We start from the raw sequence: 255,022 nt of genomic DNA on the forward strand, positions 1-255,022 counted from the left end.
TGTTAGGGTGAGCTATTGGCACGAAAGGCTGGTGGTTATCAAGTTTAAAGGTGAAACGGAGCGACATGCATGCTGGGTTAGAAGAGAGGATTGGATACGTACATGGTTTGATGAGTTGGAATTTTTAGAAGGATATGAGCAAAGAATTAAAATGAAAATCTGGTTGATTTTGAAAGATGTTCCACTGGTAATATGGAGTATTAAGTTTTTCAGCGATTTAGGGAGCTTGAAGGTTAAGTTGTTTCGATACTTGAAGAAACAAGTAAAAGAGTTAGATTTGATGAAGCCAGACTTCTTCTGGAAGTCCAGTGTGTATCGGCGGTACCGGAGAAATGTGTTGTTATCCTTAATGGTAGGGTTTTTTCCATTAAAATCCAAACAGAGGTCTATGAAGAAGGAAGAGTATTCATTGATAGCACTTTGGTTGGTGGTGGAGCGTGATAACCAGAAGTCGAAAGAGAGTATATGTTTCCAAGGTTGCAGGAGGATTTTGCTACAGATGCGGGTTTCAATGTAGGAATTAATGAGGATAGGTTTAATGATGCGCTTAGCCAGAGGAGTGTCAACGATGATCTGTCAAGTAGGATTCCGCATGCAGATCCTAACGTGGAAAATATGGAGGTTGTGATCGACGGGTTACAAGATGTGTCAGTTTTGTCTATTGACGGGGCCTATTAATCATTTTGCTGATGATAGTATTAGATTAGTGGATTTTAATAGAGAGTCAACCCAATTTGAAATGACCCAATCTATCTCTAACAATTCAAGGCTTTTAGAAGTGTCAATAGAAGAAACTTTATCTCTTCAAGTCCGGGTGGAGGGTATTCGGGAATCAGCTCCTGTGGTGAGCAAAGATAAAGCTTTGATTGCTTTTGAAGGGATTCCAAATTATGATGTGGGTAAAACAGGAAATGGCATCAAGAAGGGTTTATATTTGAAGAACGTTAGACTGTCACAATCAAGAAATAATTCCACAAGAAAGAAAAAGAGTGCGAAAGGAAGTAGAGTGAGGATTAATTCTGGAAAAGTGCAGAACTAGAACGTTGCTACCAGTGAGGATAATTTAGGTCGGTCTCCAGGGATTGAAAACGAAGCTGGGGTATCCTTAGCGGTGGAAGATTTGTTGGGTGTGCAGTTCGGAGCTTTAAGGATGAGGGTGCTCGAGAGATTGGAGGCCATCGAATTATCGGGTAAGCCCTGATGTTGATTTTGAAATATGGGAGTCCTTTGCTTGTGGGTTTACTTTTTTTTTATGGATTTTGGAATATCTGTATTAACATGGAATATTAGAGGGTTGGGTAGGAAGGAAAACGTTAAAGTAATTAGCCGGGTAATTAAATCAAATAGAGTGAATGTGGTGTTGCTTCAGGAAACTAAAGTGTTGAATATACCTATCGATGTAGAGAGAAGGTTGAAGGGTAAGATTGTTAGGGAGTTGGCTTATGCTCCGGCAGAATGCGCTTCAGGTGGGTTGATTTCATTATGGGATGCTAATGTTTTAAATGTTAGCTATCAAACTGTCTTCATGATAATTTTAGTGCTAAAAGGTTTGTTAGTTCAACATAATTTGGAAATTGGGATTATCAATGTTTATGGCCCGAACACTTATGGTGAAAGAGTGAGCTTCTTCGATCAGTTAAATAATATTATTGAAAATCTGAAGGTACCGTTTATTGTGGGCGGGGAATTTAATGTCGTGAGGTCTGATATGGAAAGAACATGAGATCACAATATCTCGACTTCTATGAAGGTCTTCGAAGAGTTTATTTTGCAATGGGACTTGGTCGATGTTCCAATTTCGGGATATGTTTTTACATGGTTTATGGGAGGTTGAGTACAACAGCGAACAAGCTTGATAGATTCCTAATTTCAATCGATATTACGTGTGTAAGTCCAAATATGATGCCAACTACTCTCCATAGAGGGCTTTCAGATCACAGTCCAGTAATATTGCGCGAAAGGAAGAGGAAAAAGTCATGCAAGCCATTCAAATGGTTTAATCACTGGGAGGATGACCCCATTCTTGCTGAAAAAATTAAGGTGGTTTACCGAGTTAATAAGGGTAAAGATCTGAATCATGTACTGTTGTTAACAAAGATAGTAACTAAGGAATGAGATAGGTTGAGCAGGGAGTCACAATCTAATTCGATTGAGGTATTGGAAAATAAAATTGAGTCGCTGGAAAATTTGTGCATTTTGAATACAAGAGATAAGGCTACACAAGATGAACTTGTGTCAATGAAGGTGAAGTTGTGGGCGGTGTACAGAAAGGAAGAAAGAGAATGGTTCCAAAAGTCAAGATTACTAAATTCTTCTATCTAACAACTGCGCTAAGAGCCGTAGGAACCAGATTTCAAAATTGAATGTGCATAATATGGTTTACAAATATCAGTCAGGGATTCAACCAGCTTTCGTCAATCATTTCCGCGCTTGTTATAATGATGTGAAGACTATTCCTGTGAAGAGGTATGATGTCCTGTTTAAGAGGCTCAGTGCAACCATTAGAAGATGGATCGAAATTCCATTTTCGGAAGATGAGATTTGGCTCACAATCAAGTCATCGGATGGTTCAAGAGCGCCTGGTCCGGATGGGTTTAGTTTGGATTTTTTTAAGAAGTTTTGGAAGGAGATTGAAGATGATATTTTGAAGTTTATGGATGACTTTTATTGAGGAAAAATTATTGATTTCTCCTTTAATAAGTCCTTCATTGCCCTTATTTTGAAGAAAATTCAGACAAAATACCCCGAAGACTCAGACCAATATCATTGGTGGGTAGTTTGTATAAAATTGTGGCACACGTATTGGCAAAGACAATGGCTTCATGTATTAACGAAGTGGTTGGCGAGAACCAGTTCGCTTTTATGGCGGGGAAACAAATTCTAGATTGGACGTTGATTGGGAATGAGGTTATTGACGAACTGATAATAAATAATAGAGATGCAGTCATGGTAAAAGTATATTTCAGCAAAGCTTACGACACAGTCGACTGTGACTTTTTGAATCTGATTTTAAAGAAAATAGGATTCGACAAAAGATGGAGGAAATAGATCAATATGTGTATTTCGACTCCAAAGATTGTTGTGTTGATCAACGGGTGTCTTTCAAAATGGTTTTCCATAAAGAGGGGCCCGCTAGAGCCGTTTCTGTTTAATATTGTCGGCGAGGCTCTCAGTGGACTATTAAAGAAAGCGATAGCTTCTGATATGTGTGGAGGGGTAGACATTGGGACTAGAAGATTAGATGTTTTCCATATCCAATTCGCAGACGATTTAATCATATTTTCGGAAGCAAATGAAAACAAGATCAGAAATTTGTATCGAGTCCTAAAACTTTTCGAGGTGGTTGTTGGATTGAAGTTAAAGTTACAGAAGACGAAATTATTTGGTATCAATGTGGATGATTGTAGAGTTAAAGAGTAGGCATAATTGATTTTCTACGATTGGGCAAGGTTGCCTACGACCCATTTGGGTCTTCCGCTAGGCAATAAAAAATCTTAAACTGATGTGGAAACTTGTTGTGGATAAAGTCAAAGTGCGTCTCCAAAGCTGGAAAGGTAAATTACTATCTTTTGGATGGAGGATTACAATAATTAATTCTGTGTTGGTAAATTTACCGGTTTATTATATGTCATTATTTTCTATGCCGAAATCCATAGCATATATTCTTAATAATGTATTACCAGATTCCTATGGAATGTCAAATCTGATAGGGGTATTCATTGGATCAAATGGGAAACGGTTTGTGGTCTGAAATCTCATGGTGGTCCAGGCTTCTTTGATATTAAGGATAAAAGGTGAGCTTTTATGAATAAATGGATTTGGCGATTTAGTGAGGATAATGATAATTTTTGGAAAAAGATTATTATTGCTAAGTATAATTATGATCCGGTTGCGATTTTACCTAAAGGCGTTAACTATCGAAAGTCTACTGGGGTGTGGCAAAATATAATGAATCCGGCTGTGTTGAGCGACGATGTATTTTTTCCTGATGTAACGTGTGTTATGGGAAATGACTCCGAAATTGATTTCTGGTCTGACCATTGGACCGAAGTGCATTCTTTAAAATTAGTTTTCCCTAGGATCTATGGGATTGCTATAAAAAAACAGGGCATGATAAGTGAATTTGGGAGTTGGGTAAACGATGTTTGGGTATGACATATTGACTTGAGACGTGGTTTGTTTGAATGGGAGTTGGCGATTTGGAATCATTTTAATCTTGTTCTGAACAGAGGAGTCGGTGCATGTCCAGGGTTAGATAGATTGAGATGGTTAGGTGCTTCAGATAACAATTATAACACCAGAGATTTCTGCATCAAGTTGGCTTCGAATGGTAAGACAGATGATCATATTTGGAAAAAGGTCTGGAACAAATTCGTACCTCCTAAAGTGGCTGCGTTCGTATGGAAAGCGGTTTATAATAGACTGTCTGTTGCAACCGAATTGGTGAGGATATGGGTTAACGACAATGTCCAAATTTTATGTTTGTTTTGTAAAGAGCATTCGGAAGATGTTATTAATGTGTTATGCCATTGTAAAATTTCTTGGTTAGTATGGCAAAGGTGGTGTAACTTATGGAAAGTTAGGATTATTTTCCCTATGAATGTTAAACATCTTTTTGATATATGGTCTTCACAGTATGTAAGAAGAAAAACAAGGAAGTTATGGCAAATTCGTTTTTTTTTGCTTGATTTGGCATATTTGGTTGTGCAGAAACAAGATCAGATTCGGCGATTCATCTTTAACAGCGGACCGAATTTACAATATGGTTTTATTGCATATTGGGGTTTGGGCGAATATCTTATGGCCATCGTTGGTTCCACATGTTCCAGATTTCGTGCTCTGCCCGGATTCCCTTATTTTTGAGCATGATTATTGGTGAGTATTCTGCCCTTGCGCTATTGTTTCCAGTACACATTGAAAGCATTATGCTCTATGGTTAAATTTATCTATGGTTGCGGTTTGTTTGTTCTTCTATTTGCTTGTGGGTTGTTCTTTATGTAATCACTTCAGGGGTAGTCCATAGCTATTATGTTAGTAAGTTGTTCTAGCGGACTAGGTTCGTAGTTGTTCTGATGTATTTGGGACTATAGTCTTATGCTATTTTCCATTCCAAGTTACACTTTTTTTACCTCCATATAGGTTAGGGAGGTTTTTTAATGAGATCATTCGAATGGTGTACTTTGTGATATCTCTAATACAAAGTACCCTCTTTAAAAAAAACCTTAAAATTTAAATAAAATATTAAATTGAGTCTTAAACTTTAAATAAAATATCAATTTGATTCATGAATCTAGTCAAAGTCTTTGTCGTCCACCATCGATCACCATTGATAATCGTCTCTAACAATCATTGGTCCTCGAATTTTCCATTTTAGTATTTTTTTTACGTTCTAAACTTGAATATGATGCTCGTTTCACCAATAAAATATCTTACACTCTATAAACCCAATAGAACACCCAGCAAATTACTTTAAAAATAAACCATAATTATAAATTTATCAATATATTCCTTTAAAAATAATGATACTGAAAATCTAAATCAATATCACAATAGAATATATGTTATAATATGTTTATATTATAATGATAATAGTTTAATTTATATAAATATATTTTTTAATTTTCATCTTTATAATTATTTTAATAATATAAGGTGATCACAAAATAATATATGCTCATAATCTTTATTAGCTATTGATAATGTATATATACATACAAATATAACTACTTAAATTTAGGATCTCTATAAAACAATACTCTCTTTAATTACTAAAATCTAAATAAATTTAACTCTATAGTGTGACACGTGCTTATAGGACGTCGGATTTCACTTTCAAGTTAATTATAACTGTGAATATTTGATGTTTTGACAGTTTATACATGTATCATAGAATGAAGATGGACAAGCATGAAAACAAGAGGATTGCGCTTTCAAGCAAACATTACAAATATACAGATAATATTCTATAAGCCCATGACATTTGGATTCCTTTTGTCATGATTTAAATGTCCTATTAAAACACGTAACGTCGAAAGTGTAGAAAGTTAGGCATAAATATTTTATCAATTGAATTAATTAAGTGATTTTAATAATAAAAAGAAAAATTATCTTATTTATAAGTATTAAGTTTAAATAGTTTTGTCTATAAGATATATATTATTAATAAATTAATTTTTTTAATAAATATTATTTTATAATTATCTTAAAGTATTAATTTTTTAAATCAAATTTCAAAAGCATTATTGTTGGTAAACTTCCGCGTGTTCATATTTTGACTGCAAATATGATTGACAAGTCACGATATATATATATATGAGGAGTTTTCAACGATTTATATCATTTTCGTACATTCAAACGATTCATTCTTAAAAGGAAAATGGATATTTTAAAAATTAATAATAAATATCCACTTATGATTATGACTCATATACGATCACACTCAAAAAGATATTTAATTGATTCACAGGTTACGTATATATGTTTGAAATTTTATGGATTCTTTTCCATTTCCCTTTAATTTGATGCCTGATAAGTGATAAGTTTACTAAGAAATTGCTCAAGTAATGATGGACTTGATATTACATACATATATATATATATATATATATATATATATATATGAAATAAGATTTCATTATACAATATAATTATTTTTTAAATTTTATATATTTTTAGGAACATTATATGAGTGAAAATAGATGATTGAGATTAATGTTAAGAAATAAAAACATATTTACTTAAAAAATAAAGAATTAATCTCAACTATCTATTTTCACTTATATAATAATTCAAAATCTATATAAAATTAAAATAAATTTATATCATATAAGTAGATCCTTAACTGTATATATATAATCAGATACATGAACATGTAAATCAAACAAGTATACCTATATGCAAAAAGGGTGACTCATTTTTGTCTTGTCAATTGACGTAAAAATCGATTCTATTAGAAAAGTCGCGAGAATTGATTGAAAAAAATATGCATGTTTTTTAGGTACATATTTGTTTGGATGAGGGGCAATTAAATTCTTAGTTGCCATCCACGAGCTTGACAAAATATTGTTTTTCTTTCTTATATATAATGTTATATTTTTTATTTAATTTATTTATTAATTAAAAAAATGTTATAAAAATTTATTATAGTATTGATCCTTTCAATTTTTTTATTCAAATTCTGATGTTAAATATTTGAACTTTAAATATTATTTTAAAAATTAACGTTTTGTTTTAAAAAATTTCTCAACTATATACTTATTCTCATTTAGTGTCTAATTTTTTTTTGTTAATCGAAGGGCGAATTTCCCCAAAAATCACCCTGATCAACTTTATTTCCCTGTCAGACACATTTCATCTTTATTTCCCGATCTAACACCCTTTACAGGAAGGCGCGATCCATGCACCACGCCTTACGCCAAGTGGTAGAAGGCGCAACCCATGCACCGTGCCTTGTGAAACGTGTAAGAAAATGATTGTTATTTTTGTAAATATTTTTAAAATGGTGTCTAATATATAATGAATTTCTATTAAAGTGATATTTGTGTAAAAACGTCAACTTTATATTTATTTATTTATTTATTTATTTTTTGTTTGTGAATTTTTTTTTTCTAAATTAAAATCTTATAATATTCTTTTGAAAATTATTTTATAACTCGACAAATTTTGATTTTTGTAAGAAATTACACAATACGTATAATATAGTATAGGAAAATATTGAGGGTAAGTATTTTAAAATATGAATAATTTTATAAAAGTTTTATAACTAGTATTTCTTTTACAAAATGATGATGATGATGATAATAAATATTTTTAATTTAAAAAATTATAAATTTCATATATTTTTGAAAAATTTATTGACTTTTAAAATTAATTGTTTAAAAATATAAAAAATATTAAAATAAAATTTTAATTACAATTGAGGGATCAAATGAATTATTATTCATTAATTATTATTTTTTAACAACAGTTAATAATGTTTATTCTTTTTTAATAAAATTATTTTAATTTTTTGCATTAAATTACACAAAACGTATAATCTAGTATAGGAAAACATTGAAGATAAGTATTTTAAAATATGAATAATTTTATAAAAAGTTTTATAACTAGTATTTATTTTAAAAAATATTGATGATGATGATGATAATAAATATTCTATAATTTAAAAAATTATAAATTTCATATATTTTAAAAAAAATATTGACTTTTAAAATTAATTGTTTAAAAATATTAAAATATTAAAATAAACTTTTAATTACAATTGAGGGATCAAATGAATTATTATTCATTTATTATTATTTTTAACAACAGTTAATAATGTTTATTCATTTTTAATAAAATTAGAATTTAATATTTATTTTATATTTTTAAAATTAATATTAGAAATAATATTTTAAATAAAGAGATGATATTTTTTAGCTTTACATTTTTTTATTGAATTTTATTCACTTTTAATTCTTTTTTTATTTTATTTTTATTGATTTTAAAAAAATGAATAATAATTCATTTGATATTTCAATTATAATTAAAAGTTTATTTTAATTTTTTATATTTTTAAACAATTAATTTTAAAAGTCAATAAAAATTATTAAGTGTTGTTAAAAAATAATATCACACAAAAAATACATAAATAAAGTTGACGTTTTTACATAAATATCACCAAAATTAATTACATATTAGACACTATTTTAAAAATATTTACAAAATTAGCACCCGGGTTTTTGACACATCCAACAAAGTTCGGTGTATGGGTCGCGCCTTACCCCACGTGGTGCCACATCAGCGTAAGACGCGGTGCGTGGGCTGCGATGCGTGGGCCGCGCTTTCCTGCAAAAGGTGTTAGATCGAGAAATAAAGATGAAATGTTGTCTGACAGGGAAATAAAGTTGGTCAGGGTGATTTTTGAGGAAAAACACCTTATCTAAGTGTCTAACATTACAAATGTTACTTTTTTAAGTGTCTCGACCGTAACGACCATTAAAATATTTTAGGGTAAAGTATAGTAATGGTCACTGAATATTTTTGAAGCTTGCATTTAGGTCCCCCAACTTTTAAAACTTGCAATACAGTCCCCCAACATTTATTCCGTTTGCAATATGGTCCCCAACTTAAATCACTGTTAGAAAATTAGGGTAAATTATATAAACGGTCATTGAACTTTTCAGGCACTTGAATTTAGGTCCCCAACTTTTAAAACTTGCAAAACAGTCCCCCAATAATTTTATTTTCTTATTAAATATAGATGTATAGAAAATATAAATGATTCAATTTATATTTAAATGTATGAATCATTTATATTTTTGATATATTTTATTTTTCTTGTATAAACTAGTATTTAAAATATGTTTATATTTTAATCAAAATATTTCAATATACGAATAAAAATATATTTATATAAATGTATATTTATATTTAGATGTATAAATAAAAAAAATATATTCATGTATTAATGTATGAATCATTTATATTTTTTGAATATTTTATTTTTAATAAGAAATTAAAATTATTAATTATATTAGAAATACTCAACTTAAGATTATATATATAATCATGAATTATAAATATGAAAAATATAATTATTAAATTTAGTTTAAAAATATATAAATCTTAAATTTATTCTTTTAAAATATTGTATCAACTAATATTTAAAAAATATATTAAATCTATCAAACAATTTATCAAATATAATATTTTTTATTGTAAAAAAATATAATAATTTCCCATCATTTATTGCTTTCAAATTTTTTGCCGAAGTTCAAATCTCATTATTTCTATTTTCCATTATATTCTTTTTTTCTGGCATTGGTCATACTATTAGTATATGTATTATTGTATATCTCTTAACACAAACGATGGTGTTAACTTAGTGGCTCCACCCTGTATCTTTCATTTGCATGACTCAGGTTTGAGTTTGCCCAAGACCCAAATTTTACTTCTTTGTAACTTAATTTTCTTCTAATTAGGTGGTGACATGTGTCACCAATAACATATATCATGATCATGTGTTGACACATGTCTGATCCTGGTTAAATGATTAATTTATTAAATTTTATTTAATTTAGGACCAAATTGATAGCATATATAAATAATTAGGTGGTGACATGTGTCACCAATGACACGTGTCATGATCATGTGCTAACACATGTCAGATCCTAATTAAATGATTAATTTATTAAATTCTATTTAATTTAGGACCAAATTGATTATATAAATAATAAAGGCTGAATGTATAATAATGTCAATTCCTTTTAACTGCCACTTCATCATTTGTATCAATTGGTAACGACTAGTGGCTTAGTTGAAACAGTTAAATAATTATGTTGTATGATTGATAAATTTAAAAGATCGATAACAAAAGTAAAAAGGGCTAGATAGTTAAGTTGTCAACCTAGTAGTTTACACTTTTATTTATACGTCAAAATAACATTTTATAAATTTAAAATTCGAATTATTTTCAACCTCTTCTATATCCTAACTACTTTTTTAATTAAAAAATTTCTTCAACAGATAAGAATTATACTATTATATTTATATAAAAAATACGTATCACATGAAATAAGATGAAATTAAATAATAATAAATCTGACATAATTGAATTGAATTGAATTGAATTATTTTGGAATTTAGGGTTTAGAATAAAATTGAATTACTTTGGAAATTGGGGTTTAGAATGAAATTGAGGACTGTTTTGCAAGTTTTAAAAGTTGGGGGACCTAAATTCAAGTGTCTGAAAAGTTCAATAACCTTTTATATAATTTACCCTAATTTCTAACGGTGGTTTAAGTTGGGAGACCATATTGCAAACAGAATAAATGTTGGGGGACTGTATTGCAAGTTTTAAAAGTTGGAGGACCTAAATGCAAGCTTCATAAATGTTCAATGACCATTACTATACTTTACCTAATATTTTATTAAGTGACATGTGTCGTATTTATATAATTTAAAAAATTATTTAAGATAAAAAAACTTAATATTATATTTTATTTAAAAAAGCCTCTAAAGTTCTCTGAAATCTAAAAAAACTAATTTTTTTCTCAAATATTAAAAAAAACTCTAAAATACTAAAAGCCCCCCAAACACCAGTGACCGACCGTCACCCCAATCCCCTATATTCTTAAACTCAAATCTCAAAACCCCTAAAATTCCAAATATTCAAATTCCTAAAATTCTTTAAATTCCTTTGATCGGTCGTTTGGAACAATAACGACAGTGATAGTCGGTCGACCGTTTGGTCATCTATTCATCTTTAGGCGTTCACAGTGAGCATTTGGGAGAGGTTTATTGCAGGGAAGAATGAGGATGCGAGGGAGAAATGTGACGTGTGTGGCAGAGGGGGAGAGGGGGACACGTGTGGGGGTAGAAAAACGAGTTTTTGAAAATTTTATTAAAGATGATTATCATTTCTCTTTCGAAATAGCATGAAATAGAGGTGGTATTGTTAAAATATGAAATCCACATAGTTGTCGCCCTCGCATACACTAATTCCGTTAAAATACGCATCCAACAATGTGGGCGTTCTTTAACATTTAAACTATCATAATCATTTTTTCTTTCTTTCCACATTTATATAGATGGTAGCAATCACCATCTTTTAACAAAGAAATGGATGTGACTTTGGAGAATATCTTGTAGTTTATATCATGACATAAAGTAATGAAGTTTTGAAAGACACACATACTATTTTAAAATTTTATTAATTTAGTGTAACATTCAGAATTTTATTTTAAATGAATATATCATTTCTGAATAGTTAAATCTGTATGAAACTAAAAGAGTTTTACATTGTGTAAGTGAATCTTAACTAATACATATAACAACATATGATTTGTATGAAATGATCACAATCAATAAAATAAGTAATTATCTAAAAATATATAAATTGTAAGGTGGATTTAATAGGTTTACCACCGCCTTCATTCCAATTTTTTCAATACAAGATAAAAACTTAATTAAACAAAATAAAGTATAGGGATCTTAAACTTGTATTTTGTACATGGGTAGGTGGCTTGATAGTTTCTTCATAAAGTATGAACAGTATATAAATATTTGTTTAAAGAAAGACGTGTGTCTTTCTCTTTCATATCAAAGGTCCAAACTAAGATATTTGCTCCACCAATAGAGTTAGATTGAGTTCGGCGTAGATAATAAACCAGTTTGTATTTCACCTATTAATAAAAATTAAAAAAGTACTTTTATTATTTAAATTGAATTCAATCTGAAGATAAAAACCTTGTGTTCCAGCTACCAATGTTGGGTTAGAGAAATGGAAGCCCATCAAATTTAGGCTCAGTTAGAGAGCGGGTCCAATGTCAAATTCCTACCACATCGGCAAGAGATGAGATGAATTTTGAACTTTTGAATTAGACAAATCATTTTCGTTGAATGTATGGACGCCAAGTAGTTATCTCCAACTCTTAGTCCTTTTTACGACATATCGTTAGTTTGCTGGATCCTTTGGACGAGACGGAACAAACAATTTTTGGATTCTCAATTTGTGGAGTTTTGAGTGAATATTAGGTGAGTACATCCGTATGAAAACTGCATTATAATGATTGTGATGCAAGGTTAAAGCGTCATGATTTGCACGGTGCCTCTAACAAGCGTTCGTGAATCAAGCCACGTCTGGATGGGACCAAATGACATTTCCATTGAAGTTTACATGCATGATGAACCAACTCACAGAACTAAATGATGGCCTCCCATGGATGGCAAAAAGATGGTGGGAATCAAATATGCCAAAGTCAATAACCTTTTTCCCTTACTGGGGTTTTTCTTTACTTTGGAAGCACAATCATAAAATGAGCATCATCATGTTCTCCTTGGTGATTACCATCATTTCAATTTTTTAGAATGGTGATTCAAATAGAATCCATTAAAGACTTTTATTTTTCGAGTTATTTAGTTTTAATACGTTGAATATATATTATGCTGCGTGGATTCAATGAAGTTACAGTAGCTCAGTCGATGTATTTTATTATTATTAGTTTGAGGTAAATAACTCATTTGATGTAGTTTTTTTTAATTACTATGAGTGAATACAATGTAATATATATGTTTAATATTTCAACCATTTGATATTAAACGTTTATACACCCCTAAATATGTGGTGCTCAAATCCGAGACTTAAAAAAATAACAAAAATTCCTTAACTATTGAGGTCGCTTCGATCGTGCTATGATTTTTGGTTTTTAATTTGTCTTATTATTTGAATATTTAATCTTTAAATCTTATTTAACCTTTGAATTATCCCTGCTTTCTTCTCCACTACTATTCAATTGTGTTGGTTGAGATTACGTATCTTTTAATTCTCTACTCTTGTTGCTAGATTTTCTTTTAATTCTAATTATCTTCTTATTGATTTTGGATTTGACCTTAATCATTATTAAGATCGACATTTTGATGAAGTTTGTTCTCTTATGTATTAAAGTTGTTTGGTTAACATAACTTGCAATTTTGATAACATTTTCCCCCAGAAACGTGAATCTTTTTATTTTTTCAATTGAGAAGATGGTTTCAAGTAAATAATTTAAGTAGAAATATTTTTATAATACAAATGTTTCGATATATTTATGGAAACAAGTGATTGAATGTTGGACTGTACAACGTCAAGTAATAAAATTTGATAATAATAAAGAAACGAGCATATTTATCATTCGGTCAACCACCATAATTTAACGATCATAGTAAATTCAATGTTATAAAAATATAATAATAATTGGGGATAAAATAATTTAATTAGTTTTAAAGTAAGGACACATAATAATTTTTCAACTGAATGGAAAAGAAAGAAGGGGACTTTTCTTTTCTTTCTTTCCTTTTTAAAATTAGGGTAAACTTGTAACACCCTTAACTCATATCCGACCCGAATACAAGTCTGAGGTGTAACATTGACTTTTCAAAACCTTGACTCATATAGAAAATCCCGGGAATTTTTAAAACTTTCATTAAAACGAAACACATTAATTTACATAAAACCATAAAATACAAAATCGATCAGAGTATTCGTAATTAACACTTATTACATGCCAACACTCTATACATAACCAAGTACATACTTTGTCAATTACTTCTGATCTGATCTCTTAGTAGTATTGTTGTCCGTGCTACTTCTATTTCCACTTTTCCTGATTCCTGGTACCTACGTGTAAATCACTTACACGCTAAGTCATAGACTTAGTGAGGCAATAAATGAATATGCAACAATAAACTTATGAATGTTCATACTTACCATTGGATCATGACATTTCAATATGCATGTATCTATCGCACGATAACATATAATACACATACGAAACTTACCTTCTTGTATCACTTTCACTGTAAATCGGTATTTCAATTGCATAGCCCATGTATATTATTGAGATTAGAGGTATGTGAGTACATTGAGGTTGTGCACTAATGTTGTCACCACAGCTCGTATCTATTCCCTCATGGGGCATCGAACCTTAGTTCAGTATTCGTCCCGTAGGACTCCTACATCCCGAAGGACTACGTCCCGAAGGACTACATCCCGAAGGACTACATCCCGAAGGACTATTATACCCTCGACTCTTGGCATGCCAATTACACCTATAATTCTCATATCGTATACTATGGGCATTATTATTATATTTCATATGTTCATGTACTCATGTCATTTCTCTTGTGATCATGTAGCTCATGTCATTTCTCTTGTGATCATGTAGCTCATGTCATTTCATATCATGTTCTCATATCACAGGTCATATCACATATCATATCACATAGCATATCACATGAACATATATATATCTTATGTATGTATCACAATAATTATCATGTATGCATGTTCACAACTATTGTATTATAAAAATCAACATAGGGATTAGACTTCTCACAAGTCTTATTCCATTATAATATACATATAGTATGCACTTACCTTAGCTTTACTTTGATTTGATTCTAATCCTTTGATCGTTCCGGAATAAGCTTACTTTTAGTATCTACATAATCGCACATGGATCTATATCAGTATTATAACTAATATACTCTGATGATTCACTCATTAGACTAAGAGAAAAGTCAATTTCATCTTTTAATGAAGGTATGCATCGATGCACTACTGATGCATCGATGCATAAAAGGTATTCGATGTATTATTATTGCTGGGATGCATCGATGCACTCCTTATGCATCGATGCACCGATTGCATTCGATGTTTCACTATTAATGGGATGCATCGATGCACTACTTATGCATCGATGCACGAATTGCATTCGATGTCTTTATTTTAAAAGAGTGCATCGATGCACTACCAATGCATCGATGCACATTCATACAATTTCTAGGTTTTAACCTTGATGCATCGATGCACTCTGCCCATAACCTCTTTTTGAACCCGAAAATCCATTCATTTTGGATTAAATCCTTCATGTTTAATCCCCTTTTTCATTCTTAACTCTAGTACACATCCTTAAACCAATTTATACTCATTTATTTCATCTTAAACCTTCAAATCCTATCCTTCATATGAAATTCAAGAATTACATTAATAAATCAACATGTTTGAATTCCGTTTTTAACACTTCGTATATCTTAACTAGATTGATGACAAGTCAAATATAACTTTCAATTCTAGTTATGAACTCTATTCCAAGATTTCATTTAAGAACTTCAAATCTTAAATCTCTCCTAACTCCATCATTTTTTGATGTTAAGATAACTTAAGCTTTCCTTAAGCTTAGTTATCATCTAATAATCAAAACCCAATATTAAATTTAACAAGAAACTCAATAATCAGAAATCTTACCTTTGCTTTGGTTCACACGTACAAGGAAGAAAGAAGAAGAAGATAACTCTGGAAGGCTTTGGTGTTCTCTTCTTTTCATCCCACTTGTACTCATATATATCCTTATCCCTTCTTTAATTAATTTTCCTTGCAAATGACTCTTTTGCCCTTCCATTCCTTCTTCCTTTCAATTCAATCCTACACAATCATTTACATATAAATCTTTATACTATTCATTCATTCTATTTTAATCACCAAAATCTGAAACTTTCCAATTTAGTCACTAACCCGGTATTGAGGATGTTACAACTCTCCCCCTTAAGAAAATTCGTCCTCGAATTTTCATTATGCAAATAGATAGGGGTATTTAATCCTCATGTCCTCTTCACGTTCCCATGTTGCTTCCTCTACTTTGTGATTCCTCCACAAGACCTTAACCAATGGAATAGTCTTGTTCCTTAGTTGTTTAACTTCGTGAGCTAATATTTGAACAGGTTCTTCCTTATAAGTTAAATCTGGTCGAACTTCAATTTCTTCAGGAGTCACAATGTGAGATGGATCAGATCTATATTTCCTAAGCATTGAGACATGAAAAACATTGTGTATCTTTTCCATTTCAGGTGGCAAAACTAACTGATATGCTACTGATCCTACCCTCTTAGTAATCTCATAAGGTCCAATGAACCGAGGACTCAACTTTCCTTTACGTCCAAACCTCAATACTTTCTTCCACAGAGACACTTTCAAGAACACTTTATCTCCGACTTGAAATTCAATTTCTTTCCTTTTTAAATCAGCATACGATTTCTGTCTATCAGCTGCAGCTTTCAGATTATTTTGAATTACTTGAATTTTCTCTTCTGTATTCTGAATCAACTCAGGACCAATAACTTCTCGATCCTTAAGTTCATACCAGTTCAAGGGCGTACAACATCTTCTTCCGTATAGAGCTTCATAGGGAGCCATTTTGATGCTTGACTGATAACTATTGTTGTACGCAAATTCAGCAAGTGGTAAATACCTTTTCCACGATCCTTTGAATTCAATGACACAAGCTCTTAGCATATCCTCCAGAATTTGAATAGTTCGCTCGGATTGACCATCGGTTTGAGGATGAAACGCTGTACTGAAGTTTAACTGAGTTCTCAATACTCTATGTAATGACTTCCAAAATCGTGATGTGAATCTAGGATCCCGATCAGAAATTATGGAAATAGGTACACCATGCAAACGTATAATCTCTCTAATATGCAGTTCCACATACTTATCCATGGAGAAATCAGTTCGTACCGGAATAAAATGGGTTGATTTAGTCAATCTATCCACGATTACCCAGATTGAATCCTTTTTGTTCAGAGTTAAAGGCAAACCCGTCACAAAATCCATCGTTATGTTTTCCCATTTCCATTGAGGAATTGAAATTGGTTGTAACAATCCTGACGAAACTTGATGTTCAGCTTTGACTTGTTGACAAGTCAAACACTTTGATACAAATTTCAAAATGTCTTTCTTCATTCCATGCCACCAATATCGACTCTTAAGATCCATATATATTTTGTTCCCTCCCGGATGCATTGTCAATGGACTACAATGAGCTTCCGTTAACAAATCATTCTTTAATTCATCATCATCCGGAATTAATAATCTTTCTTGATAATACAAGTTCTCATCAGACTTAATCTCATAATCCTTACCCTCTCCATTCTTTATCTGTTGTATCCTCTTTAAACACTTTTCATCTTTAACTTGCAATTCTTTAATTCGATTTAGCCAAACGGGCTTGACTGTCAATTCTGCACAAATTGCACCATCTTCTCTTAACGATAATCTAGTATCAAGAGTTCGCAAAGCTGCAAACGTCTTTCGACTCAAGGCATCAGCTACCACATTTGCCTTTCCAGGATGGAAATCAATCACCACATCATAATCCTTGAGAAATTCCACCCATCTTCTTTGTCTTAAATTCAACTCTTTATGAGTCATCAAGTATTTTAAGCTCTTATGATCCGTATACATGTAGCACTTTTCACCATACAAGTAGTGACGCCAGATCTTTAAAGCGAACACTACTGCAGCCATCTCTAGATCGTGTGTTGGATAATTCTTCTCATGCGACTTTAGTTGTCTCGAAGCATAGGCTACCACTTTGCCTTTTTGCATTAATACACATCCCAAACCACTATGAGATGCATCACTATACACTATAAAGTTCTTTCCAGACTCAGGTTGAACTAACACTGGAGCTTCTGTAAGAATCTTCTTTAACTTTTCAAAACTCTTTTGACATTCTTGAGTCCAAACAAATTTTACTTCCTTTTTCAACAGTTTAGTCATGGGTAATGCTATAATCGAAAAGTTTTTAACAAACCTTCGATAATAACCAGCTAACCCCAGAAAACTTCTAACTTCCGATACATTCTTTGGAGCTTTCCACTCCAGAATAGCTTTAATCTTTTGGGGATCCACTCGAACTCCTTCTGTAGAAATTACATGTCCAAGGAATGCCACTTCATTCAATCAGAATTCACATTTAGAAAATTTAGCATAAAGCTTCCTGTCTCGTAAAGTCTGTAAAATAATATGTAAGTGTGAACTATGCTTTTTTTTTTGACTTTGAATATATTAAAATATCATCAATAAACACCACAACAAACTGATCTAAATACTGTTGGAAAATTCTGTTCATCAAATCCATAAAAGTAGCTGGTGCATTCGTAACTCCAAACGGCATCACGATAAATTCATAATGACCATATCTTGTTCTAAACGCCGTTTTCGAAATGTCTTTTTCTTGAATCTTTAATTGATGATAACCCGAACGTAGATCATTTTTTGAGAACACTGAAGCTTCCTTTAATTGATCAAATAAATCGTCGATTCGGGGAAGTGGATACTTGTTCTTGATGGTCACTTTATTGAGTTGTCTGTAATCGATACAAAGACACATTGATCCATCTTTCTTCTTAACAAATAGAACTGGAGCTCCCCAAGGTGATAGACTTGGTTTAATAAACCCTTTGTCCAATAACTCCTTTAATTGAATCTTTAATTCTTGTAATTCCTTTGGAGCCATTCTGTATGGTGCAATTGCAATGGGCGTTGTTCCTGGTATTATCTCAATCTGGAATTCTACCTCTTTGTCAGGTGGTAAACCTGGCAACTCTGCAGGAAATATATCGAGAAACTCTCTGACTATAGGAATCTCTTCAATCCCTTTCTCCTTGGTTCTAACATCCAGTACATTAACAATAAACCCTTGACATCCCTGTAGCAGTAACTTCTTTGCAGTCATCACTGAAATCACACTTGCTAATGGATTCCATCTTTCACTAAATACAATAACTTCTATTCCTTCAGAACTTCTTAACGTCACTCTTTTCAATCTACAATCGACATTAGCGTAATAACGATATAACCAATCCATCCCCAGTATCACTTCGAATTCGTCAAAAGGTAATTCCATCAGATTAGCAGGAAATTCAATTCCCTGAATCCGTATGGGACACCCTCGGTTCACCATATTTACCCAAGTACTGTGCCCTAGTGGATTCGTCACTATTACTTCATTACTAGTAGTTTCTAAAGGAATGTTCAATTCTCTTGCTAACGTACTAGTAATATATGAATATGTAGACCCCGGATCAATCAATACAATAACACCTTTGTCAAACAATAGAAAGGTCCTTGTTATAATATCTGGGTCATCACAATCCTCATTGGTCTTGAGGTTGTACACTCGAGCAGTGGAGTGTATCTCCTGTTGAGCAGAGGACTCTGACTGACTTCTTCCTCTGCCTCTACCTCTTCCCCTCTGGGCTACAGAAACAGACTTCTCTGGCTGTACAGATTCACTGGTTGACATTGGACAATCTCGAACGAAATGTCCGGCGTCTCCAAATCTAAAGCAGACTCCAGAAATCATTCGACATACCCCTAAATGATTCTTTCCACAATGCGGGCATTGTCTGGCTTGACTCTGATTAGTTCTCCTAGCTCCAGATTCCACTGACTGAGTTTGTCTACCTCTCATTTGATTTGATCCTCTAGCGGAGGATGCCATTGATTCTGATCTAACCTGGGGTCGAAAACCAGTATCTTTGCCCCTTTTTGATGGTGCGATACTCGAAGAAGCACCCGATCTTTTGACTGTCTGAGCTCTCGAATTTTCAAATCTCTCGTTCTGAGCTCTTTCCAGAGCCTTGGCACGGTTAACTACTTCTTGAAATGATGATAAATTCAAGAAAATCAACATTTCCTTTAACCGAGGACGTAAACCCTCTACGAACCACTCACAAGCATCATTTTCAGTAGGAACTAGCTCGGCAGCAAAACAACTCAACTTATTGAATTCACACTCATACTCATATACAGTGTGATTCCATTGCTTCAGATTCATGAACTCTTGCTTCATTTGACGAATAAATTGATCTCCGATGTACTTATGCTTGAATTCTTCTAAAAATAAAGACCAAGTTACTTGGGCGTTAAACATTCTCAATGTAACATTGGTCCACCAGATCCTTGCTTGTCCTCTCAACAAGGAAATTACTCCATCCAGCTTCTCAGCATCGGAACAATGAAGTCCCGTAAGCATGACTTTCATGTCATTAAGCCAAAGGTCTGCAGTAACAGGACCTTCATTGGCTTCCCTTTAAACTCTGGAGCTCCTAATCCCTTCAACTCTTTCGCAACATTTATTTTTGGAGTTGAAGTAACAGGAGGTTGGAAACGCGTCAATACCGCATCTAACGTTCTAAAGAATATATCTTGATCATTGACAGGCATTCCAGAGGATGTCTGTTCTTCACTCTGCCTGGCCAGGGCAGGTGAATTACTGCTTTCAGCGGGTCTATCTTCTCCCGCTTCATTTCTAGATCTACTTTATTCGGACATCTATAAAACACAACCATATAGTTCTATTAGCAAAACAACATACTTACTATTTCATCAGATCAGAAGTTTCCACTATTTTGTTGGCATGTATACCTTATAAGATACTCTAGACTTCGGTTTACGCCGAGAATCGACTAAACCGTAGCTCTGATACCATTAAATGTAACACCCTTAACTCATATCCGACCCGAATACAAGTCTGAGGTGTCACATTGACTTTTCAAAACCTTGACTCTTATAGAAAATCCCGGGAGTTTTTAAAACTTTCATTAAAACGAAACACATTAATTTACATAAAACCATAAAATACAAAATCGATCAGAGTATTCGTAATTAACACTTATTACATGCCAACACTCTATACATAACCAAGTACATACTTTGTCAATTACTTCTGATCTGATCTCTTAGTAGTATTGATGTCTGTGCTACTTCTATTTCCACTTTTCCTGATTCCTGGTACCTACGTGTAAATCACTTACACGCTAAGTCATAGACTTAGTGAGGCAATAAATGAATATGCAACAATAAACTTATGAATGTTCATACTTACCATTGGATCATGACATTTCAATATGCATGTATCTATCGCACGATAACATATAATGCACATACGAAACTTACCTTCTTGTATCACTTTCATTGTAAATCGGTATTTCAATTGCATAGCCCATGTATATTATTGAGATTAGAGGTATGTGAGTGCATTGAGGTTGTGCACTAATGCTGTCACCACAGCTCGTATCTATTCCCTCATGGAGCACCGAACCTTAATTCAATATTCGTCCTGTAGGACTCTTACATCCCGAATGACTACCTCCCGAAGGACTACGTCCCGAAGGACTACATCCCGAAGGACTACATCCCGAAGGACTACGTCCCGAAAGACTATTATACCCTCGACTCTTGGCATGCCAATTACACCTATAATTCTCATATCGTATACTATGGGCATTATTCTTATATTTCATATGTTCATGTACTCATGTCATTTCTCTTGTGATCATGTAGCTCGTGTCATTTCTCTTGTGATCATGTAGCTCATGTCATTTCATATCATATTCTCATATCACAGGTCATATCACATATCATATCACATAGCATATCATATGAACATATATATATCTTATGCATGTATCACAATAATTATCATGTATGCATGTTCACAACTACTGTATTATAAAAATCAACATAGGGATTATACTTCTCACAAGTCTTATTCCATTATAATATACATATAGTATGCACTTACCTTAGCTTTACTTTGATTCGATTCTAATCCTTTGATCGTTCCGGAATAAGCTTACTTTTAGTATCTACATAATCACACATGGATCTATATCAGTATTATAACTAATATACTCTAATGATTCACTCATTAGACTAAGAGAAAAGTCAATTTCATCTTTTAATGAAGGTATGCATCGATGCACTACTGATGCATCGGTGCATAAAAGGTATTCGATGTAGTATTATTGCTGGGATGCATCGATGCACTCCTTATGCATCGATGTGCATCGATGCACCGATTGCATTCGATGTTTCACTATTAATGGGATGTATCGATGCACTACTTATTCATCGATGCACGAATTGCATTCGTTGTCTTTATTTTAAAAGAGTGCATCGATGCACTACCAATGCATCGATGCACATTCATACAATTTATGGGTTTTAACCTTGATGCATCGATGCACTATGAATGTGCATCGATGCACTCTGCCCAGAACCTCTTTTTAAACTCAAAAATCCATTCATTTTGGATTAAATCCTTCATGTTTAATCCCCTTTTTCATTCTTAACTCTAGTACACATCCTTAAACCAATTTATACTCATTTATTTCATCTTAAACCTTCAAATCCTATCCTTCATATGAAATTCAAGAATTACATTAATAAATCAACATGTTTGAATTCCGTTTTTAACACTTCGTATATCTTAACTAGATTGATGACAAGTCAAATATAACTTTCAATTCTAGTTATGAACTCTATTCCAAGATTTCATTTAAGAACTTCAAATCTTAAATCTCTCCTAACTCCATCATCCTTTGATGTTAAGATAACTTAAGCTTTCCTTAAGCTTAGTTATCATCTAATAATCAAAACCCAATATTAAATTTAACAAGAAACTCAATAATCAGAAATCTTACCTTTGCTTTGGTTCACACGTACAAGGAAGAAAGAAGAAGAAGATAACTCTAGAAGGCTTTGGTGTTCTCTTCTTTTCATCTCACTTGTACTCATATATATCCTTATCACTTCTTTAATTATTTTTTCTTGCAAATGACTCTTTTGCCCTTCCATTCCTTCTTCCTTTCAATTCAATCCTACACAATCATTTACATATAAATCTTTATACTATTCATTCATTCTATTTTAATCACCAAAATCTGAAACTTTCCAATTTAGTCACTAACCCGGTATTGAGGATGTTACAAAACTACAACAATGATCACAATGTTTGAATAAGTTTTGTTTTCTCCACTGAAATTTCAAAATTAACATATTGGTTATTAATATTATTGATTTGTAATAAAATGATCACCCGCAATTAGCTGTTGTTACTATGATAACAAAATACTGATGCGACACAGTATATCAGTTGCCTTAACATTTGCAAATGCTCTTTGACTAACAAACCCCTATATACAAATACAAATGACCAAATAATCTTTTTACCTTTTCCTTGTTGTGCCTTTTCACTTCCTTTTTATAACTCAAACTCCGAGCTGCTTTTAGGGGACGAGTTTGCCACACTAGACGAGCACCATTAATGGTGAACATCATTAATTTAATTTATAAAAATTTAAAATTCTAAAGGACTCAACGTATAATTATAAATTAGTTAAAAATATAAAGGTAAATTATTTAATAATTACATTATTTTCCACAATTTTTGGGTAAATTATACCACCTACCACCTAACTATTGCCCCTTTTCATTTTGACCACTATTTTTGAAATTTTTTAATCAGATCATCCAACTATTTAAATGCATTCAATTAAGAACTTGTCGTTAACATTTAACTGAAGTATTAATAATTAATAAAATTGGTATAATTATATATTTGATCCTCAATATTTATAAATTATATCAATTTAGTAATAATTTTAATTTAATTTAATAAATTTAAGTCTCAACCTGGTTAGATAAGCAAAATGCATGTAATATAATATGCTTATAAAGGGGATCAAACCAACATACCTGTAAAGGGATTCAAACCCTACATTTGATTAAAATTTACAATATTTGATTAAAATTTTATATTTAAGTTGTTATAACTAAAGGTAGAGAGAGAGAGAAAAAGAAAACTAACATACTTGTAAAGGGATTCAAACCCTTTATTTGATTAAAATTTACAATATTATATATATATATATATATATATAATCATTAAATTGAGTTTTTTAAATAAAAATAAAATTTATACTTTTATATTTTAAACTATATTTATTCTTTATTTATAACATTAAATTAAAATTTTCAATATAATTAATAATTTTAATTTTTAATTAATGATTAAATATAAAGGAATTATATATATATAAAGATTATTAATTATGTTAAAAATTAAAATTATTCTTTAATTATATAAAAATAAATATAGTTTAGAATCTAAATTTGGTGAAATTGATTTTTAAATTTCAAATTCATTTTAAAAATATTAAATTTATTTTTATACACATTGAATTTTATTTTAAAATATTAATTTTGTTACTATTTTAAATCTTATATTAACTACGTTTTAAAAAGTATATATTTATAAGTCAATAACTAAATTTGCTTAAATAGTTTTTATGATTATATATTCTCCAAAAAAATTAAGATTTGATTCATTTTTTCTCTCTTTATAATACAAGGTAAATGTAATATGTTGTAAGACATAAGTCAAAATTACTTGTTGGTCAAGTGGTAACAACTCACCCAATCATCTCATAGGACCCAAATTCGAATCCCTTCAATTACTTATTCACCTTTCAATTTGTTTTCTTTATATTATATGGTCTTCAATTGGAAACCAAATACATAAAATGTTGTAAAACATTACTAAGTGAGGGGTATAGCCTAGTGGTTTATACATACCTTGTAATTCTTTTAAACATTGGTTCAATTCTCCTTAAGAGTAGATTATCAAATACACCACCTTATTGGATACAAAATAAATTAAATAAAATAATTAAAATTAATAAGATTTCTTCTAATATGGTAGTGACACGTGTTATCACTTAATTTGAGATTAAATTTATTAAATTGAATTAAAATTATGACCAAATTGATAGAATTTATAAATATTGGGATCAAATATTTAATTATACCAATTTTATTAACTGTACACTTTCGTTAAAGTTTAACGACAAGTTACTTGATTAAATGTATTTAAATAGTTGAATGATCTGATTAATAAAATTTTAAAAATTATGGTCAAAATGAAAAACGACAATATTAGGTGGTCAATGGTACAATTTACCCAAAAAAGATTATGAAAAATAACATAATTAATATTTTATTTTAAGTAATTTACCTTTAGAATTTTAACTAATTTATAATTATACATTGAGTCATTTAGAATTTTAAAATTTTATAAATTAAACTAATTGCTCATCGTTAGTGGTGTTTGTCGGTGCTCGTCGAGTGTCGTATAATTTTTCCTTTTAGGGGTGTTTATATTCGGCTAAAACTGAATTACCAAACTGAACCGATTTTTTTCAATTAATTTGGGTTTGGTCGGTTAACGATTAATTAATCAAATTAATCAAACTTTGGTTACCGATTAATTCGGTTTGAAATCGGTTAATTAATCAAATTAATCAAAATTATTAAATATCTAATATATTATATAGCTTTAGGAGTGTTTAAACTTTAATTTTAACTGAATTAACCTATCAAATTAACCAAAAATATTTAATATTTAATATATATTATTTATAAATTTCGATTAATTCGATTAATTGGTGAAATTAACTTAACTTAGTTCGGTTCGGTTAAAATATTTTGAAAAAAATTCGATTCAGTTAACGATTAAAGAAAAATCAATTAATTCGGTTAATGGTTATTTGGTTCGATCAGTGACAGAATTAACCGAATGAATACCCCTAGCTGCTTTCTTTTTTGTCTTTGAATTTCATCACTATCATCATCATCAAGAAATAAGATTTTTTATGAAACTGAATGTACCCAGCAATGAAAGAAACATAACCATGACAAGAAGAAATGTAATATCAAAACCATCGCTTGATAAACAACCCTCACGAGCATCCATTGCAGCAATACACTTTTTTTTAGGTCTAAACGTTCAAAATCATTAACTTTGAGTTTTAATGAAAATCCAAATTCAACAAAACAAAAAACCAGGAAAGAAAAATTACAATAAATTAGACAATACATTTTCTCAAAATCCCTTCTCTAACAAATATAAAACATAGGCTTAAAGGACAACCAAGAAAATATTAAGCACTTGCAGCTTTCTATTTCTTTGGCATTTGATATCCGCCAACAACACAAGCGTGATCTCGCTAAAAAGGTTCAAGAGGAATACTTCCTCGTTTAGAACCGTTGAGTTTGAAATAACAAAATGACCGTCAGCTTTTAGAAAATACCATGCATTCAAATTCAGAATCCTGGTCTGACCAGGTTGGGCAACATTAAAAAATATCACATTGACGATGTCAACTAGCATCCTTTATTTAGCTGGATGCCTGACATCTTCGATAATAGGTACAACATTCGTTCGCTTCTTTGCCAGGTTAATCAAGTTTCCACCACTTAAAATTCCTTAACAGTTTACATCACATACATGAGAATGAGAGAAATAATTGTACAGAAGCGGAGGTGTCAAATTCTTACATTATACTCCTTAGCTTTTTTGAGGTGTCATCGTTGCTGCTTTGTACCTAGAGTGTTAAAGTATAGCATAAAACCTTGAAAGATAGGTCATTTTTTAATTAAGTATTTGTTTGTTGCAAGTGATCGTGTTGGTGAAAGGAGGCACCTTGGCATTTCAGGGTTTTGCTTAGTAATTAATAAGTGGTTTTAAAGAAGGAATTTTTGTGGTGATTGGAGCAAAAAAATGGGAAATTTTGGGAGGAGCGGTGCATTCAGGCCGTACATAAGATCAAAGGTACCTCGTTTGAGATGGACACCTGAGCTTCGCCATTGTTTCATTCAGGCCATTGAAAGGCTTAATGGCCAACCCAACACAGTAAATTCATCTTTCATTCTTCTTTTTATTTGTGCTTGTTTAACTTTCTGGTTCCTTAGAATTATCTTTCTAATGATAAGCGTCTCCATATATTTCTTTAGAAGCTACGACAAAACTTGTTCTTCAACTGATGGATGTGAAAGGGCTCACCATTTCACATGTGAAAAGCCACCTTGAGGTACTATCTTCTCCCTTTTGTTTTTTTTTGTTGTCTTCATGCCTTAGCCTAAAATCCTTTTGTTTACATGGAATTTACGTTTTTCCTTAATTCACCAGATGTATTGGATGGAGCATGAGAAATAATCTTGACAGACAAGGTACTATCACAAAATATTTCTAAATCTCCTTTAAGAAAAACTACTTCTTGTATGTCTTCTTCATTTTCTGTGACACTTTCCTCTAATCATCTTCTTTTTGGTTTAAAAAAATTAAAGAGAATACTTACATATTTCAGTGTTCCCAAAACCCACCACCACCACGACGTCTTGAATGTTGGATCATAAACTTGATCCATTATGGGAGCCTAAACCCAAACCCAAACTAAATTGATGTCATTACTTACATCATTTAATTAAAGATGTCATTGCTTACATCATTTAATTAATGATGTCATTGCTTACATCAATTTAGTTAGGTGAGAGTTAGATATTTGTTGAATTTGTAATGGTTTAAATTAGTTTATTTGTGTGGTGTAGGATTGTTCTTGAGTAGTATAAATATCCCTTCCCATTTTAGTTTTAAGCATCAAGAAAAATTAAGAGCTTCTAAGTGAGTGAAGAAGCAAAGTCTTATAAGAGTGAGTTGTAGTTCTTGTTTTTGAGTGAGAGTACTCTTGTAATATTTGTTTGAGTTTCAATAAAAGTTGTTTGTGTGAGTGTTTTATTTCCAACAAAGTGGCATCAGAGAGAGTTGGAAAGATCGAAGGTCTCGACAAGAGGAATACGACGCCGCCAGAATTTTCTCAATCTGAGTTCTGACGCACCGCCACGCACCGCCGGAAGACTGCTGCCAGAAAATCGAGTTGACTCACCGAGTTGAGCCGATTCAGCCGAGTTGGAGCACTTGACCGAGTTGTCCAAGTCCCTCCAAAGTTTTTTTTTTTCATCGTTCCGGATTCATCCGTGCAATCGGATTTTACAAAATCTCATTATATTGAGAGATATGGCAAATGGTATGGCACCATTCCAAGTTCCGACACTCAACAACAACAACTACGACAATTGGAGTATCAAAATGAAGGCACTTCTTGGATCACAAGATGTGTGGGATATCATAGAGAAAGGCTATAATGAGCCTGCGGATGATGATGTTTTTGCTACTCTTACACCAGATCAAAAGACAACTTTGAAGGATTCAAGAAAGAGAGACAAGAAGGCTCTCTACCTCATCTATCAAGCATTAGATGATGATGGTTTTGAAAAGATTTCAAGTGCAAGCTCTAGCAAGGAAGCGTGGGAGAAGCTGCAAACCTCTTACAAAGGATCCGAGCAAGTGAAGAAGGTTCGTCTCCAAACATTAAGAGGTGAATTCGAATCCTTAAACATGAAAGCATCTGAGTCTATTTCAGATTATTTCTCAAGAGTAGTAGCTGTTTCTAATCAATTAAAAAGAAATGGTGAAAAGTTAGACGATGTGAGGATAATAGAGAAGATACTCCGTTCGTTGGATCCCAAATTTGAGCACATCGTCGTGACGATTGAAGAAACTAAAGACTTGGAAGAAATGAAGATCGAACAGCTCCAAGGATCATTGCAAGCATACGAAGAGAAGCATAAAAAGAAGCATGAGTTTACTGAGCAACTCCTCAAGCTGCAACTCAAGGATATGCATGAGAGCCAACGCAATGATAGAAACCAACGTGGCCAAGGCAGAGGTAGAGGCCATGGACGAGGTGGAAGTCGAGGTCGTGGACGAGGCTGGAATTACAACAATAACAATTCCAACAACAACTATGAGAAAGGAGAAAGCTCAACACGAGGCCGTGGAAGAATTAATCCAAACTCAAAGTATGACAAATCTCAAATTCGATGTTATAATTGTCAAAATTTGGGCATTATGCTTCAGAATGTAGAGCTCCCAACAACAAAATTGAGGAGAAGGCCAATTACGTGGAGGAAAAGACAGATGGCAAAGAAACTCTTCTTCTAGCACGAAAGGAAACTGATGGTGGCCAAGCAAATTCCTGGTATCTTGACAGTGGTGCAAGCAATCACATGTGTGGAAGGAAAGACATGTTTGTGGAGCTAGACGAGTCAGTAAGTGGAAATGTTTCGTTTGGAGATGATTCCACAATAGCAGTGAAAGGGAGAGGTAACATTCTTATCCGTTTGAAAGATGGGAGACATCAATTTATTTCAAATGTCTACTATGTGCCCAATATGAAAAGTAACATTTTAAGTTTAGGACAACTGGTAGAGAAAGGTTATGATATTCATATGAATAATTATAATCTTTCTATAAAAGATGATAAGAATAACTTCATTGCTAAAGTGCCGATGTCAAAGAATAGAATGTTCTTGATCAACATACAAAATGATGTTGCAAAGTGCCTGAAAGCTTGCTACAAAGATGCATCATGGCTTTGGCATCTTCGATTTGGGCATCTAAATTTTGGAGGTCTAGAGCTATTATCTAAGAAGGAGATGGTGAAAGGACTACCTCACATCAACCATCCTGACCAACTCTGTGAAGGGTGTCTAGTCGGGAAACAATTCAGGAAAAGCTTTCCAAAGGAGTCAGAGACAAGAGCTAAGAAGCCACTTGAGCTCATCCATACCGATGTGTGTGGACCGATCAAGCCAAGTTCTCTCGGTAACAATAACTATTTTCTTCTCTTCATTGATGATTTTTCAAGAAAAACCTGGGTATATTTCTTGAAACAGAAGTCAGAAGTTTTTGAAGTATTCAAGAAGTTCAAAGCAGCAGTGGAGAGAGAAAGCGGTAGAAAGATCAAAGCCATGAGATCCGATCGAGGTGGAGAATTTACTTCCAGGGAGTTTCAAGAGTTCTGTGAAGCAAATGGAATTCGTCGACCAATGACAGTTCCTAGATCCCCCCAGCAAAATGGTGTGGCAGAAAGAAAGAATAGAACAATCCTCGACATGGCACGAAGCATGCTCAAAAGCAAGAAACTACCCAAAGAATTTTGGGCGGAAGCAGTATCGTGTGCAGTCTACTTGTCAAATCGATCTCCAACAAGAAGTGTATGGGGAAAGACACCGCAAGAGGCATGGAGTGGAAGAAAGCCTGGCATTTCCCACTTGAGAACCTTTGGAAGTATAGCCCATGTTCACGTACCAGACGAGAGAAGAACGAAGCTTGATGATAAAAGCGAGAGTTTTATCTTCATCGGCTATGATGCTAATTCGAAGGGCTACAAGTTGTACAATCCAGAAAATAAGAAGTTTGTGATTAGTCGAGATGTGGTCTTCAACGAAGAAGGAGAATGGGATTTTAACTCCCATACAGATGACTTCAATTTCTTTCCTCAGTTTGAAGAAGATGAGCAGACAATGAGGGAGCAACTAGATGAATCTCAACAAGAGCTTGCAACTCCACCCACTTCACCAACATCAACCACTCAAGGAGACTCATCACCTTCATCATCGTCAAGTGGGAGTCAAAGTGAAAGAGTTGTGCAACGCACAAGAAGCCTTAGAGATCTCTATGAGGTAACTGAACGACAAGATAATCTTACATTATTTTGTCTGTTTGCCGATTGTGAACCAGTGAGCTTTCAAGAAGCGGTACAAGAAAAGAAATGGAGATATGCGATGGACGAAGAAATCAAGGCCATCGAGAAGAATGACACATGGGAACTTACCTCACTTCCCAAGGGACATAAGGCGATAGGTGTCAAATGGGTGTACAAAACAAAGCAAAACGCCAAAGGAGAGATTGAAAGGCACAAGGCGAGGCTAGTTGCTAAAGGCTATAGTCAAAAGGCTGGAATTGACTATGATGAGGTATTTGCTCCTGTTGCTCGATTGGAGACTATCAGACTAATCATTTCTTTGGCAGCTCAAAACAAGTGGAAGATACAACAGATGGATGTAAAGTCCGCCTTCCTAAATGGAGTTCTTGAAGAGGAACTTTACATTCAGCAACCATCAGGCTATGAAGTCAAAGGGCATGAAGACAAGGTGTTGAAGTTGAAGAAGGCTCTTTACGGGCTAAAACAAGCACCAAGGGCATGGAATAGCCGAATCGACAAGTACTTCCAAGAGAATGGCTTCAACAAATGTCCCTACGAGCATGCTCTATATATCAAGATCAAAGATGAAGATATTTTGATCGTGTGCCTCTACGTGGACGATTTGATCTTCACTGGAAGCAACCCAAGCATGTTTAATGAATTCAAGGATGTGATGATGAAAGAATTCGAGATGACAGACATGGGGCTCATGGCGTACTACCTTGGCATTGAAGTTAAGCAACAAAATGATGGAATTTTCATTTCACAGGAAAGCTATGCAAAGGAGATACTGAAGAAGTTCAAGATGGAGAACTGTAAGCCAATAAGCACACCGGCAGAATACGAGATCAAGTTTAAGGGAGGGTGTTGGATCATAAACTTGATCCATTATGGGAGCCTAAACCCAAACCCAAACTAAATTGATGTCATTACTTACATCATTTAATTAAAGATGTCATTGCTTACATCATTTAATTAATGATGTCATTGCTTACATCAATTTAGTTAGGTGAGAGTTAGATATTTGTTGAATTTGTAATGGTTTAAATTAGTTTATTTGTGTGGTGTAGGATTGTTCTTGAGTAGTATAAATATCCCTTCCCATTTTAGTTTTAAGCATCAAGAAAAATTAAGAGCTTCTAAGTGAGTGAAGAAGCAAAGTCTTATAAGAGTGAGTTGTAGTTCTTGTTTTTGAGTGAGAGTACTCTTGTAATATTTGTTTGAGTTTCAATAAAAGTTGTTTGTGTGAGTGTTTTATTTCCAACATTGAAGGTCTAATCCCTGGTAGAGTATGATAGCAAAGATAAGGAAGAGAAAAGAAGTAAAAGGCGAAGCAAATAAAATGACCCAGTCAAAAGGTGTTAAGTCCGTCCGCTCATATAACGTGCCACATCAGCATTCTCTTACCCCACTAACGACTGCTAACAGGAAGTAAATCACTAGGAATGGTAATCGGGAGGATTGGATGTGGATACCCCTTCCTTATTTCTATACCCACCTAATATTTTTTAATCTATCACCCGCTCACCACCTATGATAGGTATAAATTTTTAAATCAACACCCGTTCACGCGGTACATTTTTAAATTCATCCCCACACCTACTATCTACTAGCAACATACCCATATAAATCCGCCTGACAGCAAACTAATGGGATGTTGGAGTTGATTCTCAGACAATTCGTGATGGGGTAGCAGCGCATGCTTCAATTTGTTAAAGGAGTAGCTCTACGAATGTTATGGAGACAAATTGTAGGGAGCATGTAGTCGCAAAGCTGGATTATTGTGTTGCTTTCGATGTTAATGCTCATAATGCGCCTAATATGGGGTTTGAGGGGCTAAAGAAAATAAAAATTACTGCTTTTGATGTTAATAATTATAGTACGGTTAATTTGTGTTTGGATAGACAACATATGCTAAAGAACATAGAAAGTGACGTGGTTAGTAGGATTATAGGTTTAATCAAAGAGTCGAATATTTTCCTAATTAAAAATCAGATTAAAGACTAAATATCCTTAATATTTGGATAAATTATATGTTATATATTATACAATATTAAAATTTATAAATTAGTTTCTAAAATTATACCTAAATTCATAATGGTCCAAAATTTAATAGATATTTAGCTGGGTGGACGGATGTGGGGCGGGTAATGTCTCAAACTCATTATCCGCCCACCACCCACGACGGGTACCACTTTATAAATCCACACCCGCCCACTACCTGCTAAAATTATACCTATCCCCGCTCCAATTAGAACAGATGCGGTACGAAATCCACAAAACTGTACCCATTTACCATCCCTAAGTAAATAATTATTATATTACAAATCTTAATATTAGTGAATAATATGTTGTTTTTGAAATTACAAACTATACTGCCAAGTTCCATCAGGTATTAGTGGCATCCCTCGTAATTTTTCCTAAACTCTCTGCTTATGTCAAAAAATAACCCTTCTGTTGAGCATTTTAGAAGAGAAGAGAAGAGAAGAGAAAAATAGAATCCCACAAAACCGAGAAAACAAAAGCTCATCAAGTTTCAACTCAAAGTTGCAAGTGACTCACAAACCTCTCTCAATTTTTTCTTTTTTTTTCTGTCTGCTTTTTTTGAGTAATTTCCCCACTTGTTGTGTCTGCAAGTGAAACACAAATGGAGCAAACTTTGGCCATCGTCAAGCTTGAAGCTTGTGGTATTATCTAGGAGAAAAAAGTTCCTTTTTTCTTCTTTTGTTTAACTTGGTTCAGTAGTATTTGTTAAAAGATAACAAAAGGGTTGATGGGGAGAGGTTGCAGGAAGATGATAGCAGGAAATTTGGATCCAGAAAGAAAAAGAAGCGGTGGGTTGAGAACCAAGCAGGCTGGTAGAGGCTCTTGTAGAGGAAGTTAGCTTTAGTTGCTCCTTTTTTCATGTTTCTTCAGTGTGGGATATTATAAAAATTGCACCTTGAGTTGTTTTTTTGTTGGCTTCTTTGCCTCAATATTATATATATGATCTTTGAGAAGAAGAGGATAAAAGGAGAAGAGTGATGGGTGGTTTGTTGAAAGAAACTTTGAAGTCACTTTGTGGGGTGAACCAGTGGTCTTATGCTGTCTTTTGTAAGATCGGCTGCCAGAATTCTAAGTAAGTTTCTATGTTTGCTTTTGCCTTTTCTTTTGGGGTTGTTTGGTTGTGGAGAAAATCGAAGGGAAAATAAGAGAACATTTAGTGTTTTTCTATAGTGCTATGCATATGCGTGTATCTTCATTTGGTTTAGCTAATAAAGTAGAAACAAAATACTCCACACACACACACACACAAAGTGAACTTTTTTAATGGTTTTCTTGGCAACCAAGTAGAGGAGGAGATCCGCCATTGCTGATAGTATTTTCTCGCACAAAACTATTTTTTTTTTACTCTTGAGGTGCAAAACTTGCTTTAAGGCGTGTTGAACTTTGATTGGTTACCGTTATCTTGTAATTTTTCTTTTGATTTATGATCTGGTGCTGCTTTTTCTTTTCTACTTTTGGCACTTTGTGTTTTGGATTATTCTGTTTTGTCTTAAAGAATCATATTGAAAAGTAGATGTGTATTTTAAGTTTGACAAGAAACCTTCTTGTATTGGACCAGTTCACTGCTGAAATCCATTGATTCAGAAATTTGTTTTCCTTTTATTGATCGAGTAGAATCTACTCTTAGGGAACGATTGATTCATGGAATGTAAGATTATCTAGGAATAGGATTAATCAGAATGTTGTATTTTGTGTTTGGTTAGTTTATCAGAAATGTAAAATTATCTTGTTTGGTTAAAGGAATAAAAGATTATTGAATTTATATTTGACCAAATTGGCCTTATTATATATTTGTTTTTTTAACAAGTTCAAAAATATTTATATATATTTTTTAAAAAAATTTAAAATTAATAAAATTTATATATATATTTTTACAAAATTGACAATGTAAAAAGGTTTAATGAAAGAGTAAAATTTTATATTAACCCCTGAACTTCATATAAAATTTTAATTATAGATCTTTTTATAAATCTAAAATAGTTTAAGGATAAATTTGTAATTTAACTTTTGTAGAATTTTTATTATTCAATAACAGAAGAAGAATATTTTTGAAAAAAAAATCTAAAGACATTTTAGTCCAAAACGCCGGTAATCCAACGATACCTAAAGAAAGAGAGATAATGACATTCTCGATAATATACCTAAAAATCTAATATTGGTAATAAAATATTACCGGGAATGAGATTCTCGTCCAACCAAATATGGGAATGTGGATTTCATTCCCATGATAATCCCACATTCCTTGATCCAAACAGCCCCTTAGTTGCTTTTGTCCTGGCCTGTTTGGCCGCTGGAGAAAATGTAGAGAAAAGAAACAATATTAGAAACCTGGACAATTCACTTTTTTGTTATGTTTTCTAAACTTATTACCCCCAATTGGATGAGATATCTCGGAGTTAAATGGCATTATATGCATTTATTTTCATTTGTAATCTCCTTTGATTGATGGCTAAACTTTTGGCATCATTTGCCTTAGTGTCTGTTTGAAGAGTTTAACTATTTTTGCCTTCTTAAAAGAAGAAAATTGTTTGTCTTCCTGGCCTAAACCGGGTGTTTTATGCTTTGCAGGTTACTAATTTGGGAGGAATGTTACTATGAACCTGCACCGTCCTGGGTCCCTCCATGCATTGCCGGACTTCAGAATCCCGAATTGTCATTCCGAGAGCAGGAGGGATGCTGGCATTCGGAAAGTTCTTCTCAATTTGGGAGTCGAACATGGGACGATAAAGTCCATTTGCTGATAAACAAAACGATGACTAATAATCGCTTTAATATAGTTGGGCAAGGGTAAGCCTAAGCTTTTCAATGCTGTCCAGTTTTCTGCTTACAGATTATTTAATCAATCTCTTTTAAAGTTCTTGTCCTTCTTTATTCAAAAAAAGGAATTGTGAGGAACTGCTTTCTTTGTTTTTCAGATTAGTTGGCCAAGCGGCATTTACTGGTAAGCATCAGTGGATTCTTGCAGATAATTACACTACAGATGCCCACCCCCCAGAGGTATATTACTAATTGTAACTTCTGAGTTCTCCAAGCATCAAATGTTAAACACAACAAACTTGTTCTTTTTTGATGCATCAACTCTTAAGATGTGATAACAAGTTCAGATGGTAACTGAATATAAATAGATGTTTTCTCATGAACTTTCTTTCACGGTAATTGTCTAGGTAGTGTCATGTAACAAAACATAGCATGACATTTTTGTGTGCATGCTTCTAGGTTCTAAATGAGGTCCACCTCCAATTTTCAGCTGGCATGCAGGTTTGATAATTTTTTTCGGCTCTAGCTCTTTATTTTTCCTCTCTGCTTCATTATTTGACTTTTATCCACTTCAGACTGTTGCAGTTATTCCTGTTCATCCTCATGGGGTTCTTCAGCTCGGTTCTTCCACGACTGTAAGCAACTTAACTGTGCATGCTTGATGTTTTACCCTATTAGTTGCCTTGAAGCTCAAGTGTTTTCCTGTTCTTCTTCAGATTATGGAGAACATGGGATTTCTGAACGATGTGAAGAGATTAATTCTCGGTTTGGGATGCATCCCTGGAGCTCTTCTCTCTAACAGCTACAGAGCAAATGAATGCATTGGGAAAACCAGGATTCCCATTTCCTTAGAAAATCCCATTGCAATGGATTCAGCTGGAATTTTTAGGCCTGCAAATTCCATGACTTTAGTTTCTGATGGCTGTAACCAACAAAGCAATTCATCTCAGGCTTCCATGGTTATGGGCCAATCATCTTCCCTGATCAAACATATTCAAGAAACCTCCCAGGCTAGACCTCATGATGATCACTGTGAATCAAAAATCAGCCCAGAGATGAAGCCAAACCTGAATTTTAGAAGTCAAATGGAATCTGGAGTTTTCGGTGCTGAAGTAATTCACTCCAACTCGGCTTTGTGGCTGAACCCTCAAGTTTCTTTTTGCAACTCAAGTTCTAGGTTCAACTGTCTGCCCATGATTGGTCAACCAATTGCCAGTCATAGCAGCATAAAATCAATGGAGCAACAGGTTTTATCAGATGTCCTACGGAATCATGTTGACAATAACATTACTGCACCAAATAGTCAAGTGAATCCAAAATCAATCCCAGGCATTGTTACAAAATTGCAAAACCTAGAAGTTGTTACTTCTTGCACACGATTAGCGGGGAACATGGTTCAGCAAGTTGGTTCGTCTACGGTGGAGGTTCCTTTATCCATCCTGACAGATCAGTTAACGACTAGTATGCTTTCAGGACTTCCAAATCGAGGACACAACTTTGAGAAACTTGTGTGTATTCCAAAGAAGAAAAGTACAGATAATGATTTGTTTGAAGCACTGAGGATCCCGCTTCCCCATGCTGATGATGGCATGCCTTTTCCTGAGCGACTTCCAAGTGCTTTTCATGATATTGTGAAGCATGAAAGTGGAAGTTCGAGTACTAGATCCTTGAATGTTAACTATGGAGATGCATACGTCCAGCCTCCACCAGGAGATGACTTGTTTGATGTATTGGGGGCAGATTTAAAGAATAAATTGCTTGGCAGGAAATGTAACAATGTTCTTGGCAAGGGACAAGATTTGAACATGCAAAATGTGGGCAAGGATACTTCAATATTTAAGGATATGCTCAATTTGTTTTCTGATCATTGTTCTGCTGGTGAAGGGATTTCCAACCGGGTTATTTATTCTGGGGTGGGTAAAGATCATCTTTTGGATTCTGTGGTTTCTAGTGTCCATTCTGCTGCAAAGCAGATATCAGATGATAACATGTCCTGCAGGACAACATTGACAAAGTTCAGTAATGTATCTGTTCCTAGTAGTTCCACTACCTTTGGTCTGGTTAACATTTCCAACCAAGTTCGTGGGGAGTTACTAGGTGATCTTCCTAAGTCTCCGTTGAAGGGAGGAACTCTTCCATCCATTTCTTGTCGATCTGGCTGTAGCAAGGATGATGCTGGAACTTATTCTCAGATTACTTCAATGTATGGGTCTCAAATCAGTTCATTGGTTGAGCAGGGTCATAATTCAAGGCATGGTACGAGTGTTGCTACTGCAGACTCGAAAAGGAACAATGATACAACTAAACCAAATTGCAAAAGACTAAAACCTGGAGAGAACTCTCGACTCAGGCCAAAAGATCGCCAGATGATTCAAGATCGAGTGAAGGATTTGAGGGAAATTGTACCAAATGGAGCGAAAGTAATGCATATTTTTAACTTGATATACCTAAATTCTGTGCTATGCTTTTACCGTAATGAATGTTGTCATTAATGTCCACCCTTTAATGTGATTCAACAGTGTAGCATAGATGCTCTTCTTGAAAAAACCATCAAGCATATGCTTTTCCTACAAAGTGTTACGAAACATGCAGACAAGTTAAAACAAACAGGAGAGTCTAAGGTATGGCAATTATTTTATGCTTGTAATCTAGTTCTCCTATGTGTCCTATGTTCTAAAATGTTTATTTATCAGATCTTGTTGCGGTTGGTTGTGGTGACATTGCTATCTCAGATGTCTGAGAAGCAATGTTCTTATATGCATACTATATTCTCTGATGTCTTTTGTACAATAAATGTCAACTGGCAGTATTATATCCGTGGAAGCTTTTAGACTTTAAGATGTTTGAGTTTGCAGATAAAGGAGAACTTTGAGGGAGGTGCGACATGGGCATTTGAGGTCGGCTCACAATCTATGCTGTGCCCTATTGTGGTTGAGGATCTCAATATACCTCGTCAGATGCTTGTAGAGGTGGGACTCTTTCATTTGAAGCTGCCTTAAATTTATCTTCATTGTTCCATCTGTGTGACCGCATTTTGTTTACGTCCCATGACAGATGCTTTGCGAAGAACGGGGTTTCTTCCTGGAAATAGCCGACTTTATCAGAGGGTTGGGATTGACCATCTTGAAGGGAGTTATGGAAACTAGGAGTGACAAGATCTGGGCACGTTTCACTGTGGAGGTAAGATCTTACGAGTATCCGATTCCAATATGTGTTTGTTCCGGTCAATCATACCAATTAATTGATTAATGTTATGCAGTCCAGTTACATTTCTACTCTGCAATTATTAGGCAGAGTACGAATGAGAATATTGTAGCAATATTTTCTAGGATATTATTGACTTGTAGAGACAATGTAATTTCCGTTACATTACATTTGTTTCTTTCGCATGGCAAAAATAAACTATTATTCGAATTGTTGTCATTTAACTAGAGTTTTCCGGTACAGGCAAACAGGGATGTTACGAGGGTGGAGATATTTATGTCACTTGTTCGTCTTCTGGAGCAAACTGCAAAGGGCAACAGCGCTTCATCTGCCAATGCGTTCAATAGCAACATGGTGGTTCGACACTCGTTTCCTGAAGCTGCATACATACCCGCGACCGGTAGGGCCAGTAGTTTACAGTGAACCACCTTGCTCCCCGGTATTCCGGTTTGTAGACATGTTAAGAGCGGGCCCTATATTTGCTTGCCGTGACTAACATACAGTCTCTAGATTCGGTGGTTCGGACCTCGACTAACCTCTTTTTCGCTGACCTTGCCCTCGTGGGCGGGATTTGTTTAGGTAATGAAAACTTGTCCAGAGCTTTTAAATGGCATGTATTCGGATTTTGCTGGACCATTTGATGAATTTTATCGTTTCGTGTAATCGTATTGTGTTCATAATATGCACGGGTTTGCCAGCAGCTAAGGGACTGCATTTTGATTTTCTGCTAATCTGTGCATCTGCGGAGTGATGGTCTATTTAAGTTCAATAAAAATAATCCTAAACTAATAAAAAAATAAGATATATATCTTAAATTCGGGGTGACATGCTGGCTAAAATTCTAAACCTAAACCAGAGCAAGCTGACCCACCCATGAACATATTTATTACAGAAAATGATGTATATATATGAAATTGAGGTAGATTTGCATGTATATATAATATATGAAAATTATTTTAAAAATATTGATACATCTTAAACAGTAAACCGAAACACACTAATACATAAAAAAATATTTTGAAAACACTGAAAGTTATTAAACCCTAAACCCAAACACACTAATATCTTGGTTCTACAACATCAGTGAGTTATATCAAAACAAATCATCAATAAATTAATAATTTTTTTTATTAATTTGTGGTTAAGTATAAGGTAGTATATGTTCAAAGTCAACTTTCAACTATTTGAACGCTCACATTCATGACATTTATAATGCTCAAACTCGAAACCTTAGGGAATAGCAATAATTTTTTTACCATCAAAATCGTTTGGTTCGTGCGAATTAATAAAATTTTTAAAAATACTTAGAATAAGCTATAACTTGCATATATTTATTTTTTTAGTAGATTATCGATAATATATAAAATTATATATCATTACTAAGTTTCTTGAGACAAATCTTTAAAGGAAAAAAGAAAGGGGCAATAACTTGCATGAATTGATGATGATAAAAATGTAAAAGAATAATGGAAAAATGAATGAAAATATAGTTGTTAAAATTCGCAACGTGGAATCGTATACCATAGCAAGGGTTGGAATTTGGAGGAGGAGCTGGAAACTGCAAAAACAAAAGAGACATTGTTGATATAAACCCTAATATTATTCCCCAAAGAACTTGAACAACATATACGAATGAAAGCAAGTAGATGAGTGAATATTCTACATGTCTACATATATTAATAATTTATTTTAGCCTTCCCAGAATTTTATATATTTATCCATTTAAAATTTTAAAAAATCGTTCCATAAGATAAAATTAAGCGTCCATCCCTAATCATGTTTCATGACTAAACTTGGATCCACCATCGTACGTTATTTATAGATATATAGCATTTTCGGGCAATTTCTTCTTCTTCTTATTTGTTTCCCATGCAGCCTGATATCAATGCATGTCGACTCGAGAGTTGCTTAATTTCTAAAATAATGTCATCAATCATATTATTCCCACAGGATTCTCGGTACTTATCCAACCATTTTTTTAATTCATTCGATTCTTTCATACGAAATTAAATAGTTTTTAGACAATGAAAATTGTAATTCGGACAAATGTTGTGTATTTTCTTTTCAACACGAAATAAATTTTAGGGTAAAATATAAAAATGGTCCCCGACTAGAAGGTGTTGCTTTATTGAGTTCCCTGACTATTAAAAGTTACAAAATCATCATCTGACTATAGGGTGTTGCTTTATTGAGTTCTTCGACAATTAACAGTTACAAACTGGTCACTTGACTATTCATATGTTCCAAACTCATCATTTTCCGCTAAAAATCGACGACGGTATGAGCTGGAAGTTAACCTGCTGATTGGATTATGATAAAATCTGATCACAGAATCTCAAACGACTATCATATCTCAGTTAACATGTTAACGTACAGTTCAAACGAACGTCAATTTTTTTAACGAAAAAGAACGAGTTTAGAACATATTAATAGTTGGGTAATCATTTTGTAACTTTTAATAGTCAAGTGACTCAACAAAGCAACACCCTATAGTCGAAGGATCATTTTGTAACTTTTAATAGTTGGGAAACTCAACAAAGAAATATCCTATAATCGAAGGACCATCGTGTACTTTACCCTAAATTTTAGTTTCCTAGATGAATGGTTTAGATTGAAGCAACATTATTTAATATATATATATATTTGGTCTCAGATTCCCACAATATTCAATAATCATATTCAACTCTAATTAACACTTTGTTTGATTGGATGAAAATATTGAACGATAAAAACATAGAAATATATTTTTAAAGTATTTTTTTATAGAAAAAAATGTGAGATAATATCATTTTTATTTTATTTTCGTGTGTAAAAATAAATAATTGAAATTTGAAAGGAAAAAAAAGAGATAAAAAGTGAAAGAGATAAGGGTTAGTACAACATATATAATTTTTAGAGAGTATCAAGCTCCTTAGCTCTCGATTAAGAGGCATGAACAACATTATTTTTGGTTTAACCATCGATATTCAATCTGATAATCAACTAATCCATATATAATATAGTAGAGACTTATTGTGGAGTCGATCGTCCGGGTTCAATTTATTTAATCTATAATATCAAGTCCGAATGTCTTTACTTAGAGTATATTAATGTCTAAGTTGTTATTGAATTGATAAAAATCTTGTTAATATAGGTAAAGAAGTCGGGTCTTATTTGTGAAAGAAAGGCATATATTCTGAATTCTGATGATATGAGCGGATGTCGAGCAACTTCTCTTTTGTTAGAAGGGGCATTCACAGCAAATATTTTGAAGCTTTCGTTTTTATCTTTAATTTGTACGCTAATTAGAGTTCAACCCCCAAAAAAGATGGTATTTTTCTAATTTTCTTGTCTTTTATGCCATCATCCTATTTTAAGAAAATAATTTATGTGGAAGAAATTAAAAGCATTAATTTTTTAACAATACCCCTCAAAAAAGAATAATATTTGAGTTAACTTTTACTTTTTTTTTAATAATAAGAACATAGTTTTGAATTTAGGTTCTTTTTTTCTATAATATTAATGCCAACAAATTAAACTCAAGCTATAGAAAACTAATTAAGAGTTATAGTTGTTTAAAGATAAAAATCGATTCTTAGAAAATGAAAATATGTGAAGTTAGAAAACAATAAAAAAATATTTTCATTATTTCGTTAAGTATATTTTATAAAATTAAAATATACCCATTATTCTTTGTGTTACAATAAACTATTTTAGAATCCATTTAATAATTTTTGGAAAAACTCATTTAATAATTAAATTTTAAGTACGAACCAACTTACCTCATATGTTAAAAGAATCATTGTTGTTCCTAGAGGTTACAGTTTCAAGCACCAGCGACTGAAAGAGTGATTGAACGTTCATTGTCAAATGATTAAGAGTACTTAAAATATATACTACTTTATAATCATGTTTAGCTTAATAAAAATATGAAATAATTAAAATTTTCATTACGTTAATAGACAAATAATTATCTATACACTTTATATTATTCTTTGTAAATATTTTAATGATATGTTTTTCTTTTTGAAAAGTTTTTGTGATTTGTTAAACGCACCTATGCATGTTAAAATAAATAAACAAATAGAAAACGTCAATTCAATTTGAAATTAAAGAGTAATAATTAAAATATAATAAAATTAAATATTAGTTATTGTCAGGGATGGATCGGATCTTGAAAATTTAAAATTATTATATATTTTAGATTTTTTAATATATTTTCTACTAAAAGTCTATTTTTATTTTTTTAAATTTTATAAATTCGTTCTCACTTAAAATTTTAAAAATTTACATCCTAATATAAAATTTGTATTCTTCTTTAATTATTATAAAAGTTAAAAGAGGCACGATGACGTGGATAAAAGGATAGATGAAGCATCTTGGACCAAATAAAAACTTTGGCTTCCAGGTTACATATATCTTTTTGGCCGATATAGAAAGCTGTGTTGGTTGGCAAGAGATGTGATTGCGCATATATAAGGGCATACTTGTACTTTTATGTTGTATATATAATTAATAATTTCGAATTTACAAATTTAAAATAAAAGCTTAAATTTTAATTTCTCGAGGTTCTTCTTATAGTTTCAATTCGTATTAGAACCATGATGCTTACTAGATTAATTGTACAATATATACAAATTTGAAATTATTAAATTATATATATGCAAGAGATGTGATTTTGCATATTTAAGGGCATATTTGGTTCAGTTAAAATTAAAATTAAACAATAAAATGATTAATTATACAATATGTAAACATTAATATAAAAACATTTTTTACTATTTAATTATGTGCAAACTATAATGAATTAAGTGTTAGTCGTATTTGAACATCACTTTAAGAAACAATGAACCATACACCATCCATCATAGGACTCATATATTCACATTGCAGTTGTTTGGTGCACATGAATAAAGTGTTTTATTAGTATGTGATAATTATAATAGAGTATCTATTTGAAAATCTCTCAATTATTTGATAATAAATATTTAAATATTTCTACAAACATCATCCTCGAATCTATGACATTTAAGAATAAAAACTATCTATTTTATCATTGAGACCGCTTCATTCATGTCTAATCTTTTAAATTTAAATAATCAAAAACGACAAATATATTTCTTGTGATCAATAAAAGAGCATAATGGTGATTTAAATGATTAAACGAATTCTGGTCAATCAGACAAGATCGATTTTTTTAATGAAATTCAAGTTTTAGATCGGTTTTTTTTCTTAAACGTGATCCTTTTAAATTGAGTCGAGTCGGAGTTGAAATTGAATATTCAATCAAAATTTTGAATCAAATACGAATTGGATAAAAATATTTTTAAAAACTAATTGAGTCGAAATCCAAGTTTATTTTCATAATGTCAGGTCGGATTCAGATCCACCAAAAATCCATCCCCTATCCGACCTGTTAGACATTCCTATTATCCATCCAATTCGCTGGAACTAATTGAATGCCTTGAAACGTATTAGAATACAAATCTTCAACATGATATAGTTCGCAGTGCTTCTCCCCACCTGCCTATGGAGCTTAGCTCAGAATCATGACCCCAAACACCTAGTACTCCACAAGACGCAAAGCTAAATAATATGCATCCTTTTTCTCAAAATAATTATTTAGCATGCATATTGGTTTGCAAATGAGGAAGCAAAATATGGAAATGGGGCGTTTCCATTTTCGATCAGGGTTGGGGAAAGAGCATGCATCCAGGAGTGAATAGAAGAGAGTGTTGGAGTCGGCTGCATCCCATGAAAATTTTAAATATTTATATAATTTAAATATTTTTTATTTTTATCAATGATTTAATTTTGCATATTCTGAATTAAGTTCGTACCTCATAAATAAAATCCTACGTCCGTTCCTGCATGCATCGCCTGGAGTTAACAGGTATGACTGGTAGATGCTTGTTTTCCATACAAGTAGAGAGACCCACAAATCGTGCTTTGTAAAGGCATCAAGGCATATTCTTCCTGGTAATCTCTTTATAATCTCTCTACTTGTGTTCTTTGTTCATGCAAGCCTTTTCATTTCTTGGATTTTGCATTTATCTCGATTCTCGATATACCATCTAAGTTGAATGCTATGGATTTAGAGAATGGAAATCAAGAACCAGTAAAACAAGGCCTGCTTGCCCGTGGGTGGTCAAAGATTAAGGCCTTTAGCAACAATGTTAAGACCGAGGTGCTCGAATTCTTCGGAACCTTAAGAAAACTCGGCCAAGATGACCCAAGAAGAGTGGTTCATTCATTGAAAGCCGGACTCGCGCTCACCTTAGTCTCATTGTTCTATACCTACCAGCCATTGTACAACAGCTTCGGCTTTTCTGCAATGTGGGCTGTGATCACCGTGGTCGTCGTCTTCGAATTTTCTGTCGGTATGTTTCGTCACACCCTACTCGAATAGTATGACATAAAATGGATCTCGAAGATGAAAAAAAAAATTTATTTCAACAGGGGCTACTCTGGGGAAAGGAGTGAATAGAGGATTGGCAACGTTGCTTGCTGGTGCTTTAGCTGTCGGGGCTCATCAACTGGCTAAAACATCGGGACGTATATGCGAGCCCGTAGTACTCGGGTTCTTCGTCTTCCTCCAGGGTATAATAAAACTAGCACTTGAAAACTATATGCATCCAAAATTCTCATTTTCCCCAGTTTGCACTCACAACTTAGTATTTATATATGTGCAGCTGCGGTATCGACGTTTGCGAGATTCTGCCCCAAAATCAAGGCTAGATATGATTATGGATTGTTGGTATTCATCTTGACATTCTCTTTGATATCCATATCGGGATTTCGAGATGATGAAATACTGGAACTGGTTCACAAGAGATTGTTAACCGTTCTCATAGGTGGCTCAACCTGTGTCATAATTTCCGTTTTGCTTTTCCCTGTGTGGGCCGGTCAAGACCTTCACAACTTGATCGCTTCCAACATGGAAAAACTTGGCATCTTCCTAGAAGGTACCCATAAAAATAAATAAAAAAGCAATGTATCTGTCACGATTCGGTCCGACATATTCGAACTCGTGTTCTTGTGTACAATGTATGCAGGGTTTGGAGACGAATACTTTAAAATGGAAGAGGATGGAGAGTCGAAAGAAGGTGGATCCTTGTTGCAGGGATATAAAAGTGTTCTCAACTCGAAAAACAACGAAGAGGCCTTGGTGGGTTAAAAATGCTCTAGCTCTTGGAAATGTTTGTTTAATTTTCTGATGTTAGCTTTAACCTGTAGGCTAATTTTGCAAGATGGGAGCCGAGGCATGGCCGGTTTCAATTCCAACATCCATGGAAACAGTACCTGAAGATCGGAGCTCTAACACGCCAGTGTGCGTACCGAATCGAATCACTCAACGGACACCTCCACGCCGACGTTCGAGTATTGTATCTGAATCTCCACTACTCGAATTCATATGTACGTAGCTAACATGTCATTTTTATCCTACCATTGGCAGGCAAAACCTGAAATCCGAAGTAAAATCCAATTGACATGCACGAAAATAAGCATGGAATCTGGTGAAGCATTGAAGGAACTGTCGATGGCGATCAAAACGATGGTGAAACCTTTTTCCGCGGATATCCATATCGAGAACTCGAAATCGAACGTAAAGAATCTCAACTCTTTGCTCAAATCAGGGTTATGGGATGATAAAACGGACCTCTTGGAAGTGTTGCCGTTGGCTACAGTAGCTTCGTTGTTAATCGATGTGGTCAGTTGCACAGCCAAAATTGCGGAATCTGTTCATGAACTTGCCACTAAGCTGAATTTCGAAGCCGTTGAGCCGACTGTCGCACCGGAGACGGAACTTTGAAATTTGATATCTTAGTCGAGAAATGGGAATTCCGCTTCAACAACAACGAAATAATTGTAGTAGTAAACGGTAGAATTCTCCTACCCCTATTCTATGCCCCATCACTAATATTATGACACGTGGATTAATATTAATTAGTAAACTAGCGTCAATTTATCATTAACTTTCTTTTCTTCACTGTTCATTTAATGCTTTTTATTTTCTTCGTAGAACAAACCCAACCGGTTTAGTAATTTAAAAAAAATCATTTAATTTATTTTTTCTAAATTATTTAGTTTTTTATATAATTAAAATTTATTTTTTAAAAATTTAAAACAATTCATTCGTTTAACTTTATCTTTTTTCATGTTGAATTTTTATATTTTATTTTTTTTGAATTTTAAATAAATCATAAACCCTAAACTCCAAAACCCTAACCTCTAAATCACAAAGCCTAAAACCATAAACACCAAATCCCAAACTATAAAACCCTAAATTCTAATCCCTAAACCTTAAACCTCAAACACAAACCCTTATTTCATTCATAAAAATAAAAAAAAATAAAATCTAAGTTCAACATGAAAAAAAGTAAAGTTAACCGAATAAATTATTTTAAATTTTAAAAAAATAAATTTAGTTATAGATAAAATAAATAATTTAGAAAAATAAATTAAATGAAAAAATTGGTTGTTCTCTCGGTTCTCAAGGTTTCGCCTTGAGTAATCCAGACCGACTCGGGTCGCACACCTAGTTGTGGTGAGTGAGTCTCCCAGTAGAGATTTTCTGCATATACAAGGACTCGAACTCGAACTCGAGACTTACTTAAGCGATATCAAACCGCTTAAATCAAAATATCACCACAAGCACTTGACAAATTTAACCATTTCACAAGCACCCAAAACCTCCACAAAATATCACCACAGTCCATTCGCCCACCATCACTTGAATCTCCTCATTGTCGAAACCTAACCCAACCCTAGACTAAACCAACCAAAACATATCAAAGGAAAATGGAAAAATAATATAACATCCTAAATCTGACCCAATATATTGAAGGGTTTAATATGTCACATTGAATCATTAAAGCGATAGCTGAATTCAAAAGCTTTTAAAATTTATATTTTTATATAAATAAAACTTAGGTTGATATATCAAGTACTTTTAATTTAGTTAAATGTATCAAGTACTTTTGAAGCATTTATATAAAATACAAACAAAGCATAATAAAACAAAAGCATTTGTACAAAATTAGGAGTTTTAAATATAACACAATAATCAAAATGATAATTAAAATTTCAAACTTAAATACTAATAAAGTCTTATGAACAGGGATGGATGGATGGAAGAGAGCAAGTGGGGGCAGTCGTCATTTCTGAAAATTTCAAATAATTATATATTTTAGATTTTTTTTCGTATTTTCTATTGAAAATATGTTTTTCTACTTTTTTGTATTTTCTATTGATAATATGTTTTCCCCATAGAATTTTAGAAGTTCAATCCCTCTTAAAATTTTAAATTTTCACCCCTACGATAAAATCATGCGTCCATCCATCCTTATGAAGACATGTGACTACTAAAGTAAATCAAATATTATATTTTGCATAGGAGGCACAAAAGATCCATCGGCCACGATGCTCATCGGACCTAAACACAAATCTACTAACAAATGAAAGAAAACAATTCGAGTGCTAAACTTTACGAGTCCAATAGTACATATACACTCTAATATACTTTATGCAGTTTATAAACATAAATAAGCAAATTAAACATAAAAAGAAATAAAGGCATGTCATAGACATCATAACTAACTTAATCATCCAGGCTTAACATACTAATAATTATGTACCAAGATTTACATCCAAAATTTGCTTTTACATAACAATTCGAACAAATATATCATATGTAAGGTAATACATGATTTTCAATATTTTTTCTACCCATAATGTATCAGATAATAATCTTATAAAAATTTAACATGATTTGGACCCAAACAGTAAAGTTGTTGAGTGAATAATGGGCCCGAAAACTAGGATGGCTGAGGGACAATGGATTCTAAAGTGGGAGTCCATAAATCCAGTCTTTCTATAAAGCAAAGAAATGATTCCGAACATCTCTCCTGAAAACAGAAATTTGAAACTATGAGCCTTCTTCCCGCCTTAACACCAACTTCTCTTACCTCTCACCAAAATCCCAAAAACCAACCTTTATCTTCTGTCCCAAATCACCAAATTTCCCTTCAACCCTTACAATCTGTAGTCTCATGGACCTCTTCAATTTCTCGTCATTGTCGCGCTGGCAGACTCTCTGTAGCTGTCCAAGAGTTTACACGCATGAGACTTGCTGGTGTTGAGCCAAATCATATCACCTTCGTTACCCTCCTTTCGGGTTGTTCTGAATTTCCATTAAAAGGAGGGGATCTGGGTTCTTTGATTCATGGGCATGTTTGCAAATTGGGGTTAGATAAAGAAGATGTTATGGTGGGCACTGCGCTCATGGAAATGTACGCTAAAGGAGAACGAGTGGAAGTTGCTAAGTTGGTTTTTGATCTGATGAAGGTGAAGAATTCGGTTTCATGGAACACGATGATTGATGGGTGTATGAAGAATCGGGAGTATGAGAAAGCAGTTGAGATGTTCGATGAAATGCCTGAACGAGATGTCATTTCTTGGACCGCCCTGATTAATGGGTTTTCTAAGAGGGGTTTTTATGAAGAAGCTTTGGATTGGTTTCGAGAAATGATAATCTTTGGGGTTAAGCCTGACTATGTGAGTATAATCGCTGCTCTCACAGCTTGTGCTAATTTGGGTACTCTTACCGTTGGCTTATGGGTTCATCGGCTTGTTCTAAAGAAAAGCTTTAGAAACAATGTTAGAGTAAATAATTCATTAATTGATATGTATTCGCGATGCGGATCTATAGAATTCGCTCGTGAAGTTTTTGACAAGATGCAGGAGCGAACATTGGTCTCGTGGAATTCAATCATTGTGGGGTTTGCTGTTAATGGGTTTGCAGATGAAGTTTTGAAATATTTTGGAGCAATGCAGAAAGAAGGGTTTAAACCAGATGGGGTCAGCTTTACTAGAGCATTTACTGCTTGTAGCCATGCAGGTTTAGTAGATGAAGGGTTCCATTATTTTGATATTATGAAAAGAATTTATAGGATATCACCCAGGATCGAGCATTTTGGTTGCATAGTTGATCTTTATAGCCGTGCTGGGAAGTTGAAAGAAGCATGGAACGTAGTACAAAATATGCCTATGAAGCCAAATGAAGTTGTATTGGGGTCATTTATTAGCTGCATGTAGGTATCATGGGGACATTAACTTAGCCGAAAGGATAGTGAAGAACCTTGTGGCATTGAACCCTGGTAGTGATTCCAATTATGTACTGCTCTCAAACATATATGCAGCACTTGGAAGATGGGAGGGAGCAAGCAAGGTTAGGAGGAGAATGAAAGCACTTGGGATACAAAAGAAACCAGGTTTTAGTTCAATTGAGATCGATGGTTGTGTTCATGAATTTGTTGCCGGTGACAAGTCTCATATGGAAAAAGATTGTATTTATGCAACACTAGAGTTGCTCGCCTTTGATCTAATGTCATCCGGGTATGCCCCTGAAATTGTTACAAGACAATTGTATGAAAGTGATTAAACCCATCAATAAGTAATAAGAAACAAGCGCATTGATTCTTTCGTACCAAATAACTTGCAATATGAGTCAAATTACAACTTGAATTTACATATGGAGAACTTTAAATGTACGATTGGAAGGTTAATTGCCTGTATCCAACACCCAGTCAGCTTCTGTAACATCAAGGCGCAGTTTTAATAGCAGCAATAGAAATCATATCCCATACAATGAAGAAAACAATTCAAAGAAGCAAAATTCAAGTTCGTCCTACAAGTCTTCTTTCCACCCTTTCGGCCACCTCCACTTTCCCGTGAACCCTACAAGCTGCCAACAAAGCATTCCACAAAACCATATCGGTCTCCAACTCCATCCCCATCACCAATTCGTCAGCTTCCTCCATCAATCCCGCCTTCCCCAACATATCCACCATACACGTATAATGCTCCAATTTAGGCTTCACCCCGAACCTTTCTTCCATCTTCTCGAAAACATCCTTCCCCTTTTCCACCATTCCCTCACGACTACATGTAGTCAAAACTGTAGTCAACGTCACATCATCAATCTCCATCCCCATCTCCACCATTTTATCAAACAAAATAAATACTTCCAACGTCATCCCAAGCTTCTCATACCCAACCATCAACGCCGAGTAAGATACATAAGTTCTAACAGGCATTTCGTCAAACACTTTCATCGCACACTCCCATTCACCACATTTTCCATACATTCTAATCAAAGAATTGTTATTTGCCAAATCGGACGAATATCCATTGACCAAAAAAGCCCCGTGGAGCTGTCTTCCAAGGGTTAAATCGGATAAATGGCTGCAAGATTTGAGAACGGGAGGCAAGATCAAAATGTCAAAGGGCTTTTGGGCAATGATCATGTGGTGAAAAATGGCGAGGGATTGAGAGGATTGGTTAAGAGCAGAGTGGGCTCGGATGAGGGAGTTGTAGAGGGAAGTGGGTTGGCGAGAAGTGAAGAAGAAGAGGATATGAGCTTCGCGCATTTGGGAACAAGAAGCGTAGGCAGAGACAAGTTTGGTTCGGACGAAGGAGTGGCTTGAAATATTAAGCAGAATCGTTCTGGCATGAATTTGTTTGAGTTTTTGGAGGGATTTGGTGGATGAGAGCATTCATCCAGAAGGATGCGAAAAAGGGTATGGCTCTGAGTAGGGTATAAACGAGCCGAGTCAAGCTCAACTCGAACTCAAAAACTTTAAATGTTCTACTCGAAAACTCGTAAGCTTAATTTTTAAACTCGACTCAAACTCGAGCTCGATTAAAGCTCAAGACTTGAACTCAATTGAAGCTCGAGACTTGAGCTAAATTGAAGCTCGATTCAAGCTCGTTTCAAGCTCGATTTAAGCTCACAGGTTTAGTTTCATTGGTTGAAACCGATGTGGGATATATACTAAGCTTCTTTTCACTCTCATCTTTGATCTCTGTTTCAAAAACAAAGCTTCTTGAGGAATTTCAGTCCTTACAAACTGAAAAGCCTCTAAATTTTCATCGTTTGAGTTATTTTAAGGTTACCCTTTTGCCCACTTTGGAACTGGAACCTAGGCTTTTCCAAATCAATTTGTATGTTTTCTCGTCAAACTTTGATTAGGAAATAAAAACTGCATGCTTCGAACATTTTCATCTAAACTTGAATTTTTTTTTTGCTGCATGTAGATTCGTATAAACACGCAGCATGTTTATCAATGATAAAAGACAAGACGAAAGAACTGGAAAATATGGAACTTCAAGGCTCCAATATCTTCAGGTAACCTTTTTTGTTTTCAATTCGAATATTAGGGTATCTGTATTTTACACAAGGTTTCTGGGTATAAAATTTCATGTAAAGCAGCATAGAGGAAAACAATTCATTAATTCTTGTTTACCCATTTCGCTTTAGGAATTGGTGAATCAGTTTCAGAACACAACTGATGACGGTATGCTTCATCTTTAGAGCTTCCGTCGTTGCTTATGTTCGAGACCTTTTGTCAATAATCTCCCCTTAGATTAATTGAACTTATTTTATGGGTTAATTCACTATTTTCAGTCAAACTTTCATACTTGGGGATTTAATTGCTTGTTCAGAATGAGTGAAAACATTATCAGATAATTCTGGTTTCGTAAGCTTGTTTAATACTTGTAGTTTGTTTAGAAGAATGTATCAATAATTCCTGACTTGTCAGATTTAGTGTGTTCCAATTTGCCATATTTCTCCGATTCTCTTCATAATTCTTAACTGAATGGGTACTTGTTGAACAGAAACAAAGGAGAAGATTGCTGCAAATTTGGCAAACTTTGCCTATGATCCATATAATTATTCATTCCTGCGTCAGGTTCAAATTCATGTTTTCTGTGAAATTATTTATCTCTCAAATTTGATTAGTGTGTATCAAGTACTTTTTCTGTCACATTAACATCTTACTTTCTCTCGAATTAAAGAACACTGTATGCTCTCGGACTACATAATACTACAAATTTAAAAAACCTGACCTTCGTTACTGACGTATTCGTATTTTATAATCTATCGTTATTTTATTTAATAATTAATTAATTCAAATTAAATATTATAAAATTTTATTAAAAATATATATAGAATTTACATTGTTAATTTTTGTATTTCAATCACATTTGTTTAAATTTTCTTATTTGTTTTAAATGTTCAGGTGTCATTTATGTTATTTTTCATATTATTTTAGCTTAAATCGAATATGATCAATTATATATAAGACCCTGTAGTTTATGCACAATTTATATTTAAGTCATTGGTTTAATTCCAATTTTGTAAGTTTAATTTTATATTTAACCCTAAACCCTAACCCCTAACACATAAACCCTAAATCCTAAAATCTAAACCATAAACTCTAAACATTAAACCATAAACTCTAAAACCTTAAATCCTTAAACTCTAAAACCTTAAATCCTATCACATAAGCTTTAAACCCTTAAATCATATCACATAAACTCTAAACCCTAAACCCTAAATCTTATCACATAATTAGAAGGAATGAGATGGTTTAGTGAAAGGAGATAGAGTATATTTGTTTTTCTTTTGTTTTATGGGGAACAAAAATCTAATAAGAAGCTTCAATCTTTTTTATTTATGTTCCTCTTCTCTTCTCTTTATTTACTGCTTTGATTTTCCAACTCTGTAATTATTACTTTCTTTTTTTTCCAGAGTAGAATCTAGTAATGCATATATATCTGTTTTGTTTTACTTTATATGGTACATGTTAGTAGTAGGGATGATCATTTTCTCTCAAATATGATTTGATGCCATCGATTTTGTTAATTAAGATATTAATGTAAGTCTAAATAAGTTTTTTCTTTCTTAATTCTTTATAAAATCGGTTACACTCTATTTTGATATATTTTTTTAAATTATTAATATTTAAATTGAATCATATTTTTCATTATATTATATTTATTATCAAATAAAAAATTAGTTATGAGTTAAGTACAATATAATATCTTGATATTAAATGCGCAAACCCTTGATATTTATGATATTTGAACTCGAAACCTCAAAATATAACAACAATTTAAAAAATTAGTTATTACAACTATTATCATTAGAAATATATTAAATATTTATCATTAGATAAATAATTTTTTTATTAATTTAAAATAAATATAAGAATATTTATTCAAAAATAATTTTTAATCATTTTCAATTCAAGAATATTTATTCATCAATAATGTATTTTTAATATATTTTTAATAATGTAATTTTAAAAATCTAAAATTATAATATAATATTTTTTTCGGGCTGCTCACGAGTTTTTCGAGTCGAGTATCGAGTAGCTCGTTTCGGCTCGTTAAGAATTCGAGTCGAGTTTGAGCTCGAGTCGAGTCCATTCGATCCGATTATTTATCGAATCTATCTCGCGATCTGTCTCGTCTCATTTACAACCCTAGCTCTGGGACGAACATACATAGCAGAAAGATCAGAAACGGCTGTTCCGTGCCAAATGTTAAGGTAATAACAACTAAAGAAAATTGGGACCTTAGATTCTATTTAGGATGAGTACAATAATAAATAAATAAATATTTTGTTAAAAAAATTATGGAAAACGAAACTTGAATTTGATGATGAACTATATATATAAAGTAAAGTAATTGGATATTGACACTGGTCTGTCTCATTTGTGCTGATATCATAATATATAATATGATTTTGACTGACATGAAAGGGAATAATAATAGTTCCAGCAGGATATCCCAGCATCAGCACTGTCAAATCCTTAATTGTCCATCATACATGTATAGATTTGGTTGAGCAGATGCCGTTATATATATATATATTGCAGCAACATATCTGCTGGCATGCATCCACTGTCACCCTCCTTTGATTATCTTCCAATCCACAATTGGTGCTATGACTACAAACAATTACATCCATCCATCCATCTCATCCTTTCTCCCCCTTTCTTTTGTTTTGATGTCACCATTTACAGTAGAAATATTTACAATCAAATGGCCAAATTCAATATTGTTTGCTTTAGGTATAGGCCATATGATAAAACACATTAATTGTAAACAACCTAAAAACGTTTGCTTTTATATAAAGAACGAAAGGATAGGAGACCATCATGATCAAACAAAAACTACCCTCCTCCAAAAGAGAAGATGGAATCTTGCAAGATTCATATTATACTATTTCAGTAGGGGGCACCCAAAAAACACACGCTAAAACATGGGAAATTAAGGGTCAGTCCGTGGCTTCTTAGGGCTACCACCATTATGGTGCAATGGATCTGGTCCTGATGGCACCGTCCTAAAGCTTTCTCTATTCCCAGCACCGGTTGTTGATCCATTGTCTTCCTTCTGCAGCAGCATCTGCAAGCACCAATAGTTTCATAAGTTTCTTTCAACAGTTAGGAAAAAAAAACTAAACAAATTATCGAACCTTTCTATTTTGAGATGGCTTTTCAAAGGAGCGTCCATGGCCAGAAACGCAGCCTGTTAAACATGAAAAAGATAAGAACATTGACACTAAAAACGGAACCCCAAATGGAGAATAAAGAGAGAGAGGTCGAACTCCAACCACAAACTCCATGCAAGACCAGAAAGCATATGAGGAGCAGCACAAATGCCCTAGTAGCCATAGCAGATTAGCAAGAAAATCTCTTACTAGTAGGAAAACAAAACGAGAGAGAAGATAGAGAGGTGTGAAGAACACAGGGGGATGGTTGCTCCAAATTTATATAGCATTTGAAAATAGTAAATGATTGCATGGTGCAGCCATTTTCACACATTTTCTTTGAGAAATGATTTCTGATAGTATGGCGCCGTTTCAAAAAAATGAGTCATTGGCAACGTCACTCCACAAACATACCAATGCAAATCGTATCTAATTATTGTTCTAAAAGATGGTAGTTCCATTTTTATAGTTTCTTTCTCAGAATCGTTGAACCTTGGAAAAAACCTGGTTATCTATACCGTTATGTTTTCTGATTCCTTTTGTTATATAGTCCAAGTACTGCAGCTGTAGATTTTGTTCTGAGTCCTTAAAGAGGAATAAAGATCCCATTTACACTGTACAAACTGAGTAATTTTCTCATGGAGAGTAGTGCTTATGATGGATAATTATGGTTAAATGGTTGTTTTGTATTTATTTTGGATGTGGGATTGATTGATGGTGATAGGGTGGCGCTAGCTGCTCTTATTCCAGAGGGAAATCTATCAAAGGGTTTTTATCCTTTACCGTGGGTCATATATATATACACCCATAAAGATTTGATTTTTCAACATTGATCTCAATTTAGTTTCGATCAAAGCACACAGCCTATAAGATTTTTGTTAAAAAGTAATGATGATGATATTTGAAAGATTATATTTCTGATATCGAAACTCCTGGTGCTCGTATCTTCAAAGCAAAATATTTCCTGGAAAGCAGTTTCTTGGAAGCCTGCAAAGGCAATAACCCATCTTTTGTCGGCTAAAAGTGCTTGTTCAGGGAAGCCGACGGAGAATTGGAACTGGGGAACTGGGGTTGATGTCGAAGTCTTCAATGATCCTTGGGTGGGTGACGATGATAATTTTTGTGTGGATTCTATTCCTTTACCAGGTTTGGAAGACGGCAAGGTGCATGAATTTCTTGCAGCTGATGGCAAGTCGTGGGATAAAGAGGTGATAGAAGGTGTGTTAGCTCAAGTTGTGGCCTTGATGAGGACTTAAATCATGTTCTAATCAGATGTTCGATAGCCCAAGAAGTGGATCACACCCAATACTAGTTCGGGACATAATTTCATCGTTCACCGGCTGTTACCATCAGCAATAATACTTTCATGGCAGCATTTCTTAGTGTTGATTCTTGTTGACGGAACAACTGGATTAAGTCCACGGTTAACAATTTATCCTTTTTGATTAAAAAAATTATAATCGATTGTTATACGATAGTCATTCAATTGTTATACGATAACATTATTTGGTGTTGTAATCCTCTATCCCTGTATAAGGAAGGAGAGGAGACCAATATATGAAGAATGGTTCCTAAGAAGATTCTCTCTCTTTTTATTTTTGAGTTTGTATGGTGATTCTTTATGCGTACTGGTGTTAGACATATGATCATGATTATTATCCGCATACTAATATGATAAATTAATATGATGGACTATCAATATATTTTGAATTTTGTTAGACATTTTAAGTCTATCGATAATCTTATCAAGAGATAATAATTGATATGAATAAGAGAAGGGATGATACTTAACTCCAGAGTTATAGCGTTTAACTTTGAAGGTATAACATTCGTTTCCTTTATTGTGAGAATGTCATAAAGTTGTTTGATTAGAGATTTATGCGTGAAGGTATTTTTTTACGTATGCAATTTGTGCAGAGGATTATCTTAGACTTTATTGGGATACCTCTGCTAATCCAAAATAGTTGTTTTCTTTTAAAATGACATTTTAGATTTAGTTGAGTGGCCTCGAAGATATCTTCATATTTATGTGAATTTCTTTGCTAAGGATTTTCGGAGCCTTTGAAAATTATTGTTATGTTAAAAAATAAAAATAATATTACTCGGTGTTGCTTTCGAGCCTGTGTATCTTCACAAGATGCCTAATGTTTTTAGGGTATTTTAACAAAATATATAAAAGAGTCTCAATGATAATGTTAATTTAAGATTAAAAATTTATAAATTAATATTATAAATATAAATATTAAAATTATAATTATAAACATATAAAAAAATTATAACATAAAAATATTTTAAACAAAAAAATTATACATTTGACTATGATATAAACTTAGATTTCTGGTGTATTGTTTTTAAAGGAATATTGTTGATAAATTTATTATTATGAATTAAATTTAAAGAGAATTGACGAGTTTCATGCTATATTTGTTGAGTTTGAGGCATTTTCGGTGAAAATGACATCGGATGTGCGTTTAATAGGTAAAAAAAAGAGTGAATTGAAATTTTTGGATCTAACAATCGACGACAACGATCGATACCGACTGACAATGACTGATGATGAGTGGTGGTCAACGATGGTAGACTTTAGTTGAATGCAGAGATTAAATTGATATTTTACATAGAGTCTAGAGGTCAGAATAATATTTCATTTGAAGTTTAAGATCAAATTAGAATTCTATCTAGAGTTGGTTAAAATAAAAATTAACCTCTTTTTACGAATATATCACTTCATAAAGTTAACCTGAGTTAACAATACAATAAAAAGAATATAACAATTGATAAAGTAAGTGATTAGAATTTAATAAATCGATAATGTAAGTGATCGAAACATAATTTTTTTGAATTTAGTGAGCAAAAATGTATAATCATAAATGCAAAGTGACCAATTTGGTATTTTACCCAATTTAAAACTAATCTTTTTTAAGATTTCATCAAACTAATATTTAACATATTAGTGACCAAAATATTATAAAATAATAACAAAAACGATCAAAATGTTATAGATTGATAACGTAAGTGGTTAAAATATTATTTTTTTAAATTCAGTAATCAAAAGTGAATACTTATAAAATAAAATTTACCATTTCGATAGTTTACCCAACAGTGCCGAGGAGTGAAATAAAAGAGGGAAAGCTTTAGAGAATTCAACAGCAATGTGGAAAAAAGGCGGTTACGACCGTCGGCAAAGATTTCAATGACTTTGAAAAATGCTGGTATTTTCAAAACGAGTCGTATGGATATTGATGAAATGCACCGGCAGGATTGGTGGAGAAGCGAAGATTCCGGCAACTGTTTCGAGATCAAGAGAAAAATCTGTCAAAACGAAAATGATTTTTCGAAACAATTTTCCGCTGCTCCTTTTGTTTTGAATTTTTTGTTTTGTTTTCTTTTAAGTAAAACATACAAGAAAAAAGAAAAGGATAGCCAGGAAAGAGTTAATAGCAATGGAGTCGAGAATGGATCATTATGAGATCATGGAACAAATCGGCCGTGGAGCTTTTGGCGATGCCATTCTCGTTTATCACAAAACTGAGAAGAAAAAGTACTTTTTATTTTTTTATTTCTCAATTTCTAATTTTAATTGTGTAATTTGATTGTTTGAACATTTTTTTTAATCGCAGGTATGTGTTGAAGAAGATCAGATTGGCGCGGCAAACGGAGCGTTGTAGGAGTTCTGCACATCAAGAAGTTAGTTGTTACATCTTTTTAAACACTTTAATCTGTTTTCGCGTTAAAGGAATAGCGAGTTTAATATTCCAACTTACAATTTAGTTTCGATTTTTGTGTAATGTAGATGACACTTCTTTCGCTAATTCAACACCCTTACGTTATTCAATTTAAGGTAGCCTGGGTTGAGAAAGTAAGATACCGGACTAATTTTTTTCTTCTGCTAGGATTCTCGACTCAAAATCTGCTTATACTTTTATCTTGTTGTGTACATGACTGCCTTGTTTATTTTATTTTATTTTATTTTGAGTTTTGTAATTGTTATGTAGGGATGCTATGTTTGCATTGTTACTGGATACTGCGAAGGTGGAGATATGTGAGTTTCCGTGTTTGTATGGAGAACTTGATTCGTAGTGTTTTTGTTTATACAAATCCTGCAAAATTTGCATTTTTTTAAATATTGTTCTTTTTAATTTTCTAACAGGGCTGAATTGATGAAAAAAATCAAATGGGATCTATTTCCCGGAGGAGGTAATCTAATTTCTCTACACCTATTGATTTTACAAGTTAGTTTCTTCTTAGAGTCGTGTGGCATGGTGAAGGTTCCCCGTTGGGGTTTCCGGCCTCCCTGGTCCCCATCTAATTGTGGAAGAGGGTAAGTGGTTATGCAGAAGCTCTGCAAGTGGTTTGTGCAGCTACTTCTGGCAGTTGAATATCGGCATTCAAATTTTGTTTTGCATCATGACATAAACGTACGTATGTTAATTGACATTGGTCTTTCTATTATCTTAATGTTCTATGGACTTCTTAATCACTTTTTTTTGTAGTGTTCCAATATTTTCCTTACCAAAGATCAAGATGTACGGCTTGGTGAGTTTGTCTTTTCTTCTTGGTTTCTTAGAGGTTCTTTTCTCTTTGTTTCCTATTAAGTTATGTTAGATATCCTACCTTATTGTCTATTCTGCGATTGTTATCCTAAACTCCTTTCTGGTCTGTCCTGGTTTAGGGGATTTTGGGCTTGCTAAAACTCTAAAGGAAGATGATTTGGATTCCTCAGTATGTACTTTGTAATGAAATGATTTTTTGACATACATTTTCCCGTTAACCTTTTTTCAACCATGTCCAAAGATGGTAAAGAATTTTTCTGGATAATTTCTTTTAGCTTTTCTCTTCCTTGTCTTCCTACTGTTGGGTACAATAAGCTTATGCTATGAAGATTGAAAATGCAGTTTTGTGTTAATATTTGTGTTCTGTTTGCTGATGCCTCAATTTCCTTCACTTTTATGATAAAATTTCTTGCATGGTAGCATATTACTCATATTCTGTAATCAATAACATATTCCACTCTTCCACATTGGCTGTTACAGTCTAAAATAGTAACATTTTCTGGAAAAATAATATGTTTGGTTAAAATGAACAGTCATAGTGTGTGCAAAGCTTGCAGTTAAACTCATTGCTAATTTTACTTTTATCTATTGAGAACACTTGATCATTTTTAAGGAAAGAATTAAAGTGAAAGAGAATTACTTGGTGACACCATAGTATTTTTCGGGATTGATGGCTTCATTACTTAGGAATTGAAATTATGTGCATGTAAGCAACTTCTGGTTACTTGGTCAAAGTGTGTTACATTTGATGATAGGAGAGATGTATTTAACATTTTTAATGGTCTTGTATTTATAATTTATTGTAAAAGAGCCTAAAATTTGACCAACTGGAGTGCTGTTAAATTAACTGTCATTCATGTTGTTTCGATCATAAATGTCCAAAGACATTGTTTATAACTGTACTATTGGGTTAGATTTTGTACTCCTCAATCCCCGCTCTCATACTCAATACATTTGCACTAAGGCAGTGGGGAGGAGGGAGTTGAAACCTGCACCTTGAGCCTCCAATGCCATGAGTATGAGAACAACCACTAGTCTAAAACTCGGTATTTTCAAACCCTTATATTGACAATCAGCAATACTCATTTACCTTTGATATTGTTGTTTTATTTTTGCATTTATTTTTATATTATAATGTGCTAATTATTTTTAGTTCCAGTGCTAGTTAAAGTTGTTTTGTATGTGCCTCAGTTGGTTGGAACTCCCAATTACATGTGTCCTGAACTGCTTGCAGATATTCCTTATGGTTTTAAGTCTGATATCTGGTCTCTGGGTATGTCTTTTCTTTTGTGTTACAAATATATGTGTGTTTATATATAAGTTGAATTGCTTTTTCTTGAACAGGGTGCTCTATGTATGAGATGGCTGCTCGTCGCCCTGCTTTTAAAGCTTTTGCAAGAGTTCTTGCAATTCTTCTGGAACCTGGTTGAATCTGTTTCTTGTGTTCAGGAATGAGTTTACTCAGTTTATGCCATTCTGATGAATAGCACTTCCATTTGATGTTATATTAAAAGGAAATTAAAGTTTCTTTCCCCTCACTTTTGTATTATTGTGGAATTTATTCATAACAATTTTCCATGAATTCTGCCCTCCACTCTTTAAAATAATGCTTTCAGTGTAGTTAATGTCATCTTATTGTCTAGTGTGATGTTATGTCCTTTGAGAGGTTTTCCATAAACTACTAATTGTATGCCTCCACTAACCATGTAATTTATACAAATTTATTTCAATTAAATTTATTGAAGTTCTTGTTCTAGGACATGGCAGGGTTGATAAGCAAGATAAATCGTTCCTCTATCGGCTCTTTGCCTTCTTGCTACTCTTCATCATTGTAAGCCTTAATATTAATTTTAGTGCTCTCACTTATTGTACCTTCTCATGATAACTGAGTATGTCTTTGTGATTTTTCATGCTCTGAATGTTTCTTCATTTGCTTTTTAATTATTCTTTTATGCTACGTTTGGTAGGAGCTTCTCATGATAACTGAGTATGTCTTTGTGATTTTTCATGCTCTGACATTGCTTTTCTACCCTCGCATGTTTCTTCATTTGCTTTTTAATTATTCTTTTATGCTACGCTTGGTAGGAGTTTTATTTTTTCCTCATGTTTTAGTACCTAAGTTAGCAATAAACTAGCATCACTTGGTAATATTTAGGCACTCACCTGACTTAATTTGAATAAGGAGAAAGAATGTATATTACTTAGTTTGCGTAGGTATTATTTTTTACTTGAGTTTTCACTCATCTTTCTAACGTCAAGTTTAGATTTATTCTATTTCTTTCTTTGCTATGAAAAATTATTTTAAAACTCATGTAATAATTAAGCTTTTTCCAGATGTTAATATTTATGTACCTAACATGACATTAGGTTTCAATAACGTGCAGATCTCTTGTTTCTTCCCTTTATAAGGAAACAAAAAGTGAATTTTCATTTAAAATCCCGAGGGATTCATCGATCTGTATTTTGGTAGATGATTAATGCTATATATTTTGTCAAGTAATCAAGTCCTCACTACATGGTTGTTATCTGTTCAATGTTACTTAATCTGTTCAATGTTACATGCACAGGAAAGCAGTTATCAAGGGCATGCTAAGAAAGAATCCTGAGCATCGACTAAGTGTAAGTTTCTTTTTGCTCAATCCTAAGGATTCTCCGCATGCAGGACTTCAGTGTAACATTTTGAGTTTTCACCTTGATCAGGCATCAGAGCTTTTGAAGCACCCTTATTTTGCAGCCATATGTTGACAAGTATAGTCCATTCAGCTGCCTTTTGAAGAACTGCTGCGTGGATAAGCATATTACCACTGGTCGTGGTAATAGGAAAAATATTGCCGAGAGTCAAAAGTAGTAATAGCTCATGTAATGACAAATTTAGTTTGCTTTCAAGTCACAGAAACACTGCCACCAGGCTTTCAAATAGGAATAATAACGCCACTAACATGGATTCCAATTCTAAGGAAGAAGAGATCTGTTCCATTATTTTCTCTGGTAAAGTTGATGAAAAAGGAATGTCGTAACCTTCTCATGTGGAACAGGGATCTAATGTTCAATCAAGGCAACCAAAAACCATAAAAAGCATAGTAACGACTTTGAAATAAAGGAAATTAAGAGAAAGTGGTTCTCCTATGAGAGATAGCTGTACAAAAGCTGCAGGTGGATTGACTCGAAGAAATAATATGGAGGCATCACCCAAAGTTCTCAAATCTCCTGCTCCAGCTCCAAGTTCAAAATTTAATGCAAATACACCAACTGTTGCTTCAATGAAATTACTATTAGATTGTGCAAACAAGATGCCAGGATCACACCATTTGAAGCACCAGGTATGACTACCACTTAATGGTATAATCTTAATCTAATTTGTTATCAATATCCTCACTTTGCAAAGTTCCTCTCCAGTTAGGTGTAATTGAACCCTCTTCCCCTAAGACTAAACCTAGACATGAAGGGATTCTTCCACCTGCAACGGGGAAACATATTGCTGAAGACGATCTGCCTTCTAAAACAGAATTACTTCCAATGTTGCAAGATCATCTGTTACAGTAAAAATTAAGCATGCTGGAAGTGATGTTTCAAATGGGGCAAGTAACAGGACCAAATTAGGATCTTCAGAAGTACAGGATCGTGAGGCTATTTCTCACCAACTGCCCAACGGTTACCCTACAGATGCTTCTGGGGTGGTACAACAAGACACCGAGATAGCTCTAAGCGGGGCTACCGAGAGGGTGCAAACAGACAACAGCACTTCTGTCTCACCTGCAACCTCAATTCAAGCACTTAAGGTTTGTGATGGCGCAACAACCACTTTTATTGACACAACAGAACAGACACAGATTCATCAGATGATCGCCGACATTAAGAGCTTAGAATCACATCCATCATGCCACTCACCTGCTCTGAAATCAGAGATGCACGAGGTTCTGTTGAGAGAAAACTACAGGTTGGATAATGAATATGTCATGTTTTCAACTGAAGAATCTGTCATGTTTTCAACTGAAGAATCTGTTCCAGCTCAGGCTCATTTCACTTCAGTTGATGAAAAAGCGAGTCCAGATGCCCCTTTGTACCTTCCAGACCTGATTTCTGAAAATAAAAATTGTTCCTAAAGATGAGACTGCTGCAATAAGGATAATTAGTAGGGATGATGCTCCTTTAAGTCAGACATGTAGTAGGGATGATACTCCTTTAAGCCAGACAAGTAGTAGGAATGATGAGCCTATGAGTAGCCCAAGTAGTACAGGTGGTGCCCGTATGAGCAGCAGCTCAAGCACTTGGGATTATGCTCCAATAAGCAGACCAAGTAGCAGTAATGATGCTCCTGTAAGCAGTTTAAGTATTAGAGATGATGCCCCTATAAGCTGGTTAAGTATTGGGGAAAATTACCCTGTAAGTGGACCAACTGCTGGGGAAGATTCCCCCGCTAGCAGACCAAGTAGTAGTGATGATGCCCCAGTAAGCTGTTTAAGGGACGATGCCCCTACAAGCAGGTTAAGCATTGTGGAAAATGCCCCTGTAACTTGGGAAGATTGCCCCACCATCAGGCTGGATGAAGCTATGACAGGCGGACCTAGTAGTAGGGTTGATGTGATGCTCCATTCAAATCTTTCTTTGCCAGCCAGTGGTGAGGATAAGTTCACTGTATTGGAACTTCCCTCATCAATTACAGAAACTGTGCCTTGCATTGCCTCATCAATTTCATCCATCCCGAAGAATTCACAACCGGATAGAGGAACAAACGTGCGTGATTCAACAGTCAAAACACCAGATACTGCTTGTCCTCCATCTGTTGGCATTGCGCAGCCAGTGATGGAAACAGTAGAAATGGGTGTTCAAAATGTGGATGTTGAGAAACTCATAAATGCTGCTATGGATGAATTGGATACAATAAATATGGCTAGACCCCTACATCAAGTTGCTCTGACGCAATAAGTTCAACACCAAATGTTTCGGATTATTCTGATGACAAAGAAATAGATGGTAGGAACTCTATTCCCTCTGGTGTTAAAGAAATGGATACTAGGTATTGCACTTCCTCGTCTCCAGAACTCATAAATGTTGTGAGGGTTGAATTGGATATGAGAACCATGACTAGTCCAGTGGCTCTTATGTCAAGTTGCTCTGAAGCTTTAAGCTCAAGACCAAATGCTTCAGATTGTTCTGGTGTCGAAGAACTGGATGTTAGGAACTCCATTCCCTCTGGTGTTAAAGAAATGGATATTAGGAATTCTTTTTCTTCATCTCCAAAACACTTAAATGTCGCGAAGGATGAACTGGATTTGACAAACACAACTAGTCCGGTGACAGTTTCATCAAATTTCATCGGAGCTTTAAGTTCAACGCCAAATGTTCTGGGTTATTCCGGTGTCGGAGAAATGGATGTTAGGAACTCCGCTCTCTCTGGTGTTAAAGAAATGGATATTGGGAACTCCATTTTTTCATCTCCAGAACCCATTGAAGTTGGGAGGGATGAATTAGATATGAGAAACTTGACTAGTCCAGTGACAGTTACACCAAATTTCTCTGAAACTTCAAGTTCAACACCAAATATTTCGGATTATTCTGGTGTCAACGAAATGGATGTCAGGAACTCCTTTCCCTCTGGTGTTCAACAAATGGATGTCATGAACTCGATTTCCTCATCTCCAGGACCCATCGATGTTGTGAGAGATGAATTCAATATGAGAACCATGGCTAATCCAGTGACCCTGGCATCAAGCTGCTCTGAAGCTTTAAGTTCAACACCAAATGGTCCGGAATATTATGGTCTTAAAGAAATGGATGTTAGGGACTCAATGCCCTCCGGTGTTAAATAAAGGGATACTGGGAACTCCATTTCCTCGTCTCCAGAACCCATCGATGTTGTGAGAGATGAATTCGATATGAGAACCATGACTAGTCATGTGACCCTGGCATCAAGCTCCTCTGAAGCTTCAAGTTCAACACCAAACGTCTCTGATAATCCCGGCGTTAAAGAAACGGAGGTTAAGAACTCCACTACCTCATCTCTAAAATCTGATTCATTGGAGCCTGTGACCACACCGACAAAGGAAACTTTGGATGTCAATTCTTATAGGCAAAGGGCAGAGGCACTTGAAGCGCTTCTTGAATTGTCAGCCGAGTTACCGCAGCAAAACAGATTGCAAGAGCTCTCCGTCGTTTTGAGGCCGTTTGGGAAAGGTTTGGTTTCCCCAAGGGAGACGGCGATCTGGTTATCAAAGAGTATGACAGGAATGATGACCGAGGATTGCGGACGGAGTTCATGAAGTACTGTTTCCAGGATGAACTTTCTTTTTCTTTCCATTAACTTATTCACGCTAAAAATTATCCATTAGACTTAAAAAAAAATTAATTTCGAGTTGAGTTATAAAATAAAATTCTAATAATATCCTAACATTATAAGTATTTATTATTAAATTTAAATAAAAATTTAAATAATTTAAATCGATCTGACTCTATTGGAATTTCACAAACGTAATTTAACTAGAAATTAACTTCAAATTGAGTTATAAAAAGGACTCGCCAATTCTAATAATTAAAAAAAAGCATTTAATTCGATCGAACGTTCGCCCGCTTTTGTAATTGTTAACTCCATAAATCACAACGTTTATAAGTTATAACCTTTCACCAAACAAATGTATGAATATGGTATAGAATCACGTTGAATGCAAACCGAAGTGAGATTGCTACGATTTTTATTTGTTGATCTCGTGGCATTGTAATATAATTTTCTGAATCAACTGAATGATTCAAACGAATATTTGAGGAAGCAAAGTGATGAAAATAAAATCATAAACAGAGTTGGGACAATGAGGCGTGTTCTCTAAAATAAAGAAATAAATAAATAGAACATATGCGACAATCTCAACCTTACAATTTTTTTCTTTCTTTTTGCTAACAATATATCTGATAGTAATCACATTTCAGTAAAATGATTTATTTGGTTTTAACCATACTATGTTTGGCATGAATCCAAAGATTTTAGTAATTAAAAATTTATTATTATTTATTGAGGTTTCGAATTTAAATATTATCTCGTCATTTTCATTTCTTCTCATTTTATCAGTAGACTCTGCCTATTTCTTTCTCAACGACATTCTCCAGCTCTTATCACAAACAATTCCACGTCTTCGTAATGGGTAAGCTTCACCAAGACATGCTCTTTTGTTTAACTTTTCTTTTAAGAAACGAATTTTCAGTTATTTCCCTAATCTAATATCTTATTAAACTTTTTTTTCTTCTTATTGATGCTTTTCTTTGCTTAGGTATATCTTTATTCTGTTTTCTGATTTACTTTATAATTATTGTGTTATGTCTCCATATATTCGAAAATAATATTTTTTACTGTCTATTGAGCGTTGCAATTTTTAAAATTCTTTAAACTTTCAAAAGATATTCTCTAAAATACTACTTTCTTCGAATAATTGAATCCCTTGGCGTGACCTATTGCAAGCTCATGTGATTTGTGATATATTATTTAATAATTAGATTTAATTAGCCGGTCAACCTCCATGTAATTATCATGATTCTTACGCTGACATCAATGTTAAATGTCATTATAAAATTTCTCAGATAAGATTGAAGATGATTTTATATGTTTCTTTCGTTCTCTTTTTCTCTAGAAAAGAAATTCTCTATCATCTCAAATGAAGCACCTGTTGTAAAAACAATAATTATGACTCTTCGTTTAAATTTAAAAAAGTGAATCATTTGATACCATCGTATTACCAGCAACAAATATCATAGTTAATATTGAAAATCGATATCAATTTTTTCTATATCCACGATCAAGAATTACATATTCCGTTAATCTCTCATAATTTCTTTTTAAAAATTACAAAAATCAATTTACAAAAACTTATAAAAAAATAAAACAAAATGACTAATATTTCAAATTTTAGAGAATAAAGTGACGGAATTTATAATTTATTAATATTAAATTTCCCTCGTATTTGTTAATTTTCTCCCTGCCGCTTTTTTATACTTTCCATCTTGCCAAACACTAGATCTAACCAATTCCCACCCCAAAAAAAATTCCTTTTCCCCACAATTCCGTTACTTATCTCCTTGACTTTCCTTAAGAAGACCTAAACAAACCCAAAATTCTGTAATTTTATTAAAATTTAATTTAAGTTTTTGTTTATGATGTCGGGTTCTCAAGAGCAGTTAAACCAATCAATGCACCTGCAAAATCAAAAGCCGCTAAAACCACAGCTACCTTTCTCTGTAAAGCCATCGTTTATGGCTCCTGGAGGAGATTATCACCGCTTTGCTACGACTGAGTCTCGCCGCGTCGCCGATCAAGAACCCGATGTCATCGTGGTCAAATCTCATATAGTTTATTTTCTCCTCTATTTCAAATTTCGTGATTTAATGCTTTGTTTAATGGGTTGTTGATCATGAGATTTAGTTGAGATCTAATGTATGGAGTAAATTTTATGATTTTTTTATCTTTAGTTGCTGGAATTAGAATTATTGGAGGGGAAAAAAACTTTTGTTTTTAATTGATGGGTATTCCCTGTGGGTTTTTTATTTTGGGAAGTTTGGCAGGTTTTGACGAAATTGGTTTATTGTTGGGTTAGTTACTGTCTTGTATTGGTATTATGCTTAATTTGAATAAATAGGGTTTTATTAAAAAAAAAAGATGAAGTCGGGAAATTTATTAAAGGATCTAAGAATAAAAACAAGGCCAAAGCATAAAGTAAACATGAAAATAAAACATAATGGCAAAATATGCTGCTACATCAACTTCTAATGTAAATTCTCAAGTGTTACTGCTGGAAGTTCAAGTCAATGCCATGGCTTATTCAGAGTTTTTTGTTATTTGAATTATCTGTCTTTCGGCTACTGGTTCTGGAAATGATGTTAGCCGGCAGTAGAATTAAGCACAAACTTGTCTAGTCTTGAGTGTTTTTAATAGTGCAGCAGTATGTAATGCAGCTTCTTGCTAACCCAGTTTGAGCAGAAGTGAAGATTTTCCACTTGGGCAAATAACAGCCCACTTTAACCTGTGATGATATCATTTATTTGTCTATTTTCTTTACGAATCTATAATGCTGATTGGGATCGATGGCATTGTGAGTAGTAAAAGTTCTTGAAGTTTGGTTGTTTAATAAAAGATCATTTCTCCAGTGGTAAGTTTTTTAGCATGTGATAATTTCTTGTCAAGCTAGTTTGACATTTTTCTTTTTCTTTTTGATTAAGTGTACTTTACTTTCTTATATAAATTTACTAACTTTGTCCCGAGCAACATGAGCTGTATAATTGTCTTAAAGTTTAAGTAATGTAGTTTGCTAGACTAAAATACAAGGTTATATTGCTTTAATTGACTTGCAATTAATTTTCATCCCTTGTGGCCATTGGTTTTGTTTGTTTTGATGATCACTATAGATTCTTATTGGTGTTAGTTATTTATTAACAAAACCTCCTGGTCATCATGATAATTTTCAAATGTAGATGATTGTTGTTTCCATTAGAAGGTTGAATGCCTCAGAACATTGATCTCAAAAACTGTCTACTGTAATTGGTTGAAAGATACTCTTTTATCCCCTTCTTCGCTTATCTTACTTTATTTAGATAACTGCTTTTAAGGTTGATTATTTCAGTTAATGCAAATACAGTATTCCTTTCTTGGTGCATAGTTCTGCTGCTTGTAAATATACTTCCTCCATATATTTTCCAGCCAACTTACTTTTATATTCTGATATGAGTTTTTCTCTTGAATGGAGCCTGAAGTTTCTTTCTTGATTTAATTTTGTCCCCAAAAATTTATGTCCTATCTTTCTAATTGCAATGTGAAAATATTGTGTCATATTAGTTAAAGAGGAAGAGTAATGTAGCAGATTAAGAAGTTGAGTCTGGTGACTGGGCAAGGCCTCCAGGGCACACTGAGGTGGTTGGCAGCCCCCTCCAAACACCTTTATCGGGAAAAGGGGGAAAGGCTCAAAAAACATCAAGGCTTACAGAAAACAGTAAATCTGGTCCTCAGACTCCTTCAAATCTTGGTAAGTAGTATTGTATGCAAGTTATATGGTCAGCATGATGTCGTTGATTCTTCGATGTACCTCTTATTTAGTGACAGGTCATTGTAAATCCAAAAAAAATTTACTTCCAAAACCATTACTTTTTGACCTAGTTCTACTGATTAGGAATAAAAGTTGATGTAGATAATGATGAACTTCTGAAGGTTGCAGGTTCTCCTGGCAATAATGTCACTCCTGGAGGTCCTTGCCGTTATGATAGTTCCTTAGGTATTTATTTTTCTTCTTCTTCAAAATGATTCTAAAAGTTAATTGGCTAATTATTGTTGGCATTGTTTCGAATTTCTTGTGGAATTGAGAGAGTGAATCGTAATAATGTTCTCTAAATTTAACTCAGGGCTTTTGACAAGGACGTTCATCAACTTGGTTAAACAAGCTGAAGATGGTATTCTTGATTTAAATAAAGCTGCTGGTACCTTGGAGGTACCTGTTTCATTTGGCCAAACAATCCGGTCATACAATTCTATTTCTTGATGGTTTTCTATTTCTAAAGGTGCAAAAGAGAAGGATATATGACATTACCAATGTTCTTGAAGGAATTGGTCTCATAGAAAAGAAAATCAAGAACAGAATTCAGTGGAAGTATGAGCTACATCTTTTATTCTCAAAATCTTTTCAGCTCTGATTGATTTTCTGCTTAAGAAAACACTCAATTCTTTTATTCAAATCAGGGGGCTTGATGTTTCAAGGCCTGACGAAGTTGATGAGAATGTTGCCACTATGCAGGTATGCTTTTTATAATTGTAGACAAATTGTTAATCGAGGTGCAGATCCATTTATGGATTAAGCTTCAGCTGTTATGATTTGTTATTTAGTGTTTGTACTTGATAGAAAATTTATCTAGTTTTACTGCCTTTTTGTCCTAATCAGGCGCATGTACATGTAATAATAGTTAATTTTGTGCTTCTCTCTGGTTTATTTTATTGCAGTTTTTGACTGTGTTAAATCCAACATCAGTTGTAGTTCCATCTCAAATGATGAAAGTGTCGTTCTGTTGAAATTTGGTAAAGACTATATATTCATTTATGGTAAAACCAATCTAATGTATAAGTTTGGATCCTTCAGTGCCTCCTTAAGCTACTGGGAATGTCCTTTATAGCTTTTCAGATGTAGAGTTCTTTTAAAAGCCTCGACATCTTTTCGACCTTTGTCTTTCTTGGCCTCTAATTTCAGCTTGGAAGGTACCGGCCTGTTAATTGAATGTTCTAAGCATAAATGATGATACTCTGATAAGTTCAGCTAAGTTTTATTGTTAATAAGTACAATACAAGGAAATGATGGATCAATGTTTTTTCTTTTTATCATCAGCCAAGTTTGTAATGAAAACTTCATAATGGTAACATTTGTAGGCAGAGATTGAGAACCTTTGTTTTGAGGAACACAGATTAGATGAAAAATCAGGTTAAGCTGCTATGATCTCCTTCTATGTCTCAGTTCAATCCATTTCATTCTCTGGATAGCTGTTTATATTTCTTTGAATTATACAGAGAAATGCAAGAAAGATTGAAGTACCTCAGTGAAGATGAAAATGATCAAAAGTGAATCTTCAGTTCCCACTCAAGATTTTAATTCTTTTACGCTTTTTTCCGTAATCTCATCAACTTAAATCATTTCATCTTTTCCCATATCAGGTGTCTTTTTGTGACTGAGTAAGATATCAAGAGCTTCCTCTGCTTCCAGGTTTGTTCAGTGCTCAAAAACTATATATATTAATGATTTTGGTTCGGTAATTGTGAAGTCATCTAGCATTGCTAAAGCTGGGGATGCTTTCTTCTTTCTGTTGTTAAATTCCCTTGTTTAGAATGAAACACTAATAGCTATTAAAGCTCCACATGGAACCACTCTGGAAGACCCTGATCCTGATGAGGTAATCTCAAAAGCTTGAAGAATCCAACATGTGTTTTATGTTTTCATGGTCAATCTTAATAGCAACGTTTTACTTAATAGCAGGTTGTTGACTATCCCCAAAGGAGGTACAGCATTGTCCTTAGAAGCTCAATGGGTTCTATAGATGTTTACCTTGTCAGGTACCACTGCTTCTTGTTGTTTAAAAGATGACATCGTAACATTTATTTTTCTTTTTTCTGGCATGGAAAATGCTTTGTGCTAAAGAAAAATGTCCATCCAAGCATTAAAACGGTCAACTTTCTTGATGATTCCTCTCTGTCTCTCTCTGATATTTATAATCAATTTGAGGAGAAATTTGAAGAGATACAAGGAGTGGATCCACCTTCAAACTTTCCCTCAACTTCAGGCTCGAATGAGAATCCAGCAACAAGAACGGTGCCAGAGGAGAGCAGAGGGAAGGAGATTGAAATGAAGAGGCAAGACGCTATTAAAATGTGCTCAGATCTTAATTCCTCACAGGACTTTGTGACGGGGATCATGAAAATCGTTCCCTCTGATATTGACGTAAGTCAACTCTTTAATGTTGAAAGCAAAGATTGATTGATTTCCATTTCAATATACTCTGCTGATGAAGTTTTTATTCATTTGCTCTTCAAATTATTCGATAAATAGTACTCATTTCCTGATTTATTTTGCAGAGTGATGCTGATTATTGGCTATTATCAGATCCTAGTGTTAGCATCACCGACATTTGGCGGACTGAATGTATCCTCTTCTGTTATTTGTTCAGATTAATGCTAATTTTTCCTCTTTCTTATTGTTTTTATTCCATGACTCTTGACTATAGCTTTGATCTAGTGGAACGAGTTTGATGCACTAAACGAGGACTGTGTCATGGCTACTGTTAGATCACCATGTCCCCAAACACCTCCATCAAATGCAACTGAAGTGCCATTTGCTACCTCAACCAGAAAGTGAAAGGCATGTTTGCATATGTGAAAATTAAGTTTCCTCAGCTGGTTTTATGTTGAGAGCATTTCTGATACTTTGGACATTGGCGTTAAGGTTCGCAAAAGTTGGCTACTTAAAGACCCTCAGAGGAGGAACTAACGAACAGGAAGTAGGTATCACAATCACTGTACCGGCGAGTAATAAAAAATGATCCGCGTGTTCTTGGTAGTAATAAGGTCATATTTTATACAAGTCTCTGTATATTACTCCATTCTCTCTTGCTTTTATGGCATCAACCAGATCCTCTTGTCACATTGACTAGCATAGCTCATATAGACATCATGAGGTGACAAACAACTGATCTGCTGTACCTTGTTTTTACTGTATTGAGAAAATTTTGATGAAATAAAAATGTAATAAGTTTTCAGTGCATAGCAAGCTTATTTTTGAGAACATTTTACCAGAAACAGGAAAGCTGATGCTGGCTGCAATGCATTGTATCACATAATACCTTAGATTCATACTGTCTTAGATCAGAATCCGATGACTGATAAATTAAAAGGATTGGGTTCCTTGATCTGTTTATCATTTGCAGAACTTGTAGATTGCTACTTTGATGTGATATGTCCCGTATGCTGGATTTGTATATAGGTTGGACCTTTTACATGATAACAGTCTTATATCGTATTTTCATCGAATCAATGTTGTTCTTGCAATTAACCCGATTGCAAGCACACTGAAATCAACCTAAATCATTTTGGAGCTTCAAGAAAAACTCTTAAATCTCCAAGGGAAACAACCAAAGAGAAGACATGTTTTACTTGTAGACTAAATATTATGAGACTGGCATTGAATTTGGTAGTACCACACATCTCACTGATCTTTTTCAACCTTCTTTCCTATCCAACTCGCGACAATAGGAGTGAGAGCCACAGTTGGAGGAAACCTAATAGGAGATGCAGCTTTGTGGGCAGCATATGCTAAAGCAAAGGTCCCGACTTTCTCTCCGGTTGCATCGGTTGAGATTCCCACCTGAAAATTCCATCTAATGGTAAGTCCTCTGAAACCTTCCATTCCATCATCAGAAGTTATGAAATGAAGCATCAAGGGAAATTTGCAACCCAGACATAATTTTGTTTTACCTTTTGCAGCAATGCTTGAACATCAACACCTGCATTGATGAGTGCATAACAAAGGGAGAAGGATATCAAGGAGAGAGTAATAGAGGTTGCCAAGTAGGCTCCTCCATATTTGGCTAGAAGCTCTTTTGCTTTATCCCCCTTTGATTTCTTTTCTCCCCCTTCTTCTTCCTTTGAGCTGAATATCTTAAGGTGAAATTCAAAAAAAAAAAATACACATGAATCACAGACAGAAGTTAGCTTCTAATTCCAAAAAGAAAAAGAAAAAGAAAACATCTTAAGGTGAAATGCGTACCTTCCATAACCCAACTTCAAGGCCGTACTTCTTTGTAACTTCATCCACAGATGATGAAGAAGGGGTTTTAATCTCTTCAGCTTTTTCTTTGATAGCTTTGATTTTAAAGCTCTTGAGGTTGGGTTTGACGGAAGTTGTAGCAAAGGAGGGAAGCTTGGAGTGATATTGGGCATTGAATAAAGAAGTGGAAGAGAGAGGAGTAAGTGTTGGGACCGTTATCGCCATTGTTGTTTAGCTTACCTTACAGAAAAAAAGAGAAAAATCAGAAAAAGGGGCGTTTAGATATTTAATGACAATAGTGGCCCTCTAGTTTTTCTCTGGTTGGTGATAAATCCAGGAAAGCTTCTGAAATTGAGGCCAAATTTCAACGTACGTGTCTTCATTTCCCTTCACTATTTCTCAAGGTTAGGGCACCACCCACGCTACCTTTGCATTATTATTTTTTCCAGAAACAAACTCCCAGGGTTAACTTTTGGATTTTTATCTCGAGGAGCTACTCCAATGCTTTTTGGAGCTGAATTCTCGGTGTCATCACCGTGTTATTGTCTACTCTTTCACGGAGGCCCGGAATCAGTTTTTTTTTTAAAAAAAATTAAGCAAAGGAATATTATATTCTCAAGATAAATATTGATATTTAAATTTATATAAATATTTTTAATTATTTGGTCAATTAATAAATATCAAAATTTCACGAAATAACTTGTCTCAGTGGTTAAAGAAATCATTGTTATTTTTAGAGATCATGAGTTCGAGCATGAGTGACTGATTGAGTGTTCATTGTCAAATGTTTGAGGGGATTATAAAATAGTATCTGTTCAAAAACAATTAATCAATGCAGACATAATTATTCGAACATAGGATTTTTAAAGAAAATAATATTTCCTTTTATCAGTACGACCACTCGATAAGTTCGATATTAATTAATGTACATATGCATTATGTTAAACACAATCGAATTATTATCTTTACATTTAATACATTTTATTTGAAAAGGCCACCTTAAAAAGATAATATCTAATGATGTATATAATTGCACATAAAAACAATGTTCATGTAAAATTTTGACAATTATACATAAAAAAGGTACTAAAAATATGTTTGAATGAGTACTAAAAGAAAGATGGATAGAAGTATCTAAAAAAGAGTACTAAAACTTTGGACGAAATTCGACATAAAAAGATAGAAATAGTCTAAGAATGTGTTTGAACGAGTCATTTTGCATGTGATTTTCATTCCTTTAAATGTTTCAAAGTCTATGTACTTCTCGTACATTTGAAATCCCGTTTGACTATTTTCAAGAAATGCAAAATCAATTATTAACAATTCAAATTCTATTGTTAAATGTGAGTTGTAGGAATTGCGGAGTGTTTGGACAAAGTAAAGAATTGAACGGATGTTGGAATAACCAATTCTCGGGCTAATTCCCAACTATATCAATGAATTAATTTAATTAACTTCCAATCCATACAATACACCAGCATGAACTTCCGGTCCATCTTTCAGAAAAAAACACCTCCCTCATTTTCTGAAACGCATGCCATGTCAGCAAGGAATCTGAGCCGGCCTGGTGACATTTCCCAACCGCCCGGTTCACATTCAAGGTCTTGGCCACCCTATCCAACCCTCCGTACAAGCTTTGGCAAAATCTCATCATGTGCTTCAGGTCATAAACTCTGCTCCCGAATAACACCCTCACAACCTTCAGAAACTCGTTTAAGCCGCCGGGCAGGTCGCGGCGCGTCAAGATTTTAACCAAGTACCCGAAATCGTACGCGCTGTGAAATGTCACCCAACTCACCGACTCATTACAAACCAGTCCGGACGACATCATCAACTCGGCGAATCGAACCGAGTCGATCCCCTCCTTCTTGTTCTTCTCGAAATCAATCCCTTGCTTCCTCAATAGGGCGATGGAATCAGGCGCGTGAGAGTCACGATCTACGTCAAAGTCGCTGAAATTGAATTCCCAGATGAACCGCTCGTCGCTGGAACCCAGGTCGGGTAAATTACCCGAAGAATCGGTGAGAGTGAGACCCACTTGGATCAAGTTCAAAGCATCGACGTTGGATTTGAGGATCTTGTAATGATCGGAAGGACGAAACTGGGAGTTGTAAGGCCGGATCGGATCCACTTTCGGCCGGAAAACAATACCCGGGAATTCAGTATCCATGGAAATGAAAGGGTACTCATCGATAACTTGACTGATCAACTCGAACTCCGCTTCTAGATTATCCGACCAAACCTCCCTTATCTTAACATGTCTCGACACCCTGTCTGAATCATCGAACACCATGGTCTGAAGAAAAAAGAAAAATCGGATCTTGTGTTTTCTAATGGGAGATTTTTTTTTTTTTTTTTGCTGGTAGAAAACAGAGAGTGAGGGTGGGTTATATATTGAGTGAGGGGGACGTGGTCAAAGTGAAAGAGGGGACCAGTTTCCAATTGGGAAAGAGGTTGGAGGAGACGTGGGCTCAGCGTGGAAAAAACAATGAATGTAGACCTGGGTGGCTCTATAATCTTCATTTCTTCTACAAATGGCGGCTGCCTCTTTTGCAGTTTCTTATTTAATGACAACTGGTTGGTTGGATGAGAACGGTTTAATCAGGGTCTACTCAAGACAGGTAAGAATATCCATTAAAATTTTAAAATTATCATTTATTTTAAATATTTTATACATATTTAATACTCATAATATGTTTTTTTATATAAAATTTTTATAAATTCATCCCTTCTAAATTTATCTTATTAATATAAAAATTTTCGTCGGACTCTGAGTTTAACGTTTTCCTAATTTTGGGCTCTGTTCGTTTCGTTTCATTAGGGTGTCTAAATTCAATTGGAGACTACTTTCGATGTACCTGACTCGGACTTGAGTGACGGTTTCCGAAACTTTGTCATTTTGTGTGAATTACTGAATTGAGCGTCTAATATCAATTGAATTTTATATTATTTTTTCTTTTATAATCTTTTAAGTGTTCCTTTTTTAATATTTTTAGTATGATATTGTATGTATTTCGAAAACTTGTAATATATTCACAGTATACATTTATTTGATTAATAAATTTTATATTTTAATTCAAGAATATTAGTGAATTCAAAGAAATGGTATTTTAGTCATGGTTTAAAGATTATATTTTGATTTTTTATTAAGAATAGTTGTCAGTATTGCTTTAAGAGTTGTTTGGTTTACGGAAAAGATCATTATCAAGAGAATAATATTTTACGAAATTGTATTTTCATATTTAATTCGCGGAAAAGATCATTATCAGGTAAAAATTATTACTAATAGAGCACTTTTTGGTTAAAATGTTGGATATGTTATTACTTCCAAATTCTTAGGTAATGAACAATTCCCACAACTTTAGACACAAATATATCTGAAATAATGAATTCTTTTCATATAAATCATTCTAAATTTTTATTCTTCGAACTTTACTCAAAAATATAAACTTAATAATAATAATAACAATAATAATATACAAATAGTTTATTTAGTAAAATATTAATAAATTTGAGTAGGTAAAATTATTTTATATTTTTAATATTTAGTGTATTAATCATTTTATAATTTTATGAGGGAAAATGTTATTATTAAAAAAATAATTATTTAAAATAATATCTAATTGCGAGTTATTAAAAAAATAGATCTTATACATTAAAAATTATATATTTATTTACTCAAGACCGCAATAATATTTTAAATATTATATTATACTTTATATAAATAAATATGATATTTATAAAAATTATTTAAAACTATAAGTTTGATATACTAATTATATGTTAAATTTATTTTTTCTTTTTTTTAAGTTGTCTTTCCGGTTCCAAGGCTTCGCTTTGATTAATCCGGACCGACCCGCGTCGCACACCTAGTTTTGGTGGGTGAATCTCCCAACAAGATTTTCTATATACACAAGGACTCGAGCTTGAGACATTGCTTAAGCAATATAAAACTACTTACCACTTGAATCAACCCTTGTTGGTTGTATTTTTTTTCTTTAAACATGTATAGTGTAACAATTAAAATATTTTTATAAATTTTTATTCAAATATTTATGATTTAATGTTAAATTTGAACTTGTTAAAACAAACATATATCACAAGGAAAATTTACATCTAAGTAATCTTATATTCCTACTAAATAAGCCAAACAATGTAATACAACATTCTCAAAGTAATGTTACATTCCAATAATCTTACTCCCAAAAGTAATCTTACATCCTAAGAACCAAACGTCTATTAGGGTAAAATGTAGTTTTAGTATTATTTAAAAAAGTATGAAAAGAAAAATATATCAGTATAATTAAGTTTATTATAATTTAAAACTATAAGTATTTATTTTATTTTTCTAATTAAATTAATACATGATTAACTATTAAAATTAAATTTATAAGAGGTTTAAAGTAATAGAGAGATAAAAATACGTTAATATTAAACTAAAATAAGTTTTAGTCAGACTTATTCAAACATTCCTATGACTAAGAAAATATGCACGTGATTAAATATTAGATTATTTAGACGTAATTTAAAATTTGGATTGTAAATGTCAAAAATGAAGTAGCTTCTAAGTAATAAAAAAGTATTTTTGGAGCTATAATCTTCTAGATGCCTTAGACTAATGATGAGTTAATGATAGGCAAATTGTGACTCCACCCTATTTTCAACGGATTTATTGGGCTCCTTCTCCTTGTTGACTCCGAAACTTCTTCTAAATTTCCTTCCAGAAATTAAGGATAATCTACACATTTAATATTTATATCTGTTTTGATATCTAATTTTTATTTTGTTTCAAAACAATACATAACTATTGGTGTGGCATTTTTATTTTTATTTCAATGATAATGTGGTATTATCGTATGGTGACACGTCAACATCATTATTAAGTATCTATCAGCGAGGTACCAAAATGAAACTTAAACTAAACATTACATATGATTTTGAAACGAAATAAAGGTCGGGTACCAAAACATAACAAAAGTAATAATTTAGATACAATGCGTAACTTATCCAAAATTAAAATATGAAGATGTAGGAATGATATCAAGGGACAGTCGTCTCCTTAAAAAATTTATAAGTTCACATCTCTTAAAGCTTTATTAGCTATATTCATATACATCATCTCAAAATTGGAATGTCAGTTAATTCTTAAGTCTTAGTTAAATTTTAGTGTTAAAATTTTTTTAATGTTTTTTTTTAAACTAAGATTAATGATTTTAGAGATTCATTAATTGATCGGGAGGTCAAATATATTCATATCATCTCACTTTGTGTGTGGGTTTGAATCTCAATATTTACCTTGAAAATATAATACCTCTTTATTTAATTAAAAAAAATTAATGATTTTATTTTCTAACTTGCAGGTTTAAGGAAGATGAAAATCTATTGAAAACTCAATCATGAAGAAGATGTAATGTTATAGAGTTTAAATGGGTCAAAATATATATATAAAAAAACCTAGAATATGTGTCTAACTCAATCAGTCCAAACATATACAGAAAATTCACATTCGAAAACCTTTCAAAACATTTTAAGATATCTAATGGATAATATTATTTGGATAGAAAATAATTCATAGCTTATCATGATTATTTATTTATTTATCATTACAAATTAGATCATATTTCTATCTTTTATCTTTATGACTCTCTCTATCTACTTTAGTTCAATTTTAGATTTTTTTTTTGTTTATAAACAGTCTCCTATTCTTTGTATTCAACCCACAACTCAATTTAATATAACTATTTTTCTTTAAAAAATTATTTAAGAGATTTTTTTTCTCAAGATTTTCATTTTCTTCTGTTTTTCGTGCAAGTGCTGAAAATGCACAACAACAAAATATTTGACATTCTTGTCCACTTTTACCCCCAAGAATCAAGTCCCAATTTTAAGTAGGATAAAGTACACAAATGATCCCATGACTATAGAATATTATTTTGTTGAGTCTCTAAACTATTAAAAGTTATAAAATGATCCCCCAATTATAGGGAGTTGCTTTGTTGAATCCCTCGACTATTAAAAGTTACAAAATTGTCATCCAACATTCATTATGCTCCAAACTCGTCATTTTTTGTTAAAAAAATAATGAAAGTATGAGTTGGACGTAAACATATTAATTGAGATATAATAAAATATGATATCATAATCTCAAATGACTATCATATGATCATATCTCAATCAACATGTTAATGCCCAACTCAGACGATCATTAATTTTTTAACGAAAAAAGAGGAGTTCGGAATATAATAAATAGACGGATGGTCATTTTTTCTAACTTTTAATAGTCAAAGGACCATGATAACAAAGTAATTCCCTATAGTCAGAGCACCATTTTATAATTTTTAATAGCGAGGGGCTCAATAAAATATATCCTATAGTCAGGGGACCATTCATATATTTTATCCTTTTAAATATCGAAGTTTAAATTTATTTAATTAATATCAAATTGATAAAGTATATAAATATTAGAGACGACAACTATTATATTATGTCGCATCATCTCCTTCATTGAATATTTAACCGTCAGTGATCAAAATTTAAAAAAATCATAATATTAATGACCAATTATTAATCTAACAAAAAATCTTCTTTATAATTTGAAAAATATCATTTAAAATGGTTAAATGTTCTTGCGTGCAAAGCAGCTACCTATCTGTATCATATGATTTTAAATGTTTTAAACTTTTAATTAATTCTTTGAAAACCAAAACAAAAGGGGGAAACGCAATCTTCCCTTTTATTTTTCTTACAGGAAATCAAACCAGACAACATCTCAATACGAAAAAAAGCAAAGATGGTGTAATTGGAACACAACTTCAAACATTCAGACGAAACTAAAACCAAACAAACAAACCCCGAAAAAGAAAAAAAGGAAAGCCTTTTTATAGAGAACCACGTCAGAAGTTTGTTACATGACAAAAAGAAAGGGAAGAAAGAAAGAACAATCCTAGGACGTTCTTGTTCATTTAGTTGTCTTCTTAGTATTTTCTTCCTTAAGGAAATCAAGCAACACGGTGCTCTTGCATCGAGGGCACTTGGGATCCACCTCCGATAACATAACATACATTAAGAATCGAGGGCATCCCGCCAGCATCATCGGGTATTGCACCATCGTCGTCGATTCGTCGGGCTCCGACGACACGCAAGAGCTCTCCGCTGTCATTTCGCAGGAGGAAACCGACGTGTTCGGCGATCCGACTTGTTGGGTTGCCGCCGTTGGTGGCGATGAGTTCAGCGTCAATTCCAGCTGTGGACTGTTCGCTCTTCGACTCATTGTTTTCGATATATAATAATATTTCACCTGTTCTATCAAAACGGATTAAACAGACAGCGAAAGGAAGAACAAAAAGTGAAGAAAAAGAAGTATAATTCACCTGGGGAAATGAGTTAGAAGGCCTCCACTATCAAGTGGAAGTGTTTGGGAACCGAGAAAAAAAAAACAGATAAAATTGATCAGTCTGGGTTTCTCCGGCAGATTGATTTTGGACGACTTTTGGTCTTTATATATCCAAGGATTTTGAGGGTGGGAAGAGAAATTGTGGGGATTTCTATTTCCTTTGATAGTAATAAATAAGGGGTAGGCAAGGAGGGTAAGGACAATTAGGGTGGAAAAACAAGTTGGAATTCAATAATGGATAAATTAGAAAGGTTGAAGATGGTACATATCTCCCAGTTTATGAATTCATATTATTTTAGTATATTTTATAAAAGTTATTTCATTTGTATAATTAAAGACATAAATTACACCTTATCACCTAAATATATACTACAATTCGAAAAATTTCAGTTATCTATTTTAATTCATCCAACATTCATAAATTTGTGGAAAATTTAAAAAAAAATATATATATATTATGATCTTATCCCTTACTAATATAAGATAGGACAATTTTCCCAATAAATCACCGGTGATCGGTATATTTACCGATCTAAAATCGATCAGATTATATTTCCCGATCTAACACCCGTAGCAGTAAAGCGAGCCCCCTGAACTGCGCTATACGCTGATTTAGCGCCACGTGGGTATAGCGCGTTCCATGCCCCGCGATATACGGTGATCTAGCGCCACGTAAGTATAGCGCGGCCCCTGATCTGCGCTATACCTGAGTATCTGACACGTGGAGTATAGCGCGGTGCAGGGGGCGCGCTATACCCCTAAATACCCATCCCTTCACGTCTCTATCCTCCCTATAAATACCCAAATTCTCAATCACTTTTATCATACCAAATTCTCTCAAATTCTCTAAATTTCTCTCAAATACTCTATTTTTTAAGTTATATTTTATAATATTTTTACTATTATGTAATATTTATTTAATATTTTACTAATATAATTCTTTTGCAGATATATAATGGAAGGCAGTCTACTTCGCTCGGATGGAAATCATATATCTCTACACTTTGCTGATACAGTAACATTTTAACGTTTTAATTTAATTTAAATTATTAGTAATATTTAGTTGATTTATTTAATGCATGATTATTAGATTAAGAATTAAATATCTCGACACTTTGCTGATACGGTAACATTTTAACGTTTTAATTTAATTTAAATTATTAGTAATAATTAGTTGATTTATTTAATGCATGATTATTAGATTAAGAATTAAATATCTCGACACTTTGCTGATACGGTAACATTTTAACGTTTTAATTTAATTTAAATTATTAGTAATAATTAGTTGATTTATTTAATGCATGATTATTAGAGTAAGAATTAATTTTTGTAATTATTTATTTTTAGGAGAAGGACCGTGTATTAGATCCTTTTATTAGGAATCTTAAGTTAGTGATACCCAGCCGTGTCTTGCCGTATTTAGTAGAGGATGGATTCGGTTACATAGGTAGATATCAGGGTCACTGTAAGATAGAGCCAGACCTGATTTCTACCTTAGTAGAGTGGTGGAGGCCGGAGACCCACACATTCCATCTTCCGTGCGGAGAGTGCACGATCACGCTTGAGGATGTTTCTATGCACCTGGGGCTTTCGGTGGATGGAGATGTGATATCGGGGATGGCTCCCAGTTCATGGACTACTTTGTGTCGGGATAGGACGTGTCCCGGAAAATTTTATCGGAGGTAGGATACCGTTAAATTGGTTAGATGCCAATTTTTGGGAGTTGAGCGCAGACGCCTCTGAGGATGAGGTTAAGATGTATGCACGGGCATGCATACTGCAGTTGATTGGAGGGTTGTTGATGCCGGACAAATCGCGTAACCTAGTTCACTGCATGTGGTTGCGACATCTTAGCGACTTTCGTCTCGTCAGATCATTTAGTTGGGGATCGACAGTTTTGGCTTTGCTGTACAGGGAGATGTGTGGAGCCACTGACAACAGACGTAATGCTATCGGCGGAGTCTCCTGCTGCTGCAGTCTTGGGCATGGTATCGATTGCCCTTTTTATGTCCTGTTGTGAAGAACCCATTCGTATTTCCACTACTTTTGAGGTAATTATAAAACTGATTTTGTATATTAATAATTTTGTACAGCGTATAACAAATTTTTTTCCTTAAATAGGTGGTCTACTGATAGGAAAAATCATCAGGAGCTACCTGATGATTTAGAAAAAATTAGGGTGCTAATCGATCAGAAGGCTGGCACACATGTATGAATTTTAATGTTTAAAAATCGATTTTAGATTATAGTTATATAATTAAATTATTATTTTGATAAAAATTATATATTATTTGTTTTAGTTTGAATGTGTGCCATATTCTATTGATGATGTGAGGGCGGTGATCCCACCTGAGTTGAGGGGTCCATCAGATGTTTGGATGGCGATGGTCCCTCTGATCTGTTATACGACCGTCGAGTGGCACTCTACTGATCGCGTGCTCCGGCAGTTTGGTTGTTTTCAACCAATTCCGGAAGCACCTCGCAATATGGACGAGTTGCATAGCTTAGATAGACGCGACAAGACAGATACGGATTGGCTGGTGAGGCGTCATGGGTGGGTCGTGTTGTGGGAGGATCGACATCGGCACCTTCCCCGTAGAGAACCCATTTTTTATGACCTCTTGATGTATGCTGAGGATTATTATGAGTGGTTAAACAGTAACGGGAAACCGTTTATACTTCTCGAGGATGCACGAGGGCAGACCTTTCCACGATGTCGACAGAGACGTTCACCGACACAGCACCATCGTCCCCCGACTCGTGGATGGAGAGTAGGTGCTTCCGGTTCATCCTCAGCTGCACCAGCAGGACCTTCCCAACAGCCACCTCAGACATATATGATGCCGCCATCGCCTTTCTATTACCAGATGCCGCCGCCGCCGCCTTCACCTGGTTTTATGACCCCGCCACCGCCACCGTCATAGATGACCCCTCCTGGAAGCTATTATGGGTCTATGTTTGTAGATCCGACTTGGGGTTCATATGCTGGATATTTGGCAGGTTCAGCCTCATCACCCATGGATGTAGCACATACACCTCCTGTACAGTTTTCACACTCAGCGATGTCTGGGTTTTCCCAGTTTTCCAGTTTTCGTAGGCCGGTGGGATAGTCAGTCATACACCTCCAGGGTCCTTATTCTATGGATGTGCTTCATCGTCATCAGCTCCTCATCAACCTAATGTACCTGCTCAGGAAGACGACGACGATGACGATGATGACGACGACGGCAACGACGACGATGACAGCGAGGAGTCAGAACCAGTGATACGAAGAAATCCTCCTCGAGACCGACAGCCACCGCCCTGTTGAACACATTCGCGACGCAGGCATCAATAGATTTTTTTTATTATATTTGTATTTACTTTATTTTGTTTAATTGTAATTTTTTATTATTTCTCATTTAATACTTACTTTATTTTATTAAATTTGTTGGACTTTTTTTTTAATATATTTCAGTTAATTTTATTTATTACCATTTAATATCCGTTATTGTAATTTGGTTATCATTTACCATTTAATTCTTATTGTATGTTTGTTGTATTTAAATACCAAATTGTTATTAGTTTGATAAAATTTAATGATTGTGTTCGTTTTTTTAATCTTCATCAGCGATTATCGAATGACATTAACTTGAAGTAAATGCAAATAAAAATACAAGAATTATTATTTGATAAACAAATACATCATTTCCTCATCAATTGTTACTTGATGACAACAGAAGTGGACATGTTTTTCTAGTGTGTCCTGGGTTTCTACAATGGCCACATCTTCTGTCTTGTCTAGATCTTTCTCGAATATCCATATCGCAATGAATTCGATTGGATTTTGGACGACTACGCTCCCTCAATAAACTCGGATTTGGTACAATCGGAAGCCAATCTTGAACCTCATCAGGGTCTTTGTCATTACCTATAGAGGAAACTTAAATTCGTATAACTTAAAAACTTTATATAGTAGGTATACGGGATCCACAAAATGGTTATAGTCTTGACGTGTATGCGAGCAAACTGCTATCACATGAGAGCATGGATACTTCAGAGCTTGAAAAAACTCGCAGTCGCACGTTCTGTCCCTTAGATTTACTCTTAACGACACAACTTCAATCCCTTGAAGAGGTCGCGGCAACTCTGTGACACGAAACATTTCATGCCTTCTTTAGAAGCTTGTTACAGACATTCCATTTGATGCAACAATTTTTTTCTGTAGATCTGCAACTAATCTAGGGTGATAGACATGACCGCCTTGCATCCAGGTTTGAGCTTGTCCCCCGAGCTTCGCAAAAAGCGCCCCCAAACAAAAATATATAGTTTTTACCAAAACCGCTACAGGTAAGTGACGTGCACCCTTTAAGGTTGAATTGATTGCCTCAACCAAGTTGGTCGTCATGTGTCCATATCGATATCCACCATCATATGCGTTCGTCCACATTTCTTTATCGATGAGGCTGATGTAATCGTATCATTCCTCGTTCTTCGCCCGTAAATCTTGAAGCATTGATTCTAACGTTCGAGGAAGTAGTTCGTAACCTGATCAAAAAATGTATAACTTACTAACTTGCTTTCTTTGCAAAATTAAAATGATCAAAAAATGTATAACTTACTAACTTGCTTTCACTTACCAATGCGCACAATTAATTGACGCTCATCATTCTTCTTGTACCTTCCATGATAGTTCGCAGCAATGTGTCGGAGACAATACCTATGTTGGACAAAGGGTGGTTGCCATATTGGACCCAAAGACTCCATTGCTGCTTTGATCCCAGCTCCGCGATCTGAAATGACATAGATTTTTTCCCTCGTGATAACATGTGCACGTAAATTTCGGAGGAAAAAAACCCAAGAATCTGTATCTTCTCCTTCGATAAGAGCAAAAGCAACTGGAAGAATATTGCGATTGCTATCTTGGACAACTGCCAATAATAAAACTTGCTTGTATTTTCCATACAAGAAAGTCCCGTCGATCTGGACCACATGCTTGCAGTATTTGGCAGCATTAACGCACTGTGGGTAACTCCAAAAAACCCGGTAGAATTGGCATCGATCGCGAAGAACTCGATCATTATGGTATGCATAGGAGGTTTCGAAGTCCACAATTATCCCAGGATTCAACGTCCGCACCAGCCTAAACCAACCTGGAAGTTCGTTGTAAGATGCATCCCATTCGCCATGAAGTTTGACAATGGCATTTTGTTTTGCCAACCAAGCTTTTTTATAGGAGACGGTGTACCCATACTGCGATTGTATAGCTGAAATCAACACTGCAACATCAATATGAGAGCTTGCTTTTACCATGGGCATGATGGCTTGGCATATCACTTCAGAGTCCAAGTTGGCATGATCTTGGTTGACCCCTCCAGCACAATATGTGTGAGGACCGTTGTATACTGTTAGTTCCCATATGTTGTTTTTCCTCTTCATTTTCGATACACGAACCATCCAATTGCATCCGTTTTCGCGTCGGGCACAGTAGCATACATATTTTTCGGTTGTCGATCGATTGACTCTGGACTGAACAGAATTACGGATATTGTAATTTTTGATAGCCATCATCGCTTCTTCTTTGCTTGAAAACTCCATGCCTAAAGATAACTCACCATTATTTATTGATGAGTAATGTCCATAGTCACCGAGATGAGGCATATCCGCAAATTTTGGCTCGTACATTGCACCATAATCAGCTTCATACATGTGTGCAGGAGGGTCAGTTTGTGCCACATTTCCTGTAACTTCATCATCATCGGAGTTGAATTGCGATGATTCTGGGTGAATGAATAGTCCAGTCTCAACACCATCCGCACCAGGCTCACGAAGCGGTTCTTCTGGTGGAGATGATGGTTCCTCCATGCTCTCCACATTTAGGTTGAAGAACCTACTACTACTTGCACGCCTTCCCCTTGAACTGAAAGGCATATCGACATTGAGATCAAAAAATCTCGCAGTCGAATGCCTCCCCCTAGAGCTTGAAGCCATCGTGTCAAATGGAAACTACACAGATGGTTGTTTCGATGGCATATCCATATGGTCAAAGAAATTTGCAGATGAATGCCTTCCCCTTGAACTGGACGCGGTGTTGCCATACGGATTGTTCGTGGACCCACCTCGGTACATATCGTAAGGAGTTGCAGATGAATGTCTCCCCATTATGGCATTAAAATTATTACACATTACTGTAGTCGGGCTGTCAACTTGATCAACTTGTTCAGCCAGCCCATAGTGTGAGCTTAAAGATTGACCCCGAACAACACGCACTTGAACAAAATGTGCATACATCTCAATAGCGGCGTCTGAATAATTACTTTGAGCTTCAACCATCATTTGAACATCATCATTGTTTGAAAGTTCGAACGCTGTATAAGTTAATGGCAACAATGATGTTGGAAATCTGTACTGCAACGACGACATTCTTCTGTTCCAACATGAATCTTCCTCGAAATCTTCGTTATCAGCTCCTCAAGAGTTATGTTTCTCTTGAATGATATTTTAAGATGCTCATTTGATACGAAAACAACGCCGTTTCATCTTCTCGAATTTCACCATCATAATAAACAATAGCTGAAAGTCGCGCAATTCTTTGAGTTTAAAAGTGCGGCAATATTATATCTGCAAAAAAATAACTTAAACAATCCTGATTAAATAAATTATATATGAACGAAAATAAAACACAAATTTTTTTACACATCAACGTAAATAATTTAAATAATATAATTTTATATTATTACCTGCACCGCAAAACTATTTCGACGTATGCTCCCGCTTTTCAATTTTACAAACATAAAAATTAATTAAAAATAATTAGTATAATATTTTTTTTCAAATAATGATAATAAACAATAAGTATAATTAAAAAATTATAACAAAATTACCTTATAACGAAAAATCGCACGAACTTCTAAATCAAATATAAGAAGATTGCCAGAATTATTACTCGTTGACGGAATTGTTGTATTAATTTATAAGAGAGGAGAGATGCGAGGAGATGTGAGGAGAGATGTGAGAACGGGAGGTATTTATAAACATATAAGGCGCGGTACATGTACCGCGTTATATGTAATTATTATATAGCTCGGATCAGGGACCGCGTTAAATATAATTTTGGTACGGCATATAATGCGCCCCCTGATTCGCGCTACACCCCTACGTGGCGTATAGCGCGGAGCAGGGGGCACGCTATACCCCACGTGTAACTCAGTCAGCGTATAGCGCGGTACAGGGGGCGCTATACTCCACGTGGTGCCAAATCAGCATATAGCGCGGTTCAGGGGGCACGCTTTACTGCTACGGGTGTTAGATCGGAAAATATAATCTGCCGGTATTAGATCAGTATATATACCGATCACCGGTGATTTTTAGGGAAAATCGCCATAAGATAGCTAAGAAAATAAATCTATCTTTTAATTTTAAAAAATATGTATGAAATCAATCTTGTATTAGATGTTTAGATATAATTATGTCTTTTAATTTGTCAAGAAAATAATTATTCTTTAATTGTATTTATGATTTCTTCTTATCCTATGTATTTTTCTTTTGATTTCTTTCCTTTTCACAATAAATACCAATTAAAAATATACTAATTATATATATTTCGTAAATTACATCATAATTTTTTTGAATAATAATTACATTATAATTAATACCTAATACTTTTCTTTTTTTATTCATCCCATGTTTGTCAGCGTATTCAAGTCAAATTTCCCAAGCTGCTCATCATCAGTCCAATTTCCAAAAAGGGGGAAATTTCGTAATTAATACATCTATATATCACATGATCTTTAACTTGCATTTGCAAAATAAAATAAAATAAAATTGACCAATTAGTTCTACATTCATCCATTTTGCTCCAAAAAAAGGCCTTATATATCTACAAACAATATTATTTAATATACTTCAAGTAAAGTTTTTTATAAGAATAATTTTTAGTAAATATAATAATTAAATTATCTAAATTAATTTCAGCTTTTTGTCTTCTTGTTTTCATCTAACTTAGTTGGGCAACCCAAATAATTAAATTACTTTATAAATAAATTAATAGACCCTGATTTATCACGATAACTTACCCAAACCTTTTGTTTTAGAATTTTTTTTATCTCGATATGAAATTTTAATCTTATTTTATTAAAAAAATAAAATATTTATTGATAAATGATAATTTGAGTTTGATTATATAAAATCAATTTGATAATCAAAAGGGATAAATTGTGGTAAAAAGTAAAGGATAAAGTACACAAATTATCATTAATATATATTGAAATAGAAATAATATCAAATTTAGTTCTCAACTTTTACCAAAATATCATTTTATCCTCTGTTCTATTTTTTGGAGCATTGTGTCTCCCAACATTTCATTTTAGGGCAAAAAAATCCCTAACATTTAATGAAATAATCACTTTGTCTCTTATTTTATCTGGGATATTTTAGCCCTCAACATTTCCTTCTAGGTTAAAAAGCATTAATCGCGAGTTAACTAATAGTTTTCATCTATAGAGGGAGTTTTTTTGCCCCAAAGTGAAACGTTGGGGTCAAAATACCTAAAAAAAAGAATAGAGGCCAAAATGCGTATTTTGATAAATATTGGGGGCTATTTTGGCATTATGCCATTGAAATAATCTTTTTAGCTATGGAAGTTTCAAAAGTTATAAAATGGTCATTACATTTTTCAAAAAACTTACAAAACTGTCATTAAATTTTATCAAACTATTATAAATTTATCATTAAATTTATAATTTTAATGTAAAATATTTCTTTAATTTATCACTATTTTATAACATACAATGACAATTTTATAATAGTTCCATAATTTTAATAATTATTTTATAATTTCTAACACTTTAATAATTATTTTATAACTTCTGGAACTTTAATAACAAAAAAATAATTTAATGATATATTTATGTAAATTTACTCAAAAATAAAATCTAAATGCAACAAGAAAGTAATGGGATGGTAGTTAACTTAGGTGGCGTATCTTCATTTTGTTTTGAACAATTTTCTGGTGATGAAATATTACGACTGCCAGTTTTTACAGGAAACGTTATTCTCAACAACTTTATTAATAGTTGCAATTTTTTAAGTTAAATTATTTATTTATTTATTTATCTTATTAATAAATTACTTTATCATATACGTTTATCTTATCTTTTATTTTATTTAATTATTATTTGATTAATTTGTGGCACCAAAATCAATAAATTTTTAATATCAAATATATAAAAAAGTACTTAATTTATTTCAGTTTAGATTTTATATTAATTATATTCGATTTTTATTAATATAGAATGTTTATAAGAAAGTTTTTATTCAGAATATTCTTAGTCAACTAACAAAGAACACACATGCACCTAATAGATGCAGTTGTTCGATCCTGAAACTTAAAAAATGATTTTTTTTTACCATTGAGTTACCTTAATCAGAGATAACAGTATATGTATGAAATGCAAAACAATCCTTCTTAAATACCAAAAGAGGTTTTAGTGGGATCTACCTTTGATATTCTTAATAGTTATCTGCCTCCTGCTTTCAATTCAACCTTGGAATTTCACTTAGGGGGTGTTTGGTTAAAGGATTGTGGGATTCTCATGGGATGGAAATTCCACATTCCCATGTTTGGTTGGCCGGGAATCTCATTCCCGATAATATTTTATTACCAATAATAGATTTTTTGGGTATATTACCGGGAATGTCATTACCTCACTTCCCTTAGGTATTGTAACATTACCGGCATTTTGGACTAAAATGCCCTTAAATTTTTTTTTTTTCAAAAATATCATTCTTCTGTCATTGAATAATAAAAATTCTACGAAGGTTAAATTATAAATTTATCCTTAAATTATTTTAGATTTACAAAAAAAAATCTATAATTAAAATTTTATATAAAGTTCAGGGGTTAAAATTTTTTTTACCCTTTCATTAAACCATTTTTATATTTTTAATTTTGTAAAAAAATTATATAAATATTATGAATTTAATTTTTTAAAGAAAATATATAAATATTTTACAATTTGTAATATTATACAAATATATAATAAGGACAATTTGGTCAAATACACATTCCAATAATTTTTTATTCCTTTAACCAAACACGGTAATCTTACATTCCTGCTAGGGATGGCAACACAACCCGAATCCGACGGGTTCCGACCCGACCCGATCGGGTCGGATTTTTAAAAAAAAATTTCGGGTTCGGGTCGGGTTTAGGGTAAAAAAAATCCGACCCGACCCGACCCGAAAAATATATATAATTTTATCTTATATATTTAGGGATAATTACAATAATATCCCTCCATATATAATTTTTTTCAATTAAGTCACTGTTTTCATTGAATTAAATTTTTTTTTATTTCGGGTCGGGTCGGGTGAAACATTAATTTTGTCGTGTCGGGTCGGGTCGGGTCACGGGTGGAGAACCCTTTTTTCTCGGGTCGGGTCGGGTGGCCCAAAAACCCGACCCGACCCATTGCCATCCCTAATTCCTGCTAAACCAACCAAACACAAAATACAACATTCACAGTAATCCTATTCCCTGGTAATCTTTTATTCCCACTGGTAATCTTACATTCTGTGAACCAAACGCACCCTTAATATTGTGGACCACACACCATTAAGGGTGTTCAGATCTAATCCGAACCAAAAAAATAACCGAAAATCGATCCAAAAAACCGATAACCGAAAAAAATCGAAACCGATTTGGTGTGTTTGGTTTTTTTTTACAAAACCGATCGGTTCGGTTCGGTTTGGACATCCAGAACCGATCCAAACCGAATCGAACCGATATTTAGTTATCTAGCAGAACGACATTGTTTGATGTTCTGACCAAAAACTAAAACCTAGCCCATTTTTCCCAATTTACTCCGCCTCTTCGCTCCATCGCATATCTTCTTCTCTCTTACACGCTACGCTACTGTTTCGCTTCCTCTTCTCTCTCTGTCTCTCTTATTTTCAGCAACGGTGCTCGAATCTTTTTCTTCTTTGTGGGGTCTTGGCTTTCAGGTATAGCATCTTCTCTTTGTTCAATTAAATGCTATTTCGTTCTTTACTTGTTCATATTTTAATCAATTTTTTTGGCAATTCGTTAGAATTTGGATTTAATTTCGGTACTTTTCGATTACCTTTTTTTATTTGTGCAAAATAACGGTGGGTTTTATCTGAAAGTGGAGCAACATCGGTTATATTTGTTTCTTAATAGGAATTTTCTTCTTGTTTTCAAATCCTTCTGGGTTTGGGATTAACGAGTTGTTGAAGTAAATTAGAAGTATGATTATCTGTGATGATGAAATTCAATCGATTCAGATTTCAGAGCAAATGGTTTTGTCTTCATAGTTGTACCATGTGCTTTGTTTATTTATTTATGTTTCTCTTTCGCTCTTTTTGCAAAATTGCTTTGTTATGAGTCTATTTATGACAAAGCAAGATCCTTTTTTGTGCTACTGCATCATGTTATCTGTAAAGTTGGAACTTGATAGCAGTGTAGTGGTAATCTGTTTCTTTGTTTCATTACATTGAATGTTATGATCTATTTTTTTAGGTGTTGGTGAATGTTTACAGTACTGGAAATGGAATGCATAATTGCATAGAAGGGAACCTTTTATGCATATTTAATTATGTTCCATAGAAATGATCTGTTTATAGTATTGGAATCTGGAATGCCTAATTGCAGGTCACGGCATTGAAACATGTGGAGAATTTGGAAATCAAAACCATTTGTGTTGGGATGATATAATTTTGAAAATTAGAATCCAAAAACCGCACAAATCCAAACCGAATCAAACCGCACTTAATTGGATCGGATCGGATCGGATTTTTTTTTAGAAACATCCGATCCAAATCGCAAATTTTTATACTTTCGGATCGGATGAAATTTTAGCCAAAAACCGATCCAAACCGACCGCGAACACCCCTACACACCATAGTGTTGTACATTAACAGGATAAGGTAGGATCAGAATGGTCAAATTATATAGAAGATCCTTCAATTATACGTTTTAGCTGATTTAATCCTTCGATTAAGTTCGATCATTTCTATTTCACATCTTTCCAAAATGTATTTTTTATTAAGTTCTTTACATTAATCTCATCAAATATTTTTTTTAAATTTTCAGGATTTAAAAGTAAAAATCTAATAAAATTATATATATTATATAGAAATATACCATAATTACTTTGAGCCCTTAAACAAATCTGGTGAAGGATTCCAAGGGTTTCATGGCATCCCACCAACTTATTTGGGACAAACTTATGAGCTTTGCAACTACTCTTAACTATTAATGAATCAAATGCTAAATATATTACCTTTTTTTCTCACTATTTCTTAGGACATATTGTCCTTGGGAAGGGCAAGGAAATGGTGAAATTTTTATGAGGTTTAGTTATTAACGGAATGGATATTACTTCATCGTCATTAAATAATGGATCTATCAACAATCCTTTACTATAATCAACCAAAATCTTTTTCCATTTTTTAATCCATTTATTATAATTGATTATCTTACATTTTTTTAAAAAAAAAGAAATTGATATGAGAATAATCCGTCAAGTGACCTCAGTGGTAAAATAAAGAATTATTATCCTTAGAGTTTTGGTTCGAGTAGTTGCGTCTGCACAGCGTGAATGTGTTGTCAATTGATTAAGAAAATTATGAACAAATAATATTTTTTAATCACCCTAGACTATTCAAAAAAAAATAACTTTGTTTTTCGTTTACTTAAGTTATAATTATAATTTATATATTCATATGACAATAACTTAAATAAACTAATATAATGCATAAATAAAATTATAATTAATATATTCATATAATTACAATTAAAATAAACTATTACAATGTACAAATAATGAACTGATAAGTAAAATAACTCTAGATAAACCTCACACATAGATCATAATAGAACTTAAACCTGAATAAATATAGACGAAAAAGCAACATATAATATTAATAAGGCACAAATCTAAATATTCAATAACCATAAAATATAAAGTTGAATTCTAATGACCCAATATATAATTAAATTTTAATATTGAAATTTGTTTTACAGCTACTTTATAAAATTGTTAGAATCTGAAACTTACAACGTTGTGCAGTAAATTATATAGGATGGTGTCAAGTTACAGGATCATTGAGGAATAATGATGAAAAAGTTATTTGTTTTTTCTAACTCCTAATTTTATTGTTCTGAGATCTGATCAGAAACGCAGCAACAAATTAAAGAATGCAAATTTCTCAACAAAAAATTAAAAGAATGCAAAATAAATGCTTCATTCAATGCATTTATAATCTTTCCATGCAGCCACGAGTCTTTGCTAAAGCTTGAGTTGTCTTCATCTTCTCAATTTAATGCATCATTTTCCATATAATATTTTCACTCCGATTCATAATTATTATTTTTTGAGTTACTACTATTATTATATATACGGATGAACGTAAGATTTATGTTAGAAGGGATATATTTATATAATTTTAATAAAAGAGTGAAAATAATTTTTTAACCAAATGTATCAAAGATTTAAATTTGTAATGGGCAACTATCCTTGTATGCTCCCCTTGATTCATCATCACTGATTACATATATAATCACAAATATAAATATGCATAACCATCATAAAACAAAGTTCATTTTAAAATAAAATTCGAAATGAATTTAAATATTTTTTAATAGAAGCTGCTAGTTTTATTAAAAATATAAATATTCAAATTATAATAAAAGTTTACAATCTTAATCTTAAACTAAACACATAATAAATAATTTTTTCTATAATCGTTAACACAAGAAAACTAACTACTTAAGATCACACAATTAAGACAATGCAAGGAAAAGGTTAAAAAACCTAATCAAATAAACTTGGCCAAAAGGTAGATACGAACATATCTGACCGAATCGACAAATGAACCACAAAAGGGATCAAACTATTAAAAGATCACCAACAACCCTAAATCAAAGTTGAGTAACATGAAAAATTATCCATGAACGCGAATCACATATCCAAATCCAATCCAAGGGTATAAAGTATGGAATATCAACATGATAACAAATAAGCGTCATATTTATCATTCGTGTCGATGTCAAATCCAACAATGAAAAAAATGATAAATGAAAACAATGACCAAACGACCGAAAAATGTAATATAAATACATAAAAAATATGTTATAAAGACAGAGAAAAATGTGCTATAAAAGCAAAGTTATTAAAAAATCTTTAAAAAACAACGATACATTATAATAAAATAAAGGAAAAATAATGAATACCGACAATCGGTAATAAATACTAAAACTGATGTCGTCGTCGATCATAAAGATAAAAAAAAATTTAATGACAACTAAAATAAAAGAGAAAAAACCTAAGATTTTTTTATATATAATTTTTTAAACCTTAACATTGCCATTAAATTAACATAACAATCCATAATGTTCAAAATACATTATTTATAGATAAATGAGATATGTCCTTTTGTCAAATGGACCATTAATATATTTTGTATAATTTATCGGTTCAAATTATTAATGCAAAACCTTGTACAATAAGGTTTCACAACTATGTGATCTTAATTACATTTATTTCTACACGAAGAAAAAAGCTCAATGAGATTATTTGTTTACGTTTGTACTTCAATCGGTGGAGGAATTCAGTGGGACCGGAGGGGCATGAATCTTTAAATTTTGGAAAAATTGTTATTAGGTCCCTTGAAAGTTTTTAAAAATTATTTGACCTTCTCAAAATATATGATAAAATTGTTTTGTCCTCATAAAATTGTTAAGATTCGACATTAATATTTATATATATATAAAAAATTAAATTAGTATACTCACAATACAAAATTTTATATATTCAACTTAAATTATCATAAATAAAAATAACAAATATATAAATTTAAACTTATTTTTTTTTAAAATGTTACTTTCTCTTCTAAGTAAAAGCTTCAAATCAATAAAATATTGATAAGATTTCATTGATATGTACACTTATAAAACTATTCATTTTTTGTGTTTTTATTTTAATATTATTTTTATAACATTTTCAAATAAAAATAAAATTGAAGAAAACCAAAATTTGATATTTCTTTAAATTTTTGAATTGATGATGAATTTTTTTATAAAAGGAATTGATGATGAAGATTGTTTACAATCCCACAAAATATTTTAAATACTTTGAGGCTTCTACTTTGTCTCATTTATTGATGACTACTACAGGAGATGTTGGGTGTACCCTATTAAGAAGAAGTCAGACGTGTTTTCAACTTTCAAAATCTTCAAAGCGCGGGTGGAACTTGATTATGGAAATAAGATCAAGTGTTTCAGAACATATAATGGAGGAGAATACACAAGCGAAGAATTTGATGATTTTTGCAGGAAAGAATGCATCAAAAGACAATTCACAGTGGCAAACACTCCTCAACAAAATAGAGTGGCAGAGCGGATGAACAGAACCTTGTTAGAAAGAACAAGAGCAATGTTGAGGGATGTAGGCCTAGAAAAATCATTCTGGGCGGAAGCAGTCAATACCGCCTGTTATTTGGTGAATCGAGCTCCATCAACTGCAATAGAGCTGAAGACACCAATAGAGATGTGGACTGGTAAACCAGCTGATTATTCAAACCTCCATGTATTTGGAAGTATTGTGTACGTGATGAACAACTCCCAAGAAATCTCAAAGTTGGATCCAAAATCCAGGAAATACAAATTCTTGGGGTATACTGATGGTGTAAAGGGGTATCGCTTGTGGGATCCCACTGCCCACAAAGTGATCATTAGCAGGGATGTTATCTTTGTAGAAGATAAACTACAAAGAAAAGAAGAAGATGGTAGCGCTGAAAAGTCAGAGACTACACAGATACATGTGGAAAAGGAGTTTGAACAAGGAGATTCTTCTGAAGCAGAACCAGCACATGATGAACAAGAACCAGAGAGTTCTGAAGCTCCAACAACTCGTCAATCAGATCGTGTGAGAAGACGTCCTAATTGGCACTCAGATTATGTTATAGAAGGAAATATTGCATACTACCTTTTAACAAAGGATGGTGAGCCATCAACATACCAGAAGGCAATAAACAGCTCAGATGTTTCACTATGGATGATTGCGATGCAAGAGGAAATTGAAGTCCTTCATAAAAATAATACATGGGACCTTGTGCCACTACCACAAGGAAGGAATCCAATTGGTAACAAATGGGTCTTCAAAATCAAGCGAAATGGTGGCGATCAAGTTGAGAGGTATCGTGCAAGACTGGTGGTCAAAGGATATACTCAAAAAGAAGGTATTGATTTCAATGAAATATTTTCTCCTGTGGTTCGACTAACAACAGTTTGAGTAGTTTTGGCAATGTGTGCTACGTTGGACTTACATTTAGAGCAGCTAGATGTTAAAACAACTTTTCTTCATGGAAATCTTGAAGAAGAAATTTATATGCTCCAGCCTGAAGGTTTTGAAGGAAAGGAAAAGAAGAACTTGACTTGTAGGTTGAACAAATCTCTGTACGGTCTAAAGCAGGCGCCGAGGTGTTGGTATAAGAGATTTGATTCCTTTATTATGTGCCTTGGATATAACAGACTTAATGCATACCCTTGTGCTTATTTCAAGAGGTCTGGTGATAACGATTTTGTTATATTGCTGTTGTATGTGGATGACATGTTGGTTGCATGACCTAACAAAGATCATATTGACGAATTGAAGGCACAAATGGCTAGGGAATTTGAAATGAAGGACTTGGGATCAGCAAATAAGATTCTAGGGATGCAAATTCACCGAGACAGAAGTAATAGGAATATTTGACTTTCACAAAGAATTACTTGAAGAAGATCTTGTCAAGATTCAACATGCAAGATTGTAAGCCAATTTCTACCCCTCTTCCTATTAACTTCAAATTATCCTCCAGTATGAGTCCTAGCAGTGAAGAAGAGAGGATGAAGATGTCTCGATACGATCGGCAGTGGGAAGTTTAATGTTCGCTATGATATGTACAAGACCAGACATTGCACAAGCAGTGGGAGTGGTTAGTCGGTACATGACGAATCTAGGCAAAGAGCATTGGAATATAGTAAAGAGGATCCTGAGATACATCAAAGGGACCTCAAATATTGCATTATGTTACGGAGGATCAAATTTACTAATCAATGGGTATGTAGATTCTGACTATGTAGGGGATTTGGATAAAAGCAAATCTACTACAGGATATGTATTCAAAACATGTAGCAGCTACACAAGCCAGTAAAGAAGCATTTTGGTTGAAGATGATATTGGAGGAGTTTGGGCACAATCAAGAGTATGTCTCTCTGTTTTGTGACAGTCAAAACGCCTTGCATCTAACAAGGAATCCAACATTTCATTCAAGGACAAAGCACATACGAGTTCAGTACCATTTCATTCGTGAAAAGGTGGAAGAAGAAACGATAGATATGCAGAAGATCCATACCAAAGACAACATAGCAGATTTCATGACGAAAGCGATCAATGCTGATAAATTTACTTGGTGTCGATCCTCTTGTGGCCTGTCAGAGATGTAAGCAACATGAAGGTACAAGGTAGAAAGAATGGCGTAAAGATATGGTTGTTCCAATCAAATCTTCAAGTGGGAGATTGTTGAAAAGTCAAAGCAACAAGTTGTAAATTTTAGGTGGTACAATTAATGCATCGAAAAGTAGCTGAAAAATGTTGAATTTTGGACAATGGGATAATCACATTTGGTCATTGTAATTTAGGGTATTTACATGTTAGTCCTTAAGATTCAACTATAAATACCCTAGCTCATTTAGCTTCAAAATCATCCCAAAGCATTCTAGCTTTCTTTAATACTAGAGAATTTAGAGAGTTTTCTTGAGAGTTGTTTTCTCCTTTTTATCAAGAGAGAATTATCATTGTTTTCTCCTTGGTAGATCGAGAGAGGTTGTAACTCTTATTTTCTCATAGTGAAATTCTTCTACTGTTGCCCGTGGTTTTTACCCTATATTATTTAGGGGTTTTCCACGTAAATCTTGTGTCTCTTTTATCTTCAATTTTTATTTTATCAAATTATCAGTTGCGATTTTGCTCTATTCGATAGCCGTCTTCCACAACAAAATCCAACCATGAGAAAATGATAAACGAAAATAATGACCAAACGACCGAAAAATGTAATATAAATACAGAAAAAATGTGTTATAAAGGCAAAGAAAAATGTACTATAAAAGCAAAGTTATTAAACAATCTTAAAAAAACAAAGATACATTATAATAAAATAAAGGAAAAATAATGAATACCGACAATCGGTAATAAATACTAAGACTGATGTCATCGTTGATCATAAAGATAAAAAAAAAGTTTAATGACAACTAAAGTAAAAGAGAAAAAACCTAAGATTTTGTATATATATATTTTTTAAACCTTAACATTGCCATTAAATTAACATAACAATCCATAATGTTCAAAATACATTATTTATAGATAAATGAGATATGTCCTTTTGTCAAATGGACCATTAATATATTTTGTATAATTTATCGGTTCAAATTATTAATGCAAAACCTTGTACAATAAGGTTTCACAACTATGTGATCTTAATTACATTTATTTCTACACGAAGAAAAAAGCTCAATGAGATTATTTGTTTACGTTTGTACTTCAATCGGTGGAGGAATTCAGTGGGACCGGAGGGGCATGAATCTTTAAATTTTGGAAAAATTGTTATTAGGTCCCTTGAAAGTTTTTAAAAATTATTTGACCTTCTCAAAATATATGATAAAATTGTTTTGTCCTCATAAAATTGTTAAGATTCGACATTAATATTTATATATATATATATATAAAATTAAATTAGTAAACTCACAATACAAAATTTTATATATGCAACTTAAATTATCATAAATAAAAATAACAAATATATAAATTTAAACTTATTTTTTTTAAAAATATTACTTTCACTTCTAAGTAAAAGCTTCAAATCAATAAAATATTGATAAGATTTAATTGATATGTACACATATAAAACTATTCATTTTTTTGTGTTTTTATTTTAATATTATTTTTATAACATTTTCAAATAAAAATAAAATTGAAGAAAACCAAAATTTGATATTTCTTTAAATTTTTGAATTGATGATGAATTTTTTTATAAAAGGAATTGATGATGAAGATTGTTTACAATCCCACAAAATATTTTAAATACTTTGAGGCTTCTACTTTATTTTATAAATAAAGGTAAAGTCCTATTAATTTGTTTGCAATATTTCAGGAGTTTATTCTACAAGCTTAGTGTCAAGATCTACTATATTATTTTCTTTTCAAGAAAATATCAATAGAGTATTTACTGAAAAAATCTTATAAATCTATATTTAATTTATAAATCACATGTGAAAGTACATGATTTGATAGGTAAAATCATTGTTGATAAAAGAAATCTTTTAGGTAATTAAAGTAGGACTTTCTTTAAAAAGAATTAACAATTACTTATAACACACTCATTATCATTGATAACATGTAATTATTCATAAATTATTGTCTAATCATATTTATTAATAATGATTAAAATTGTATCATAAAATTAAAAATATAAGAAATAAACCTTCATATATTATTCTTGTATATTATTTTGAAAAGAAAATCAATGTGGTTGGTGAATTTATTTTGCACTTAATATGGTGCTTAACGTAGTGACTTGAATATATAAAATAATAAAAGTTGACCCGAAATATATGTGGATCAATTTGAGAGCATGATTAAATTCATTAGGTATAGGATTCTGAAATTATTTCTACAAGTTTAGATGATTAAAAGTGAGAGTTAAATTGATGAGATGTGCAAGTCGTCCTCATGACTTCTTAATGGGTTGTGATGACCTTACGTGTTGAGATTAATTTAAAATACCCTTAACAACAAGATTACTTTAATGTGATGGTCTTATTAAGTATCATAAGCTACTAAAAGATTATTATATCCTTACATAATGTTATAAGAGAGAAAACACGCTATAAATGTGGAAAAGCTGCATAAAGACTTATGAAGAAAGGTTTATACATGTTGATTGAATAAACGTTGTGGCACGTGAATCAACTTATCTTAGTGGTTAAAAGAATTGTTATTATTACTAGAGGTTATAAGTTCTAACATCAACGATGGCAAAAGTGATTAAACGTTCATTGTCAAAATGATTGAGAGTATTTAGAACAAATATTATACTTTGCAATCACCTAAGCTTAATAAAAAATAAAAATATAAACGTGGTGGCTATATAATTATGTTACATTGATTAGTCTTAAAGGGTAATAAATGATGTGTGTGACATATAAGCACTTATGTACATGTATGTGATCACGTATGATGATGATTATAGGTTACTAGTCTTTATTCATTATTTGATTTTATCCTTGGCTAAAATATTGGAAGAATTGAATTATCTATTGCTAGGCTTTATCTATTTTTTTCAAAAAAAAAATTAAAACTTTAAATTAAGTTATTTAAATCTATTTAAAAAATAATATATACAATGTATTTAATACATATATTTAAAAAACCCCTACTAAATAGTAGTTCAATAAAAACATAAGTTCTGGATAAATAACAATGTTATTAATATAATAAAGTAAAATAAACATTATTTATCAAATTAATAATAATAATTTTACTGTCAATAATAAACAAAATAAAACGTTTATCTCGAAAATAGAGATCTATTAATTGATTGAGTGATTAAGGATGTTTATGTTTTATTTTATGTGAGTTTGAATCTCAACATTTACTTTGAAAATATAATAGCTCTATTTAATAAAAGATAAAATATTTTTTTAATTATAAAAGGCTTTTATATTTGACTCGAAATAATCAAATAATTAAAAAAAACAAAGCAAAGATTTATATTTTACGCACGGGGATAAAAAGAAGCCAATGTTGAAATAATCAAATGATCTGAACTATGAACGCAAAAGCTCAATGGCTTTCGATTTCCAGAAAAACGCGATTTCATTGCCAGAAACTCTTGTAGAATGCATCATATTTGAAATATTTTGCTGGTTTTTTTTAAGTCGGAACATCTTGTAAATGGCAGAAACAAAGCCAGTAAAGTGATCAGACTAAAATGACAGTCTTGACAATGGAGATCCCAAACATTTTGGTGAGTCCGAGGACTTAAAGGAACTTATTATTTTCTCAATCGAGGCCTCACCGAGGCCATGTTCGGATGCATTGGCGGCACGGATTACACCTGCTTTAGGCGTTCTCAGTTTGATTCTTCGGTTCGCTCCGTCCTGGAATAAGGATACATGGTAGGATGCATTTTGTTGCAGGATCTCAGGTGTTGGGGTTGACAATGAAGTTTTATCAAGCCTGATTATATCATCTTTCGGTATCTCAGCGAAGTAATCTTCTTCGTCATAAGAATCCTAGAAATTTAAGTCAAAAACATGGTTGCTGTCATGCATGATATATAACTGCAGGGCATGAACAAAGTATCTGATTAAATATGATTTTATCATGAAATGAATTTCTCCTGTTGCTCTTGAAGAGTTTTGGCCGAAGACTTGGCATCGATGTATAGCTTGCTTACTTCCTCGAGATCCGTCTATAAATAGATAAATGAAAACAGATTTATTCCTTTTGCATTGATGATATATATATATATATATATATATATATATATATATATATATATATATATATATATATATATATATATATATGTTGTGAAATTCGGGTTAATTTCCACCAATAACAGATTCACCTTGAAAACTATTATCTAGGTGACTAGTGTGAAAACGATTGTACTAAAAATCACCCCAAGGTAGATTCCCAGGAAAGAGGAGGGGTCACAATGGTCCCTCTTAAAACCCACTTTCCTTAGACAGAACTACCAAGACAAGTAATTTTAATACGACAATAATTGACAACAACTATACCCGACAATAGCTATTAAATAGACATAAAAGAGAACACAAAAATATTTCACTAATAGAGGAAATATTACAAAGAGAGAAATAATACAAATAGCCTTTAAAATAGAAGAAGGCTTATATTTGTGGGATGATTAACTAAGGAGGAGGAGGGCTTTATTTATAACAAAAGAATTTCCCCTCCTCCTTATACACAACCAATGTGGGACTTTTGCCAAAAACCAACAAATCTCCACCTTGGCAAATTCCACACACATCTCTAAAAAAAAACAATCTTTTAATTTGTAACAATATTGACCAAATCTAAACAATGTTTAAACTTGACCGCAGTTACCACTTTTGTCAACATATCAGCAGGATTCTCAGTGGTCCGAATCTTCTGGATTATGACTCCACCTTCTTCTAGAATCTCTCGTACAAAGTGATATCGAACATCGATGTGTTTCGTCCTTGCATGGTAAACCTGGTTCTTTACTAAATGAATAGCACTCTGACTGTCACAGTGCACTTTGATGTGCTTTTGTTCCATTCCCAATTCACCAAGCAACCCTTGAAGCCAAATTGCCTCCTTCACAGCCTCTGTAACTGCCATATACTCTGCCTCTGTAGTAGACAAAGCCACTGTTGACTGTAAGGTGGACTTCCAACTGACTAGTGCCTTTGCAAATATAAACACATAACCAGTAGTTGATCGACGCTTGTCCAAATCACCTGCATAGTCTGAATCACAATACCCAACTACACACTGACCATCTTGTTTGTCCTACTGAAAGACCAAACCAACATCTACGGTGTTCAGAATATACCGCAGAATCCATTTCACAGCTTGTCAATGCTCCTTTCCAGGATCATGCATATACCTGCTCACAACCCCAATTGCCTGTGAAATATCGGGTCTCGTACACACCATTGCATACATCAAGCTACCAACAACACTTGCATACGGAACCTTTGACATGTATTCCCGTTCTGCATCATCCTTAGGTGACATGGATGCACCGAGCTTAAAATGAGGAGCAAGAGGTGTACTAACTGGTTTTGACATCTCATTTATGCCAAAACGTTTTAGTACCTTCCTCAGATATTCTTTCTGAGACAAACAAAGCCTCCCCAATTTCTTATCCCTTGATATCTCCATGCCTAGAATCTTCTTCGCTTCACCAAGATCCTTCATCTCAAACTCCCTGTTCAATTGAGTCTTTAGTTTCGCAATTTCTGTCTGACTCCTGGAAGCTATCAGCATATCATCAACATAAAGAAGAATATATATATAGGATCCGTCTTCTAGCTCGCGTAAATACACACAATGATCATATTTGCTTCTTGTGTACTTCTGCCCTATCATAAACTTGTCAAATCGCTTGTACCACTGCCTTGGAGATTGCTTCAATCCGTACAACGATTTTTCTAATTTGCACACCATCTCTTCTTTTTCAGCAACTTTGAATCCATCTGGCTGAGTCATGTAGATTTCCTCATCCAAGTCTCCATGTAAAAATGCAGTTTTTACATCCATCTGAACTAGTTCCAAATCCAACTGCGCTACCAAAGCCAACAAAATTCTGATGGAGGAATGTTTTACAACTGGAGAAAATACTTCATTATAATCAACTCCCTCCGTTTGAGCGTAGCCTTTAGCCACCAATCTTGCTTTGTAGCGGATGTTATTCTTGTCAGGAAATCCATCTTTCTTTGCATATACCCACTTGCACCCAATTGCCTTCTTTCCCTTCGGAAGACTAGCTAGTTTCCACGTCTGATTCTTTTGAAGGGATTGCATTTCTTCATTCATGGCAATCCTCCACTTTTTATGTTCTGAACTTTGAACTGCTTCATTAAAAGTGGCAGGAACGTCATCAATTGTAATTGGTGATGCAAAAGAGACCATATCAGCATAACGAGCATGTTGTCTAATGGTCCTCTTTCCCTTTCTGAGTGCAATTGATTCATGTTGCTGTGGAGGTTCTTGGGTCTGAACCTCTTCTTCATCTGACTCTTCTTCTACCATAGGAGAGTCAACATCATTTTCTTTACTGGTTGGGACAAATTTGCTTCCTTCAAACTCCACCTTTTTGGGAGTTCCATCTGTCTGCTCCAATTTTTCTGAAGTCACCTTTCTCAACATGGTAGATTCATTAAAGGTAACATCCCTGCTGAAGATTATTTTCTTTGTTTCTGGACACCAAAGACGATAGCCTTTCACACCAGAGGTGATCCCCATAAAAATCGCCTTCTTTGCTCTTGGATCTAGCTTTGACTCCTTAACATGATAGTATGCAGTGGAACCAAACACATGTAAGGAATCATAATCTGTAGCAGGTACTCCAAACCATTTCTCTAATGGTGTTTTACCACCAATAGCAGTCGATGGTAAGCGGTTGACAAGGTGACAAGCATAGACCAAAGCCTCAGCCCAAAATTCTTTGCCTAACCCAGCATTAGACAACATACACCGAACCTTCTCCACTAATGTCCGGTTCATACGCTCTGCCACTCCATTCTGTTGTGGTGTACCTCTGACAGTGAAGTGCCTAACAATACCTTCCTCTTCACAGACTTTCAGAAATGGATCATTTTTGTACTCTCCACCATTGTCTGTACGGAGACGTTTGAATTTTCTGCCTGTTTGAGTCTCCATCATCTTTTTCCATTTAAGGAAAAATCCTAGCACCTCATCCTTTGTCTTCATTGGATACACCCAAACTCTCCGAGAAAAATTGTAACACCCCCAACCCATACCCGACCCGGATATGAGTCAGAGATACTACATTGACTTTAAACCACAACTCTTAACAAATAATAGTAAAATATTTGTACTTATATTAAGAAAATACAATAATATACATACTGTAATATAAGTTTACCAAAATATTCAGAGCATACACAACTTAACTATTTAATTACATGCCAACTGCTATTTACATAACACAATGACCTACTGATTAAGTTGCTTCTGATCTGATGGATGCAGGAGTAATACTGTCAAGCTGCTTCACCTGTCTCGTCTATTTCCTCGGATCCTACATGTGAAACACTCACACGCTAAGTCATCGACTTAGTGAGGCAATAATAATAAGGCAATTGTAATGAAAATGTCATGATCATATGAGATGAAATGCAAACATGTACTTAATCAATGTAGTATACATCATCAATACCCATACCTGTAAGCGTATGACTGTAACATTTATGAATCTGTATTAATAAGTTTATTGGCCCATGATAGCATATTGAGAACCTAAGGTATTTGAGTAATGTGAGGTTGTGCACTATACTGTCACCACAGCTCGTATAAATGCACCGAAGTGCCCCGTAGAATTGCACCGAAGTGCCCCGTAGAATTGCACCGTAGTGCCATATAATGATGTCCATAAGGACCACATAGAATTCCTTAAGAATCATATACATATACTATGGATCAAGTATGTGTCTTTCAAGACTTCACACAGGTTCCAAAGGATATACATATGTCCTAAAGAACCGAGTATACCCTCTACCCTTGGCATGCCAACTATACCTATAGTTCTCATCTACATAACATGGGCTTTTACATTTCAAGTAGTCTATATCGCGTAGACATGTAAATTCTTACCTTTTCACATAGCTCATAACTTTTCCCACATAGTCATGTCATATAATGCATTTTATACGAATTCATGTCATGTCTCATAATACCGACTATGCTCATGTACCAATATATGAAATCTAGACTTATCACAAGTCTAGAATGGAGTATATTTCTATAATCATGCTATGCATATGCACTCACCTATACTTCTTTGCCTTTTCCTCGATCGATCCTACTGGTAGATTGTTCCCGAACTTGTGTAGGCTCGGTATCTACATAAACATAATTTCCAAGAATGATCATCAGATGTCTATGTCTTGAATTTAAGCTTTAATAGCTTACTAATTTAAGGAAATTATAGCTTAGTCTTTCTTTCTTTTCTTTCTTTTTTTTTCTCATGGGGAATCGGTTCCCCCCTGGGGGTATCGATTCCCCACTAGCATTCTGGAATTCATATTCGTTGAGGGGGTATCGGTCCCCCCCCTGGGGGTATCGATTCCCCTCTAGCATTCTGGAAATCATATTCGTTGAAGGGGTATCGGTTCCCCTTGAATGGGTACCGATTCCCCTAGCCCGAAAATCCTAATTTGAGCTCGGAAATCATCCCATTTCAGCTCAAACATACATATTTCACTCTCTTTACTACTCCTAGCTTTCATACACTTACTTTAACTAATTATTATCCATTAAATACCTCTAAAACTTAGAAATCTAATTCTCCATGTAGAATTTAAGAATCCAACCCAAATTCCAATATGTTCTAATTTGAATTCTAACACCTCATACTTCTTAGTTAGCTTCTTGATAAGTCAAAAATCTTATTCAAACTTCAAAAACTCATTCCTATCAAAATTTCATCTAAAAATTCATTTTCCAAATCTATCTCTAAAACACTTATCTTGTTGTTTTAATGCCATATAAGCTTTCCTTTAGCTTATATAACATCCAAACTTTCATTTCCAATCTTAAAAATCAAAGAAACTATCAAGGTTCAGATTCTTACCTTTACTTGCAAGCTCCACGTTGAGAGAAGGAAGAGAAGAAAATAAGGAAGAAGGAAGAAGAAATGGGAGGGTTCTGGAACCTAATGTCACACGTGGGTTCTCATATAACCCCATAACATTTTATTTTAATTAAAAATTCCTTACAAATGACCATTTGGTCCTTACCTCCATATCATATTTACTAACCATACTTTTTAAACTATATAATTATTCTACTTTAATCACCAAATATTGAAACTTTGCAAATTAATCACTCACCCGACATGGAGGATGTTACAAATCTCTCCCCCTTAAGAAAATTCGTCCTCGAATTTTCATTGCACGAACAAATGAGGGTATTGATGTCGCATATCTTCTTCGCGCTCCCATGTCGCTTCTTCTACTTTGTGATTTCTCCACAACACTTTGACTAAAGGAATAATCTTGTTCCTCAATTGCTTAACTTCATGTGCTAAAATTTGAATCGGTTCTTCCTCATAAGTCAAGTCAGGACGAACCTCAATCTCTTCTGGTGTCACGATATGAGAAGGGTCAGATCTATATCTTCGAAGCATTGAAACGTGAAAAACATCATGTATCTTTTCCATCTCAGGTGGTAAAGTTAGCTGATATGCTACAGGTCCTACTCTCTTTACAATCTCATATGGTCCAATAAACCGAGGACTCAATTTTCCTTTCCGACCAAATCTCAATACCTTCTTCCATGGAGACACTTTTAAAAACACTTTATCTCCAACTTGAAATTCAATTTCTTTCCTTTTAAGATCAGAATAGGACTTTTGCCGATCAGAGGCCACTTTGAGGTTATACTGAATTTCTTGAACTTTCTGTTCTACATCTTGAATTAAATCCGGACCAAGAACACTTCGGTCTTTGAGTTCATACCAATTCAATGGAGTACGACATTTTCTTCCATATAATGCTTCATAGGGGGCCATCTTTATACTAGACTGATAACTATTGTTATAAGCGAACTCTGCCAGCGGTAAATACTTTTCCCATGATCCTTTAAATTCCATTACGCATGCTCTCAACATATCTTCCAATATCTGAATAGTTCTCTCTGATTGCCCATCAGTCTGAGGATGAAAAGCCGTACTAAAGTTTAAACGAGTCCCCAACGCTCCATGCAAAGATTTCCAGAATCTAGAAGTGAATCGAGGGTCTCGATCAGAGACTATGGAAACAGGTACTCCATGCAATCTAATAACTTCTCTAATATACAACTCTGCATACCTTTCCATAGAGAAATCCGTTCTAACCGGAAGAAAATGCGCAGACTTAGTTAATCGATCAACAATTACCCAGATTGATTCTCTTTTGTTCGGGGTCAAGGGTAACCCCGAAACAAAATCCATCGTAACATTTTCCCATTTCCATTGAGGAATGAAAAGCGGTTGCAATAATCCTGATGGAACTTGATGCTCGGCTTTGACTTGTTGACATATCAAACACTTAGACACAAATTCTGTGATGCTTCGCTTCATTCCTGACCACCAAAATCGATCCTTCAAATCCATATACATCTTGGTTCCACCCGGGTGCATCATTAACGGACTGCAATGAGCCTCTGTTAATATCTCCTTCTTCAAGTCGTCATTGTCGGGTATTACAATTCTTCCTTTACAATATAGATTTCCATCTGACTTAATCTCAAAACCTTTAATCTCTTTGTTCTTTACTTGCTCAATTCTTTTTAAACACACTTCATCTTTACATTGCAATTCTCCTATTCGTTCCAACCATACTGGTTTAAGGGTTAATTCTGCACAAAGACCACCGTCTCCCGTTAAAGATAATCTTGCATCCATAGCTCGTAAAGTTGCAAACGTCTTTCTACTCAGAGCATCTGCTACCACATTAGCCTTTCCGGGATGATAGTCAATTATCACATCATAATCCTTTAAGAACTCTACCCATCTACGTTGCCTCAAATTCAATTCTTTTTGAGTCATCAGGTACTTCAGGCTCTTATGATCCGTATATAAGTAACAACGCTCCCCATAAAGATAATGACGCCAAATCCTAAGAGCGAATACTACAGCAGCCATTTCTAGATCATGAGTGGGGTAATTCTTTTCATGTGGTTTCAACTGTCTGGATGCGTACGCTACCACTTTTCCTTCTTGCATTAATACACACCCCAACCCGTTATGGGATGCGTCACTATATACTACAAAATTCTTGCCAGATTCCGGTTGAACCGATATCGGAGTTTCCGTCAGAATTCTCTTTAAAGCTTCGAAACTTTCTTGACATTCAGAAGTCCAAACAAATGGTACATTCTTTCTCATTAGCTTTGTTAGAGGCAGCACAATCATCGAAAAATTCTTAACGAATCTTCGATAGTAACCGGCAAGTCCCAGAAAACTCCGAACTTCAGACACATTCTTAGGAACTTCCCAATCTATTATAGCTTTAACCTTTTGAGGGTCTACTCTAATCCCAACTGCCGAGATCACATGCCCCAAGAAAATTACTTCCTTTAACCAGAACTCACATTTGGACAATTTGACATACAACTTCTTATCTCTTAAAATTTGCAAGACGATCCTCAGATGTGTGCTATGCTCTTCATGGGATTTCGAGTACACCAGTATGTCATCGATAAAAACAACAACAAACTGGTCCAAGTAGGGCTGAAAAATCCTGTTCATAAGATCCATGAAAGCAGCAGGTGCATTCGTTACTCCAAATGGCATTACGATGAATTCATAATGACCATATCTCGTTCTGAAAGCCGTCTTCGGAATATCTTTTTCCTGGATCTTCAATTGATGATAACCTGAACGTAGATCGATCTTCGAAAATACCGAAGCTCCTTTTAGTTGATCAAACAAATCATCAATGCGCGGAAGAGGATACTTGTTCTTGATGGTCACCTTATTGAGCTGTCGATAGTCAATGCAAAGGCGCATTGATCCATCATTCTTTTTAACAAATAACACCGGAGCTCCCCAAGGCGATACACTTGGTTGGATAAATCCCTTCTCTAGCAATTCTTGTAATTGATTCTTTAACTCTTGCAATTCTTTCGGAGCCATTCGATAAGGTGCCATGGCAATCGGAGCTGTTCCCGGCATTATTTCAATTTGGAATTCTACCTCTCTATCCGGAGGTAATCCTGGCAATTCAACAGGAAAAACATCAGGGAACTCTCGAACTATTGGAATTTCCTCTAACCTTTTCTCTTGAGCTCTTGAATCAATCACATTTGTAAGAAAACCCTGACATCCTTGTAGCAATAATTTCTTGGCAGACATCACTGATATTACATTTGCTAAAGGATTAAACTTTTCACTGCTCACACTTATCTCTGTTCCTTCTGGACTTTTCAGAGTTACCTTTTTCAATCTGCAACTAACATCTCCATAATAACGGAACAACCAATCCATTCCCAGAATCACTTCAAACTCGTCAAAGGGTAATTCCATCAGATTAGCAGGGAATTCAATTCCCTGAACCTTTATGGGACACCCCTTACAGACTTTATTCACCCGGGCACTATGGCCTAACGGAGTTGTTACTATAATCTCATTACTCGTAGCTTCTAAGGGAATCCCCAACTCCTTTACTAACTTACTTGTAATATAAGAATAATTAGAACCCGGATCAATCAATACCAATACTAATTTATCATACAACTGAAAAGTACCTGCTATAATATCAGGGTCATCACGGTCTTCACTTGTCTTTAGGTTGTATACTTGAGAAGTGGATCGAACTTCAGGTTGAGCAGAGAATTCAGACGGGTTCCTTCCTCTGCCTCTTCCTCGTCCTCTTTGTGAGAAAGAACCAGCTATTCCAGATGGTGCCGGCTCACCAACAATCAAGGGACAATCCCGGACAAAATGTCCGGCATCTCCGCATCGAAAACAAGTCCCAGCAGCCATACGACAAGCCCCATAATGGTTTTTCCCACAGTGCTCACACTGTTTCCCTTGACCCGGAGTAGATCTCCCAGCACCGGATTCCACTGACTGCGTCTGTCTAGGTCTTGCCTGACTTGCTCCCCTAGCAGACGATGCAACTGATTCTGATCTAGTTTGTGATCGAAATCCCGAGTCTCTTCCCCTTTTTGTTGGTGTTGAACCAGAATAAGTAGTCGTCCTCTTTGATGTCTGAACTCTTGAGTCCCCAAATCTTTCATTCTGAGCCCTTTCAAGAGCTTTTGCACGATTGATCACCTCCTGGAACGAGGACAAGTTTAATACTATCAACATTTCTTTAAGTCTAGGGCGCAAGCCCTCCACGAACCACTCGCAAGCATCTTTTTCAGTAGGCACAAGCTCAGCTGCAAACCTGCTCAGCTTATTAAACTCACATTCGTACTCATACACAGAGCGGCTCATCTGCTTCAAATTCATAAATTCATGCTTCATTTGGCGGATAAACTGATCTCCAATATACTTGTTTTTAAATTCTTTTAAAAACAAAGACCAAGTCAACTGGTCGGTTGACATTCTCATGGTGACGTTCGTCCACCATATCCTCGCCTGACCCCTCAATAAAGATACAGCTCCATCTAATTTCTCCACTTCGGAACAATGGAGACCATCTAACATGATTTTCAAATCATTCAACCACAGATCCGCTGACACTGGACCTTCCTCAGCTTCTCCCTTAAATTCGGGAGCTCCTAAACTTCTCAATTCTTTTGCTACATTAATTCTTTGAGTTAGTGGAACAGGATGTTGAAGACGCGTCAAAATAGCGTCTAACATTCTGAAGAACGTATCTTGATCTTGCACAGGCACTCCTTGAGATGCATGTTCTTCACCTTGCCTAGCCAGGGCAGGTGAATTACTGCTTTCAGCATGCCTATCTTCTCCCGCTTCACTTCGGGAGCTATTATGTCCGGACATCTAATAAGAATAAACCCATTGTTCTATTAGCAAAACATCATACTCATACTATACCAGATCAGAAGTTCTCACTATTTGTTGGCATGTATTCCATTTAAAGACTCTATAGACTCTGGTTTATACCTAGAATCGGCTAAACCATGGCTCTGATACCATTAAATGTAACACCCCCAACCCATACCCGACCCGGATATGAGTCAGAGATACTACATTGACTTTAAACCACAACTCTTAACAAATAATAGTAAAATATTTGTACTTATATTAAGAAAATACAATAATATACATACTGTAATATAAGTTTACCAAAATATTCAGAGCATACACGACTTAACTCTTTAATTACATGCCAACTGCTATTTACATAACACAATGACCTACTGATTAAGTTGCTTCTGATCTGATGGTTGCAGGAGTAATACTGTCAAGCTGCTTCACCTGTCTCGTCTATTTCCTCGGATTCTACGTGTGAAACACTCACACGCTAAGTCATCGACTTAGTGAGGCAATAATAATAAGGCAATCGTAATGAAAATGTCATGATCATATGAGATGAAATGCAAACATGTACTTAATCAATGTAGTATACATCATCAATACCCATACCTGTAAGCGTATGACTGTAACATTTATGAATCTGTATTAATAAGTTTATTGGCCCATGATAGCATATTGAGAACCTAAGGTATTTGAGTAATGTGAGGTTGTGCACTATACTGTCACCACAGCTCGTATAAATGCACCGAAGTGCCCCGTAGAATTACACCGAAGTGCCCCGTAGAATTGCACCGTAGTGCCATATAATGATGTCCATAAGGACCACATAGAATTCCTTAAGAATCATATACATATACTATGGATCAAGTATGTGTCTTTCAAGACTTCACACAGGTTCCAAAGGATATACATATGTCCTAAAGAACCGAGTATACCCTCTACCCTTGGCATGCCAACTATACCTATAGTTCTCATCTACATAACATGGGCTTTTACATTTCAAGTAGTCTATATCGCGTAGACATGTAAATTCTTACCTTTTCACATAGCTCATAACTTTTCCCACATAGTCATGTCATATAATGCATTTTATACGAATTCATGTCATGTCTCATAATACCGACTATGCTCATGTACCAAGATATGAAATCTAGACTTATCACAAGTCTAGAATGGAGTATATTTCTATAATCATGCTATGCATATGCACTCACCTATACTTCTTTGCCTTTTCCTCGATCGATCCTACTGGTAGATTGTTCCCGAACTTGTGTAGGCTCGGTATCTACATAAACATAATTTCCAAGAATGATCATCAGATGTCTATGTCTTGAATTTAAGCTTTAATAGCTTACTAATTTAAGGAAATTATAGCTTAGTCTTTCTTTCTTTTCTTTCTTTTTTTTTTCTCATGGGGGAATCGGTTCCCCCCCTGGGGGTATCGATTCCCCACTAGCATTCTGGAATTCATATTCGTTGAGGGGGTATCGGTCCCCCCCTGGGGGTATCGATTCCCCTCTAGCATTCTGGAAATCATATTCGTTGAAGGGGTATCGGTTCCCCTTGAATGGGTATCGATTCCCCTAGCCCGAAAATCCTAATTTGAGCTCGAAAATCATCCCATTTCAGCTCAAACATACATATTTCACTCTCTTTACTACTCCTAGCTTTCGTACACTTACTTTAACTAATTATTATCCATTAAATACCTCTAAAACTTAGAAATCTAATTCTCCATGTAGAATTTAAGAATCCAACCCAAATTCCAATATGTTCTAATTTGAATTCTAACACCTCATACTTCTTAGTTAGCTTCTTGACAAGTCAAAAATCTTATTCAAACTTCAAAAACTCATTCCTATCAAAATTTCATCTAAAAATTCTTTTTCCAAATCTATCTCTAAAACACTTATCTTGTTGTTTTAATGCCATATAAGCTTTCCTTTAGCTTATATAACATCCAAACTTTCATTTCCAATCTTAAAAATCAAAGAAACTATCAAGGTTCAGATTCTTACCTTTACTTGCAAGCTCCACGTTGAGAGAAGGAATAGAAGAAAATAAGGAAGAAGGAAGAAGAAATGAGAGGGTTCTGGAACCTAATGTCACACGTGGGTTCTCATATAACCCCATAACATTTTATTTTAATTAAAAATTCCTTACAAATGACCATTTGGTCCTTACCTCCATCTCATATTTACTAACCATACTTTTTAAACTATATAATTATTCTACTTTAATCACCAAATGTTGAAACTTTGCAAATTAATCACTCACCCGACATGGATGATGTTACAAAAATCATCAACAAAGGTGACATAATAGTGTGTTCCTCCCAATGAAGTTGTCTTGGAAGGCCCCCATACATCTGAATGAACATAATCCAAAATACCTTTAGTATCATGGATTGCTGTTCTAAATTTCACCCTCGTCTTCTTCCCTTTGATGCAATGCTCACAAAAAGCTAATTCGCAAGCCCGAGCACCCTTCAATAATCCTTGATCTATCAGTAATTTCAAGGATTTTTCACCAACATGCCCCAAGCGCATATGCCATAACCTGGTTGCTTCTGACTCCTGTTCATCAGTAGAAGCTGCCACTGCTGCTGTCCCAACAATTGTACTACCCAGAAAGTAATACACATTGTTTCTTTTTCGGATTCCCTTCATTATCACCAGTGCACCGGAGATAATCCTCATAATCCCATCTTTTGCCCTCACTTCTAAACCTTTTGACTCTAAGGATTCCACAGAGATGAGATTTCTCATTAAATCTGGTACATAATGGACACCTGTTAAGGTTCTGATTGATCCATCCTGATTCCTCAAGCGAATTGAACCAATCCCAAGTGTGTCAAGAGGGGAATTATTTGCTGTGTAGACAATTCCACCTTTTAGTTCTTTAAAATCAAAGAACCATTCTCTATTGGGGGTCATATGGTGGCTACAAGCTGAATCTAACAACCATGAACTGGAACAGCTGGTTGATGGCGTAGCAGCGAATGCGAAATCTGAATCTCCATCATCATACTCGACCACATTTGATTCTGAGACAGCCTTCCTCCTTTCAGGTTTGCCTTTATTCTTTAGCCTGTGACATTCTTTCTTCCAGTGCCCTTTTTCTCGACAAAAGGCACATTTATCTTTGCTCAATCTGGACTTTGACTTCGATCTTCCTCTGCTTCCTTTATTCTGACTCTTGGAACGGCCTCTAACAACAAGAGCTTCTGCTTCGACACTTGTGTTTTCTTGTTTGTCTTTCTTTCTCAATTCATAACTATACAAGGCAGCAGTTACTTCACTGAGAGACACATCAACCTTCCCATGAAGTAGAGTAGTTTCAAGATACTCAAACTCATCAGGAAGTGATCCCATCAACATCAGAGCCAGATCTTCGTCTTTAAAAGTCACGTCCATATTCATCAGATCAGTCACCAGCTGATTAAAGCTAGTAATGTGATCATTCATAGTGGTACCTGGTACATAGTTGAAGCGGAACAATCTCTTTTTCATGTAGAGTTTGTTCTGACCGCTTTTCTTCAAAAATTTCTCCTCCAGTGCCTTCCACAATTTACTTGCAGAAGTTTCCTTAGAAAATGCATACTTCTGCTCTCTAGAAAGACACGATCGAATAGTACCACATGACATTCTATTGATCCTCTTCCATTCTTTCTCCTCAACATCATCTGGTTTCTCTCCTTCAATAGCAATGTCTAGACCTTGCTGAAATAGGGCATCTAGAACCTCGCTTTGCCACATGCCGAAATGACCGGTGCCATCAAAAATCTCCACTGCAAATCTAACATTTGTCACAATATTTCTTGCTAAAATTGAAGATGAAGAAGCGTCTGCCATTTCTGCTACAAATTCTATTTAATAGCTGCCAATGCAGAATGTCAATTTTCTCAAGAAAATTTTTCTGATGTGGAAGATCAGCCTAAGCCGCAACCACAGAGCATACTAAAATAAACCAAGAGCTCTGATACCAATTGTTGTGAAATTCGGATTAATTTCCACCAATAACAGATTCACCTTGAAAACTATTATCTAGGTGACTAGTGTGAAAACGATTGTACTAAAAATCACCCCGAGGTAGATTCCCAGGAAAGAGGAGGGGTCACAATGGTCCCTCTTAAAATCCACTTTCCTTAGACAGAACTACCAAGACAAGTAATTTTAATAGGACAATAATTGACAACAACTATACCCGACAATAACTATTAAATAGACATAAAAGAGAACACCAAAATATTTCACTAATAGAGGAAATATTACAAAGAGAGAAATAATACAAATAGCCTTTAAAATAGAAGAAGGCTTATATTTGTGGGATAATTAACTAAGGAGGAGGAGGGCTTTATTTATAACAAAAGAATTTCCCCTCCTCCTTATACACAACCAATGTGGGACTTTTGCCAAAAACCAACAATATATATATATATATATATACATATAAAGAGCCAAGCACAAAGAAAATCTGCTTCTGAATATTTAATTACCTTGCAAATGTCGTCTCGGCCATTCATTTTTGCCACAATGCTAGCAGGCGATAACAGTTGAACCGCATGCCTGAAGTAGAAACTTGTAAGTATGCTTCTGATAAAAGAGGGCAACTGATATTAGAGTAAAACTAGATTTTAACCCTGACCTTAAAGATGTGCCTTGTCCAATCTCTGCAAGGAATGCCAGACTTTCTTCGTCCATAACCAGTTCTTCCACCTGTGCACGAATGACTAAAATCTGCAAACCACAAATAAATGAAAACTCCAGGTAGGTTTTCAGTTGATGCATGCTACAAGTAAAATTATGATGACAAAAAGTAACCTGTATCATTTCAGCAGGACCATAATTCTGAGTGCGGATGATCACCAATCTGTCCAATAAGTCAACAGGAATACCGTGAGGACTATTCATATCAGTGCCCCTGCTAAAATGTTCAGAAACTAGAATCAAACAAACTAGCAATGCACAAGCAAAGTAGAATATATATAATATCAGGTATAAATATAGAAAATATAGCATTCGACATAAGATCCATCTTCAGGTAAAAAAAATAAATCTTATTCTAGAAGATATCCAATATTATAAATGGAAAATGAACATGTAAAAACTATGCTAACCCATTTGACTCGTAAAGTCACGACTATGTAGGATAGCTGTAGCTTCTAGGGAGCATATAATAACAGGAGCATACTATAATTAAACAGCCAACTCGCTGAAGAGAGTTAAGCTCTTAAAGTAATACCAAGACCATTAGGATTTAAGAATTTACTCAAACAAAAAGAGATGAAGAAAACATAAACTTGTTATAGGAAATCATGGCAGGTAATGAAAATCCATCATATTATATTTACAACAGTTTATCCATTTAACACTCTGGAGTTATTCAATATTATGATTGAGATACAGATTGAGGAACATCTTAAACTTATCCAATAAAAGCATATTATTTTCCTAGCTTTTAGAATATAATGATCATGAAACATGATTCAGCAGACCTATACAAACCACGTAAAAAGTACAAGAAAAATTCTAAAAACTTAACGAGAAAAATAAGATGCATATGAGTTAAGTGAATTTTGCAGTACTGCTACTAATGGCTACTGCCCACAAAAATTACAGCATTAGTAAAAGGTTACTCCCACAGATTCTCCTAAAAAATCATCATATAAGATGATACCAAATGTGTTCGGAAAATAATACCTTATTTATTTCTTGTCGTAATTTGTCAGTGATTTCTGTTTTCCTGGACTTCATCATCTGACCCATTAGAGACAATATGTCTTGTCCCCCTTGTTGTCATGCATTGGCAGCATCCAAATCTTGTAGTGTTACATCCTGGTGGTGAAGAAAATAGAACAGAAATTATTTTTATGAATTTTAATATGGGTAGAAAACAAATAAATTTACAATTGGAGAAAGGCAAACGAGAATAAGCCCAGCAAAGCCATATTTGTAACTTATCAGGCAAATGTAGAAGGCATCAGATTCATAGATTTTCCCCTTTTTTCTTCATTGAGTGGGTTCAAGCTCTTAAGCAAATGAAAGGAATGAGGATAATGGTCATTTATTATATACAAACAAAATTAATTACCAAAGAATGTTCATGTCCATCGGTATCAAATATAAGCAGAAAGAAGTCATCAAGGCCAATCAGATTATACGACAGAATAAATGCTACGGGAACACAGAGAAAGCATAATCTTAGTGGAACAAACCTGCACTATCTCCTTCTTTTTGTGAACCTCTCCTTTGGGAAGCGGCACATATTCTTCTGCTTCAAGGTCAAATTCAGTGGCAAAAGCATCGCTTCTGCCCTCCCTTTTGACAGCTCCATTATTTGCTTCAATATATATAACATCTCCAACAGCTACCTGCCAGTCAAATTAAAAACCCCACTAGCTTTCAAATTGAAGCCAAAATTCTTAGGCAGATAAAGGCATAAACGTCAAAGGGTCCCTAGAGTAGACATGAATATTTGAACACTATACAGTGCCTCATTAAGTGCACAATAAATCAGAAAATAAAAGCTTGAACAATCTTTTTAACATAACAATGCAGAGAAACTCAAAGGCTTATAGCTAACCTTTTCTTTAATCAAGGCATCATAAATAGTAGGGTCCAACTTCAGTTGTTTAGTTCTTTTGACAGATTTCAATCCAATAATCGCATGGCTAATGCTTTTAACATAACCACCTGTTACACTCTCTGTTTCTTCAGAAGAGAGTTCAGTAACCTGAAACAAAACAAGCCAGGAATCAGGCTCTATTCTATCCCAACAACCCAAAGAGAAAACAATCACATAAAATCAGGTATAAAGAACTGTAATTTGATGCAACTTGCCTCTCCTTCATAGCTCTCTTTGTTTTCCTTAATACGTAGACCAATAGACCGTCGGAAAATTTCCATCAAAACTTCAGTTTTCTTTACTTCTGAAGAGAATACTTCAGATCCAACCATTGGACAGAAAGGAACCTGCAAATAAAGAAGAGGAATATGTATAGGCGAAAACTGGCAATCCCTCCAAAAGAACTTGCATACTAATAATGCCAAAGTTCAAGGATATTCAGAAAATAAAGGTAAAAGGCAATGAGAACCTTGCTCCCAAGTTCTTGGGATATTCCTAAGGCCAAAGCTGTTTTCCCTGTACCAGGAGGCCCGGCCAGCAAAAGTGCACAACCGGCCATCTTTTTTTGCCTGATCATATCTACAACGAGACCAGCTGCTTCCCTTGCCTCTGCTTGGCCCACAAAGCCTGCAGCCAAAGGAATGGTGTTTCCACTGGCCTGGTAACAAAGGAAAAGGAAAATTCTTTAGGGAAGGCATTGCAATTTTGCTAGCAAAAAAAATAAATAAAAAGTGAACGAAAGAGAAATATATGTGAGAAGCCAATTAGAAGTTTCTAACTTTCTATCAGTGCAACCACAGACTTTCCAATGGAACTTCATAGTGAAAATACATGAACAAAACCCATTTCATCAACTCTACTGTGCATTACAAAATCATAAAATTAATAACAACCTACTTCAAGAACCAGCCAATTCTTTCCATAGTCCACTAGTTCAGAATTAATTAAAATTCATTCAATATATACTATAATTTCCGTCTCTGGACATTAAATTTAATTTAAACTATACTTTATCGACTCTAGGACTTAAAAGTGTACCAAACCTGATTGACTTTAATAGTTAATCTATTGATTGAGATATAATAAAATTTGATCTCAAAATCGTTTGAGATGTATTTTGTGGATAGACTATCTATTTATATTATGTTATCGAGTCAACGACAATATCAGATCCAGTAGACATCATTAAAATATAATTTTATCATATCTCAATTAGTAGCAAGTTAAAGCTCGAGTTAGATATCTATCAATTTTTTTATAGAAAATGATGAGTTTGAAATATTTGAATAGTCAATTGATCATTTTATAACTTTTAATAGTAGATAGACTCAACAAAATAAATTCATATAGTCAAAGAATCCTTTTATAACTTTTGAATATCGAAGGATTAAACAAAAAATAACCTATATTCGAGGTATCATTTATATTATTTACCCTAGAAATTAATAGAAAATAAGGAACAAATACAAATGCAGAGTCTGATTACTCTGAAGTGATGAAAGGAATCAAGTCTGAAAGCAAACTGAGAAAACGACAGAGTACTGTCCTTCCAGCCAATCATTGAACACCACGTCACTATCCTCTATTTAATCCACAGTCGTACAAATCCCACACCTGCTCCACCGGCTTACACCCCACGTGTCGGGTTCCCGGCGACTAGCCACCCGTCGTCGACGTTTAAAAGGCAGCCTCCCATTTTCTCTTTATAAAGAGACTTTCTCTCTATTGAAAAGAAAAAAAGGAAACTTTTTTATCTATAAATTCTCCCTTGTCTTCTTATTTTGCCTTTTGCCGTATTTATTCAAAAACCCTAAACAAATAAATATCCGGTCTTTCATTTTGTTTTTGTTTCTTGTATTGCAGATCTCAACTGGGTTTCCAAACCCTTTCTCTCTTTCTTTCAGAGGTGAGTTTTTCTTTCCTTTTTTTAGTCTTTTCAATTTATTGATTGGTTTTTGTCTCTGGGACTTTCTTGATCTTTTGTTGGTGGTTTTGATATTTGCTTGATTTTTGTGTTTTGTATTGTTCTTTTGTTACCTTTTATGTATGCTTGGTTGGGTGCTAAGAAAGGATAGGAAAATAGAAGATAGATAATTTTTCAAGTCATTTAATTGTGGAGAAAGTTTTGATTTTCTTGCGGGAAGTCGAGTTGGTTAATTGGGTCCATTTTACTGAACCTTATGTTCTTTAATAATTGTATATGATAATAGAGGGTTGAGATGATCATTTTAAGACGTTTCCTACCTTTTCTTGATAATCAAACAAGGTTTTGGTTGCAAAGTTTTCATGTTTTGGTTGATGTTATTTTTCTTGGTAATTTGCGTGGTTGATGATTGCAGCTTGGGCTAGTGACGGTGAAATTTTGGGAAATTTTTCTGGGTATAAAATTTCGAGTACTTTGAGGGTTTTATTGTTTAAAGTACCGAGGTCTGGGTCTCATGAGACTTGTCAGGGGAATGCAGAGATCGTTTCGTGAGGAGGCGAACGAGCTGGGCTGGAAGAATTCCTTCAGCCGTGGGATTGGCATTACTGCTCCCAAGGCAAGAAAACGAGACAAGGCTATTGGTCTCTAAATTTAGGGGGTTTTGGAACAAGGAAGAATTAGTGCTAGTGCTTCTGATTGAGATTAATTATCATCAAAAGAAATGACTCGCATTTTGGTTCAACGAGGTTCCACTAGCAGCTCTTCTTCAAATCCAAGTCGATCTTCTTCCTTGCCCGGGTCATCTTCTTTGGCAGAGCCGCAAGTTTCTCCCATTCAAGTTCCACCAGCTGTGGGAGATGATGAGGCTAGTGAGGAAGTGCAGGAACAAATTGGTTTGGATGAACTTTTAGAGTGTAAGAGTAGTGAAAATAAGGCTGCGGAAAGTGATGATCCTTTGCCAGAAAACTTGTGTAATGATTGGAACAAAGGTTTGAGTGATACATTTGCTGAGGCTGAGCAATTGAACGCACTTGATGCCTCGGGTCCGTGTGATATAATGAATGATTTGGGTGGGTTGAGGATTCCAAAAAAAGTTGTGGGTGAAACTGAAGGTTCAAGTAATGATCCGTTACCATTTGGCAGTGGAAGTCCACATCCTCCTCCACCTCCTGTTCCACCACCTAAACCTTCAACAGCTAATTCAAATTCAAGAAGATTTGCCTCGGGAAGTTCAAATCCTCTTCGTGCTGGATCATCTAGAAGAGCTGTTGCCTGGCCCACTGTTTCAACAAGGACTTCGCCCTCTGGGTCACGTCCGTCTTCTCCTAGATCTCATGTTGAGAGTGAGGGTTATAATAGTGCTGATGAACAAATTCCATGTTTTGTATCCTCGTACAATGATGCAGTAAGTTTTTGTATCACTAAAAGTAATCTTGGATGGAAATTTTTGTATCATCGACATGGAAAATTTGATACAACCATGTGCTATCATCTGCAATTACAAGAATAAGTGCATTTTTTCTTTTTATGCAGATAAGCCATGTTTTCATCTATTTGTATCCAAAGATACTTATTTTGAATTTGTTACGCATGATGTTTTCTTATGTTTGAATGAAATGTTTGTGCATTTAATGTTCCTTTTGAATAAATGTGAGCTGATGCGTGGTTTTGTGGTTCAAATTGACATCGCGTTCACCTTTGGAAGTGGTTTGTTGCATCTGGTCCAGGAAAGGGAACGCCAATTCGAAATCGATATTAGACGAGCAAAAGGTTTAGAAGTTAAACGGATGCTAGAAGATGGTAACTGCCTCTTCCGTGCTGTTGCTGATCAAGTGTATGGGGACTCTGAAACCTATGATTTGATTCGACAAATGTGCATTGATTACATGGTATGAATATCTAATTCCTGAGCCATAAATACTATTGCTGTTATTATAGGTGCATTGATTTTGAATTATGGTAGAAAAAGGAATGAACATTTTTTTCTCTTTATTGGGTAGGCATATTATGTGGTATTTGTTATCTCTTTTAAGTTTGAGCTAGATTAAATATTTGGATGTGATTAAAATGGTTTTGGATAAGTTAGATTTCTTGCTTGTCATGTCATGTGTATTATTTTTGGCGTCTTCAGTCACATTATTGTTAAGGTGCTTGAGAATTGGAATATTTTTATGATGATACCCTTTAATTGCTCATCCAGGAGCGAGAGATGGATCACTTTTCTCAGTTTATAACGGAAGGTTTTACATCTTACTGTAAGAGGAAAAGAAGAGATAAGGTATTCAGAAGATTGTATTTGACCATACTATCTTAATATCTAGTCAGTTTTCCTTTTATGGGGTGGGTTAGGTACATTATCTTGTAAAATGTTTTGAAAGCATCGCTTCTTTTATCTTTGATATACAGGTCTATGGGAACAATGCAGAGATTCAAGCAATGTCGGAAATGTACAACAGACCTATTCATATCTATTCCTACAGCATAGGTGATGATTGATGGTTTGGATGATTGATTTAATTAGTTGTGTTCTTTCCTCTTCTTACCTTCTCCATATTTGATGCAGAACCTATTAACATATTTCATGGAAGCTATAATACTGACACACCTCCCATAAGGCTTAGCTACCATCATGGGAATCATTACAACTCTCTTGTTGACCCTCGCCGTCTGACAGTTGGTGCTGGGCTTGGGTTTAGCTGTCTTCGAGGGGTGTGTCTAAATTTCTTTCTTCCTTTGTCCACTTTTGTTGGTTGTTTCTCAATTAGAACATGCTTAAAGCTTTGGTCATGCTGGGAAACTGAAATTGTACCGAAGGCTTAAATGGCAGAATATTTTCTAATTGAATGTGGAGTTTGAATGAATTAGAATCTCAAAATGGACTTAGGGTTGCTGCCTTTGCTTCTTTGTGCAGGCAAATGTGGACAAGGATCAAGTCAAGGCGGCCATTAAATCTCAACAAGACCAGCAGATTGATAATGTAAGTAGTTTTTGATGTTTTGAAATTATTCTTCTTTACTTTGTTTTTAGGATGGTATTGTTATTAACAGTCTTTCTTCGAAACTGTATACTGACAGGCACTCCTGGCTGAGGGTCGATTTTACTCTGATCTTGAACTTACTGAGAAGGAAATTGAGAGAATGGTGATGGAAGCATCTCGAGCTGAATACCTTGCCAATGACAAGTTTAATCCACAAGTGGGCTGTAAAGAACTATCCACTTCGACCGCTGAACCTTCATCGTCTGGAGCTAGTGAGTATTCTAGAGATTCTGAAACATAATATCGGTGTTCTTTGATTGCCTTTCATGAATATGAATATCAACATGCCTGTGAATTATTTGCGAACAGGGCCATCAGGCAGTGAAACGAAATTGGAGGGCCCAAAAGAGCAGGGTTTGCAGAATAGTGTTCTCAGCAGTGGGATGCAATTACTGTTGTCAATGGGATTCAGTTATTTGCAGGCAAAGGAAGCTTATAACATATTTGGGGATGATGTAGATTCCATGGTGTGTTACCTCATAGAAACCGGGAGTAGCAGCAGAAGCAAAGGCAAGGGAACGGATTTAGTCATAGACTAGTGCTCGAGAAGTAGCAGCAGTCTGGGTGTGTTCGATTGGCACTGGTAATGAATGTCGTAGGCTTGGTTGAAAATTAGATAGAACAATTCTTATCTACTGAGAACAACACATCAGACTGCTGTGGATGTGTTTGAACTAAATTCCTAGTTAATAAAATGCATTATTAGCATAGTATCCCAATATTTTTCTTTTGATTATATGGTGAGAAGTCTGTCACAGCCCAAATAGGCCAGATTCTTTGGCGTGTAAAGCAGCAATGATGATCAGATTCATATACCATGCATCTTTAAATATAGTGTTATTTTCTATTGAGAATGAGTTTGAGCAATTGTATTTGGAGGGGGTGTGTTGTCAATCTATTGAGAAAGATTATGAACATATATCATCTTTTAATAATACTTGAGAGAGATTATAAACATATATTATCTTGTAACAACGCTTTAAAATGTTTTTGTTAAACTTTAGACCTTGAACCTATTTTTGGCGTAATCTTCGAATATTCACTAAGCTTTGCAAAACTCCAACTATCATTAATTACCTTCTGTAGAAAAGCAACAGAATGTGATGAGTGGTGACGTGATAATACAAGTGTTTCTGATATTTGAATATGTGATAAAGTCTATTTTCAAAATTGTGGCAATGTGAGACATTTTGTCGGGATTATTGATGTTGCATGTTTATTTTTCATTCCATTATGTTACTATTGCTTTTAGTTAATTTTGATAATGAATTGAAGTTTATCATGTAAGTTGATTAATGAATGCATGTTTAGCATGTGTCTAGAGTGGATATGTACGATAACTTACCTTGCTATAGTTGAGTATATCAAATGATGATGTTATAATCCTACACGTTAATTACTAATTAGTGATTTGGTATGTTGTTTATTTATATGATATGCTAATTATATGTTCAATGTATGTTTAGATTCAATTAGAAATGAATTTGATTTTGAAGAGTTTTGAAATTCCCTATGAAGTATTGAGAATAGATTTTGAAACCCATAGAGTACACTCAAATTTTGAGTTGAACTTGACGGTTTCGAAATCTAACATTGAATTTCGATACTCAAATGTCCTAAATTAATAGTTTAACTCGCTTTAAATGTGTTTATGCGTGTTTAGACTCGCGTGACTTTACTTGTATGCCGAGATGATTGAATGGGCTCGATTGATAAATTTTGCATGTTTAGATTGTGTTTTTGTTGTACATTAGCTTAAATTTATATTTCTGTTGTACATATGTATGAATTGTTTCCATATGTTTTGAATTGGATTACATCATTTATCACTCTGATTATTAATGTGTCGTTTTATATTTGAGTTGAACCTTTACAATCAGGTTCAAGGTGTCATAATGGATAGGTTTAAATTATTAATATGGTAGTAATTGCGGGTATCTGTTTTCCTATTTACAATTCTTTTTACATGTATTTATTTAATTATTAGTGTGTTTTCATCGATTTACAAAAAAAGAAAAACAAAACACTTCATTTAAGTTTAAATTCAAGATTAAGGATGTATAAGTTTAATCGAGCTCGATATTAATGGATAGGTTTCATAGCTCTTTGATTAACTGTATTCTTAGAGAAACTAATAAAATGATAATTCATTGGGTAAACATACTACTATCTATTGGTGATTGATGAAGTACGGAAAGAAATTCCTGATGAGATTATTCCATAGGTTCTCACCAAATAAAATTAACAAAGCAAGAATGATGGTGCAGGCACTGATATAATTTTATCACTAAACGATGTCAAGAGCTAGATTTCCCAACATTCGGACCAGAGGAAGTGGGCACTTTGAAACAATATCAAACCTGGAAGAATTGGAGGCATGTCCGAACAAAGAAAACTAAAACAATCAAGTTCATCGATAGACAGCCTTGAGGACAGGAAACCATGCCAGTAATAAGGATCCAAATCAAAGAAAGCTTCAAAGAAATTCCTGGTTCCCACTAAGTCGAGCTTCAGCATCGTTTCCATGCCAAAACGGCAAAATTCTCTGCTGAGTCTCCTCTCAATCAGCCACAATCCATGCCATACTTTATGGTAAAGCGGTCTCCCTCGAATCATCCTCATCGAACCAAGACATTCTGCGATAACTTCCGCCACGACCGGTGCTAATGCCATCGACCGAGCAACCATGTATCCGGTCGAAGGATGGACTACCCCGGAAGTCCCACCTATAGCCATTACATTCTGAGGGATTCTAGGAAGAGGGCCACCCATTGGAATCAAACACTTCTCATCTTCTATCACTCTCCTAACTCTAATTCCTAGATGCCTTAGCCTTGCTACCATCCTTCTCTTGATCTCCGAATACGATAGCACCAGTCGACTAACCAGAGAAGTCTCTTCCAAAAATACCAAGTTCGAATCGAAGGGCATCGCATATAGAAAAGTGGGTAATTTCGAATTGTTGGCTCGTAAATCAGGTTCGTTTCCTAAATGGGAGTCTCTCCAATCCATGAGAACCATCTTATCCAAGTCAAAAGGATGATCATCAACCTCAGCTAAAATGCCATGAGCAATCTGATAACCGCAGTTCCTAGGCTTATCATACTCTATGAAACTGCTGGTGAAACCGCTAGCATCGACGATTAAGTTGGCCTTAAGCTCACTGCCATCATCACACTCGATCGAAGACTCGAACTCCTCATGTTTCACTTTCCAAACCTTAGCTTTATGAAATTTAACTGAATTGGAGATGCAATTCTCCAATAACTTTGTCTTGAGTTTCTTCCTAGAGACCCTGCCATAAGGTCTGTCTAAATACTTGGTCTTGTAATCATCAATATAGACACAAGTCATAGGCCATGTCTTGTCTATACAATCCACAAGTCCTATGCCCTCAAACTCATCGACCCACACTCCATAATTGTTAGGCCAAGAAGAAAGCGGGGAAGGGTCGATACAACACACCTTGATTCCAAAGTGAGACACTTGCTCGGCGAGCCGGAGACCACCGGGGCCGGTTCCGATAACGATGACATCGAAGCGAGGCCGATCCGAAGAGTTAAACCAAGAAAGGTCGAAATCTAAGCACTCGGGTTTGGACTCTGGTTCTAGGTGGAGGAAGCTACCAAACTTGCTGATGCAGTTGATCTGATGACGAGTGTTTCCTGATGTCGTTAAACGGAGTTTTGAAGAAGGAAACGAAGCAGTGGAGGAAGAGAAGAGTAGCTGATACTTGCTGATTGCTAAAGCTGATAAAGGAGGCCCAAGCAGGGATCCCATGAATAGGAGGAAAAGGAAAAGTGATTGAAAAGATGGTATGCTTCTATTCTAAGAACTTTCAACTGAGAGAAGAAAGAAGCGGCGAATTTGACATTGGCATGGAGGCAGATAAATACCCAAGATCACTTAATTGGTAGTTGGGAGACTTTTGGGTATAGTGACATTTTTTACAGCAACCTTTGACTGTTTGTTTGTTTTTGTCTGCCGGCATCCATTATAGATGCCACGTACCTGATTCTTCCTCGATTTTGGATGATTAGATTGAGATGAGAAAGCACTTCTTTAATGGTGGAATTAGGCAGGTAGGACCCATCCACTCATGTTCTTTCCATTTTGTTAAAGGTTATGGGGCGGCGTAAATTAGGCTTTTGTTTTTGTTCACAGTTCCGGAGGGGCAGAAGGGCCGGAAAATGGGGGTTCAGTTATCACTTGTCAATGTCATCGGCTAATTGACTTGTCTCCGTTCACCTGGTCCATCATGGAATTATTTCATACTCTTTTTTTTACTACATTTAATTTTTGGGTAAACTACAAATCTGTTTTCTTTTATTTTTAATCTGTATTATTTTTATTATTAATTTTGAAAAAAAATATATTATTTACTTTTTATATTTTAAATGACACGTTAATAAATATAATTGAATTTTAATTTAACTTTTGAACTTTGAATAAAATATAAATTTGATCTTGAATTTTAGATAAAAATCTAATTTAATCTCTAAACTTGAGATAAAATATTATTTTATTCTGTAAATCCCTACAAAATCTCTGTCACTGACTGCTGCTCATCATCATTGTTTATCGACGCTTTGCTGTCGGTCATCACAAAACAGTATTACCGACAACCGTTATATTTCAAAAAATTTCAGTTCAATCTTTTTTAGCTTGAATATGATATCTGTTTTTATCGAAAATACCTCACAATCCACAAACATAATTTAGAATTCCTCAAATTTCTTTTGAAAGTAAATTATATTACTCTAAAGATAAGGACAGTGAAATTTAAATCTATATTATAATACCTATGTACGCTCCCACACGAGAAGTTTCTAAATTTGAAGATAAACGCCTACCTAAGCAGAAACTTGCGGTAAGACTGCCTTTCACGATCTGCATGAAGGTAAAGTGATGCCTCCACAGCAAGCAGCAATTATTATGTGTAGTAATAGAACTATCAAGCATGTCAACAGTATCCTGTACAAGGAGACATGTAAGTTTCCTAACATGGAACTTAGGTATTTAATTTACCAATAATAAATGGGCTATTTATTTATATTTCCATGAAACAATATTAAGAAATTACAAGTACTCACGAGAGTTTGGCATTTTTCATCCGAAGTGCTTGATGAAGGCGTTTAGATTGTTTCTTGAAATGGAATGCACCATCTTTCATTGTCGCAGTTTTGTCAACAAGAAGTTCAATCCTGTCGCCTCTCGAGAGTATTTTATCAATGTTTTCCACCATGATAGTACGTATCTGAAAAATTAAATATAAATCACAAATTCAGGGCACATTAATCACTTTCATGTGCTGCTATTCAACTTACAATAATGATGCCCATACAGACAATAACAAGCATGAAGTGTTTTCTAAGAGATGCTAACCCATGGTATTTTCTCATTAATAACTGGCTAACAATAGTGATGGAAAACTTCAACACTCTACCAGTGCTAGAGATTTGAATTTTTCCAAGACATATCACGCTGAAAATATTGCCTGGGAAGTACTCAGCGAAATGTGAAGGGAGCTAACTTAGCCTGAATGGACAGCAAGTGATTTTGCAACTCTCTAAAGCACTCATCCACACATAATGGCAACCACAAGCTCCTTTAAAAAAAAGATAAGGAAAACACAACTGGTAAACAAACCGATAAAGTTTCAGCTATAGCAAGATACTTGCCTCACCCACTTCACCTCTAACATGATTGAGAGTATCTGCACTAGGATTATTAGAGAAAACTCCATTTTTTGATGCAGCTCTCGTGAGAACTCATCATTCATTGCGTATGCAAGTGCATAATGAGCCACTTTGCCATAGTTTTTCATGAACCTCATTTGAATATCCTCCAAGTACGAAAACGGAATTCTCCCTGCATTAAGGCACGGTGATGAATAGTGATTTGGATATGATAATCTTCTGTTTCTTAACATTTTGCAGAAAAGGAAACGTAACAAATCCATCAAGAGATAAAGCTGTAAACAAATGAAAATTCAGCTTTTACATGATAGAACAAAACAAAAACATATCCAATTATATATGCAAAAACAGTTTAGTAATCCATGGCAATGAAACTCCTCACATGCTTAAGGCATAAAAGTGATTTTAACACCATGCATAAAAAGGAATAATATACTAAATTATATCTCCATTATGGAGAACATACAAGGGCAGAAAAAACTGCTCAAACAGCATCAAGCAAAGGAGGAATTTGATGATTTTTAAAGGAATTGTTCAAAATTATTCTTGAAGAATATCCCAATTTTAGCTTCACATAGAAGCTGTCAGTTATGTTAAATGTATCTAATCAAACCTACGGTGGTGAAAATGGATTCATGAGAGGATATTTGAATAAGCTTAGTCACACAACAGAGTGGACAGCCAGATTGAAATTAACATCAAAAGTTGAAACTTCAAGGGCCATAAAATTAACTTCTATTTTGTAAAACCTCTGTAACATATTTTCTTCAATTCATGTGATTAGCTTCGATTCTCTAGCTACTAATTATGCAACGAAAATGAACACCTTCATGCTGATAAAATTCTTAACGGATAAATCCTTGAATTTCCAAAATCTTAGGCATTATTCTTAAATCAATGCTAAATTAAATCAAAATAGCTGGTTAATTCTACAATAAAGCAAGATATAAATACTAGAGAAGAACGAAGCTTAAATCTCTAAACTCTAAAATGAAGAATCTAAAAACTCTCTGACTACTCCAGTTGTCGACATTGAGAGTGAAACTCATAAGAAAGCTCAAAAATGTAGAATTTAAGAAACTAGGAAGTAAAAGAATCGTACTTCCAAAGGTATCGTAAGCCATACAGAGGAAACAGAGGCCACCGGATCTAAGTATATGAAAGATATAACGATCTTGAGAGAAGCATAATCTTGAATCGGCCTCGTCCGGAAGTTTTTCGAGAATCCTTCGTGCCACCGCCCCGGCGTTCCCGTCACGGCGCTAAATTCCGCTAGAACAACCGTGCCTCGCGCCACCACGGCGTAAAGAATCGCCATTGAGAAATTTTTTATTAATTTCCTTTCGTTCGTTATTGCTTCGGTTCAATATTTCAATTTTCAAAAGACAAATTTTGTTTAAATATTCATGTAACAATAAGTTAAATCTCATTTTTAATTATTTTATAATGTTTTATTCATATATTATTATTTATATAGCAAAAAGAGTAAGTATATTTGAACAGTTAAGTAAATTATTCATCTTTATTCATTTATATTCCTTTAGTTATTCATATTTATTTATTTATTTATATTCTTTTAGTTAGTGGATTTTAGATCCATTAGTAATACTCGCTTTTCATTTTCTAAAATCCTTCCTTTCTCTTTCCTCTACGTAGATAAAAAGATCTACTAAATTTTCACTTGAATGTATCTATTGAACATTTATATATGAACGCTTTTGTAGATCATAAGTGAATATAGTTTTAGTAAGATGTATTTTATTTTTATTCACATTTTATACATTTTTCTTTATGTTATGCAATTTAAGATTATATTATCTTCATATAAAATTGTGAATTACTTTTTTTGAATATAAATTATAATTTTATTGTATATGATAAATTATAGATTTTAACTACACATATTCGAATATGATTAAAGTGGTTATCATTAGACCAAAGAAAACAATTAGGTGTCAAATTGCACCATAAAAGTTCCGACACCAAAATATATATTTACCCTTTTCAAAACGCTCTATGTTTATCATTTTGTTTCAGATACTTTGCTTGCTCGACACCAGATTATTAGGTCCAGCGTTGAGCTTTACAATGGAGGTTCAGCAGAGATATAATAATGGCAACCACATCTTCAAATTCCAAACAGAACCAAATAACAATGACAGATATATTTCTACAAAAACCGTGGGATTTTCCCCAAGCTTCTTCTAAAAAAAATAATCCTATTTTACATAAAATAATCTCTTTAGATCTTGCCAGTTATTTGTTGCCATGTTCCTTTAATCTACAATTGTGAAGAAGAAAGTCTGCCACTTCATCTGTTCCCAAATATCATCTTCACCGGCCTCTGCTGGATTATAGCGGTCGTCTCCATAATGTGAAGTGGCCGAGGAGCTTGTTTTCTCCATAATCACGGTGGCTCTCTCGGCATTTGTCGCTGCATTGTCGTGTGGTTCCACCGGTCGTCTATCGAATACTCGAGCACTGCCAGATACTGCGTAGACTCTACACAGACTGAATTCATGTCTCATCTAGATTCAGAAAAGGTAAACAAACATTTTTAAAAATGGAAGGTTTTTATGCCCTAAAGAACTATGCAACTATTTAATATAAGTTCACCTTAGGAGAAGCGGCAGCCGCAGATATTCCATTTGATTTTCCTCCCACAAGGGGCTTTTCCCTTAAAAAATACCATTGTTTTCTTTATTCCGATCTCGATGATCATCGTATGAGTAGACGTATTCCGGAGACCTCTCCACCTTCCAATATCCCGAAGTTGTAGTTCGGTTCGGTCTCCCTCCTTGAGCTTCCTTCTCTTGTGTTGGTGTAAAGTAAAACCATTGTTCTTTGTCTCCTTTACAAAGCTCCCCTGCAAGCTCTGCAACCACAAACACAAAAGGCTTACTTGCCGTAGAAGTCTTGTTTAATTATAGTGATTTGAAAACATAAAAGGGTGAAGAATAACACTTGGAAGGTCCCATGGATCTACGTCGTAAATATTCATGACTGGGATAACAAAGTGCATGTCCCGTCTCATGCCGCCTAACTGGTTACGTAGGTAGAATGAAACCAACTCCTCTTCGGTCGAAAAGAACCGAAAACCGACCGCTGGGGCCACTGCCATTTTCAGATACGTAGCTCTATGCGTGTTTGTGTTTGGAATGAGTAATGAATGTAAAATGGAATCGGTTTAAATAGCTTGTTTGCCGAGTAAATTTGGAAAAAAATGTTTCGATGGAGGAAACTTCCACACGGTTAGTATGACTCATCATCAACTAAAAGACAGTTTACCATTGAACAATGTCATTCAGTGGTCTTTGGAGAGAAATTTTCTAATTGTAAAGCGTGGGATGAGTACGACTCATCATCGGCTGCAGGAGAACGAACCAATTTCTAGCCATCATCTCTGCAAGTGAAACCACTGGCGACTCATCATAGGCTGTAGGAAAAGTTCACACCTAACATAAAATTTTGCGTTTGTCTATGATTATATGTAGGAAAAGTTCACACCTAACATAAAATTTTGCGTTCGTCTATGATTATATTGACGTTGTTAGGTTGAGGGGTTGTTTAAGAGTTACTGCTGGCCCCCCCTCATTTTGTTGAAGGGTGGGGTTTGATATAATTTTTCTCTTTGGCTTGTTTACGCTAGTTACTAGGTATTAATTTTGTAACTGGTTTTGTGCAGGTTAGTTCTTTTTGGATGAATAAAAACGTCATTTATCCAAAAAAAAATGAAATTAGACTGAGCCATCTCTTGGAGAGACGCAGTTGAACATGAAAATGTGTTTGGGTGGTAGCCGTCGGATGATCTTGGTTAAAAGCCAACCGGTAACCTTGGAATCTTCGATTAAAATTTGCTTCATTTCATCCATATTGTGCTTCATGTTGCATTTCTATGAATGAAATTTGAGCTTTGAAATATGCTCATCGTCAACAACAATGTTTGTCTATTGAGGTTAGTTCAATAATAGGACCAAAGAGTGGTTCCTGATGCTTATACCAGTTTAGTGGTTGATAATTGATGAAATGACTGCTAGAGAATGATATTATCTCATTCAACATTTCACATTACAACAGTTGAACATTTCAATTCTAATTTATATACTCAAATTATTAAACAAAATGCAAACATTACTTGAATCTAATCCAAATTTTGCATAGATCTCACACCTTTAACAAAATACTCAAATCAAGAACGCCCAAACTAAACCCAGAATTTCTTTCATCACTTCATTTTCTGAACTAAACCCATAATTTTTTTCATCGTTTTAGTTTCCCAATACTAAAAAAACTTGCATATCAAATTATATTTAAAGTTGTCTAAGAAGGTTCCTATTTGCCTTAGATCAAAAGGACTTGTCTACGATCACAAATCCATTTATTAGCTCTTGAATGATTACAAATCCAATGAGGATAATGCTACATGAGCTACGTTTTATTGATGAGCCATCAATACCACTGTACTTCCTTTTTCCATCAATATAGCTCCTAAATGCTAGTAATACAAATTTATATTCTAATGCATGACAAAGATATAGTGCTAATCATGACCAGTGAGAATCCACAAAACAAAGACCTTCCACTTTTTTCTTTTACCAAAGTTTATATTACCAGAAGTGCTTAATGCATCTAAGTGATCTCAGAGGTACCTGTGTCTATTTCAGCAAAGTCTCACGGTGTATAATCGTGACATGAACAGTTATAAATTATTCTATCCTCTAAAATTCAAAAGCTTCGGTTGATCACCCATTCTTACAAGTTACAAACTTACAGTAGCTTTGCTACCAAGGTTAAGACCTATTCAGGTTCCAATCAGTGCTAAACATATACGAGTTCTCTGGAGCACATTTATCTTCAGTGTGCTCTTGAGAATCTTGTTGGTGACTTGAACCGGGGTTTCAAATCGCGTTTCGAAAACGTGATTTCGTCCGCGAAATTGCGGTTTTGCCGCCGTCCGAGTTACCCGCTACACCCACAATAGCGCCCAATAGCACCCGCGACGGCCACAATCACGATAAACCCGAAATGAACGAAAATGCGACCGCGACTTGAAACCCTTACTTGAAAAGCAACTCAAAAGCTTAGCCATCGGTTGTTTGGTTTTTCCTTGTTAGATGATAATAAGATGGTGGCTTCCTTTTCCGGTTTCAATTAGCATTGGAACCAAAATAGACCAAAGTTTAATTATAGAACTCCTAGATAAGAACATACACTACCAAGCCAACCTACCATCATCATGCCAGAGCCCTTCACACTAACAGCAACTTATGAACAAGAAATCTCCAACACCATAAACCCAAGCAAAGTCAAAGCTATCAAGCCTCCAAGGAAAACCAAAACTAGGCATTCTACAATGATACCTCGCTGCATTCAACTGAAAACTATACACAAACTCCCTATCTCCGAACGTTCATCATCACAGACAGTGCGGATCCTTTCACACTTGCAATATATGAACAATCAACTTTCCAACATCTTAAACTGAACAAGAGAAGATCAAAGCAATCAAGGCACCAACGAAAGCCAAAACCAAGCATTCCACAAATGATACCTCACTGCATTCAATCAAAACCTAGACCACAAATTCCCATCTATCAAGCATTCATATTTCGTCATCCCAACCATACAAACCCCCTACCACTAGCAACATATTATCAAGAAACCTATGAACATCAAAAACCCAAGAAGAGAAATTTAAAGCTATCAACCCTCCACAGAAAGCAAAAACTAAGCATTCTACCATATTAACTCTCTGTATTCAACCAAACACTAGACTGCAAACTGCACAGCACCAGATAGTGCTATTATGCATAAAGCAATTTACTTTGATACAATATGCAACAATGTAGCAGACTGTAGACCTCCCTTGCTAGCAATAAAACTAGATAAGAGTTTGCTTTCTTTCATTTGACATGGATTACTTTTGATGACTCTGCAGTATGCATAAAGAAATTTTCTTTCAAGTTTCTATATTCTAACAATATAACAGCTCTAAACTATAACAAAGAGTTAAATTACATAATAAAAGAATTTAGACTTTGATTAAATTAATCGAATATTTATACTTTTCCATATCCAACATTCAATAATCAAACCCCGAAATGAATATTTAAAGAAAAAGAAAAACAAAACAAAACACAATTTCCTTCCTCAATTAATCAAGGAAACCAGTTTGTCTCCAAACAGCATTCCTTACCTGCCTTAGATCCCTTCCTTTTAGGGTTCTCCCTAAGCCTTCGAGCACTGAACAAGCCAACACAGGGGACTGGGCTAAGCTCCTGGCCACAATCTCATGCGGTGGCAACATTTCCCCTTCTTCCTCCAGCTCCATGTCGTAATCATAGTCAAAATCTTGTTTTTTCCTCATCGGTTTCGTTAACATCGGCACGTTAACAGGCGCCGATTGATGAAACCTTCCTGAAGAAAAATATGAAGATGAAACGACCGGGATTCGTTCTTGCGGCGGTTTAGGAATCGAAGGAATTGAACGAGCAGATGAAGCTGCTGAAGTCACCGAGGAGGAAGACGATGCCGATGAGGAAATCGAGGGTTTCTGGTAGAAATGGGATTGGGGGCGCGATGGGTCACGGATGGCAGCGAGGATTCCGAAGTTCTCGGAGTGATGGAATGATTTATGGTTAATGGGAGTGGAGGAAGGAGATGTTTTCTGCTGGTGGGAATTCGGGAGGCCTCCGACGGAGTTTGAGCCAGTGGAATTGTCGGAGAAGTCACCGGATAAGAAGATATCATCTTCATTGAGCTCTTCCGCGACGGAGGAAGAGTGGGAAGGGTTGTTGGGGAGCGGCGAGTGGGGGTAAACGCCGAGGAATCGGTCGGTCGGTTGGGATTTGGGGTGGCGAAAGCGGGAAGGTACGTTGATTTCCATGGTTGCCCTGGGTCAGATCCGTTGGTTTCTCGCAGAACCGTGGCGGCGGTTGCGTTTACATTTAAAATAGAGGTTCTATTTTAAAATATATATATTGTCGTGTGGAATGCTAGAGAGGAATGACGTGGAAAGGGCATAATAAGTATTAGGCCATTTGTTATTTTTGTTCCATATTATATTACGCTTTTCTTTGAAAAAAAAACTTGTTCCATGTCTATTGTATTGAGTAAACTACAAAAATGGTCACTAATATTTTAGTAAATTTTCTTTTTTATTATTAAAGTTTTAAAAATAATAAATTGATCACTAACATTATCGATTTTAAATAAATCGGTCCCTGACGCTAATAACCGTTAACATGGGTAAGAAAGCTGATGTGGTGAACTAACCGACTGACCTGACAATTTTGTCGCCAGGAAAGACCCCTTTTGACTCCCCCGTACTGAATCAGAAGACCCCGTACTCAAAAACCCAGTCATTCCACTTCCAGCTACTGAATCTGAAGAGTTACCTTTCAATTCTGTATCTTAGTTTTTCCCACGAACGCAGGTTATCACCAGGAATGTGTTTCACCAGCTTCTTCACTAAAAAATACAGACACGCAATCTCTAATGTTTGTTCTGTTGTTGAAATGACTGTATCACTGTATGGGTTGTCGAGTGTTTTAATGTTTAGTCACTGTGATGTGGGATTTAGGATGAGTTAAAGTTCCTTTATGCCTCCCCACCATTGAAATTAAAGTAGCTTATACATGCTAGATTATAAGCGGTCCTGCAAAGAAGTTGGAGAAAATGGAACCTTCAATACCACTGTTGCTAATAGACCACAGGCGCCACAATTACAGGCTTTCAATGTAGCTATCTATGAATATGCTTAAAAAACTTTGGTGGTCCTTCTTCCTCACTCAAATTTGTTTTACTTTCACTGAGAAAGCTCCAAAATTAAGCCGACTCCTTATCCTAACAGTGGGAAGACGCGTAGTACATAAATGATTAAAATAATAAATAAAGTCAATACTTCATAAAAAAATTTAAAATATTATAAATAAATCACAATATTAAAATATCAAATTTCAAGATTCAAACAACAGGTTACGTCTAAAATAATATTAAACAACTCCAATCAAACATTGTTAACATCTTATGATATTAACTCGTTCTCCATAAATAAACCATAAACAAATCTCAAGACTCAAATCACAATATTAATTCTAGAAAAATAAAATCATAAACAAACTATAATATTAAGTCTAAAACACTAAAATCATAAACAAATCTCAAGATCGATACAATAGGCTTTAGCATTTAAGTTAAAAGCTTTTGTTGTTGCTGCTAGACGAAAGTCAGACCCCTCTTTCTCGCCGCCACTGCCAGTAACTTACCGGCTTTGGAATTTACGGTTTACGTCCACCTTTCTTGGTTGGTGTTGCAACTTCCATGTCTTCATCGCTGATGTTGATTTCGCCTATACTTTCTGAAATAAACCAAAAAATATTCTTGTGGCTGTTGTAAAATTTATTTTAATGAAAAATGTCAAAAATACCCCTGGGACGCATGTGATAGTCATATGTCGTGACCGAAACGTCTCCAAGTATGAATCAAACGTCTTCGAGTTCGTTCAGTTGTACTCCGCCAATGTAGCACATCCCTGATATGCACCTCAGCCGTCCCTATGTCGTCTCCATGCCAGTGACGTGTTGAATACTTAAAACAAGATTCCTTTGTCGTCCCTGAGCTTCATAGTTTGTATGTGGATCTTATGCATCGAAACACATAGAAGAGGATGGTGATGATTTTTTAGTGTGAAGAAATAAACAGAAGTAAGGGGGGAAACTAATGGCTAAGGTGATAACTTGAAGAAGTATGATCAGTCTGAGAAGTTGATGAGCTTGAGGGTTATAAACATGATTTAAATAGTAGTATGTTGTCGAGATAGCATATATTATATAACTGTAATAGTATCGTCCAAAATTATTATTATACGATCGCTATATATACATATAATTATCATAATAGCACTCATTATATCTACAATACCAATTAAAGCAACATAATAAAAAATACGATCGTAACCACGATTTAAATCTCTAGATACGACGATATTCCTTTTCAGAAAGTGACCATCCTATTATTTTGAGTGGACCAAATTCAACCTTTAATCTGCCATCTAAAGTTGCAAAAATGTTATATCTGCATCAACGTTAAGTCTTGAGATGGCTTTGGTCTTTACATTATCAGGGTAAGGGTGGAATCATAGGGGATTATATGGGTTTGGGAAAAACAATGCAGATAAGGAAAGGTGTGCGAGTCTTATATATTTATATATTTTGTATATATTAATGTGGAATCTTTCTCATCTGTTATTTTGGTAGATTTGTGGCTTTCTAACAGGATTGTAAATGCCTGTATATGTGGGTGGGTTTGGGTTTACAGTATCCCATGGGCGATGGGTTCTCCTTCTGTAAAACCAATCCAAAAATAGGCCCAATTTGAATCGATCCCTATTTCTTACGTTTTCCACAACTTTTCAAGTCTTCATCGCTTCAATTCAGCTGCTTGGTAGGCAATTTCTCTCTTACCCCATTTCGTTCGCTCTTTCCCTCTACTAATATCTCAATTTTGTTTTAGATCTTTTAATGCAAGTTCTTCGATGGAAAGTTTTAGTTTACTTACTGTAATTTAATCTGATGAACTTTGTTATGCTCGATTTAATCCTTGCTGGGGGTTTACTACATCGGATTTACGAATGAAATAAAAAAGTTGGAATGAATTAAATGAAAATGGGAAATTAGAACCTGGATTTTAGTTTAAAATCAAACTACTTCGAAATGAAGTTTTTGCTTTGTCTTGTATATGCTTTAGTCCTTTAGGTCTCCAAAGCCTGAGGGTTTGATTAGTTTTAGGAAATCATTTGATTTCTTTTGTTTGAAGTCGATGTGATTTTTAATCTTTTTGAATCATGGTGTTATAGTTTTAATTTGACCATAAGTTCTTTTATCTGTGAGAAATTGGCTTTGTTTGATGGTGGTAATATGAGGTTATTGGTTCTGCTCCTTTTGGTTGCATGATTGTCTATGCAATGCTGATTGCAGGTATTATATAGTCAACTACAATGGCAACCAGAACAGCAGTTAGATACATTTCTCGTAGGTTCTCGAGTGGGAGTGGGAAGGTACTCAGTGAGGAAGAAAGGGCTGCTGAAAATATTTACATCCAGGTACTCATTCTTTTCAAGCTGTTTTCATCATTTACCATTAGCATATAAATATCAGCATTTTGGTGTGTTCTCAGGGTTCTTTGTTTGTGTTAACCTTATGGTAATCGTTTTTGTTTAAACTCCTTTCGTTTTGTTTATTCCCTATATATTTTATTATGCTCCCTTTTGTGATTTTCTGAACTTTCCTAGTTCCTACTAGGTTGTCTTTAGGCCTGTGAAGTGTCAAATTGTTTATCCTTTTATAGTCTTTCATTCAACTTGGGATTACTGATAAGTTGGTAATGATCATAATATTCTCTCGGAGTTAGTTACCGAGAGGTTCAAAGATCTGGAAATGGGATCATCCATTTAAAAGAATAAAAAAAACATGCTGGCCTAGTAAATTTGAAGTGTGACTGTGACAATAATTATCCTCCTTGATCTCTCTTCTGTTTCTCACATCACAGTCAGATTGCTTTGTATTTTAGAGGAAAAGCATTGCTGCCTTTGGTAGTGTAAATAATATCTTTGAAATGGTCTAGTTTTAGTTTCTGAGTTTATATACATGTTACTCAAATGGAAAATATTATAGATTTCATGGTAATCAATGGTGTTCAAGGTATGTACCTCATAATGTATATATATCGAGCATCATAGATGTTTGTGACTAAATGTTGCAAGTCGATCTGTTAAGCTTCTCTTCCCCTCTCTACTTTTTTCTTTCCGCTCGTTTTCTCTCTTCCTTTAGATCGCTTCTGCAAAATGTCCCACACCATGTGTATTTACTTCATCTTTCATGTTATGATTTGCTACGTTCTAAAAAAGTTAAATTATTGCAGAAAACTGAGCGAGAGAAATTGGAGAAACTTGCACGCAAGGTATGTACTTATATTATGTTGAACTATTTGGACCGAAAATCCGTGGAGATGCGGATAAGATGCTTAAAATTATTTTTAGCTGTGTTTTTAATATTTTAATACTCAAAGTATTCAGCTTACGATTGTGTTCCCACCATGATATAATATTACAACAGCTAATGATACATGCACAAACACTTGCAACTTCACATGCCCTTACGGAGTCGCGTACAGTCATGAAATTTTACATTAGCAGCCGATCTGCTATAGCAATTCATGTAGTTGTGAATTTTCTGTTAAATTGTAAAGATTTGGTTCTGTAACGGTTTAATGATTAGGGTCGTTTTTTTAACTTGTGATGACCGTGTGTATACGGAAAATTCGAGTTGTTTATATAAAGAATAATGGTCAAGCATTCAAATAATTGTTGAAATACCTCAGGGACCCAAGCCAGAGGAGAAACCCGACACAGGTTCTGGGAGAACTGCAAGTGATGCTAATCCTAGTAGCAATACCTCAACATCTGGAGCATCTGCCGAGCGATAAGTTTCAAACTACGGAATTCTAGCCGGTGTTGCAACCCTTGGTGCTGCTTTGGGATGGTATCTGAATTCTAAAGATAAGAAGCAAGAAGTGCGGGAGTGAGGTTAATGTAATCGGATTCTGGCATGAATAGTTTGAATGACTGAAAAATAAATCAAACTTTGTAAAGCAGTTTACGATGTGCTTCAGATAACAGCTTGTGTGAATGATACTCAACCGGAGGAATGAATCAACCAAATTTTATAATATTTCTTACACGTCAAATTTCAGATTCTTATTTTAGGTGGATATAATTTCTATATTATAATTTGACTTTTTTTTTTATTTGAAAGCAATGTCAAACCAATGTATCCGGCTGTATGGATAAAAACTAAAAAAAATCAATAGTGAGATGATGTACTAGATCTTTTCGAGTTAGGTGTTTGAATCTTGACGTTTATGAATGAAATAAATTGAGTTGAGAGACTCATTTTCGTCTATGTAGTAATTGATCCAGATTAATTAAAATTAGGTTTAATGGTCTTGAGGCCCTCATATTTTTTTAAAACAATTCAATATGACCTTAAAAGATTTTACCTCCAATATGGCCCTTAAACCAAAGAAAAATCAAAATAATCTTTTGATGACTTAATTTTTACATCAAAATCATTATCTTCGTTTCTTCAATTTAAAATTATTAATAGATTTTAGAATTGTTCTATCATGCTGGTGTGATTATTTATATCTGAGAGATACCCACATTTCGATTTCCAATTTTGAACGTGAGAGGATAAAAAATTTGACTATAGTATATAGTTTGCCCACATCTTTAAATATATTTTGACAGTTCAGATTTATAAAATATACCAAAAATGGCAAGGAAAGAGATAGAATCATGAAAAAAAAAAACAAAAATATAGTATTTTTTAGGCTTTATATACAAAATGACCTTTGAACTATAATTTATTCTTAATTTGATCCTAATATATCGTTAATTGATTGTCCGTAAGGATCACATATTTTTAAGTCGTCAATAAGAAAGGCCAAAAAAATGATAAAATGAAACTTAAGGATCACCTTTTCAAAAAAAATTAAGGGCCAAAATGGAAAATTAGGTATGGTTTAGGGCTAAATTTGTTGATTAAACCATTGAGAATTAAAGCGGGGCCCAAACGCAATAACTGGAGTCTTGCTTGACGGCAGACGGGTCAACCTTTGTACTAGTGCTTTACTCTACCCGGCGGCTGTGTTTGGTGTTTTCAGTATCTAATCATTAGAAGAAAACTAAAGAAACGGAGAAGGGAAGCAGGCAAGTAGTTGTTTCAGCTTTGCTATTCGCTTGCACGGACGATGTCCCCACCAATCTCGCCACTGCCGAAAGGTTTCTTTTATTTTATTTTCTATTATATCTCCTCCCCGTTGCTTCTCATTTTAGTGGATTTTATGGGACTTTCTTTAATTTTAAAATATTCTAGATTAAACTTGCTACTCTTTTAATCTTATCTGTTAAAAGTTGTTTCCAGGTATATTGGTTTTGTGGTTTGTTTCGTCTTTTTCTTATTGTTAATCTCAAACTCAATTTGATTGACTTTTAGAACTATGGTATATATTGGTTGCTTGATTATACATGGGAATAATACTATTTAACATGTGGTGAGGAACCGATTAAAATTTAAAAGAGATAAAGTGATATAGAGTCCGGTCATGGTTATCTACTGTTTTCAAATTTAATTTGCTCAATTCAACAGTTCAAGTTTGAACTTTGTTTGAGTTTTAAGCTTAAAGTTGTTACCTTCATGGTGTTTTTCCATGCATAGTCACTTTTATGCTTCATTTCCAGCTGACAGTGAACGCCTGAATTTACTTATACACAACATTGGTGGAAAAAAAACTCTAAATTGATTTTCATGAGCTTCTTGGCTAAAAGTGTTCATTTTGGCAACTGTTTTCTGATATGCTTGTCTTTTTTTTTTCCTGTTATAAAAGCTAAGAGTTTACATGTGACATTTCTCTTTAGCTCTAAATATTTCTTCAGCGCATTTGTGATATTTGGCATTCACATTTTATAGATCTTATTTTAGTCTTAAATAGCGACATTCTTGATGCTACATTTTCCCTCGCTGGTGTCCTGTTTTTTCTTAGGGTACATGTTCCCTTTGCCTTATTGTTGTGTTTGGTCCTTTTCATTTTGGAGTTTGGAATCAATCTAAAGAAACAATTGGCAGATTTTAATGCTTATTTTGCAAACCAAATTGAAAAAGAAGGGTTCTAGGTCTTTCCGCATTTGATGTGTATTTAGAGATCCTTGAATACCACAATTATTTGTGTATTCTTATCCCATGAAAGATAGTCTATGCTGAGTGCAAGAGCTATGGATTGTGTCACCGATCGATTCACGGAAAACTTGATTCCATTGATGAAGCCTTTCCCTTGTTGCAATTCCCATCTCTTGAAGAACCCTTGATTAATAATATACGAAACTTGTCAAAGGGAGCTCCTAATCTTGGACTCATTACGAAGAGATAATCTTAGACCTCTACAATTGGAATGATTTCTGGCTTATCTTATTCTAACGGATCGCTCTCTTAGAGGTCACATAGAAATTTATTCTTGTAAGAAACTAAAGTGAAGTAATTTTAGAGGTCACATGGATTTATTGGCATATATCCATCGAGTGCTAATTGATGATGGTACATTTAAGGTAGTTTAGATGTCAAAGGCCAAGGCCTCCAAGTGTTGAATAAGAGAAGTCAATTGGTAGAGGATGCCAATGTCGGACGGGGAGGGAAAAACAAAATACTAGGTGTCTTTTTTTGTGTGTGTATAAATATAAAAGATGTTTACTAGCCTACTAACAGTATGGCTCCAAATGGAGCTTGGTAATGCAAGATGATTCATGTATCTGTCCTCATGTTGTGGGGCATGCTTGTTTGGTTATGGTTGTCATTTTGTTTTCTTACTCTACTTTCACCCTAATATATTATGATATTTTGTGGCATTTCCTCATGCTTTTTGGTAACCTTCTCGTTTAGCTGTTAAGTTAGTTATTTATTAGATGACTTTCCTCTACACAGGCTGGTTAGGGCTGCTCATGCTAAGGGTGCAAATATCATTCTTATTCACGTATATGCTGTTCAATTTGATAATATTTGGCACTCATAATGTGTTCAGCCTTCTAATAAATGATTTCCTTTTTTCTTTTCTTTTTTTCTTTTTTGCATCTTTCATCGCTGCTGAAGTTGTATACGATTCCTCAACTTTGACAAACTGTCTACCTAGCAAATGCTGAACAATATGCATAAAAAATTAAATGATATTAATGGAATGCGTGTCTTAACCAAAAAAATGAGAAGTGGCTGGAAAAAAATTTTGGTCTAGGAAAAGGGGGGGGGAAACACCAATAGGTACTGTAAAACAGGTTGTAATGTTAAACTATGATCAAGATAGACATTTTTTTTGGCATAAATGCTTTTAACAAATAACACAATAAAGTAGATTAGAATATCTGCCTTAAGAAACTGATTCAGTCGGGGATTTTTGAAACTATGCTAAGAAACAGCTTATGTTAAGATGCCATTGCCGCTTCTAGTCTTCTTATTGGGCTAAAAATATCTCCTTAATTCTGTGAAATCCTGGCTTTCCAAAATGGAAATTTGAAGGGAAAATGACTCTAATTTTATTTTCTTACCGTCTAATTTCCTTCATTTTCTCCAATATATATAATTCTGTAATTGGTGGTATGAATATAATAGAATATAAGCTATCTGAATATTCAATTTTTTCTGCTGACTAATTCCTTCGTATTTGATTTAGTTTAATTTCTATTCTTGTGTCTTTGTGTCTTCAGGAACTGTTTGAGGGTTATTACTTCTGTCAAGCACAAAGGGAGGATTTCTTTAAGCGCACTAAGCCTTATAAGGATCACCCTACCATTAAAAGGTAAAGTCACTGCATACTAACTTCTAAATTTAAGTTGATTGGTTGTATCAATGCCTTGTTTCTCTCATAACTAAACTTCTTTTGACTTGCAGATTCTAAAATTTACTCGATTGGACTTGTTTCTGTCTAATGCACACTTTCAGGAAGCAGGAACACGCAAAAGAGTTGAGTATGGTGGTACCAGTTAGTTTCTTTGAAGAGGCAAACAATGCCCATTTCAATTCTAAAGCTATCATTGATGCTGATGGGACCGATCTTGGACTCTATAGGAAATCTCATATCCCTGATGGACCAGGTCTCTAGAAAAGTCAACGCTTCATAGCTTCAATATGATATAATTCATTTTGATTTTGGTTTTGGTTAGTAAAATTGAGTTTCTTCCCTCTCTTTCAGGATACCAGGAAAAAATTCTACTTCAATCCGGGAGATACAGGCTTTAAGGTAGGTACTTAGTAAAATCTCTGTTCGACTGATGCTAACATTTTCATTTTCAGAAACTTCAAGTTTTTATGTTGATTGTCTTGATTACATAACATATGGATGCCATTGACAACAGGTTTTCCAGACTAAATTCGCAAAGATCGGAGTTGGTTAGAGCATCTTTTCCTTTTCCTTTTCCTTTTCCTATTTGACAGTTGTACACTTTATATCATGAAGCTTGCAAGTTTATTACAAAATGTTCCATCTGTCACTTGAATGAACCGATGTATGTTGTAGCTTATATTGTTTCCATTTCAGTCACTTCTCTGGGGCTAGAATGTGCTGGCAATATAAATTAACTGCTGAAATTTGTCTGTTTATTTTATCTTTACCTGCAAAACAAAGATGTGCAAGACAACATAAAGTTATTGCTTAATTTTGCATGTCAGCAATATGTTGGGATCAGTGGTTTCCGGAGGCTGCACGTTGTATGGCTTTGCAAGGAGCTGAGATATTGTTTTACCCTACGGCTATCGGCTCCGAACCGCAAGATGAAGGACTTGATTCTTGTGAGCATTGGCAGCGAGGGCATGCTGGTGCAAATTTGGTAAGTTGGAACTTGGAAGATTGGTGAACTAAAAAGGCCTTGTCAAGTTGTATTCGTCTTTTGTTGCTTTTACTGTATATTGTGGTGTGATATTTGAAATCCAAATTTCCCCTTTTTTACATCCTAATTACTTTTTCGTTTCCTGTGGTCAGATTGATTTTGCTAACTAGACATTGTGTATCTGGTGATTGTAGCCGAGTATTCTTCTATTATGAAATTTAGAGATTAATTGCTAGAATGTAAACGGTTAATGGATATCTTGTTTATATAGGTACCTCTGGTAGCTTCAAACCGCATCGGAAAGGAAACCATTGAGACAGAGCACGGGAAGAGTGAGATAACATTCTACGGGCATTCCTTCATAGCAGGTACGAATTTGACGAGTCTTCTCTCTTCCAGGAATAGCCATACAATGTTTTACCATTCCGAAATAGGTCTAAATATCAATACTTGGATTCCAGGACCAACTGGGGAAATTGTTGCAGCAGCTAGTGACAAAGATGAAGCTGTTCTCATTGCACAGTTTGATCTCGACAAAATTAAAGCCAAAAGAAGTTGCTGGGGGGTGTTTCGTGATCGACGTCCCGATTTATACAAGGTGCTTCTGACATTAGATGGCAGCAAACCTTCGCCATGATTCAGAGCCCCCTTATACTGGGTCTTAATTTTATATTTCAGTTTTATTTTAGTTAAGTAGTAGATATTTTGGACAACTTTAAGAGTATTAGTTTTCTTGAGGGTTAAATTTAAGGTTAAGAACAAAAGTTCACTTGCAGAAAAGTGACTTTGCTTGCAAGGAAGTCTTATAAATAAGCTGTAATAAGTTGACAGCCATATCTATCTTATTCTTATCTTTGAATTAATAAAGAAAAACTAGTGGTTTCTAAACCCCAATTTTTCTAGACTTCCAACTGCAAACTCATTTCAGTCTTGTTTCTTTTGATTTGCTGTTTTTTTCCTTATCAACCACATTAGTATTGGTAGTGAGAAATCTCGTTAGATTTAGGGTTTGGCTGCAATTCGACATGTGATAAAAGAATTGTCGCGTGCAATTTATGCTTGGCCACGATAGGAACTTGTGGGATATTAAGAATAATCTTGGGGTTTTTTTTTCGAGCCGTTTTGTTGAACTATGTTTTGATATAACAATTTAAGGCAAAATATTTTTGGACTTGAATTGAATTTACAAAATGTTTTTGGATTGAATTTATTCAAAGTTTTAAAATGTTTAAAAAATAATTCAAAGTCCGTTAAATTCGGATTTGAGCCAAAATGCTAAAGGGTGTCAAAGTGCATCCATACGCCCTGCAGTGCATCCATGCACCTGTACTAGTGCATCCATGCACCTGCAGTGCATCCATGCACTCAAACACCGAATGCAATTAGTGCATCGATGCATCCTTCTGTGCATCGATGCATCAAGGCTGTGCATCGATACATCTTGCTATGCATCCATGCACGAAGGCTGCAACGGCTAGTTTATTTGAATTTAATGAAGGGGTATCGATGCACCATGATAGTGCACCGATGCATCATGTTATGGGCAGCCTTTTTGAGTAGGAAAATCATCTCCAAACGGCTCCAAAACATCTCCAACGGCTATATACAACATCAAACACATTCCAAGCTATAAATACAAGCTAAGAACACTTGAAAAAAAAAAGAGAACAACTATCCAAGCAATCAAACACAAGAGATGAGTTTTTCATTCTTATTTCATCTTTCTCTTGTAAATATTTTGTTCTTATGAGCTCAATCTTGTAAACACCTACATTAGAGAGGTTTTCTTATTTACTTATTTTATCATTTTGTAAAGGGGAAAGGTTCTAGCTTATCCCGTGTAAAAGCTAGGGAAAGATTCTAGTTTAGCCCGGAAAAATTAGGGAGTTGTAAGGTTAGCTCTTTGTCCTCAAAAGAAAAAACAAATTAGTGAATTTGTTGGAAAATCCTTGGTGAGGAGCTAAGGTAGTGGACGTAGACTTTGGTTATAAAGTCGAACCACTCTAAATCGCTATGTAATTTTCTATCTTTCAATCTCCTTACTCCCTAAACTCAAAAACCGTTCCGACCCCTCTTTGCAAACCGTTCCGATTGTCGAATCGAGCTTCCGAAAATCCCAACAATTGATATCAGAGCCTAACTCGTTAAGAAGGGTTAACCACCTTGAGATGATCCTCGAAGAAGCTCTACCAATTTCCGACGCAACCAACAAAGAAATGACTTTTTCCTCCGATGCTTATTATCTTGAAGAATATCCTATTATGGATTCACAACCGGTCAATAAGACACCCTTCTTCAATGGAGCAAATTATGCACATTGGAAGAATAAGATGATGTACTTTATTCAATCCTACAATCTAGGAGCTTGGAACTCAATCATAGACGGTTACTCCTCTCCACCCGGCAAGTACAACGATTGGAGTATAGAAGAGCAGAAAAATTTTCAGCTTAACTCTAAGGCTATACATATTCTATTATGTGCTTTAGGCCCAAATGAATATGGAAGAATCTCATCTTGTTCCAGTGCCAAAGAGATTTGGGATAAGTTCCAAGCCACTCATGAAGGAACCAACGAAGTGAGGGAATCAAAGAAAAGTCTTCTCAACCATAGTTACGAGAACTTCAAGATGAAACTCGATAAAGACATCAAAGCTATGACGGATAGATTTTCTATGATTGTCAACGGTCTCAAGGGATATGGAGAAGTAATCCCTAATGAGAAGCTTGTGAGGAAGATGATCTACTCTCTTCCAAAGGAGTGGCAATCGAAGAAGACGACCATTATCGAAGCAAGAAACTTAAAGTCTCTCACTCTCGACGAGCTAATTAGTTCCCTTCTCACTCATGAGATGATGGTGAAGGAAGATGAAGAAAGGGAAGAGAAGAAAAACAAGAAGAAGGAGGAGGTAGGCATTGCCTTCAAATCCACCAATGAAAGGTATCAAGATTCAAGTGATGAGGTGGATAAAGACGATGATGAACAAGAAGAAGAGATGGTCAAGCTCTTGAAGGAACTCAAGAGATTCATGATTTCCAAGGAAGTGAAACATGAATCAACCAAGAAGAAGAGTCCCTCGATATGATTCAATTGTCAAAGAAAAGGGCATGTCAAGTATGAATGTCCTATTCTAAAGAAAAAGGAGAATAAGGCATTTGTTGCATCATGGAGCGATGAAGATAATTCCAATGATGAAGATGAAGTAGTCAACCTATGCCTCATGGCCACTAAAGAAGAATTCGAGGTATCTTCTAACTCAAATGAATTTAATTCATTTACTTTTGATGAGTTGCAAGATGCTTATAATAGGTTGTATTGGGGACTTGAGACCATGAATTCCAAATATACGAAATTAATTTCAAAACTCAAAATTGAAAATAAATCGATTTTGAAAGCTAGAGTTGATTTTGAAAATCAAAATGAAATTTTGAAAAATGATTTAGAGCTTTCAAAAATCAAAATAAATTATTTAGAAAATACAAATTTTGAGTTAGGAGTTAAGCTTAAAAGCTTAACAAAAGAAAAAGAATTAATTTCTAAAAACAACCTATTATGTTTAGAAATGACAAAATGCTCACATTGTCATTTCCATGGTCATAAGGAACATACTTGTCCTTTGAATAAAGGAAAACGTTTTAAAATTAGGCAAGTATGGGTTCCGGAAGGAACAAAAGGCATTGAAACTAACGTTGAAGGATCCAAAGCAATTTGGATACCAAAATCGAAATAAATGTCTCTTGTAGGTTTGTGAGAGCAATAGTGATAAAAGTGATGATATTCAAGATGCTCTAGCCACACATAAAAAAGGAATGGGTAACCTCTAAACTTAATGCTTTTGATTTTGGTTATTTGGTTGCTCATTTGGATTTATGCATGCATGGGTTTTGATTTTGAATGATTATGCATTGTTTTAATCTCATGTATGTTGAAAAGATGATTATGATGAACATTTTAAAGTTATATTAATTTTTAAGAATTTTTAGTTCATCATAATAAAATTTTGGTCAAAATTGGTTTTAAATGCAAATGATATCTCTCTAACAATTGATATTAACTTTTCAAATGTTTTGAATTTACAAATTTTAAATTTTTGACCTAAATTTAAATGATTATGCATATGGTTTAAATGAAAATGATATCTCTCTAACAATTGATATCACAATTTTCAAAATGCATAACATTTTTGGGAACTTTATGCAAATGCACTTAATTTTAAACAATTGGTATTAATATCAAATTTCAACAATTGATATTGCATAAAGTATATTAGATTTGGATATATTGAATTTCATGTACTACTAACATGTTTGTTATTCTTTGTTGAAATTCAATTTTGTTTAAGTGTCAAGTTCTTAAAGCTAAATTTTGATTGGAATGCATTTATTGAGGGGGAGCTTTGATTTTTCAAATGATTTTTAAATGTTAAATTTATCACTTACTCTCCAAAGTTATTTTGAACTTCAAATATCGAATTATTTTTGATATAACAAAAAGGGAGAGAATTTTGGTTTGAAAAATTCAATTTCTAAATAAAAAAGGTGAGCTTAACATTTTCATATATTTTCCAACAATTGTTAACAATTGATATATTTTTCATTAAACAATTTATTAAGGGGGGTTTTTGCTAAAAACAATTTTTCAAATATTTTGTTATATCAAAAAGGGGGAGATTGTTGAACTATGTTTTGATATAACAATTTAAGGCAAAATATTTTTGGACTTAAATTGAATTTACAAAATGTTTTTGGACTTAATTGAATTTATTCAAAGTTTTAAAAGGTTTCAAAAATAATTCAAAGTCCATTAAATTCGAATTTGAGACAAAATGCTAAAGGGTGTCAAAGTGCATTCATGTACCCCTGCAGTGCATCCATGCATCCCTGCAGCGCATCCATGCACCTGCACTAGTGCATCGATGCATCATGCAGTGCATCCATGCACTCAAACACCGAATGCAATTAGTGCATCGATGCATCCTTCTGTGCATCGATGCATCAAGGCTGTGCATCGATGCATCCTACTATGCATCCATGCACGAAGGCTGCAACGACTAGTAACTGCTAGTTTATTTGAATTTAATGAAGGGGTATCGATGCACCATGATAGTGCACTGATGCATCATGTTATGGGCAGCCTTTTTGAGTAGAAAAATCATCTCCAAACGGCTCCAAAACATCTCCAACGGCTATATACAACATCAAACACACTCCAAGCTATAAATACAAGCTAAGGACACTTGAAAAAAAAAAGAGAACAACTATCCAATCAATCAAACACAAGAAATGAGTTTTTCATTCTTATTTCATCTTTCTCTTGTAAATAGTTTGTTCTTGTGAGCTCAATCTTGTAAACACCTACCTTAGAGAGGTTTTCTTATTTACTTATTTTATCCTTTTGTAAAGGGGAAAGGTTCTAGCTTATCCCGTGTAAAAGCTAGGGGAAAAGTTATAGCTTATCCCGTGTAAAAGCTAGGGAAATGTTCTAGTTTAGCCCGGAAAAACTAGAAAGTTGTAAGGTTATCTTTTTGTCCTCAAAAGAAAGAACAAATTAGTGAATTTGTTGGAAAATCCTTGGTGAGGAGCTAAGGTAGTGGACGTAGATTTTGGTTTAGAAAGTCGAACCACTCTAAATCGCTGTGTAATTTTCTATCTTTCAATCTTCTTACTCCCTAAACTCAAAATCCGTTCCGACTCCTCTTTGCAAACCGTTCTGGTTATCGAATCGAGCTTCCAAAAATCCCAACACGTTTGCCATCGAAGTGGATTTCATGGATTGTGCCTTATAGCCGTGTTCATTGAGACTGATCTCAGAATTTCTTCATCTTTACTGAATGAGTTTATTTTACGACGTGACATATTATTATATGCTGGCTGGATAGGTTGCCATTAGCAAGGCTTAATTTGTTTCACTGAAAAAATAAATGATTTTATTTTGAAAACTTGTTAGTTTTCACGTTACATTTTAATGGATCTGATGATAATATGTAGGGAGTTGAAGTTTTATTAACTTTCAATTCCCTTTGAAGTCACAAGATTAAGCAAACCAGTCATCATACTGAAAAGATACAACAAATTCACAATTCTTTTTCTTCACAACTTGCAAAATAAACATTCACAGCAATCATATGTCAAAGTATTAGTTAGGTCCAACTGCTGTTGAGTACCCTTCATCTCCATGCTTTGTTACGTTCTATCCTTGAATATATACAGATCAAATTGCTTATCCCTATGTTCTTAACCGTGTTTGTCATCTGAAGTATCGATTGCAGACAGATAATTCTGTTGGACTCCTTGAGACATGAATGACTTGATTGGCTAATAGTGTTGGTCTTTCCAGCAATCACTAGTGTTGCAGGTTGTTGGATACAATGGCATCTGTTTCAGTGGTGAAAGTTCCAGTCACGTCGGGATGATCCGCATCAGTGATTAGCTTGTTGGCGGTGAATATCAGACTCAGATCTTTGGCATTTGGGATCTTGTTGTTTTGACAAGATTGCAGCTTGAAATTAAGAGGAACAAAGCTAGCCTCTCTCCCGTCTTCACTCAACCTAGCTTCGTTCCTCTTAATTTCAAACTGCATTCTTGTTACATTATCCAAACCAGCTTGCAGTTCATTTGCAACTATGAAGTTCTCCTGTTTCATGTCTAAGATCTCGCCTTGGAATCTCGCTGCTTGGTAACTTGTGAACTTAAATTCATCATCTTTAGCACTCGCTTTCAAGGCCATTGTATTTCTTTTTGATGCTCGCACAAAGATAAGAAAAGGCTCCTTCAGTTCTTTTAGCGATACGCCTTTCTCCATCAGTTCATCGTGCGTTTCTCTCAGATGTTCGTGCAATGCTTTCGCATTAAATTGCAGTCAATATTTCGAACTAGTGAAGAATGGAAACTTTCTCACAGACGATCTGGTAGGGAGCTTGAGAAGGAGCCTAAGTTCTTGAACAACGGAGATGCACAAATGGTAAAGATGGTTCCGATCAAGCTCATGGTTAACAGTACCATTTCAGCTGGTTAACACACCGCATCAGCATTATGTAACTCTCATTAATGATTGTCAATTACGAGTCACCGATTTGTTATAAATCGATAACTTTAGTGATTAAATCATTACTTTTAAAACATTCAAACAAAATATAATTGAACCCCAAAGCAATGAAAATAAGAGATATATGTGTCCCAAAAAATATATGTTGTTGATATTTAACATGTGAGATAATAGCTTAAGGTTAAATAAAGTGTTAAAGATGAAGACTTTTTTAGCCTAATAGTTATTTTGGCAATTTTCTTTTTTAATGTGGTGAAAAAAGAAAAACTAATATAAAGTGAAAGAGAAATTATTTTCTAAACTAGGATGGTATGAAGAGAGCATGAAAAAAACATTCGGATTACCTGACGTCTTTGGGAAGACGTCCCAAAGACATCGAGAAGACACGACATCTTCTGAGTTGATAGTGATAAAGTTGGCTTTTACACTAAATGCAATCTAGGGAAGACGATGTGTCTTTCCTACATCTTCCTAAAAACATCAAATGATCTGATCGTCTTCCCATATACATTATCCTATCAAAATTATCATTATTTAGGAGTAAAATGATTCTCTGCATCAAACAATTTCTCTAAAATTTTATTTTTATATACTAATTATAAAATATTTTAAGTCCAACTATTACATTGATAATAATAACTTACAATTTATAAAGAATTTATCACCCAAAAGAAAAAAACTGATATATATCGAAAATGTCTTATAATATACGATTTTAACAATTTTTTTTTTGGATTTGCTAAAATGACCAACAAAATCACAACGCGAACTTTAATTTTTCAACTCAGTTTCCAAATTCGCAACGCGAATATCCAGATTCACAACGCAATTGTAAGATTCGCAACGCAATTTTGAAAAATGTGTTGCGATAGTTAAAATGTGTTGCGAGAGTTTGAAAAACGTGTTATTGCGATAGTGAAAAAGTGTTGCGATAGTGAAAAATCCAAAATAAGTTTACATTTTAACTATTCCAAATTCACGTGGAGTTTGAAACAATAAAGAATGTGTTGCGATAGTGTAAAAAATTCCGAAGCCATTTGTAAGATCTTAGTTTGAAACAATAAAGAATGTGTTGCAATAATGTAAAAGATTCCCAAGTGTTGGCAATGTTCAATCCCACATAGTATTGGAAACACTATTGGGGATGAGTATTTAAGGCTTGGATTTCCCACTTCCTTGTTGAGTGGAAGATAACAAGGGGGACTCTCGCGCACCGCCGCCGCCGCCGCCGTCCCGTCTCGTCTCGGGTTGTGGTCGTGTTGCGAATTTAAGATCGCGTTGCGATTTTGTTGGTCATTTTGGCAAATCAAAAAAAATTGGTTAAAATCGTATATTATAAGGTATTTTCGATCACTGAGGTTATATATATATATATATATTACATTAACTTCAAGAATAATCTAAAAATGGTGGCATGTACTGAAATCGGAGAACGAACGGTCACTCAAGTCAAAGACAAACAAATTAGCCTTTGTGCCAGTCCTTCTTCCTGGACGTACAAATATGAGCTTGAGTGCTTGACGAAGAGGAAATGTGACATTCTTCCTCGAAGGTAAGTGATGTTTATAGTGTTTTCTCTATAAGAAAGTTGATCCTTTCCTTTTTGATTGATTCCTAAACATGGCGTTATTTCTGGTTTGTTCTTTTTTTTCTGTTTCACTGATTTCTACATTATCCTACTTTTACTTTTCCTTGATGTAAAATATGATCTTTACAGTGAGAAAAACTTGGCGTATTATTCAGAGTAAAGGATGTTCACTCCTTTTGTTTCTTAAAGGTAAAGGATGTTCATGTTTAACTTGCTAATCTGAACTGCTTGTAAGAATGCTCTAGAGAAATATTATTCAGAGTGCAACATGTATTATTACTCATTTGGATTGCACCTTTTTGTTTTTCGTTGCTTTCCTTGTTTCTTTCTGAGTTTAATATTTTTGCAATTAATTTGCTTTTAGGAACCGGGTGATTTAGGCGAGTTGAACTCTCGGTTGCCGGCAAAGTACATGCCACGGTTGAAGTGCGTTTGTAAAGGGTGGAAGCGCCTTGTCTCGGACCCTATTTTCATGAAAGCTCAATCCAAGAAGAAAGAACTTGTATCAGACTTCGTATTCCAACAAAGATATAGATGGTGCTAAGAGGACATCACCACCATAACCTACATTCCTGTCGGAAAGCAAGATGCTGAAGCTGAACTCTTTCAGACACTGTTTGACTTCCTTCCTGAACATGTTGTGCTGTCTTCATGCAATTGCTTGGTCTGCTGTCGCAGTTGCTTCCCTAAAATAGACCCTTGCTTCTACATCTCCAACCCCTTGAACCGTGAATGGATAAGGCTAAAATGGGATGAGCCTAACAGAGAGGACAACTTTGTTTTGGCATTTGATCCATGTGAAGATCTCATAGGCACATCGACGAAGTTCAAATTGATCAGAGTGAAACAGGTCAAAAATGAAGCCAACGTCTCACGCTTTGCATTCGACATGTATGCTTCGGATACAGGGGCATGGAAGAAATCGGTAGAAATCAAGTGCAATAGTAACTTGAACAAGAACAGTGGGGTTTATGTGAGAGGTGTTTTCCACTGGCTAACTGATGATGCTGATGAAGCTCTTACCTTCCATGTGGAGATTGAACTATCATGGCTGGTATTGGTCCCACTTCCAGCAGATGAATTCAGCAGCATCCCCGAAGCATGTATTGGAGATCTGATGGAAAAATGCATTATATCATGGTTTCTCAATATGGACTTCAAGTCTGGTGTCTCGAGGATTACTTCAAATCCAGGTGGTCCTTGCAGCTCTCTAAAACACTCACAACATACAAAATTGCTTTACAATTTGCACCAGACAGTAACACAAAGGTTGTCAGTTGAAATGGAACCATGGATTGATCTTTTAGCGTTCAAAGATGGTTATTTGCTGATGAAAGTTTCTCTGCAAATCATGCTATAGAATATCGAGACAAATGAAATGCAACTAGTTTGTTCACTTTCCAAGTTAAGTACGGATTCCATCTTTTGCACAGTCTTTTCCTATTCAATGAGCTTGGTTCCCTTAAATCAGGCTTAACAGTCGAGAGCTTCAGAATTATCTTAGACTACATTTTAGAATTGCATTCGGAACTTTATTATTGTCCCTCGTTTTTTTTCTTTTTACTTTTATTTTCTGTTGAAGTGATCTATCTATTAGATTTGTTAATGTATATAACTCGAATTTTTATACTTGCATTTGTTCTTCTATTCATTCTTTCTTGGAATGTTTCGCTATTAGATATCAGTTGAACATTCCTAACATGTAACATTTATGCTAAGGATAATTTAAATGTTAACATTGATGCTGTTGTATGTAGTATGTACCAACGGACTAAGGATAAATTAGAAAATGTAAAATATGCAACTATTAACTTTTTATAACATCACTTGAGAGTTGAACTTTTAGTGATAAAAGATAATGCTAATATTTTTAGAGGTTCTCGGTTTGAGCAGTAGTGTCTATAAGTCGTTAGTAGGTTGAGAAAAATTCATTTAAAATATTAAAATGATAAATTGGTAAGTTTCATTTATATTAATTTTTTAATAAACTCATATTTAATTATCGACATGTTATTTAATTTTTATCACCGAATTATAATTATTTTCAAAATCATTCCTAACATGTAACATTTCAATTTTTAGCTCTTAAACACTCATATCGTTTAAACTCCTATTTTAGGCTCAAAGAAATGTTATTATCAAGTTCAATAAACAAAATCTAATACCAATGGGAGCAAACAAATGTACCGCCTAGCTGTTTTCAAACCCACGAGGCCACTCTTTTATTCCACCATTGCTAATTTTCATACTCATTTCTCAACCTTAGAAGAAAACTTTTGCTCCAAATTATTAACTTCATGCGCCCAAACGGCAAATTTACTCCATGGGAAGGTAATCCATGCCAGATTCATCAAAGGGTCATTTCCAAATTCCCTTTATCTCCAAAACCACATCCTAAACATGTATTTGAAGTGTGGTGACCTCATTGGCGGTCACAAGTTGTTCGATGAAATGCCTCAACGAAACGTCGTTTCATGGTCTGCCATGCTTTCGGGCTTTACCCAACATGGGTTTTTCAACCAGGCTCTATGTTTGTTTGTTTACATGATAAGGGATGGAACCTCAAAGCCTAATGAGTTTTCGTTTGTTAGTGTCCTTCAAGCTTGTTCTTTGCACGAAAGTTTACATTTAGCTTACCAAGTTTACGCTATGGTTTTACGTTTGGGTTTCGATTCAAACGTGTTTTTAGTCAATGCTTTTTTGACAGCTTTGATGAGACATGGGAAAAAAGAGGAAGCTTTGGAGGTGTTTGAGAATTGTTTGAACAAAGATATTGTGACTTGGAATGCTATGTTAAGTGGGTACTTGGAAAGTTCTTGTCTGGATTTGCCTAAATTTTGGGTTCAAATGAATAATGAAGGGCTGAAACCTGATTGCTTTACTTTTGCAAGTGTCTTAACTGGGTTGGCTTCTCTTGGTCATTTAAACACGGGTTTACAAGTACATGGTCAAACTGTCAAGTCTGGCCATGGTAGTGAAACTTGTGTCCAGAACTCCTTGGTTGATATGTATATAAAGAATCAAAGGTTTTTCGATGGGTTGAAAGCTTTCAATGAAACGAGTGGAAAAGATGTTTGTTCTTGGACACAAATTGCAGCTGGATGGTTAGAGTATGGGGAACCTGCAAAGGCACTGGAAGCTATTGCAGAAATGAGGATGATGGGAGTAATACCAAATAAGTTTACACTTGCTACTGCTTTCAACGCTTGTGCCAATTTGGCTTTTCTGGAAGAAGGAAAGAAAGCTCATGGGTTGAGGATAAAACTTGGGGTTGAGATTGATGTTTGTGTGGATAATGCATTGATTGACATGTATGCAAAATGTGGTTCCATGGACGGTGCTTGGGGTGTTTTTAAGGGAATGGACGATCTTTCCATTGTTTCGTGGACGACAATGATAATGGGGTGTGCACAAAATGGTCAAGCTAGAGAAGCTCTTAACATTTTTGATGAGATGATTGTGAAAGGTATAAAACCGAATTACATTACCTTCCTGTGTGTGCTATATGCATGTAGCCAAGGAATGTTTACCAATGAAGCATGGAGATATTTCTCTTCCATGACCAATGACCATGGAATCTCTCCTGGTGAAGACCATTATGTATACATGGTGCATCTTCTTGGCCGTGCAGGGCATATAAAAGAAGCTGAAGAATTAATCTTGTCAATGTCGTTTCAGCCTGGTGCATCAGTTTGGCAAACTTTGCTTAATGCTTGTCAGGTTCATGGGGATATTGAAACAGGGAAGCGAGCGGCAGAACAAGCAATGAACCTAAACAGAAAGGACCCTGCAAGCTATGTGTTGTTGTCGAACATATTTGCTGGTTTCAACAACTGGGATGATGTGGGGAAGTTGAGAGAATTAATGGAGACTAGGGATGTTAAGAAGGTACCTGGAACCAGTTGGATCAAACTAGAAAAAACTGCTTAGTACCTCCACGACCCAAGTTTTCAATTATGGAATCTAAAACCAGTTAGTAATAGGTGGCCGAGAAGCTTATCAAAATGCAACCGATAGAAGATAACACTCGGGAGTGAATCAACTTCAAAACCAAAATTTTCCTAAGATGGATCATGGATTTCTCGGTTGATATGAACAAGAATTTGTATTATGTATTTTTTTTATGGGGGAGGGGCGTGAAGCAATCTTTTCAATGTAGCATACATTCTTTCTTTTTAAGTTTTAACTATGATTCTCACTTGTAAACAAGGATTTCTTCTTCTTTCTCACAAGCTGGCCTACAGCAGCAAATGCTAAACGTTCATACTATTTTCCGAGAAAATTTAGAGAAATGATAAATATGGAAAGAGAGCCATGGCAGATTGCATAACGGGGTCGTGGTTCCCGATCACTCTGATACGGCAAAAGGCTTTCGGCTTTCCATGTCGCCTTCAAGCAAAAAGATTTAGATTTGTCAATGTGCTACCCGTTCTAGTAGACCGAACTCCTCTTGACCTAGACTCGAATATGAATTATTTATATTGAAAATATTAATTTAAATTATAAATACTAAATATATTAATATAAAATATATATATATATATATATATATATATATATATATATATATTATATGTAATGTAAACAATGAAACTAATCGAAGGACCAGGCTAACATGAAGTTGATAATTCTTTTAAGAATCAATTATAATGTGACCCGATCTATGAATAAGGAAACAGGCCCATATGCAGCCCAACTTGTCTGTTCCGATAAAAGCTTGCCCAGCAGCTCCGTCGGCTTTCACTTGTCGAAGATTTCAAGTGTTTGAAACCTACTACTCGAAAACCTCTGTATAAACCCCTGTTTCTCGTTTGCATTTTTCTTCGCCTTCTTTTCTTTGTTCGGTGCTTAAAGGTACATTCTTCTCCTTTCCCTTTTATCTGATTTGTGTTATTTATTTTTGGTTCACGCATTTTTCTTTAATCATTCGGCATTTTGTTTTTATGAACATATCTTTTGTTTTTCTCTTGATTACTTGACCATGTTGAAAAAAGCTCTATCTTGAGTCGTTTTCTTGCTTTTTTTTTTCAAAAGAGGAGCTTCTTAATTAAACCCAGACATGGAATAAAAGAATTAAGAGGTTGTGAGATCTCTAGCTAGAGAAATTTTCTGGGTTTCGACTTATATGAAGCTTTCTATAGATTGGCTGTATATTTTATTGTTTTCATATGGCCTTTGATGTTGAAGCATGGCAATAGTTTACGTTTAATATGTTCTTTTTTTCTTTGTGCCCATTTTGTATCTAAATCATAGTAGAATTCAATTGGGTTTTGTTGAACATTTCATTTATATATTTTGGAATTCATTTTTGTTTTTAGTGTGGGCAGATTTAGGAATTTAAGCAATGGATGATAACTTGTATGATGAATTTGGTAACTATATTGGACCTGAGATTGAGTCCGATAGGGAGAGTGAAGGCGAGGAAGAAGAAGATGAAGATCTACTTGACAGGCATGACCAAGAGGAAAGAGATGAATCTGATGGCGAGGCTCAACCTGATGCGTCTAATGGATGGATTACAGCTGCTAACGATGTTGATATGGACAATCAGATTGTTCTTGCTGAGGACAAGAAGTATTACCCCACTGCTGAAGAGGTTTATGGTGAAGATGTTGAGACCTTGGTAATGGATGAAGATGAGCAACCACTTGAACAACCTATTATTAAGCCTGTTAGGAATATCAAGTTTGAGGTTGGAGTTAAGGATTCTTCGACTTATGTATCGACTCAGTTTCTTATCGGTTTGATGTCAAACCCGGGTTTGGTTCGGAATGTTGCCCTTGTTGGACATTTGCAGCATGGAAAGACGGTGTTCATGGACATGTTGGTTGAGCAAACCCACCACATGAAAACATTTGATGAAAATAGTGAGAAGCACATGAGATACACTGATACGAGAATTGATGAGCAAGAGAGAAGGATATCTATCAAGGCGATTCCAATGTCACTTGTTCTTGAGGATAGTAACTCGAAATCCTATCTTTGTAACATCATGGACAGTCCTGGTCATGTGAATTTCTCTGATGAAATGACCGCTGCTATTAGGCTTGCAGATGGTGCTGTGTTGATTGTTGATGCTGCTGAAGGAGTTATGGTAAGTACATCTTTATTCTTTATATGGATATTATAGTATTCTAAATGCAGTAATGATCCATTGTTTTTTTCTTGTTCTTATTTACTATGCTTGAGACCCGCCTAATATATACCCAGAAATAGGAATTGTGTTTATGAATTTTTGGAGATAAAACGTACATGTAAAATGAAACCTAAAGAAAATGAGTACTCTGAGATATATTGCAATTAAATTATGTTATGCTTAATCAAATCTTTTCAAATCCACTACCTTACCGATTGTTGTACCTGCTTTCTGTGGAATGTATGAATAATGAATTATGAAAAGGAACAATATGTGTTGTTCTAAGCAATACCTTCGCTTTCCTATTTTGAACAGGTAAACACTGAGAGGGCTATACGCCATGCGATACAGGAGCGCCTACCTATTGTAGTTGTTATAAACAAGGTAAACACTTTTCACCTTATGATTTATCTCTGTAATTTTTTTGATGAAAATGATGTTCCACATCTTGCTCCTGCTCAAATGCTTTATACCTGTTTTTTAGGTTGACCGGCTGATAACAGAACTTAAGTTGCCTCCCAAGGATGCTTACCATAAATTAAGGCATGCCCTGGAAATAATCAATAACCACATATCTGCCGCCTCTACAACTGCTGGTAATGTTCCAGTTATCGATCCTGCTGCTGGAAATGTTTGTTTTGCTAGTGGAAGTGCAGGATGGTCCTTCACTTTGCAATCATTTGCAAAATTATATGTCAAACTCCATGGAATTCCTTTTGATGCTGAGAAGTTTGCATCTCGACTTTGGGGTGATATTTATTACCATCCTGATACGAAGACTTTTAGAAGGAAACCTCCTGCTGGTGGAGGAGAACGGTCATTTGTCGAGTTTGTGCTTGAACCCCTTTATAAGATATATAGCCAGGTGATTGGTGAACATAGGAAGAGTGTAGAGTCAACTCTTGCAGAGTTAGGTGTCACTCTTAGCAATGCTGCTTACAAGTTAAATGTTAGGCCTTTGCTAAGACTGGCTTGCAGCACAGTTTTTGGTTCTGCTTCAGGCTTCACTGATATGCTGGTTCAGCACATACCATCTCCCAAGGATGTTGCAGCTAAGAAGGTTGATCACATATACACTGGGCCTAAACATTCAATGATTTACAAGGCAATGGTAGATTGCGATCCTTCTGGTCCTCTTATGGTTAATGTGACCAAACTATACCCCAAGTCCGATTGTAGTGTTTTTGATGCTTTTGGTAGAGTTTATGGTGGTAGAATTCAAACAGGACAAACTTTGAGAGTACTGGGAGAAGGCTATTCACCAGATGACGAGGAGGACATGACAGTGAAAGAAGTAACCAAATTGTGGATCTACCAAGCTCGATATAGAATACCCGTAAGCAGTGCGCCTCCTGGCTCTTGGGTTCTCATTGAAGGTGTTGATGCTTCAATTATGAAAACTGCCACCCTCTGTAATGTGGATCTGGATGAAGATGTATACATATTCCGGCCCTTACAATTTAATACACTTCCTGTTGTAAAAACAGCAACTGAGCCGTTGAATCCCAGTGAGTTGCCCAAAATGGTGGAGGGGCTTCGGAAGATCAGCAAAAGCTATCCTCTAGCTATTACTAAAGTTGAGGAATCTGGTGAACACACTATATTAGGTACTGGAGAGTTGTACTTGGACTCAATCATGAAAGACCTTAGGGAGCTGTATTCTGAGGTGGAAGTTAAGGTATGTACTTTCTCACACTCCTTATACTATATTCATTATTTCTTTCTGAAATTTGTTTCTCTATTATGGGCTGTGCTTAAGTTAATATGTGGGGTTTCACTTCTTATGCTTCTCATAAAAGGTGGCAGATCCTGTTGTTTCATTCTGTGAAACAGTGGTGGAGTCTTCCTCCATGAAATGCTTTGCTGAAACACCGAACAAGAAGAATAAGATAACCATGGTAAGCCTGCCATCTAAACTCATTTTCTTTTATGTAGATGCTTTTAGGAATAATTTCTGGTAGTGCTTGCTTTCAGTCTGTATGATCATATACCTTTCCATGATTTTAAGATATCAGAGCCATTGGAGAGAGGTCTTGCAGAGGACATTGAGAACAGTGTTGTAAGTGTTGACTGGAGTCGGAAGCAACTTGGTGACTTCTTCAAGACAAAATATGACTGGGATTTGCTTGCTGCACGTTCCATCTGGGCATTTGGCCCTGATAAGCAGGTAACAGAAGTGCAATTCTATTGTTTTCTAACTTAATCCCTGACTTGGTGATTTTATCTTGTTTCTTTTTGTTTAAAGAGAAGAAAAATGGAATTCAACATTCAAGTCCTAATAATCGGTATCTTTGGCCGTTATGAATCTTGTTTCGTAGGGACCTAATATTTTATTAGATGATACACTCCCTACTGAGGTTGACAAAGCATTGTTGGGTTCTGTCAGGGACTCTATTGTCCAAGGGTAAGAATATATATTCTTTTCAGAATTTTCATCTAGTTAGTCGCTTAATTCTACTGCCTGTAACTAAAAATTTCATGCTTCGCTGGGCAGGTTTCAGTGGGGTGCTAGAGAAGGACCTCTCTGTGATGAACCAATAAGAAATGTAAAGTTCAAAATAGTGGACGCAAGGATTGCATCTGAATCATTGCATCGAGGATCTGGACAGATCATCCCCACAGCTCGACGTGTGGCCTATTCAGCTTTCCTTATGGCTACCCCACGGCTTATGGAACCTGTATATTATGTGGAGGTATGTTACTCCAATTATATTCCCACCTATGGGTTTATCTACATTAAATATGCTAGAAAAAGAAAACGGGATAATATTGCAAATCAAGGAAGACTGGATGCAGTGGCTCGTTCTTCTAATGAAAAAAGGAATAATAAAACTAATGTGATAGCCTCGGCGTATGAAAGCTGGAAATATTCTCAATCTTTACGGTTGATATTCGATGGCATCCTCTTCATGCTAGAATGAGGGTGACCTATGTGGACGTTTCAGTCCTACCTTGAAGCAAACCTCTCTTGCCCTATAAAGGGGAAAGTTACAAACATAATTTTCCTCATTTCGGCATCATTTTTAATATGCAACTTGCTGTAATGACTCTACTACTCACAATGTGTGACTAAATTCGTAATTTTGTTTCAGATACAAACACCAATCGACTGTGTCTCTGCCATCTACACGGTATTGTCTCGTAGACGTGGCCATGTTACGGCTGATGTGCCTCATCCTGGAACCCCTGCCTATATTGTGAAGGTAAGAAAGCTAAGGTTGAATTCCTTTTTAGAAATATTTGCCTAACTGTTGGATTTATTTATTTATTAACGTCGGTTAACTGTAGTGAACATATGAATTGCAGAATTTGCTTTCCTAATTTCATTGACCGGAAGCTAATGTTCACGCTATTTCCTAATTGCTACTAATCACTCCAATGTATATGCTTACAATTTTCATCTGGTTCTTTTTCCCATTTAGGCATTTTTACCTGTGATAGAATCATTTGGATTCGAGACAGATCTAAGGTACCACACACAAGGACAAGCCTTTTGTCTCTCAGTATTCGACCACTGGGCGATAGTTCCCGGAGATCCCTTAGACAAGAGCATAGTTTTGCGACCCCTCGAACCTGCACCAATACAGCACCTTGCTCGGGAGTTCATGGTGAAGACAAGGCGTAGAAAGGTATTGCTACTTATATCCACATGCATGCACGCATTCACACAAACACATTTCATTTCTAAAACTCGACAAAAGAGCCTTAAAAGGAAAAAAAGGCAATCACAAATGATCGAGTGAATTTTGTGTTAAACTTTCCAGGGAATGAGTGAAGATGTGAGCATCAACAAGTTCTTTGATGAGGCTATGGTGGTGGAGCTGGCTCAGCAGGCAGCTGATCTTCATCAACAGATGATATAATAGAAGCAATGTATTGGAACATGAATGATAATGCATTATTGATTGCCCTACTTTGTAGGAGAGTTTAACGTTAACCTGACAATGGCATCCTTGTATCTTCATTATACAGCACCTTATTTTTTTGAGAAATTATACAACACCTTTCAGTGGACTCAAATTGGACAAGATAACAATGTTTTATTTTGTTTTTAAATTTAGATAAAGAGTTCTAGACAGCAAACTTGATAAACTGCCATATTTTATGACCACACAATACTTGGTAGAGATCTTTTTCCTTGTGAGTGTGAATCTCACAGTCTGAGACAGGGTGCGAAACACAAGTCAGCAAATAACCCTCTTCTATTTGTTTATTGTCGAGGAAGGAACCATCGGATTGATTGATGGAACCTGAAACCATCTTCCCAGCACAGGTGGAGCAAGCTCCAGCCTTGCAGGAATAAGGCAGGTCTAGTCCAGCCTCCTCGGCTGCATCCAGAATGTATTTATCATCGGCAACTTCAATCTTGCTCACCTTGCCATTTGGTCCCACGAGCTTAACCTTGTACACGGCCATGGATGTTCGGTAATTGGAGGAACATTTCAAGCCAAAGGATTTTGAGCTGCTCTTGATGGATCCAAGAGATCCCGGGGCCTTGAGAAGAGCACCTGTGAATCGGTTGGGGATTGCAGTTTTAACAATACAAGATGTGAAGCTCATAGTTGCCATCTTGACTCCTAAATGACCAAAATAAGAATTGTCAATTTTAAATGAATAGCAGCTAAACACATAACAATAATAAAGGGAAGATTGAAGGGATAAGTGAGCTAAGATCATTGCTTATCCTAAACAAGGCAATTGATTGACTGAAGGGATAAGTGAGCTAAGATCATTGCTTATCCTATACAAGGCAATTGATTGAACCCGACTACTGGGGTGGTCAACATTTCCTTTTATCATTGAGGTCGGTTCTAATAGTTCAACTTAGCATCAAGAGAACGACAAACATTGAAATAACCAACAATCTTCTGGGAAAATGATCAAACACAAAATCAACTATTTTTTTTATCACATTTTCAGAGCATGGGGTCAAGTTGATCTCCCACTTTATCGTTTAGGGTGAGTACAGTTCCTTGGTTTCATCAAAACAAACAAATCAACCCAAGAACAAAAGCTATTCTTTTTAACTTCCTTTGTCGAACTTTTCCACATAAAGAAGTGAAGATTTCAATTTAGCATGTAAAAGGAAAAGGAAAATACCATGGCCAAATACAAGAAACAGATGATCAACACAAAATATAAAGAGCAAAGGGAAGCAAAAGGAGACGACTTACCACATAGTGCTTTAGTTTCTAGGATGGAGAAAACGAGAGTTGTGTTATAAGTTTATGAATGGGAACAACTAACAACCTACTGGTAAATACCTACTAGCCAGTGATTACTATGGATCAACACTGCACAATTTGGCAAACGTTTTCTAAGGTAAAACTGCATCCACCTTTACCAAGGTTTTAAGTAGAAATAATTAATAAGGGTAAACTATACAATAATGTCATCAAACTACAAAAAATTATTATTTTTTATCAGTTTAAGAAAAGGATCCGATCTGCCGGATTCGAACCAGCGACCTAAGGATTTCTTCGACAAATTCCACTACAGTCCTCCGCTCTACCAACTGAGCTAAGATCGGATTACTGACATAGATTATAGTGTTTTACATACTTCTAAAATGATATTTTTCGTTAAGCTTGTTGAAAGAAAATGACTATATAGAATGTATGAGAAATTACTCTTACAGGTAGGATGTTTACTTCATTGTTTAATGGAAATCGTCTGGAACATAAAATATTTTTTAAAAATCGTCTAAAGTACATAACGAAATTTCATATGTTATACGATAACAGTGATAACTGAGTGATGTTGTAAAAGCGTCAAATAATCCATAAAATCTTCTAGAAAACTCATAAGTCTTTTGGAAAATCCATATGTTTCAGACTACTTCCAAGTCCTTGGAAAAATAATTTTTTTTACATTCTATCCAAATTTTTCTTTTCCCAACACATTATTGGAGCAGTTTTGCCCTTTTAAAATATATGATAATTCATAAATTAATTTAAAAGGTTTAATTATAATTTTTCTTCTAAACTATACTTGTTTTAGTGATCTTTTAATTTCTTTTTTCTTTTTATCTGTAATATTTAGTTTTATCGTCCATTTTATTTTCTTAACACCGTTAAAAAATTGACTAATAAAAGTATTTTATATAACATGTTTGATAGAGAATTGTGGGTTAAACTCTATTATCCACTTTATTATTTATATTTATATTTACTAAATTTAATTCTAAACTAGAGTAAATAAAATTGTTGAGTGTTTTCCATTTCATCTAGATGAGATATTAATAAGTGAAAATCAACATTTATGTTCATATGCCAAAAAAAAAACATCCAATGTCTCAAACGCATAACTCCTGAAGATCCCAACAAAAAAAACATAACAGAAAATTTCAGCATTCTGATTAAAACTGATATAGCAGTATTAATCCCCACATGCATAACTCTTATCAGAGAGGTAAATGTGAACTTAAAAGATCCTGTTTGATGGACCCATTGTACTCTTCAAGTAGAGGCACCTCACCTGCAATTACCATAAATTCATTCAGATTGTATAAAGAAAATCTTCAAATAACACCAAAATCCCATACACACTATTAAGGAAGATAAACATTGTGTAGCAGTAGCCAAGCAAACTAAAGGAACAAAGGCTAAGGAAACTCACATTTTGCCAGTTTTTCTTCAGCAATGAAACAAGGAAATTGACACTCATTTGCACGTTTTGGAAGATCTGCTTCTCCTCCATGGCTACATTCCCAACCGCGACACCCATGCAAAGCACCTTCTTCAACTGGAACTTAACCATTGCCTTGGTCTCATTCACCTTGGACTCAAGCGATTCCTGGTGAGTAACAAGGGTGGGGAATTTTCCTGCAATTGTCACCAAAATCAGGCAATATAACACAATTCAAAACCCACATCTGACAAAATGCAAAATTGCTGAAAACAGACGCAACAATAATGCTCATAAAGAATGCTTGCCTGCTTTGTTGAGACCAGGACCCAAGAGACGAGGGATCTGCTTGATGACAGATTCAGAAGCCAAAAAAGCATGATACTTCTTGGCAAGCTTCTTCACCAACTTCTTGTTCTTGTTAAGCTTCTTAAGTGCTTCCACATCCATATAATCCAAACCTATTTTCTCTGCCTGCGGTACAAATTAAAACATTTCAAAAAAGACTCAATGCATAAAACACTACCTCTTCAACAAGAGTCCAAAAATAGCATACCCTTCCAAGCAAGGTAAGCAAAAAAAAAAAACTTATCTAAGAATGGTGCAAAATTACCTCTTCAACATGTTGAGCATCTCCAAGCATGCAGACCTTCATTTTAGGACGGGGAATATGTGGCAGCTTAACAGAACCACTGAAACGTTTGTCTTTTTGGGGATCATAGTTTTTCAACCCAATCTGGAGCTCAATGGTCTCGGTAAACTTACGTTGCTTCTCCTTGGACTGAGCTACTATGGTTGAAATAGCTTCTCTGAGGGCATCACTCTGAAGCTTACTGGAAATGAAAAAACCGAAATCTTTTAGGAAATAAAACCATAAACTAATAGATAAGAGTCAACCACATGAATCACGAGTTATAATGAAGGATCAATGATTCAAGGCTACATAAACAGCTCATAATAAAAAATGAACACCCAAAAACCATGCTTGGTTCATATTTCATTGATGAAAGTACCAAACAGATAATCCCATAGAACACAAATCAATGAACGGATCCAAACTCTCCTAACTCAAGTCCAGTAAATAAAAAAACAATAGAAAATCCTAAGAAACTAATCAAGGAATAAAAGGAATCTATCAAGATCATATATATAAAGTTAGGTAATTGAAATTCAGCATTATTCAGAAGAACAGACACCAAGCCAACAAAATGAACCAGAAAAATGACAATTAAAATTACCTCATCTCCAAGTATCTGTTCTTTCCACGAACAAAGCTATAAAACTTACCTGTAAAGTAAAGTTATAAGCCAGAGGAGAGAAAACCTTAGCCGCGATTTGAGATTAGTGGCTGGAAATAAAATATATAGCGGGATCAGTGATAAAACCCTAGCCGTTTAATAAACTGAAACCGGGCCAACTGCCGCTCTAGACCGAATTCATTTGGGCTGAGACTTGCTTTGGTGTTGATTAGGTCTACTCAAATTATTTCTTCAGCCCAAAATAAATAGATTGAATTCTATTTTTTTAATGAATAATTGTATTTTAATTTGCGAACGCATTATGAAAGTTAGTTTTCTTTTATATTTGGGAAGAATTGCGCACCTCTGCTCCAAGGTTCCTTGACACCATTTGGTCTGGTTCTCTAGACGTTTCCCCAAGCATAGAATTATTGTATGGATGGCCATACTGAACAGGCTGCCTACTCAGGTTAGATTCATACGAATGGGCCTAGTCATTGAATCTGATAAATGTTTACTAGGTGGCAATGAGGCAGAATCAAGAGATCACCTCTTCTTTGAATGTCGATTTGCTAAGGAACTGTGGGGACCATTCTTGAACTGTGTTGCATCTCTCGTGGAGCTAGCAGCTAGAATGGTGAATTAGCTTGGGCTTCTCTGCTATTCAAGGGTAAATCTCGCATTGTGAGAATTCTTAAACTTGTTTGGGTTGGTCACGTTTACGACATATGGAAGGAAAAAAATGACATATTGTTTGGGAGTAGAGCTAGATCAAAGGAAGAAGTGTTGGGAGATATTAAGGAGACCATCCGAATCCGGCTGGAAGGCAAACCCTTCAACAGAGAAGACCCATCCAACATTGCCATGTGTGTAAAGTGGGGCATTACCTGAGTAGGACCTGTCTCATTGTTCTGTTTTGTTAGCTGGTTTAGTTTAGTGTGCTAATGTGTTGTTTATTATCTCTGTATACTGTAGTAGGTTTTCTGATTATTGGGTAATGAAATTGAATTATCCAAAAAGAAAGTTAGTTTTCATTACATTAAATACCTACTATAATAAACTCATCAAGCGAATATAATAATAAAAATATATATTTTTCTAATAAAATAAAATAAAAATTAATATTTTTAAAGAACGCATTAAAATTAAAGAAATATATATGTATTTTTATTGTGTTGGCCAATAAGATTTGATATGGTCCAAAATGAGTTAATAATCTACGTAGTGTGAATATTCATATAAAGACATTACACATTAGATTTCAAACTCAGTGATACCAATAATATCATATAACATTATAAAGTATCATATAACATCAAGTCATCAACACATAGTATTTCATGTTTGTCAATCAAAGAATTCATAAAATCAAAAATTCATCTCATCATGATTAATATTATATCATAATGTATCATTCTGATTGACTTTTATAATAAGACAAACTCTCTAGCAAATACATGGATGGATATAAGTCAGATCGAGTACGTTTTTTATTGACATTTTTTATAACCGATATGCTAAAATTTTAATTTTGTTCTTCCTTTTATTTTTGAGTTAGTTTTTTTCTTTTATTTGGATTGATACGTGTAATATTGAATTCTTAGATTATTCTGCATTGAACCATATGACAACTAATAGTAATATTCCTGAGTTGAAATGCCGTTCAACTTTTGTACAGTGATCCATCTTGACGTGTTACTAATTATTTATTAATTATAATTAGATTTGATTAGATCTTTGCAAGGAAGTGATTAGATTGTCCTTAAACGTCTTATTTCATTGTATACATAGCCGCCTTGCCTTGTAAGAATTATGAACATTTCTTTTATGTCAATCCGATGAAAACACTTTCCTTCTTCACATGGAATTCAGTGAAATCTTGGATAGATTACTCCGTCACTGATGTTGAAACATATAAATACTATTTTTTAATAATGATTTATTAAATCTAAAATAATTGATATCTTGATAATTGTTTTTTTCATTTTTATATACATTTAAGTTTATATACAAATTTATTAATCTTCTGTTCGATTCTTTATAATAAATTTGTCCCAACATATTCTTTTTTCGATCTCATGCAGATATCTTTGAATTTCTCTGCAGAAAAGGCGATCCATGGTGTACCAATATTAGGGTCGGGTGCATGTGGTAATTCTAGGGCATGCCATAATTTATGGCTACAATTTACAAGAAAGGAAAAGGGTGTTTTTCTTTTACACTCACATAGTCAAACGTATTATAATAGATAAAATAAAATTTGTTAGTAAACGGTCAAATTTATTTTTTTAATAGTTTAGAGTAATTATGAAATAATTTTTTATTTTTTTTAATAATTAATAATATGCACATAGTTATTGAACTCAAATATTAGGAAAAACAATATTATCTCTTACACGGAAGTTACTCAATAGGTTCAAAAAACCCCAATTGAATATGTTGGGAACGAATTCTTCCCCTATATTTTTCATTAATTATTAAATTATTTAAATTTAAATGTCAAAAGTAAATATATGTTTTATGTATATGCCATTTAGTTTATTTTATGTATTCAAAATTTTGCATATATATATATATATATATATATATATATATATATATATATATATATATATATATATATGCATATTATTCACTTGATATGTATTGAAAATAAATGTCAAACAACAATACTTAATAAAAAGAAGGAGAAACTATTTAATTTTATTAAAAGAAATGAAATATACAAACTTATATATAAAGAACTAAGTCCAACTCGATCACTAGCATAGCTGGCTTAGGGAAATGATTCGAACTACCAAAATTGGATAGGATAACCAAAGCTACATTTCACCGTCTAATGATTATCTACTTTCGCCCATTAAAATGAGCTATGACAAGGAAAAAATACAAAATTAATTAAAAAAGAAAAAACAAAAAGAACATCCCATATCAAAAGTTTAATTTATTCCAAATAATTTGAGAATTTATAGAAAACTGTGTCTATTTGGATTAATATAATTATTATATTTATTACTATTCCGGTCGAATTGAATTTGTATAAGATATAAATATTTTTTTCTTTTTTGTAATTGTTTAAATTCATGTTAACCTGAATGTCGATTTTCATTTACGTGTAACAATGCTAGCTAATGTACCATCTCATTTTATTTTATTATTTTTTAATCTATACTATTTTTAAATGAATCTTTTGAATTTTAAATGGATACTTGAATCTTTATTAAAAATTATATTCCCTATTTCTTTGCTACTTTAATAACAAAGTTGTTAGCTTACACTAAATGTTTGACAATAATAATTAGAATAAGATTAATAACAACTACATTGCTGCTTGCTAGGTCTTATTCGTATTAGTTGTATTACATAATGTGATAATTTCTTTTAATAAAATATGAAATTATTATTCAAAAATAAAACAATTACAAAATATTAATATTTAAGTTCTAAATATATGTAATGTCACACCTCTTAAATGTAATTATACAAACTTAATTAAATTAATATCCTTATTTTAGAGAGATGAAATTACCAATAATATTTGACTCAATATTTGAGGTTCAGATAGTATATTTTATGTATTCTCAATTATCAACATATTCTTTTATAAAATCATTAATTTTGGATACACTGATCGATTAATATTGATTAGACATTATAAAAATTCGTTATAGAATCGACTCTCTAAATATATATATTTTTATTATAATATCAAAATTCGAACATCTTACCTTACTTAAAAAACTTAAAACTTTATCCCGTTAATAATTTATACATTTTTAATATTTTTTAAACCAAAGATCTAACTTCAATAATTAACTATCAAATTTTCCCTTCCCACCATAAATGAATGAACAATCAATTGTTTGAGTTGATGGGGTCCAATGCCAATGATTGGTAAACATGATAAGTTCCCCTGTGATGAAAGGTCAAGATCAATGGGCATATATCCCATCTGATTGACGGCTTCTCCCCATGGCATCCCATCATCCATAACTCTAAATACTTAAAAGCCTCACCATCCCCCTCACCATCCTAATAACTCATACATCACAGTTGTCAAGCAATGATTCTAATCAAGACCCTGAAGCAAGTTGGCGCTTTAGTTTTGTTTAAAGCTATTATTATCTTATGCAAATTAACTAAGCAATACAATATAATTCACTTCCCATGCTTAATTCACAAGCAATTATGACCTTTAACTATTTTTATATATGATGATTAAATCACGAATCAAGCTATATCAATAATTAAAGTGATTGTTATTATCTTTAGAAATTTTAAGTTCAAGCATGACGTTTGTAAGGATGTTTGAATATTTATTTTCAAATAATTGAGAGTATTTCGAACATATATTACTTGTAATCATCCCATTTTAATAAAAAAATATGTATAGGTAAGCAAAACAAAATCTACTGATGCTATAATTAAGGGTGGGATTTGATGTGGACCAATCACCTTTCTCTTACAGGGAGTTTTTTGTTTTGTTCAAATCTAAGAATCTGTTCAAAATGTTGCTTATGAAAAACATGTTGTAAGGTTCATTGGGAACAAAATTATCTTCATAATTATACTAAACTGAAATAATCCATCAACTGCTACTTTATGTTCTTCCACCTAATTTTTTAGACCAATAATTGGTATTGGTAAGGGAATAATTGGCAGCAAGGCATATTTACATATAAAACTAGCATATATAAATCTGTAGATTTCTTTATCTTTATCATTTTATTTTTTAATTTAATTCATTTTCTGTTTGGGTTAGACAGTCTGCAATTTAAGGGTAGCTTCGAGGATATACATGCAAACCAGCATTGATTTGAATGTCTAGATACAAAGTTTAGGACACTGCCAACAAAGAAACCTCACCTAATAATTGGGCGTGGGGGACGGTTTAGCCCTTAAAGAGGGCATTTTTTCCTTTCAAGTCTTCAAATTATCATGTAATTATAGTTTGAGAGCCCCCCCCCCCCCAAAAAAAAATTCTAATTAAGGGAAAAGAATATAAAAATGTGGCATTGAGAAGGGGTTTAGGTGATGAAAAGGAAATGGACGTTGACCCATCAACAAAAGGGCATAATTCCAAACAAATCCATCTCAAAGATCAAAGGATTTATAAATACACAAGTGGGGTTCTTGCCCTGTTCCTCATTATTTGAGTGTTTGTCGTTGGAATGGTAAGTGCCATTATTTGTCAAAAGTAAACTCTTATAATCCCATGTCCCCTTTTTAGACAGTTTGGTCCCGGAATTATATCTGTTTTTTCACTTTGATAATTAAATAATTTGACATGTTAGTGCCATATATTTTATATTTAAGTAAAATGATAGTCTAAAAAAATAAAATAAATTATAATATAGTTTAGGGGTATCTTGAAAAATTAAAATGTGTTATGTCTTAGAAATAAATCGATCGAAAGATGCTGGTTGAACAACACAATCACTGACGCCAGACAGAATAGTGATTATCCTGTAGGCTAGCTCCGACAGACGATTCACAAGAGAAAATTCGCCCCAAAAACCAGAGAAAAAAGTCTCTAGGGTTTAATAAAATATTATAAAATCAAAAACTGTCAAAAAGCAGTCCACAAGCCGGACTGTTATAGCAAACAAATCGTCTTTATTCGAATTTTGCCAAAAATAGCAAAATCCCGAAAATCACTCTAAATTGAAATTCGAAATAAAATAAGCAATCTCCCAAAAATTCGGCCTAAATCGGATTTAAATTGACTTCCTAATTAACAATCGAAATATTACCATAAATAGTAAAAAATAACTAAATCTAGTGATTCGGAGGGGAAAACGGCAGAATTTGAGGTTGAAAAAAAGGCCACATGGAGCGTAGCTCGATGTGGAGAGCGTGCGCGTCGAAAAGAGCTTTCCGGATTGGGGTCTTATGCGCGATTCTGACACATGTAGCCAAAGTTATGGCCAAAAGACTGAAACATACTCAAAACGACCCCAATGAGGAACATGTCACAATCAATTCTTGCCTTTGCGCTGATCTGCCAACTCATGGTATCTCAGCGCCATCAACGTGCAATCTGACAGCTCGGCATCATCTGTCTCGGATCCCCCTGCATCAGTCACCCCGGGTTGGAAAGAACTTGTCCTCGAGTTCAGAGTAGTGTCATCAGGATCCACAAAACAATGACTCAGGTGCTTCACATTAAAGACATCAGAAGTCTTCAAGTGACTGGGAAGTCGCAACCTGTAAGCATTATCATTTATCTTCTGCACGACCTCACAAGGTCCAATCTTCCGATCCTTAAGCTTATTATACTCACCAACAGGAAAACGATCACGAGTTAATACAGCCCAAACAAAATCACCAACATCAAAAAGTACCTGACGACGATGATTGTCAACCCGAGTCTTGTACTTGGTATTGCTCTCATGAATGGTCTGTTTCACCTGCTCATGGATACCCCGAAGATATTTTGCCATCTCATCTGCTTTAGGACTGAAACGTCCTATACGTGGAATAGGGGCTAAGTCCAACACCCCGGATGGGTTCTGACCATAGACAATCTCAAATGGGCTTAAACCTGTGGTTCTGTTTTTTGATCTGTTGTAGGCAAATTCTGCCTGAGGCAATGCCAAATCCCACTGCTTCGGCTTCGTTCCTGCCAAACACCTTAAAAGGTTTCCCAAACTTCGGTTCACCACCTCAGTCTGGCCATCCGTCTGGGGGTGGTAGGCGCTACTGAAATTCAACTGTGTTCCCAGTTTCCCCCACAGGCTCTTCCAGAAATGACTGATGAACTTAGTATCACGATCTGAAGTGATGGATCGAGGAACACCATGTAAACGCACAATCTCCTTGAAATAGAGATGGGCAATCCGGTCAGCATCCATAGTCTTTCTGCAGGCTACAAAATGAGCCATCTTGGAAAACCTGTCAACCACAACAAAGATAGAATCAGAGGCCCTTTGGGTGCGGGGTAAGCCTAGTACAAAATCCATGCTGACATCGAACCAAGGAGCTTCAGGAACAGGTAAGGGAGTGTACAATCCCGCATTGGTGAGAACTCCCTTAGACCGCTGGCACACATAGCAACGGTCCACATAATGGGCCACATCACTAGTCAACTTGGGCCAATAAAATTCAGAAGAGATAAGGGCCAATGTCTTATCTCGGCCAAAGTGTCCCTCATTATGGAGTTCACTTATAATTTGCTGCCTCAATGAACAATCTGGAATGCACAATTGTAATCCACGAAACAGATACCCATTATGCAAAACAAAATCATGACGGTGACCCTCAGTTACCTCCTGAAATATCCTTCCAAAGGAAGGATCAGCTGCATACATATCTGTGAACGTCTCAAATCCTGCAACTTTAGTACTCATGGTGGTGAGAAGTAAGGTACGACGGCTCAGGGCATCTGCGACGCGGTTCAAACTCCCTGCTTGGTGCCTCAGCGTAAAAGTGAATTCTTGCAAGTATGCTACCCACTTGGCATGACGTCTACTCAGTTTGTGTTGGCCATTGATGTACTTCAAGGCCTCATGATCGGTAAACAGAATAAACTCCTTCTGTACTAGGTAGTGACGCCAATGCTTCAGGGACTGAACTATGGCATAGAACTCCAGATCATAAGTGGAATAATTTTTCTTTGATCCCGATAGCTTCTCACTGAAAAAAGCAACCGGACGACCTGCCTGACTCAGAACACCACCAATGCCAACGCCAGATGCATCACAATTTACCTCGAACACTTTGTCAAAATCTGGAAGTGCCAAAACTGGAGCCTCGGTCATCTTCTGCTTGACCAGTTGAAAACTGGCCTCTGCCTCCTCAGACCACTGGAAATCACGCCCCTTGAGGCACTCTGTGATAGGGGTGATCAGAGTACTGAAATTTCTAATGAATCGACGGTAAAAAGACGCCAAGCCATGGAAACTTCGGATGTCATGTAAGGTTCTTGGTCTGGGCCACTCCAAGACTGCATCTATCTTTGACTGATCTGCATGAACACCATCAGTAGACACAACAAAACCAAGAAAAGTCACAGAAGTAGTGAAGAAAGAACACTTCTTTTGATTGACAAACAAGCACTCCGTTTTCAGCATCTCAAAAACAGCACGGAGGTGATCGAAGTGTGAAGTCCATGTCGGACTATAAACGAGGATATCATCGAAGTAAACTACAACAAATTTCCCCATAAAAGGCCGCAAGACCTGATGCATAAATCTCATGAATGTACTGGGCGCATTGGATAACCCAAAAGGCATGACCATCCACTCATACAACCCTTGTGGCGTTTTAAACGCCGTCTTCCACTCATCTCCAGGCCTTATTCTGATTTGGTGGTAACCGCTCTTAAGGTCAATTTTTGAGAAGATCTTAGAACCAGATAGCTGATCCAACATATCATCTAGACGGGGAATTGAAAACCGGTACTTCACTGTAATTCTGTTGATCGCTCGGCTGTCAACACACATACGCCAAGAACCATCTTTCTTTGGCACTAACAGAGCAGGGACTGCACATGGGCTCATACTCTCTCGGATATAGCCCCTCTCCAACAACTCTTCCACCTGTCGCTGCAACTCTTCGGCCTCCTTGGGACTGAGGCGATATGCTGGTCGATTTGGCAAACTTGACCCAGGAACAAGGTCAATTTGATGCTGAATATCCCTCATAGGTGGTAGTCCAGGAGGAAGATCCTCTGGCATCAAGTTAGAGAATTCTTCTAGCAACCGCTGCACCTCTACTGGTAAATATGTATCCACGTCTACTGCATTGTTCTCGCAAGGTAGCAAGGCATAGACCACGTCGCCATGCTCAATCTCATCTAAAAACATGGACATAGAAAGCATATTAGTATTATGGGTTACTGGGGTAGGAGTAAGTCCTTCCCGCCGGGGTGCCAACACAATCTTTTTTTCCCTTGATGCTAAGGGAATATGTATTCTTCCGTCCATCATGAATGACACTGCGATCATACTGCCAAGGTCGACCCAACAATATATGACACGCATCCATAGACACAACATCACACCAGGCATTATCAAAATATTTTCTACCAATTGAAAAAGACACGAGGCATCGCCTATCAACTGTTACCTCACTGTCTTTATTTAGCCATGACAACTTGTATGGCTTAGGATGACGGTCCGTCTTCAACTGCAATTTCTGGACAACCTCATCGGACACTACATTCTCAAAACTGCCGCTGTCAATGATCATTTTGCAGACTTTATCTGCAACTGTGCAAGTCGTGTGGAAAATATTGGTTCTCAACCAATCGTCCCCTGAATCGCCCTTGGGGGTAAGTAGACTCTTGAGAACGACCAGAGTCTCATGACCATCTCCATACAGCACATCATCAGTCTCATCATCGTCATACACGGGTTCGCCAATCTCCTCAGTCTCGTCTTCCACGTTTTCCTCAATCAACAAATTTTTGCCCTTTTGACTAGCAGGCTTCCTGCAATCAGTCGCCCTATGCCCTTGTTCACCACAACGAAAACATCTAATAGTAGGGTTAGAATTACCCTGCGGTGGCTGCTGAGCAGGACGAGACTCTTGAGGGCGAACTGGTCGACTGTTGTGATCGCTCCTGATCACTGGTCTCCTGTTTTGCTGTTTTTCAACAGCAAGTGCACGCTGGTATGCTTTCGAAACACTCCACAATGAATGAAGGCTGAGGACATCTTGCAAGGGCTGGCGTAAACCCCCCAAATATCGCGCCACCATCTGCTCCTCCGTCTCAGATAAATCGTTCCGGGCGACCAATTGGTAAAACTCCTCCGTGTAATCATCGACTGATCGCGCGCCCTGCCTCAACGCATGAAGTCGCTGAAATAAGGTTTGCGTGTAGCCGAAGGGAAGGAAGTGGCCCTTCATCTTCTTTTTCATCTTCTCCCAATCAGTGATCTTGGCTTTGCCCTGTCTTTCTCGTGAACGTCGTAACTGTTCCCACCACGCAGATGCTCTGCCCTTGAGTTTGATGGCGATCAGTTTCACTTTCACACGATCGGGGACTTCCTTATATTCAAAAATACGCTCCACTTCATTAATCCAATCCACGAATCCCTCGACCTGTAATGTACCAGAAAACTCAGGGAGATCGACCCGAAAACCGAGGTATCCATGACGCTCCTCCCGACCACGGTGCTCCCGGAATCCTGCGCCCCGGAATCCTGCGCGATTGTGATATGGGTTTTCGAAAGTGGAATTGGTATCGTGATCAGAGGCCTCACGATCCTCTAAATCCTGCGCCGCTAGGCGCTGGGTTAATTCTGCGACTTGCCTCTGCAAATCCGCAATCATCATATCCTGAACGCTGCGATCACGGGGTTGGGCTTCCTCATTCGGAACCTGCTCACGACGACCACGACCACGACCTCCAGCCATTGAAACTGGTGAAATTTCCCAAGAAGATGTTGAAGCTCTGACACCAACTGACGCCAGACAGAATAGTGATTATCCTGTAGGCTAGCTCCGACAGACGATTCACAAGAGAAAATTCGCCCCAAAAACCAGAGAAAAAAGTCTCTAGGGTTTAATAAAATATTATAAAATCAAAAACTGTCAAAAAGCAGTCCACAAGCCGGACTGTTATAGCAAACAAATCGTCTTTATTCGAATTTTGCCAAAAATAACAAAATCCCGAAAATCACTCTAAATTGAAATTCGAAATAAAATAAGCAATCTCCCAAAAATCCGGCCTAAATCGGATTTAAATTGACTTCCTAATTAACAATCGAAATATTACCATAAATAGTAAAAAATAACTAAATCTAGTGATTCGGAGGGGAAAACGGCAGAATTTGAGGTTGAAAAAAAGGCCACATGGAGCGTAGCTCGATGTGGAGAGCGTGCGCGTCGAAAAGAGTTTTTCGGATTGGGGTCTTATGCGCGATTCTGACACCTGTAGCCAAAGTTATGGCCAAAAGACTGAAACATACTCAAAACGACCCCAATGAGGAACATGTCACAATCAATTCCCGCCTTTGCGCTGATCTGCCAACTCATGGTATCTCAGCGCCATCAACGTGCAATCTGACAGCTCGGCATCATCTGTCTCGGATCCCCCTGCATCAATCACTTAGAATGTTAATAAAATAAAACCTTCAAAAATATTCAGCGAATGTTAGGTTACCTCTTGAATTACCTTAGTTAGATAATCACTTGGAGTTTCCCACATCAACACTTGATGTGATTTTGATAATCAAATCTAATAAAAGATGATTTTATCTACTCAAATTGACGGATAATTGATAGTTATGATGATCTTAAATTTGACACCAGCCACCCTATAATCGATATATTTATACTCTGAACAAGACCAAATGAGAGACTTTTTTCCTTCATGACAATTTTTATTTTTTTTCTTTTACACTAAATACATAAATCTACAACTGACATCCTATTAATCGCAATTTTTACCTAAATTAAAAGAATAAACTGTCAATTAATCGATTGAACTAATTTATTCCTAACAATAAGATGCATATATTATAAAGATAAAAAAACTACTACTTTTCTTTTATAAACTTTTTCGTACTCATTTTTCTTTTACTTTTTAATCAGTCTCTTTCCTTTTTATTAAGAAAGAAAACCTTGTGTTATCTAATTTTCAATGTTGAATTAAGTGATATCCATTTATTACATTATTTTTTTTATAAAAATGTCCCCTTCTAACAATAAAACATATATTATATTAATAATATTTTTATTATTAGTATAGTACTTTACATAGCTGAGGAGGTCCATAAAAAAGGAACCAATGAGAAAGAACAGACGGTTAAAGAGAGAGAGAGAGAGAGAGTTGAGTAGGAGTCAGTGATTCTAGTGGGTTCGTCTCTGAAATATTTTTTGTTTGAAAATTGTTTTTTAAACTCAAGAAGGCAGAAACTCAGGGGAGAGGGTCAGCAAGGACAAGATTTTGTGTAGTACCATGATAAAAGAAAAGGAAGAGGTCCAAAATCTGATTCAATTTCCTACACTCTTACAAGACAACAAGGCGCTGTAATAAAAGCAAAAGTCTCCTTCGAAAAGAAGAAAAAAATACTAGATAGAAATTAAAGCCATAAAGAAACAGACACCCGATCAAAGGATCAAAAGCTGCAAGCTTTTCATCTTATTTTCTGCTTCCTTGTTCCTCTCCTTCTTCAGCAACTAGCTAACGTAAACTAAACAAATAGCAACTTTGGGTGTTTTTTTCTTCGCTTTTTAAAGCCACTGGTTTTCATTGTGCCGCAACATGTTTTTGTTTTAGGCTTTTAGCTGTTTCTGGTCTGGAGAATGATCTGGTGAACAAGTCTTGCATGGCGAACAATAGAGTTGGGGAGACCGGTTTGACTGACTCGGGACCTTCGAATCACCATCATGATATTCCTTATGCAGTTCTTCATGGAATGAATGTTCCCACATGTTTCATGTATGTTTTTCTTTCCTCAAAATCGTTCCTTATGATTTTTCTGTTATATTTATTCTTACTCTCAAGTTAGAAATTTTTGCCTAGCCATCAAGAAGGATCTGCGTTTGGTTTTGGAGAGCTAGAAGAAGCAATTGTGCTGCAAGGAGTGAAAACTCGAAATGATGAAGCTAAAGCACGTATGCTCTTTCCCTCTCCTATATCATTTCAGTTGTTTTTCGTCGTTGATATTCTACATATGTCAGCAAAACCAACTAAAAAATTTAACCTACCATCCATCCAATAGCCAAAAGGAGAGAGAGAGAAAAAAAGGTAAAAGGGATGGGGTGGGATTACCATTTCCAACACTGTAATGATACATAGGCAATACACTTGAATTTCGTGAAGATACAAACATAGAAACAATGAACTGTAAAAATGATAAAATAGCAAAGCAGGCTGATTTATTAGGTAGCTTTGCTTCAGCGCTTCAACCTCTCTTTGGCTTTGAAAATTTTCTGATAAATACACAATCGTTGAAAAAATATTGGGTGATCTTCTGAGATAGTGTATGTTTTTGTGATTCTGTGGCAGCTTTATTCACAACAGGCAGACCAGCGGCTACCCTGGAGATGTTTCCTTCTTGGCCAATGAGATTCCAGCAAACCCCAAGAGTAGTTTTCCTTTTAACCATTGTTTGACCATTTCTTTCAGATAGTACTAGAGTTTTTACATGGATTCACAGTGGACCAGTTTTTTTTTTATAGGTTTCTTATATTGAAAGAGTTGACAAAATACTTAATATTTATATATGTTTTGTAAGCTTGTTTAAACTTTGATTCCATACAGGGAAGTTCAAAATCAGTAGGGGAAAGCACTGATTCAGGTTCTGCAGTGAATACAATCTCCAGCAAAACCGAGAATCAGCTTGAACCGGAATCGCCTATCAGTACAAGAAAGACAACTCCTTTGGATCATCAACAAGAGATGGCAAGTGATATCTCAAGAACTGGAACATCACAGAATCAATCAATTGCTAAACTACCCCAAGAAAAGGTCCTAAAATCTCTCCTTCCTTACTATATCCCAACAACCGAGGGAAAAATTGGTACCTTTTTTTGTTATTATTACTGTGTTGATCCTTCTCTCTCTCTTGGTCTATTTTATTCAAAGGGGTACACAGATCCCAACAAACCCTCACAAAATCAAAGGGTTCAGAGTTTTTCTCTGATCCCTGAACGATTTCCTGATGATGTCTGACATGAAAAGAGAGAGAAAAACACAAATTACATATTGGAAAGCAAAGCGAGAATGTGTACTACGTTTGTTTTTTCTTTCACTGTAAAACCATGACCCCACTTTACTGCTTCATGTTCTTTATACTGTTACTTGCTTAAGCTAGATACTTCAACTTTTAGTAAAATAACCAAAAGTTTTTTTAATATAATATATAAAATCATTTCTAATCTTTTGTTAGCCTACCAAACAGCCAAAGGCTCTCATTTTCCTGACCAACTTCTTGTCTGTGTTTGATAAGAATCTTTTTAAATCACCAACCACTGCATTTTTATTCCATTTATATAGTTTTTCATAATTTTTTATAATCAAATATTAAATGGGTATTATTCCCTCTAATTATACACCTGTTCACACATACATACACTTTTCTATGATGTTGCAGAGAAGGGGTTCAACTTCTGAGAAACAGCTTGATGCTAAGGTACAAGTAAAAAAACATCTTTATTTCTTGGTATTATTTTTATTTAAGTCTGTTTAAAAATTGTTCTTTTTTTCAGACACAGAGACGTTTAGCTCAAAACAGAGAAGCTGCAAGGAAAAGTCGTCTTAGAAAAAAGGTTGTATAACATTAAGATTTTTCATATCTTTTCGATATAATACTTTTGTATCAGACATGCAGAAAAGAACATCTGCATGGAGTTTGCTGGAGTACTTGTCTTAGAAACTGCTTCACTTGTCTTAAAACAGGCTTATGTTCAACAACTAGAATCAAGTAGAATAAAGCTAACTCAACTTGAACACGATCTTCAGAGAGCACGATCTCAGGTTTTCATTTATTTCTTCTTCTTCTTCTTCTTCTTCTTCTTCTTCTTCCCCTTTACAGACAAATAATTTTACCAGCATAAGAAACTATTTTACTTTTGAATGTAATAGGGTTTTTTCTTGGGAGGTTGTGCTGGTGCTGGTGGAAATATCAGCTCTGGTAAGTCTATGACAAAAAAGAAAAAGCTTGCATTTTTATTTTACAAAAATGGGCTTTTATTATGTGCATTTTCCAATAATTATGAATCATTAAGATGGCGAATGTATTTTTCAATAATGGGTAGTATTGGAAGAACGGTGGAAAAAATGTGTAGCTTGTTTATATTTCTTTTCTTCCGTAAAATAGAAATTTTTGACGTATTCAGTATTAATTTCAATTTAAAACTTTGCATGTTATATTAATTTCAAGTCAATTCAATACTTAGCTACAGAATCCTTTTCTGTTAATATTTACTCTTTATTAAGTTGCTTAATCAAATGGCTGTCTTGATTTTTCTTCTTAATAATTGCTACTTCAACTTTCACCTACAACGTTTCTTTCATTAATTCACTGCAACTTTTACTCCATTCTTTTGCATAAAACTTTTACTCAATTTTGAAGGATATATGTCCTAAACTTTTACTCAGTTTCTTCTTTATTACTTGATTATTTTAGTGTTTGTGTTGTTTCATTACCATTTTTTCTGCTTGTTTCATTTTAGGGGCTGCAATATTCGACATGGAATACTCGAGATGGTTAGAAGATGATCAGAGAAACATGTCGGAGCTTAGAACTGGATTAAATGCACACCTTTCCGACAGCGACCTTCGAATAATCGTTGACAGTTACATCTCACATTACGACGAGTTTTTCCGGTTGAAGGCTGCCGCTGCAAAGGCAGATGTTTTCCACCTTATAACCGGCATGTGGACGACTCCAGCGGAACGCTGCTTCCTTTGGATGGGAGGCTTCAGGCCCTCCGAACTCATCAAGGTTTGAAGTCCCCGAATACCTTCATTTGTCTATAAACAAAACAAGTATGCTAAACATGTACGGTGATTTAATTTTATTTTTTGGCACAATAGTTTTAATACGTTAATAATTCATGTAAGTTGGAACCGACATATGATTCTATAATAGAGGATGAATTTATAAAATTGTAGATAACGAAAATATATTATTAATAATAAGAATAAAAAATATCTAAAATACACGTGAAATTGAAAAATTCGAGGATGAAAATATAAGAAAATAACTGAAAGTATTTACTATTTTTTGCTATCAGTTTATGCTTAAACCGATTCTGATTTTATTTTTCAGATGCTAATATCACAATTAGATCCATTAACTGAACAGCAAGTGATGGGGATTTACAGCCTCCAGCATTCTTCACAACAGGCAGAAGAGGCACTCACCCAAGGCCTCGAACAGCTCCAGCAATCGCTGATCGACACCGTTGCTGGCGGTCCGAACATCGACGGAATGCAACAAATGGCTGTTGCCTTAGGCAAGCTTGCCAACCTTGAGGGCTTCGTTCGCCAGGTATCATCGGAATTATAAAGTTTTAATAAAAACTGTAAGTAAAATACATAAAAATAATTATAAAATAAAAGAATGGTATTTTGATAATTAGAAAATGATATAGGTTGAATTTGTTGATCAAATAAAAATAAATTTAATGTGGGAAATTATATATTGCTTTATCTGGAAGGAGTCCATTGCAATGTTGAAAACTACGGGCATTGATTGGGTATCTTTATCTATAAAAGTTCCTATCAAAAAGGTGGTTTTATAATGGTATCTTTTGAAATAAAAACCCTTGCTTAATGGAAAGTCATGAATGATTATTTTATAATAAATCAAAAAGGAGTCCATTGCACACCCCTTGTATAAATATTTTTTTATCACCAAGATTATTCAATAAATTCTAAAATAAACTTTAAATCTTTTAAAATATGCATATATATATATATATATAGGGATTTGATCCAATTATATAATGTAAAATTTTTTAGTTTTACACATATTTAAAATTATTGGAGGATAGAAAATAGACTACTAAGATTTACATTAGAGGATGAGAAGATATTCACTGAAAAAAATAAGGGGTTAATCTTAACCATTTATTTTCACTCATCTAACAGTCATAAATATATATAAAATATAAAAAATTCTTTATTTTCTTCTTTTTCTACTTAGATATCAAAGTTGTAATTGTGATGTAGGGTGACAATTTAAGACATCAAACCCTTCACCAGTTGTCCCGGATACTGACGGTTCGACAGGCAGCACGGTGTTTTATGATGATCGGAGAGTATTATGGACGTTTACGAGCACTTAGTTCCCTTTGGGCGTCCCGTCCTCGAGAGTAAGATCTCATTAACTTGTACTATATTTATATAAAGAAACCCTAATGGAAAAATATCCATGATTTTTTCTACTTACTCTTTTGTATATTATTAATGATGCAATTTTGATTGATGTAGGAGCATGATGAGTGATGATCACTCGTGTCAAACAACAACAGACATGCAAATGGTCCAACCCTCACAGAATCATTTCTCAAACTTTTGATAAAAGAAAATTTCACAAAATCATGTATTTTCCACGATGAAGCTTCCATGCAATACAATATTATACATTGGATTTGATGAAGCTACTTAAGTTAGGGTTTTCTTTTCTTTTTATTATCAAGTTTATCCTTGTAAATGAAATATATATATATATATATATGTCAAAGTAAACTTTACAATAAAAAATATATTAACATATATTAAATCTATCTTGATGTTATAAAATAAACAAGCCACCAATATTTAATTTCGTCTTTTTATTAATCACATATATTTTATTAGTGATACATGTCATTATAATTTTAATACTGACATGTGTCGACCTCATTTTATTTTCATTTCCTCTTGAATTTTTATGTTGTTTATGATAATTCTAACATCCACTCGACTAATGTAAACTTAATTTTTTAAATATAAAATTATAAAATATAATAAAAATATTTTAGTAATTTAAGTTTTTAACTACATGAAAAATGATTTAATTATATTTTTATTTATTATTTCTTCCTGTAATAATTTAACAGTGTTTTAAATATGTGAACTTCAACGTAATATAAAACTTTTTGATTTTAATCAAACTTTAGTTACACATATAGTATATGTATTGTCAATCTTGAATCAAATGCACAATTTGATGTAGTGCCTAAGGGCATCTCCAATGCTGCGCTACAATTGAAGAATATCTCCACTTTTGAGAAAAAACAGCCTCCAGCCCATCGCCAAAAACATCTCCACTTTGGAGAATTGCTACATACCGCGCTACATCTAGCGTGGTATTGTACCATGCGCTACAATTTGTTTTTTTTTTAATTCAAGTAGATTAAATTACAAGATAGATAAAAATATATTGAAATTAGATAAATAAACATACTAAATTTTTTTATAATTTTTCTGATTTTTTGTATTTTTTATGAATTTTTAAAATTTAAGTAGATTAATTTGCAAGATAGATAAAAATATATTGAAATTAGATAAATAAACATACTAATTGTTACATGCGTTGAATATTTTATTTATGCTTTTTATCTTGATATTTATTAGAAATTTATATGTTTTATTTTATATTTGAAAAATCAATATTGTGAATAAAGTAGAGTTGATGGTAATGTAGAGATAGTGCTGAAGATGAATTATTGTTTCATCTTTAGAGTAGAGATAGAGATGTTGTAGAGTAGAGATGAGGACTGGAGATGGCCTAAGAGATAGATGGTTTCATATGTCCATGTTTAATATTTTATTTCTCTGTATCATTTTGATCAATCAAGTAACAACACAGGTTAGTGATAAAATTATAAGAGAATGATCAAAATTAAAATAGAACTAAATATTGATGACTTAACTTTTAAAATATTCAACGACTAAAATAGATTTTTTTTTTCATAGTTTAATAATTTTGTGTAATTTACCCATATTTTTTTGGACAAATAAAATAAGGAAATCAGAACAACATGCATGTGGCATACAAGTGTGTGAAATGTTTGCCATTGTCAATCACACTTATCTTTTTTTTTTTTTTTTTACTTTAATGGCTTGTTAAGATGATGTTTTATATTCTTTTCAACCAATTTAGGTGGCGTTTGGTTCGTTAGAATGTTTATGAGGGAATTGAAATCTGTGAAGAAATTGAAATCTGTCAGGAATTGGAATCCAATTCCATATTCTGTTTGGTTTACAGGAAATTGAATTAGAATCCAATTCCATATTCTGTTTGGTTCGCAGACATGTCAGATAAATTTGATTTCAGTAATGTAAAATGATAGGATTGCCCTTCTTATTTTTTTGCTTAATTTTAGTTTGTTTTATAAATTACATCTAGCAATATATTATAAAAATTTTAAAAATATATTAAAATTTAATTTTATTGATTGATTATTCATTTCAATAAATTATAAAAATCATGCTAATAAACATCATAAGTTAAAATCATCCCAATTAGAGATGACCATGGGTTGGTTTGGGTCGGGTTTTTGGTCCACCCAACCCGACTTGAGAACAAGGGAACCTCCATCTGAGATCCAACCCGACCAAAATAAAGTTTCACCCGACCCGACCCGACCTGAAATAATAAAAAATTATTTTTATTCAATAAAAACAACGACTTAATTGAAAAAAAAGTATATATAGAGGGGTATTATTGTAATTATTCCTAAATATATAAGGTAAAATTATTTTTTTTTGGGTTGGGTCGGGTATTTTTCACCCTAAACCGACCCGACCCGAATATCACACTTAAAAAAAATCGACCCGACCCGACCAAAATAAAGTTTCACCCAACCCGAATATATGAATTAGAAACCCGACCCGAAATAATAAAAAAAATATTTTTATTCAATAAAAATAGTGACTTAATTGAATTGTAATTATTCCTAAATATATAAGGTAAAATTATATATATTTTCGGGTCGGGTCGGGTCGGTTATTTTTCACCCTAAACCCGAACTCGACCCGACCCGAATATCACACTTAAAAAAACCGACCCGACCAAAATAAAGTTTCACCCGATCCGATCCGACCCGACCTAAATATATGAATTAAAACCCAACCCGAAATAATAAAAAAATATTTTTATTCAATATATTTTTATATGTTTGTTAGTTGGAGTCATGAGGGATTCTAATTCCCTTTGAAAACTTGAACCAAACATGAGAAAGTTGTGAAATTAGATTTTAATTCTCTTTAATTCCAAGGGATTCCTGCGAACCAAACGCCACCTTAGTGTACATACACTAAGATGATGTTTTAACAATAGTAACAACTAACAAACACATTTTTCATTTTATAATTCAAATTTTAATATTTAAATCCTCATCTGTATAATAAATATTTGAAAAATAAATATCCAAAAATATATCCATAGCCGTTCATAATCTAAAACTCAAATCTAACGTAATATTCAAATCCAATTTTTTTTTTTTTTTGAATATGCATAGACCGACCAAATTGGGTTGAATAATTGATTTTATACACAGAAAAATGAATCATAGTTACACTTGCTCTGTTCGGATAGGCTGCTAAATTAGAAACCTAACTTATTAGATAAATACAATATTAGAATGCAAACTTCAAATCAGAGAGATCATCCATCGGTATTTCTAAACCTATTGAATCATGGTCTTGCAAGCCATCCTCATCGAAGTTTAGCCACGAACTCAGATCTCGAGGACCACCAAGCTCATTTGGAACACCCAATTCTTCCATCGTATCCAACTCGTTTAGTTGCAAGTTTCCAAAATCCATTCCCTCCTCTGTTTCTTTACTTGAATTCTGATGAATCTTATCCGTAGGCTTCAAAGTTTCTGTAAGCCTTCCGTTGAATCCATTTCCACAACTCGATCGATGACTGTTCTTTTGATTGGCGTTTGCCTTTGTTTTCCGTTCCTCCTTTGAACTAGTATTTTGTAAATTCTCTCTGCTTTGCTCCCTTCCGTTTACTCTTCCGACACTGCCATCAAGAGTCGATGTTACCCTAGACGAAGCACTACCAACAACATCATCGATAAGTACTTCCCTCTTCCTCCCTTTGTTCAACACAGATCCATACTTGGAAACAACGTGCTCAGATGATTGAATGGCTGGAAGAGCCTCCGAGGAATCATTCCTCTCATAAGTACTCGAAACAGCAACTGTGGCAAAAGTGAAATAAACACGAATAAGCTGCTTAAAAGTTAAATGAGGCACGTATCCAAGCATTTGACTCGGTAAACAAGACTTTGTAACAATTTTTTCTTTTATGATTGAGAGAATAATGCTCTCAAATCCTAATAAAATCTAAATTATTGGCATATAATGCCATTAGAAAAGGTAGAATTTTCGATACCCGAGCCCCTGGCTTCTGCTTGGTGGTTGGAAGTTTCATTACAAATATTACTAGCAGTTCCGGAGCCAATGCAATCTACAGATTTTGCTTCATTGCTGCGTGGAGGTACAGAAAACATGATATCTTGCAAAGCAGGTTCGCTAAAGCAACTATTGCCTGTCTGTTCAAATTTCCGACATCTCTCAACAGTTCGCTTCACAAAAGCTAATGCAACTTGTTTTGACACCTTACGAACTGCACTTTTTGACAAATTACTCCTACGACATGCCTGCATTAATTGTTTGTAAAATTAAATCAATTATAATAAACACCTCGCTCCAAACCACTTTAGATATAAAACGATAAACCATTCGGCACCATAAGGCGAGATGTTACAACCATTCTCATCTAAATCAACAATTAAGTATGTCAGGCCTGCATCTATAAAACACACCAATAAATAGCCAAATACCAGACTAATACTGAATTGACTACATAGCGAGAAAAGTTCCATGCCATGCAACTTTATAAAGAAAACATGCTTAGTAGCAAATGCACTTGAGAAAGTGCCTTGGATTTTTACAATCTAGGGCCATAATATTTCCATTATCATGAAGACAGTAGAAAATCTACAAAAAGGGAACTGGTCCACAATAGTGGGTCAAGGGTTAAACAGTTCAGCTAATTTAGTTGTCAGTTCGCTTGATTTTCTAAAAACCAACATGAGCAACTGCTACCATTGTAATTGTATAAAATATTTAAAGGACTAAGAGTATATAAACAATAAATAAAGACCAGGTAAAACATTTCTCCCAGTTCCAAGCTCAATTTAGCCACTTCTGACTTGTCTCTAGAACACTGGAATTGTACTTGTCAATATAAAGTCTCTTCACATTACTTATGTACTGTGTCTGACATTACAAAAAATTGAACATTTCCTTTAAAAACTGCAGAGCATTGTCACCATAGAGCTAGATTATCAACCTAAATAGTTAGCAACCAAATAAATGTTTGACAGTTTGCTGTCCATATAAAATACTAATTTCCTAGACACTCGTTTAAAAGAATGGCCAAAATGACATCAACTTGTTGGCAGTTCTTGCATGCGATGACTCTCACACCTTCACTTATCATAGAGAAACTTGTAAAAAGTAGAAATTTGGATTTAAAAAGGCAATCACATGAAAGGATAAATGGAAAAGAACTAAGCATCAAAAGCTCCAAAGATAATAATTAGAAACAACAAATGCACAATGGATCTGAGAAGTACCAAACGACTCCTGTAAGCCGTCTCAATTAATTGGTCCATTGCAACATGCTCAATGTCCCTGCAAAGCAAATCACATTAGTTGAAGCACAATTCATTAAATTATCAATAACAAGATCATCTGGTTATCCCACCTTTTTTCTACATCTCTCCCATTCTCAATAGCTTTATCAATCTTCCCCAACTTCTTCTTCTTCTGCCGAATCTGAGAATCAATACAAAAAAGAAAAAAGTGTAAATAGCAAAAGGAGTTTAAATATGTTGGATTCTTCTTCTTCTTCTTCTTAATATTTGAATATGCAAAAGAAATAAAAAAATTGTAAAAACAAAAGGATGGTAAATAAAATTTTAATATGTTATTTAACATCAAAAGGAGTTTCAATTAAGCACAAAAAGAAATAGATTTTGGGTTAGTAAATAGCAACAGGCTAATGTCAAATGTGCTTTAAATAATCCAAACTGAAGTTACTTGTGACAACAGGTAAGAGTTATGAACAGCAACCTGTTGATAGAGACATTCATTAAGTTCAACAACATTTTTATTTATTGCTTCCTCCCCCTCCGCCAAATCAGGCTGCAAAAAGGCAAAAGCAAATTAATAAAAGTTAAATCATACAAGATAACAGCACAAAAAATTGACATCCAACATACAGGGGTGTGTGTATTCCTGGAACCGAAAGAAGGAAAGTTATTTAGATTAACCAATCAATCTTAGCATGACAGAAAAACTCACCAAGGACTCGGGATAAATACCAATACTATTCAATTCTAGCAAAAGCTTGTCATCCATACACATCAACTGATACTGGCAGTCAAAAGAGCTGTCAGAAACATTTATTTCCTTATGTTGGAGCTGACCCATGTCAGTTGAACATATTTCACTTATGGGACCCGTATCCATATGTGATAAATCACCATCTCCCAGCCACCGTTCACTGCTATGTAATGAATTAGACATGCTGCAGTTCCTAAATGTGTTTGATGCAACACTCACATCGCCAGACATCCTGTCTAACAGAGAGTTCTTCTGACACTGAAAATCTGGGTTTGACTCTACTTCAGATTCAATTCTGTCTCTATCTCTAAATTCAACATCCATCAGGTTGCATGAACCACAATGGGAATCATCACTTGCATAGTGAAGCGACATGTTCTTTGCTTCATTGCGGTGGTAAATTTCTTCACTTTCATCTTCTTCAATCAAAGCAGAAAGAACTCTTTGATATAAAGGAGTAGTCTTGTCAAACTTTTTTATATCAAATCTTTCACTTGCAGCATTAATTTTGGCCACTTCTTCAACGGAATCAGGCGCATCTTTCTGCACAGCAACACCCTGAGTAATGGATGAGTTCCAATCAACCTTAGCCAACAAAGTTTGACTTAGTTTCTAGTTACACTTCCTTCTCTTTTTACATCTTTTAAGATTAACATGCTCATATTTATAGCTGATTAAATTGGTCTGGTTTTAGGAAGAGAAACATAAGATGATGGAGTTTACCAAAACATTAAATCCATCTCCAAAAATTTGAGACAAACTCTCATCAAGTTCTTCTGCCAAACTTAGCTGATGCAACATCAAAACAGCAGTTTAGGAAACTGTGATGAACTAACCACAAAGTTTCAATGAATAATAAAAATGTTTGGCCATATAGTACCTGTTGCCTGACGTAAGATGTGTCCTCTGAGCTCAGTGAATTAAAAATAGATCCCATTTTCTTCCAGAAAGGACCAGAACAAGAAAGACCTACAGAAACAAGAAATATATAACAATATATACCCTAATAAAAACTAGATTTACATAAGGCATTTGATTTCATTCATTTTTTTTTGTTTATTTTGGGGGAAGGGGAGTTGAATCATTGGAAAAGATGCATACCACTAGCTTTACGCGCAGAAGTGGCAGCTGCAAATAGTTCATCATGGTCATCATCATCAGATTCACCTGAAAAGGGCATCCCAAATACATCATCATCAAATGAACAGACCATAAAGTTTCAGGGATTTTCAACCACGTTTCAGCTAGTTTGGCAGTTCACAAAAGGTGCAAATACATATGCATGTAGATAAGTGTCTTAGTACAGTTATTTCCAAAAAATGAAAATTAAACAACAACATATCTCAAAAAAAAAATTAATTCCATGCAAGAACACACATATAACTTGTTGATAGCTAAACACACACAGTAAAACTGAGACCAAAATATTTGTCAAAACGATAATGTCAAGTAGAAGAGGAGGTATCGAAGTCACCATTGATGCACAGCTTTAACATAGGTAACAACCATGCAGAACGATTAGATTTAGATTTCCATCAACATCAAAAGATTCAATACTCTTCTATGTTTGACATATATGCAGCTAGTATCATCGGCCTAATAAGCAGTCAAATACCTGTGAAATCTGAAGAAACATTATTTAGCATCGAACCAACACGAGTTGAGGCCTTGCGATCTTTCAGCTTTTTGGAAGGTGGGCGACCTGTTTTACTGAACCAGAGAATTCATGATTCATTCATCAGATTTCCACAAGACATATGAACAACTTAATACTAAGAGCCAGATAAGAACCTTCTATTTTTGTCGGAAGCAGATCTCACACTTTGAATTATCTTGGTCGTTTTAAGATTGTCTGACTTCTCCCTTATAGGATGTACACTTGGTTTTGTCAAGGGTGATGCACTGCTTCCATTCCTTCCTTGCTTTCGAACTCCATCTCCAATTTCATTTGTAATTTTATTCTTCCTTGTGGGCAAAAAGAAAGCCTCAGCTTTCTGAGATGCAGGAATAGTAACCTCACAAGTATCAATTCCTTTTTCTTTTGATTTGTTATTTCCGGCCCCTGATTCTTCACTCTCAGATAACCCAAATGGAGAAGAGACGTTCTCAAGTTCCCGCTTTATATTTGGAGGAGCATTATCTACATTGCTGCGAAGAAGAGATCCACCAGTTCCAATAGATGCCCTAGCACCAAAATCAGGTGTTGCAAAGCCTTGAGATGAAATCTGAGCTTCAGCATTAGCCACAGGGGACACTAAATTCGCTCTCCTTGTTCGTGAGATCTTATGTGGTCTCTGACCACCCCACTGGGATATAGCATGTGATGGTGAATCTGTAGACATTGGACGTTTTTTATTGTTCACAACACCTGAAGCTTGGATCTTATTTAGATTAGGCTGTTCCCAACCCTGCAAAGCTCCTGATGATAGGTGTACTTTAGAAGATGAGTCTAACACCATGATGGACCCAGTTCTTGGTGCCCTGGAAACCTTCCCTTTTAGCATTGTACTCGAGCCACATGCTTGATTGTCCTCCTGAAGACTTGCCCTAACAAACATTTCCATTAAAAATATCAATAATAAATAAGAAGAAAACATTAAAAGAAAATCATACATCGAAAAAATAAAATGCAAATTTTGATGAACATTAATTATGCAAGGTTCCTGCTCACAGTACAGATTGCTAGAACTAAAATGGTAAAGGAACATACTTATTATTTGTTTTTACTACAACCCTCTGCTCCAACATAGCTGCACGATCCCGTGGAATAGATGTACTCTCCAATTCATTCCTGAGTACTGTATTCGCCTCTGAACCAGCAGCTTCAAATGAACCATGTGGCCTGTTAATTCCACCAACTCCAGATGAAGATTTCGATCTGCATGCATAAAACAATGAACAGGAGCAGTTTTAAGACTCGTACATAAAAGCTTTATGTAATGGCTGAAAAATTATATGATCAGAGTAAATTGTATCTTATAAACATCAAATCTAAATTTGATAATCATTTCCAAAAAATAGACCTTAGGATACATGCGCAAAAATGTCTTCATTTTCATTAATGCCTTATCAAACATTTTAAAATGTCATATCAGCAAACGAGCAATCACAATCATATGCTCTATACTAGAACTAAAAGCAGGTAAAATAGAAACACTAAGTCAATTATTACTGAGTGACAACCAAAGAAAACTTGTGAGCATGGGGATCTGTCAATCCAAAATATAATACAATTTATTAAGCATAAATTTTGCATGATTGACTATCATAATGCTACATGGTGTAGCAATTTTATCTAAAAGCCTCTATAAGTCTTCCATATACTAAACATGATTCACAAAGTTTCACATTATGAATGACGATTGCAACCATAAAATCTATAAGCATTAAATAGTAAAACAGAATGTTTCTTCAACAATTGCTATAACACTGCCAATTTGATTCATAAGAATTAAAGCACATCCAGAGACGGACACAAAAGCCACTTTTTCCTCATCACCAATGTATCCACAATTAAATCAGCAACTACAAAAAAAGATCAACCCTATACAATCACCTGAAACCAAGTGTATCACATGACTGCAACTTTGATTCAGAGATCAGCTTTGGTTGACTAGCTCGTCTTATATCGCGACCAGCATTGGCAATTCTATTTCCTACAGCTGCAACAGACCGTTTCCTTTTCATCTTTGCCTCCCACCCTTCACCTGGCAATCTGCGGATCTTTTCTTCAATTTGAGCAGAACCCCCATTAACAGCTGGAAGCACATCACCATCCTTTTCTACTACCCCCTGCTGCCTTGGATTCACAGCAGTCCTGTTATCAGCCTGTTCTCATGTAAAAATAAAGGCAGAGAAAACAAGGGAAATAAATTAATGAATCGTACGCTAAAAAATAAGAGAAAAAAATGGTCTAGTCAAACTATGTGTTATGTTTCTGGCTTATTTTCATATTTTTAAAAAATTAAATAGTACATTCAATTATGGTTACAACCAAAACAAAATGACTGATAGACAACAGGAAACTTTATTCAGTGCTGAAGAAAGATCAACTGATTTTTCTTTTTTCAAGAATATATGCCAAGATTAAATAGGTTGAAGCATGATTATATTCCAGCAATCATAGAGAAATACCCGTAAATCGGAAAATGACGTGCGTACACGCTTGTTGAGCCCCACACCCTTTGGCCTATCCTCTGGTCTTCGGTTCATTATTTCATGAGTGTTTCTATTAATCTGGCTTCCCACCTTTGCAATGGTTACTCCACTAGTTCTCTCATTCAAAATATCACTTCGTTGCTGCTTCTTTGAGGCTAAGGCTTCTCTATACCTTTCCAATTTAAAAATAGACTCCTGCAACTTCTTCACTCTATCCCTGATACAAAGAAAATGTATATTTAATTACACAACGGTAAAACATGCACAAGTACAAGCTCAGAAAGATGAACTGCAAGAAGAAGCACTATAATTAATGGCATGTTCATATCGTCCACCAGAGACAAATACTCAAGTGGCAAGGACATTTGAAGCTGGGATATCTACATTGCACATAGAGAAAATATGCCGCATGTGCAACATGTTATATGTGCATTGCATGCATCATAAAAATCATGTACCATGTTGCTGTTATTTGGCAGATCTGTTTCTAGTTATATAGTACCTACCTAAGATTCCATTGTCACCACAATTACAATAAGAAGTCGCTACACTAACTCATGAAGGAAACCATGCACCATAAAACATAAACCATTCAAAAATTTCGCTGGGTGGTAGTAATATCAGAGAAAAAAACCTATACCTGGCCTTTCTTGAAACATCTTGAACACTTTCCTTAAAGTTCTTAAGCTCCTCCGTTGCCACAGGAGGGGAAAGTTTGGAGTGTGGAACTCCAAAAGAGTGATCCCCTGATGTACTACTTCGAAGAGCAAGACCTAGAACACGGCTTAGTTCTCCAGGCCGTGTATATTTCTGACTCCCCAATGTAATCGGCTCCAGAGGCAAACACTGAAGCAATGGTGGCATATCAGAGGGCAATCCTGCATTCCCTCGGCTTAAATTATTCCCAGAACTTAACATTTTCTTCTTCTATGTCAATCTCCTGACTTTGAACTTCCAAATCTGCACACATGAACCCAAGACTCTTACCCACAAAAGCCAAGTAACTCATTCTCCTATCCCCTTACATACTGTTTAATTCTTGCCGTTTGCTTTGGAATTTGAAAGCTTGAAAATTATAAGCTACGATTACTTTTATACAGAACAATTAAATTAGTTTTTTACAATTTGATTTAGCTTTTCGGCATTTTTTGAGCAAAAGCATCAAGCAAACAGAGCCTTAGCAAATTGTATCAATCAACCTTTTAAAACATATAAGTTATAACTGAACTTTACAACAAACAAGAAAAAACATATTTAAAACCAGAAATATATGCCAAATAACGGCAATCAATAACTATTTCTTTCTTTTCCCCATTTTTCAACTTTTTTCAACGACCAAAGCAATAAACTTTGTTTATTTTACGTCAAAAGCCAAAACCCCTCTTTGCCAAATAAGTTCAAGTAAAGAAGGAAGGAACAACAATGACTATCTAAATTACCTTTGAAGCGAAATTACAAATAAACGAACAAAAATTAAAACGAAAAAATAATTCGACTTCTCTTCCGTCACCTTCTTCAACTTTCAACTAGGGAAAGTAAGATTTAAAAAGATGAATGAAAATTATTGAAAATTTTAGAAACTAAGATGAAAACCCTAACATGAGAAAGAGAGAACCGGAGGAAAGAACTGAATTTGAAGTGAAATTAAGGAAAAAGAAAAAGAAATTAGAGCGTTTATAGATTGAATTACCTGAGAATCACCGTAGTAAATCGGAGATCAAAATCAGGAAAATATTTAGGGCGAAAAGAAAAGGGAAAAGCGGGAGTGCTTATTATGTAATACTCCTACCCGCCCACTTAAACATGTCTGTTATTAAAACTTTCTTTTTTTAATTTATTTTAAGTTTGATTCATTACTATTTAAAATTTATTATTGAAAAGAATATAAAAATATTTTTTAAAATATTCAATCAAGTAATTTTAAAATATAAAATTTAATTTTTAAAAATTTAAAATAATTATAATAAAAATTTAATATTTTTATTTTTATTTTTAAAAAGTTAATAATAAATAGATTTAATGGGGGTAAAATTCGGCAAACTCAACGAGATAATGCGTTGAATTTTTTTTTCAGGAGATAGTGCCCTCGCCAGATTAACTGGTCAGATGATGCCCTCTACAGTCCCGGGGGTATGTCGCCATGCACGCCCAGCGACCTACGTAGGTCGCCAAAGGTCGCCATGCAGTCCATGCTTAGCTTGAACAATGTTGGTGGTTTAGACATGGCCCTTTCCTTCTACCCTGAGTGTGCAAATGATCACATGTCTCATTACAAATTCGTCCTCGCAATTGAAGCATTTGCCAAGCATGGATTGCATGGAGTCTCTGCATGGCTGTGCATGGCGGCATGGCAACGTGGCATGGGTCTGGACGAGGTTGGAGTCTCTGCATGGTTGTGCATGGCAGCATGCAACGTGGGTAGGTCGCCAGGGAATCCCAGCGACATTGTAGGTCGCCAGGGCATCCCAGCGACATTGTAGGTCGCCAAGGGATCCCAACGACCTATGCCTTTGCCCTACTCTACTGCCTCTGCGCCTCTGCTCCCATGCAGCGTGAAATCAACTGCATTATTGCAGCACTTATTGCTGCATTATTGCAGCCCGTGAACGTGAATGACTCGGCCACCTATAATTGAAGCAAAATATGCCCGGTTGTTGTATTATATATTGGATGGATGGGGTTAACGAGTGAAACAATTAAGAGAGAAAGAAAGGGAGAAAATAGCAAAGGAGAAGATAGCAGAGAAAAGAGGAGGAAAAAGAAAGGGAGAGCACAACATCGAGGTAAGTTTTTTTAAATTAGTTTATTATTTTAAATTATTAGTTTGTTAGTTTATGGTTTAAGTTAAAACAAAATTTTAGTTAATTATATAATTTGTTTGTTTGATGGTTATATATTAAAAAATAATTAATTAGTGTGTTAGTTAGTCTAATATTTAATTAGTTTGTAGTTAGTTAAATAGTTAAGTTATATTTTGGTTGTTGAATTTATATTATATAAAAAACTAGTTTATTAGTAGTTTAAGTTTTATTATAATAAAAAATAGTTTATTAGTTTAAGTTATATAAAAGAATAATTATTTAAATTAGTTTATTGTTATAAATTATTAGTTAATTAGTTTATTATTATAAATTAGGGTAAAACAAAAAATTAGTTAATTAGTTTGTTAGTTTAAGTTATATTATTGTTAGTTTAAGTTATATCATATAGAAATAAAAATTTATTTAATTAGCATGTTTGATAGTTACATATTAATAAAAATATTTAGTTAGTTTGTTAGTCGTTAGTTATATATAAAAAATATGTAATTAGTTTGTGTTAGTTAAATAATTAAGTTATATTTGTTTGTTGAATTTATATTATATAAAAAAATTAGTTAATTAGTTTTTTAGTAGTAAATTATAATTAAAAATCATTTATTAGTTTAATTTATATTAAAGAATAGTTTATTAGTTAACGTTATATTAAAGACTAGTTTATTAGTTGTTTAAGGGAAAATTTACGTTTAACTTATATTTTAAAAAGTTTAGTTTGTTAGTTTATTAGTTTAATATATTATAAGTTATTATATTAAATTTTTTTGTTGTGTTGTAAAATAGTTAGTTAGTTAGATTATATTAGTTATATTAAATGAATTTTTAAATACTGTTGTTTACTTTTTTTACAGATTCATTCCAATGGCTGACCAAATTTCACTGCTGAGACTTATCAATGAACATATTTCAAGTTATTTGGGAATAATGGTGAATAAAATATTTGTTTAATGAATTATAATTAATAAATATTTGAATATTATTTTATGATTGTGATAAATTTTTTGAAATATTTAATTGCAGGAGGACGAGCAGCGAGTCCTTCGTCATCGGCTACATAAAGTACCCAAGCCACACAGATTGATAGAATAAAACTTGCAGGAGGCTGGATTTTGGTATGTAACATTTGTGCGAGATTACAAGTTGGTCCCAGGTTTGATCAGTGCCTTGATTGAGCGTTGGAGACCAGAAACGCACACATTTCATTTGCCGTGTGGCGAATGTACGATAACTCTGGAGGATGTGGCATTGCAACTCGGGGTCCAAACAAATGGGATGCCAGTGGTAATGTCACATGAGTTTAATAATGTAGCACAACTTTGTAGCTTGTTTCTTGGGAAAACGCCCGTACCACCAGAGTGTAAATGGTGGTGTGTGAGGTTGTCATGGTTGAAGAATGAATTTCAGCTTCAACCAAATAGTACGGAGCACGAAATTATATATGCAACATGAGCATATATATTACAGTTGATTGGGGGTATTTTAATGCCGGATAAATCCGGTAGTTATGTTCACACTCAATATCTTCTTTTTTTAAGAAATTTTGAGAATAGTAGGCAATATAGCTGGGGATCGGCGATATTGGCATTCTTGTATCGTGAGATGTGCAAGGCGTCATTAGTCGTGAATGATAATAATACAACAGAAATCGGTGGATGTCTGTTGCTACTACAGTCATGGGCTTGGCATAGACTTCCGTTTCTGACACCGATTAGTCGGACTGCGGTTGACTTTCTGCTTACCGGAAGGTAATATGAATTCTATATTTTAATATAAAATATTAATTATAAAATAAAAATGATCATATTTTTGTTTTGATTGATATACAGATGGAGGCATAAAATTGAAGGCACGGGGTTGGTGCACAACAACATTAAAGAGTTCAGGCTGAAGATCGACATTAAGGCAAAAAAGGAGGTATGTATAATATGTTATTTTTAATTATTATTTAAAATAACTATATTATTTGATTTAAATAAATTTTATTGTTTTTGTAATTTTACAGTTTAATTGGAGACCATACATGAATGAAGAAATACTTACGTTGATACCGCACGATATTTTAGATGGGTTTCAATATTGGTGTGATGTTACACCATTGATCAATTTTGCGTTTGTTGAGATCTAATTTGGGGATAGAGTGTTGAGGCAATTCCACTTCCACCAACCTATTCCGCGGAGTCCATGAGATCATGACCTCCTCCAAATCTTAGATGGTCGTCGTCAGGTGAATTGGGTTGAGACGCATGACCAGCTGCACAGATTTGATGGTCGTCGTAAAGAAAATGTTAATTGGGTTGAGAAGCATGCAACCTACATTAATGCTTAGAATAATAGGGCTTCATTCATGCCAACTCTTGACGACATTCAAGACGACGACTTTAATTTTGAGACTTCGGCTTACCTTGCTTATTTTTTGGATAATGGAAAGCCATTCTTGACAACAATTGTAGAGAGGCGACAATTTTTGAGGTTTAAGAAAAGATTTGGTAAAACTGAATACTCTCTACCAAGTGGGAGTGGGAGTTCATCTCAACAACCTGAAGCGGAAATGACCGATGTGGATAATAGCGCACCACAATCGTTCGGCGATGCATACATACCAGAGTTTATGCAGCCTGATGCATCAATCTACTCTCCCATGTTTTCGTCGACGTATGACTTTGAACACATGTCAGTTCAAATGCCCCCAACGAATGAGGAGGATGGGTACCATACTCCTGAGCAACCGCAACGGCCACAACGCATCAGACGTCCGCCCCAACATTATCATTCAACAACACCCCGATATCGACAACAATTGTAAACTAGTTTGTTATTTGTTACAAATTTAATATTGACATTAGACTAGTTTTTTCAAACCTTAACAAATTTGACATATTTATAATGATTTTTAGTATCAAATCATTATTATAATTTCATTACTAGTTATGTAACGAAAATATGGTTAATTGAACCAAACATTGTTCATTGTTCAAGTCGTAAATCATTACTATCAAATCATTACTAAATCATTAATATCAAATCATTAAATATTAATAATAAATTATTATTACTAATCTTTACTATCAAATCATTAAAAATTAATAATAATTTCATTATTACTAATCATTACTATTAAATCATTAAAAAGTAATAATAATTTAATTATTACTAATAATTACTATCAAATCATTAAAAATTAACAATAATTTCATTATTACTAATCATTACTAAATCATTAATATCAAATCATTAAATATTAATAATAATTTCATTATTACTAATCATTACTAATCATTGCTATCAAATCATTAAAAATTAATAATAATTTCATTATTACTAATAATTACTAAATTATTTTTATCAAATCATTAAAAATTAATAATGATTTTATTATTACTAATCATTACTAAATCATTACTATCAAATCATTAAAAATTAATAATAATTTCATTATTACTAATCATTACTAAATCATTAATATCAAATCATTAAATATTAATAATAATTTCATTATTACTAATCATTACTAATCATTACTATCAAATCATTAAAAATTAATAATATTTTCATTATTACTAATCATTACTAAATCATTATTATCAAATCATTAAAAATTAATAATGATTTCATTATTACTAATCATTACTAAATCATTACTATCAAATCATTAAAAATTAATAATAATTTCATTATTACTAATCATTAATATCAAATCATTAATATCAAATTATTAAATATTAATAATAATTTCATTATTACTAATCATTACTAATATTACTATCAAATCATTAAAAATTAATAATAATTTCATTATTACTAATCATTACTAAATCATTATTATCAAATCATTAAAAATTAATAATGATTTCATTATTATTAATCATTACTAAATCATTACTATCAAATTATTAAAAATTAATAATAATTTAATTATAACTAATCATTACTATCAAATCATTAAAAATTAATAATAATTTCATTATTACTAATCATAACTATCAGATTACTATCAAATCATTAAATATTAATAATAATTTCATCATTACTAAATCTTATAAATACATAGAAATTCATAGAAATACATATATCATTACTAATGATGAGGCCTATATCTTGGTAAATTAGGACAATTGTTTTTTGAATGACCTTCACCCCTACATAATCCGCATCTCTTTGCTTGACCTCTCTCTCTAGCATGGAAATCCATACTGGTATGAATACGAGTGGACTCAGGTCGACCCTTTGGACTTCTACGAAGCATTGGATTTGGCAGCCATTCGTCATGATCTTTTCTGGGCCAATATGATTCATTCGGTATCTGTCTGAACGCATAGCTGTAGACATTTAATATCCTACGTAAGTGAAAGCACTCATCAACATAAGTATATGCGCTTACACCAGCATGCATACATGCAGCGACTGCATGAGCACATGGATATTTCCATGCTTGAAAACGACCACAATCACACCATTTCTGTCGTAAATCAACTCTAAATGTTTGGTCTTCTCCTCCGACGTTACGGCGCATGCACGACACGACAAAAGTATGACCAACTCGGTCGAAATTATGAACAACCATTGATGTTGCCAATCGCTCATTTGCTTCCATTTATTCCACCACTGTAGGAGCCCAAGTTTTACCTCTATTTATAAGACCTCTATTTATTTGCCTTTGTCCGACCAAACTTTAGCCAATCTAAAGTACGTCTCTTTCATCACACTCGCAATTGGGAGATGGCGTGTACCTTTTAGTACCGAATTAATGGCCTCAGCAAGGTTTGTGGTCATATGTCCGTATCTCCGACCTTCATCGTATGCTTGTGACCATTTTTCCCGCGGTATTTTTGAAGCCCACTTCCAAACACGCTGATCATCGTAAAATACCTTCAAATTCTCCAATCTCTTGTCAAAATTTGGTCGACGTAGTTCGTATCCTGTTTCATAATATACTGTGTTAAACCGTAATTAAAAAAAATCATGTAAAAATGCACAAATATTGAAAATAAAACTTACCCATGCTGACTATCTCGCTACGAATGTGTGCGTTATGAAATTGGTCGATACTATTCTTGCCAATATGACGGATACAAAATGTCGGATATGCATACGAAGGTATCCAACGACTTCCTGGTCGTTCAATTGCCGCCAAAATACCCGTTCCTCTATCGGATATCAAGCAAACTCCATCTTCACGAACGACATATTGACGTAGATTGGTCAGAAAGAAATCCCAAGCATCTATTGTCTCTCCCTCAACAATGGTGAATGCAATTGGGAAGATATTTTGCTCACCATCTTGAGCAACTGCCATCAAAAGTACATGCCTATATTGACCATACAACCACGTACCATCTACTTGGATCATACGTTTGCAAAATGGAAATCCTTCAATACCAGCCTTGAATGCCCAAAATAGTCTATGAAATATTTTCTTCCCTGGCAGAAGTTAACCTTCTTCGTCATATGCGGGCATGGTTTGAGACTTCACTATGGTTCCTAGGATAAATCGCTTCATTGCTTGTAGCAAATGTGGTAGCTCATTGTACGATGTATCCCAATCTCCATACGTCAGCTTCATTGCCTTCATCTTCGCATTCCACACCTTGCCATATTTTACTTGATATCCAAATTGGCTTCGAATAGATATAGCTAACACTGAACAAGATATCCTTGGATCTTTTTCAACCATCGCCTTCACGTATTCACATATTACATCGGAGTCCAATAGTCGGTGGTCTTGTTCGATGAAGTTTCGCAAACATGTGTGCGAACCATTGTACCTCGTGATGACCCAAACATCGTGCCTTTGATTTTTCGACACTCTGATCTTCCACTTGCACTCTAGGCCATATTTTACACACTTCGCGTATAGGGTTTTCTTGTTGGACTCTGCAACATGGATATCAACATGGCATTTTATGCAGTACTCTTTAATCGCCAGGGTAGCTTCATTTTTTCCTCTGAATTGCACCCCGACTGAAAATTCACCAGAATTATCGAATGATTCAGTCATTTGGTATGGAGGTAAATGTGGCATGTCTGGGAATTCAGGTGCCCTCATCGCATCATAGTCTATCTCGTACATGTGAGGAGTAGCTTCATACGGTGCCAGAACTTCATCAATTGCACCTCCACCAAAAATATTTTCGTCGCCGCCCAAAACGGGTTCTTCGGTTTCTTCATCTTCGCTTGAATCATCATGAATTTCTCCCCATCGATTTTCAGCGTCAATATCAACAACCAATTCCGGTATGTTTCTCATCTCATACTCTTCTGTTGCATATGTCCCCCCGACTTCATTTACACTTTCCAATAGTGCCATAAAACTGTTCGAGAACCTGTATGTCGGCTCCTCAAACTGACTATATAAAGTCATTTCAGATGAATTTTGAGCCACACCTCTTGATGACCCATGAACATCACATATGTTATGCACATCAACAAATAACTCAATAACTGCTATATTGGTTGACTCATGTAATCCAACCATGGTTCCAATATCATCATCTTCTTCAAGTGGAACTGCAACATATTTGACTGGGTTGGGGCATATCATAAACCTATACCTCAAACCATCAACTGCAACTCAAATTTTTCTTTCTATCTTATGCTTCATTTCTATAAATGTGATGTCTTTTTTGAACATCATATTTATTGGTTTTTCAGACTGAAAAACTACTCCGATCTCATTTTCCATAATCTGTCCATTATAATGGACAATCGTGAAAAAGTTGTTGCTCATTTCCTTTCCTTTCATTTCCTTTATTGTTTCTTTCTTCGAATCAATATGTACGTGGAAAAATGTTGTGGAATAATGCTCTGTACGTGTAAAAATTTTTTTTCTTTAAACAACAATAAATTAAAAAAATTAAATTTATATAATTTAATATATTATAATATAACTTAAACTAATAAACTATTTCTTTATTATAATATAATTTAGTTAAAATAACAAACTAACAAACTAATTAAGCACTAATTAACTTTTTTAATATTTTAACTTAAACTTCAACAAACAACCTAATATACGTTTAAACACACTAACAAATTAATTAAATATTTTTTACATTTAATAACTTAAACTAAGAAACTAATTAACTAATTTTTTATATAATCTAATATATAACTTAAACTAACAAATTAATATAATATAACTTAAACTAACAAACTAATAATTTATACTAACAAACTAATTAACTAAAATTATGTTTTATCCTAAACCCTAAACTAACAAACTAATTATTTCATAATTTCATATTAATAAACTAAATTAAACAATTAAAAATTACCTCACGAACGATGTTTGAGCCTTTATCTCCATTTCCTCTTCTTCTTCTTTTCCTTTCATTTCCTTTCTCTCGCCAAATTTTCTTTCTTTCTTATGATTCTACCCTAAGCCCCTCATATCCAATATATAATGATCTTTCAGCGGTTGATAAGCTGCAATCAATTTGAGCTGTATAATTCACGCTGAAGGCTGTAAATTTTTCAACCGTTGAACGCTGCAATAATACAACACTAATTATTGCATGCAACAGCTGATTTTATGCTGCACCAATACAGCTATGATAACAAGAGTGGACAGTCTCGAAGCTATGGCATGAGAGAGCAGCTATGGCTCAAAGCTAGGGCACGAAGCTATGACACTTTGCAGCTCATATCATGCTGCAATAATACAACTATTACAGCTGCATGCATGAGGTCTCCTGAACAGATGTAAGAGGAATTACGCGAGGAGCAGGAGGAATAGGTTCTCCTAAGCAGCTGCAAGTGGAATCAGACGCGAGGAGAGGATTGTATGGCTACCTATCCTGCATGGCCCAACGTTGGACGCCGGCGTGCATGGCAACCTATAAGGTCGCTGGGCGTACATGGCGACCTACCATCTTGGTCGTCGGTATTGCTTGGCAACCTACAAGGTCGCTGGGAGTGCATGGTGACCTTGTAGGTCGCTTGGAGTGCTTGGCGACCTACGGCCAGCTGTGCAATTCACCCTACTTCATCAATTAATCTTGGGAGAACGTTATTTCGTGAATTATTTATTTCCAAAGCATTATATCGTGAGTTTAGCCGGCAAAATTCATATAAAAAGATATAAAAATTCTATTCTATGTAGGTTAAATAGCCTATTACGTCCAAGTCACTTTTTACTCTACTCTAGTATTTACTTTTATCTATTTATTATGATTTGGTTAAAGCATATAAAATAGTTATTATTATATTATATTAAAATTTTAAAATTAATTATTATATTATCAAAATTTTATAAAAGTGATTCATATTTGTTATAAAATAATAATAAGTTTTAACAAGTTTATGATTGTTATAATAAATTTGATGATGATTTTATAATAGTTTAATAAAACTTAATTATTATTTCATAGTAATTTGAAAAAAATTAATAATTATCTGTAATTTTTGAAAATTTAATAATAAAAATAATTTTAACTATTTTGTTATTATTTGACTTGACGTTATAGTAATGCAAACGACTAATAAATTGCAAATATATATATTTAAAGTAAATTGCAAACAATTGAGTAAATTACACTTTGACCTTTTTGATTTTATAAAATTTACAATTGGGATCTCAATTCGTTTTCTCTCTCGTTTAAATATATAGTTTAGATTAATAAATCAAAATAAAAAGGTTTATTATCTTTAAATTGAGAATTCATTTTAATAAATTTCAATTATTTGATATTATCGTCATTTTGCACGTATTATATACTACTTACTATTCTTTTACCAATTACCCCACTGTCATAATTGTTTTTAATAAATCTTTAAATCATTTTAAGCACCAAAGATCCATAATACATATCTTTCTCTAGTTTTATCACGTCAAACTACTAAAAAAATTTAAGAATTATTTTACTTATTTTAAAATAAATCGTATTTATCAACAGTTTCTAAATTAAGTGATTAAAAATTCTCAATTAATACATTTATTTGTCTTAACAATTAATACATTTACATTTATCTGTCGTAAGTTGCAAGTTCAATACTGCAAAATTTCTCCTTCCATCCTTAGGTAGGAATTGTTCAAAAAGGAAAAATCTTATTTCTAAGATGTTAATAAAATGCAAAGAAAAAGAAAGAGAGCCAGAAAACGCTAATTTTTCTCAATGTATCGAAGTTTAACATTAATTTAAGTACTTGTTATTACACAAGCTCACATGATCCTTTCAAGAAAAAAAAAAGTGACTAATATATGGAGATATTCCTAATTATTTAGATATACATTACATTTATAAGCTAAACTAAGCCATGCCTGCTTAGGCTAAGCATATTGTGATTCTCTATTTCTCTATTTTCTCGACAGATCATCATCCCAAGCTCACTGTCCTCCTTAATGTCCTCATCTTATCAACAACCTTCCTTTGTAATGGTAATTTCGACTGCTTTCTTTTCAGAACCTGTAATGTGTTCATCATATGTACAAACAATAATGGATTATATAAAGAAAACATTGAGTTATGATAATTTTATTAGATCATAAGTATGCCAAATGCATGGCAGTAACATGTTTAAGAGTTACCTCTTGCTTTCGTCTTTGCTCGTTTTCCTCCTGCTCAGAGTTAAAAACCCGGAAACAGTTTAGGTCATTAGAAAAAAAAACCCACAGTAATTTGAACTTTTCCAGAAGATAGTATTTGTTTACCGCAATCTGCTTAAGCTTTGCATTCTCCTGTTTGAGTTGGTTCAACTCTAATTCCAGCTCAACTGTATACGCCTGCAGTTGAAGAAAGATGAGAATCAAAATTTAGTAGTTATTGGTATTTCATGTTATGTTAAATAAGTATTCACCTGTTTCCTTGCTCGGGATCTTGCCGCGGACTCTCGATTCTTAATCATTCGACGTTGTCTCCTTTCCACCACTACCTCCAGTGGACCATCTATGATCCTCTTCCTGTTCTGTATCATGACAGGCTCTAACAGACGATCGGTTCCATTTCCGTTTTCAGCAACATTAGAAGATTCCCCCATAACAGTTTTATTCTGTGTGAAAATCGGGTATGCGGTTGCGTAACCATTGCCTGGTGCAGCCAAGTTGCTGGCAACTATTTGGTGGCCTGGGAATCCTACCCCCATTACATGTCCCATTCCAAAGTTTGCATCCATGTTTCCACTGTTATTTTGAACAGATGTCAACATCTTTTGTTGTGAAGATCTGATCCCATCCCCCATTCCATAGTTCCCAGCTAAACTAGTGCCGTTGGTCTGCATAGGGGCCGCCTTCTTTTGTTGGGAAGATGCTGCTGCTGATTCTTGAACTACTCCGGCTTTGACGAGAAAATCCTCCAATGTCATCTCTCCGAATGTTTGTTGGCGCTGAGGAGGTTCGTGATTCGCTTCTCGCAGCTGCGGTAGGTCTTTTTGAATCTCGAACCAAACCTCATCCACTGTTTTCTTGCAAAGTGGGGTAGGGATCGAAAAGGAGCCTTGCCGTGCTAATGTCGGTTGGCCTCCATTGCCGCCGTTACCTTTGTCATTGCAAGGATCGTTTTGGTTAACTTGTGGTGGAGCCTGGTTTTCCTCCTCCACATTCCACAAGTTGGCAAGGAATTCATCCATGTTCATGGACCCGAAAGTCTTCCCACTCTTTAGTTGAATCTCGTCGAGAGTAAGCAAGAAAATGGAACTCTGTTTGTTCAAGGAAGAACCGGATTGGTCCTGTGTTAACTCCTCATGCTGCTGCGGCGGTGATTGCGGTGCTTGTGCTGGCGCTGCTGTGTTGATGCCACCATAGGCAACACTTTCTGATTCAAAAAGCTCCATTATTTTACCACAATTAGGAGACTACCGTCGCGTTTTCAATAATGACACAGGCACCACCTTTAGGATTATGCTAAAACAAAACAAAGAAAAATCTCAAACCAGTTCCTGCAATAAGAAAAACACAGATATCATACATAGTTCATAGCAGCAGTTAAATTTCTCATATGAGTATATAACACACTGTAAAATAATAATAAAATTGCAGATAAGTAAGACTTCAAGAGACCAGAAAAGTGCCATGAAATTTATAATTTCAGTAACTATCTTCTTCTCTGAAGTACTTTTTTTTCTTCCTTTTTTATTCATTACAACTTGAGTAGCAATATTTTTACTTCCCCAAAACAGAAATTAAAATATAATTACCGATATAAATATGTTAAAGCAAAAACAAATTGTTCATTAAACATATATTTGAGAAAAACGACACAATATCTATAATGAGTTTCAGAGTTAATCTATGAAATCTACTCTTTCATTCAAAAAAAAGTTGTATAAAATAAGCTAAGCTTTGGGTTAAGAACTAAGCAGCATTTCAGAAATTTAAAGAAAATTATATCATGCATGGATTTGATTTATGAAGGAAGAAAATGGAGAACATGAGATTAGGCTTTTGTGGCATTGAGAAAACCAAACATCGACATGCAAGAGCTTAGATCAACTATCCAAGGAGGAAGAAAACCATTAATCAAAGATATGAGAAATAGAGTAAGTAATGCATGTAGTAATTAATTAAAAAGAAACTATGAAAACGAAGAGGAAAATTATACCTGAATGTGATCCGCAGGCATAGGAGAAACTTGGGGAAAAAGGAACACCAGAAATTTCACTTCTTGCAATTTGTGGTCTGAAGAAGAAGAAGAAAGAGAAGAGAAGGGAAGGGAACAAACTGGTGTGTACTGTAAGTGCTGCAATGGCCACACTAATACATGCAATGGAGGGGGATGACTGTGGGGTCCACTACTGGGGCACAGTTTTTGACACGTTTGTGCCACGTGCCCTCTTTGCTTACGCCAAAAATTCCCTCCTTGTCAGTCAATTTCTCTTCAGCTGCCTCATCCACATTTAACCATGTCAATTTAGGGTCAATGCATATTTTAACTCTGAAATCAGTTTTAAATATTTAATTGGTCCGAACTCTTTGATCCACTATTTTTATTTAAATTTTAAATTTAAAGAAATGTGTCTATAAGATGCATGTGTGTATTGTTGATTAATTAAAATATTTATAAATAAATACTATCTTATAATCCTTCAAACTAATAAAATAATATATTTAATCGGTCCCTAAGCTTATTTTGAACGAATTTAACCTTTAAATTCAATTTTAGATATGTTTTAACTAAAATAAATGTCTTGAACCTTTAAAAATTAACATTAAGTTATTAGTTGGTACTTTGATAAATAAAATGAACTCACCATGGTTTAGCGTTTTATTTTTTATTGTTTACGAAACATTTTGAATAAACTGAAAATTCTACTTAAACAATCAATTCGACGGATATAATTTCAATCTGGTCATAATAATTTGAAGAAAAATAAATAAATAAAAGGTATATTGCTCAATGAAATCATTAATTTAAAGAACAATAATCTCATAGCAACAAGTAGTGGGCTGAACCTGGAGCCTTAGTATGAAAGCCGAGCCCCAAATTTAGTGAACCTTATGAAAGATGAAAAAGGATGTTTGGGATTAAGAGGCTCCAATGTTTTTGACCCAGATATAAAAGTTTATAATACAAACTTCAAACCCAAATCTATAATTGTAAAGAAAAATATATAGTATATTAATTTTAATATTAATTGTTTTATTTAACATTTATAATTGACTTGGACAAAGTTTTGGTATACTTCCATTTAGGACAGTCTCTGGACCCCTTAAAACTGGCATTTATGTTTAGGTAGACCTCACTCAAGTCCAAGTCAATTGGGTAACTGACCATCTTTATAATTTTACAGTTTGTGAAGTTGCCGGGAAAATAGAAACCGCCGTGTTTGATTTTTTTTTTGAAGAAGAAACAATTCTAATTTGGTAAAGAAGAAGTAAAAAAAAAGAAAAGAAAGTCAATGAAGTTGACTATAAGGCAATGGGGTGGAAATATGGTTGTGGGGTGGAATGCTTTACTTCTTTGTTCAACTCTAACCATCATTATTACATTTTCTCCCCTTCCTCCGTTTACTTGTCTTTATAACATTAAATCAGCTTTCTCTTTTACAATTTTATGTGCATTCTTCTTTTTAATATATATAATGTAATTATGTAAACCAATCGTACCTCGTTGAGGGTTAAACTCCACTCGACTCTAAAAAATTAATATATTATTTTTTTGGAGTTATTCGTGAAACTTTTGAGTCGGTTATTAAGTAGCTCAATTCGAATTGTTAAAAGTTTAATTAAAGTTCGAGATCGAATCTAATGTTGATCAAACTTTGATCGAGAACTTTGATCGAGTCATTTTAAATTCAAACAAAATCTATATTGATTCATTTTTAATCTGATTGTACTCTAATATATATTTTTAGTTATTTATATATCCAATTTTCATTTGATTATCTCTATCAACTAAATGTATTTTTTAATTTTTAAAAAAATTAAAAATTACTTTCTAAAAAAATAATTAAAAGATAAAAACAATAATTGTTTTTTAATATCGAACTAATATTAATTTTTCATAAGAAATCAACCTGAAATTTACAAAGTTTTCATTAATTTTCGAAGCACTTGGCCATTATTTATTAGTGAGGTCTAATTAGTTTGGTTGACGCAAGGCTTACAAAACCATGATGACTTGGATTAGTAAGCATGTTTAGGGTTGGAATATTGAAATTATTAATTAAACCACTAAATCTACTGTTTACTGCATTTTAATTTCTTTTAAGTATGATAACTTTTTATCATACGTACTTACAATAAAAAATATTAGATAATTTTTTATTATAAACTAATTCAATTTAATATTTTAAATATATATATATATATATATATGATGCTTACAAAGACGAATTAATATTTTATTATAATCATTATAAATTTAAATTTAATATTTTATCATGAGATATAGGGTTTGTTTTAATTTTCTTTCTTTTTCCTTAGTCGTTATTAGTTTCTTTTTTTCTTCATCTTTATCCTCGACGACGGTACTAATTTTGATACGTTATCGACTGATGATATTCATTATTTTTCATTTGCTTTATTATAGAGTATATTTGTTTTTTTATTTTTGATAATTATGTCTTTTTGATACGTATTTTTTCGCATTTATGACACATTTTTCTTTACTTCTATGACACGATTTCGGTTGTTTGATCGTTGTTTTTATTTATTTTTTAGGGTTAGATTGATATCGCAACGACTGATCAAGATGACGATTATTTGTTATCATGATGATATTTCTTGCTTTAGACCCTCGAATTGAATTTAGATATGTGATTTGCGCACATCACTCGATTCTGATTTACGGTTTGTCCGTAGTTTTTCAATAGTTTTATTATGTTTTGTGGTCTTAGGTTAGGCAATGTTAGAGTGGAGTCAAATGTGTTTTCCATTTCATGAAATGAACAAACATCCGAAAGTGAGTTCCATTTTAGTAAGAATAAGTTTACTCTTTTTCTTATGTATTTTTGTTTCCTTTCATTCAATTACAACAAGTCCATTGAATTACTCCAATAAAATTGTATATATTTTAGTTTTACTTAGTCCACAATGTTAATTTTTAATTTTATCACTTTATTTTAAATAAAATATTAATTTAAATTCATAACCCAATTAATATTTCTCATCATCTATTGTTGTTTATCATTATTGTCGGATGTCTTCGTTGACTGTCATAAACTATAATCATCAATCACGATTACACTATTTTTTTAAAAAAATTTCTCTCTCTTTTTATTTTTTAATATGAGTATAATATTTATTTCGCCAAAAATTAACATGATAAATTTTTTTAGTACTATAAGGTGATTACAAGATAGTATTTGTTCAAAACCTTTTTTAATAATTGACAACACATACACAACCACATACGTAACTGTTTGAATCCAGAACTTCTAGAGAAAACAATATTCCTTTAACCACTAAGAACACTTGATGAATTTTATAATGATGAAATCTTATTAAACCTGAAAAGATTTTATTAATATTAACCCGACTAAAACCCGATCTGATCCATCCTTGATAATTCACTAGATTTTGCATGTAGACAGGATTAGGGATGGGCATGGGTTGGGATTCGGCCAACCTGACCCGACTCGAAAATTTTACATCCTTCACCAGACCTGATCCAACCCAAAAAATATATACCCTCCACCCGACGCGATCCCGATCCAAATTTTTGAGATAAAATCCAAACCCGATATGACCTGACCCAAAATAATAAAAAAATATTATTATTATTCAATAAAAACAACGATTTAATTGAAATAATAATAATATATAGATGTGTATTATTGTAATTATTCCTAAATATATAAGGTAAAATTATATTTTTTTTGTTAGGTATTTTTCACCCTAAACTCAAATCCAACATGACATGAACATCACATTTAAAAAATCTGACTCGACCTAAACTCGAATTTTTTAAAGTCGGGTCAGGTCGAAACCCGTCGAGATCGGGTCCATGCCAATCCCTAGACGGGATGGATCGTCTTTGTTTTTTTCCCATGTCTAAATATAAATAAAGTCAAAATTATTAAATATATTAACAATTTAATTTGAATATTATACCTATATATTAAAATTATTGTGTTAATTACGATGAAATTACTTAGGTTGATTTTACTGTTTTCATAGTATTCATATAACTTTGGGTAAATAATATCATTTATCAGTGAATTTTATTCTTCCTCTTATTTTATTCATTATATTTTTAACTTTTTTAATTTATTCATTGAACTTTCAAATTGTTCTTATTTTGATCATTATAAATTATTTTATTATAATTATTCTATGATGTGTATTTTTTACTATTAAATATAAAAATAATTTAAAATAAATAGTAAAATAATATTTTTTTATTATTAAATTAAAAAAGATTTAAAATAATCATCACCTCTTCTTATCACTGTCGACCATCGTTGGCCTTTGGAACTGACAACCGTTTGATCCCAAATTATACTGAGAGACTCACTTTGACATGTTGATTCTAAATCTGGTGGTTGTTTCACCAGAAAATATCCCAAAATCCATGAATTTTGACTGAAACATTTCAGTTTCCTCACTTTCAATCTCCTATTCGTGAACTTTGGAGTATGTTCTGACAAAATGGAGGTCAAATTTTGACTCAGGGGGTCGAGTTGAAGTGACCCATGAAATATGAGACCGAACGACCACCATCTATGACAGTCTACGTTTCGGTTTTCTCAATTTTAATCGGATTTGAAGCATATTCTGACAAAATGGAGTCAGAACGAGTTGAAGCATATTCGACTTAGGGGGTCGAGATGAAACGAACAATGAAATTTAGAACTGAACGACCACCAGCTACATGCGTCAACGATGGCGTCCAACAACGACGAACGATGGACGACCACCATCTGGTTTTAATTTTATACTTTAAATTATGTTTATATTAAATAATAAAAAAATACCACATCATACAAAATAATAATAAAATAATTTAGAGTGACCAAAACAGAAGCAATTCAAAAGTTTAGTGACTAAATTAAAATAATTAAAAATACTGTAAGTGAAATACGAGATAAATTAAAATTTACCCTAAATTTTTTGTTAATCAGGCTTTCTGTATAAAATTCTTGTCAATTCCTATCATGAGATTTACGACTTCAGCCTGGAGAGTTTACGTAACTTGAAATAGCTACCCAAAAAAAGCAGCATCTTCACGGATTTGAATTTGGATTTAAATACTCCGAAAATCAAAGTTAAAGAAGCTGCGAAAGCAATTTACTGTGGAAAAAAAGTTGTACATTTATAGGCTTTGTGTTGATTTATTTTTCCCTTCATATAGGCTAAAAGCATATATACCAAAATGACATTAAAAAAAAGAACAGGAGATGTGACTCAATTGTGTGATTCGGCTATCTTTAATAACGGGCTCTTGTTTTAGTCAGTTGTTAAACTGTCAATCAATGTTCTAAAAGTGAACACCCTTCTCTTTTTATTATTACAATCAATTTCTTTAGGTTTACAATTGATTAATTAGATAGATAAAGACATAGTCTACTCAATTCTAATAACTTTGTGGATCAGTTCATGAATCTAATTTAGTTATCTTTTATTTTTATTTTAAAAATATTGAAATTTTAATATTAACCCAAATTTATGTTGTTATTATACTTAAGTTGTAGATTTAATCATATTATCCTTTACTCATTTGAGCCTACACAAAAAATAAAATACATGGATTAAAATTGATAAAACTAAATCTACTACTTATAGCTATACTATAGATAGTACAAATTTAATGGATTGAAAAGGCGATGGCAAAATCATCCCCCCAACTTTACCAGTTTAGTAATTTTATCTCGTAGTCTTTTATTACATTTATTTCGGGCTTACAGCTTACTATAAGAAAAAGCCTATAATATTTACTAAAATGATCATTTTGGTCCTTTATTATTTTTAGAATATTTTGACCCCCAATATTTTATTTTAGAGAAACAAACCTCTAACGTTTGATTGAATAGTTATTTTGATTCTTTTTTTTTTTTGGAGCATTTTGGCCCCTAACATTTCATTTTAGGGCAAAAAAGTTTATACTTTGAAGCGTTAATCATTTGTTAATTAATGATTTTCATCTATATAGGGGCATTTTTGCCCCAAAATGAAACGTTGAAGGGTCAAAATGCTAAAAAAAAAAGAGCCAAAATGACTATTTTGATCAATGTTAGGGGCTAATTTTGATATTTTGTCTTTATTTTGCCCCTCAAACTGTTTTTCCCCTGTCAAACTGACCCAAATATATTGGGAATAATAACAATACATTTAAGCTAATGTAAAGTATTTTATATAATTTCAGAATTTGCAAGCATGTCGGAATATGGAGAGGTTTGGGAGTAGGGTGTTGAAAAGATGTCAAAGTGGACGAAAGATGATGGAAAAGCATGCAAGAAACATACAAAAGGAAATGGTTAAAACATTTTTTATCTCCTGAAAATCCGTTCACAAAATCTTGTCGGCAAAAATAATAATAAAATAATTGATAAGATTGAAGGCTTAAAACCTAGATGAGTTTTTATTGCATAATTCAGGGATCAATCTGTCTAAATATCATTTGGTGATGCCTGATGTACCATTTCTTTCACTCTTTCGATATCTTTATCTTGCAACTTTTTGGTACTATCGTCTTCATTTGTGCAAAGATTTTGTAGTTAAAGTTTTGAAACCAAAAACGATTAATACTTGTTTTAATCCCTGATTTATAGTTGCATTACCAGTTTGTCACATATAGAATTTTTATATCAATTTGAACGGTATAATATTATTTTATCTCTCACTTTATCTGTTGTTATTTTTGTTGGTTGCCCTCTCGATTCACAGAGTTTTCTCCTGACTAATTTGGATTAACCACGTCGCATAACTAATTTTGGTGGGTGAGTCTCCCTTCAAGGATTTTCTGCATACATAAAGCCTTAAACTCAGGACTTGCTTAAACAATATCAAATTGTTTACCACTTGAACCAACACTCGTTGATAGTTGCTATTTTCATTGAAAAGATGATGTGGCTCAATTAAAAATTTTAGGTGTAATAAAAGTTTGGTATAATGACAAAATTAGCTTTCAACATTTGTATAAATTGTTACTTTGTTTCATATTTTTTTAGCATTTTAATCATCAACATTTCAATTTTTGTTCAAAAATAGACATATTTGATGGAAATTGTTAGTTAATTAACAATCATCGCATGGTGGTGACATGATATTTTAACATGTTTATTTGGTGACATGACACGTGTCATGTTATCACTTTGAATGACGTGATATATGTCACATAATTATTTTAAATGATGTGACACATATTGTAGCATCATTTTAGGTGACATGTCATCAAAACGATTTTCATCCAACTGAGTTATTTTGGCTAAAAATTAAAAAAGTTTGAGACAAATGCTCAAAAAAAGGATATACATCAAAGTAATTATTTGTACAAACATTGAAAGTTAATTTTGTGATTAAGCTTAAAAGTTAAAAAATTCTAAAAGGATGTAAAAAAAATATAAAAAATCAGGAAAATGTAGAAACAGAAATCTCAACAATTTAAATTTTATAATTTTAAAAATTGAGAATATTCTTAATTTATTATTAAAATTAAAATTTCATTAAAAAAAGTAAAATTGTAAAAACATATATTAAAAAATGTAAATTTTTCATGTATATATATAAATGTCTTTTTATTTACAAGAGATTTTGAATTTTAAATAATTTTATATTTTTATTAAAAAATCCATTTTGATAATATTTTAATGATATTATGGGAAACAAACTGATAAAAGATTTGTATAAAATATCAAACTAATAAGTTAATTATAATACAAAGTCCAAAAGAGGTATTAAGAAAAAAGAAACTGTCGTTTGGATAATATATATAACTTGTGGTCGATTGTGATTAATGTGGTTTTAATCTTAATAAACTGCATGGACAATTTGTATAAAATCAAAAAATAAATATTATATAAATTCATGAACTTACATATTATATTATTAATTTTGTGGTGGAGCTCTCGAATTAAATTAGAAAATGGCACAAATAAAGTGATCACAGTGATTAAATAAATAATTGTTATTTTAAAGGACTCAAGTTCGAGCACCAATGACTACAATGTATTTGAGCGTTTATAGTCAAATAATTGTTATTTGACATTGTATTAGAGCACCAATCACACTAAATTAATAAAAAAATAATTAAAAAACAAACTTTGATTTACTACTAAATCAAATAATAATTTTTTAAAATTAAAATAATATTAGATAAATAATAAATCTTTAATGTGAAAGGGAGGAATGAGAGTTGAGATTTAAGAGCGAATTATATAGTTTCATTCAACAAAAAAAAATTCTGGTTCATGAACAAAGCACATTTTATTAAATACTAAGTTGAATAAATATGATTAATTATCATAATCAAAGCTTAGAAGGATTGAGTTTCTTACTAAATTGATATTTACCGGGTCAAATAAAAATACAATAAAAACCATGTGTATGCTTCTTTTTTAAATCCAAGATGTTTCCTTACATAATTAATTTTAATTAGGTGAAAGGGCAAATTCATTAGGTCAAAATGTTGAAAAGAAAACCCTGGTGTATATCACACTGATTTCACAAAATTATGAATGTGGCAAAATGGATAGGGTTTTTTTCCAGCAGCCTATGTTGAAATTACGCCTGCATTTACCTGATTTAACCATATATATATATATATGACTCTAATTTATTCATCATTACCAATAAAATTATTTCTTTTCTAAATAATTAATTGGACTTTGTTTATTATATTAATAAACATTCTTTTTTTTACCCTTTAATTTCAGTTTCCTGTTGTTTTAGGTATTGACTAAAAATGCTTTGAGGTCATCTGCTGCAATGTGTTTTGGGTTGGTCAAATTTCATCATTTACTCAATGGAAAGAAAAAGATCACTGTTGCTGAGCGATATATGTGTTTACATTGTTGTAGATGATTAGACACAAATGTAATATTTTATATTAGACGTGAATTTATAAAATTTTAGGAGGTGAAAATAGAGAATCAATAAAATTTTAGGACGTGAATTTATAAAATTTATAAAAAGTCAAAGAGTGTTGATACAAGTGGTTGAGATTTAGAAATTTGAACTTGTAAGGCTAAGTTCGAATCCTGTTACTTTCACTCTTGGTGGATAATCTGTAAATTTGTATATAAATCCCAATTAAATCTTAGATATGTCATGTTTCCATACAATAGATGATATCGTTGTAGGATTCTCTTGTGATTATATTAATGCATGTCATTTTCGTAAACCCCACCACTAATCTCTCTTTAAGATTTTCAGTCTCTCATGTTCTTCCCCTAAATCAAACAAATGACAATGGTGGGAAAGAAAGAAAAACAAGGGTACTTGGTCCTAAAAGACAAACCAAACCAACTTTCATAAATCAGAGGCTATATTTGCAAGGCTTGAGGCTTTTTCATACACATAAAAATAACCCAAATTCTTCAATCTTTTCCTGATGATGAAGATGGGGTTTAGGAGCTATCACGTTGAGGAATTCCAAGCTCCTACTTTCATTGAATGGCTCAAGCCATCTTCCTCTCCTACTCCTTCATCGCTATCGCTATCGTCGTCACAGCAGCAGCAGCAACAAGATGATGAGCAGCCTGGGAAAGAAACTATTCAATGCCTACCTCTTTTAAGCAGGCTGACGGAGAACAAATCATTGAAAGAGAATATTGTTAAAGAAGAAAAGATAGAGAAAGTTGCAGTTTCTTTGCACATTGGGTTGCCTAACAGTTGTGCAGGAGATCCAGTTGTTGAAAATAAAGTTTTTAAGGAAGAAGAAGAAGAAGAACCCACCAAGAAAAGCTGCTTCCACGGCTGTTCTTTCAACACAGAAAGTAGGTTTTGGATCCCAACCCCAGCACAGATCCTCGTTGGCCCCATGCAGTTTGCTTGTTCAATATGCAGCAAGACTTTCAATAGGTACAATAACATGCAGGTCAGTCAATTTTTCATCTTTCCATTTGTTTAATTATCTTATGAAGCAAGCAATTATAGAATTTATATATATATATTCATTTTCAATAGGTTTTAGTCCTTATTGCATGCAAAAATATGTTCGTTTTTAATCAATTCGTCGATATTCTTTGGAAAATTTTCCACAAAATTATATATCCAAGTGATCTTTGGGAAAAGGATTATCTTGTTCATGTAGAACATATAAAGAAAAATGATTACATAAAGACTATAATTAAGAAAGGGGTAGGAATTAATTAGTTAAAATTTTAAAGCAAAGGTGTGGGATTTTAATTTGAGCAGCTTTGGATTCTTATCTTTTTATCGAGTAAAATCTCCACTCTTTAATCACTTTAATCATTCGATTTCCACTCTTTAACCACTTTAATTATTAAACTTAACGTTCCTTGGTGCTGCCTTTTTTTCTTAGTAATCATATCTTAAACATCACTAGATGCAAATTAACATCATGTTCTGAAATTATTTTCTGATTTCCATGTAAAGAGATTGAATGAGTTGAATTTTGTTGGTACAGATGCATATGTGGGGTCATGGATCAGAATACAGGAAAGGGCCAGATTCACTTAAAGGAACACAACCAGCAGCAATGCTGAGGCTGCCATGCTATTGCTGTGCTCAAGGCTGCAAGAACAACATCAACCACCCACGAGCCAAGCCGTTGAAAGATTTCCGGACACTTCAAACTCACTACAAGAGAAAACACGGTGCAAAGCCCTTCATGTGTCGGAAATGCGGCAAGGCGTTCGCGGTCAAGGGGGATTGGAGAACACACGAGAAGAACTGTGGGAAGCTGTGGTATTGCACCTGTGGATCCGATTTTAAACACAAGAGATCCCTTAAAGATCACATCAGGTCATTCGGCAAAGGCCATTCTCCTCATCCTTCGCTTGAAGGATTCCAAGACCTCGACAAGGAATGCACCACCGGCTCCGAAGACTAGGCCAGTTCCATTTCCAAGTACCCTTTAACATGCATGTTTCTAAATTAGGTATTGCTTTAAAAGTTTCCCAGGCTTAATCCTAATAATAAGCTTTGTGACTGAGGACTGAGCCTCGGAAACTTTTTTAGATGCTTCATTAAGCGGGAATAAGAAGGAAAAGAAAAGGGTTACCTCGAAGTGGTGAAGTAGATGAATTTTCTTCTATTCAATGGTGGAGATTTGAAACAAATTTTTCCTAAGGGAGAAAATTTATCAGCTTCATTGCTAACTGGTAATCTTTTAATGGTGGGGGATTTCTATTGTTTTCTGGACAATCAAAGATTATAACTTTCAATCAATCATGTTTTTTATGCTTTTAATTCTAAGGGTTTCCCACATGAACACTTTCCAATTAAATTAACAATTGTTGTCTGTTAATCCTAAAAACAATGGTTAATCCCAAATAGCCTAAGAGCAATCAAGTTGATGATTAACATTTACTTATTGTTTTAGTAACCTAACATCAGTCTCACTAGACTAATTGATAATTATACAATTAAATAATTATAATAATTTTTTTAAAATATTTCAATTAAATTATAATTATAATTATAATCAAATAACTAGGTGAAAGAAATTTTAAGACAATAGAAACTTTTTCTTTATTAAAAATAAACTTCACTCTCACTACATTTAAATTGAAAACAATGTTGTATAAATGATGTCAAAAACCATTTAGCCATAGTCGGTGCTTACAAAATTTGGGTTAGTTTTGTCAAACTTGGAGGTTTCACCAAATCATCCAACAAAAGAATAAAAATGATTAGGCATTAAATAAGCAGGAAAAAAATGTAGTCTTATGAAAATGATTTTGGTTATCTATGAATTTTTATATATGAAGAGTTAACAAGATACCTGCTTTTGGATAATATGTGTGAAAAGATGATTTATTTTAATAATGATTTTTCTTGGATAGAAAAGAAAAGATCATAGAGAGATGAGTTGATATTTTGTTGCTTTAGAAGGTTGGCTTGACCGATTGAAAACGTGTTTTAGTCTGTCGGGAGATGGCAAAAATAAATAATTTAAGTGTAGTTAATGTTAAAGAAACAAACTTGGTTGCATTAAAGCTTCAGCTTGAACTAGTTTTAGCTCAACTACCGGTGTACCACTGCCCAAATCTCCAACAAGCTCAAAGCCCAAAGGTGAAAACATAATTGTTAGATGGGTGAGTCTGCCACACTCGATAAGTATCGTTGAGAATCACTAACGATGTGTATTATTAATTTAATTTATAATATTTTAAAATTCTAAAAGATTCAACGTATAATTATAACTTATTTAAAAGTTTAAAGGTAAACTATTTAAAATATAATATTAATTACATTATTTTTCATAATCTATTTTAGCTTAAATGCATCATTGCCCCTAAAATATGTTATATGTATCTAGTTGCCATCTAAAGAATTTTTTAGAGTGTTTTGCCCCCCCCCCATAAAGTTTAAATATTTACCTCGTTCGTTTGACTCAAACCATTATCTCTTTTAGAAATAATAAGGGTAAATTATATATTTAGCCACTTAACTATTTTCATGGTTTTGTTTTGGTGTCCCAACTATTTCTCTCTCTCAAAAGCATCACTAAATTTAATTTTTAGTTTGGTTTTAATCACGTAAATCAATTCGATTTACTTCTTTGAACTTACTAACTTTTGTTAGCTTGGTCCTTACATTTTTTGTTTACAATAATCTCTAAACTTGATTTCTTTTATTATTTTGATGATATGTCACGTGACACAATCTTTAAATTTCACATCATTAAAATAATTAAATATAAGAAAAATTACAAAGTTTATAGAATATTGTGACAAAAACACCATAATTCAAGCTGAGAAAAGTACTAAAGTGTAAGAAAAAAATGTTACGTTATCCCTAATTTATATTACACATGTATGGATACTGAAACTCCAGTTAGAGTTGTTTAATATCATATATAAAAATTAAAAAGTTAATTTATGTTTTGAATAATTCAAGTTTTAACGGCCTCAATATATATATATATATATAATAAAACTTTTTCATATTATTTATTAAGTTTGAATGAACATTTATTACAAATAATAAGATTAAATATTAAGTTTATTTCAATGGATAATTGCTTAATTTGTTTAAGCATTTACACCGATAGTTTTTGTGATGAACCGTAATTAATTAAGCCATTTTAACAAGTTTAATTTACAAAAAATATATTATTAAAATTACGAGTGGAAAACTAATTACTAATTGGTCTAGTGATATGAGATGTTAGATCTTTTAAATAATATTAGAGGGTTCAAATTCTATTCTTGTGAATGAAAAATTTGGATTAAAAAGATAGTATTTATAATAAATCTTTATAATAATTGATATGAATTAGTCGATCAATAAAAAAAATGACATTGATTTGATACATGAACGAAAGCTTACACAATATAAATCCAATAATTATTATAAACTTGAAAAGAGTTGGTGGTTTTACTTAAAAACATTGACACCTACAAGGGAGCGTGACAACAAATTTTTTGAAGAATAATAAATAAATAAAAAGTAAATATAAATAATTTAATGGATTAATGCATCAACATGAAAGTGTAGGTACCGTGAACAAATGGACAATTTATTTTTTCTTCATTAAAAAAATGATTCACCGTGTCTCTTGCTTGTCGCCTTTTCATGAGGCAAACATTTTTTCTTTAATTTAATTTTAATTTTTATCTCATATATATAAAAGTATAATGTAAAAATTATTAGCTTGGTTGTGTTTAAATATTCATGGGTTGACTATTTGTGTGACGAGTAAGAAATGTGATGTAAATGAATTCTTATTTATTACAAATTTTAATAATAAATTGAGTAGATTTTAGTGGCCAATGAAACAAAAACTTAAGTTTGGTGATTATTTTATGATAATAAAATAGTTGGGTGAAAAAAATATGAAAAATAGTTGAGTGGCTAAATATGTAATTTAATATTGTTATTTCTAACGAAATTAACGGTTTGAGACAAACGAAGTAACGATTTAAATTTTAGGGGACAACTTGGTATAAATGACATACTTTAAAGGACAATGATACATTTAAACAAAAAAATATAAAAAATAATATAATTAATATTTTATTTTAAATAATTTACCTTTAGATTTATAGCTAATTAATAATTATACATCGAATCATTTAAAATTGTATAAATTAAATTAATAATACTAATTATTAGTGAGGTTCTATAGTTCTCGTTGCGTCTAGAATTTTGATTATTAGACTATTTTAGTTTGGAATAAAATCGGGAGGAACCTTCGTCTTTATGAAATGCTAAACTTTCGTACCCCCTAAGCTATAAGGCTATTAGGCAAATTGAAATTAGATAGAAAAAGGGTAAACTAAAAATGGTCACTATATTTGAGTAACTTTTTATTTTCTTTACTAAAGTTTAAAAAGTAATAATTCGATCACTAACATTGTCAATCGTTTACTTGTGTAACATAATACTGATGTGACATGTTAATCTGATTTTTTTGACTTCATTTGACCATGTGAGACCATTTAAACCGCCTCTTCTTCTCCTTCTTAAAATTTCATTTATATTCATATCGATATTTCTTCAACCCAAACCGACTTGAATGCTATCTGGGAACGTTCAACTTCTTCGTGGGTACCACCAGACTTGCACAAGTTTTACCAAGGGGATTGCGAGCGAAATGATGGGTTGTTATGTCGGGTCGAGAAAGTTGGTGGATTGAACACCTCAACTGAGCCTCTAGAATCCCTTGACAACGGGGGGATCGACTTTGATTACTTGGATGAGTTGTCTCCCGGGTCTATATTATCTGCAAAAGTTTCAAAATCAACACTAATCCAAGTATAGGGATCTATAGATATAGTGAACAGAGAAGGATAAAAAAAAAAGTAAACCACATAGCTAATTCATAGCCATGCAAATATGCTGAAAAGGAATATAGTACCTTTTCAGTACAATTGAAAATTTTATGGCTTCACTTATGTTGCATATGTCAATGTTCCATCATAAAGTTTTTTAATACTCATGTTAAATTTGTAGAGTTTGAATTGAGTCCATCAGAATCACATAAAGCAGAATTCAGAGCTGGAAGAGCATAGCAATTTAAAAAAAAAAAAACTTAATCTCCCCTTCACATGTTCATCATAAAGAAGAAACTAGCAAGTACAAATGCAAATTAAGATAGAAGCATCTAATTGGCGAAGCTCCGGAAGCCATAAAATACACAACCGGTTAAGAGTTTCAGGCTGATCACATGCATAGGTAAGCACAACGAAATCAGCGAAGCTCAGCTCTTCTGCTAGTTTGCCTCTATCCTCCGGGCTCAGTAACCAATAAGAGATTCATAAATTAAGCCAAAAATAGGCCAATAAACAAAACAAGCAAGAATTATCTAACCACATTCATCTCTTGAAGTAACAAAGATTAAAACAAATCACAGAATGCGTAGTCATTCATCTACTAAAGAACACGCAAATGCAACAAAACCCCATTCTTTTAAATCTCACATGTAAAATCAATAACTTTTTCTAAACCTCAAACAAAACCCCATGTTTTTAAATCTCCGATTGTAGGAGACGACGGTTGTCCAAGTTTCGTTGCTGTGAATGATTGCATGAAGATAGTTGCAGAGGGAGGAGCATCGACCCTCGGTGATGATGTTTTGCATCGACGTGGAAGAGATTGAAGCAAATTACAGTAAGTACCATTCAATAGACTCTGCAATGTGACAGTCAACGGTTTAGGTAAGTGTTTAACGAATCAACTAAGCTTTTCGTCACCCAAATTAATAGATGTTAACAATGAGTAATCAATTTGTTACAAATCAATAATATTAGTGACCGGTTTGTTTCACATCGATAACATTAATGACCAATTTATTACAAATTGATAATATTAGTGATTAATTTATTAATTTTAAAACTCTAGTAACCATCTGTGTAGTTTATCGAAAGAAAAAGTGGATTTCACTTTCACACGCTTTACTTTCGAGTTTTGTTTTGACGATCAAAATTCCGGTTTTTCTTTGTTTCTCTTTCGAATTTCGATCCCTCTTTCTAGATCTCAAAATCTCCAAAAACCCATTAGGGAAAAGGGGGGAAACAATTTGATTGATCTCATGAAATTTCATTGAAGAAATAAAATTACCCAGAGAAAGAAAAGAAAGATATGTATAGCAATTTCAAAGAGCAAGCGATCGAGTATGTGAAGCAAGCGGTACAAGAAGATAATGCGGGGAACTATATCAAAGCCTTTCCTTTATACATGAACGCACTTGAGTATTTCAAGACCCATTTGAAATACGAGAAGAACCCCAAAATTAGGGAAGCAATTACACAGAAATTCACCGAGTATTTACGCCGTGCCGAGGAGATCCGTGTTGTTCTCGATGAAGGAGGACCTGGACCGGCTTCTAACGGGGATGCTGCTGTTGCTACCCGCCCCAAAAGTAAACCCAAGAATGGCAGTGGCGGTGGAGAAGGCGGTGAAGGGGAGGATCCGGAACAGGCTAAGTTGAGATCTGGGCTTAATTCGGCTATTATTAGGGAAAAGCCTAACGTTAAGTGGAATGATGTTGCTGGCTTAGAAAGTGCTAAGCAGGCTTTGCAAGAAGCTGTTATTTTGCCTGTCAAGTTTCCTCAGTTTTTTACAGGTTAGCCTTTTCATTTTTCGGAGGATTTTAGGGGTTTTGAATTTGATTTTGAGAAGATTGCTTTAGCTTGATTTTAGTAATCGGTTGTTATGTTGAAATTGATTAATTATTGATTGTTAGACTACATATGGATTTCATGGTTTTATGGATTTCTATTTATTTGCTTTGTTAACAATGATTATGGTTTTCAGCTATAAAAGTAGTGAGTTTTGCATTACTCACTGCGCATTGAAATGGCCTAATTGTGTCGATTGGTGAAACTGTCAAAAATTTATTCTTTCTTGTCTTGTGTTAGAAAAGAGCTTGGTTTGTAGTTAAAATGAGAAAGGTGTGATTCTGTTGTTGATATTAGATAGGATAATCATGCATGTTTCTTGAGGTTATTTGCAATAATGGAGTGTGCCCAACTTTGTTGCAATATTAACTAATTGTTGCAGTTTTTAGTTGCTTGAGACTGTTCATCCTAAATGTAATTGTTTTGAGTAACCATGAGGTACATTGCATGCTTCCTATTTTGCTTTTATGCAAAATAATATGGGTCCTATTATATATCTGTTGAACTGTTCCCGTTGAATGCAATGAGATATTATCGAATTAAGATTAGATACTTGTGGCATCTTTTGTTATCATTTTCCTTGCAATGATTGAGTTGTTTCCTAGAATAGTACAAGCAATGTTACTGGTGAACTGTTGGATATTCGAGGAGTTAATTTGAGAACATGTAGTTGCTTGTGAAATTCCTCCTTTGTTTGGGTGAACTGTCTGATATAACCATACTAATAACATCATCATCATCATCATGTTTTTATTGCTCAACTTCTCAATACATAAATGTAAAATTCAACCTCTGACATCATCTTATTAGAGACTGCTTTCTGCCTCTTTTGTTGTCAACTTCTTGTTAGAAACGGTTTCTTGCACCAATATTCTACCTCCTTTGAAGGTGTCACCATTGCCGTTGTAAACATATGATAAAAAATTAATTTGGTTTCTAAAGGTAAAAGTTTCTAATTTATTTAATAGACCTGTTCTGTTTTTGAGGAGGATTGTTGATTCAACTTAAACTCGGCTCATTTTCCATCTTATCCAAAATTTTGTCTTACCCCATGTGGAGAAAACCAAAGTCATGTATTGGATTAGTCAAGGTTGAGTTCTGGCCAGAAAACAAAAGTGCTTATCTGCATCAGAGTCCTTATATTTCCATCGTTGTTCATCTTGATGTGTTTGGATAATGGATATCCCCTTGGCCCTTCTAGATTTTCTTTCATGTATTGCTAGAATAAGCTAGATGAATAGAAACCCACTTAATCTAATCTCTTCTTTCTGTTTAGCACTTGTTCAACATTATTTATTATAATTTCTTATGCAGGGATATGAATGGGTTGGTTTTGTAAAATTTTCAATCTTGTATCTCTTTTAGGAAAAAGAAGGCCATGGAGAGCTTTTCTGTTGTATGGGCCACCTGGGACTGGGAAGTCATACTTGGCCAAGGCTGTTGCAACTGAAGCGGACTCTACTTTTTTTAGGTAATATACTGAGTTGTATTCATCTTCCCATAAGAAAATACTTACTAATCCTCTTATAAGTTTGAGGCATTGAGCCCATTCACTTGTGTTAAGTTGTAAGATGCATATGATAATTAAAAAAAGGAGAAAAATTTATCCTTAATCATCTAGCATTCCCTCGTGAAGCAGTTGCCACTTTGCTGTTATTGGGAGAAAGAGATAGGTGACAGCAGTAGGGAAGTACTGCATTGTATATGCATCACTGGATTGTAATGGCAGTAATAAGGTAGTTATATAGTAATCGTGTTATGATATTTAAAACCAAATAATGGTGATACACCCACTACAGAGCCCCATCATTTTCATGTGTTTTTTGTTTTTATGATCTAGGTATATTATGAATTTTAGAATTTTAGGTATAATTTCCTAGGTTTTCATACTTGTTTAGTTTATATCAGTAGGCTTTAAAAAACATCTTTGGTACTTAGTCTCTTATATAAAGTTGTTCTGTTTATGTGCTTATACATTAGGTTTCTTCTTGTTTCTTTTATAATATTTTGATTCATTTCCCCTTTTGCTAGTATTTCTTCATCGGACCTTGTGTCAAAATGGATGGGGGAAAGTGAAAAGCTGGTTTCAAACCTTTTCCAGATGGCTCGTGATAGTGCTCCTTCCATTATTTTCATTGATGAAATAGATTCCTTGTGTGGCCAGCGTGGAGAGGGCAATGAGAGTGAAGCATCAAGACGTATAAAAACTGAACTTCTTGTGCAGATGCAGGTATTTTTTTTACTGCATTTAAATTGCTAAAATGAATTCCTATAATGTCTTTTCACCAAATCTTTTCAAGATATTATATTCTCATGGTCCACACTCCACATTCTTGTAATCTCTGAGCATTTTTTTTTGTGGAGAATAGTTTGCACTTAATAAACATGTAATACTAGTCCAAAATTTGAATTGCTTTAAATAAACATTTTGAAGACCTTTCAAACCATTTACAGGAGTTGTGTATGGTAAGCAAATTACCTAGGAAGTTCTGATAGCTTAAGTTTTCTCAATTGTTATGCATTTAGAAAAACTAAGTGTATTTTTTTGAGTTTATCCAGTATATATTTATGAAAGATGCTTTTTTTTTTGTAGTGTTCTGCAGCATGCTACCATCTGTATCCAAATTTTTGAAAAATTTCCATGCTGTGTTTGTATTCCACAGTATTCATATCTTATTTGTCTCTGCTAGATTGTGACAAATTGATTTATGATACCCTTCAAGATTTGACATCGATGAATGAACTTTGAACTTTTTATGTTTTAGGGTGTAGGAAATAATGATCAGAAGGTCCTAGTTCTTGCAGCAACAAATACTCCCTATGCACTAGATCAGGTAGGAGAATATTAGAATATAATTTCCATATGTTTACCTTGAATCAGTAAAAGGTGAATATCCAATTTTTACTAATTAGTTGTTCTTATAGGCCATCCGCCGGCGTTTTGATAAGCGTATTTACATTCCTCTCCCAGATTTGAAGGCTCGGCAACATATGTTCAAAGTACTTAACCTTTTCTCCGACATGTACCTTCTGAATATTAAGAATATATATATTGAAAAAAGAGAAGAAAAATGCTTGGCTTGTCTTGTTTTTCACATGTGTCATTCAACAACTGCTTTTTTTTAACAATGCTATCTTTTTTTTGATAAAATTAATTACAACAGGTGCATTTAGGTGATACGCCTCACAACTTGACTGAAAGTGATTTTGAAAATTTAGCTCGCCGGACCGAGGGGTTTTCAGGGTCAGACATATCTGTTTGTGTAAGTTCAGTACAAAATTGAGATGCTTGATCTTTATATTACTTGGACTCAGGTGTGTCTAATACTGGGACATGTCCGGTGGTTATTTTCAATTTTTTCATGTATTTGGAGGATTCTTGAAGGGTCATAACTCATATTCCTATATCAATTAATGAATGTGTGTCAGACCGGGATACTCCAAGAAAATGAATATTCGGAGTAATGTTGTGCTTGATCATTATATCTTTGTCTTCACTGAAATCTTAATTATATCTTGCCAATGAGTCTTTTAACTTTTGTGTTTTTGTTTGTTTTATGTCTTAACAGGTTAAGGATGTTCTCTTTGAACCTGTTCGAAAAACCCAAGATGCCATGTTTTTCTTCAAGACACCTAATGATATGTGGATTCCATGTGGACCAAAGCAATCTGGTGCTGTCCAAATTAGTATGCAGGAATTGGCAGCCAAAGGACTTGCAGCACAGGTATCAAGTTGCTTACCATTGTGTTCCTGTTCCTATGTATTCTTTGTGGTTCTTTTATTTGTGATAATTTTTCTCTGCATTCATCCTGCCTTTTGGAGAATGCATTGAGATCAAGTGTTTGGAGTGTCTATTTAGTTAATTATCCATGTCTAAGATTGGATTATCCAGAAGACATGCTGGAACATTATTACCATATGCAATAAAAAAATATATTGGAACATAGTTAGCATTGACCAAAATTGTTTTTTCATTAATAATGGCCATGCAGATCCTTCCACCACCTATTTCGAAATCAGATTTTGATAAGGTGCTGGCAAGACAAAGGCCTACGGTGAGCAAAGCTGATCTTGAAGTCCACGAAAGATTTACAAAGGAGTTTGGAGAGGAAGGTTGATGGATTTGATGAAACTGTCATATTGATCTTCACTCCTTGTAAGGTGCTATCACTGTGATTTGTATTTTATTGATAACTGGTGGATCCTCCAATGAATTGTCGATTTAGCTTCAAGCAGGGAATGTGATTTGCTTCCCTTGTCTTGTATTCAGATGGGACATATATTGACACAAATGGAATTACATTTTTCCTAAGTAATTTGGCATATAATGTTTGAATATGAGTTTGTGCCCTTTTTCTGCCTAAATTTGACCACCCTGTTTTTTGCAGTCCAATCGTCTGGTTTTTTTAAAACAATTTCGAACTTCAGGTGCTCTTTGGAGCACTTGCCATTGCTGGCTAGCAGTTAGGAATTTAAGGCATTCTATTAGCAGGCAGAAGGAAATGATTTTATGTAAAGGAATATTCCCAAAACCCTTGCTTCAAAGCCTGAAGATTGATTTAATTCTTTAACTATTGATACTGTTCTGAAATTCTTTTTTGGACAAGTTTGATTCCATTTATCCAAGAAACAGGGAAACCTGCAGCAGTACACAGAGAAGAGGACACCCACAAAAATTAGGAAAAACCCCGCATCTTGCAAAGCCTAATAATTTCAAAATATCTTAGCAATTTATACTCTTGTTGCTAGCCTTAAATTTAACTATATCCTTTGTAATATCAGCAATTTCATCAACCATTCAAGTGTTCTCCCTAAACTGTTGAAAGTTTTCCTCCAAAACGTAATAAACGTGTGCACTCCAAATAACTTTCAAAATAAACACTAGCAGACTTTCCCTTAAATAGGCACAAGCCTATGTCAGCTCTTGACCCCAATTCAGAACAGCCCTCCTCAAACCACACAAGCGCATGATGCGCCCCTGAACACCATGAGACAACGAGCAAACAAAAAACAAATGATCTTTCGATTCACCATATTCTTCCTCGACAGCCTATCTCTCGTATTAAGTCTGTCAAGAATAGCCATCTATGCAATGACAAAATGTTTATGATATGAAAGGGAAACTAAGTTTTTGCCAAGGAGCACTTAGGGGTCTTCACCCTAATCTCAACCCAAATCCACACCGTCTTCACCTGCTGCAGGCTCGAAGCAGTAGCAAAGATGGGAGCAGCCTCTTCCCTTATCTTGAACAGTTTCCTTAAATTCTAGCTATCGTTGATTTTACACTCAGCAAGCCAAAAATCAGCTCCTTTGAAAAATTCAGAAATACTAATGAAGGCCATTTTTTACACTTTACATGCACCTATGGGATTCTCTATAAATTTTTGATCAACTTTTGAGAAGTGTTTTTAAAAGTGGTGTAAAAAGTAATTTTAAAAGTATTTTTGATAAGGGCAGTTTAAAAGGTAATTGTTTGGTATTGTTATTAAAAAGTGATTTTGAAAAGATAAAATGTCCATTTTATACATGTATGTATGTGTATTAATTAAACCTTAAAAACATGTGTATTAATTTAAAAACCAATTAAAATTAAATAATTGAGTACAAAAATATAATTTCATCAAAAGTGATTTTTCATGGCAAAAACTAAAAATTCGTGCTTTTGAGGTTATAGGTTGAACTATGATTTTAAATCAATTTTTGGGTGTAACATTGTTTGTTTGTAAGGTGGAAAATCACTTTTCTATTACCAAAAGTATTCCCAAACTGGAAAGAAGGAATCAACGCAGAAATTGTTTTTCCCCTTGTTAAATACAAAAGTTGGAAATATAGATGATGATCACATTTGCAATTGGAAATGGGCCAAGGGCACCTCTTCTCGGCTGAAGAAGCTTATAATGTTGTCACTGGTATTATTAAAGATGCAAAATGGAAGCTCATTAACAACTGCAAGTTTCTTCCTTTAGATTGATATTAGTGATTGCCTTGTGACGAACTCAGAAAGGTGTAGACGAGGAGTATCAAATGACTTATCTTACAACCTTTGTGGGGGGCGGTGACTGAAACTGTCTTACGTGATTGTGTCTCTATTCTTAATCGGCTGCCCATTGATCTTCCATGCTTTTCCTTCTAAAATATATTCGAGGGTACCTACCTTACCCTCATATTTTATCATAATTTTATACTATACCTCTACGGTTGCTTTTCTATTTATAAAAGATTACTAATTTGATAACTATTTTAATTATAAGCCCTTTTTTTAACCTCCGCAAATATCAAGTCGGCCTTCGGGCTAAAATAGATAACCTACAACGAGAAAAAAATGTTAAAAAGATAAAAGATGGTGTATTATATCGTAGTTATGTTATAGTTCTGTATATTGTTCTATTTTGTCTCATATTTTAGTTAATTTTCCTCATATTATAAACTTATATGCCGCATCTCAACACTTGTGTTAAACTTCCATCTGGAAGCTGTTTTGCTGAACACAGGTGCAGCGAACATATATTTTTATTCTTTGAATATTATCCAATGGAATAATACTTTCATAACCAAACTTTATCCAATGTCGGCTTTGAAGCTTTCTTTTATGACTTTCTTAATCTATAAGGACATTTTCTGCTCATGGTTCACCATAGGCATTTCCAGCTTTAAGCTATTATTCTCTTGTTTTTTTTTTCATAAGCATGGGACTTGCTCGACTTCTAACTCTTTTATTGTTCATTAGATTAACTCTGCTTTATGGAGCCAACAACAATGTCAAAGTAAGAACATATCTAATGGAAAAAGATGGTTTTAGGAGTGAGATAAAGATATGAGAGAGTCTCATTTTATCCTAGAGAAGAAGCTTTGAATGAACCTCATAAGTTTACCCTTGAAGATGTCAGTGGCCGTCTACGAGGTTCCCTTCTCAAACTTTAATCAGATCTGCATCAAAATCGTCCTTCTAGGACTCCTAGAATCTCGAGTCCTCTTAGTTGACGTCAAGGATGGGGTCACTAAATCAGAAACTCTCTTATTATAAATGTTAGACTCGCCTATAAATCTCGATATCATATTCTAGATTGTCTTCACCGTCTTTGTTTGGCGAGCCATATTAGAGAATACCTTAGACGGATCTACAGCCAAGCATGCATAACAATGTGCATTCCCTTTCTGAATCTCTTGCACCTCAACTCTTCATTCACTGCCAACTCTGGAGCCTGATGACTCAATTGAAAAATCTATCTCATACTCATAATTCATAAATAGATTAGTTTTCCTAAATCAACTAAGATAATTACATCCTCAACTCAGGCCTAACTATTTTATTTTTGCTTGAACTCACTTAGAAAGTATTCCCAAGTCGGTTATTTCTGTGAAACAGCCGGTATGTCCCTTGACACAATAGAAAAATTATTCTAGTGATCTCTGTTGAAAGTATTGTTAAAAATGGTTTTCAAGTTTGGCAACCAATTTTGAAAAATTGGTTTTCAAAGTTTGATAAATGTTTCTTTGAAAATGGGTTTCAAAGTTTGGTAAATGTTTATTTGAAAAAATAGTTTTTCTTAGTTTGGTAGATGTTTGTTGAAAAATGATAATGGGATAATCACAATTAATCCCTAGGCTTTAGGGTATTTACAAGATTAAGTCCTTAAGTTTCAACTATAAATACCCTAGCTCATTTAGCTTCAAAACCATCCCAAAAATCATTTCTTTCTCCCAATACTAGAGAGCTTTCTTGTGAGTAGTGAGTGTTTTGTAAACACCTGTAAATTTTCTCTCTTAGTAAAAGATCTGCAGCAGTCTGGAGACGTAAGCACAATTGGATGAACTCCGTTATCAATTTCGGGTATTATTTTTCCGCTTTTATTTCGCATTCTCACTAATCTGGTTATAAGGGAAATTACTTGTACTCAGTTTATTTCCTAACAACTGACATCAGAGCTTTTGGTTATGAATTTTGTCAATTTTTTTGCGAGGTTACTATTTATTACTATTTACGTGAATAGTAAATTTCGTGAATAGTAAAAATTTTGTCGGCGATACGAGTTTGTCGACGGAGGTGTTCTAATACACGGTGGTTCGCAAGAATTGTCAGAAATGATCCAAACGAAACCAGATTCGAGTGGGAGCGATGGCTGCAGACGAAGGGAAGGTGAAAATTGAAAAGTTCGATGGTGCGAACTTTGGCTTTTGGAAGATGCAGATCGAAGATTTTTTGTACCAGAAAAATCTATATCAACCTCTCTCAGGAAAGCAACTAGAGGGCATGAAGAATGAAGACTGAGCTCTTCTCGATAGACAAGCCCTCGGAGTTATTCGAATGACGTTATCCCGCAATGTTGCTTTCAACATAGCAAAGGAAAAGACCACGGCGGGTCTTATGACGGCTCTCTCCAGTATGTATGAGAAGCCATCAACCTCAAACAAAGTGCACTTGATGAGGCGATTATTCAATTTGCGGATGACGGAAGGGGCATCGATGGCACAACACCTAAATGAACTCAACACAATCACAACCCAATTGAGTTCAGTGGAAATTGAATTCGATGATGAAGTTCGAGCTTTAATTCTCTTATCAACTCTACCAGACAGTTGGAATGCTACTGTTACAGCAGTTAGCAGCTCGTCGGGAAATAGTAAATTGAAATTCGACGATGTTCGGGATCTGGTACTGAGCGGAGAAATTCGACGGAGAGAATTGGGTGAAGCATCAACCTCCTCAGCCTTGCACACGGAGTCCAGAGGGAGAACTTCAGAAAGAAATTCAAATCGTGGCAGATCGAAATCTAGAAGGGGCAAATCAAGAACAAGAAAGAAAGATTTTACCTGTTATAATTGTGGCAAGAAGGGTCACTTTAAAAGAGATTGTCGAGCACTGAAGAAAGATACCGGTACACAGGAATATGCCAACATGACAGAGGAGACAGGTGATGCCATGATTCTAAGTGTCAACACTCTGATTGAATCATGGATCTTGGATTCAGGGGCATCTTTCCACTCCACCCCATGCCGAGAAATCATGGAGAACTATGTCAATGGTGATTTTGGGAATGTACATCTAGCTGATGATGAAACCTTGAAGATCGTCGGAAAAGGAGATATCCGATTAAAGTTGCCAAACCAGACCACCTGGACGTTGAAAGGAGTGAGACATATTCCTGGCCTCAAAAGAAATTTGATTTCTGTAGGACAACTTGATGAAGAAGGATATAACACAACCTTTTCAGGCTGTGAATGGAAGATTACCAAAGGAGCACTCATCATTGCTCGTGGTAAGAAGACCGATACTTTCTATGTAACCTCAAATTTAGAGAATATCATTGCAGTAGCAGATGCTGATGGAAAATCAAACCTATGGCACCAAAGGCTTGGCCATATGAGCGAGAAAGGGATGAAGACACTTTTTTCAATGGGGAAGTTACCGGATCTAAAGAATGTAGATGTCGGACTATGCGAGGATTGCATCTTTGGCAAACAAAAGAAAGTCAGTTTTGCAAAGATTGGTAAGACACCCAAGGCTGAAAAGTTAGAGTTGGTTCATACTGATGTATGGGACCATCTCCAGTTCCATCTCTTGCAGGCTCATTATATTATGTTACCTTCATCGATGATTCTACAAGGAATGTGTGTGTTTATTTTCTGAAGAAGAAATCAGAAGTCTTTGATACCTTCAGAAAATGGAAGGCCATGGTGGAAAATGAAACTGGTTTGAAAGTCAAGCGGTTGAGGTCTGACAATGGAGAAGAGTACAAAAATAGAAGATTCAGAGATTTCTACGCAAACAATGGGATCAAGATGGAGACAACAGTTCCCATGACACCGTAGCATAATGGCGTAGCAGAACGCATGAACAAAACTCTGAATGAACGTGCCAGAAGCATGAGGATACATGACGGATTGCCCAAATTTCTATGGGCTGAAGCTATCAACATTGCAGCTTACTTGATCAACCGTGGGCCCTCAGTTCCTTTGGATGGCAGAATATCAGAGGAAGTTTGGAGCAAGAAAGAAATAAACCTTTCACACTTAAGAGTGTTTGGTTGTATTTCTTATGTACACATAGACTCTGCTGAAAGAAGTAAACTTGATGCTAAGTCCAACAAATATGCCTTTGTTGGTTATGGCGGTGATGAGTTCCGTCACCGGTTTTGGGACTCGAAAATCGGAAGATCATCAGAAGAAGAGATGTCATTTTCAATGAGAATGTGATGTACAAAGACAGGTCAACCATAGAATCAAGTAGCTCCAATACTGAAGCTGAAACAAAGGAATTTGCTGAGTTCGAGGAGATTTCTGGAAATGATGTTCAGATCAGTCCTGAAGCAGTTCAAGAAGAACCAGTCACACCAGAACTGAGACGCTCCTCCAGAATTCCTAAACCAACCAACTCAATGCAAGTGGAGGATTTAGTCAAGTGGGAGTCTTCCATGAAAGATGAGATGGACTCGTTTATGTCAAATCAGACGTGGAAATTAGCATAATTACCACCAGGCAAGAAAACGCTCCACAACAAGTAGATTTACAGGATCAAAGAAGAGCATGATGGGAGCAAACGCTACAAAGCAAGATTGGTTGTCAAAGGTTTTTAGCAAAAAGAAGGTATTGACTACAATGAAATTTTCTCTCCAGTCGTAAAACTGTCCACAATCAGACCGGTGTTAAAAATTGTAGCTGTAGAGAATTTACATCTTGAGCAGTTAGATATAAAGACAGCTTTCCTTCATGGAGATTTGGAGGAAGAAATCTATATGAGGTAGCCAGAAGGCTTCATAGAGGCAGACAAGAAAAACCTGGTATGCAGGTTGAAGAAGAGCTTGTATGGTTTAAAACAAGCTCCTAGACAATGCTACAAGAAGTTCGATAGCTTCATGAGTAGCAGTGGTTTTACTAGATGCCAAGCAGATCATTGTTGCTACATCAAGAGGTTCGACAATAACTTCATTATTTTATTGTTGTACGTTGATGACATGTTCGTTGCAGGCTCAGACATGCAAGAGATTATAAACTTGAAGCAAAAATTGTCGAAGCAGTTTGCTATGAAGGATCTGGGCGCTGCAAAGCAGATTATTGGGATAAGGATTAAGAGAGACACAAAGTCGGGGACTTTGATGTTATCACACGCTGAGTACATTAACAAAGTACTCTCCAGGTTTAACATGCAAGATGCTAAACCAGTAAGTACACCTTTAGGTGTTCATTTTAGACTCTCCAAAGAACAGTCACCAAAGACGAAGGAAGAACGTGCATACATGGTGAAGGTGTCGTATACCTTAGCAATTGGAAGTCTAATGTATGCCATGGTTTGTACCAGACCAAATATTGCTCATGCAGTGGGAGCTGTTAGCAGGTACATGAATAATCCAGGCAAGATACATTGGGAAGAAGTCAAATGGATCCTCAGATATCTCCGCTGTACTACAAACAAAGCACTTTGTTTTAAAGGTGGAGATACGATACTAACAGGCTATGTAGATGTTGACTTAGCTGGAAATATTGACATCAGAAGGAGCACTACAGGGTATGTCTATACTCTAGGAGGTACTGCAGTGAGTTGGGTTTCTCAACTACATAAGATAGTTGCTCTCTCCACAACTGAAGCAGAATATGTCGCTGTTATGGAAGCCAGCAAGGAGATGGTTTGGCTCCAAAATTTCTTGGAAGAGTTAGGCAAGAAACAAGAAAACAATGTCTTGTATTGTGATAGTCAAAGTGCTATCCATCTAGCAAAGAATCCGTCTTTTCATTCCAGAACGAAGCACATACAATTGCGATATCATTTTATCCGGTCTCTTCTGGAAGATGGGGTTTTGAAACTTGAAAAGATTAGTGGAGCTCAAAATCCAGCAGACATGTTGACAAAGATGGTAACCACGGACAAACTGAAGTTGTGTTCAGCTTCAGTTGGCATGCTAGACTAACAAGACCAGAAATGTTGCTGCATTGATCGATGTGTGAAGACAGATTAAAATCAGTCTTCAAGTGATCTCTGTTGAAAGTATTGTTAAAAATGGTTTTCAAGTTTGGCAACCAACTTTGAAAAATTGGTTTTCAAAGTTTGGTAAATGTTTCTTTGAAAATGGTTTTCAAAGTTTGGTAAATGTTTCTATGAAAATAGTTTTTCAAAGTTTGGTAGATGTTTGTTGAAAAATGATAATGTGATAATCACAATTAATCCCTAGGCTTTAGGGTATTTACAAGATTAAGTCCTTAAGTTTCAACTATAAATACCCTAGCTTATTTAGCTTCAAAACCATCCCAAAAATCATTTCTTTCTCTCAATACTAGAGAGCTTTCTTGTGAGTAGTGAGTGTTTTGTAAACACCTGTAAATTTTCTCTCTTAGTAAAAGATCTGCAGCAGTCCGGATACGTAAGCACAATTGGATGAACTCCGTTATCAATTTCGGGTATTATTTTTCCACTTTTATTTTGCATTCTCACTAATCTGGTTATAAGGGAAATTACTTGTACTCGGTTTATTTCCTAACAATCTCAATTGAGGATCCAAGTAAGAGAAACGAACTGAGTCTGAAAAGGGATGAAAATATACCTTTAACATTTCGAAGGAGATGAGGGAATGTTGCAGATCCGATTCCTTGCGGAGTATCGATTTCAAGCCACAACGTCTCGACCTTTATGCAGTCCATTCGATCCCAGCAAACGGTAAAACCAAATCTCTCTAAAACCTTTTAGAGGAAAGACTCTCAAAAGGTGAAAAACGACTTTGACCTAATTTACCATTTTCTCTATATATCACATGCTTAAAATTTAGAATTATAGATATACATATAATAGAAACCGAATCTTTTCATAAAAAATATATAGAAACTCTGCAAAACGTTACAACTCTTCTAATTTCTTTTTATCAAAATTAAAATTAAAATTATAATAATTTTGATAATAAATTCTATTTAAATTAACGTACAAATCAAATTTATGTTTTAATGTTAAGTACTATATTCTCTATGCGTGTACAACCAGCTTGTACATACAAATAGTTAATTATTAAGCTGTAAAATTAAATTAAATTAAATTAATAATTCATGTAATTCATGTGATAACTAAATATAATATCAATTGTGTTTGGATTTCGTTGCTTCAATCATAAATCATGATCTTGTAGGTTCTAGTAATGTTAGTAGTAATACTAAAACAATTTTAATTAAAAACAATGAGTGACTAGAAATATATTATTTCTACCTAAGTTACAAGAAGTTGTAATTGAACATAACCTTTCATGTATTATGTTATTTTATCCTTAATGTCTATACATGACACAAGCCATGAAATAGTGACACTCGTATAATTCTTTTCAAGTTTTCTTGGTATCTTGAGTAGATTATATTTAATAAATAAATAAATAAATAAACATGATATTGTGTATTAACTTATATGAGCATGACCATGCATTTCTAATATTGCTCCCATTATATATGAGAGACAAATTTTATAGTGATCAACCATATCCTACTACATAGATTTCAATATATATAATATCAGTCTTTATAGTAGTATCAGTTATGGTAGACGTTTGAATGTGTCCAAAAATACGACTCATGATGTTAAGACAATGATGATATCAAGACAAAGCATCATATACATATTTATCGCCATGAGTAATGTTGTGACTATTATACAATAATCCAAGAAATATTCTCATAGGCTCAAAACATGTCATTCCAGTATGTTGTTCTATAACACATACTCATGTATTGATTTTGGCATCCCTATTAGTCTTAATGCAATATCATTGTTCAAATTCACAATAATATTTGACTAAGGATATTTTAAGAAGAATCATGTTTGTTAGAATTTGTAAGCGAAAAAATAATCAAAGCGATATCAACATAAAATAAAACATGCACATGAGACGAGATTTAACGTGGTTTGGCCTTTCCTACCTCTACAGGCAAGAACAATAATCTACTATAGATGTAGAGAACACGAAGAGTACAATTACATGATATCACATGTATCCCAAAACCCGATATAGATACCAAAATCCGATGTATCCCAAAAACTCTCTCAATCCCTGCAAAACCATCTTTATAATATTAACCCCAAAAATTATAGAGATCCAAAAAAAAAATTACATCTCTCCAAAATAATTCTCTTTCAATACTTAGGTTAAGACATTATCTCTATTTATAAAGCCAAATACTTGATCACCAACAATTCTTAATTCATAAGAATTCTTGCCAAAAATAATTACAATAAAATCCAACTTAATTACCAATTATAAAAATATAACAGATCTCCCCCTTGACCCAAATTTCATCAAAAAAATTGGTCTTCAAGTCTTCAACAACTTCAATCTTTACGTAAGTGGTGGGTATCGAATCCAACAAATAATAATACTTGTTTTTTAGAAATATAAATTGTAGTAGTGATAAGCAATGTCGAATCCACAGGGATTGAGTAGACTTATTCTAATGAAAATTAAAGCAAAGAAAATGGGTTTTTTTTTGAAATTGAGAAAAATAAAGACAAAAAGCAATTATAATAAACTAATAATTTAGAGAAATTAATATTAAGGAAATATCCAACTAAAGGTATAATTTCATAATTGATTTAGAGAATTGATCATAGATGCAATGATAAAATCTTCTACTTTTCACTAAATTGGTTATGGTTATTGAGAAGCTCTAACAACCTGTCTCTCCTTAGTTTCTCGATAATCAAGAGAAGCTCTTTGATTATTTCCCTAGTTAATAAACAACCCTAGACAAGCTCTTAAGATTTAATCCACCAACAACATTAATCACTAGAGGGACCACCAATTCTAGCCAAAAAATACGCAAGCTCGATTCATTTAGACTAGGTTCTATACCTTCATAACATAATCATAATCAACCATGTTACTTTACCACTAATATTAGAACATTTAAATAATTACGGATTTAAAGTTCTAAATGGCAATTTATTAACCTGATAATTGAACAACGGATCCTTTGCACAATCAATCATGACAATAATTCTTAATAAAAACAGAAGATATATAAATAGTAAAGAAGTAAAAGAACAATGAAAATTATTTAGATCTCACAATCCTTGAAGAACCAAAACTTCAATTATTCTTCAGTTGGAACAAAAGTATTTAGCTACTCATAATTGAAAGAAAACTAAAAGAAAATAAAGATGAAAACTTAATGTAAAACTTGATGATCCACTAATGAAAGCCCTAGCTCCCCTTTTATAAGGATTTTACTATTATAGATTAGGAAGTTTCCCTTAAAGAAAATCCCACAAAAATAGGAGTTTTAAATGCCCTCATCTTTTTTCTAAAGATAAGAATAAATCAAAAAAGTCTTCCAGCCGTCATTAAACTCTTTTTCCTTTGTAAATTTGTAGCCCTAATTTAGGGTTATACGGACTAGTAAGGCGCGCCCTCGCCTTAACTGAAGACTTCTTCTGCGGTAGTTCAGGATGAATAAGTTGTGCCCACGCCTTATGCGAAAACCTCTTCTGGTCTTGCCAACTTCTTGAATTCCGATTTTTCCTCCTTAATTTGGGGATTTTGTGAAGATCATGCTAATCATTATATTTTGAACTTGTTTTATCCAAATCTTCAACCTAATCCACAAAATACGAAATATAATCAAAATCCATTATTTAAGCAATTTTAGTTATTCAAATATGAGGAAAATATCATAGAATATATGTCTAATATGCATCTTATCAAATTCCCCCACACTTAAACCAATGCTTGTCCTCAAGCATACAATAGTTCAAATTAATAACTCTTCTCAACATCAATCCTTCTTCTTCCTTTTCTCATCCTTCCATAATCAAAATTGTCATGCCTTAAAGAATCAAATCTAAACACAAGTAAGGAACGAGCAATTCGTAGAACAAATTCTCATAAACCAAAATACATGAATAATCACTCCATCAATCTTTTCGAAATCAAAATGCAGTGGGATCTAATACCCTCACATTGGATTCACTCAATACGCTCGAAGTGTTTAAGGGTGTCAACAAACTCTCAAGCCAAAACATAGAAAATTTTTACCATAGGCTTGCTAACCTATCACATCCCCACCACTAGTCAATGAATTGAATGCATAAAAACCTCAGGGTCTTAAACAGAGTGTAATGGGGCTTAGGCGAGGTTTGATAGAAAAGGAATTTGAGTTGTTTTATTGAAGGAGTCATACAAACTTATCCACATGGAACTCAATCTTCAAATGTTCTCTTCAAGCCATATAACTTTTTTTTTTTCATTGCACAATCTCTCTTTCTTTATTTCCTTTGCACAATTTTACTTTTTTTTTCTCATTTTTTTTGTTTTGTTTTGTTTTTCAATGAAAGAGATTGCAACTCGAATCACTATATTCCAATATCTTCCGATCTTCTCAAGATAATTTGAATTCTCATGTGAAGAAGCTCATATAATCCTCCAATTCAAGGTTCAAAAGAGGGGAAATTAACAAAAAGGATTTAATATTTACTTGTTCCATGGTTAATTTCAAACAAAAAGGCTCAGGCTCAAAATTGGCTTTCTAAGGATGATAATCAGGGTATGCTCTTTACGAAAGCTAAAAGTGGTTTCACCTAAATGCCCTTATCATTCTTGATGCATCCAATTCTAAAATGTGGTCTTTGACATGTATAGCAAAGCAAGTTCTAGAAAAATTAACTATGTATGGCAATCACTCAATCAAAAAATGGAGCACACTGAAAGTGAGTGCTCATTGGCCCAAAAACTCACAAAAAGGGTAAACATGTATCAAATCCCACACATTTTTCATTCAATCAATCATCAAGAGTAATCAACCAGTGTGTAGTAAATAAGAATTCAACTACTCAAGCTAATCCCCTATTATGCTTCAACTTAATTCGATAATTCAAAACAATCCAAATTATGTAAGGACAAACATCGAAAGAATCTGGAATTTTGAAGAGAAAAATCACAAACAAGAACTAAAGCATACTTGTTTTTTCGAAAAAAATTTGAAGCAAAATTATGTTCAAAGCAAAACCATGTATGAAATACTCTCCCCCATACTTAATCCATACATTGTCCTCAATGTATCAAAAGTAGATGCTCAAAAACCACAAAAAGGGTAAGAGTAGAAAACTCCCCTGAAAATATTGAGCATCAACCACGATATCTGTCACGAGATGGGAGTGAAGGCGCTGTGCGTCGGTTGGGTTGATTCTCGGACTGAGCGGAGATGTGGGTCAGGTGGAGCGGAGAGGACAGTTAGTGGCGAGCATTCTTCTGAAGGAGCACAAAAATAAAGAAAAGATGAGGCATATTTATATTTGAATCTTGTTTCCTGAACCAGAAGTAGTGTTGAGTTTAGACGTGGGCACGTCTTATACAAAAACATCTTCTGGATAGTGAGAGACTTTATGAATAATTCTGCTTTTGTAAGGCGTGCCCACGGGTTACAAAAATTCATCTTCTGACCTAAAGAGGAAAACAAGAATAATTGTACTCCGAAAAATCAAGGAAAAATAAAATAAAATAAAATAAAAAGAACGAAAATAGAAATTAATAAAAAAAAGAAAAATTGGGTTACCTCCCAAGAGCGCCTTTCTTTAACGTCTTTGGCTAGACGTTGTAGCTTCTCAATCATCCTAAGTTGGGTACTCCAAAATGGTTTGATCAACAGTATGCACCAGAGAACCTTCATAAAAAGGTTTGAAACGATGATCATCGACCTTAAATATTTGACCTGTATCCAAACCTTGTATTTCATAGATAGAGAATTTTTTTCTCCACCCAATAGCTTCCTTGTACTCTCTAAGCATTTGAATCAACTTTTCTTCTTCAAAGCGGGAGAGTTTGTTGGGAATGATCACCAGAATATTTTCCTCTTCTCCTATATATACATTCTTCAGATAATTTGACAAAGGTTTCGTTTTTAATTTTGGTGCCTGCACAAGAGAAGAAAGAAGCTTGGTGTGAGAAAGATGTGACTCAATATAAGATACATTATACCTCATGGGTTTGAGTGATTCTAGTTCTTAGATTGTATCTTGCAAATCAAGATCCAATACAGACTCTTTCATGATTCCCTGTAATCCTTCAGGAGTGAAATTCATGTTGAGTGCAACTTTTAACTTGTCATCATTATTTAAATAAAAAATTTTATGCGCTAAAGGGTCAATAACATCCATGAAAAAAATAGAGGATACATCACCAGGACATCTCATGGTATCATAAATATTGAATTTAATAATTTCACCATCAAATTCCATGGTAAGTGTATCATCATCTACATCAATTTTTGTCCTAGCTGTTTTCAAAAATGGCATTCCTAATAAAATTGATGTTGATTTAGAATAATCATATTCTTGCATATCAAACACATAAAAATCTGTAGGAAAAACCAATTCATTAACTTGCACCAAAACATCCTCTAAAACTCCCTCAGGATATACATTAGATCTATCAGCAAGTTGAAGAATCACTCCTGTTTCTTTCAAAGGACCAACATTCAGACATGAATAAATTGAAAAAGGCATGATATTTATTGAGGCTCCTAGATCTAACATTGCTCTCTCAATCCTAACATTACCGAGTTTACAAGGGATAGTAAATATACCTGGATCTTTGCACTTGGGAGGTAGTTTTTTCTGGAGGACAGCTGAAACATTCTCCCCCATACTTACCTTTTCATTACCCTTGAGCTTTCTCTTGTTGGTGCACAATTCTTTAAGAACTTTAGCATATCGAGGTACTTGTTTAATTGCATCAAGTAAAGGAATATTTACCTCGATCTTGCGAAATGTCTGCTTCTTTCTTGGATTTAGCAAATCTAGAGGGAAAAGGAGGTTCTATGACAAATTTCTTCGGTTTTTCGCTTTTGAGTCCTTTAGGTTGGTCTTTTTGAGTTTGAGGAGCAACAACTTCCTTTTTAGTTTTTTCCTCTAAGGCTCTCCCATGTGCCAATGGATTAGGTTCCTTCAACTCCTTTCCACTTCTCAATGTGATTGCACTAACGTTTTGTTTTGGATTAACAATGGTTTGTGAAGGTAACTTACCTTGAGATTCTAACCGATTCACGGATGATGCCAATTGACTCACTTGATTCTCCAAATTTTTTATGCTTGTTCTTGTCTCTTACTGAAATTGTTGTGTATTAGTTGCAAGTGATTTGACAATTTCTTCTAGAGACATACCTGGCTTTGAAGAAGACTGCTCAGGTGGAGAACGCTGGAATTGCGATAGTCTTGGTCCATAGCTAAGGTTAGGATGATCCCTTCATCCTGGATTATAGGTATTTAAGTAAGAATCATATTTCCTTTGTGGAGGATCGGGAAACCTTCCAACTGCATTGGCGTACTCATGAGAATCATCTTGAAGTGTAGGGCACATGTCAGTTGGGTGACCGGTTGCAGCACATATCCCACAAGTTTTCACTTGCTGCGTTTTTCCTACAACTAGTTGTTGAACAAGGGAGGTGAGATATGATAATTGATGTTCAATGGAGGACGAACCTACCTCATTCAACCTTCTTGAAGATGTGTCTTGCCTAAAGCCAAATTGTTGTGAATTAGCGGCCATGATGGAGATCAATTCCCTAGCTTCACGAGGAGTCTTATTCACTATGCCGCCTCCACTAGCTGCATCCATCATCTTCCTCTCCATGGGTACAAGTCCCTCATAGAAATATTGGATGAGAAGTTGCTCAGAAATCCCATGTTGAGGGCAGCTTGCACACAGTCATTTGAATCGTTCCTAATACTCCTGAAGGGTCTCAGTATCTTTTTGTTTTGTTCCACATATCTCCCTTCGAATGTCAGCGGCTCTTGAAGCGGGGAAATATTTATCAAGAAATAACCTCACCATATCGGTCCAAGTAGTTACAGAACCAGGGGGTAAATAGAAGAGCCAATCTTTATCTCTATCGGTTAGCGAGAACAGAAAAGCGCGCAGTTTTATCTGCTCTTCAGTCACTCCTTGCGGTCTCATACTTGAACATACCACATGGAATTCCTTCAAATGCTTATGAGGATCTTCATTCTCAAGTCCATGGAAAGTAGGCAACAAATGAATCAAACCAGATTTTAGTTCAAAAGCTACCTCCAAAGTTGGGTAGTCAATGCAGAGCGGTTGTTGATTCTCATTTGGTGCAGCCAATTCTCTTAGAGTTCTTTCTTCGTTGGCCATTGTTCCTTCTACTTCAGAATCGTTGGATGAATCAACCAAGTTGACTGCAGATTCTGATTCAGGGGATGAAGAATAAGAAGCTTGCTTGTTGCACAAGTTAGTTTTTTTTCTTAACCTGCGAGTGGTCTTCTCGATTACAGGACCGTATTGGAGTTCACCTGCACGAGAAGAACGGGGCATCAAAATAAATCTAAATGACACCAATCCCCGGCAACGGCGCCAAAAATTTGGTGGGTGTCGAATCCAACAAATAATAATACTTGCTTTTTAGAAATATAAATTGTAGTAGTGATAAGCAAGGTCGAATCCACAGGGATTGGGTACACTTATTCTAATGAAAATTAAAGCAAAGGAAATGGGGTTTTTTTTGAAATTGAGAAAAATAAAGACAAAAAGCAATTATAATAAACTAAGAATTTAGAGAAATTAATATTAAGGAAATATCCAACTAAAGGTATAATTTTAGAATTGATTCAGAGAATTGATCATAGATGCAATGATAAAATCTTCTACTTTTCACTAAATTGGTTATGGTTATTGAGAAGCTCTAACAACATGTCTCTCCTTAGTTTCTCGATAATCAAGAGAAGCTCTTTGATTATTTCCCTAGTTAATGAACAACCCTAGACAAGCTCTTAAGATTTAATCCACCAACAACATTAATCACTAGAGGGACCACCAATTCTAGCCAATAAATACGCAAGCTCGATTCATTTAGACTAGGTTATATACCTTCATAACATAATCATAATCAACCATGTTACTTTACCACTAATATTAGAACATTTAAACAATTACGGATTTAAAGTTCTAAATGACAATTTATTAACATGATAATTGAACAACGGATCCCTTGCACAATCAATCAAGACAATAATTCTTAATAAAAACATAAGATATATAAATAGTAAAGAAGTAAAAGAACAATGAAAATTATTTAGATCTCACAATCCTTGAAGAACCAAAACTTCAATTATCCTTCAGTTGGAACAAAAGTATTTAGCTACTCATAATTGAAAGAAAACTAAAAGAAAATAAAGATGAAAACTTAATGTAAAACTTGATGATCCACTAATGAAAGCTCTAGCTCCCATTTTATAAGGATTTTCCTATTATAGATAAGGAAGTTTCAGCCGTCATTAAACTCTTTTTCTTTTGTAAATTTGTAGCCCTAATTTAGGGTTACACGAACTAGTAAGGCGCGCCCACGCCTTAACTGAAGACTTCTTATGCGGTAGTTCAGGATGAATAAGCCGTGACCACGCCTTATGCGAAAACCTATTCTGGTCTTGCCAACTTCTTGAATTATGATTTCCTTCTTAATTTGGGGATTTTGTGAAGATCATGCTAATCATTAGATTTTGAACTTATTTTATCCAAATCTTCAACCTAATCCACAAAATACAAAATATAATCAAAATCCATGATTTAAGCAATTTTAGTTATTCAAATATGAGGAAAATATCATAGAATATATGTCTAATATGCATCTTATCACTAAGCCGCATATCCGTTGAAGCACCGCTGTCAAGTCTTCAATAACTTCAATTCTTATGCAATACCACTGAAGTATCACAGATTAACTGAGAATTACTTCCTTACAACTGAAAACTCATTGTAGCAAATTCATCTTGCATGTCTCCAAAATCGCTAAAAATCCGCATCAACAAATTCTTTCAAAATTTTACAGCCCGAACCTAGCTCTGATACTACTTGTTATAATATGTAAGGGGAAAAATAATTCAAACGATATCAACATAAAATAAGACATACATAGGAGACAAGATTTAATGTGTTTAGGCCTTACCAACATCTACGAGCAAGATGAACAATAATCCACTATAGATATAGATAACACGAAGTGTACAAGTACATGATATCACATGTATCACAAACCTGATATAGATACAAAAACCCGATGTATCCGAAAAACTCTCTCAATCCCTACAAAACTATTTTTGTAACATAAACCCAAAAAATTACAGAGATCCCAGAAAGATTACATCTCTCCAAAATAATTATCTCTCACTAATTAGGTTAATACATTATCTCCATTTATAGAGCCAAAAACTTAATCACCAAAATTTCTTAATCCACAAGAATTCTTACCTAAAACAATTACAATAAAATCCAACTTAATTACCAATTATAATTTAGGTCAAAATATAACAATATTTTCTCATGACTTTATTATAAATCAATTCATTTATATGCAAAGAAAAGTAAACTGGACTAATAATGGCAATGCTTTTTTAAATAGATAAGGTTAAACAAGTATGTAATTACAATAGTTTCATGATTGGTCTTTGGGTATAATCAAATAATCTTCCTTTAGCACTAACACCAATCATTTATATATCTAATAACAAGTGACTTAGTGTGACGATCATGATTATAATGTGTTAGAGGCTTGGTCTGTAGATCAGTATTGTTATCATTTATTTGTATTTTGCATATTTCAATATCTCATCGATAAATAATTTCTCGAATAAAATGGAAACATCTAAGTATATGTTTGAATCACTACTGAGATATGAGTTCTTTTACTTTTGTAATGACTACGTTATTTTCACAATGAAGTTCAATGACATTTGATATGTTAGGCACAATCTCTAGTTTAGAAATAAACTTTTTTTTTTTATCTAAACAGTCTCTTTCACTGCCTTACTAAGTGTAATATACTCAGCCTTAATTGTAGAATCAACTATTAAATCTTATTTTGAACTTTTCAACTTACAACACCTCTGTTAAGGTAAAATACAAAATTCGATTGTGATTGTGAATCATCCTTATCAATTTGAAAGCTAACATCAACATAACCTTTTATGCTCGACTCTTACCCACCTTTATATATAAGAAATGTATTACTTTTTAAGCATTTAAGAATATTTTTCACTACAACGCAATAACCTTCACTAGGATCTACTTGATATCGACTTGACATATTTAAACCATACAATACATCTGAACCAATATAAATCATGTCAGACGTAATGTATCTAGTAACACAAGCATCTAAAATCTTATTCATGCATTTTACCTATTGTGGAGTTGAAGGACATATTTTCTTCAAAAGTGAAATAACGTGTCCCATAGGTAAAAATATTCTCTTAGATTCTTTAATGTTGAACATTTTTTATACTTTATCTATTTTTGTATTTTAATTTAGACCTATGAGTTATCTTGATCTATCTTAACTCCTATGATATACGTAGGTAACCCATATGTTTCTTGAGAAGAACAACTTCCTAATTAAGTCATAATAGACTATGACGTAGATATGACATTTTTTATTATAAATATATCATCTACATATAATATCAAGAATGTAATAGTTTTTCCATTAAATTTTATTTTCTTATAAACACAAGAATCATCTTCATTTTTTTTATAAAATCAAACTCTTTGATTACATCATTAAAATGAAATTTTGAGAAGCCTGCTTCAATCCATGAATGGATATTTGTTGCTTGCTTATTTTTTTGGTATTTCTTGGTTTCAAAACCTTCATGTAGTCACGTACATTTCCTCTTCGATTTCTCATTAAGGAAAGTTATTTTGTTATTATCTGTCAGATTTCATAATTATAAAATGCATCTATTGCAAGTAAGATCTGGGTGGACTTAATCATAGCAACATAAGAAAATGTGTTGTCATTATCTATCTTATGAACTTGATGAAAATCTTTAGTGACTAATCACCCTTAGTATGTTTGTATATTATCATTCATGTTAGTTTTCTTTTTGAAAATTTATTTATATTTTATGGGTTTAACATCTTCAGGTGGGTCAACAAAGATTCACACTTTATTTTTTTGACATGAAATCCATCTAAGATCTTATAACCTCAAACTATTTCTTAAAATTAGGTTGACAAGTAATCAATGACTTCTCTAATTTAATATATATATATATATATATATATTAAAAACTTAATAGTCTTAAGCAATTCTAAATATTTTTGAATTATTAATTACAAAAGATTATTATATACATTTCCAATAGATATTGTTCGCCCTCTGACTTTAGAGTTTAGAAGCTGATTTTTTCTCCAATAACATTCGATTCGTTCTAGGCGATGGCAAGTCAATTGACTTCTGGAATGACAAGTGGGCGGGGCTCGACTCTCTTAAAACCTTATTCCCCAGAGTATTTGCTTTACCATCCCAAAAATCTGGGAAGGTAGCTGATTTTGGATCTAAATCTTCAGGTTCTTGGGTCTGAAATATCGCTCTTCGTAGATTCCTATTTGATTGGGAATTTGCAATTCTTTTTGCTCTCTGTTGGACAGTGTTTCCATGGGTGGTTCTAGCACAGATTGTATTAGATGGTGTGGTTCTTCCTCTGGTTGGCTTAAGCCCAAAGACTTTTGCAATGGTTCTGGTAATTTTAATGCTGAGTTTAATGGCATATGGAAGCTGGCATGGTCAAATTTGGCTCCTCCCAAGGTGGAGGCTTTCGCTAGGAGAGCTGTTCATGGCCGAATTCCAACTAGGATCGAACTAAGCAAGCGAAGCTCTATTCGTTCCTCGTCCACTCTCTGCGCCTTTTGCGAGGCTGCGGATGAATTCGTCTCCCATTTATTATGTCATTGTAAGGTCTCGTGGAATTGCTGGCAGCGTTGGTTTAATTGTTGGAATATTTCCTTCATTATGCCGAACAACTTCAGAGATTTTCACTTTATGGGTTGATTCCCCTATTGATCCTCGGTCTAAAGACGTTTGGAAGCTCGCTTTCATTAGTTTTTCCTGGTCTATTTGGTTATTTCGGGATGAAGTTATTTTCAACAATAAGAAACTGTATGAAAATCAACTCTTTGATATTGCTTTACTTCGAACCAGCCACTGGTGCAAAGCTCGTTGGCCCCATTCTTTCAAATCTGTCCTTGATCTTTTGATATGTCCATCTGCTGCTAGTATCTCTTTGGTTGCTCTTGTTAAGCATCCAATCTGTTTGTGGTCCAAGCCCCCCTCCGGTTTTCTAAAGTTCAACGTGGATGGTGCTGTTAGGGGCAGTTTTGGGGCTGCTGGAGTAGGAGGTATTTTGAGAGACCACAAGGGTAAAATTCTTGCTGAATTTTCGAAAAGGGCTGGCTTCCTTGACCCTTCTGCTCCTTCGTGCTTTTCTGCAGACGTTCAGCATTTTCATCAGTTTTGCAGCAACAATCGGTGGAGTCTTCGGTATGTTCCGAGAGCATGTAATGCTGACGCTCACCGTCTTGCTAAGGCTGGTATTGGGTGACTGTATCCCTGCTGCATTTTCCTATTCCTTGTGTTTTGTTTCTTTGTGAATTGCCTGCCTTTCTTTGTCCTGTATTAGCAGCCTTCCTTTTGTTGGCTTCTTTGGTTTGTATTGTGTTCGGTGCTGTTCTGTTTGTATTCGGTTGCTTCCATGACTTTCAATTTTGGCATTTAGCACTCTTTTTACTCGGAATAAGATTAGAGAGATTTTTTAACGAGGCTAATGTTATTGCCGTGATTTGTTTATCATTTTCCTCTTAATGATTCGATCTTTAAGAAAAACACACTTTCTAATTTTAAATATTTTTTTTATTTTTCGAAAAAAATTAATAAATTAATAAATTTTAATATTTTAATATTTTAGTTTAACGATTGTTTTAATAAAATATTAAATAAATTAATTTTAAAAATTAATTAAACCTTTTTATCATGTCATTGTTCACAAACAAATCACCGCATCAATAAATTTGATTATCCCATTAATATAATATTGATTAACGATAAAATCTTCTAATCAAATATAATTAATTGATTTTAAAAAAAATAGAAGAACACTTTAAACACGTAAGCTAATAGTAAAAAATCAAAATCATTATATTATTTGATTACTTTGAATATTTTTAATTACACCCAAAACATAAATAATATAAATAAATAAATTCTTGGGTCGATTGTATAAATTAACTTCTTAAATTGAATTATTATGAAAATATTTTCCTAATATTAGTTATTTATATTTATTATTGATAAATAATTTTCTTTTAATAATTAATATTATTTTGAATAGTCTGAACTTATTATAATATAATACATGTTTATAATAATTCTTAACCATTGATACCGTATACATTACAAACACTATTTGAATCCAACACTTCAAAAAAAATATTCTTTTTAACTACTTAATCGATTCATTAACCGTATTTAAAGGGCCGAAAAATTTAAGTGTTTCATTGAAGGGGCAGACGATTTTGGTTCTTTTTATTGCTTACTTTATTCAATTATTTGCATAAGAGAGACGTCAGATGCCAAAAGTTTTGGCCCAAAATCGCCCTTTTCTAAGCATCCTCTGCGTTGGATAATATCAATATTTTATCTTCAACAGTAAGAATGTTTTTTATAATAGAAAAATAATTTTTCATCCTATAAGTAACGTTTAATATTCAAAAAACAATTTAAAATCATTATTGAAAATGTAATTTTTAATCTTACCTCAAAAGTTCAAATTTTAACTTTTGTTGTGAAAAATTACTTTTGAAGTGAAGTTATATTTTTATTATCAATTATTTATTTTTAATTTAAATATAATATATAAAATAATCATTTTATTTTTTTAAAATCATTTGTTAACAATAATTTTAAACAATTAAATTTTAAACTTCACTTTTTAAAAATATATGTTTTTATATTAATTTTTAAAATCAATATCAAACTAACACGCTTTGTAGAATGTTTGAATAAAATAAAGGCAAGTTTAGATGTCTACGCCTTCCCCAGATATTTATAATATGTTTAGAATTTCCAGGGGTGTTTAAGCAAATTACAAGACTTTGTCTTTTTTTAATATATTTTGTACACGATTATTTACTTATTTTATTTCTTTTTAATGATAATTTTTATTATTATTCAAAAATAAAAACCTCTATCTTTTCATATTTTTCTTTTTGGTATAGTAAATTTTATTGTTACTTCATGTCTTATTAAACGTAAAAATATTTCTCGTATGTTTTATAATGTTATTTCTCGAGAATAATGATTCTAACTTTCAGATAAAAATATAAGTATGTTCGATACATTATAATTATTTTTGAAAAATAATTTATGTAAAATAAATTATTTGAAAATGATTTAATTAAAATGAATTACATTGAAAAATAGTTTTTGGAAAATATTTTATGGTGTTTAGATGATGCTATGTAAATCATTTCTAATTGATAGATTTTCATAAAATTATCTATTATAAATATCAAATATAATAATAATAATAATTTTTAAAATATTAGATTAATTTAGTCAGTATTTATTTATGTCTATATTATTATTAAAATGTTATATTTATAATTTTATTAATAAATATATTTTAATTATTAAAATATTAATTAAAATGAAACTAAAATATTATATTTATATTAAATAATATTACTCTTTATTAATTATTTTGATAATATATTTTATGAAAATATTAAATAGTATTAATTATATTCATGGTTTTATATAACTAAATATATTATTACAATATTAAGATAACTTATTAAAAAAATGATAAATATATTTTAATAATTAGAATTTTATTAAAATAATAATAAACTATTATATTAATATTAAATGTATAAAATTATATTACTCATTATTAATAATTCAATAACACTATTTGTATGAAAACAGTAAATAATATTAGTTATATTAATAATTTATTATATATTATTAAATTTAAAATATAATATCATATATTACTATAATATAATTGAGTATATATTAATATAATATTAAAAATATAATATTATTAAAATTATATTATATAAATACATATTTTAAATATTTTAATGATTAATATTTTCAATAAAATGATACTAAAATATTATTATTTTATGTGCTTATACTTGAAGTGAAAAGTTAGAAAAATGTTTTACAAAAATTTAGATGCTAAAACATTTTACAAATAACGTAAAGGAATTAAAAAATAAATTATATTGAAGAAAATCTGTTACAACTATTAAACACAGGAAAAGAAGGAAAATATTTTCCAGAAAACAAAATATAGTTATCAAATATAGGAAAAGGAGGAAAATATTTCCCAGAAAGTAATTGTTAATTTTTTACGAAGCATTTCTCGTTTGGTTACTATTAAATTGATCATTATTTTATTTCTTATAATTGTGTTAAACAATGTCAATTTTTTATTGATGATAACTTAATTTGATTTAATTTTTAATTTTTAATTTTTAAATATACTAAAATATAGATGTAATATTTAAATTATCTATTAGTATATTTTACCAGGAATCTATTGTTAAGTTTAATTTTTTTTTACTAATCTCATGTTTAATTTTAGTAATTATATTTAAAAAATT

At 33.9% G+C, this 255,022-nt stretch overlaps 14 protein-coding genes, 2 long non-coding RNA genes, 1 other non-coding gene and 11 pseudogenes across 27 annotated transcripts; 15 read left to right on the plus strand and 13 right to left on the minus strand.

The window, feature by feature from the left end:
• The first annotated feature begins 32,922 nt into the window (after nucleotides 1-32,922).
• LOC120142203 (transcription factor LHW-like) lies at nucleotides 32,923-39,269 on the plus strand. 3 transcript variants are annotated; one of them, XM_039156946.1, is made up of 11 exons: nucleotides 32,923-33,649; nucleotides 35,146-35,364; nucleotides 35,493-35,574; nucleotides 35,794-35,835; nucleotides 35,910-35,969; nucleotides 36,051-36,317; nucleotides 36,378-37,754; nucleotides 37,854-37,955; nucleotides 38,190-38,303; nucleotides 38,389-38,514; nucleotides 38,782-39,269. In XM_039156946.1, exons 1-11 carry the CDS (start codon nucleotides 33,555-33,557, stop codon nucleotides 38,959-38,961), a joined length of 2,664 nt encoding a protein of 887 aa, XP_039012877.1. In that variant the 5' UTR covers nucleotides 32,923-33,554; the 3' UTR covers nucleotides 38,962-39,269. The 3 variants fall into 3 exon arrangements, with proteins under 3 accessions (XP_039012877.1, XP_039012876.1, XP_039012875.1); XM_039156945.1 differs by having other exon boundaries at nucleotides 36,051-36,232; nucleotides 36,287-37,754; XM_039156944.1 differs by having other exon boundaries at nucleotides 36,051-37,754.
• Nucleotides 39,270-42,246: 2,977 nt separating this feature from the next.
• On the minus strand, nucleotides 42,247-58,435 carry LOC120142266. The gene is made up of 3 exons (XR_005517830.1): nucleotides 58,263-58,435; nucleotides 56,265-56,266; nucleotides 42,247-42,260 (listed from the first exon to the last, which is right to left on the minus strand). It is a non-coding gene; the product is annotated as an uncharacterized LOC120142266 (long non-coding RNA).
• Nucleotides 44,560-46,339, plus strand: LOC120142260 (aluminum-activated malate transporter 2-like). Its single transcript, XM_039157009.1, has 6 exons — nucleotides 44,560-44,897; nucleotides 44,977-45,117; nucleotides 45,210-45,482; nucleotides 45,573-45,685; nucleotides 45,754-45,897; nucleotides 45,974-46,339. The coding sequence occupies exons 1-6, from the start codon at nucleotides 44,606-44,608 to the stop codon at nucleotides 46,328-46,330; spliced, it is 1,320 nt and encodes a 439-aa protein (XP_039012940.1). The 5' UTR covers nucleotides 44,560-44,605; the 3' UTR covers nucleotides 46,331-46,339.
• LOC120142259 lies at nucleotides 48,437-50,000 on the plus strand (annotated as a pseudogene).
• Nucleotides 51,618-52,296, plus strand: LOC120142265. Its single transcript, XR_005517829.1, has 3 exons — nucleotides 51,618-51,706; nucleotides 51,839-51,875; nucleotides 52,198-52,296. It is a non-coding gene; the product is annotated as an uncharacterized LOC120142265 (long non-coding RNA).
• Nucleotides 58,262-65,700, plus strand: LOC120142258 (annotated as a pseudogene).
• Nucleotides 65,701-67,327: 1,627 nt separating this feature from the next.
• On the plus strand, nucleotides 67,328-72,677 carry LOC120142264 (annotated as a pseudogene).
• Nucleotides 72,678-72,904: 227 nt separating this feature from the next.
• Nucleotides 72,905-73,932, minus strand: LOC120142263. Its single transcript, XM_039157010.1, has 3 exons — nucleotides 73,680-73,932; nucleotides 73,388-73,570; nucleotides 72,905-73,277 (listed from the first exon to the last, which is right to left on the minus strand). Exons 1-3 carry the CDS (start codon nucleotides 73,902-73,904, stop codon nucleotides 73,119-73,121), a joined length of 567 nt encoding a protein of 188 aa, XP_039012941.1. The 5' UTR covers nucleotides 73,905-73,932; the 3' UTR covers nucleotides 72,905-73,118.
• Nucleotides 73,933-75,075: 1,143 nt separating this feature from the next.
• On the minus strand, nucleotides 75,076-76,028 carry LOC120142262 (annotated as a pseudogene).
• Nucleotides 76,029-102,445: 26,417 nt separating this feature from the next.
• On the minus strand, nucleotides 102,446-120,667 carry LOC120142103 (annotated as a pseudogene).
• A 68-nt stretch (nucleotides 120,668-120,735) lies between these two features.
• On the plus strand, nucleotides 120,736-124,533 carry LOC120142226 (OVARIAN TUMOR DOMAIN-containing deubiquitinating enzyme 6-like). 4 transcript variants are annotated; one of them, XM_039156973.1, is made up of 10 exons: nucleotides 120,754-120,877; nucleotides 121,311-121,583; nucleotides 121,615-122,300; nucleotides 122,623-122,784; nucleotides 123,096-123,173; nucleotides 123,302-123,380; nucleotides 123,459-123,604; nucleotides 123,807-123,872; nucleotides 123,970-124,144; nucleotides 124,242-124,533. In XM_039156973.1, the coding sequence occupies exons 3-10, from the start codon at nucleotides 121,617-121,619 to the stop codon at nucleotides 124,469-124,471; spliced, it is 1,620 nt and encodes a 539-aa protein (XP_039012904.1). In that variant the 5' UTR covers nucleotides 120,754-120,877; nucleotides 121,311-121,583; nucleotides 121,615-121,616; the 3' UTR covers nucleotides 124,472-124,533. The 4 variants fall into 4 exon arrangements, with proteins under 4 accessions (XP_039012905.1, XP_039012904.1, XP_039012907.1 ...); XM_039156974.1 differs by having other exon boundaries at nucleotides 120,736-120,877; nucleotides 121,434-122,300; nucleotides 124,242-124,531; XM_039156976.1 differs by having other exon boundaries at nucleotides 121,311-122,301; nucleotides 122,636-122,784.
• A 1,655-nt stretch (nucleotides 124,534-126,188) lies between these two features.
• On the minus strand, nucleotides 126,189-127,780 carry LOC120142227 (annotated as a pseudogene).
• A 988-nt stretch (nucleotides 127,781-128,768) lies between these two features.
• Nucleotides 128,769-130,997, minus strand: LOC120142229 (annotated as a pseudogene).
• An 836-nt stretch (nucleotides 130,998-131,833) lies between these two features.
• Nucleotides 131,834-132,776, minus strand: LOC120142228 (annotated as a pseudogene).
• A 2,869-nt stretch (nucleotides 132,777-135,645) lies between these two features.
• Nucleotides 135,646-136,529, minus strand: LOC120142105 (the record flags this gene model as incomplete). Its single annotated transcript, XM_039156860.1, has 1 exon — nucleotides 135,646-136,529. A coding segment is annotated over one exon (744 nt), but the record flags the coding sequence as incomplete, so codon positions are not given.
• A 3,048-nt stretch (nucleotides 136,530-139,577) lies between these two features.
• Nucleotides 139,578-141,367, plus strand: LOC120142016 (annotated as a pseudogene).
• Nucleotides 141,368-145,144: 3,777 nt separating this feature from the next.
• LOC120142014 lies at nucleotides 145,145-146,790 on the plus strand (annotated as a pseudogene).
• Nucleotides 146,791-154,505: 7,715 nt separating this feature from the next.
• Nucleotides 154,506-156,164, plus strand: LOC120142106 (annotated as a pseudogene).
• A 642-nt stretch (nucleotides 156,165-156,806) lies between these two features.
• On the plus strand, nucleotides 156,807-158,776 carry LOC120142200 (pentatricopeptide repeat-containing protein At4g33170-like). Its single transcript, XM_039156943.1, has one exon. The coding sequence runs from the start codon at nucleotides 156,869-156,871 to the stop codon at nucleotides 158,615-158,617; it is 1,749 nt and encodes a 582-aa protein (XP_039012874.1). The 5' UTR covers nucleotides 156,807-156,868; the 3' UTR covers nucleotides 158,618-158,776.
• Nucleotides 158,777-159,515: 739 nt separating this feature from the next.
• LOC120142199 (110 kDa U5 small nuclear ribonucleoprotein component CLO-like) lies at nucleotides 159,516-164,768 on the plus strand. The gene is made up of 11 exons (XM_039156941.1): nucleotides 159,516-159,541; nucleotides 160,015-160,781; nucleotides 161,139-161,207; nucleotides 161,308-162,501; nucleotides 162,623-162,721; nucleotides 162,832-162,990; nucleotides 163,142-163,227; nucleotides 163,318-163,516; nucleotides 163,916-164,026; nucleotides 164,246-164,452; nucleotides 164,588-164,768. Exons 2-11 carry the CDS (start codon nucleotides 160,032-160,034, stop codon nucleotides 164,684-164,686), a joined length of 2,973 nt encoding a protein of 990 aa, XP_039012872.1. The 5' UTR covers nucleotides 159,516-159,541; nucleotides 160,015-160,031; the 3' UTR covers nucleotides 164,687-164,768.
• A 126-nt stretch (nucleotides 164,769-164,894) lies between these two features.
• Nucleotides 164,895-165,393, minus strand: LOC120142107 (ferredoxin-1-like). The gene has a single exon (XM_039156861.1). It carries the CDS (start codon nucleotides 165,390-165,392, stop codon nucleotides 164,895-164,897), a length of 498 nt encoding a protein of 165 aa, XP_039012792.1. The 5' UTR covers nucleotide 165,393.
• An 870-nt stretch (nucleotides 165,394-166,263) lies between these two features.
• TRNAY-GUA lies at nucleotides 166,264-166,353 on the minus strand. The gene is given in 2 exon segments: nucleotides 166,264-166,299; nucleotides 166,317-166,353. It is a non-coding gene; the product is annotated as a tRNA-Tyr (tRNA).
• A 708-nt stretch (nucleotides 166,354-167,061) lies between these two features.
• On the minus strand, nucleotides 167,062-168,791 carry LOC120142028 (60S ribosomal protein L10a). Its single transcript, XM_039156791.1, has 5 exons — nucleotides 168,689-168,791; nucleotides 168,064-168,283; nucleotides 167,759-167,924; nucleotides 167,442-167,647; nucleotides 167,062-167,300 (listed from the first exon to the last, which is right to left on the minus strand). The coding sequence occupies exons 1-5, from the start codon at nucleotides 168,691-168,693 to the stop codon at nucleotides 167,247-167,249; spliced, it is 651 nt and encodes a 216-aa protein (XP_039012722.1). The 5' UTR covers nucleotides 168,694-168,791; the 3' UTR covers nucleotides 167,062-167,246.
• A 12,160-nt stretch (nucleotides 168,792-180,951) lies between these two features.
• LOC120142068 (transcription factor TGA9-like) lies at nucleotides 180,952-185,736 on the plus strand. Of its 2 annotated transcripts, XM_039156825.1 has the most exons (13): nucleotides 180,952-181,079; nucleotides 181,164-181,255; nucleotides 181,650-181,729; nucleotides 181,905-182,068; nucleotides 182,102-182,111; nucleotides 182,737-182,775; nucleotides 182,852-182,911; nucleotides 183,042-183,119; nucleotides 183,228-183,276; nucleotides 183,818-184,089; nucleotides 184,417-184,638; nucleotides 185,322-185,464; nucleotides 185,583-185,736. In XM_039156825.1, the coding sequence occupies exons 1-13, from the start codon at nucleotides 180,967-180,969 to the stop codon at nucleotides 185,668-185,670; spliced, it is 1,410 nt and encodes a 469-aa protein (XP_039012756.1). In that variant the 5' UTR covers nucleotides 180,952-180,966; the 3' UTR covers nucleotides 185,671-185,736. The 2 variants fall into 2 exon arrangements, with proteins under 2 accessions (XP_039012756.1, XP_039012755.1); XM_039156824.1 differs by having other exon boundaries at nucleotides 181,905-182,111.
• Nucleotides 185,737-188,609: 2,873 nt separating this feature from the next.
• On the minus strand, nucleotides 188,610-197,444 carry LOC120142194. Of its 5 annotated transcripts, none has more exons than XM_039156933.1 (16): nucleotides 197,356-197,444; nucleotides 196,306-196,625; nucleotides 195,642-195,882; nucleotides 195,064-195,335; nucleotides 194,218-194,385; nucleotides 193,299-194,054; nucleotides 193,123-193,217; nucleotides 192,609-192,674; nucleotides 192,388-192,476; nucleotides 192,231-192,296; nucleotides 191,466-192,065; nucleotides 191,235-191,306; nucleotides 190,867-190,937; nucleotides 190,736-190,793; nucleotides 189,487-189,754; nucleotides 188,610-189,292 (listed from the first exon to the last, which is right to left on the minus strand). In XM_039156933.1, the coding sequence occupies exons 2-16, from the start codon at nucleotides 196,581-196,583 to the stop codon at nucleotides 188,718-188,720; spliced, it is 3,675 nt and encodes a 1,224-aa protein (XP_039012864.1). In that variant the 5' UTR covers nucleotides 196,584-196,625; nucleotides 197,356-197,444; the 3' UTR covers nucleotides 188,610-188,717. The 5 variants fall into 5 exon arrangements, with proteins under 5 accessions (XP_039012864.1, XP_039012867.1, XP_039012865.1 ...); XM_039156936.1 differs by having other exon boundaries at nucleotides 196,306-196,675; XM_039156934.1 differs by having other exon boundaries at nucleotides 196,306-196,678.
• Nucleotides 197,445-205,830: 8,386 nt separating this feature from the next.
• On the plus strand, nucleotides 205,831-221,169 carry LOC120142067 (zinc finger protein WIP3-like). The gene is made up of 3 exons (XM_039156823.1): nucleotides 205,831-205,844; nucleotides 219,395-219,888; nucleotides 220,441-221,169. The coding sequence occupies exons 2-3, from the start codon at nucleotides 219,403-219,405 to the stop codon at nucleotides 220,864-220,866; spliced, it is 912 nt and encodes a 303-aa protein (XP_039012754.1). The 5' UTR covers nucleotides 205,831-205,844; nucleotides 219,395-219,402; the 3' UTR covers nucleotides 220,867-221,169.
• Nucleotides 207,793-209,245, minus strand: LOC120142066 (ABSCISIC ACID-INSENSITIVE 5-like protein 1). Its single transcript, XM_039156822.1, has 4 exons — nucleotides 208,274-209,245; nucleotides 208,128-208,199; nucleotides 208,005-208,034; nucleotides 207,793-207,882 (listed from the first exon to the last, which is right to left on the minus strand). Exons 1-4 carry the CDS (start codon nucleotides 209,243-209,245, stop codon nucleotides 207,793-207,795), a joined length of 1,164 nt encoding a protein of 387 aa, XP_039012753.1.
• A 4,696-nt stretch (nucleotides 221,170-225,865) lies between the features above and the next one.
• Nucleotides 225,866-230,913, plus strand: LOC120142253 (protein SUPPRESSOR OF K(+) TRANSPORT GROWTH DEFECT 1-like). The gene is made up of 8 exons (XM_039157002.1): nucleotides 225,866-226,548; nucleotides 227,969-228,074; nucleotides 228,635-228,833; nucleotides 229,369-229,437; nucleotides 229,529-229,603; nucleotides 229,768-229,866; nucleotides 230,173-230,328; nucleotides 230,597-230,913. Exons 1-8 carry the CDS (start codon nucleotides 226,065-226,067, stop codon nucleotides 230,720-230,722), a joined length of 1,314 nt encoding a protein of 437 aa, XP_039012933.1. The 5' UTR covers nucleotides 225,866-226,064; the 3' UTR covers nucleotides 230,723-230,913.
• Nucleotides 230,914-255,022: the final 24,109 nt, after the last annotated feature.

This window comes from Hibiscus syriacus, unplaced genomic scaffold (assembly GCF_006381635.1).
Source record: "Hibiscus syriacus cultivar Baekdansim isolate YM2019G1 unplaced genomic scaffold, ASM638163v2 tig00110819_pilon, whole genome shotgun sequence".
NCBI classification, from domain to species: domain Eukaryota; kingdom Viridiplantae; phylum Streptophyta; class Magnoliopsida; order Malvales; family Malvaceae; genus Hibiscus; species Hibiscus syriacus.

Coding starts and splice junctions, on each gene's coding strand:
- LOC120142203 (XM_039156944.1), top strand. CDS start 33,555: ATGGGTGGTTTGTTGAAAGAAACTTTGAAGTCACTTTGTGGGGTGAAC. Junction 38,304..38,388: donor CTCGTCAGATGCTTGTAGAG/GTGGGACTCTTT, acceptor GTCCCATGACAG/ATGCTTTGCGAAGAACGGGG. Junction 38,515..38,781: donor GGGCACGTTTCACTGTGGAG/GTAAGATCTTAC, acceptor TTTCCGGTACAG/GCAAACAGGGATGTTACGAG.
- LOC120142260 (XM_039157009.1), top strand. CDS start 44,606: ATGGATTTAGAGAATGGAAATCAAGAACCAGTAAAACAAGGCCTGCTT. Junction 44,898..44,976: donor CGTCTTCGAATTTTCTGTCG/GTATGTTTCGTC, acceptor TTATTTCAACAG/GGGCTACTCTGGGGAAAGGA. Junction 45,118..45,209: donor GTTCTTCGTCTTCCTCCAGG/GTATAATAAAAC, acceptor ATATATGTGCAG/CTGCGGTATCGACGTTTGCG.
- LOC120142263 (XM_039157010.1), bottom strand. CDS start 73,904: ATGGCGATAACGGTCCCAACACTTACTCCTCTCTCTTCCACTTCTTTA. Junction 73,571..73,679: donor TTGAAGTTGGGTTATGGAAG/GTACGCATTTCA, acceptor TTTCACCTTAAG/ATATTCAGCTCAAAGGAAGA. Junction 73,278..73,387: donor TTCAAGCATTGCTGCAAAAG/GTAAAACAAAAT, acceptor TGGAATTTTCAG/GTGGGAATCTCAACCGATGC.
- LOC120142226 (XM_039156974.1), top strand. CDS start 121,617: ATGACTCGCATTTTGGTTCAACGAGGTTCCACTAGCAGCTCTTCTTCA. Junction 123,174..123,301: donor AGAGGAAAAGAAGAGATAAG/GTATTCAGAAGA, acceptor TTTGATATACAG/GTCTATGGGAACAATGCAGA. Junction 124,145..124,241: donor ACCTTCATCGTCTGGAGCTA/GTGAGTATTCTA, acceptor ATTTGCGAACAG/GGCCATCAGGCAGTGAAACG.
- LOC120142200 (XM_039156943.1), top strand. CDS start 156,869: ATGTACCGCCTAGCTGTTTTCAAACCCACGAGGCCACTCTTTTATTCC.
- LOC120142199 (XM_039156941.1), top strand. CDS start 160,032: ATGGATGATAACTTGTATGATGAATTTGGTAACTATATTGGACCTGAG. Junction 161,208..161,307: donor TTGTAGTTGTTATAAACAAG/GTAAACACTTTT, acceptor CCTGTTTTTTAG/GTTGACCGGCTGATAACAGA. Junction 164,027..164,245: donor CCCCTGCCTATATTGTGAAG/GTAAGAAAGCTA, acceptor TTTCCCATTTAG/GCATTTTTACCTGTGATAGA.
- LOC120142107 (XM_039156861.1), bottom strand. CDS start 165,392: ATGGCAACTATGAGCTTCACATCTTGTATTGTTAAAACTGCAATCCCC.
- LOC120142028 (XM_039156791.1), bottom strand. Junction 167,648..167,758: donor TCCTGGTCTCAACAAAGCAG/GCAAGCATTCTT, acceptor TGACAATTGCAG/GAAAATTCCCCACCCTTGTT. Junction 167,301..167,441: donor TGAAGAAAAACTGGCAAAAT/GTGAGTTTCCTT, acceptor TGGTAATTGCAG/GTGAGGTGCCTCTACTTGAA.
- LOC120142068 (XM_039156824.1), top strand. CDS start 180,967: ATGGCGAACAATAGAGTTGGGGAGACCGGTTTGACTGACTCGGGACCT. Junction 184,639..185,321: donor TTGAGGGCTTCGTTCGCCAG/GTATCATCGGAA, acceptor ATTGTGATGTAG/GGTGACAATTTAAGACATCA. Junction 185,465..185,582: donor TGGGCGTCCCGTCCTCGAGA/GTAAGATCTCAT, acceptor TGATTGATGTAG/GAGCATGATGAGTGATGATC.
- LOC120142194 (XM_039156933.1), bottom strand. CDS start 196,583: ATGTTAAGTTCTGGGAATAATTTAAGCCGAGGGAATGCAGGATTGCCC. Junction 195,883..196,305: donor GATGTTTCAAGAAAGGCCAG/GTATAGGTTTTT, acceptor TCTTTGTATCAG/GGATAGAGTGAAGAAGTTGC. Junction 195,336..195,641: donor CGTCATTTTCCGATTTACGG/GTATTTCTCTAT, acceptor ACATGAGAACAG/GCTGATAACAGGACTGCTGT.
- LOC120142066 (XM_039156822.1), bottom strand. CDS start 209,245: ATGGAGCTTTTTGAATCAGAAAGTGTTGCCTATGGTGGCATCAACACA. Junction 208,200..208,273: donor GATCCCGAGCAAGGAAACAG/GTGAATACTTAT, acceptor CTTCAACTGCAG/GCGTATACAGTTGAGCTGGA. Junction 208,035..208,127: donor CAAAGCTTAAGCAGATTGCG/GTAAACAAATAC, acceptor AACTCTGAGCAG/GAGGAAAACGAGCAAAGACG.
- LOC120142067 (XM_039156823.1), top strand. CDS start 219,403: ATGATGAAGATGGGGTTTAGGAGCTATCACGTTGAGGAATTCCAAGCT. Junction 219,889..220,440: donor ATAGGTACAATAACATGCAG/GTCAGTCAATTT, acceptor TTGTTGGTACAG/ATGCATATGTGGGGTCATGG.
- LOC120142253 (XM_039157002.1), top strand. CDS start 226,065: ATGTATAGCAATTTCAAAGAGCAAGCGATCGAGTATGTGAAGCAAGCG. Junction 226,549..227,968: donor GTTTCCTCAGTTTTTTACAG/GTTAGCCTTTTC, acceptor TATCTCTTTTAG/GAAAAAGAAGGCCATGGAGA. Junction 229,438..229,528: donor CTCCCTATGCACTAGATCAG/GTAGGAGAATAT, acceptor TTGTTCTTATAG/GCCATCCGCCGGCGTTTTGA.